Source organism: Parambassis ranga, chromosome 16 (genome assembly GCF_900634625.1).
Source record: "Parambassis ranga chromosome 16, fParRan2.1, whole genome shotgun sequence".
Taxonomy (NCBI): domain Eukaryota; kingdom Metazoa; phylum Chordata; class Actinopteri; family Ambassidae; genus Parambassis; species Parambassis ranga.
Window position 1 is genome coordinate 13,066,212 of NC_041036.1, and position 256,586 is coordinate 13,322,797.

General features: G+C 42.8%; 9 protein-coding genes and 1 long non-coding RNA gene across 18 annotated transcripts; 2 read left to right on the top strand and 8 right to left on the bottom strand.

The window, feature by feature from the left end:
• Nucleotides 1-9,266: 9,266 nt before the first annotated feature.
• On the bottom strand, nt 9,267-23,443 carry znf574 (zinc finger protein 574). 5 transcript variants are annotated; one of them, XM_028426222.1, is made up of 11 exons: nt 23,353-23,443; nt 21,257-21,418; nt 16,281-17,439; nt 15,986-16,200; nt 15,478-15,657; nt 15,187-15,281; nt 13,578-13,672; nt 11,985-12,133; nt 11,483-11,770; nt 9,770-10,222; nt 9,267-9,619 (listed from the first exon to the last, which is right to left on the bottom strand). In XM_028426222.1, exons 2-11 carry the CDS (start codon nt 21,410-21,412, stop codon nt 9,554-9,556), a joined length of 2,856 nt encoding a protein of 951 aa, XP_028282023.1. In that variant the 5' UTR covers nt 21,413-21,418; nt 23,353-23,443; the 3' UTR covers nt 9,267-9,553. The 5 variants fall into 5 exon arrangements, with proteins under 5 accessions (XP_028282023.1, XP_028282018.1, XP_028282020.1 ...); XM_028426217.1 differs by having other exon boundaries at nt 9,267-10,222; XM_028426219.1 differs by having other exon boundaries at nt 9,267-10,222; nt 21,257-21,414; nt 23,353-23,409.
• A 4,551-nt stretch (nt 23,444-27,994) lies between these two features.
• On the bottom strand, nt 27,995-39,000 carry gsk3ab (glycogen synthase kinase 3 alpha b). The gene is made up of 11 exons (XM_028425821.1): nt 38,914-39,000; nt 38,625-38,810; nt 34,404-34,591; nt 34,219-34,302; nt 32,809-32,919; nt 30,744-30,874; nt 30,320-30,524; nt 30,092-30,187; nt 29,601-29,787; nt 29,384-29,461; nt 27,995-29,290 (listed from the first exon to the last, which is right to left on the bottom strand). Exons 2-11 carry the CDS (start codon nt 38,797-38,799, stop codon nt 29,223-29,225), a joined length of 1,323 nt encoding a protein of 440 aa, XP_028281622.1. The 5' UTR covers nt 38,800-38,810; nt 38,914-39,000; the 3' UTR covers nt 27,995-29,222.
• Nucleotides 39,001-39,434: 434 nt separating this feature from the next.
• On the top strand, nt 39,435-44,965 carry znf526 (zinc finger protein 526). The gene is made up of 8 exons (XM_028424387.1): nt 39,435-39,630; nt 40,074-40,496; nt 40,585-40,754; nt 41,293-41,388; nt 41,460-42,229; nt 42,328-42,463; nt 42,554-44,152; nt 44,305-44,965. Exons 2-8 carry the CDS (start codon nt 40,196-40,198, stop codon nt 44,476-44,478), a joined length of 3,246 nt encoding a protein of 1,081 aa, XP_028280188.1. The 5' UTR covers nt 39,435-39,630; nt 40,074-40,195; the 3' UTR covers nt 44,479-44,965.
• Nucleotides 44,966-44,967: 2 nt separating this feature from the next.
• Nucleotides 44,968-76,441, bottom strand: cicb (capicua transcriptional repressor b). Its single transcript, XM_028424369.1, is given in 22 exon segments — nt 44,968-47,069; nt 47,166-47,297; nt 47,749-47,883; nt 47,975-48,135; nt 48,225-48,382; nt 48,481-48,567; nt 48,569-48,834; nt 48,936-49,427; nt 50,597-50,787; nt 52,115-52,275; nt 52,396-52,535; nt 52,626-53,616; nt 53,702-53,799; nt 54,178-54,316; nt 54,491-54,669; nt 54,749-54,881; nt 55,167-55,349; nt 55,444-55,555; nt 56,179-56,353; nt 56,460-56,609; nt 66,987-70,922; nt 76,215-76,441. Coding segments are annotated over 21 exon segments (8,205 nt in total). The 5' UTR covers nt 70,819-70,922; nt 76,215-76,441; the 3' UTR covers nt 44,968-46,779.
• A 9,422-nt stretch (nt 76,442-85,863) lies between these two features.
• Nucleotides 85,864-129,928, bottom strand: erfl3 (Ets2 repressor factor like 3). The gene is made up of 5 exons (XM_028424409.1): nt 129,352-129,928; nt 98,373-98,607; nt 89,916-90,031; nt 88,649-89,790; nt 85,864-88,559 (listed from the first exon to the last, which is right to left on the bottom strand). The coding sequence occupies exons 1-5, from the start codon at nt 129,371-129,373 to the stop codon at nt 87,864-87,866; spliced, it is 2,211 nt and encodes a 736-aa protein (XP_028280210.1). The 5' UTR covers nt 129,374-129,928; the 3' UTR covers nt 85,864-87,863.
• A 17,150-nt stretch (nt 129,929-147,078) lies between these two features.
• On the bottom strand, nt 147,079-160,847 carry pou2f2b (POU class 2 homeobox 2b). 3 transcript variants are annotated; one of them, XM_028424425.1, is made up of 15 exons: nt 160,719-160,847; nt 156,430-156,495; nt 156,239-156,273; nt 155,956-156,012; nt 155,006-155,125; nt 154,152-154,257; nt 153,950-154,041; nt 153,696-153,845; nt 153,475-153,616; nt 153,206-153,354; nt 152,922-153,119; nt 152,615-152,814; nt 151,520-151,588; nt 151,148-151,221; nt 147,079-149,460 (listed from the first exon to the last, which is right to left on the bottom strand). In XM_028424425.1, the coding sequence occupies exons 1-15, from the start codon at nt 160,771-160,773 to the stop codon at nt 149,132-149,134; spliced, it is 1,842 nt and encodes a 613-aa protein (XP_028280226.1). In that variant the 5' UTR covers nt 160,774-160,847; the 3' UTR covers nt 147,079-149,131. The 3 variants fall into 3 exon arrangements, with proteins under 3 accessions (XP_028280226.1, XP_028280227.1, XP_028280228.1); XM_028424426.1 differs by lacking the exon at nt 151,148-151,221 and having other exon boundaries at nt 149,288-149,460; XM_028424427.1 differs by lacking the exons at nt 151,148-151,221; nt 151,520-151,588 and having other exon boundaries at nt 149,288-149,460.
• A 44,594-nt stretch (nt 160,848-205,441) lies between these two features.
• dedd1 (death effector domain-containing 1) lies at nt 205,442-215,138 on the bottom strand. Its single transcript, XM_028424480.1, has 6 exons — nt 215,063-215,138; nt 214,554-214,705; nt 213,728-214,241; nt 213,495-213,623; nt 213,072-213,218; nt 205,442-207,274 (listed from the first exon to the last, which is right to left on the bottom strand). Exons 3-6 carry the CDS (start codon nt 214,194-214,196, stop codon nt 206,868-206,870), a joined length of 1,152 nt encoding a protein of 383 aa, XP_028280281.1. The 5' UTR covers nt 214,197-214,241; nt 214,554-214,705; nt 215,063-215,138; the 3' UTR covers nt 205,442-206,867.
• Nucleotides 208,869-211,911, bottom strand: LOC114447958 (uncharacterized). The gene is made up of 3 exons (XR_003671873.1): nt 211,735-211,911; nt 209,827-209,921; nt 208,869-209,735 (listed from the first exon to the last, which is right to left on the bottom strand). It is a non-coding gene; the product is annotated as an uncharacterized LOC114447958 (long non-coding RNA).
• A 242-nt stretch (nt 215,139-215,380) lies between the features above and the next one.
• Nucleotides 215,381-218,312, top strand: rabac1 (Rab acceptor 1 (prenylated)). 2 transcript variants are annotated; one of them, XM_028424513.1, is made up of 7 exons: nt 215,381-215,514; nt 216,355-216,490; nt 216,590-216,802; nt 216,967-217,064; nt 217,184-217,285; nt 217,415-217,513; nt 217,681-218,312. In XM_028424513.1, exons 2-6 carry the CDS (start codon nt 216,369-216,371, stop codon nt 217,501-217,503), a joined length of 624 nt encoding a protein of 207 aa, XP_028280314.1. In that variant the 5' UTR covers nt 215,381-215,514; nt 216,355-216,368; the 3' UTR covers nt 217,504-217,513; nt 217,681-218,312. The 2 variants fall into 2 exon arrangements, with proteins under 2 accessions (XP_028280314.1, XP_028280313.1); XM_028424512.1 differs by having other exon boundaries at nt 217,415-218,312.
• Nucleotides 218,313-219,969: 1,657 nt separating this feature from the next.
• Nucleotides 219,970-237,485, bottom strand: atp1a3b (ATPase Na+/K+ transporting subunit alpha 3b). Of its 2 annotated transcripts, none has more exons than XM_028424390.1 (23): nt 237,290-237,485; nt 237,055-237,147; nt 227,598-227,681; nt 227,055-227,114; nt 226,716-226,919; nt 226,399-226,512; nt 226,083-226,217; nt 225,775-225,892; nt 225,349-225,617; nt 224,971-225,169; nt 224,630-224,874; nt 224,318-224,510; nt 223,876-224,051; nt 223,653-223,789; nt 223,256-223,406; nt 222,662-222,830; nt 222,359-222,513; nt 222,124-222,247; nt 221,850-221,995; nt 221,625-221,755; nt 221,408-221,509; nt 221,230-221,321; nt 219,970-220,988 (listed from the first exon to the last, which is right to left on the bottom strand). In XM_028424390.1, exons 2-23 carry the CDS (start codon nt 237,058-237,060, stop codon nt 220,960-220,962), a joined length of 3,039 nt encoding a protein of 1,012 aa, XP_028280191.1. In that variant the 5' UTR covers nt 237,061-237,147; nt 237,290-237,485; the 3' UTR covers nt 219,970-220,959. The 2 variants fall into 2 exon arrangements, with proteins under 2 accessions (XP_028280191.1, XP_028280190.1); XM_028424389.1 differs by having other exon boundaries at nt 227,598-227,720.
• Nucleotides 237,486-256,586: the final 19,101 nt, after the last annotated feature.

Sequence of the window (256,586 nt, forward strand, 5' to 3'; positions counted from 1 at the left end):
TCCATTTACAATGAAACATTAGAAGCCATTCCCTGTATCAGTTCCAATCAATACCAGTGTGTGGATAGATATGACCCGGCTGTGACACCCATATTCTCCAAGGACCATTTAGGATGAGACCGTGTGTGTGTGTGTGTGTGTGTCCACCGGTTAGGCTAGTACTCAGCGTCTGCCATTGTGTATCTGTGTATGTGCACAGCTTTTGTTGGCACCATTAGAATGCTATGGTGTCGCAGGTGTGAAAAGATGTGGGTGGGTGTGAATTAGTGTGCAGAAGGTATGTCAGCAAGCAGTGCAAAGATGGAGGTGTGTGTAAAACGTGTGTGTCTGTGTGCATGTGCATATGTGTCTCAGCTGTCAAGCCTCAGGCAATTAATACATTGATCTACTTTATAACCTTCTGTTACTTCCAGTCCCACACAGGGAGGATGAAAACACCTCTGTCCCCTCTGCATTGTATTATAGACGCATATGATATGCTATAAAAATGATGGACAAACACACACACACACGCTGTCACTGTGAACACACACAGCATCTCCATTCATTGCCTGTGTCAGGAAAGAGACTCGTAACGTCTTTGGTTCAAACAGAATGTGGAGAGGAGCTTGAAGAGACTAAGAGAGAGGGATGGGATGGAAGCGAGGAGGGGGAGGGGTGACACAGCCAAAGAGGGGAGAGCAGAGAGAGAGAGAGAGGCAAAGAGAGAATGCGGAGAGAGGGTGAGAGAAGCAACAAAATGAAGTGAGCCATTTAGATTATATCCAAATCCATCAAACTGGACAGGCCTGTTTATGTCCTGATTGCGGAGCAGTGGAGGTGGATGAAAAGAGGACGGAAGGAGGGATGGAGGGGAAACAGGTGGGGTGGTGGGGTAAGGAGGTGGGCTGGACAGGGGTGGGTGGGTGAGACACAAGAAAATGAAGGAAGCAAATTAGAAGTGAAAACACTTCTGAGCATACTGCAGACTGAAGACAGACAGGGAGACATAAGAAACAAGAAAATGAGAGGTGAAAGAGACTGAGAGGGGGAGGGGAGGGGGGAGGAAGAGAGGGATGGACACTCACCCATTTCAGTGGGCTCTCCACAGGCAAGCACAATCCCTGCTCTGTGATCCCATCCTGGGGAAAGGCGCAGCGAGATCCTGGAGCTCCCTCCACTGAATACCAATGGAGCTGCTATTATCAGCTCACACACACACACACTCGCTGACAAACACCGGCACTGAGGAGGAAACAACACAAACACACACAGAGTCAAGTCTGGGGTAGTTTCAGTGTTTCACATTTCAGTGATGCAAAGAGCATATCAGCACAACTGTGTATGCGTTCCTTTCTTCCTCTCTTACTTCCCTTCTTTTCTCTTTCTTCATGAAAAAAGCATCAGAGGCAGTGCACAAGCCAGAGCCATCACTCCTCATACACATATATACACACACATACAGAGCATACACACAAATACTTACTGAGCTTATATTCAAAAATCCCAGTGAGTCCCACAGTTGACTCTATTCCGGCTCACAGCTCCTCTGCTTCCAAGGGTGTTGGAGAGAAATGAGTTGTCCGCTATTTTCCTCTCCCTCCCCGTGGGTTCCTCACAGTAGTATTTGATGCAGAGATAAAAGGCTACGAAGCCAGACTCTTCATCCTCTCTTGTTTCTCCCTCATGTGCAGTGTATGTCCAGTTTCTCTGTCTCCATTTGTTGATTCAGGTCCAGTCTAGCCGCCTGACTGTGGACTCACTGTGATACGGCGACACGCGACGGGAAACTGCATTCACTTAGTCACCCTCCCCTCTGCCTCTCCCCTTGCTCAATAGTATACCCGTACCTCCTTGGCTTTCTCCAATCTAATCAGCGCTCTCTCTCTCTCTCTCTCTCTCTCTGCACCCACCCACTCTCTCCCCTCCTTCCTCCTTCCCAACACCCACTCCTTTACACACTCTCTCTCTCTCTCTCTCTCTCTCTCTCTCTCTCTCCCTCCTAGGTATTTTTCTCAAAGATGAATATCAACTCCCCCCCTCCACTCTTCTCTCTGTCAGTTTCTCCGATAAGCATTTGAAATAAAGAGAATGGCAAAAAACTGGCCATGAAGAAAACACACACACACACAATATCTGAAACAGACAGATTCACACATACACACATGCCAGGAGAAAGAGAAGCGACCAGCAGATAGAGAGAGAGAGTAATCATAAGGATGTGTTACATCCCCAGCCAGGGTAAACTATCCTGACAGAGTTTGACATGGCTACATGCTCAGGGTGACACTATCACACACAACACACAACTATCCTCCAGTCCTGTGACAAACAATAACATATATACCTGCACACACACACAGCAGATTGTGATCATGCAAACACATGTGGCCTCAAACTGACTGACGCACACATCATACCAGTGATACACAAAAACACAAGCAGAGGAAACACACCATGTGATTTAACACACGCAGGCAGAATATTGTGATTAAATAAGGATAGTTGTACTTTTTCAGTCTGTTGTATGAACCAAGTGTTCCTGTTTTATGCTTCATTACTTCATAAGCTACCAGGGATGAAATTGATACCTGTGGTTTGTAAATTAGCAGATACATGTGTTCACAGCTAATTAAATTAAATACAATACATGGTACATGTTTTTTCGGCACATATTTTAAAAATGTGTCCATCCATGTGCATTATTATGGTGTAAATTGCATATTTTTATGAATATTGGAAGAATGTCTCAACCAAAGTGGACGCTATTAACATCTACATGCAGTCACACTAGATTTGCCTGTTTACTGCAGAGGCAAAGTACCTTGAAACTGCTCACAACATGGTCTGTGATTATTATTTTTTTTTTTTTTTAGAATAATCAGGTCATGATTTCTGGAAAGGGAAGGTGCTACTGAGTTTTTCAGTTGTGCTTTGAGCACATCAAGCCATCAAGTTTCATTTTACTGAAGGGGTGGCAGAAATCTCTACAGCTGATTTCTTTAACAATCTGAGCCTCACATTTAGAGTGAACTGCCCCTTTAACACTTCAGCTAAATCTGCTTCCGAAATAATATTAAAGATTTATTGTACAACAATGTAAAGTAGATGGAATCATCTCCACTTCAACCAGCTACAAAATTAAAATTCTGTTTACAAATTAATGTATATATAATATTAATACTGCAGGATGGTGATAGCAACTTTCCATCTCATTTAATTAAACATTATAAACTAATAATAAGTTTTGAATAGAGTTCTTTACCTTGTAATTAAGTGTTTCTAATGTTGGATGGGAAGAGTTGGGCTGCTGTGTGTACACATGCACGCATACTGTGCTCGCACACACTGCTGAAGATCATCCATCTCCTCACCAGAGCACCGTGACAGTTCATGCAAGACTCCCTTGAATGGAGCTGACACCCTTCTCACTATTTATAATGTTCACTCATATAAGGCACAGCTCCACAACAGCACAAGCCCACTGCAAGCAGGCGGCAGTCTCCAGAGAAGCAGCTCACACTACATGATGTCGCTGCACAACTCCCATATCCCACTTCTATCACACACAGTGAGCCGGCTCCCACCCCTAATGAGATTGGGACATTGGCCTTATGATGCCTTTGCTCCTCTGCGGCCACTCCAAGTAGCCTTTTCAGTATAGATCTTTTTCCTAACCTTACAGCCCCGGTGCTCTCTTAGCATTTCATGTCATCCAAGCCTATTAAACTCACCACAGTGTGTTGAATCATTGATTTTGTCACTTTGTGCATGAGGCAAGTCTTTAATTGCTACTGACAACCCTGTTGTGTTGCCCGTTACAACAGTGACGGTTGTAGATTATGCTTTGAAAGATTTCAAAAGTGGTTAAAATTTGGCTGGTTCAACTCAAATGGAATGCCAACAGAATATGTGTTTTGCTAATTAACTCACATTACTACAGTTCAGAGGACTGACTTCAATGCAAAGTAATGTAAAGTATCTGTCTCTCATATTAATGTATAGCTTCATATGTGAGCTTCTGTGTACATCAGCTCTGGTTTAAGCCCAAAAAGCTGTCCCCTAATCAAACATGGAAGCAAATATAGCATGTGACAATGCTGAGCTGTCTCTTCTGCTTTGATTTCAAACAGCCCCCCCCCCCACCCAATGCCTCATCATGTTTTCACCTATTCACTTTGCATCTCATAAAATAATGTGCATCTCAAGATGTCTTTGTCCAGTGGGCGGACAGTGCTGGAACACCTATTACTCACTCATTGCTTGAGCCTATTAGACTGCAACCATGTCAAGCCAGAGGTTCCCTCAGGCTCTGGCATTTGTGTGTGTGTGTGTGTGTGTGGACATTTAGAAATGACTTGCACTTGCAAATTTAAGATTCTTTTTTAGTCTCAGTGCACGTGGTGTGTGTGTGTGTGTGTGTGTGTTGGAGACATTGGAGGGAAGCGTACACAATGTTACCCCTGGCTGTGACCCACAGCTGCAGTTTTCAAGAAGTCAGGACAACTCTCCCTGTGCTGTCTCTCCCATTCCATCACACACACTGACACACACCCCGCAGTCCAAGTGTGTGCATGTGTGTGCGCCTGCTGTCTAATTTACCCCCGGTCTAATTTACCCCACTGTTGTTGTTTTTTTTAGCACCACTGGGTGACACTCAATCTGTCATGTGAGAGTGATTGTCTGCATATCATACCCCCTGTTTTGTATAATATGAAATAATCCAACAATCAGGAAAGCAGTTACACATTTTACCTTAATACTACTGATGATTTAGGCCTCACTGCATCCACTGAAAGTCTGCTGTCACTCTCTGTTTCAGTCTCACTCCTCTCTCTAAATATGCATTCAACAGCTGTCTCTCTCTCATCTCCATCCCACACCACTTTGCTCTTGACAAATTGATGTGGAGCGCTTTTACATAACAACTATGTAACACACGCACACACTCCAAATACCATCCACAGCACAAATGTAAACCCTACTCAACCATTACACATGCACTTCACTGCAGGTGTTAAAAGCACTGTGTCTGCAGTTGCCAAAGTGAATTTGTTGTGTTTCCTTAATTTGCTCTTTGAAGAACACAAATGTGGCTTCTGTGTTAACTATTGCTTGGAAAGTATGCAAAAGAGGGGAGGGTAAGGGAGAGGAAGACACAGGGAGGGAGGGGGGGGAATTGACATTCTGCCTGAGCACTGCACTCTGCTTGTGGAATAATGATTAGCTCCTCGGTATTCTAGTCACATATGCTTCACTATCAATGGGAGAGGGAGGAAGGAGTGAACACGAGGGAGGGGACAGAGAGGGAGGAGACAAAGGGGGAGGAACGATGAGGGAGGTGGGTGTCACACAGGCAGAAACAAGGTGAACAAGAGAGCAAGGGGATGGAAAAAAAGTGAGGGGTAATGGAGGACAGAACAGAGGAGTAAGTATGACATAAGCACCAGACGTGAGTGCAAGTGTGCTGCAGTATGCTTGCTCTCTCTCTCTCTCTCACACAGTTAACAAAAATTCAACAGTCAGACAAATTTGCAAACTAAAAAAATCCAAAGTGAGTGCAGGCAGTGCGTGCACACAAACACTCCTGCATCCACACACACACACACACAGAAATACACTACTACACGCGTGGAGACTACTTTGTCAAAGTCACAGCAGGTACAGCCACCTCAGCAAAGAGAGAGACAGAGGCTGTGTCGCAGGGGGGGAGAGAGGGAGAGACAGAACAGGGGAGTGATGATGAAAAAAAAGAGAGAGAGAGAGAGGGAGAAAGGGGAAAAAGAAATAAGAGAAGGACAGAGAGTGGAGAGGAAGCATGTGCAAGCAATAAATATATAATCACAAGGCATAGAGAATGATAAATGTATACCATTATTTAAATAGGTCAATCATACATTAATAACTACAATATGATAATAAAGTTGGGAAGTCAGTTGTGGCGGACTGACTAGTGTGCTCACTTAGTCAAACACAAAGAACTACATGGTGTTTCTGCACGCCCCCTAACTCAGACTACATGTTTTTTTAAAGACGGATCATGGTGTGTTGCGTTTTTCAGCTGATATGTACTATCTACAGTCCACAGTTAAGTATTTGTGTTATTAAACAGCATCATTTAGTGGAATAAATGCTTTAGACAGAACACTGCTGGTAGGCCTGGTATCTATACTTTCATCATGGCCCAGTTGTTATTACATAATCTTACATCTGCAGGACTGCAGGTAATAAATAATACCACTACAGTAAATATCAATAGGGACGCACAATTTAGACTAGCAAATATTTATCACACCTCAGGCAGAGGTCACGTAACAGTCGGCATTCACATTTGGAGTAGAAGTCTATTTATAAATGTAATAAAAACATATTTTTCTTTTATAAAAGTACAATAAAATACATACTGCATTGACCTTAATGTGACTTATGATGTATCATTTTAACTATATGTGCTGACCTTTAATGGTCAGCACATACTAGTGCTGTGGTGATATTTATACTGTTCCTCTAAAATACATCAGCTGTGTCTCCATCATGTCTCACTGAGGAGCTGCTTTGCACCAGAAGCTCAAGGCAAAACTTATTAGTACTATACGAGCATCTCAAACACAATGCTCATACAGTACGCACGCTGACATGTCACACACGGCTGACATGTTGACAGACTGTAATTATAATATATAAATGAAATGCTTCCATGTCTAAATTACATGCCTTTTGTGACCACAGTGCTAATCTGTGTCAGCGAACAGAATTTTCCATCATGTTACCTTGGAAACAAAGCTAAGCGCCCAGCGTCTCCGGCTTGCCAAGATGTCAATAAAAATGGCATCAAAAAGACATGACTTTAATATTCCTCTGGGGACTTGATGGTTTGTGGGTTTACAGCGGCTGTGTGTGAGTTAACTGTGGGCCTTACTTTATTTTCAGTGATATAATATATAAATGTACCTCAAGATATTACAGTTACAGCAGGATTGTGATGTGTTGCCTTCAGTAGACTTATTAAATTATTATTATTACTTTGGTACTAGTGCGTGGTGTGATTCTTTTTGTTATTCTGTTAATTGGGGTGTAATATTTCTTCCAGTGAATGACATCCAGAAGTAAACAATAATCTTAGTTTAAGTACAAGAGCTGACACTAACACTTCCAAAGCTGTTAGAGCCAAATAAATAAATAAATAAATAAATAAAAATAAGTAGGTGGGCCTATGTGTAAGTATTACTGCTTAAATTGGTGAAATGGGTAGGAGTAACAGGAGGGAATAGCTGAGAGTGAAAAATATCATGTCTGAATTAACAGTTAGCTGAATAGCAGCATGGTTAAAATAAGCTAAATGTAAAGTAAGGTCAACTTGCTTAGGTCAAACACAGCTGCTCTGTTTAATTTGATATAATCACGTTGGTCTCGAATAATGTTATCATGAACCCAGGTATGCAGAAGTGTGGGGTGGTGAGGGGGCCACGTTCCAAACTTCATCTGAGAGACTTTGAAAACACAAATTAACACAAGAAACAAATGAAAAACTTGACACTGAAAAAACACACCCAAAGCTTACAGTGACTTGCCACAGTTAAAACATGGATATCTATGACTTCATAGCTGCTGTGCTACTATTCTTACCTGAAGACGAGTGCCAAAAACAGCGCTCCTGGTGTCCTCCACCTGCTCGGGACACTGTGATGTCAGCGAGTTTGCTGCTGTGAGAGCTGGAAGCTGAATATGCACATTCTCTCCTGAGGGTCACTTGGGTATTTTTAGTGTTTATGATATAAAAAGAGGTGAGAATCAAAGGGATGCCCAGGGTGAACGAAGCAACTCCGTGTGCTTGTTTATCTTTTTTTCCCCCTATTTGTAACAAGGGCATTCATGAAGCTGATGGTTCTTTTAGGTGGTAATAACAGGAAAAAAATCACTTTTATCTTTGCCTGCTTGTAGAGCCCATACCATGAATAATTCAAAGAGCTAACTGAACAACATGTAAACATACTATTTATTTTACTCTCAGCTATGTACAGGCATAATTACTATCATTTATTGGGGTTTGTGTTTACACCATTTACATTTTTGAATGCACCACATATTTTTTAATCTTTTTAATTAATATTAAAATTTGTATCATTTTTTAATCAAGGCAGACTGTTAGGAAAACCTATGAGATCTGTAAGCATGCATCCTTGGGGGCAATTCATTGGAATTTTAATCACATTTTAAAAGGTAGCTCTTCACAAACCAATTGCAAAAACTCAAAAGGTGCAACATCTGAGCCAAGACCTGCACACAGAAACACTCTGTACATCAAAAAGACATTTATACTGCAGCCTGACTTCTTCACCAGAGCATACAAATCCCATGATTTCTCTGCCAGGATCTGTAACATCATGAAACACCTGTGTGTTTTGCATTTTGTTTCACTGTTAGGTAGCAGCTATGATAAACAGCACTTCACCAGAATATCAGCTCTGAAGATTTGCCAGGGAGAAAAAATATGTATTTATTGACTGTTTTGCCTGTTGACTTTTTCAGGAAAAGCAATGAAAAGCAGCTAAATATTTGGCACTGGCTTCTCTGCTCCTCAGGAGCCCTCAATTTCCTGATATGCTTCTCACTCTGCAGAAATGCTGCCATTTCCCCATTTCAGTTACCCACACAATCATCAGCATTTCTGCTTCCATGACATGAAAACAAACCAAGACTGAGTGCCTCTGTGTGTGTGTGTGTGGTTTCAAACCCCCCCTGTCAGCAATCACTGGGTGGGAGACAGCCATAAACTGCGCTTTAGAAACCTATAATGGGCAAATGCAGCGCTGGCAAAACTTATATCACATTATCCCTCTTCCCATTCAGACACAAATAGGATCATTATTTTTGATAACTATACAGCAAGTGTGGGATAATTTCATTACACTACTTGCCACTGCTTAATGCTGTACTTCAGCTAAATCATCATAAATCTTTCCATATCCATGTTATTATTGTATTTAATTACAGCACAAAACCAATCAATAACACAATGTCCTACTAAGTATTGGAACATTAGGCTTGATCTATACGCACACTTCTACTTCCACCAACATTAGTGTCTGCTTGACAGGAAGATACACTCGTTTGAAGGGATGCACTGACTCTGCGTGAGTGAGTCTGTATATTTCAAAGCAGGAGACTTCAGTTTGTCAAACAGCAGAGGTGGCAATTTACAGCAGGACCTATAAAGTCCATCCCATCTGATGGAGCAGTGCCCTCATGTCATCCACCTAATAAAATGATGGACATTCACAAGCGCAAAAGCTGAAGCATTTTATTATAAAGAAAGCACAGAACGTTTTATGGGTCACCACATCTTGCCCTAATAAAAATGGGGCTGTAAATACACGCATAATTAATTTTGGGCCAATTTTATATTAGTCTGAAGTACTAATTTGCCCATTTTTTAATTTGCCTTTGTGCAACCTTTAAGGCATTAGAGTAACATTTTTAAGAATGTTTATTGAGAACTACTGTTAAATTACTACACAGGTTAGGACTGTTGATTGAAGCTGGCTTAGGAACCTACCAAACTATATACAATAAACTACAAACTTTCAGGTCCTGTAAATCTTTTAATCTGTCTATACGATGTCAACCTAGTTCTCCTAATCTGCCTTCATACAGTCTCCTCCACAATGAACTCAATGGCATGCTGTGGTGACTGGCTGGTCTCCACCATGGTGATTTCATTTCCATCCATGGTGATGGCAGGAACAGTGATAGCCTGAGTTCCCAGAACAGAAGAAGGCAGAATGACAACCTGTGAAGTTTGCTCCATGGCGCCCAACTGATCGGAGGGGATCATGACTGTGTCAGTACCTCCTTCACCTCCCTGCAATACATAGATGGTCTGCACAGTGGCAGAATCAACCTCCCCTGAGGTGGCCAGAGAGGACAGCACCTTGGCCCCCTCCAGCACCTTCTGTACCTGGGCCTCAGTTGCGTCAACCAGCTGGTCAGCCTCCTCTTGCGGCAGGTCTCCGTGTAGCCGGATGTGTTTATCCAGGTTAGAACGGGAGCGAAATGCAGCAGGGCAGTGAGAACAGGGGTAGGGCTTCTCGCCGCTGTGGGTGCGGGCATGTTCGGTGAGACGAGCAGCCACACTGAAACTCTTGCCGCAAATCCAGCAGCAGAAAGGCCGCACACCGCTGTGGATGCGCTCATGGTCCTGTAGGTGGGGCAGCTGTCGAAAGCGCTTGTTGCATACGGCGCACTGGTGGAGAAGGGTACATGGAAAAGAGTAGAAAACATGAAAAAAGTGTTATGTTCATGACTCTACCAGAATGCAATTAATATTTTCTGAAACCTCTCCATTTTTTTTACTGCAGATGCAGCACTTCTAGCTGGGACATCGAAAGAGCAGAGAAAATATGGTACTGAAGGAGACGAAGGAAGAACATATGCAAAGCAAAAAAAAAAAACAAAATACTTGGTTATCAATGATGCTGCTGATTTTTTCCCCACACACAATCAATTAACTGTTAATCAACAATACATCAGGCAACAGCTTACCATCATACAAACCTTACATTTAAAAGGCAGAAGCCAGAAACTATGCATCATTATGTTCCAATTACTGCCTGCTGATTAATACTCTGTCATTCAAATAATCAATTCATCAATGTTGCAGCGACACAGAGGTATGATTAATTATCACAAAGCAGAGAGCTGAGAGGTAAACTTTCTCTAAATAATCACATCAGTTTTACTTTTCCTGCCACACAGTCTCTGCTTGCACCCGAGTGCAGGAAAAGAACTACAACCAACAACCTGATTAAACCTGAAACGCTACAAACAAACGACATTACTGAGCTTTACTCTGACTCCTGCTGGGGACACTCAGATTTAAACTGTAATCCCCGTTGACAGATTTGCAGCTTCAGGATCTTTGTATAATATACTCTAATAGAATTACATTCTCTGTAGAGTTTCCTCTCCATACACTAAGCAAATATCAGTGTCCCTCTAACAACGCACATTATATTTAAAATTAAAATTCGTCCCCATATCTGGCTCTGTGTTTGAGAACCAATGCTTCTTGAACCTCGGTCCTCATCGTGCCTGATAGATATGGCTCAAAGCAAAGCCACAAACATTAAATCAATTTCTACAGCCCGCCATGCTGAGATGGGCTTGGGTGGGTCTATAGTTGATGTCCTGCCTTGTCACCAGAGCAGCAGAGAAAGAGAGAGAGAGGGAGTGAATCCCAGAATAGTAACAGGCACAGAGGGGAGTTGACAGGCCCTAACTCAGCCCTGCCATTAATCACAGGTACACAGGGAGGGAGGAAACACCCGCAGGACACACACTGCAGAAATGGCCATGGTCCGGAACCACAGAGATGGCTGCAGTTACGGCGTAACCACAGGGGGAGGAAATGCAAGTGTTAAAAGATCTGAACATTTGTCGGTGAACATAGGATTTAGAAAGCTCAGAGAAACTTACATTTTTATGCAAGTAAAGACTCGCTTACCTGAAAAGGCCTCTCATCAGTATGTGTCCTCAAGTGAACATTGAAGGTGGAATTGTAGGCAAATTCTTTGTGGCAAAACTGACAACGGAAGCGGGGTCGGTTTTTGGACTTGCCAAGCTTTCCTTGAAAATGTGCCAACACATGTTCCTCCAGGGCGTTGTTGGAAGTAAATCGGCGGCGGCAAGGCCTCACTGGACATTTGAGAGGTGTCTGACCCGTGTGGGACAACCGATGGAGTTCGAGGCCCTCCTGAGTCATGCAACGGTGGCCACAAAGGTCACACTCAATCTAAAAAAGGAATAAGACAAGAAGACAGAGGTGACAAATCAGAGGATAATGAGATGGAGATCAGAAAGGATGAAAAGAGTGCCTTCATGGTGTAACTGTGATGCAACCACAATGCCACACTGGATTCCAGCTGGGGACTTTTGTTTGATGTCACAACCCTTTCAATAACCACATATTTCCTCCTCTGTCTGGACTTGACAACTTTTTCCCCAACCTGTCCAGTTGAGCGTCCTCTGCCCTGTCCCCGTCCACGCCCTGTGTTTCTCTCCTCTTCTGAAGTGGGACACCGCTGCAGGTGGATTTCCAGCACTGACTGGTTGATAAACTGGGATGAGCAGTGAGGACATGTCGCTGGCTCCTTGTCTGTAATAGAATGGTGTCAAGGTTCAGACAGGTGGTCTCTCTGATCACACTAAAAGCTACTGTGCTGTGTTAATATCTGATGGCTGATTAGAGCTTGCTGATTGCTAGACGCTGTGCCAACAATCATACAGTGACAGGTGGTACATACAGAAATGGCTGCTGATGAGGCAACAATACCCAAACATTACACTGCAGCCAGATTCTGTCGGGGTTTATTGGACATTTATAGCATTATGAGTTTCACTAAACTCAACAGGCACAACATGTAAACATAAACTTTAACTGCATAAACAACAACTGGGCAATAATCAGTCTCTATAATCTAGTCTACCTATAAAAATCTCATCATCATTATTTTTATTTTTGTCAAAAGGAAAACAAATCTGGAAAACATTTGTTGAATGCAGCGATGATTAGTTAGCTGTACAGGCTACACTTTTTCATGTCTGTAAAGAAAATGTCCCCTCTGCCTGTTTTTTCTCTGCAAGCATTTTTTTGGAGTTCTAAGAAAACATTAAAAATATTTAATTGATTGATTAATTTAGAGCATAAGGATTTTTTTAATATATAACTCTACAACTCATTATTTTAATTTGTGCAAATATGTCAATTATTTACTCAACAAAGTAATTAAAGGTTTTTTCATTAACTAATTGATCCATCTCCAGTCAGCTGGTGCCCTGGTTATATTTTGGCAAAGCAAAGCAAACTCTCACTGGGTTGCTCTTGAAAACCTGGCTGGGAAACTGCTGACATTGACGGTTCATCAGTTTGTCCAAAGGCCGTCATGCCAATATCTCTCAATCTGCTAACCATCTGTACCGTCTGTCCCAGTGGGGACGATCCACTCTGCTCCCTATTGGGACCCTCTAATTAAACCTTTAATAAGGACAATCTCAGCCTATGGCCCTGGATGGATCAATAGATCAATCTCTCCAATCATCTTTCTCAGAGCAGCCACACACACACCTCAAGCTTAACTAATGAGGTTGCCGTGCCAACAGCCCCCTGATTAAGATGAAGTGTCAACATGTTGACCCAATTCATTTACATTCACCTTCCTCCTCCATTCCACATGGAACACAAATCAATGGAAAGTCATTGACCTAATGCATCTGAGGAACATTGCACATATACCATGGATGTATGTTTGTAAATAAACAAGATAGGCCACCCAGGCAAGCTGATGGGGACATTTATTGCCAACTTTGCATTAATCAATAGTAATTCACTGCATGCTGCACTGATAAGAACATCATCTCTAATTGGTTTCCATTACAACGAGGGCTTGCATTAGGTTTTTCAGTATGGCTCCACAAAGCACAGGAAGGGTGTGAGATATGTGCAATGTAAGTCGAGACCTAATAACAAAACAACCCAGCCCACGTTATTTGTGCCAACCATAAAAATATAATGTGACTAATATACAGGCCTAAGCTCGCACCTTGATGCTTGAGTGAGTGCAGGTCCAGGTCTTTCCTACGTTTAAAGGCCTCTCCACATTCGGGGCAAGGGAAGGGGTGGCTGGTGTGGAGCAATCTGTCAAAACACATATAAACAAGTTAGATTACTGATCACAGGGACACTGTAATAATTTTCACCAACATTAAATAATCATAAAGAGTCCTAACTCAAAGACATAAAACAGTAACAAACAGTAATAAAGGTCATGTTTTGATTTTACTCTACGTGTGACTCATTAGCAGCATGTGTATGCTCAGCTACACTTCAAGTCAACAAAGGGGCATTACTGCAGTGTGTAACTACTGGAGATAAAAGAACAGCAGTAAACCAAGAGGAGTCCATATTAGGACATACTGCATAACTTTGCACCGTGTAGCACCTTAGCAGACGAGACGTGTGTTAGAATTTGTTCATCTAACACTTCATCAGGCCTGACTCTGTGGCATGAAGAAAAATACTGCAGTAAATATTTTATATCAGCATGTTTTAATGAATAACAATGTAGTGAACACCGCTGCTTTAAATAATCTCACTGCAGAGTTAGTTAACCACACAAGTTACCGGTACTTAAAAGTAAAGCAGGATGTTAAGGGTGATGTGCAAGGACCCTTCAAGGCCTGTGTAAGAGGCCAGACTGTTTCTGTTCCCTGTTAAATAGACAACAGAAATCAATATTTCAGGGACAGTTGACCCTGAGGTAGCTGGAAGGATTAAAATTTCAGTCAGGGCCACCATTCCTCAAAGCAAGATGTTCTTTGATGTGCAGGTATAACGCCTGTAAGTACAGCTATAGTATTTGAAGCAGGTATACGCTGACCAAAGATCAAAGGTAATCAGGTAAATTGTCTATCAGCAGAAAACCCATTGTGACAAGTACTGAACTGATGGAAATGGAACTGAAAATCTTTCTTTTTAGATATAAAGAGGGAGCTGACACCATTTATATGACAATAGACAAAATTATAAATCCGGGTTAAAACAACAGAAAGCAGCATAGAACCAAACGTCGGTGGTCACTGTCTGCCTCAGAGGCGTAGTCCACAACATTCTAAAAACTTCTGGACTTCAGGTCAAGGGGTCCACTTTAAAATCCAGATTCACAACATTCACATCCACAAACATGCTAATGGAAAATATATTCAGTTTCTATATTATAAAATGGAAGTCAGTACTTTATTTCACATACACACTAATGTGTGTCCTCCCCCCCTTTGTTCAGTCTGGTAGGACTGGACCAGGATCCCTCTCTTCACCTGCCGTCCAGGGTTGTTATCATTATCATCTTAATATACAGGGCCTCTGTCTGTCAATCATATATGGCTGAGGCTCAAGGGCACCCAGACATCTCAGTCTGCTTTATTACACAGCTTAAAGGTCATGCTCAGTAGTCGGACACGGCTCAGCTGCTGCAGCTACTGCAGCTCTGCTCTGCTATCTAAATCCTGTCCAGGGTTCAGTATGGAACTGTAATTCTTAAGTATTTTTGTGGTAAACAGAGCTGGAAAATGATTGAATCCCAATAACCCAACAGAAGTTATTTTTGCAAATATAGAAAAACACTAGCAGATAACGTTAGAAAGTGTTATTACTTGTGATGGTTGAGCTGATCCTCAGTGTTGAATCGTGAAGGACAGTTAGGACATGCGAAGAGATGTGCAGCTCCCTCATTGTCCAAAGAACAAACCTGCAATGAGACAGTTAAGTTTTTAAAAATGAAAAAAATCTTTTTAGAAAAACGTATATCTACCATTTTAAAAGCGGGTAAATCTCAATATCATACATACTGGGAAATGATGATGTATTTTTTGTTCAACAGTTTGGAATAAGACCATTTTATTTTGAGAGCTGCTATAATAATCAGAAAATGGCAGAGACTGTACTGGTTTGCGTCCACGCTTGCGCTGAGGCTGCGTCGATGTGTGAATGTGTTGGTGTCTCTTCAGGGTGGCTGCCTGGGAGAAGTTTTTGCCACAATCCTCACAGCTGAAGGGCTTGTTGCCTGTGTGGCTCATACTGTGGCGCAGCAGGCTCTGGGAGTTAGTGAAGGACTTTGTGCACACCTTCACAAAAACAACAACCAGGATTAGTGAGCTAGCTGGATATAAACAAAACCTTCTGTGCAACAATTTGGGAAGCCTTAAAAATTACATGTTATATTGTACTGCATATCGATGCTTGTTCAAAACTCTAATTTTGAGATAATTTCCACTGTGCAAAGGCAGGCTGTCAAATATAATGAGGTTGGAGGTTCAAACTGTGTCGGTCTGTACTTGGAAGCATTACATCACCTCATCAAAGGCAGCTGCACAACATAAATCTTTACATGAAAGCAAATCATCTTTCTAAAGGGAGAAAGGCAGACATTTTGATCAAAATCCTGACTGGCACCTTGCATGTGAAGAGTTTTTCTCCGGTGTGGCTGTACACATGTGTGCGGAGGAAGACACGTCGAGTGAAGGTTTTGCCACAGTGGGGGCAAACATGGGGTAGAGGTGTTCGGGCCCAGTCCTGTAGCAGTTTGGCAGGTGGAGGGTGATTGGTGTTGTCTGAGTCAACTGTGGCGCTGCCCTCTAATTCATCTTTACCCCCTGAACCCTTGTTTCCTGACAATAAAAAAGTTTGTTCAGGTAAAAACATCCTGTAACTAATGTCTTGTTTGCTCCTAATAAAGAAATCCACTAACCTTTGATCGCGTTGCCACTCACAATCCTGAAGGAAGGTTTGCTCTTTTTAGAAAGGGGGGAATCTGATTCACTAGCCGAGGCCGATGGAGAGAGCAGCCGTTTTGAACTCTGTGGGCTGTCCTGAGGCTTCGTGGTGGCTGCTTCATCACTGGTTTCAGCTCCATCTGCCACCTCTGTCACTGATGTGAGGCCGTGCTGCCGCCGATGGTACAGGTATTGAGTGGTGTTCATGAAGCTTCTATCACACTGGGAACATGTGTGCAGCGGCTCCTTCAGGCCATGCTTCTGCTCACGATGTGAAACCAGCCCTCCCTCATCCGTAAAGCTCTGCCCACACTGGGTGCACATAAACAGCTCAGGCCGAGTAAAAGTGGAGGTGACCGTGGTGGTCGAAGCAGTGGTCGCATGTTCGGTGCCATTACTTTGAGTGTGATCTTCTTCAGATGTAAATTCAGGAATCACTACCACATTTTCTTCACCCTTCTGACGGTGTTGTTTGCGATGATAGAGAAAGAGGGTGGTGTTTAGAAAGCTCTCTCCACACACAGAGCAGCGGTGCAGAGCTTCCTCAAAGCCATGTTGGGTCTTGCGGTGGGCCACAAGTTCAGACACCAGACCAAAGCAGGAGCCACAGTCCACGCACAAAAGCACAGGTTCAGGCTTTGGCTTTTTGTTTGCCCCTCTCTTCCTGGGAGACGAATCATCTGCATAAGAAGTGTCTGCTGCAGCAACAGGAGGGTCAGAGCTCTGAGAGAAAGCAGTCTCAGCAACCTCCTGCCTGTCTCCCTCCTCCTCCTCCTCCTCCTCCTCCTGCTCTTCTTCTTCTGGTTGTTGCCCAGCAAGTCTATTAGATTCATTTACATTTAGAGGCGAAGCAGTGCTTTGCAGTGAGGGGGTCTCTGGCTCAGTTTGTGATTCAGGTACTGAGTGGCTCCCTGAAGCATCCTGGTGACATGTGCCTTCTTTACGGTGTGCCTGCCAAAGGTCAAGGCTCTTGAAAAGTTCATCACAATCTCCACACTGGTAGAGGATTCTGGGCTGGTCTGATGGGACCTTTGCAGTGATGAGAGTCTGTGTGTTCTGTGCAACAGACACAGATGACTGTGCTGCTTCGACTTCAGTCTGTGACACTGCCCTTTGTATGTTTATCACCTGTTGCTAAAAAGACAAGAGAGAAAAACACTTAATCACTACAAATAAAATGACTCTGTACAAACAATAATCAAATAGTCCTTTAATTCACTCGCAATGTTTTTCCTTTTATCTTGTTCATTCCAGAAGAACAGGGATGTGGATTCAGTGTTGGGGTACTGAGATCAATTAGAGCAGCATGTGTTTAGTGCCAAGGTTCCTCTGAGACCTCCAGACAGCCAAGATAAGGCCTCAGCCTGGCCGATAACTATCAAGAGGTCCCATCAGGGTTGAATGGGTCACTCCACCGGGTTTTAGATTTGCTCCCTCCATCCAAATGGATGGTTTAAAAAAACAGATCAAGGTCAGGGTTAAGAGCATCTGGAACTGCCTCAATCACAGGAGTTAAACATGACTCACATACAGTAATGAAGGCTTTTGTTATACTGTAGACCAGATAAGGCCACAGCAGGATTCAACTGGATTTTGCTGGTATTTCCTCCCTGCATCAATCTGCCTTTTATTCTTGTTAATGGTAATATACAAAAAGGGGGTTGAAGGCTGTACCCAGCCATCACCGATCTAGTTTTAATAAATAAAAATTTAATAGGCATTGATTATTATACTGTAACAGTAACAGAATTTTTAAAATTATTTTATGAGCTCCTCAAATAATGTTAAAATGTGTTGGTGTCTCCCCCTTTTACATTATTTGTAGCCTAAAAGGTAACTTGTGCCCATAACCTAGAACTAAATATATCATAAAGAAAAGAGATGTGGAACAAGCAACCTTCAGCTGTAGACTCAGACACTTTCTTTCTTTCTTTCTTTAGTGAGAAACTTAAACGTCTTGCCAACAAAGGGGATATTTTTTATTCAGGTGGTACAGAACAGAACGTTGTTTGACTGACTGCTTTTTTGTCTGCACCACTGAAACCTGTAAAGACACAGAAAGTCAAGATCAGTTAAGATCAAGACTGAACTGAACTCACTAGGGGGAGAGAGAATATATATTTGTTATCTTCTATACTTATGTTATCTTAAGTACAGATGGAACAAGTTCTCTGCCAAACATAGCCAACTTAGGGTATAAACTGAAGGATCTGACTTCAATATGAACTTTAATCCATGAATGCTACTGTAATTTTTTGCATCACAGGCATTCAAAAGACCCAATAACCCTTCTGTAAATCTTCCTTCTTGGCTCAGGCATGAAGGCAACTGGCAACATCCCCAGAGACTGCACAGAAAAAGAGGGAAATATTGCCTACTGTGAACCAGCTTTGTACCATTACAAAATAGGCACTATGTGTAAATGTTTACCCTGCCTGCATGCAGCCTGCTTCCAGAGCTCTTCATTCATTTGCCAACAAAAGTCTGATGGGTCACATAAAATGTGTCATCTGGAGGATTCTAACAACAAATTGTACTTTTGGTGTTTTTGCAATGCTAGTGAAGTTCAGAATGTCAATAAATTCAGAATGTTGATTTCGGGGCTCTTATACAAGCAGAAGACAAGTGCAGTGGAATTACAGGCATACAGAGGAAGAAGAAGAGGCTGCCTGAAGTGAGAGCCATACTGTCAGCTGGTGAGAATAGCAGTGCAGACCCTCGTTAATAGTTCAGTTTTGATAAAGTTGCATATGCATTTGCAATATTAAAGGAAAGCTCTGAAACAAAAAATGTAGATGACTAACTGCTGTTTCTAATGCAGCAAAGAATCAGTGTTCTGATTTAATGCCTCTAATCAGCTGTTTGCAGTTGCAACAACTTAAGAAGGTGACAAGCCCGGTGCATTCTGCTTTTTCTATGTTTTTAAGAAAACCCATTCCTTTTTCTCTGCTTGTGTGGTACTGATTTTCTCTCTTGCTTCCCCAGCCTAATCACACATTGTGTATGAGGAAAATACGCGTTGGCAAAACAAACGTGTTGTTTTTTTCCTACTGGTGCCAAACATCCCCATTTATTTGAATCATTTACTGTACTTCCTCCACTGTGAAGGTCCTCTGACTCACTGTGTAACAGTGACAGACACTCTTGTTTAACAGAGTTCATGATGATCATCAACAAAAAAGGATGATGTTTGTCAGAGCACAGAGACTCATTAGAAGCACACCTTCAAGTACACTGTGTATGATCTGTCAGTTTGGTGTCTTTACAATGGTTAAAACCAGAAAAAGTGCATCTAATATGTGCATATTCTAAGAATAACAATGAGAATGTTTGCAGATGTGGCTCATCAAGGAAAGGAAATCAGAAGTACTGTTGTACCATCAGACCCGGTGGACCAAGATACCAGAGAGACCAATGCTGATGTCCTTTAGAGTTTGTCCGTCAAACTTAATTGGGAAATAACAGCCATTGTTTTATACCATGTCCTATTATTTACACAGAAATGATGATAATCTAGTAAACGCACCAAGTATGCTTGCAATAAAGCAGCTCATGGCAAAGCAGCGGCCAAAAAGCCATAAGGTTTGCAGGTTTTATAGTGTTTCTCCAGCTGATTCATCTACGAGAAGGCCAATGAGCGATCCATCAGGAGAAAGAGTGGCACTGACTGATGCTTTTCTCATGCTCTTCTTCCCGCTGGCGACTCAGGATGCAATCTGTCTGTCACGAATGTCACTGTGCTTTATGGACGTGTGTTGAAGACTGTAAGGATGGAAGTCCGGAAGCAAGCTCAGGCAGCCATGCCTGACTGCTAAATGAGGGCCAATGACCGCTTTTAACCCTGAGGGCTTTTCTTTAGTTGTTAAAGAAAAGGCAAAAGAAAAAAGTGCCTGGTACACCACATGACCACCCGATGTGTCAAAGTTAAAGGGAACAACTCATCTCATTATACAACTTACTTAAACTCTGCAGTTTGACTATCCCCTCTTTATATAGCTAATACCAATCAAACAACAAACAGATTATGCATTATTATAAGGAACGTTGTGGTGATTTATGCAGACATGTTAATGTGCTGACCTGGATCTGAACTGCAGTTTTTATTGCATGCCTTTCTCTCCCCCTTCCAACCTGTCAGTCTTTCACACTGTCCCCTACTGTCATTCATTCATTCATCCATCACCAAAAAAAATAATGCAGCACTAACTTATTGTATAGTGTCACGCATCAAAACTTTGTATCCATTCTTTAAAACAGAGCTACAAATCTCAAAGCATTGAGATTGTGACACACCTTGTAACTCAGTGGTGATGTGTTACTCTGCCAGTGAGACAGAAATCAGTTCAAAAAAACTGAAAGTGCAGGCTTTAAAACACTGTCAATTGATAAGCAACACATTTAAATTAAATGCATATGATGGCAGATCTGGGAACTTACACCATTTTAACTGCTCGTTTTAGAGCATATACTATAATGCCTATTGCCTGGACTGTTTTTTGTTTCTGTGGTAAAAATTTAATTCTGAACAAGAATTGTACAGTGTTTGATGAAGGATACAAAGTTTGTTGGCATGTGCCCAGTGCTCACTCTTAATATGATCTACTGGTTATTTTATAATTAAAAGTATGATGTCATAGTACAACTAAATCAGATTAATACACTGCAACACCTTGAAACAAGTCTGTAAATAATAACAACCCAATGTTAAGTGCTCTGACCAAGGTCATCATTACCAGCAGTAGCAGAACAGTGTCAATTTATGACTAAAGTTATACTTGTCATTTCAATGTCATTGTCCAGATATGATTCTGGGGCTTTGTGCACACAGTCATTTCAGGCCACGCTGTCACAATATTAAGGTTTTCTTCCTTTTCTACTCCAAATCCTTAATCCAAAAAATTTACCGTAATCATGTAAAAACAAGTAAAATGTCGACTGTGCCAGTACTTACCCGTGTCTGCAGCACTGGAACGGTGACAGGGGGGGTTCCAGATGTGTCTGGCTGATCATCCTCTGCAGTGCATGTCAACTGATGCTTGAGGACCTCCTCCAGAGTGTTAAATTCTTGGTAGCAGGGAAAGCACATGTACACTGATGAACTCTCCATGGCTGCCTGGGGAAATCAAACAACATTTCATAAAAAATGCAGGAATGCAAAACTGATTTTTGTAAAGCTGAAACAATTCACCAAACCACTGCATGCTTTGAATATGAAGGTAATATCACAACATGACATTTATACAGAGGCTCATCCACCAGTGCATTCCTTCTGATGTTATGTTGTGAACATTGCCCTCTCCTGATGAAAAGAAGTGTCTGCATATATTATCAAGACAGCAGCTTGGACACCAGTGCTGGGCTGCTAACGATGGGGTTGCCAAGATGACTCACCATGCGCTGAGCCTGAGCTAATTGTTATTTTGACCATGTAGGTTGCTGCTTAGGTGGAGACCTTGCCAAGTCTTTCTCGGTCTCTCTCAGTGCCATTTCATGGGCTGAGCTGATTTTCAGCTCCAACATCAATTAGATATGTTCCATAATTGGACCCTCTGGAGGTGCAGTCTAGCCTATGCCACTGCTGAATTATACCAACATCAAAACACATGTTCACATGTTCCCACTTACTGGATACCAATCAGGCTTTACACTGCACTGGCAAAGCTCCAATGAAAAAAAGAACCTCATACACATTATCTCCATCTTGAAAGAAATCAATGTGATGCAAGATTCCAGTTTATCATTTTAATTTGCTGACTGATGAAACACAGAGAACAAGGTTGTTTGGTAATATTCTACATAGAAATCTCATGACAAGAAAAACAGCATGGCAATGTGGGTTATTATGATTAAATGTATCACCAATATATAGGTTTATTAACTAAAGGTACATTTGTAATAAAGGAATATTCTATACCTGTTTTAAGTATTTACAGCAACTTCGCGTGTGTTCACAATGCATCACAATATGAGGGCTTTAAAATCAAATATCTGCACTGTATGCGATAAATAGATGGAAAAGATATGTGCATGTCAGAGCTGGCATCACCAATCAATAAAAAACGATGTTGTACATCCATAACTGTGTGTAAGATCAAACAGTAAACATTCATTGTAACAAGGAAACATGTCACCCAGTGCAACAGTTTTATACTGATTTATGCAACTCTTCTGTGATGCAGAGGACTCAGTATGTAGCACCTGTTAATGGAGCCAACTGGTGTATAGAACCTGTTGACTATAAAAAAAGGTAAATAAAACACAAGTCATGGTTTTACCACTAATCACTGTGCTACAGTGATTACACCCTGGTCTCTTAATGACGGATTATGAGCGATTAAGTGTACCTATAAAATTTCTCTAATAATGTGCTATTGTTAAACCAGGTGGCGTTATTGTGTATAAAAGACACAATCATTTACATTTATAATTTATTCTAAGGTCAATGCCTCTATGAGTATATAATTTAAAATACCCGTAATCATGATTCATGCAGACTCTGATAAATACTGAGCCTCGTGTTAGCTCCTTAGTCGTTTTGCTAGCAAGAAAAACAGCTAGCCTGTTAGCCTGTCCGGCTAGCAGTTAGCCGCTAGCTGCGCTAGCGCTTTTCTCTCTGACCAGCACAGTGTTGCTACATGCAACGATGGCCATCTTTCTAACATGGCCAACGTTTCCTCTGCGTGTTAGCAAGGTCCCTGCTAGCTCTGAAGCTAATATAACAACCTTGAGCTCACTTCTTCATAGTGGGCATCGAAGCCCCTTTCGCTTGCACCTAAACCGCTTTTACTACTTGGAGCCGTGGTGCTTACTTTACTGAAACCAAGGAGAAGAAGAAGAAGAAGAAGGGCAAGAAGAAGAAGAAGAAGAAAAGACCGAAGAAGGAGGGCGGGATACGCTTCTTCGGTGGTGTAATGGCGGCGACGGACTAAAAGTTACCATTAGCTGTCTCCCCCCGTTGAAAACCTCCGTAGTTAAACATAACTGAGCAGGACATTAACGAAAAAGTATCGTTCTTAAAATAGGTAAAGTTAATTTTACAGAACTTACCGAGCACTCAGGGGTCAGTAGTCAAGGAAATAGGACATCAACTTCTGTTTTTTCTGCATGTTAGACGGCTCTACATGATTGGCTAGAACCGTCACTTCCTACACCAATAGAGTGAGACTACATATTACACAGTGAGTTTGTAGTCCAAAAGGGCGCCAGCGGCAGCAACACTGTGTGACACATCACATCACTGTCCCTCATTATGGAATGAACATTGTTACATATTGATTATCACCTGATTGAGCAGCTGCACAAAGAGCAGTTCTTGATGTTGGTGTGTCCACCCCATAGCAAATAGGCATATCTCAATCCACTAACATTAACTTTTTGACAACTTTGTTATGTATTAAAGTGATACATCATAACAGCACATTTAAAAGCTGCAGCTTTACAAATGGTAATTTGGGTTTTAAGACATATTTTGATAGATGTGATTTCTGACCTCAGTATAACAAAAAATGTTGAGGCTTTGAGGTATTTCTGCATCTTAGTTCAAAACTGGATAATATCAACAGTTAACACAATTCTAATTATTGTGTATAGTGATTTGTTACTGTTTCATAACATTTTCTGAAGAAAGATGAGTAAGAGGACAGCAGACCAAAGTTACCTGCAGAGGCCAAAGTCCAGTCATTTGTTGTTTAATGGCAGAAACATTGGCAAACAGCACAAAATACAAAATATGGCACAGCTTAATGAGGTGAAGTTTCTGCAGTTTTATAATAAGCCAAAATACACAGCCAGAGTCATACAGAAGCTCAGCCATAGGAAGGAAGGAGTCTTGCAGCAGATGGTGTGCTCTCCATGGAGCTCTGATCTCAACATCATGGAGTCAGACTGACTAAACAGAGTGAATAAAGAACAGCTCTCTAACAGAGTCTACCTGCCAAATGAACTGTGTCCAAGTGGCAAAACATTTGAAAGATTATTGCAGCAATTTGAGTTACTGTTGCTCTTGAAGGACTACACTTAAATGCACACACATTTATTGAATTTACACTTAATGCGGTCCACCCCTGAGTGCAGCCAGCTGCTTGGTGTTCCTCCACTCTGCTGCATCAAGTGTTATATAAAGAGGTCAGCGGTAGGATAGACTGGTCCACTCCACTAATTTCCCAGAATTACACAATGCCCCTCTACGCCCCATTGGCTGATTGAGAAGACTAGCAGCTCCTCCAGACTGCTAAACCTGACTTCAAATGATATTAAAGAGCCGCCCGGGCGTTCAGCCAGAGGGGCCAGGGCCACTCAGACTCCACGAGAAACTGAGTCTGCGCAACATGCTGCGGAAGAACATTATTCATCTTCGACATATCATATCACAGTGATGACGGCATAGTGGGTATGCTTTGTATTGAAGTTTAGTGCTGATGTGCCATTTCTCAATTACCCAAAAATGACTTCAAACCCTCTACATGATCACTCACAGTTGAACTATGTCTACATGTAATGAGAACTGCAGGATTCTTCTCTATAGGCCACAAACATATCAATCTGAATACCTGCTAAATATCTGTGTACCATCTGTGTTTGCATGTATGACTACAGACCAAGGACTCACTCAGGCCATGCGAGGACACAAGTATGAATTTATCTGAGCTGAACCTGAGGGGCAGGATTAAAGGTAACCAAGATATTTTAGTCAGGCACCGGGCAGCCAACGTTCCAGCAGAGCCTATAAATATTTTCTACTGAACACGGAGAAAGACGAAAGAAGAAAGTTCTCAGACACCCCGAGACTTCATTAAATCCTGTTTTTCTTTTACAGTGCATTCTTGTCTGAATGGAGAGTCACTCTGAGGAAGCACTGTGGGAGAGAGGAGTGTAGTCAGCCATGTTTAAGATACGTGGAACCAAATCAGATGTTCTGCATGGCCATCTTGAAACAAAGCTGCGGATAACCAGCTAAATGAAACTATAAAGCACCATGCAGTGCAGCACGTTAGTCCTCTATGAACCAGTCCAGAGAACCTGCCTTTTTTCATAATCAAACCGTGGAAGTGCAAGATTTCATCAGTCAAGGTCAAACACATTGTCAGAGACATTTGCAACGCCATGGTTCCCATAACAACCGTTCTGATTCTATCATTTTTCAACTGATCCTTCACAGAGGTCACTGATCCACCTGACTCTGCCGCAGAGCTTATTTTTAATAATCCTTTCATTAAAAGGTTTCAGCAAATCCTCTGACTCATAACTGATTAGCAACTTTCTAATGCTCTGCATTTTACACTGCACTTGTAAGGGGGTGGGGGTATTTTTTATGTTGTGCATAAATATACATTATAAATATACTGCTTAGTTGCTTAAATAATTCACAGCGCTGATAGAATGCTAATTAACTGTAAATGCAGACATGCAGCTGATATTTTATTGAATTCTCTCTGCACTTTAAAGTACACTCAGGTAGTGGTCAATCTGGTGATATTCTGGTAGCAAAAGAATGCAACTTCTCTCACTGCCAGAAGGGGGAGACAGATTTTTCACGCTATAGCTGGAAGCTTATTGAATTTAAATTTTGTGAAGCCTTTTTGTGAGCCCACAGATCTCAACTCAAACCATCCATCCATCATCATGAACACGCTTTGTCCTGCGCTGCAGGGTCACAGGGGGCTGGAGCCTATCCCAGCTATCTACGGGTGAGAGGCACATGACAGGTCACCAGTTTGTCACAGGGCAACATTCACACTCACACCTACGGGCAATTTAGAGTCACCAATTGACCTAACATGCACGTCTTGTGGGAGGAAGTCCTAGAGAAAACCCACACAGGCACAGGGAGAATGTGCAGCAGTATAGACAAATAGGTGTTATTCCATTGGGAACAATCAGAATTTGTAGCTAAACCATCAAATAAGTTGATTTTTAATCAAATTGTATAGGTTGCATTCTTGCAGAGAAAGTCTTTAAGCAGCTAGTAGCTTTTCTTATACACACATTGTAGGATTGATGTTTCTGGTCTGTTTTGAAGTCCTCACAGTTTGACAAAACACATGTTGCCACTGTCGACCTCTACCTCCATCTTAAGGGCTTATGCCTTGAGGTGGGTCATGAGACACTAGTGGAGGGTGTCCCTTCTTACAGCATGACAAAATTCAAATGTTTGAAACAGAATTAGTGACTTTTAAACACCTAGATAGTTGCTCAATCGGGTTGAACTGCTCATATACACAAGACGTCGATAACTCCTTCCACATTGGTCCTCAAACGTACCGATCACAAGCACGTAATCAAACAGGTTATTCATCTAATCATATTTCAAGTAAAACTCACATGAATGACACACAGGAGCAGTTTCATCACTTTATTAATGAGTTTAATTATTTATACCAACAAACAAAAACGGTCTCTCTCTCTCCATCCCTCTCTGTCTTCAGCATCTCCTTTATCAGACTGTCCTGTTCCCAACAATGACGTTTTTACCCTCTGACGAAAGGTAATAAAAGAGCAGGGTCACAGCAAATTAAAAACAAAAGTGTGACAGATCAGAGGATGAAAAAAAACATTAAAATAGCACATTTAAACAGCTCATTGTTTAGGATCAAGTACAGAGAATACATGGCCATAGTCTGCCAGCACGCACACAAACACACATACATTCCCTGCCGCTGTGCTCTTGAGCCTCACCAACTGTGCAGCATACATACTACCTGAACAGGTCAGACCTGCTACACACACACAACAGACAGCAAGCAACACTGAGAACAGTCAGACAAAGGAGATGATACATGTCGACGGACAGATTCATTTTCCCCTCTCAGACACACACACACACACACACACACACACTGTGATCCGTGCCCCCCCCCTAAAAACGACACAACCTCACAGATCCAGAGGCTTGTAACATTCCCTTCACATTGAAGTTAAATGGAAAACTGGAGTTCCACCTGTTGGCTAGCATGTGCAGCTGCATACATACAAGACCACTGATTGGAAAGCACTCCAACGTCTGGATCTGAGTACAGTATCTTGGATGTCAAATTATTTTGCACGTGACATTACTGGACTAAAATCTGGAATAAAAAAAAAAAAACTCAATACATCACCCCAATGGAAAAAAAAACAAAACACAATACAATAAATAAAACAGTTATGACAACATTTATGGGGGACAAGGTCAAGTCGCGAAGAGAGAAATGGAGGGAGAGAGAATAAAAATGAAACATTTTGTTCTGTTTTTCCCCTCCTGATCAAGGGACTGAAATGAAATTGTATTTACAGACTGCGACTGAGGATAAACAGTCCGGCGGCTGCTGCGCCGTCTACTAGAGAAAAAAAAAATTACAAGAACAACAATATAATAACAATAATAACAAAAATAACAAAATAAAAGGTACTTGATATTTACAGTTTAGCAGTGAAAAAAAGGAGGACAGAGGGAAGCAGAAGGCAGAGGGATGGAGACGAGGAGGAACAGAGGGGGGAGGGGAGGCTCCAATAGCTGTTTTAGGGTTTTTCAGCATAATTTCTGGTCAGATTATTACTGATATTAGTGGAAGTAATATAGTGTGGTCAACTCGGACTGAACATGCACATTTATGAGTTAGAAGGAAGAAAGAAAGCTGCACAGATCATGCCAGATCACTTCTGACCTCTGTTAAACGACCAGAACATGAGCGTCACAGGCAGGCTGTTTTTCGTTTTTGAAGAAGCAATGAGGGCCACAACAAAACCTTAATTCACAGTAATCCTCCTGCACACAACAGGAACTGTGCACACTTGCTGAAATGACGACGGGAGTGAGCAGTGAAGATTCTCTGCCCCTCTTAAACATAATCAAGCTGATATGAAACGTAACACCGTAAAGTGCCATAATTGATGAGGTTACTCTTCACCATACACTGCTAGGTGACTGTGACCCCCTCCCCGTGCTGACGGCTCCCTCCATGCCATGTTAACAGCTGGACAGCACGCATAAGGTGCCCCCTTTTGCTTCCCTCTACTCCCTTTGGACATGTGCAATACTCACTGGAGAGTTAATATGAAACACTTGGTTTCCAGCTTAACCAATAACAACATGAGCTTATAATGAAGAAAGATGTGAACTCTGCTCTTTAAGCTCCCTCTCGCTTACATAAAAGGCAGTTATGAGCGAATGCAAACATAGCACATACAAGACAGCATGAGGTGTTCACCTTTGTGATAAAATTTAAAACCACCTCTCATCTAAAATTACACGGCCAATGTATTCAGTCTGGGATCAACGTAGAGAACTTAAAAAAATATGTTTAGAATCTGTTTAACACTGGGCTCGATGAACTGACAACTTGAGTGGATTTCACGGTGGAAAGCGATGACTGTACGATCAAACGCTATGTACAGTACAAGTGTGCCACTTTTGAGACTTCTTTGAATGATTGTCATTATTAGTCAGGACTTACTCTGTGCCCTCATTCTCAAATATTCTATAGCCAATCAGGACCCTAACCAATAGCACTGCAGCCACACATAAAATTAGCTAATGCAAATAAAATGAACTTAAAAAGGGATAAAATTCAACTGCTGATTATAATTCAGAAAATTCACATAACATGTACATACTCTCCTCCTCATCTCTTAAATATCCAACCACAGTCTCTTTATTATAGCAGGTCATGTGTGGCCCACTCTGGACTTAAAACAGCGTATATCAAGTCCTCAAAACATCCAACAGCTTTTTTAAGCAAGCTGCAGCTGGATTTGCTTTTTTTGGAAATGGGTAACATTACAGATAAATAGCAATTATGAGTGTGTTATGTGGGTGTGTGTCTTTTTCCCCCTCTATTTTAAAGATTTGGAGCCAGAAGAAAGGTGAGAGGGAGAGGAGCAGAGGAAAGAAAAGGAAAATGGGAAAGACAAAACGGAAAATATGACAGACGGATGGATGCTCAGGTGCTGTTGCTGATGGATCCAGGTGCTGAGCTGGGCTGGGCGGTACTGTCTGACACGCTGCCCTCTGCAGGAGGAGAGAGGAAGCACAAATGTTACTAACAAACATCGAGTTTCCAATAATACAATGAATGCTAAGCAAGAGTGCTGTTATACGTACCATGTGAAGCAGGTGATGTCTGTGCGCGAGCGTGAGGAGGAATGAGTGTGGAGTTCAACTGGGGCTGGATAGACAGCTCTGAGAAAACATAATAGATAAACAAATGTCAGCTTACACATTATATTCTACAGGCATACACTGATTTTGAGGATAAGTGTAAATGCAGGAAACGGATCAACAATTAAGACAAAAAAAAAGGTCTGAGAAGTCAACTTACCAACGGGACTGAAGTTGAAGAGGAGCGGCAGTTCTCGTCCACTGGGCAGGCGGGTGTTGGGCTGACGCAGCTCATCGAAGAAAGCGTGCGCACATGCCTCCAGGGGAGACAGTCTGGTCACTGGTGTGTATTCCAGCAGCCGAGAGCAGAGGGCAATGGCCTCCGGTGGGGTACGAGGCTTAAACACCTGATGGGACACAGACGGAAAAAGAAAGTTAAGTTTGTATGTGAACAAAAGGAGTCCATCCCAACAGCCAATTGGGTTCATGGGGCTGAGGATTCATTCTTGATGGGCAGCATTCGCCATAAGCAGTGACAACAGGAAGAAATCTTCGACAGTCCTTAATAATGTGTGGTTTTGGCGAAAATATCTCCATCGCTTAAAATAGTGCTTTATTGTTTTCTAAATGGTTAATTGAAGAATGAGCCAAAGTTTCAACTCATCTAATGGTAAAGGAAGTCCTGTAAAAATCCTAGCAGTATGAACGTACCTTTGTCCAAGGGTGTGCTTTGATCTGTGGGAATTTGAACTCTGTGTAGTTCGGGTTCATCTCCCGGATCTGCTCCCTTGTTGGTGTCCCCAAAACCTGGCAGACAGGAAAGAAGAGTTATCTATTAATCCAATGTTTGTTAGTATACATGTGTTATGAGCTGTACCAAAACAACTCTCAGTTTCACATAGCCTGTAACCCCCTGTTTTTACAGCATCATTACTGTACCTTGATGATCTCTACTAGCTGGTCCACACCACTGTCCCCAGGGAAGATGGGCTGGCCCAGCAGCAACTCGGCCAACACGCAGCCAGCTGACCAGATGTCAATGTTGGACGTGTAGTCGGTGGCGCCGAATATGAGCTCTGGGGCACGATAGTACCGTGAGCAAATATAGGACACATTTGGCTCCCCTCGAACTAGCTGCTTTGCACTAGAAGTTTTCAGAAAAGGAAGACGATGCAGATAAACAGGCAGTTCGGGAGGAGATTGTTTTCAAAGAACCACAGCATGTAGGACAAATCAAGAATGAGGAAAAGACAACTACACATGCAGGCAGACCACAAGACAGGCACAGCGAGGCACAGTCACCACAGTGGAGAAGAATGAAAATGACAGACAGATATTTCCTCAGGCACTGTATGTTACCGACCTGCCAAAGTCACAGAGTTTGAGGATGGCCGTCTCTGGGTCTACCAGGAGATTTTGAGGCTTGATGTCTCTGTGACACACGCCCTGGGAATGGATATAAGCCAGACTGCGGAACAGCTGGTACATGTACACCTGAGGGGGGACAAAGAGGATTGGCATAATGCCCAACAGCGTTTAACAACTTAGATGGAACCACACACACACATTCCAAACAGAAGAGCAAAAGAGCAACTGTGGACACAGATGACGTCACATCATGACTCATGGGCATGTGTGCCAGTTAAGGTGCCCTCTTAGGTTACTTTTATGTATTAAAGTCTTTTTAAATAATCGCACAGAAAGCATGATCACACTGGCAAAGGACTGAAATGAAAACCACTGAGAACAATATCTACTCAAATGATCATATCTGTTAGTGAGTCAGCACATTATAATTAAATGAATTAAAGAGAACCTGCAGTGGAAAAGGGGCAGAAAATAAACAGACCGATCAAAAAAAATGTGATTAATGCTTGAAAGTTAATTAGGGACAGTGTTTGCTGCTGTCTGAAGTTGAAAAGAAAAAGATCAGCAATCTGTTGCTTACGTATTTAACTGTCACCACTATACAATTTTTAATTTATAGATGTGTATTGCCATTCTGCAATTAGATATGAAATATTAATTTATTTATTTATGATATCCATTGATTTTAAGGCTTTACACACAAATCTGAGCTGTTTTTTTAAATATCTAAAGGTCTACAAAGCTGATCTGATCTGATAAATAAATAATTAGTAGTAGTTAGTCTCATGTCATCACTGATGTCTGCACCCATGTAATGTGAGCGTAAGCTTTTCAATATGACAAATGATGCATACCGTCATCATCACTATCATCATAATTACCAAAATGAATCAGTGACAGCAAGCTGGCCAGATCACTAAATGATCATAGACAAGAGGACTGCAGGATCGAAGACGATGGGTAAAACAGGGAAAATGGTTAAAGCACAAGACTCTGGGGATGTGTAGAGGGAACAGACCCCAGGCATGCTATGATGGAAGTGTGTCACTGGAGGATGGAGGGATGTCAGAGGAGAGGGAAAAAGAGGGGGAGATGGATCAGCATGCATCTCAAAGTCACTGGGGAGCAGCAGGCTGAGGTAGGGAAATTGGCCATGAGAAAGCTATAATGTCCTTGCTGCTGTTTCACACACACCACAAACACACAAATACACCCTGAAATGACCACACTTTTTAAACAGGGAACCAAGGGTATTGTAAACAGATTAATCCCCATAAGACCATCTTTCCCTTTCTGCTTTTATAATCCTCAAACACTGAGCTGTCTGAGGAAAAACAAAGAGGAAAATGCTTGGGTTGTTTGCGACATCCACAGGCAATTACCCAAGAAAAATATACTTTCCTATTTCAACAAATATATCTGCAAAATAATTGATGAATCTAAAAGCCTTGGGAATCATTTTGAAAGCTAACCATTCTTTACAGAGAGAAAAGATGTGATAATGGCCTGGAACAGAAAGCAGTGACCAAATATGAATTAAAAAGCATACAAATACAAAAGTGAAATCTTGAACCATATGCCATGTCAGAGCTGCAGACTTTAACTTAACATCTTATTTTGTAGGATTAAAATATTTACAGTAGTACACTTCAAGCCTCAAAGGCGCAGCACTCTGCATTTCCAACAATTTAAACAGCATTTGTTTGCCTTCTGTCACAACCTCCCAGAATACAACATTAAAAAAACATTGGGAGCTAAACTAAATTTCATTTGAATTAATCCTGCATCACTGCCAAAATGAACAATCTCAGCTTTTATTAAAGATAAAAAGACAGGGGTGAAAACATAACCTCTGCAATCACTGTGGATTAAACATAACAAGTTTGTCTCTAGTCAGAGCACAGAGAACACATGCTTCTCTTATGACTGCATTTTCTTGAAGATATATTCAGAATTTAAGTATGTCATGCCTGTATAAAGGAACAAATTAACATTTTGATGCCTACAGTGCCCACAGAAGCACACCCAGCAGTGTCTGTGTGTTTTGCCTCTTGTCTCACCTTAACATAGATGATGGGGATGGTGGTCTTAGCCTTGTTGAAATGCCGAGCCACCCTGTACACCGTCTCAGGGACGTAATCCAGCACCAGATTCAAATACACCTCATCTTTCTGGTGGGGACAGGAACAAAGGGGAAAAGATTTCTTACTGTGCAATTACAGGTAGAAATTAGCTAAATCCTAGTGAAGAGAAAAGTGATTCACAAAACATCTTAGCCCTAATAAAAAAACTTAACTGTTGGTGGTTGACCTTATCTTAAAATTACAATACATACCATCACTTTTTGTACTCCTCACTTGGTCACTCGGGGTCAACCACGCCTCCTCACTAAGATCAAACTTTCAGTCTGAACCTTGCTCACTGCAAATGTTCTTACATCACTTTTAAGATAAGAGTCCTTACTAAGATTTTTTAAGCTAAGATAAGAGCTCTCTGAGAGGATTCTTAGTATCTTTGTGGATACGGCCCCTGGTTTGTTTTGGTAAAAATATTGACCACTGAGGTTCCTTCCTTTGCTTCAGTATAAGGGAACTATGTGGCACCCAGCCTGTGGTGCTCAAACCACCAAAAACTACAACTGAAATACTCAATAGCAATGTCTTGGTACAGAAATCATGACCCGGTTTTCAAGAAAAATCAGCAGTCATTTTTTTTAGAAATGTGCACTCCTGACAACCAGCATTGTTCCCAACAAATTCTGTGGATTTGCTGACTATCAGGTTGTGATTTCTGTCTGTTTAATGCATTAAGAGTAAAATTGGATATATAACATGATGTCCAGCTCTGTAGGAAGGCCACCTTAAATTACAGTAAGTTACACTGTGATTCTCTGTCGATGGGCTTAGTGTGCAATGCTTGCTGTGCCAGATCTGATACAAAATTTAGGCCACTGAACACAGCCAACATAAACCCCTTTTCACACATGCAGTGCAACTGAGACTCTGGACAAGGGAGGCTGCATGTGTGAAGACAAATTTTTGAGTCATCAATATTGGCTGGCGACAATATTGCAGATATGTACAAATATGTGTAGTTTTGATATTGAGGTAAAAGAGTCATTATTCCTAACATGCCCCTCTTCCTCAGGAAGGCAGTTATTCCTGAGATACTGAGGGACTTCATTATTGCGTGTCTAGAGCCTGAAGAGTCATGGACCAAGATTTAAAAATACAGGTCCACTGAAATCACAATAAAGATAATACGATCTTTAATAGATAAAAAGATCTGAGAAACATTTTAGGTAATATTTTAAGTATATTCACTGTACATCAAAGACAGACTAACAGTCTAAAACATGCCTAAAACATGCCTATGACTCATCCTTGATGAATCATTAAGTGCTTGGGCGTGGCAGCATAATGCTCTGTCAGGAAACCTCAGCATAAAATGTTAAGTCAGTGCATACAAACCTTCTCTCCACTGGAGTAGAAGAAATAGCGTAGCCTCACAATGTTGCAATGGTCCAATTTCCTCATTATTTGCAGCTCCCTATTCTACAATGAAGAGAGGAAAAAGAAAAGAGTGAGAAATACAGGGGTTATACAGCAGCAACTTTACTTCAGTGCAATTATCTGACCCTGCTGTCCAAGCTTACCTTAAACCTCTTGTCTTGGAGAACTTTCTTAATTGCCACCATCTCCTGGCTGTCGATGAGGCGAGCCTGGTAGACCACTCCAAAGGAGCCATTTCCTATAACTTTTATGTCTGTGTAGGACACTTCCTGTGGGCGGTCAGGGCCCTGGCCGGGTGTGGCTACGACCGTCGTCACTTTGCCGCTGTCTCCTGCAGATGACAGAACAAATTTGACATGTCAGAGAGATCCTGAAATTTAATTAAATAACATGTGCTTTAAATAAGAAGAGAATGCTGTTAAAGATGAATCTGTGCAGAATGACTCCTAATTGAATGAAATACTACAAACGTATTACCTAATCAATTAACATTTGAAACCTAAAACCTGCTTATTATTGTGTTCATCGTAGTCAGAAACTGTAAACATTCAGACTTGAGCATACTTTGAATATTCTACATGTACATGGCAATATCACCACAAATACACCATTTAAAGAAACAAGACTCTATAAAAACAAAACCACATAATAAAACTTTGCAATGCTGAGAGCGACCCAAGAGCCACAAATGTCCATGTTGTCAAAAGACTGAAAAACATTTGTAAAAGCTGCAATAATACAAATAGTTAAACATCTACATTTGTAAAAATCAATAATCAAATTTTTGTTGTCCTTTTTGGACATTTATAACTGTGTTATACTATACAGGTGACCTGAAAGGCTGACAGAAAAATGTGGAGACACTGTGACAGGAATCAAACATTAGGTCCAATAAAAAAAGATGGACAATCAAAACTAGGCTGAGACTAGATGTGCTGACAGGCCATGTCATAAGTGTGGGTATGAAGGTGGAGTGAAAAGTTCATCGTCATAGGGGCTCAATATCATTTCAGACAGCCAGTCCACAATAACACATTCACAGTGCTGAATAGTTAGAGACAGGTGCAAACACTGGCTCCCATCTCACATCTGCAAAGCTGCCCATCCATGGTGTTAAGTGGGAGTTATTGTTGAATCTGTGGTTTCACAAAGTTAACATCTCCACCACCATAATCTAACAGCAGACAGGTGTGAGGGGAGGTTTACTCAAGTTTTCCAACCATCTGACAAACTTTACAGATATTGTATTTTATATTTAGTATTTGGACCTCTTGAAAATCACCCAACATTAGTCATTTAAAACTTCAAATAAGTTCTCATTTAATGTGTGGATTTCCAACCCAATGAACAGTGTCACTGTCAGGCTAATGTTTGACCTTGTGGAAACCAGGCAATGTGAGATGCTTAAGATCTGACAGCTCTACTTAGGGTCAAGTAGCTGCTCAGTGTTTTCTGCCTGTGCACATGGTGGGTCAAGAACACTTTGACAAATGGGCACCAGAAGCAACCACACAGGCGGGGAGGAGCAGCAGAGAAGCGACCCACTGCCAAAAGGCTTGTCAGAGCCTGAGATGAAATTGCGTGGACAGTAGCACACCCAGAGGTGCTACCATTTTCTGGGCTTGCTCATTTTGCCTGTCTCAACAGGACCCCTTCTGATCTCCAGTACATCACTGAGTTTCAAAATGGGTTCAGAAAATTAAACTTTCTTGCTTTATAAATGTTTTTTTTTTTTTTTACTCAAACACACTATTAATTAGGAACAAATAATTTCATGATTTAGCAAGCTCGCACAGATAACCATCTTCAATTGTTGACTTTTGCTGTAAATGACAACAGTATAGTTTTCTATTTCTGAAGTTTTCAGGCTCAAACTTTTGTCCAGGTTGCCAGTAAACAGCAACCACTGGCACATCCACATGATTGGCCTAGATCAGATCAGTACCCTCAGGTCAGCAGGAAGTATTCAGCTTCGGGATCAGGCACTGTTGGGTTCCTGCACACTCCTGTATTACAGCACTACAATACACAGCTCCTTTGTGTTTTAGAATTTTTTCAAACAAGTCAGAGAGGAGCACATTAAATATGGAGCTGCTGTGGCATGACAGTGTCTTGAATAATAAATGCAAAATTGAGCACTCTGCCCTGCTGTCAGTGAATTGCTTTGGTTTCTAATACATCAATGCGGGCCCTGATGAGTAAGAGAAAGGGGTTGAGTGACTTTCATCACACCCACACTTAATAAGCAGTTACCTCCAAAGTTGTTAGTAATGTGAAAAACTCAGGCACACTTGATACGTTAATGGCAGTTTTGTGATAATTTGCACTTAATGTTTTATTTTCTTATCATTAATTAGACTATTAGCACTAGAGCTATGAATGGATTCGCAATTGTTTCTTGTTTAGCCAATTATGATCACTTGATAATAACATTTATATAATTGTTTTCTTGTTTCATATTCAGGCTCCATTACCTCCTGCTATAACCACTGGTCAGAAATAAGTGTGTTTTAATGATATAATGTTCTTGCTCTGTCTGACACCTGAAACAGTCACTAAGCAGTGATTGATTTCTGGCTTGTTAATCAATGATACTTTTACCTTCTCTGCAGCACTAAAACCACAATGATTACATTTGCTAAATGGTCTGTCTAAACTTCCTTTTGGATGATCAGGTCAAGTGTTGGAAACCCACTCCACCCACACCTTTTTTGAGGTCAGATAGGAATATCTGTGCCTCCAAAACAGCATAGTGCTGAGAGACACTCAGCTCTGAGATATTATAATGCTTATTGACAACAGGTTTGTGAATGCATCTGTATCCTGAGATAACCAGGATTGCAAATATCAGTGAAAAAAAAGCACCTTCCCTCAAATGACTGCTATGAAGCATCCAATGTCTAAGCTGGCAGATATCCCACTGTCCCTATACGCATTAACAATCGAGCCAGGAGAATTTGGATTTATCCATTCTAGTTTTGGGTTTGAAATTAACCTAGTTAGTTTGAAAGAAAGGGCAAAGGTACAAACAGGGGTAGTTTTTGATTTAATCATCTCAGACAGTCTAAAACAGTACTTTGGTTTGGGGTTCTGAGGACACAAGACCAAAGACTTGATAACATAAGAGAAGCCGATTCTGATTGGTTGTATATGGTAAGCACAGCAGACTGTTTTTGTATTTACATTTGTTGCTATATATTTTGTCTGTAAAAATAATTTTATAATAATGATGATAATAATGAAAGTGAAGCACAGAACTGCCGATAGTATTTTCATTCATCTCTGTCCGTCTATTCTTCTGGTGGGAGCCTGGCCACTTTAACCTCAGCCTAATGTCCACTGCATAGCCACATGATGCCTAACCATTCTCCAAGTGTTTGCCATCACACCAGGATAACAGGAGGGTCTGTTATTGGCAAACCAGGCTGCCCCAAAATCTAAAACCTAAAGCAAAGATTCAATAAATAAACAGTTTACTAAAAGTGCTAATAACTTCTATTAAGAGGTGGTAACACGTGATTTCCATCAAATTATATTTAATATAACAGCACCGTTGCCCAGTTAATAAATACAAATCTGGTAAAACCTGTAGACAACACAGTGCAAAAACATTCTTTATTTTAAAGGTGACGAATGTATGTATGTTCCCCACCAGCTGGATGAGTACACGCATGGATGTTTTCATGTGTGCTTAACTGTAGGCATCCAGGCGAGTTGTTAAATAACGTAAGGTCAACATTTGCTGGCTAGTAAGCAAACACAAAAGCTGTCTAGAACTCTATATGTTAAGGGATATTTTCGAAGAGAGCAATTATCGAGTATTTAGGTTTCCACGGAAGGTATTATTTACCCGTCCGTGTGGCAAAAATATATATTCAAGATCATACAGAAACGAGAACGATGATTAGAAAAAAACTTAGATCAGATTTTCCACCTAGTTTTTGGAAATGTTAGCAAGCTAGCTAGCCTCCACATCTGATATTAACGACGAATATGTTATGTTCGGCTAACGCCAACTCTGTTCTTGGGTTACAATGTAATAATAATGGTTAGATAATGTTGTCGAAAAAAATGACACGTTAGTTAACGTCGAAAAGTGAGCGACATTGTTCTAAGCTCACCTCTAAAGCTAACGATAATGTTAGCTATGCGATAAAAGCCCTTGATCGCAGTGTTACCTTAATGAAAAACACAGCTAGCGTTAGCTAGGCAGCTAACTTAAGTCAGCTAACCAGCTAACAGCTTGCTGGCTAAAGGTAGCCAGGCGACAATAATCGACACATTTATCTAAAATAACACACCGCCCGAGCCTTAGTGATAACACGGTAATTGCAGTTGTAGTATAAATATTCAATAATACTTACTAGGCAGCTTCAAATTCCCAAAGCTTCCCGAGCTGCTTCCACTTGCTTGTGAAGCCCCAGTTTTTCCTGTCGAGCTTCCGCCTGCTACTGCTGATCCGGCACCGGCTGCAGCAGATCCGGGAGCTCCGGGAGGCTCAGCGAATGAGCTGGTCCTGGGCCGCCCGCTGCTGCTCATATTTGTGTGAACTAAAGCCGGGGCAAGTTTGAACGTTATTAGCAGCCACGCCGGCAAAGACCTAAGCTATATATGTGTATTTTAATATTCGATTTAAATAAAAACTGCACTTACAGCGTTCAATATAGGTTACCCGTCTCCCCCTTTCTTCCTCTGTAGAGCGGTGATGGTGGGGGGACTGGGGAGTTGATGCACGACGACGTAAAGCACGCAAGGGTTCATGGGAAAATGAGTTGCTAGGGGGTTTTGAACACCTTACGTCTCTAACAAACATGTCAGTTTTAAGGTAGTAATTACGAACTGACCATATGTTTAAAAATGGTTACAGAAAAGTAATTTGTACGTATAATTTATAATTATCTACGCTTTTAAAAATAACCAACTTGGCTATACGCTTAAATAATTCAGTAAAGACTGTCATACAACAAAACACCCAAAGTAGAATAAATGTAAACTTAACCATTATAAGAATAAATGGCTTAAAGTATACTGCTTAAACTTAAAAACATTACCCTGCGATTTACCAGGGAATAAAAAAACTACACTACCCAGAATTTAAAAACAGTCTCTGATTGACACTTAGCTCATCCAATCCCAGAGCCTAAAATATTCAGACTACCGCATTGGGCGGGGCTTCATATCACAAGAATGGAGGCGATCGGCGGGCAAACGTTTCACTACATGCTTTGAAATGTTATCTCCTGCTAACATTTTACACGTTTTTAATTTCCACGCCACAGACAATGGAGAGGGACTAACAAAAGGACACACGGCTGCATGACCGAAGAGTGATGACCGCACGAGGGATTGTCCAACGAGAGTAAATGAGAGGTAAGGGAAAAGAAGGGCCCGCCGTCTTTGCCGGAGAGCTTCGGAGAAAAGTGGGTAGCGCCGCCTGACGGACCGCCCGACGAACCGGGTAGCCGCTGTCAGGAAACCGCGGTGCCGCGAAATAGGTCTGCAGTATCCAGGGGAGCGCCGCCAACAGCTCTCCATATGCCATCACACACAGTAAAGCACGATATGAATCGCGTTTGTGTGGGAATCAGATAGTGTACTGTTAGCCTTTTGAATGTGGTACTGTTAGCCACAAAGGCCTCTTATTATCTAATGAAAAATGCCATATTTATCCGCGGGTTTATTCCATAATGTCCGTATGAACCCCACTGTGTGTTTATTGTTGTCAGTTCATTTATTCTTAATTGCTGCTATTACAGTGCATTTAATAGCTGCTTTAAATATACTTACACTGTTTTGCTTTCTGTTTTATGCAGGGGTGCTTCTACATCTGGAAGACAGAAGTTGTCTTCATTTACTAGTTTACCACTTCTTTACTTGACACACAAATACACAGCCTACAAAAGACAACCCACACACATACAAACACATTGCTATAATGGCCAGTCAGCAGCAGGAGGAGGCTGAGGGCGTGTATGTGGAGCATCAGTACATGTGCAGTGAATGTCGTGAGCTCTTTAACACGCTGGAGGATGTGCTCATCCATCAGCAGATCCACACCGGCCAGGAAGGGGACGGTGAAGTTGGGGATGCACTGAGCATCCACGGTGTCCCAGAGATGGGGCAGAGCCAACAGTACCAATGTCTGGAGTGTGGAAGCGTTCTAGTGAATGCAGAAGAGCTGCTGCAGCATCAGGAGATGCATATGAGAGAGGCTGGGATGGAGGTGGAGCAACAAGGTGAGAGATTTAAGTGTGTTTTTGTTCACACACTAAAAAAAGAGCCTAAAATGATCAATACCTACAATAGTTTCCATCTGTTCCCCAGAGCTGTGTGAAGTTCTGGAGACGGAGGAAGCCAGATCAGAAGCTCAGGTGTCCGAACCCGTCCATTACCAGTGTCTTGACTGTCTGGCTCTGTTTGACTCACCTGAGACCTGGCTGGATCACCGCCGGACACATAGCAGGAGCAGCACACACAGTAATGCAGAAACTATAGTAAGAGACACACAACACACACTGACACCCGCAGTGATACACCAATCAGTGCTCACCTGATTAGTGGGCCGTTACGAAGTACTTTTTGCTGTCACTGTTGTTGATATTCTAACAAATCATTAACCATGGTTCTGTGACAAAGTTGTGCCATCGTTGCATTAACATTTGCCTGTAACTTTTAGCAGACTTTGCAGACCATTACTGCGCTCATAGTTCATCCAGTGTTGAGGTTAAGAGAGTGAAGTAAAAGATATTCCACTGTGCTCCTTTCACCTGCTTACAAAGTTTTCTGGCTGTGTGGTTATTCTGTCAGACATGATGGTGGCAGTGGGAAATGAGTTCATCACCTCTCAATTTAGTGTGTTTACATGTAAAAGCTTGCATACATGTGTTAAATGTTGGGTACAAACATAAACAGCCATCTGTGTGAGTAAATGTTCGTAAATGACAGATCTGTTGCCAAACAAAAGTATCTGTGGTAGGTAGCTCAATTATTAAACGCAAACAAGTAAGTCACGTCTTTGTGTCCCTATAACAGGAATATGTGCTGCAGTCCGATGGCACCATCACTCCACTGAATAATATACAGAAATACGTGCTGAGTGAGCAGCAGGCTGGGGAGATCTTGGCACAGGTACTATAAATTATTTGCCACAATGAGGTATTTAAGTAAGAGCAGTGTTAAAGTACGTGTTTGTTTTCCAGGTACTTGCCCAGCAGCAGCAGCAGCAACAGAAGAAATGTCAGTCTTTTTCTTCACCCTCCCGTTCTGCCCTGCTGCCTCCTGTGACGCCGACCCCAGGCTCAGCCACAATGCACCTGCAGATACTTACAGCTCAAGCTTTGGCAGACAGCTCCACCATTCCTGGTCAGCGTCGCTCCAAGCTGCCACCTCTGTTGCCTGCTGTGAGCCGAAGCTCTTTGGAAAAGCTGGGTGTTCTGGAGAACGGTGTCCAGAGGCTGGAGTTAAGACTGGCACCCAGCTCCCATAATAACAACCAGCAGCAACCGCCCACAGAGGTAGTGGTCATTCACCCCTACGAATGCTCAGAATGCTCCCTTCTCTTCCACACTCCAGAGGACTTCCTCCAGCATCAAGGGGAGCACTTCCTGGGCCAGGACAAAGAGAGTGGAGAGCCCGGGGTGATGAGTGGCTTGGAGGAGGTGCGAGGGAGGGAGGAGACCACAGAGAAGGTGGAGGAAATAAGGGTTAGAGTGGCAGAGAAGAAAGCAAGTGTGTGGGCCAAACCCCAACAGTGTGAGCTCTGCAATCGAACCTTTACCTCAGTCAACCGGCTGGCTGCTCACAAACGTGTGCATGAACAGGGCACGCACGAGTGTCCAGAGTGCGGCAAGGTGTTTAAGAAGGCAACATCACTACAGACGCACATGCGCACACACTCGGGTGTGGCCCGGTATCTGTGTGTGGACTGTGGTAATGGCTTTACTACCGAGATGACTCTCATCATGCACAGGCAAGGGCATGCGTGCAGGGAAATGCTACAGCAGCCTGTAAAATGAAACACTTTGAGTTGTGTTCATCTCTATGTCATCTTCTCTTGGTTTTTTGCAGGAAGTCTCACACTGAAGACCCTCTTCACAAGTGTCAGTTCTGCCACAAAACTTTCACCAACATGACCAAGTACCTCTACCACCGTCGACTGCACCTTAACCGCAATACATGTGGCACAGCCTCCCCTGTCTCCATGGTAGTAAAATAAGCAGTTTTATCCCACAACTTCCAGCCTCTGTGTGTGTTTTTTTTTTACATTTTGACATGCACCTGCTCTCTTTTCTAGGTCTCAGCTTCAAGAAGAGCATCTTTCTCTGCTCTTGCCATCATACAGAGAGCACGAGAGAAGAAGAATGATGAGGCTAAAATGGACCTGATGGCTCCTCTCACAGAGGAAGAGATGGAAACACTGGAGGATCCAAAGGAGAATGCTCAGAGCATCATGGAAGTAAGGGACGGGGAGGACAGCAACATGGAGGTGTCACAGCCAGGTGAAGGCAACACTGATGACCCCCAGCAGCTGGAAGATGCTTCTGGCTCAGCTTCAAACTCTTGTCCTTCTAATGCCAGTGATGTCACAGCAGTCACGCCTTGGCCCGCTGACTCAGCAAAAGCTGCATCAGCGGCATCATTAGACAAAGGGTCCTTTTCTTGCCGTTCATGCCCTAAAACATTTCCATCCCAGCTGCAGCTACTGCACCATCGACGCAAGTCCCATGCCCCAGAGCGCAGCTTCATGTGTGGCATCTGTGGAAAGTCTTTTAAGAAGCAGATCCATGTGCGGAACCATATTCGTACACACACCGGTGAAAGGCCCTTCCAGTGTTCAGACTGTGGCAAAACCTTCTCATCTCTAGCCAATCTGATGCGGCACAACCTCATCCATTCTGGTGTGCGTCCGTACCGCTGTGATGTCTGCCATCGGTCCTTCTCCCAATCGTCCAACCTTCGCCAGCACAGCCTGCTACATTCTAACACTGCTACGCTGAGCTGCCCCGACTGCCCCGCCACATTTCGTGGGCCCACCAGGCTGGCAGCACATCGCTTCACCCAACATCCAGGAGCTCCAGCCCCCTTTCCCTGTTCTCACTGTGAGGCTGGCTTTCTGACCCGAAGGCAACGAGACAGCCACTGTCTGGAGCAGCACCCGATGTTAGTGCCACCTGGTACAGGGTTAGAGGTGGGCAAAGACCAAAACCAAGCAGATCAGGGCAAAGATCTGTCCTCAGAGCCTTCTACTTCAACTACAACAGAGGCAGACATTGGAGAGTCGAGTAATCTGATGCGGGGGGGCCTGGATTGTAACATTTGTGGAAAGAAGCTTAATTCTCCTGCCAATCTGCGGCTTCACAGACTGAGTCACTTTGCTCTGGGCCCTGGCCGGCCTCGGTGTGCCCAAGGGAAGCGGCCTAAAGCACACCAGTGTCCTCTCTGTGGGAAACTGTTTGTATCATCGTCTGGAGTTGCGCTTCACCAGCGTGTCCACACAGGTGAGCGACCATTCCCCTGCCAAGTGTGTGGAAAGCGTTTCCGTCAGAACACACACCTGCGAGAGCATCTGTGCACACACTCAGGTGAGCGGCCTTTTCGCTGTGAGGTGTGTGGGAAGGGTTTCATCCAGAGTATGCACCTGGCTGAACACCGTCGAACGCACACAGGCGAGCGGCCGCATGTGTGTCCTGTGTGTGGCAAAGCCTTCAAGACCTTCTCCAACTTGAGGAACCATAAGAAGACCCACGTGAGGCAGCAGAGACTGGATGAAGAGGCCGCTGCCCACACATACATGGAGACCAGCTCTGCTGTAGCAGTGATGGACGCCTCGGCAGTGGATCTTGCTAACGGACAGCCACAGCTCATTCAGATCCAAGCCTCAGATTTACAGCAGGTAAACAGATCTTGTTAAGAAAATACTTTCACCACTTGGTTTGACCATCCATGCTCTTAGCATCTTCATCTTCTCTTCTCCTTCAGATTATACAAGCAGACTTTGTCACCTGTCGATCATTAATTCACTTTTTTGATTCTTCCTCCTCGCAGACGCAGAGCACCCCCACCATCATGTGTAATGAGTTCGGTGAGACCATCGCTATTATCGAGACCAGTGAAGGAGGAGCGCTGCCTCTGGAGCAGGCCCTGGAGATATATCACACTGCTCTGGAGAACAGCCTCGCCATGGATACAGTCACTGTGGATGGACTGCAGCTTCTTTGAAGGGAAGGCTAAAAGCCAACAAAAGCACTGTTGTTGAATTTTACTACTGCTAGTCACACATCATTGCTGAAGTGAAGACTAATCGATTACTGTATTGCAATCTATTGCAATGATGACAAAATAATTAAAGCAAACAGACCAAAGTATGTCAACTACTCTTTTACAAAGCTATGGGAGGGATTGATATTCTGGAAATGTATTGTATGACATAATACATCCTAGAGTTATTGATACATATTGGTTATGAATTAGGACCATTGGTAGTGCCTCGGATGATGTTTTGATCTTTTATATGACTTGGATGGTTTTTTTTTTCTGATCAAATGTTTGGTCATCCTGTTGTAAATAAGTTAAATCAATAAATGTTTTTTTTTTTTCCAAGATCAACACTTATAATTCTGTGCCATTCAACTCAAGAAAATGAATATAGATGTAATGGGGCTGGGCAGATGATAATTCTGCTGAAGGAAAACCCATTTTTCACATTGCCAGCAATAAAGTCACTTTAATTGAACACCTATTTTTATTTGCATACTGAAAGATACAGATACAAACTTAAATTATTTATATAAATTCCTCTTTTGCATACTGGAACAACAAAACGGAGTAAAACACAAAAACATTAATAGCCATATTTATTATTGTTTTTCCATTTCTTGTGTTTTACCTTCAGTATGTATGTTCAATGACAGATTTTTCCTTAATAATATAACGAGTCTATTGACTCTACAGTAAGTATTTACAACACAACCAAGTCTTGCACAAAGACACAACCAGAATTAAATCCTACTAGCTCTTTTTAATTTGGTACCCCCTCCTGTCACTTCCTCAGGTTTTCTCTCCGCCTGTTGAAAAAAAAATGGTCTGGAGAGAGCATTAAAGTGACAAAGGGAGGAAGGAGGGGAGAAATAAGGTGGAGGAAGGAGTACATGTGTAGAGGCTATAGAATCAGACGTAGCAAGGGACAGAGAGGCATAACAGGGCTGTCTAAAACCATACGTCTTATTACTGCTGAAAGAATACAAAGGTCCGTGTCGTGTTTTGTTTTCCACTTTAAAATGAACAATAAAAATAACTGCACCGCAGGTCCTTGTTGGGGCGAGGCCAGCCAAGGGAAGACTAAAATGGAGGAAGTGTACAGGTGTGGAGCAGCAACTTTCACTTGCCTCCAAAAATATATATATAAAAAAAACACTATAGAACAAACGCTGGCAGATATGAAGGAAACATCTACCAGCAAAGAGAACGGAACGAGGACCAGGCTTCACTACAATGATATGAGGGGTAATAATAATAATAACCATAGGAATAAAAACAACAAACAATAACAAACTGAATATGACAATGTTAAATACAAATCAAATTGTTTAAAAAAGTTAATAAAACTGCTTGGCAATAGGAGATTAAGGTCCTATCAGCCTGACCTCTACAACTAAGAGCCAGGATGTGCCTAGTGACTCTGACCCACCTCCTTCCTTCATGGCGAGCGAAATGAGAGGCACAGGAATGCTTGGTTCCTCCCTACTGGCATGTGCTAGGGTCAGTCACAATAAAAAGGGAGGCCAGTCAGGTAATATGAAGGAATGATGGCACTGCCAGAAGTTTACTTAATTTTCAGTCAGTTTTTCAGTCACTCCTGGTAGACCTCCACTGAAGGTTCACAGGTGAGAAAAACAAAAGATCGCTCAGGTCCACTACAATGACGTCTCTTGTTGAATCACATCGTTCCTGGCTGCTGAGGGCCCAGCCCCCAAATGTCAGCAAAAACGACACACAAGCTCATAACAGTTAAGTTTACATACAGATTGTTCCTCAAGCAGATACTCACTGCTTTTATTCCCCTTAAACTATTAAAATCAATTATCAAAACACAGAATGTCTCTCTTTTAAAACTGCTTTTCACTTTTCACCATCTCAGAATGGATTAAACAGGTTTCTCCATCCAAAACGAGAACCCTTTCTTCTTCAAGGCAAATGAGTGCAGCTGTACACAATGGTCCTTCGTTCACTGGCATCAATGGGTGCTTTCTCCAAGCTTGTTAATACAGAGTGCTAATTCAAGTGTGGGAATTAAGAGTTTGTGGGTGTATGTGTGGTGGTAGTTTTTGTGCCACTGTTTTTGTTTTTAATGTTTATGTCTTTTTTGGTGGAAGGGTCGCACATAAAAACACTGCATACAAACATCTCTCAATGTTTGGCTGCTGAGGATGGAAAGAAAAAAAATAAGAAAATGTGGAGTAGGTTGAATGCATGTAGAGAGTCAGCAGACACTGATTGGTCAATCTCACATGTCAGCACCCCTCATCTAGAAGAGTCCTGCGAATCTTGAGGATCCTCTGGACTTGCTTCGATCCCTTGTTCCACTTCTTCATCCTGCAGATCTCCACCTCCTTTCCCTGACCCTTCACCTGACTGTGAGCCAGAAGGTCCAGGGAGGGAAAGGGCCAATTCTGGGCCACTCAAACCAGAGGCATCTGAGGGAGCAGCTGTCTGCATGATCTTCTGCCGCACCTCCCTGATCTTCAGCTGCAAACACACCTTGGTGGGAAATATGTCAGAGTATCTTGTCTGGAAGGCAGCAGTGGCCTGAGCTGGAGGCAAAAAAAAAACAACAAAAAAATGGAAAAATCAATTGGAAGTCAAACTTAATTGTGAAAAGGCTCAGATGTTTTTATTTTGTATCTTACCTGATGGGAAGAAGCCCTGCTCCTGGAAGAGCTGCATGACCAGTGCTCTCCTCTGGTCCAGTGTGCGTCGAAGAGAGGAGTACGGGACCTTCTCAAACTCCAGTTCTGCTAGTATGTCTTCATTATCTGTGCCTGGAAGAGAAACATTCAGATGGACCTGTTAGATATCCTGGTAAGTACAAACATTAATCTTCATTTTTATATTCTGAAAGGTGGGAACAAGCAGGAAAAAAAATTAGTTTAGTCAGATGCATTGATGCTGTATGTTTTGCCTGCCTTTCCATGTGCATACGTGGAAAACCTAAAGCTGCAGCAAAGAGCAGGCATCAACAGCAGCAGATATAACATGTCACAGAACAGACAGTAGAGGTCAAAGCTTTCAGAAGCAAAGGAAAGATAGATAGGAATGGAGAAGATAAAATAATACACCCTGGTTAAGGATGCAAGCACACATGCACAACAGCTCTGCTTCAACTCTTGCCCCTTTTGCTACATTGCATATGAATACACACATCACAATCTGAATTAAATGAACATCAACTATATAATCATTTATTTCATGTTTCTTTTATGTGAACATTACCTGCTCTATCAAAGGTAAAGATGTCTCCCTCACACTTGGCAGCACTTTTAGGTGTGTTGGGCTCAGAACTGCAGCTAGAGCGCCTCCGACTTTTTCTCTTTGGAGAGACTTGATCTTCTGTGGCCAAGTCCATATCTAAAAGCACACAAGAAATTGACTTTAAAACCTAGAACAGAAAAAATAAAACAGCTTTGAGTCAGTGTGTTCTGTTTGGCTATGGTGAGACCTGTAGAGTTCTTCCTCTTGCGGCGGTAGCTGCCCAGGATGGCGCGGGGTGAAGTGGCCAGGCTCTGCAGAGTGGGTGAAGGCAAAACCTCCTCAGGTCGAAACTCTGGCAGCTCCGCGAAGCGTTCCTCGAAGTATACCTCCGACAGCACCCTGCCAGTCCAATACACACAACCACACAGAGTACACAGTATATATACACAGTTCGCCAATAATTTTTACATAAAACATTCGCAGATGTTTAAACTCACTTGTCCACAGAGTCAAACGTCTTCTTCAGTGGCGGTGGGCGGGCTTTGACCTTTTTGGGTGTAGGACCATCTTTGTCAGTCTGAGGTGGGGGCAGAGCTGGTTCTGTGGCTGATGGAGGGGGGAGGGGAGAAGAGGGAAGGGACTCCTTCCACCCAGCCTGCACACAGAGTTCAATGCACCATACTATGTGTGAGCAGCTGGGCAGGTTGTTCTATTACAGTTGAGCTGAAAACCAGTGTGTGTGGTTCCTCTCACCTCTTTGGTGGTTGTGCTTTCCCTGTTTCTTGTTTCAGAGGAGTCTGCAGCACAAGAGCCCTCCAGGGGTCTGTCAGAGGACGCTGGGATCCTCAATGGGATGTGTTGCTGGAGACCCTGTCTGCCTCACCGGCTCAGGATCAAATGAGAAATGAGTGTTGACTGCAGCTTCCCTCTCTTTCTCCCTTTCTTTTTCTCGCTCCTTCTCTCTCTCTCGCTCTTTGTCCCTCTCTCTTTCTTTTCCTCTGCTTCCTCCATCATAGCTGCCCACAGGAATAGTTGCCACTGTGGCCTTAACTTTCTGAGGAATTCGGACTGGAAGCTGGGTTAGCTTGGGTGTACCTGGTGTACTACCTGTAAAAAACATAAACGTGAAAAAAAATGTCAGTGAAATAATTCAGTACAGACGTAGAAAATTTGCCTACACAAAAAATTTGACAAAAAACAGCCCATACCAGGTGTTTGGATCTGAAGAGGAGGACTGCAGGGCCTGATGGACACAACTGAGCCACTGGGAGGTGCCACTGAGCCGCTACTGCTGGAGGTCTGTGCCTGCCTCTCAAGCTGTCTGTCCGAATGTGTCAGCAGTTCTGCCTGCCTCTCAGACTGCCTGTCAGTTTGTCGATCTGTGGGTCTGTCCGGAGGCAGATGCCTTTCAGGTTGTCTGTCTTGATGGGGCTGTGGATGTGGGTGTGGATGTGGGTGCGTGATGGCGGTTGAAGCTGTGGTGTGTTTGGGCAGGATGTGAGGGGAGGCACTTGAAGGGCTGGAGACAGAGTAGACCACACTGGGGGGTACTGCTGCCATGGAGACCACCCCTGTTGCCATGGTGACATTAGGTGAAGGAGGAGGGTAGATGGCAGTGACTATCTGGCCCCCAGAGCCTGAAGCAGAGGCTGGGGTAGAGGGTTGAGGAGACTGAGCTGTGGCCAAGAGGGGTGGCTGACCTGGATCAAAAAGACAGGAGGCCAATAGGCCAATTATACTTGTAACAGTGATTATATCTTCACATTATTAAATGTACACATCACATCTATACTTCCAATTAATCTGACAAATTAATGAAACCATCTGTCTTGTCAGTCACTGTCAGTCCCCATTGTGCAACTGTATGGCCGACTGATTGGAGAAAGTGTGCAATAACTTACTAAGTATTTACAGGCAAGAGTTTCCTTGTTGTTCCTTCACTTATTTGTTTTATGTAAGGGAATACCTTTATCCGATCCTTAGTATACATCATCAAATAGCGATAAAGCAAAAAACATGGCTCATGAGTAAACATGATCATTATGTTATTTAACTGATATGACATAATCAGCTTTGACCCATTTTATTTACGGGTTACTTAAGGTTATTAACACATATTTATTTTGATCAAACAAAGTGTTTAATCTGTGTTGGAATTCACTAAGTTTTGTATTTACCAGAGCTACCCCAATTGCTGAAGACTGAAATAGCCTATAAGTATAAAAATGATTAGCCTTCATCAACACCTCCCTTTTAAGCACAACCTCACTACAGCTGATATCCGTGTCTACTGATCTTGCTCCCTGGCTGTACAGTTCACCCCTGCAGATTATCTCAACTGAAGTCAGAACATTCTGTCAGCACTCCTCAAACACCAAACAACGAGCATTACACATTTATAAATTTTGCTCAATAAATGCCTATCCTTAAGCTTATCTTAAGCAGTAAGTTCAAGCTAATGTTGTGTTCTTGTAAACGTTGTATTTATTGTAACTTTGTTAATTAGCAATCTAGCAAAATTCCTTGTATGTGGTACATACTTGGCCAATAAAGCTGATTCTGATGTTGGGCAGTCACCGGATTTTATCAAACAAAGTGTTTATTCCACCACAGTTCATGGTGCTGTACTTCAGGGTGTTACGCACAAAAAGGAACACATATACAATTTTCCCAACCCTTCACTAAAACAACAGGCATCATTAATTAAACAGTGATGCCTGGAAAAAAAAGAACAGAGATTTGGATTTTAACAACTTATCAGTTCTGGACTCAGAGGCTGCTGTATGACATTGCAGTAGCTCGAACAGCCTGCTCCACACTAAACAACACAGAGTGAGTGTATAAAGTGCAGAATCTGCACAGCACTGACCTGCAATCAGTGGCTGTACCAACGTCTGTCCAGGTGGTGCAATGGCTGTGAACCCAAGTGTTGCTAGGGGTGACGGAACATATGCAGATCCTGGCACTGGCAGCGCTTGATGGGTGGGGGAAGAGCCTGTTGTCGTGGAGACCAGAGGCAGAGTGGATGGGACCCCTGGAGTGGACTGGACATAGGTGATCCTGGAAACAAGAGACATGATTAGAGGAGAAAAAAAACATAGGGTACACTTAATATTTAAAAAAACATGAAGAAAAAGGCAAAGAGAGACAGCAGGGGTGATGACAGTATGTAATTTACAGTATTTACAGTAAAAGAAATCATTAGAAGTGTGGTAGTGGTGTAAAAATAATGAGGGAGACTGAGAATGTAGGGAACAGAAACACAATTCAAAGGAAAGAGGAAGACAAAAAGAGAAGTGCTGCAGTGAGGGTCAGTTGGTGAGTGTACATCACAGCAAGTAGCACTAGATGACTAGAGCTTTGTGTGTGTGTTTGAGAGAGATAAGCTAAGAGGTAGTGTGGGGGTGGCAGGCAGAGGCAACCTGGGCCACCAGCAGCATGACTAACACATCCAGAATACAGCTGCACTGTTACAGCTATACCCCTACAGGAGTTTCGGTTTCTCGCATTGTCTACTCAGTTGGCTTTAAGAAATTGGACATTGCCACAAGTAACAAAGAATGTTCCTGATGTGTAATTATCAGATGTGTAGGCATTCATTGGGTCTTTTATTCGGCCTAAAATTTATTTATTTTTATTTAATTATATATTATATTATAATTTATTTATTCAATTTATTTCAGCCCATAATGATTCATGTAGAATTATTGTGTGTTAAGGGATGTTTATTAAAGTTTCAAAATGAAGTCCCATGAGTAGCTTGTCATTTAACAGCTGATGTAGTATACATGAGAAGCATATTAGTAATGGCAGCAATGTACATATAACAGCGCAAATACAGAAATGGTAAATTAAGCAAAAAGAAACGGGCAATAACAGAACGATTACTGCGATCAATAGTAGCTCAGGGGTGTGAGGGTCTAGAGTGAGCAAGGCTGACATATGTTCATAAATGGCTGCCTATCAGAGCTGAGTCAAGCTTTACTTTAATCTATTTATAGCCCCTTCCAGGCATCTGATTTGTAACATTGTTGGGTCCTGCAGTTCAGTCTGCATGTTGACTGTCATGGACCAAAACAGAGAACTCTGAAATACCATTACTTTATCTGATTCACAAGTGCTCCACTGAAGATCATTTATTGTACTAAATGCAGTTTTAACACTGCTATTAGTTACCTTGACAATAAAGAATTAAAGCTGCCCCACTTGGAACTCCTTGTTTTTCTCACATGCAGTGTAATCTGTAGGTAAAGCAATTCTTTTTTTCCTTTTAAGTCAATAGAAGGGAAGAAGTTAAAAGCTGCTGAGACACGCAGATTAAAGGCTGCCAATGTATATTTTGCAATCCATTTTATAAGGAGGAAAAATAACAGCGGCTGTTTCCTACCTGGTGGGTGCCTGGGGCAGCAGCACAGCCTGGGAGGGGGCAGATCCTGGAGCTACCACAGCAGCTGTGCCCACTGTCACAGGGAAAGGGCTGGCAGGATGCACTGCTCCACCCTGAGGGAGCTGGGACTGGACCACAGGCATGGGAGCTATCTGAATGATCTGGAGAGGAAATCCACGAAGAATTCAGGAGAACAATGAATAGGTACTTTGCCTGGCAGTATTAACAAAATGACAACAGTTTAAAAAAGTTTGCATTTTAACAGCACAGTACTAACTAACCTTGCTTCCAGGTTGAGCACCGTTCTGGACAGGAAGTGGTGGAGCGACAATAGGAAACTGCTGGGCAGGAGCTGGTGCAGTCCGTACTGTTGCCATGGGTACCAGCATTTTACCCTGGAGCACCGGAGACTGTGTTTGCACTGTAACGACAGAAATTGAGGGGTAATGAGCATTTAATTAGGTGTCACCACATATCACCAAGTATATCATACTGTTGTGACTTCTTTCACCTCTAGTTCCTGGGCTGACCACTCCCACTGTCTGGCTGGATGTATATGCTGTCAGTGAAGTTGTAACCTGCTGCTTTCCATTGGCCAAAGACATGTGTGTAGGTGGAGCTGTGGGCAGGTTGAAGATACTGGTTGGCTGGCTGAGCTGTTGAGGTGGACTCTTAGGGTTGGAGTTGGCAGGTAAGGTGGGCAGAATGTATTGAACTTGTGTGATGGCCTTACCCCCAGGGGGTGCAAGGGAGGATGTAGGAAGGAACTGGGGCTGCAGCAGGGGCAGAGGCATGGGCCCATTGTTTTGGTTATGTGGAGCTGAAACTGCTGTGGAGGGAAAGGCCTGCTGCTGGGATGGCTGAGGCTGGGGGGAAGGGGTGATGAGCTGTACAGCAGGTTGACCAGACAAAGTCCCTCCTAACACCAAATTAGTCACCACACCACCTGGCCCAGCACCTGCACCTACAGGATTAGGTGATGATGAAGAGTAGTACCCACCCCCTGTGCCTGTGGCCCCGCCTCCTGCTCCTGAACCTATCAGAACTTGTGGCTGCTGTTGGGGAGTCAGGGACTTCCGCTCTGGTGGATGTGGGCTGGATGATGTGCCTCCATCTCTGGATTTGCTGGCAATGGGAAGCGGCGTGCTGATAACTGGACGCATTACATTGGTCACCACTGTGGAGGCCACCCTCACAGCACCAATACCCAGGACTGAACCTACTGATGAGGATGGAGGCCCTCTAGCTGGAGAAGTGGACATGACTGACTGACTGGAGGAGAGGGAGAGAGAAGGGGCTTGCCCACTTCCACCTCCATTACTCCCAAATGTGTCCTCTCCTCTTTCCTTCCTCCTGTGGTCTGATAAACCTCCACCCCCGGATCTTCCCTCGTCGTAACGTTTGCTGGTGGGGTAAGATGACAGTGAGACACTCCTGCCATGAGGTGTATGGTGTGAGGAGGAGGATGATGCTGAGGAGCAGATGACTGGAGCAAACACCCTCTGAAAAGAGAAAAGACACATCATCAAGAGCAATCATCAAGAGCAATAACTCCCAATATATGTTTCCCTGCCACCGAAATGTTACCTTGCGATCACTTTCATCTCCTGATCCGTTTTCACTATCACTGTCAGTCACCCGCTCTTTACACTTCAGGTCAATGGAGCTGCTAGGATAAGGGTCCTCTGTGGAAGAAAGAAAAATACACTACAGCTACACATGACAATCCTTTAAACTTAAATAATCCACTCATAGTGTTTGAACAAATTGTGGTGTGTGAATAACACCAGTTTTTTGACCTGAGATTGTTCATAAATTGTATCCAAGGTAGTTGGCCCTCTTTCCAATCTTGTAGTTAAATAGCAAATGAACCTAAATTAGTCTTTGGTGCTGTTTTATTTATTGTAGCTGCCCTCTCACTTTACCACTGAATGAGGTTTACACATTCAGCTGCTGTAATCTTCAACCTATAAAGTAGGTCTGTGACACCAGAATCAGTGTACAAATATTTTATTTCTTTAATCTAATGTGGCTTCATAAGTGCAGCAGGGCTCATTTCTCACCAATTACATCGTCATCTCCCTCCTCCTCACAGATGACCATCCTCTCCTCATCACTGGTCATGTCCTCACTGACCCCCCGCTGTGACTGTGACAGTGGAGGAGCATGGTTGGAAAACTGAGTGCCACCATCTCCACACATCTGAAAGAATTAAGAGACATGTTAAGTTGTTTTTCTTTTCTCAATCTGTCAGAGTAAAAGAAAGGATGGTACAGCAAAGAAAATCTACTGTATTTAATAGTTAGGAATTCCTGCAAAGATTCTTCAATTTTACTTTTAAAGTTGTGCTTAAAACTAACTTTTTTCCACACTTACCTGTGCCAGTTCTGCCAGGGCTTGTGTGTTACCCCTATCACTACGCTCCAGGCTGTGCATGGCACTTTGAGAGAAGGCTCTGGGACGTGTAAGCTGGCCCACATGCCCCTCTCCTGTGCTCCTCTCAGACCCTCCCACTAGACCTGGACCAACACCCTTCAACTCCACAGAATGGGGCTCTACCAAGGGACAAAAATGGGACCGTTAAGGCAACAGGAGAATAAGAATAATCCTGTTGTGAAAGCAGATAAGACTAACCTGTGGATTCAGACATGCTCCGCTCTCTGATGTCTTTACCCCCTGGGACCCCACGACCTTCAGAGCTGGACTTCTTCCTATCTTTGTTGCACCACTTCCAGTCCGGGTGGGCCTTAAAGTGGGCCTCTTTTACCTGGGAACAACACGCACACATATATTGTATATAGATAAATATCCATCCATCTATGCATACATACATCCCTACATACACCCTGTGCCGGTGTGATAAATATCAGAGATACTGGGGATTTAATAAATATCAATATCAACTGTCTCTTTATCAGGCCCGGGAAACATTATTGTTGCTTCCCCTCATCCCCTGGACTAACTGGGCCGTAACACACCCATACATGTACTATAGGTTATACAGTATCTCATTACATTGTGTGTTTTTCTGTCTACAATTGCACATGTGTACCTGGAAGGCCAAATCGTGGTACTTCTGTTTCTCTTTAGGTCCCAGTGCATACCACCACTCCCCCAGAATCTTGCTGACTGTCCTGTTGTCCTGGTTTGGGTGCCGCTGGTGCACTAATGCTCTATGACGCTTACTGAAAATCATAAAAGCATTCATAGGTCGCCGGATGTGGTCCTTCTCCCTCTGAAAAGAGTGTGTAAAAAAACAAAGACATATAATGCTTTGGTTAAATGAACAATGAAAACTGTGATGTTGAGGGAGCACGTGAGAAATTTACCTTTCCTGGGCTGTTCTTATCTCCGTCTTTGGGGAGCGCACTGAGGGACTGAGTGCGTCTTTTTACAGGTGATGTAGAGAGGGGCTGCTCTGCTACAACCCCAGGGAGGAAGCTAAAGGAGACAAATAATCATTTTCTTGAAGACTGTACTCATATTCAGCTTTACCCATGAGCACAATTTTTCTTTCCCTCTTTAAAAATAAAAAACAGAGTGATTCTCAGTCATCCAGGTCATTTTCATTTAGAAGGTTGAAGAGAGGCAAACTGGACTTGTACAGTTTTCAAGAAAACTCTTCAAATCCAGTAGCATTGCTTCAAACTTCGGAAGGATATTGTACATCACACTAGGTATTATTTACTTTAAAGTTGCAAGAATATTAGATGCAGACACAGAACAAGTAGTTCATCTCCCATGAGATAGATCAGCAGTTTCAGCAGATAGCTCATCCATTTCAATGGCTGACAGCCTGGCCATTGCCTTTCATATAGTGATAGAGACCAGAGATGGAATGCTTTTGTTCCCATCTGCTTTGTTCTGGCATTGAGCTCTTCTGCCCAAATTAGAGCGAGGATACAGAAAATATCACACTCCCTTACTGTATGTGTGGGTACACAGCACCACACAGAAAATGACTGTGAAGGCTGGCTTGGACTAATACATAACCACTTTAACAGGACACAAGGGTACTGAATGCCCTACAAAATCCTTTAAAACAAAAAGAAAGCTGCTCTTACGGGTCATCCACATCACTCTCCGTTTCACTGTCAGGCCTCTCCCTCTCTGCATCTCCTTTCTCCTTCTCTGGAGGCGGCTCATCAGAAGAGGGGGGAGGCCGGGGTGGCAGACCTCTCTCTACAGTAGGAGGTGCCTCTGCAGGCTCCTGTGACAGCGCTGCCACCCCCTGACACTCTGAGGAAAAACAACAAAGACAAGAAAGCCAGTTCAGGACAAAGCAAATGAAAAATGACACTGATGATAATCATATATGCTCTGCTTTACAAATGTATACCACTACCTGATTTCAAACTGGCTGCTTGGGGGTGGTTGACTGGGTGCTGACCCTCTCCGGGCTGACAAGCAGCATCTGATTGGGTGGGTGCTAGGAAAGGGACCAATGAATGCCAAGGGAAGACTGGAACTGACCGGGGCTCAACATTGGTCCACACTGCAGAAGAAAAGAGTTCAAGTTATTAAAATGTTATTTTATGGTTCCATATCAGACACCAGATTCAAATTCACCAGACTTCATAATATCTATCTACGAATATCCTTTTGCTTTAAATGTGTTTTGATTTGAATTTTTATTTTATTTACTTATTTTATTTTCCGAAGAAATCAAAGCTACAATTGTACTCACAAAAACTATTTACTAATTCTTTAATGAGTTTGCAATGTGATTATGCAGCCTGTTTCATTGTTTTGGATGAAAACACATCAGACAAAGAGAAAAGCTCTATTAGGCTTATTTCTATCCATTTAACCAGGGGCTGGTTAACATCTGGGGCAGCAGGCAAAGGCATTTAATTACTTGGCAGAAAAAAACATGAGTCCTACTACTAAGACTCTAAGTGCTGCCACAGTAGCAGACCTCCATCCACTTAACTGGTTAAATCACTCCAATAACAGCAGATGTACAAAAGGACTCTCTGTTCTCAGTAACAGGCTGGATGGAGAACAGAAGCTGTTTATGAAATACTTCAAAGGCTGTTTACCTCCTAATATTTCTGTTTTCATTATAACATATTTATTAAACACCCCGTCCTTTAAGATTAGGTTAGGATAACAAACTATTACAAACAAGAATGTAACAATGTATGCATATAAAACTATCAAAAATAACCATACAAATATAGGTAGGTGACATGGACTAACCAAACATGCTTAATCCTTGGCGGAGATACTGGGGATTCTCTGATGAGAACATGGCTGAATGAAATCCCTAATGTTTTTCCCCAAAAATGAAAAAGAAGTACAATGATATGTCCTTTTAAAAAATCTCTCTCTTCTACGACACAAAGAAATCCGGGAATGGGAACATCCTTAATCCAACATCTCAGATTGATATTGCTGGGAAGCTCATAGAAGACGACAGGAGCTCAATGTTGTCTGTAACAGTTTCATCCCTACAGGTTGCAGTCATCATTCACAATAATTACGGCATCGCCATCCGCCAGGATGGGGGGTTTTAAAATGTGGCACACAGAGTATCATTTTATGTTCTTAAAACACGAGAGTAGAATCAATCACTTTGTATCGCAGAATGCCGCAATCCAACAACGCACGATCAAACATGAGTGGACAAAATGTACTATAAACGACTAATATTTAAAAAAGCACAACTTAAGTTAAAATTGTCAGGATGCAACAGTGTATAGACGAACCACTGTGAAAAAATGATTATGATCAAGGGCGAGGTTCCTCCTCCCTTTGGTCTAATTACCCCCGATGCCCTCTCTCCCTGTTTGTTTACATTACTACAGCAGCTTGGCCACGAAGGGGTTAACAAGGCCTCTAGCCCATCCACGGCCTGGGTTAAAACATCCGCCCGGATACTACGCAGTCTTTCTGGGCCATGTCAAACCGTGCTGCGCGCTACAGTACAGAGGCGGGCAGGTGGGCTCGGCAGGTATCAAGAAGCACCCTCCAACAGCGGAAGGGCTGATGTAGGAGAGCACCTTATCGATCAAGCTGCAACAACCAAATTGGTGTGATCAAAGCCAATGAGACCCTCTATTAAGCTTTAAACGAGTGTGAATCTGCTTATTGTGCGCTGTTTACTGAAAGCACCCGCTGTAATACTTGCTGATCCACATACGAGACGCAAAATTAGCTGCCTCTTGCAATAAACGGAGCCTCAAGTGCACCGCTCCAAATTGGACCAACCTCTCGGGAACGCCCCTGGTCGTGCACCCGCCGCACAGACACAAGCAAAAGAAACGCAATTGTTCTCATGTCTCAACTACAAAAAAGGTGTATTCGTTTATACAGACTGCCAAAGGAGCTGTTTGACAAGTGCATTACTGAAAAAAATTAACTTGTTCCTTCCATTACTTACCACTGTTAAATGTGATATGCACCTGCTTTAACCTGGCAATACAGTTATAATTACGTGCCCAAATCAACAATCACCTATAAAAGAACACAGACCAACTTGGGTTTATCCCTGGTAAGCACGCATAAGCAGATGTCTTTGACCGTAAATCTGGTGCATTCATCCATCACCCTGTGCTTACGAGCCTGCTGTCCATCAGTTTGATTACTAAGGAAGCCTTTAAACGCTATCGTGTCTATTAACAGTAGCCAGTTCTTCTGTACGGTACAATTTAGCAGCTCACATCCTACCTGGCCAATCTGGCCACAAACCTGACGTTAGCTAGCAACTGATGAGACTACAACACGATGAGGACTCCTGGCTCCAGTCAGCGAGGAGAAAACGGGGATAAATCGCCGCAGCTGCTGTTGTATTTTACTGCTCTTCCTCGGCTCAAGCTGCCAAGGCAGCGAACGAGCGGCTGGTTCAAAATGCCCGAATACAGGACCCCGAACCCGGTGGGAGGGGGACTTTAAAAACCACCGACGTTAGGTTGGATAGGTCCGTCTGTCTGCAGCAGGTTAGCTAGCCACTTCGTGCGGACGACATCGGCGCGCACACAGTCCAGTCCGCGTAATAGTTGTTGTTACGAGTGTTGTTATGGCCCACAAAAGTCCCCGTATGGCATCTCCAAGCTCCCAGTCCGAGTTTACTCCCTTATTTTTGTCTCGTTGTGTCTCTTGCAAGCCTTGGCCCTTTCTTTCTCTTTCCCTCCCTCTTCCTCTTGTTGTAAACTAGGCTGTTTGCCCCCCCCGTACTCGTCCTGTCAACCTCGCCCAGCATTGTCCCGCCTCCCTCCACCACTCTCACTCTGCTATTGGTCGAGGGGGGCTCCTGTCATCATCCCGCCGCGGACTTTGATTGGCGGGAGTGTGCGCTGGAATGCCAGTCATATGCAAATTTCACCCGGCTTGTACTTTTCCCCGCAGAAGGCGAACTTCTTTAACACATACAGTACAAGTAAACATAAATGCTTAAAGTAACTCTGTGTATTCATTCGGAACGCGTATGTGGCGTTCAGGTTACACATCGAAAGTGTGTATTTTTGTATTATTTTCGATAAGTCCACCCCTGGCTACGTTATTGGTGGAGAGTTCGTAGTAAACCTTGACTGATGTGCAGAAGAGCCAACCAAACACCGACACTCAGATATAGGCCAACCAATGGCTTAACAGAAGTCAGACAGATTCCCTCCTCCTTACAAATGCTCGACTCTAGCTTTAATACCCATAAAGACCATCCGTGCAGGGAGGCGCTGGTGTGTTATCTGCTGTTTACCTGCCACGCTGCTTTTGGTCTCCTGCACCGAGGATGAACGGTTGATGAGGTTTAATGTATTGCGGTGCACATCCCCACCCATTACAGCTATATTATTAATACACTCATTGTGCTCCCTGTTTTATAAATCAGTCCAGAGATGGGTTATAAACCAGATTCTCTGGTGACACCATACCCTCACAGCTCAAAGTAGAGAGGAAAGTGATCTCATTTTCCACCAGCCCAAACATTTTCCATCTTTTCATCAAACATGCCTCCTCCAGACTTAATTTTAAATGTTGTCATGCAACACTCAGTGGGGACAAGGCGAGACACGTAAAAGAATAGGAGAATTGAAAATAGGAGAGTAAGGGGTGGTTTAGAAAGAGAGGAAAATGGGTGGAACAGGCTACAAGAGAGAGAGGACCACAGGGTAAAAATAGACTGAGAGTCATTTTCAGCAGGAGAAGCAGGGAGGGAGGGAGGAGACAAAACAACTTGTGAAAACAGAACTTCTCTTAAAGGGAGGAAGGGTGTGGGGGGCCAGAAATGGGGGAGACAAAGAAAAAGTATTTACCGATGCCTATTATGTACAGCATGACACAGAAGATAGAGACAGGAAGCAGACACGTTGTATGGCTTCTTAGTGAGTCAAGAAACCATATTTAACTTTTCTCATGTTTATGTCCATAAGAGAAATATAATTCTGTGAGGACTTAATTTCCATTGTCAGCCATTAATGTCTGACCAATGAGGGTTGTAAGAGCCATTAGCAGCACTGTAGTAAAACATTTAACCCATCAAGTCCTGGGTTACACAAAAAGGTCTGAATTGGGATTTGTGCAACTACACAACCTCAAAAACTACAAAACATCCCAAAACAAAAAATAACATCTTTACAACATTCTTTACTCAGACAGTTCTTTTAAAGCAAGAGGTGACTGTGCCAAAGTCTCTTTCAGTAAGGGTTAAATAGGCAAGTGAGCGATTAAGGCTTATCATCTGCACTTCAACAAGTCAATCCAGCAATCACTGTGTGTTAAGGGGAGGGAGCTTGACAGCTTGGCTCAGTGAATGAAAGGAAAAGATGGTAAAAGAAGGCAGGGGTGGAGATGCAGGATTATTGTGGCTGCTCAGTGGTTGCAACCCTGAGTAAACATTACAAGCCTTCAGTAATGAACTACATCCAACCAATTATTGAGTGCAGATGAATGTGTTTCCCCCCGGTTTGAATGTGACAGAATTCTGGCTTAATACAGGAATGTAAGAATGATAAAAACAATCTGTCGACTGCACGCACACAAAGCTGCACATAGGAACTGTAGTCAACATGAGATGGTGGTGGGAAACCACAGAATTTTAGCGCTTAGTCATATAAAACAGAGATAAGCGGTGAAGTCTGGCAAGAGTAAGAGAGAAGGTGTGAAGAAAAACAGAAGAAGAGAAATTCCCCTAAGCGAAGCTTAACTATCTCTCCCTGCTGCTGTGCTGGCAGTGCAGTATCTGTGTAGGTGTTCAGCAGCTTTCATTGGCTGTCTCCTCTTACAGACATCATGCTTTTAATGTGCATATGTACGCATGTCTCTACCCTCCAATTACATCTGTCAAACGCCACGTGACATCATAGAAGAAACTTTTCCTCCTCCTCACCTACGCCGGAGCACCGCCTTCGCTGACTCTGCCATCCCATCTCTCTCATCCCCTAATTCATCTTCCACCCCTGTGCTGCATGTCTCTCCCTCCCACAACCCAACATTTGCTCCGTCCAATTATAACTCAATCCAGCAGTCTTTTGCAGTTACCATGGCAACAGCTATGTTGGGCACAGGTTCCTGTGTCGCCCGTGGTCACCAGTCTGCCACTGACCATCAACATCTATGCTTCAAATTAAATGTATCCAATCAGTTTTGCATGGATTATGGCACTGACAGGGATGACTGCATGAGATTTGTGTCCTGGCTTTGTTCTAGTTTTACTGAAAGTTTAAAACAATGCTACACGTACAGTATTTCATACAATACAAAGAGCACAGAGAAAACTAACACAGTCTCAGTGTGCATGTGCATTCTCATTAACCTTGCCCCAAACAAGAAGAAGCAGGAAGCAGGGAAAATATACAAAACACAAACTTGAGAGCACCGTTTCAAGACCCAGATCCCTCCATCCAGCAAGAAGGGACTTGTAATGTGTGTTTTGGCCATCTGGGGGCACTACTAGTCTGCAGATAAATGACTAAAAATCAGGCAAGCACCAAGGAACCAGTGCAAAAACTGTGGAGCTAGAGATGCAAAGAAGGAGAGGGGAGAGAGAGAATGAGAGTGGGATGAAGGAGAGAGGAGGAATTCCAAAGACAAACTCATTTCAAACTTATGAGGAGCATACGACAACTATGATCAACTGTGATAGTAAATGTGAGGTTGACCGAGACCTTGAAGATGCAGAAACAAATATGAATATCTGTCTAACTTTACATGCATGCAGTCCAAGTGTTGGAGAAATTCCACGATACTAGTGCATTTTGAGAATCTCCCCAGAGTGTGCTTCAGCCAGTAGGAAATAGGATTGTTATTGTAAATGACTTTTGTGGTAAGTCTTGAGGGCTTCACATGCGCTTTGGTGCCAGTCTAGATGGCTGTGTGATCCAGATGTGGTTGTTGCCATGGCCAGGGAGGATATGCAGGGCTTTAAGCGTTACGTAAAGCAGGGGCGGGAGGGAGTGGGGATGTTATTCCCGGGTATCCGTATCCGGGTAGACCAGGATGAGGAGAGCCAAATGTAAGTGGAAAACAGGGTAAGTGAAGCCACTGCAATTCGATGGAGGAAAGGGTTAAAAAATGTGTCGTAATTATTTAGAAAATCAGAGAAATCAAAACTGAGATGCAGGAAGGAGGGAGAGCAGTGGAAAAGGAGCGAAAAAGTGCATTCACGTGTACTTAAGAGAATGTGACGTGTTTAGTCAGTGTTGCACAAACTGTATGTGTGTTTGTTCATGAGTGACACAACAAGGTGGAGATGGGCTGGCACTTTCAAATATATAAAGACTATGTCATAATCTCATTTTGTTACTGTGAAAAATTTACATGTGAGACTGAAATACATATTCATTAAAGATGCTGAAAATGCAACGATATAGATGTCCACAAACATATGCACCGCACTATGTGCAATGTGAGGAATACACACTTATTCCCTCACTTCAAAGGTGAACTGATAAATGTTGCTGTTCAGGGAAGGTACTCCCACTCTCAGTAAACGTAAAAAAACTACAAATATTTTCTGAATAAATGCAGATGATAAAACAAAGCTAAATGACTCAAACTACTGACAGTTTGAATTATTTAGGGGAAAGTCTTCGATCATATGCAATCGCCATTGTTTTCAAAGGGAAGGAGAAGGACACGTCAATAGAGTGTTGGTGTGTAAACACACACGTGAGCGTGCTGAAGTTTCTCCTCTTTCAGTGAAAAGTGACACAAGTATACGTGCCACACACACATACACACACAGGGGCTTCTGTTTCTATTTGTGAATATTCTGTGTTATGTACAAACTACATCAGTGTGATGTTTGCTTTGTTGCCATGGCAACAGACGTTTGGCACTCACACATCATATCCGGTACTCCGTGATTGACACTTTGTACTCACACACACACACACACACACACACACCATACACAGAAAGTGTGCATGCAACATACATGTGAGACTATATATTATAAAATCCTCTCTTCTCAAAAACAGTTTTCAAACTTTACATTTGCAGGGGCTTACACGGAACACGTACAAGACCTTTAATTTATGTATTTGTGATCACACAAACACACGCACAAACACACACACGGCTCTGTGTGATTCTGCTTGGCAGTATCAGCTTCACCACTAAACTTGAGGATTATTGCGATATTTCTGATTTGACTAACAGAAACATTCATCTGTATGTGTAGGGAAGAGAAGAACTCACTCACTGTTTTCACATGGATGCCATGAATTTTAACCTGCTCCGTTTGTTTTACAGATCAGGGTCTCTTTTTCTTTTTACACACACTGGTGTAAATATGCATCGAAGGTATTGCAGTAACATCAGCTAAACTGTGCTCTTAATGTTGCCGCATATTTTAAAGCCATTTCATTCACTCCAAATAAAAAGTCCCCACCTGACACAGGCACACACTGGACAATTAGTCTTCATTTGATTAATTCATTTAATTGTATGACCACACTTTTTTTCTGTCTCTGAATGAATTTAAAAGATTCAGGAACTTGTCCAGTTGTTAACAAGTCCAGTTGCCCTGTTTCGAGCTCTTGAATGAAAAATGACCTGGATTACTGAGAATCTTTATCAAATCATTTTCCATAATTAGTGAAGATTTTCTTAAATTAATACATGAAATTTTGTGCTCTGAATGTTATTCTGTTATTAACTATTAACATCACAAAGATAAACTTATATTTATGTTTTAGACTAATATACTTCAAGTAGAGTGTCTTACAGAGCGCTTTCACACCCAGAGAATTAAATAAGGTAACATTTTATAAAAGTATATTAAAAACTATATTTTCATAGCAAGTTACTGACCCAACCAATAAATCAAAAAACACTAAGAGAACCTACTGAGAAAAAAGACTGCTTATAAAAATACACACCAAATCTGTGCACACACACATACACACACAGTGTTGCCTACTTTCCCATACATTTCACATTCTCCTACAACCATATGCAAAAGCTCACACACTCTTTTTAACACCCACATGTCCTCCTCACACGCACACACCCGAGTGTGTGTGCACTAACACAAAGAGATGCTATTCATTCATTCAGCGTCCCTTCAGCTGCAAAAAAGGGGATCTGAGGAGGAAGCATACACTCAAAACGACAGCGTTGCCTTTCCCGTCCACTTCTCTGTCACACTCATGAACATCCGTGCGGCCATAAGCACGTAAACAGCAAGGGCAAAAGGTCTTGCTGAAGCGAACTGATACTATGTGCATGTACATAACAGAACAGGAAAGTGGGCTCTTATTTTCAGCTGATGATGAATAATGCTCTCTCATGCACTCAAATACACACACTCTGTAGTACAGCTTATTCCCACACAGGAGTTTGAGCAACAAAATCTTCACACACCCACACAATACACTGAAATTTACAGCCCATATCCTACACACACACACACACACACATTTAGAATCAACCCACCTTGCTACCTTGTTTCACTATATCTTTACATGAGTCACATATTAAACAAACAAACACACGGCAAGAGACAGTGAGAATAAAGTAGTATCTAGTAAGAAGATAATAGTCACATGGGCCATAAGTCAAACGCAAATAGAAAATGCTTATACTTAATAATAAATATGTCGGTAGCAAAAAATAAAAGTGAAGGATTCATTATTTTATGTGTGCTGCCGTCTTCACTGAATCTTTCCCCCCTCTCTCTAAAGCACCAAATCAAAAACAAGTTGGGGGAAAGAGTCTGTAAGTGGCCTACATACAGCACATCGAGCCCACCGTACTCGTTTTTGCTTTTGTCTTTAAATCTTAATTTTGTGTGTAGCACTGATTCGAAGGAGCTGTTTCCTGACAGCACGTATTTCCACATCATTTTACTTTTCTTCAATACACTTACTATCAAACTTTTCCATTCAATGTGTGACAATCACATGCTGCTGCAATGTATCCTGTGTGTTGCTACAGTTCTGTCTGTAATAAAACGGGAAGGTAAAAGACTCTCTAATATCGATAATATTAATCCTGTATAACATACAGTCTAATCCCTATAGAAATACAAAATCACCAGAGCATGCATGTCCATGCATACATTTTTTCCTCCTGCACTTCTCGTACGCACTTTGAGACACACTCACAATTGGATACACACAAAATATTGCAGTCAAAATTCACACCAGGAAATATTTAGCCTGATATATATATAGTTTTCTAAAATCTTCATACTCCCTATGCTCTGAAAGCCGATGATTTTAGCGAATATGGTGAATTTTCATCATCATCAGTAATTCTAGCCTAGTCCTGACCTGGTGAATCCAAGGTGTTTGTTGCAAGGCTTACTCAGGTCATGTGACCAGCTTTAGTATTTAGTTACCAGCAGACAGGAGGATGGTGGACAGACAACTAGGCAGCCATATGGGACAACAGCATGCTGGCTAACAAGAGCTCCACTAGTTTCTCTTTTTCTCTTTCTCTCTCTCTCTCTCTCGCTCTCTCTCACACACACAGGTCGTGGCATGTTCATGTGAATTTAACCTTTGATTACATTGTAGGTGTCATCTGTTATCGGACAGGTTAATATATGTAAAACTGCCAAAAACATTACGCAGCACTTTGATACTGCAATAGGACTTTGTTAAAAACAACAAATGTTTAATGTTGAGTCTTAAGTTAAAAAAGAATAACAATAGCTGGTTGGTATGTAATTATCAGAAAAAAATAATTCTTTTTATGATTTCATTTATCAGGAAAATGTCATTTTAGAATTAAATCTTAAAAACATCTCCTCATCTCTGTGTATGTGCAAAATAAAAACTCCACTTGCTAAGACTTATTCAAAGGTTCTGACATTTATAGCAGCTTCAGCTAAATTTGTATTAATGCAAAGATGTGGTTCTTCTGTCTCTCCTGAGCAGCATAATCTCTGCAATTCTATGGAGCCTCACTTCACTTTTTGAGTAAAGGAATCCATGCCATCCTACTGCAAAATGCTGGTTAGCGTACTAGTTCAAGGCCAGCAAAAAGTGATAGTGCCTCAGTCTGATCGGAACTGAAACTGTGCGTCAGTCATCGACACTACACAGTCATACAGATATAAAACAAATACCCTGCAAAAATGTATAAGAGAAGTATGATAACAACTAAATTTAGAATGTGTAAGGGATATAAATTTAAACAATGAAATACGAGATGTTTATTATTAATTAAAATAAACAGTCGTTCTGCTTGTACTAAAACATTATTGTTTTTGCAGTAAAATTTTTCCTTTATAAATACAGACCTGCAAGATTTAAGTCTGTATAATACAGGGCATACATTTTGTGAAATTAATCTGAATCGATAAATGTCTTGTATTATATCATATTTTTTGTCATTGTGTTTCTCAACACAAGCTGGGTTTTTATTTTCTTCAACTATCCTGACATACAAAATCCACCCACACATATCCACCAACTCTCACCTGTGCCGGGACGTCCCATGATGATGTCCTTTCGTGGAACAGGGTGAAGACTTTCTGCAGGCAGGATAAGGGGCAGCAGAGCAGTGGGAGAAGGGTGACAGGGAACTGGCTGCTGGACCTCACCACCAAACCCTGTTCCCCGGTTCTTCTCTAGCTCCGCAGAGCTGCCTGCACAGCTTGGTACTTGAGCTGTGGCTGTTGTGCTGATGGTGACTGAAAGGGCCTGCAAGGGGGTGGCAGCAGTGGCAGTGGTGGGCAGGGAGGAAGGTGATGGAGACACAAGCACCAGAGTTTGGGATGGACTCCGCAAGAGGACGGTGCTGTTGGGTACTGTGGCTGTAGCAGCGTTGATTGGGACGGGAACCTGGAGGCCAGAAACTGGTTGAGGAGCAAGGGGGGTTATGGCAATGTCTTTGGATGAAGTGTCCACCCCTCCCTCATTTCCACTACCACCACCTCCTCTTCCTATGGGACACTCTGTAAATTTTGCCAATGGGACTTCAGGATTCCTCACAATGACAGGGGAGTCCCGCAACGCCTGTTGGGATACAGGGACCACACGACGGGGCCCTCCATCAGTGGTGAGAGGTGAAGGAGGAGTGGGAGACACCAGCAGAGGAGGAGGGGAGACGGCCATGGAGGACGGGGGCCTGCTGGAGGAGGGGGTGGTCACTCCTCTGGGTCGGGAGAAAGTGGGTGTGTGTGTGTGGGAGTGTGAAGCTGAAGTTTGGGGAGATAGCACCCTGAAAGAATTGCTGTGGTCTCCCTGCTCCACCTCTGTTTTGGGTGTGTAATCATGATGGTGTGAGGGGAGGGGAGGTGGAGGAGGTGCATCTGATTTTCGTTTGCTGGGACTCATAGGGACTGTAAACGTCAAGTTATTGTGGAAGGAGGGCTGGATGCCGGAAGTGTGTCTCTCCCTTTCTCCTCCCACAGCTGGGGTTGTTGCCTTACTGCCCCCTCCCCCCCCTCCCCCTGTGCCACTGGGCTGCCGGTGCCTTCTTTGCTGTAGGACTGGGGAGGCAGTAATTGGGGAGAAGTTGGCCGGCCTGAAACCAAACAGTGGAGAGGGTGAGGGAGAGGGGGCAGGGGAAAAGGGCGACTGATTGGAGATGGGAGAAAAAGAAGGGGTGCCAGAGCGGGAGCTCCCTAATGACACAAGCATGGTCGCAGCCTCACACTCATCAAAGTCAAAGCGCGACGACAGGTCATGAGGGAGGAGGGAAGGGAGGACCAAGCGGGGTCTGGAGTCTCCTCTGCTACTGGCCTCACTGCTCTCTCGTGATGTGTCGTCCCACTCAAACTCGCTGCTAGCTCTCCCCCGAAGGTCAGAGGGGGTGACTGTCCCTGAGCTGCTGCCTCCTCCTCCCCTCTCTCCTCCTGCTGCCTCCATCTCTTTGGTCCTCATAGACAGGTGTCTGGAGCAGTACCCTCGACGCTGTGACTCCTTCATACAACCCTCCCTGGAGCAGAGCCTCCTCCACTGTTTACCATTGAATTTCTTACGGATACCATTGGGTGTGCACACCACATCACCCTTTTTGTATTTCTGCTGAGCCAATGAGAGAGGAGTCCTGGAGCGAGAGGAGGTAGAGGTCGCCCCACCAGAAGTAGGAGTAGGAGGGGTCTGGGTGGGAGTGGTCTTGGATGGAGGTAGGTTTGGAGTGGTGCTTATTTCAGACCCCAGTAAGGCAGGGGATGGAGGTGGCTGAGGACTAGCTAAGGTGGAGAGGTGTGGGGGTCCCAGGCCCCGCACTACAGAAAGATGAGAGGAGGAGAGAGGGTAGTCGCTGGACTTAGACATGATGTTTCTGTGCTGCGAGGTGACAGAATTTGATTTTGGAGCAATGGTGTGGCCTATATTAAGACGAGATACCTCGACATCTTCGTCTGGAGTGTTTGGCTGTTTGTGCCTTTTTCTGTCAGTGTAATTATCTCCACAGCTCTGATCTGTGCTGGCCACTACACTAGAAGTCACAGTGGAGGAATGGGTGAGTGGACGTATATTTCCATAGGTGTGCCCTCCTATGACCCCTTCATGTGAAAAACCATGACCCAACCTTGTTCCACCTCCCAGCACCCCCATTCCAATGCTCAACTGGCAGACCTCCCTCTCTACCTCCATCTCCTCCTGCCGTTCCCTCTCTTCCCTCTCCCTCTCCCTCTCCCGCTCTCTCTCCTTTGCCCTCCCACCATCTAAATGTGAGACCTCCCAGGGAGGGGTGAGCAGTCTCAGGCTCTGACGTGACACCCACACAGCCTGACCGTTTGCTTTCCTTTTCCCATTCTCGTCTCCCACTCCTCCACCCAGAGTTTCTTCAGTCAGAAGCACCTTGTAAGGAAATGAGACACCGGGGTGGGGGTCCACCTGAGCAACAATCCCCTCTCTGTACAGCACAGGGTCCCCTTCCTCTCCACCAAATGGCACACACACTTTGGTCCCAACAGCAACAGGTGCCATGCCAGGCGGAGGAGCGTCCAGAATGAACTCCACAGTGTTCTCAGCTGCTGAGGATGAAGCCATCACAGTTCCACTATGAAAAGGGTATTTAACAAGGGTCTCCTCTCCTTGGAGCTGGACTTCAACAGTGTCCCCACTCACTCTGCGCACCACGCCTGGCCTAAACAGAGGCAATACGTTGCATGAATCTCCATTAGCTGCAGATTCAGGACCACACCTCTTCACCTGGCGAGCAAGGACTCTCTGGTTCTTTATGCCATTGGCCAGAGCTTCAGCAAGACCCTGTGGAGGACTGGCCTCTTCAAGGAGTGAGTTATGGAGAGAAGCTGTGATGTGAGAGTTCTTCTGATGAATGTTTGGTCCTGTTGCTTCCATCACATCCAGGTCAGTTGAGTGCTCACTGGCTGTATCAGTGGAGGAGGACCGCACAGAGTTAGGGGCCCCCTCTGACTCATTTTCCCCAGCTTGGGACTCCTTATCATACAAATCTTCTGTCCTGAGGGTTTTATCCTCCTTGGATACTAAATGATTTGCTTTCGTAGTTTTACTGTCCACAGTTAGCACTGATGGCTGATTACCTGAGCAATTATTACTTCTGCTATTACTGCTATTGATAAAAGCGCTATGGCTCCCAATACAATTGTTACTACTGTTAATACCACTTGTAGTGTTAGTACTGCTATGGATGCTGATGCTTGAATTAATGCTTTTATTGATGCTATTACTAATATTACTCATCTTATTATTGGGATTATTCATACTGTCAGTGATGTTGCTGTTGATACTATGACAACTGTTGTGTATGAGTGCAGGGCTAGAGGTAGGAATGGTACTCATGACACTTGCATTGTTGGCAAAGTGCTCATATGTGTATTTTTTCTTGGGTACACGAGCCTTAAATGTGGCTGTTTTCCTACTAGAGACGGAGCCCAAACCAGGGCTTTGATTGGTGGCTAGAGGGGGTGTAACTGTGGAGTGTGGCAAAGGGGCAGAGGTAGGCGATGCTATAAGGTCAGTGGGCATGGTGCTATTTCCATTTGTGCCCAATGTCTTTGCTTTTTCTGTCTTTTCCTTTTCACTCTCATTCAACTCCACAGGGTTCCTTAGCTCAGCAGGCTCCTCCTTCATGGACGTATTGCTGTTTGTGACTGGCTCGTCGTTGGCGGCTGTGGGTGTGGTCTGTTTGCATTTAGAGGGAGCACTGGGTATGAGTTGTGTGGGTTTGAGGAGCGTCTCCCTCTTGACTCTTTTGGGGTCTTTTTCTTGGAGTGACTGTGAGCCCCCTCTTCTCCTCACCCCTCTGCCTCTAGTTAACGCAGGAGAACGCCCTCTGTGTTTCTTTATTGGCCTCATCTCTTCTTCTCTGTTCATAAAGTGCTGCAGATTGCACAATGCTCCTCTTTTTCCACTTCTAAGGCACTCCTTTAATATTTTTGTCCTCCACTTTTCTTTCTTCCTGCTGTTCGTAATGTCGCCTGGAAAGGAAGAGGGAGATGCAGAAGACAAGTGGTCATTATAATGTCATAATCAAAAATTGCAGAGGAAAATTATGTCATATGTGGAAGTGTGCTGCACTGCACTGGCTAAATATCAAAGGTGAGCTCATTCATTCTCTGTGCCTACCTGATTCACATCAGTGTGGCTGCATGCATGCATGCATGCTTGCACATAAATGTTTCCTTAACCATAATTCCTAAATAAACGTTAAATATCAATATTCTTCTCAGTTACTAGTCAAAATAATTAAAGATATTTAGATATTTAGGTCATGATGGTAAGTCATTGTTTTATTTTGCAGGTAGCTCTGGGAAAACACTAATCTCAGAAGAATATCTAAGAAAGAAAGAAAGAAAGAAAGAAAGAGTCATTAGCTTCAATTTGTCTCTGAGGCCTCCATCTCGATAACATTAACTACATGCAGACACAACACCCACCCAACACACACACACACACACTTGTCTCATACTACAGGTCGCCTGATCGCTTCACTTTATTCGCTGTGTAACAACTAAGGAACAAGCATTTATTTTGACTTCCATCAGAAAGAAAAGACTGGCAGTGGCCTGGGTGAGGTCACTCTTCAACTCGAATGAGAAAAAAGAGAGAGACAGAGACATAGAGAGAGCAAGAAAGAGAGAGAAGGGTAGGAGTACGCAGCTGTTTGAATGTTTGTTCAAATAGGCTGTTCTTGTGTAGTCGCTGGGAATTTCCACAGTCATTCTAGCACTTGCCGGGCCTCTCTCACTCTTTCTCGATGTCTTAGTCTTTCACAGTCGTCTTTTGTCAATGTCACACTGATACTCTCTCTCTCTCTTACACACACGCGCGCGCACACACACACACACTTCTACAAAAAGACAATATAATTGGAATAATCTGCCATGGTAAGATATGCCCAAAATGAGAGAAATTAAAAGGCTGGCACAGGATCAGGCACACTCACTGATGCAAGATTACAGGCTAAATACAATGACACACACACACACAAACAGACACACACGCACTCCTACACGGACGTGTGCTCCTCTCGATTAAGCTCGGTAAAATGAGCTAATGCTGGAATTCCTTCAAATATACACACTGTAATTCACACGCTTGCTGTCATATATACTGGAAAAGTTTGCCAAACATATGCATAAGGTGACCTTGTTGTTAACTGTTTGTTTGCTGCAACAAACAACATAGGCGCACCATTTTCACTTCCTGCAGTACAGAAAAGCATCTCTTCCGGAGACTAAATGACTAATAACAGCCAGTCTTTCACACACTCTTCACCACCTCTGCAGTTTGACCTCTGTCCTAAAACATCACACAATGTAATGTACAAAGACGCTTTCATCTTCATTAGTAGTCCCAATTCAACACTTCATGCAATTTCCCCATTGTGGGACTAATAAAGGTTTCTTAATCTTAATTATTTGCATTATTTTGATACCATGTTGTAAATAAATATAGTCATAAACAAATCTTGATCATTGTTGTTTCATTGCAACTTGTGTAATATGGATAGTTTCAAACCTGGATATATTTGCTGTATCCCTATGCTTCCTATATGTGCAGAGACTTGAAAACACCTCTTATTTATACCTGTACATGTGCAGCAAACTATAAAACTGATGAATATGAGTGTCCTTTAATTCAGGATAAATGTTTATTTGTAAATGTTTGTTAATTTTTTTCAAACAGACCAAATTGCCTTCTGATCCAGTTTGATCTCTGAAAGCTTCCCAAGACACACCTAATAAATTCTAACGAAACACTGTGCCAATAGCATGCATACACACCTCTGACAGAATGTATATCTCAGATAAGTGTGTATTACTAAACTGTCCCTCCAAGACATAGCTTATTAAAGAGGGAAGAAAACTCTGACTGTAGGAATGCACCTCCTACCAGTACCAGGCCGAGTAGCCCTTCATTAGAGCAGACGTTGAGGCCTGGACTGGGAGTCCTGGTCCTGTGTAGAGTTACTGCAGAGCATTGGAAAAAGACAGAAAAGAGTCGGGGCCACATGGCTGACTGAGTGGTTGACTAAATGACTGGCGAGGATCTGATCTTAGCTTAGAAAAAATGTGTTTGGTTATGCACAGAGCCTCACAAAATGCTCTAGGCTTTGGCTGATAAGCCAGTGGCAGGCATCTGTGTGTATTCACATTCTGCAACTTTGAAGGTACCATATAGACAACATATAGATAACAGTGGACTTATTTTTAGAACTAGGTATTTAAGTTTGCAGTTACAGTAAAACTGTTTATTCTCCATCGAGAGACAAGCAGCTTCTAATCCACAGTATCTAATTTGAAATTGCTGATAAAATACCAAATGTATTAATAGTAAATTTCTTTATTAATTAAATTGTTTTAAAAATAATCTATGGGTTTTCATATAATAAAAACATTGTAACATGTCACGATTACCTCAAAGATCAAAAGCATTTCACACACTGTGCTCTCGACAAGCATCCCCTGAATTACAGCTAACTAACTGAAAATAACTGAAGTGAAAAAACTCTTTGTGTTTGTTAGAAACAATACAAGATGTCAAAAGAAAGTCTAAAGCAAAATCTCCTTTCCTTAGTGCTATCTTGCTGCATAATCAGAAATTAGGACCCAAATCCACAGTTGGACGAAGCTGCGTGAATCACAGTTTCGACTGAATTCAAGACGTCCATGTTCCAACATTAGAGCGGGTTAAGAGTGAGGTGCTCCTGGACGGCTCTAAAGCTACTATAAATCCTGAATAGACATATAATCAACGTCTCCATAGCGCTGGCCCAGACTCCTCCTTAAACTGCAAAAAGATGCTGTTTCACCCAATAAACAGCAAGACCACATAACATTACCCTCCTCCTCCTGCTCACTGCACAGCAACGGCAAACTTTACACACACACTAAATGCTCTCCTTGGAATTTACACAGCAGTCATGCATATACTGTTAAAATCTCCCCTGGATCTATATATTGTCTGACACTTGCACATTTATTGTGCCATATAAAACACTTACAGGAGCTCACTGGATAGATTAAGAAAAATAAATAAATAAATATTTCTATATATATATACACATTTATTCTCATTTTTGAGGATAAATTTCTACCCAAACGAGTATCTTGTTTAGCAGGTTGGGCAAGGGTGCATGTACGCATCTCACAAACACACACACACAAAACCGTCATTCACAAGAAAACCTCAGCTAAGTTTAGACACTACAAAAAAATTAAGTTGTATATCATTTATTACTAGACTATATAACTCTGCTAAAGCTCTACCGACTGACGTCAGTCAGTCGTAAAGAATTAGTCTGTGCCACAGAGCACCCTGGCACAGTGTGTGTATGTGGGAGATGAGGGGGCATTCGAGCTTCTCATACAAATACTATATACATGGCTGTCTTAAGGTTGTGTCTACCTTGTCCAACGCTGCATTTTCACCATATCTCAGCATCAGTGTACATGTAGTTGCCAGGTACACAGAAGCTCATTTCTCTCCTAAAAGCATTTTATGGGCGTCTGTATGGGCGCAGGGCTGCAGCGACAGGGGACAGAGATGGAGAAAGAAAGAACATGCAATCGCACAAGCAGGAGAAGACAAGTGGCATGGCAGCGGCGGTGGTAAAGCCTATACTTTAGACCTCATATAGTTTAGCATGGCAGGGGCGACTTTGCCCTTAACTGGGTCACCGGGGAACACACTCACACATGAAACAGCAAAACATAAAAATAAAAAAAATCTCCACACACAGACACACGCTTTATGTGTGTCTGTTTGTGTGTGTGTGTTGGGGGGTGATTGTAGAGGCAGCATGACACAAGTAAAACAAAACAAGGTATATTAGGGTAAGCTGTGCAGTGTGTGTGTGTGTGTGTGTGTGAGCATGCAAGTGTTATGTGACAGTTGAAATACTGGCAGCTGTTTACTGGTTGGCATACCTGACTATATAACTGACAAAAAAAATGGAATGTGCTGGAATTTGTGCATTCTTGTCCACATTGATCAGGAGGTTGTAGCATAGATCAGAGACGACTGTTCCTGTTTGGGACCAAATGGCAGAACAACCAATGCTACATCAATGTGGCTCAACAAGCAAATGCAAACAATGCAAAGATGCCTACATCATGAACACCACACACAACTGCAATAATAGCAGAGGACATGAAGGATGCATGCAGGACAGAGGAAGACACTGGAGGAAGTGCAAATGTTTAAAAAAAAACAAAAACATAAACAGCTTCTTAAAAAAACTGCCCAGTCAGAAATGTCAGGGGTGCATCGACAGTGATTGCAGTGCAGAAAAGTGGAGAGGGGAAAGCCGAGGAAACTGCGAACGCATCCCCGTCTTCTTTGCGATGATTTCTTCCTGTGAGTACTACGAGAGGCGCTGCACAATGTCAAAGGAGTATTATGACTCGAGGCAGTCAGGCGGTCTGCTGTGCTGCACGGTGCTCGGTAACAAACACAAACAACCGGTTTCAAGTGGCGCTTTATTATCCTACAACTACACGGGCCTGATTCTTCCCCGCACAACCGTGTTTAGCATGCAAATACACACACACTCTCTACAACGCATGGAGTACACACACACACACACACACACACACAGTCCAGAGCTTCTTCCCTTATAGACTCTGGAAGGACAGTGACTGCATGTTTTTTTTTTTTAAAACTTGTAAAAGCAGGAACATTGTCGTGTTTCGCTCTAGTAAGCGGCTCAGTAACGTTAGTAGTAGTGTTGCTGGTGGTGTTTGTGGTTGTAGTAGTCGTAGTACGCAACGGCAGCAGCAGACTCCAGCACCCACCGTGAGCGAAGACCACAAGGAAACGCTGTGTTGTTGTATACGTCCTTTATAAACAACAAACAACCACGTTAGTAAACATTTGGAGCGTATTGCCGCAAATAGGTCGGTTGTTTTTTTTTTTTTACTATGCTGGCGCCGCTCCGCGCCAAACTCGAGAACTAAGGTGACGGAAAAGTACTCCACAGTGATCACACTAATGTAACACAAGCCGACACGAGGCGGGGATGTTCGCTGGACGCCCGCGAGGCTGCGGTAAAACATTTCCAAAAGTTTTTAGGCTGTTACACCCCCACCCCTCCCCTCTCCCCGGGGCTCGCGGAGCGTTGTCACTCCATTTCTTCGGACGTTAGCGGAACAACCGACCGACCGTTTGCTGCCGATTTTCGTATTGTGCTAACTCGCTGCTCCTGGAAAATTAAAAGAAAATGCACGTCAACTGAACATCACTCTCGCAACTAAGTTTCAACTCACCCCAAACACAGCTTTTCCCCTCGCCAGAAAAAAAGATTTATGGTCTTATTGTGCCGATGAGGATCCTCACGCTAACTCTTGCTTAACATCCCTTAGCTGTCGGCGCTGACGGCTGCACGCTCCGGACTCACTCTTTACTTTTCCTCCGCTAAACATGTCTTTCTCCCACAGAAACTCAAACAAGGATATAAAAAACTATCGCTCTTCTTTTCCACTATAGTCACAAAATGGTGAATGAACCACTAACAGCTGGGCGAGCTGACCAATGAGAGGTCGCTGACAGGTACAGTAGCCAATCAGCGCCGGCGTCACAGAGCGGATGGCGCGGCCAGCTGTCAAAGTCTGCTTGATGGACAGGGGGATCCAACCAATGGCGACGTGGATGCTGAGCCAGACCGGTGTCCTGTCCCAAACATTACAGTATCCAATAAGAGCCTTGGGAACCATAGGAACAGCATGAGGGCGGGTCGAGGGGAGGGAACACACAACTGGGAGCCAATAGAAAGACACAAATGTCCCCTCCCCTTCTGAAAAGGAGTATGTTTACCATAATTGACAGCACAAGTGCCGTCCCTGAGCAGATAATGCAGCTTGTTCAGGTACAAGTTGGTGCAGCACGATTAAAGCACCACAATGCGGTTAGTGTTTAAATTCCACCAGCATCCAAACTACTGCAAAGTGTATTTCCAGTCCTTCTGTTGTAAGTCAGGTAAAACAGAGTGAAAGTAGAGACACATGAACAGGCTGTACGTTGGAAAAATTCTCAGTGCTTCATTAACTCTTGCGTTTGGCGCAGCAGACGCATCGCTACCTCTTACAAACCTCTCTCTTTCTCTCTCTCCCTTTTCTCTCAGCAACAGACGCTCACTTTCACCGCTCTCATCCAATCAGTGCGCTCGCTCTGACGTGGGTAATCTCTGCGCCCCGCCTACTCCGTTGAAAGTGAACGGGACCCGTCTTGGATGACGTCACCTCAGCGACAGGCGATTGGACAGGTGTGCCGCGTCTCGGGGCCAATGGGCACACGCTGCGGTGATGTCATCACGAGTGTTGCCACCAGCTGGACTAAGGGGGCGTGGTCTGGCGTAAACTCGGCTAACCCCGCGTTTGCAACTTGCAGGCAGTGGCGGAGATGAACCTGTGTGTGTGTGTGTGTGTGTGTGTGTGTTTGTGTGTGTGTGCTGATCTCTGACTGGAACTCATAGCGCATTTTTAAGATGATGCTACTTGCCTGAGACGGGCATTCTGCACGTCCCACCCTGATAACATGACATTCAGTTTCAGCGCAGAGCAGAGGACATGACGGTACCCTGCAGAAGATATAGTGTCATAATAGTAAACATTACATAATCCCCTGCTCCGTGTGTAGTGGAGGACCAGACTCATGCTGAGACAGACTTCCATGCGGGATCACACAGGAGCAGCGCCCCCTGCTGCTGTCACAGTCCGCACGGCTGCTTCTCTCACTCCAGCTCAGTGATGGGAGAGATGTGTAGACCTAAAAACAGACCAGAGCTCTGATTGGGTGAACTGAGCTTTTTTTTGTTGTTGTTGGAGAACATTGTCCATCACTCATGTGTGCTTGCCTCACGTCTATGTTTGTGTGTGTGTGTGTAGAGAGAAAGAGAGAGAGGCTGGATATCGATGAAATATTGATGAAGGGTGACATCTAGTTGTGATTGTTTGGCACTGCAAGTGGAGACCCAAAAGTTCTCAGTCTGAGGCACAGCGTTTCAGTCAGGATTCTCATGATCCACGTCCTCTAATCCATATATAGTCAGTAGAAAGTAGTCAATGATGAATTTGGATAGGTGAGATCTACCTAAGCTAGCAAATGTCAAAAGTGTCAGAGTGATGTACTAAAAGCCACCCTGAGTTGTTGTGTCTTACCTTTGGCTTTAAACAGTGGCAGTCACTGCGTGTAACTCAGGGAGAAGGTATTTCAGAGTTTAGGACCTGCCTCTGCAAAAGACCGGTCGCCCCACTGTTTGCACCTTGACCAAGGGACCTGTAACAGATGCTGGCCAGCAGAGCGCAAAGCCCTGCTGGGTTGGTGAATGTTTCAAATCTCACATAAATAAGAAGGTGCAAGACTGTTCACAGCATTAAAAAAGAGCAGAAGTTTAAAATTCGGAACTTCACAGGGAGCCCGTGGAGAGAGTGGAGGACAGGTGTGATGTGATCATGCTTATGACTGTTGGTGAGCATGCCAGCAGCAGCGTTTTGTACCAGTAAGCAATAAAAACACATGCTTTTTCAAACTTTAAAGTGTGGCCTGGGTTTACACCTAAGTTCCGGACAGAAGAATTGTGACCGCACAGGGTTAATTGCCAAACGGAATACACCCATTGTTGTTCTTATTTAGACAGAGAAAGTTCTGGGACTGGTTGTTGCTCCTCTTATGAGGATCAATATCACCTCATTGCTTCATTTTCAGTGTGTTATCTTCTTTTTTGTTGCATGCCCCGCCAATCACTGTGCCATGTTAGCAAGTCCCTCCAACTGATCTCCCTTCTCCATGGGAGCCTGACCTCTGACCTTCACCCTGCACCCTCGCTCTGTGCACCCGTCACTGGGCTGTCAGTCAAACACCAGAGACCCTCCTCTCCTGCTGGGCTCTGCTGTCAAGCTGGCCTCAGGTAGAGACGGCAGCACAGAGGGAGGAAACATGATGGAATAGACCGAGAGGAAAATATCACTCTGAATAAACACAGACTAGGTTTACACAGCCTAGGGCTACCAGATACCCTTTCTAATACAGTGATGGTTTAGAATGAACTAGTTAATCTGTCCACTCCACACAAAGCCAGGCTCACATCAGGAATGTCTGTCACCTCAGAGTTTCCTAAAGAGAGATGCTCACAGGAGCATAACCTCTGACCTCTGACCCTCACCTTGACCTCTCACACAACATTGCATACCCCACCCCACCCCAATCAAGAGATACAAACAGAGTTCTGAGGGGCTAAACGGATCCAAAAACCAGCAGCGCTGCCGTCAGGAGTGTGCAACCCTCTAATATGATAGAAACTGACAATAAAACTGAGATTATGAAGGCTGAGAGTGGATTTATGCACACTGCTTCATCTTAAAGCTGGCCTCCACGCACACACACACACACACACACCCTGGAGCAATGGATTCTTGTTACCCACAGAAGAGGGATCATCAGAGTGGAGCTCAGATGTTAAATATTCAGTAAAGACATGTCAGATTAAGTTGACTGATCAGTCACACTAGCAGCATGGCTAACATGGCTAACAGACCGGCTACCACTTTGGTCCTGATTGAAATATCTCAACAAGCAGTGTGCTGTGAGAATTCTTCTTTCTGTCAGTGGAGTGTAGCTCTTTTGATTTAATGACTTTTGTTCGCCTGAAAATGTTTCTGAGGTTAAAGCAGAGATGAATCTTTTAGGTGTCGGCTGTTTTAGGTGGATACGTGCTGCCGTGCTGCTACGTCATTGCGTGGCTTGTGTGTCTGCACTCTTATCTGCCAATCCTCCTCTGCAGGTATTACACTGACTGTGGATAGGAGGCCTCACAACCCCACTTCAAGGTCAGCACACTATCCCTTTACTGTTAGCAAGCTAATGTTAGCATTTAGCACTGTTGCTTTGTAGAAACGTCTTGTTTGGACAATAATTCATCGAAAGCTTCCTTACAATCCGGGTCGTGAATCTTTGAATAGACTTATAAAAAATAATGTGTGCGCTCTTTGCTTTGAGCTTTTAGTGACAGAGTGTGCTGCTGAAAGGATGGAAGTGCTTTGTGTGTGTGTGTGTGTGGAGGATCAGAACAGGTTTGTTCCTTTAGCTTCACCATGTCTAATAATATCTGATAAATGCTGCATTCAGGCTGGGAGGTTAAGGATTTAAGGGTTCACAGTGGTATTAAATCCATAGATAAATCCAGTTTGGGTAAAGGGATGTCACCACAAAAAAAAAAAATGTATAAACGTCTGCTGTATGAGGATTTATTCACAGCCACTGAATGCTGAAGCCATTTGCTTTGTGACCCCTGATAAACGGCAGAAAAAGGAGCACATGGTGGCGTTATTAAACGCAGAAAGCTGACATCTATACACTCCGGAGAACAGTGGGCCCTTGTGCTCTCTGCATTCTTGTTCACAGTAACTTTACACCACTCAGCTGTTCTGCGGGTTCCACGTCATGTCCAGGAGCTGAAGACAGGGAGAGGCGTCCTTGGACACACAGATTCCTCCCTGTGTTAGACAGAAGACACAAGGCCAGCTATTCATCCGATGCGGTGACCATAACTGCAGCTTCTTTTAACGTCTGCATGACGTTTTGAGCATGAGTTGTAAAAAAATATCAGCTAATCAGAAAGTGGGCTTCAGCTGAAGAGGCGAACAACAAGATGGGAAGAGGCAGAAAAGGATGGAGACATCCAAGAAAAAGTTTCTGATGCTCATGTGTTTAAAGGGAAGGATTACAGCCTATAAAAAGCAGAAATCAACAGCAGGCACAAACCCTGCATAACTCTGGAAAGTCCCAGGCTCATGTTCGTAACAAAAAAATGTCAAGAAGAACCCACAATTCCCAGACAGTAATCCATTATTAGATACAGAAAATGTAAAAGTCATACTGGTATCAACAGTGTGATGACTCTCACTGACAGAGAGGAGACAGAGTGTCTCCACTTCTAGACACAGATACAGTGAATCCATGAGGAAAGGGACATAACCAATAACCCAAAATATAAATAGAAGTGCATATATAATGCAAAAGTGAAGTTAAGAAGGGACAAAAATCAGTGTTCATTGTTTATAGACATTTGAAATGTGGATCTGTCCACATATCACTGCAGCAAATCTTCACTGTGAAATAAGTGCAGTGAACAGACTGAGCCGGGTGAACATGGAAGCACCTCAGAACCTGAAGAGTCCTTGAATTGCTTTCCAATGCCTTTAAAATAACAGTAAATATCTCTCAACATACATGTAACAGCGATACATTGTGTAAGCTGTATTACAGTTTTCTACCAAAAGGGGGCGACAATCAATGAGAAATAACCAAACTGAGTATCTCTGTGTTGGACATACAAAAAAGTCATGAAAACAGGCCTTTACCCTGAAGTCTCAGTTCTAACTTCCACACATGTTTCAGTTGTTACACACTTCTTCATATTTCTGTGGGGGACATACAGTTTAAATTAGAGGACTTAGCAGGAAGGAATCAGCCGAAAGAGGAAATACAAGCAGCAGAGCTTCAAACAAACCACATCAATGTAGCACACACTCGCCTGTGCTCGGTGTGTGAAGAGCGCCGTGTGATAGTGCCGCTCTCCTGTGTGGTGTGCAGCTGTTCTCTGTACGGTGGAGGATGTGGCCAACTTACTAGCAGTTCTCTGTATGGAACCATATTGTAATTCTCTCAGAGGATGCAGCAGTCTGCGTGTGCATTCTTTCTGCTGTGCAGGGTGTGCATAATGCATAAGCTGTGGTTATATGTAGAGCACAGTGGCGGCTCTGCGCAAGTTTCTGCGAAAGCAGGCGCTTAGAGGAAGTGAAGGTAGAGGGGATGTGGCACAGGTGAGAGAGCACAGTGGTTGCTGTGGTCTCTCTCTCTCTTTCTGTCTTTCTCTGTCCTGTGCAGCGAATGGAGGACCTGATCTCTATACACAAGGTCAAAGAAGGTCACTTACTGACTGATAGCCAGTCCTTTGAAGCAGAGGGTTTGGTTTGTAGCCCTAACTGCATAGGTTTAATACATTGTAGGCGTTTTTCCACTGCAGGAACTAACAGGCCGTTTTAGTCTTTGTACAGGTTATGACAGCTGGAACTTTCCCTGTAGGAGCTCTTTTAGGGGTGAAAAAAGTTTTACCGTCAAGTTACTTCTGAGTGATTAAAACCGATTAAACTCATCATCTGGCTCAGCTCAGAACTAAAGTCCAGTGGATCCTGCACCACAAAGGTCCTCAAGTTCTTCTGGTAGGAAACTCAGAGTGGTCCTTAGACTCTTCACATAGGAGGTCTTCTTGGCATAACATTGTAACACCATGGGTACCACCAGGGCATCAGTCTCCAGTGTTTCGGGTAGTGCCAATAGTCTTTCATTAAAGGTCTCTAAGCCTTAGGACTCGTCAAAAAATGGAGGAGAAGCTTGCACAAAAGCTCAAAGACAAAACAATGAGGGTTTGGAATCACTTAAACTATTTTCTTCCACAACTGGCACCAGTTACACATCGTAGACGTACAAATTTGAAGGCATGACAGGCATTAACAATTTATTTCCAAATTTTAGTGATTATTGAAAATTCTTAACTGCTGCTTTGTGCATGATTATGATTAATTCATATACATTTATTGACATATATTTTGCTGGTGCTTTTTTAATCTAAGTTTGTGATGTTTCTCATTCTATTTAAGTTTTTTTATTAAATCACATTAAAAAACCCGACAGTGCCATTCAAAGGTGGCAGCAGCTCTTCATCACTACTCCAGCAGCCTCGCCTGCCCCTCCTCCTCCTCCCTGCATATATTTGTGCCTGTAAGTGATCTGAGGAGAAGGCCGTCGATACTGACGTCAGTAAATGGACGAAACTCATGTGAGCATTATGTGGATGAATGGACAGCAGCAGCACAGACAAAGTGCTCTTCTCTCTGTCGGCTACATATATAATCTGCAGCTCAGCAGCTACGTGTATTAAATTTGACCTAAACACAGTCATAAAGGTGAATCCATAACTTTGCTTTATGATAAAACAGATTTGTTTTATTCTAAACTTTTAATTTCACAGTTACATGGATTCAAAGATTCTCAGGAGATGACTGAAACCTGTTTTTCATCCTTTCTATTATGACAGCATCCCAGTTTAGCTCGGCATAAACACGGAGCCTGTCCTTCTGTAATGTTAGTCACTAACCGCTGACTAATTAACATGTTAAATTTGAACAGAAACTGAAGTGGTTGTTTCCTCTGCTGTGAGGCATTGCTGAGCAAACAGCTATTAATGTTAGGAAGTTACTGGAGGCACCAAAAACAACGAAAAGTTAGGGGGAGGGTGGTCTTTGCTGCTGCGTGTACACACAAGTATAAAAACTATTTCTGTAATGAATTAAAAATCCAAAATCCCTCAGACTCCTGGCTCACTATTGACGAGACAATAGGTCAGGAGTCAATCTCTTTGTTTACTGATAGAACTGCAGCCTGATTATGTCTCATTCATGAATATGGATGCATGAAAGAAGAGCAGAAATAAACAAACAAGTGTCATCTTCATACTGGGTTTTAACTGGTTTTAATTAACCCTGATTACAGCTTAATTACAAGTTTGAAAAAAAAAACACAAAGAAGTGGAGAAATTCAATGTTACATCATGGTATTAACTCTCATCTCTCCATCTGAGTGTTATGTAACTGCTCGGGGGGAGAAGAGGTGAAAGAAGAGAGAGAGAGACTGAAAGAGGGAGAAGACAGACCTTTACAAAGTGAAACAATACACATCTTTTTTCTTCCTTTAAAATGATACAACCCCTCTGCCTCCCCCCAAAAAATAAACAAAAAAATATACAAGAGAAAAAAAAAAATATAAAATTAAAATTACAAGACATGAAAGATAAAACCACTCCCCCTGCCCTACAATAAAATCCTCTGCGACTGCACTTCTCTCTCAAGCCCCGATGTTACTTCTGTCAGCATCAAAATTACTATTACACATCTTAGTTATATTACATTTGTAAAAACTAAAGACAGGAAAAGGGTTTTCTGGTTTGAGGGCACGAAGGATTAAAACAGGGAATGGAGTTTGAGGGCACATCCTCCAAAGTGATGTACACAACATAAAAAGCAACAGCTAACAGAGCCGTGGAATAATAATGCCAGATGGAGAGGTAAATAACCCGATGAGAACAATAATAACAACAACAATAATCAATAGCAATATAGACATCATTAAAATTACCCAAGAAACTGTTATTCCTTTGATAGAGAAATGTAATGTTTGTGCTGTTTGTCTACTCTTTGTTGAGGCCTGAACCAGGATGAGAGAGAGTCTGTGGTTCAATCAGACTCCAATCAATGGTTTTTACCCTGCCATATCATGTCTGAAACAGATCACACTGCAGCTAGCAGGAAGTCAAATGACGCCTGAAAGAGAGCAGGGAAAACGGTAAGAAGAGAGAGTGGCGTCTTATTCGTTGCTAAGATATGAACAGTAGTAGTAAGGCAGCTGTCAGTTCAGATACAGACACAGGACTTGGTGGGTCTGTGAGAGTGTATGCATGTTGTGACATGCTCCGGTCCAGACCACAGCGGTCTGATGAGGAAATTCGATCAGCTCAGCTACACAGACCGCCTGCAGGCCATCTATCTCACAGCTTGCTGCTATAGATCTGTCTTGTTGCTGGCCAGGCGGGGACAGGCCGCCGGTCAACATGGCTCAGTTAACCAATCAGACGCCTGGGTGACCCGGCCACAGGGACTGTTAAACATATCACCGACATATTCACTTTGTGTGTGTGTGTGTGTGTGTAAACATGCATAGTTTGAGCAGAGGGACTTCCAGGACAGGGCTCCACATGTCCGACTTTTCTGACCTTATCTTACAGTAATGATTAACCCCATCACCCCCCACCCCCAATCCCCTGTGAACTTTGGAGTGTTATGCTAACCGACTGAAGAGAAAAGATTACTACTTTACCAATAACCCATGAGCTAACTCTGATTGCACACACACACACGCACACGCACACGCACACGCACACAGACAGCCAGCCAAGAGAGGTGGCCTGGGGCCAGGACAGCGCGAACCAGGGAGAACCCCGCTGAGCTGAGCAAGACTGTAGACAGGAAAGAGCAGAGTGCTGCGCGCTGAAAGGGCAAGCTACTACAAATGAAGTGAACAGCAGAGTGAACCAACCGTCTGAATCATTAGCAGTCTGTTCGAGTTCTGATTTTTTTTTCTTGTTGCTGGTCTTGTTCTGGTAGACTGGCTGTGCTGTTTTTCTCTGACTTGTTTATCTATGAAACAAATGTACAAGGAAAAAGCCCCGGACAGGATCTTCATTTTGCCTACCCACAATACCATGTTATAGTATGTAGTGAGTGGCATTACATGTCTTACCACTCGAAATAATCCACTTACAAAAAATCCTGAAACAATCACATCATTAAAATGCTTTTAAAATGTTTACCTTTCTTTAATAATTTCTTTTAGAATATATAAAGATATAGTCTGTATGCATGTTATTAGAGCTCACTTTGCACTTTTGTACATGCTATAAAAACAAGGCATAGAGAGGCAGTGTGTGTGTGTGTGTGTGTGTGTGTGTGTGTGTGTGTGTGTGTGTGTGTGTGTGTGAGAGAGAGGTTTGAGGTGTTCTCTGCTCTCAGTCTCAAAAGGCCTGCCAGCCTCACCAATTCTCAGGGTAACATTCAGCACGGCTAGATGTGAAATTTGAACGCAACTGCAGTTCCAGCAATGGCCTCTAGAAGTGAGTAACTCCACAAATAAATTCTTCCCAGAGATGATTTATGGCTTGATAGCTAGGTCTTATCACGTTGATTTGTGTTCAAGTGCTATTTTTTTATATATACATTCGTAGTTATTGTTGCCTAAAAAAAAGGAAGTAACATCACGGTCTTCAGCCAATGGAGGAGCCAAGCTACTTGCTCGACATGAGAGTGGGTGTTTTTTTGTTTGTCGTTTTTTTTTTTTTTTTTTGGGGGGGGGGTTGTATTTTGACATGACTTTTGTACAATGGGTGGAGGTGGAGCTGTGTTCTCCCCTGGTATACATGATCTATGTTTACAGTGGTACATATAAACAATTTTGGTCTCAACAGAATTCTCAAAAGACGTCCAGACAACTGTGAAGGTTGTCATGATGACAACAGAGGCATCACCTATGGGTGTGATGTCAGGGTGGGTTTGTTTATCTTTATGTAGAGCATAATCTATCACAATCCGGTCATCAGAACAACACATTATCCTGCTTATTACATGACTACCAATAGTACCAACAGCCTGTTTTGCATTACGACAGTCTCTTACACACAGCAATGGTCTATTGTTCAGAAATACGACGACCACCCAGAATTAAGCAAACACAACCATGTTGTAGTCTTAGGTTCACATAAATTATGACAGCGCGGTTTGAATCTTCTTCACGATCTACATCTATGCTATCCCTTTCAACTGCAAGAGGACAGTCATCAAGTAATCAAATATGTAGCTGGAATAACAGAACAATTGCATAAACACGCATTTGAAACAACGCTATAATTCAAGAAGGTGGTACTATTGCACAATAAACTGCCACAAAACATCACAAGAAGAATTAATAGTTGTTTAGAAAAATTATCCAAGTATCAAACACCGTGGGGTTTTTGGCATTACTACACTTACATCATACGGAGGGCAAAATAACTGTGCATCTGGCCGTGCTGGGGAGAGCTGGAGGTCCACGTTTAAGAGCTAAAGGCAGTGCTGTGCATGTGTGTGTGTGTGTGTGTTTGCTGGTTTAGTTTAACACTATCTATGATTGTTAGATGAGCTCTAGCTGGTGAACTATGATTCTGTGCTGCAGAGACTTGAGGGAAAATCTTTTCAGTGTACAAGCCATGTTAGGTGAGGTAAGAAGGCTAGTCAACAGTTGCTGGAATCCCACAAACCCTTCCTCTCCTCCCCCCCTTGTGGTCCCCTCAGCAGCTCTTCTTCCTCCTCTTTTCCTCTCCTCACATCTCCCTGGGGTTAAAATTATTTCTGTGAGCAGAGTCATGATTTCTCCACAGGTGGTCCATAAGAGAAAGAGGGGCAGAATTGGAGGGAGACAGAAGGAAGGTTATATAGAAGTCAAAAGCTCTGAGAGAACAGTATACCAGAGTGTCAGTGTGTGTGTGTGTGTCGTGTGTTGCATTGAACACTGTTGAGTGCTCAGTGTCAGTGTTGGCTGGGTTTCTGTTGCTCCTGTGTATTTGTGTGCATGAATCCAATAAACATACAGCAATAGGCTTCCCTGAGTGGAGTGGGCCAGGTTTAAGAGTCGGTCAGACAACACCCAACAGCCCCACTCTTCAGTCTGACACACACTTTCCTTTTTACCCCAGTCATTTGTTCACACGGGTTTTGTGAGTTAAAGAATGATGAGCCCTCCTCTTTACCTCACACTCTCCCCTTTGTTGCTCTCCTACATGTCACTCCAGGGCTGTGGGTTTTTTTGATACAGGCACTTAAAGTCCCGTTGTCTCATGAGAACAGTCGCATGGTGTTAGGGAGAGTGTGTCCCCTGAGGAAAGTGTTGACTGGCAGCTGATCCAAATGATGGGGGCCTGAAGGTGGGAGCGGTGCTAGTGGGGCAGGGCATCTGGAGCTTCACTGGCCAGGTGGGAGGTGAACATCCCTCCCTCTGATTTCAGCTCTGTGAGTCCCTCGTGTCCCATAAGCATGTGTCCCAGAAGAGCCTGGATCCAGACAGATGATTAGTGGTGGGTCTGACACATCAAGTGACAGGCTGTGTTTGAGGTGTTGGTTTATGTGTGTGTATATTGGACCGTGCTCTCAGGTCACTGAAGGTTTCAGGAATTTTGTTGTTGTCTATAGGGGAGAGAGATTACAGAGGGACCATTTACATACTCCTATCCCACCTCCTGCACTGCTTTGGCAGTAGTGTTTAGACTGAGGCTCTCATCAGCAGTCTTTATTCTCTAGAGACAGCTGTGCAGTAGCACGATGCAACTCTGCGCTCACCCTCCGGTGCGAGGCCAGTGGTGTTGCTAAAGAGCCCTCGTACGCTAATGGAGGAGGACTATCCCCTTCCCCGCTGCCTGTCCCATCTTCCTCCATTTCCATCTGTCCATTACTTTGCCTCTCCCTTTCCCTCTTCTCCTCTGGTCGCACTTTTTTGTCATCCAACTCCTCCTGTGAGGCCTCCATGCGCTGGTCTTCGCTCCAACGTCTCTTGAAGCGCAGCTTCAGGGGGATGCACTTGGTCTGGGGGGCTCCTGCTGAGGTCCCCTGAGGTGGGGGCAAGTTGCTCTCTCCTGGCTCGATGGGTTCGGTCTTGAGGATGGGCAGCCCACGATTCACACTGGAGTGTGTGTGCTGCGAGCTGTAAAAAGGCATCAGGCCAGGGGGAGGAGGAGCAGGGGCCTTGAAGACATCCTCATCCAGGTCTTCATCAGGATGGGGCTGAGATGGGGCTGTGCCATTAGCAAGGTGGTGATGATGGTGGTGGTGGTGGTGGTGGTGATGGTGGTGGTCAGGAGCTCTGGAGTGGCGAGAAGAGAAGAGCTCAAAATCCTCATCTCTTTCATCTGGGTCTTCATCACTAATGTCTGTCACTTCCACCTCTTCCTCTGACTCAATATCAGAGATGGGCTCCACCTGTAAAAACAGAGGGTCAAACAATAATGAATAAAAAGGAACTCACTGGATGGTAAAAACAGGTCTTTTTTAAATTTGAGAAAATCTACCTTTATTTTGGGAAGTCCTGCACTGTTTAGGGACTGCGTCGAGGAGGAGGCAGAAATGAGGCCTGAGCCACTGGCTGAGCTAAGGTCGCTGCTGAATGACAGCGAGGAGCCCAGGCCAGAGGTAGAGGACATGGACCCGGATCCTGAGCCTGAAGACAGTGAACTTTGCCTGGGTTTACTCTGTTCCTCCCTCTGCTTCCTGCCCAGTGGTGGCGGCTGCAGCTTAAATTTGAAGGGAGACATGTGTGGGGGCTCCTCACCCAGATGGAGTGGGTGATGCATAGGGTGGGAATGAGGGTGAGGGTGGGCAGAGTGAGGAGGATGCGGGTGGTGATGGGCGGAGTGGGCCAGAGGTGGATGATGATGCCGGTCTCCTGCTCTCTCTCCTCCTCCGGTGGCTCTTTCCACTCGCTCAGCTGCTCCTCTCTCTGTAGTCAGACTAGCCTTATCCGCAGCAGGCCGGTGGGGCTGAGGTATGACAATGTTGGGGTACTGGAGGAAAGCTCTGGGGCTAAGGCCGTAGTTGTACACTGACTGGGTGTGGGCCTGCAGGTATCGCTTCATGTCTTCTGGGTTGAAGGAGAAATGTGAGCCTAACATAGGTGACAGAGTGGGTGAGGGAGTGTAGGGGAGGTGAGATGTGGGTGTCATGGATAGCGCCGGTGATAGAGGAGGGGCTAAGAGGCTGGCTCCTCCTGGTCCTGGCAGGGGTGACACAGGAAAGGGGGACAGTGGCTCTGGGTGGATACGGTGACCTGTGGGGCCACGGGAGCCAGGGTGATTAGCAGGGTTTCCTGGCCCTCCATACATCCGGAACAGGGCTTCATGAGACAGACGGGGATGGATAATGCTCCTGTAGCCTCCTCCGCCACCAGGTCCTCCTCCTCCGCTCACACCTCTCTCCGCCCTCTCCTCTCCTGTTCCTGTGTTACTCTCTTCAATCTCAGAATTGACTGAAGTGCCATCACTGCAGTCACTGACAGAGCCACGAGCCATTCGTCGGGCCACAGAGCTGAACATGCCCCCTGGACTGCGCAAGTCCTCGTTAGGGGAGAGGACTTCAGAGGGTGTGGAAGGAGGGAAGCGAAAATGGGTCCCTGCACCGGTGGGGACAGGAGGAGCACTCTGAGGGACAGTGCTTCCTAGAAAGGGAAAGAAAAGAAGCAGAGAATAAATAGAAATAATATATACATTTCTCTTTATAACCATGTGTACCCAGACATCATATTGTGTGATTAAAGAAATGGCTAACCATTCAAAGGCTTACCAGTGGAGCCCATGTCAATGAAGGGGTAGTTGACTAAAACCAGTTTATTGAAGTTGAACTTGTAGGTGAACCTTTTTCCTTTGGTCTTATGAAGAATCCTCTTGTTGTAGTAGTATCTAAAAAACAGAACAAAGGAGAAATAAGATTTATATATATATATATAAATCTATAGCATTTCATTAATGTGGACCTCATGTTAAAATATTATTTTGTCCATGTAGTCATAGAGACTATGACAGATGAGGTTGCACACACTTTAATAAGCACAAGTTCTTCATGGCCCCCCACCCCACACACCACCATCAGTGTGGTAGATATTAGAGAGTGTTGTATGACATTTGCACAAAGCAGACCCGGGGAGGGGGGAGGTGAGGATGTGACAGGGAGAAAACAGATAGATGAGGAATGGATGGACTGGGCTGTGGAGCCTGCACAATGATGTGTGTGTGTGTGCTGGGATAAGCAAATAATTAAAAGATCAGAGGGCAATGTAAGCAGTGTTACACAGAGGCTAAATGGCTATTTTCAAGCCTGTGTTGAGAGTGTGCGAGTCGATGTATGCATGTTTGACTGGTGTGGGTGGATTAAAACGTGTCTGTTAGGTCTTACAAGTTCACATGTTGTCAGATGACACAAAAAACATCACATTCTGTCTTTCATTTTGCTAGATGGACCCATCTCTTTATGTAACCGCAAAGCAAAGCCACCAATAATTCAGCCCATCTTTATCTGTTTATGTAATGGCCATTCTCTCTTTTTTTCAAGCTTTCTCTCTTTCTCGTGCTCCTGCCTACAGTACAAGGCTCCACTTTTATTAACCTTTGTCCAGCTACAGCTTTTTATGTAACACCTCTCTGCTTTCTTACCCAGATCCACAACCACTTTATGTAACCTCTAGATCCCTGGCTGCCAACCCTCACACACTAAGCGAAGGAAAGAGGAGGAGATAAAGAGCCAGAAAGGAACTAAATCGGCGGGTTTTTCCATCAGGCAGAGAACATGCTTATGTGTCACACTTACCAAAACTATCCCTTTTGCCCTTGCTGTTAAAAACACATGATTCAAGCACTGCACTTTTCTCATCATGTCTGCATGCCTACCTGCTTTCTCTTCCTCCAGCATGTCTCTGCTGGCACAAGTTAAGTGATGAGTGCTGGCAAAGATAGGGGCTTCAGGGTATGTAGGTAATGTGAAGTTAATCAGAGCCCATTGACTATCATTACACAGAATGGTAGTTATCTAGACGACGGTGTGTGTGTGTGTGTATGTGAGAGCGTCTGTCTGTTTGTTGGTGGCGAGGTGTCGCCCTTCACCCCCTCTTATTATGCTTATTACACAGACCGTTTTTACTCTGGGAACAGACTGTTGCTCTTTTTCATTTGTTCCCTTCACCACCACCCCCTACTCTCTTTATTCCACTGATACCCCCCTGTCTCCCTCTTTTTCTCTCATCAATCCACCTCCCCCCTCTTTATCCGGACTCTCTCCCTGTGCTCTCCACTCATCCCCTGAGGCAATAGGAGAGGGTGAGAGGGAGCGAGAGACACAGAGAGACAGGACAGGCCTGCACTGTTGAAAACATTGTTTACGCCAGGCACAAAGCAGCATGTAATTTCTGCTCTAGGGGAGACACTCACAAGGGTCGGGAAGGAGCGGAGAGAAGCAGTTGGGACTGGGAGGAGAGACGGGCAGGCAGGAAGTCAAGCAGAATTAAAACCACAACAGGGCCATGATCGAATTAGCTGATGATAGAAAAGTCAACAAGCTGTCCTACAGCCCACATGCGGGTCCAATATAAATACAGATTGAAGGATAGAAAAACAAACAAAATCCTATGTGTGCCTAAAAATACATTTGTCTGATCACACATTAAATGACTGTATGTAATAGCCAAACACTTAATAAATTAGTAACTAGTTAGTCAGTTGACCCAGCTGTCATTGACTCCTTACTAGTGAGTACAATGTATGTGGGGTGTCTGATAAGTTGAGGCCAGGGGAAGAAGCTATGACTTACACAGCTTGGATTAAATGCACCCTTCAAACTACTTCCTCTGAGCCACGTTCTGGCAGTTTATGACAGATATACAGAAGGTATCTATAATCCACAACCACTGATCACTGTTTAACAGACCATTTAGAAGATTCAGACCTCCTGGTTAGGTTGTGGTGCCACAAGATATAGCTCTAAAAATCACATACGTGTTTATGTTAAAAAATGAGGAGAAGGTAAACAAGGAGCAATAGAGTGGTAAAGAGCCAAATTATCATTTTTTGGTTCAATAAGCATATTTTAAGTATACCAGCAAGTCCCACAAGTGCATTTGGTCAAACACTGAAAACAGAATTGCTGCTAACGTTCAATCCTAAGATTACAACACTTTGTTATCAACATTTTGCAAATCACTGCTGAAACTCCAGTCATTTTTTTTTCTTTTTTTTAGGTTACGGTAAGTAAAAATACTTTACCGTTTACTTTTTTCAGGTCAGTCCTAAACAATAATCTTTCTAACATTTAGTGGCAGTGATATCTTGGTGTACCTAATAAACTTTCCGCTGAATGTGTAAATTCTCATAAATATAAATCACAAATGCCAGTAATACTGTTACTGTTCTTACACATCTGTCTGCACCCAACTCATGGCATATGTTTTTAGATACACAATACATTGAAGGAGGCAGCAACTTTGCAGCAACTGAAGCTGTGTTTAGAGCACATGGTCACCCATTCGTTCTCCATAATACACCCCCCCCCACCCCTATCGCACAGTCATACGGGCAGACAGACTTTGAAGAGCATTTGAACTCACTTCAAAAGAGAAGAAAGAGATTCTTTGAGTGCCTGTGTTTAGCTGCCCACCGCACTCGCCTCACACACACAACTGCAGGCGCGCACACACACACACACACCTCTAGCATATCCTGTGCCATCTCATTCAGACATACTCAAACACATGGGTGCATGTGTGCCCCCACTCTCTACCACAATGTATCATCTAGGAGATGCAGCTTTATCCCACTGCCTGTTTAACCAAAGAGTAGATTGAACAATCAGTGCAAGTATGGATTTAGGCAAAGCCTTCAGGGAAACAGAGGGGAGGCTTTTTATCAACTCACTTGTTACTGTGAGTAATTCTAGGCCAGGGATTAAGGCTGCAATTACACAGACATGCTGGGGTCCAAAACCTTACGATCAAAGTAGAAAGAGACGCACACTGGAGTGCAGGAACTAAATAGCATTGAATGGACATAGAGATTTTAAAACAGCAGTTTAACCAGAGAAATATTTTCTTGTACCATATCATTACAATACCTGAGTATAATACTGGGATTGTCAGATTTATCAGATTAGACCATTCACAAAAAGGGATTTTTGATAATACACAAACACTTATGTTTATATGTTTCTGTTTAACATTTGTTATCTTCTCCTTCTGGACTTCTTGTTAAGGCCATAAATATATACAAAGTAGTTTTTATTTCTATGAATCAAAGCAAAGTTATGGTTAGAGGCAATCTGCTGTGATCTGTGTTGCATGACAATTTATGTACATTTCAGTACATGAGAGTACATTTGTGCAAGTTGACAAATTTGTAAAAAGTATAGAGGTTTGTGTAGCGCTCCAGGTAAAGATAAAAGGTAACTCCATAAAATGAATTTACACATATAGTTTAAATAGTAAAGGATTCCTTAAGGGCAAAAGACCTGATATCTAGATCAGAAAAACTTTATATATGACATACCACACACACAAATGTGAGCACTAAAAATGAATTGAACCAGCCTCTTTGCATGTGTGTGTGCACAGGCTGTGCCCTGCCTATTGTTGGGCTGTAAATAGGCGCCGACTGTGACAGGAAGTTGGGATTACAATACTCCCCATGCATCCCATGTTTATTTTCTGCCTCTTTCGTCAGCACTGGCTGTTATACACACATCCCAGCCAGATCCTCATCTACACATATGCACACACACACCAGCTGCTCACACTCAGGTGTGTGTTTGTGTGTGCAAATTGCACATGTAGAAGCCCTTTGTGTAGAAGCCAGGTTTGTAAAGTGTTTACTGACTGAAAAAAATGTGTTTGTGTGAGCATGTGGGTTGTGGGGTTGATTGGCTAAGGTGTCACATGTGTGTGTGTGTCTGTGTGTGAAGAGGAGGATCTGGTCAGGGTCCGATTAGGCCAGTCACATGCTCTGTGGGTGCAAATATGTAGTCGAGCACACTCCAGCTCGTGTGTGTATGTGCGCACAACTCGTGTGCTTTCCGCCCTCATAGAAAATAGAAGTCTTATTCAGTCAGGGACAAAGACATACACACAGTGCTCATGTAAGCTGAACACATACATGCTGTACATAGAGACAATGGAAAGACAAAACACACAAGCATACGCTGAACACTAAGTCATACAGAGGTACTGTCCCTGGGTGCTCCCTCTGCAGTTTCTCTCTGGCCCTGGGTGTTTCCAAACACAGAGACCTTCTGACCTACACACAGGCCCAGCCAGTTAGGTGAGTGACAGTGTGTGCATATGCAGCAGTATTTCCAGCAGTGTGTTTAGTGGATGTGGTCATTTTGATACATCAGAACCAGTTTTAGTGCAGCACTTGGGGAAAAAAAAAAACAAAAAAACGGCTGCTGTATTTCAGACATTACACCATCATGTTTTATTATATTACCATCAATTTACTAAAAAAACTACAGTATTGTATCAATGTTCTGGTGTTGTGTTGGCATACAATGAAACAATTGTTCTATTTATGCATGTTTGTCCAGTGGCAATTTTCCAGCTGTGGTGGCCCATCAGAATTAAATGAATGTTGGAAATGAAGCAAACACTCCAAACATGTGTGCAAGCACGCATGCCTGGGTAAGAGTTTGTACAATGGTACGTTTGTGTATGCGAATGTGCACATGTGTTATGTTGTTAATCTTTGCCAGCTGTGCGTGGCAGTCCCCCCTGACCTCTGACCACCATGTTTGAGCCAACGCTTGCTGCTGACAGGAAGACAGGGGGGCTGGAGGTCTAAAGGAGCTGGGACCTCTTAGCATGATTACAGTCATTATCTCTTAAGAATGACTGACAACAGGCTACATTTGCCCTGCTCTGCTTTGTCTATTAAAATAACTCTTTTTTATGAGAGTAAAACAGTAGTGCAAGAAGGCAGGAGTGGACATCTCAAAACATTTTACTCAGGCTGTTTAAGCTAGGACCTTGTGCCTTGCCATCCTGTGTGCTAGGTACAGGGGGGAACCTTGGGCCTTTTTGTAGTACCTTTAAGCCAGCAGCAGAGGTAATCACTGCACTAAATTGACTATTGTTTGAAAGGACACAAGACAACAACACAACAGCACACATTTGATTATGCAATGCCTGAATGCCCTGGATGCTGGTATTCTACAGCATGATTATTGTACAGCATAATTCCTAATATTGCAGCTGAGTGTGAAAGACTCTGCCCAGTGTTAACTAAATGCAAACATTACCTACAACAGAACAGTCAGGTTGCACTGAGCTTAAAGCCTGTTAAGGTAAGGGAAAAACAGTTAAATTCAATAAGGATTTGAAAACTGTGGAGAACAGTAACAAATATTAGCTGTCTGTTTGATTTGTTTTGAACATTTGATTAAACAGAAGAACCCACTGATTCACCAATAAATTAAATAAAAAAACAAGACTGTCTAAGATCTAACGTCCAGCACGTTCACACACACACACACACATTTCTGTACATCTACACATACAGCACAGTGTGAGTGTAATCCTCTCAACAGGAGTGGGAATTTCACAGCGGCCATGGGAGCAGGAGGCTGGAATGACGCATGGGCTGAGGCTGTGTCCCCTCGACGGAAAGCCAACACATACGTACGTGTCCACATGCACAATACAGCAGTCCTGATTAAGGGAATTTCCAACATGTGCACGGCAGACAGGAAAGAATAAGATCACTGAGGTAAATATAAAAATTACAAAGGCTTAGTGGGAAAAAAAGAGAACACTTGTGTGCCTTTTAAAGTGTGTGTGCATGTGTGTGTAGGCTAATTGCCACACGCTGTTTGTCGTCTCCATTATTAGCAGACTCCAGGTTTTCTCCACATGAAGGGCACAAGGTGGCCCGTTCTCCAACAGTTTGCTCCATATGGGGACTGTTAGCATGCACATGTGTGAGTGTGTGCCTCTTTTATAACTTCATCAATCTTTAGTGCCATTAATCCTCTTGCCACATTACTATTGATGTTCATCTTCAGAGCTTCATTTCCAGAGTCTCTTGCAGCAAAGGATCGACAGCGGCTCTGGTGTCAAATCAGGTGACAACATGGATGTGGATGTGTGTCTGTAGTGTGTGTTGTTTTGTTGACTGTCCTTCTCATTCTAAAGCCTGAAATGACTCTCATCAATACACATGAGAAAGGAGACAACCCGGCTGTGGGAGGGTGGATGAGGACACAGGAGTGAATGATGGGGAAACTCTGGGGCAGAAAAGTTGTAGATAATCAGCCTCTAAGGCCACTCCATCAGAGGACACTAAGACCCACTATATATAAGCACTTACTGCAGCCTAAGCTCCAAATCTGTTACAGCTCCAGAGGATGGACTTGCTATAAATACACAGCCTGACCATCATTATCCACATCCACATTCTTTTTCTCTCTAATTCAGGAACACTAAATGCAGATTGCAAGTCTGCATGTTTGTGTGCATTACATGTAGACCATGTTAATTCCTTCTGTCCCCACAGGACCTTATCTGTAACAGAAGTTATCTTAATCCTGCCGGTGTAAATGAGTGTACCTAAGTCTCCCAGCACTAAATTAAGCAATTCAATGTCTTTCGCCTCTTTAATGGCCTACGTGGCTTTCTTTAAAGTGCTTACCCTAATCTTGGCTCTGTTTGTCAGTACACAACAAGCAGGGAATGCAGTGAATGAGATCCAGTGCTTACAACTGGTATGAACTGAACGGAGTTCCCCTGAGGTTTATGATTCCTGTAATATCCAGCTCTCTTGTTGTTTAACAGCACAGATCAGACTGACCGACATAGTATTGTTTCAATCAGTTCTAACTGACTAATATGTATGTATAAGAGTCGCAGCACAAAACAATGGCTGATTTGTTTTATGGGAATTTTTGGCTATTTTGTCAGCCAAGGAAGCAATCTTATTTACTGACATGTCACATTTGATTTACTTCATATTAAGCAAACTACATTCAAAGGTCAGTAAAGCAGATCCAGGCAGAGGAAAACAAAACATTCCACTAGACAATAACAACACTGTGAAGCAATCTTTAGTGATGTCCCAATTAGATCAGAAGGTTGACATCAAAGTATCAGACAAATCATGTAAACAAATAGAATGTGTGTCAAGTATTAACAGAATAGTACACAAGGCACTTTTTAAGTCATTACGTGTTGTGAACTTTGGGTGTGTGACAGCACATTAATGGGCTTGGTTGCGTTGGTGTCTATTGATACAACTGTAAGCAAAGGTGTAAAGGCATGACTGGCCAAATGGCTGAAGGATACAATTTGTTCAGGTCAATGCCACAAGCAACAATAAGTTGTAAGTCAAAAGTTTCTGTGACTGCAGTTGTTTAAGTTAAGGTGACGTCAATGCTAAGAGAGAGAACATCAAGGTCTCAGGGCTAAGGTACATGCAGACAAAATACATCCATCTTTCATATTTTGATGCCTAGAGTGGCCTCCGCTGACCTCCTGCACAGAGAGACACAACCTGACTCAGGTCGAGGCTGTGAGCTGTAAGTTGGAAGAGCCAATAAGAAAGTTTTCATAAATGTTTCGTTGGAAGGAAGTTATTCTTCCTTCTTCCCATCTTCAGTCCCACCTTCTTACTCCAGATCCAAGAACATTCTAAGCTTTTTTTTTCCAGCCACTACTGTCAAATAATTTAGCATCCTTCACCTAAACAACACCGAAACATAGGTCTCTTCGGCTCAAGGTGCTTTCACCATTGTTTTGGTGACATTGTTTGGGTTTCATGCCTTACAATGGTCACTCCTCAAAGGCACTTGTTTTCGCTTGCTCATAAAGTGGTGATGGACTAAAGCCCAGCTAACCATGTAACTGTTGTGTTGGCAGACTGGTTCTGATAGATACAGCCAAAATCCTATCAGCGAAAAGTTCACTCATCAAGCCTGGGTCCAGGAGGGTTTCCAGTATTATGGATTAGCCCTTGGCTATCCTAATTAGACAACATTGTGTAATGTCATGGCAAGATTGTTGTTAATTAGTTATTCAAGCAGGACATGATAAAAGTAAATACACCTCAGTGTAAGGTCTAATGATCTTATCATAATCACGTTTACTGTCTTGTGGCACATCTTGAGTATTTGCTGGTAGCCCACAGAAGAAGAGTTCAATGTCAAGCGCGGCAGCAAACAACATTACCACAAACAGGTACACACACACACAGTAAGCACGTTTCTCTGTGATCTTACCTCAGTGCTCTGCTAAGCTTGTCGTAGTTCATTTGGGGTTTACACTTCCTGGCCCCCCACAGCCGGGCCACCTCATCAGGATCCTTGATGACAAACTCGCCGTAGTCACCCTGCCAGGCGATGACATCATGGTACTCCTCTTTCCTGAGCAGCTCCAGGATGAAGTGCCACAGCTGGATTTGCCTGGAGCCAGGGCTCGACTCAGGTTTGTAGGCCCATTCTGGGAAGGCGAACCCTGTGATAGACAGATAAAAGAGAGTGGAAGGTTAGTGGGGGACATTAGACAGCAACAGTGAATGATGATGCATAAGAGTTTGTATTCATAAATTAAGGTACAAAGACGTGTACGTGCACTTTTATCTTTGTAGTGTAATCCAGATTAAAGGCAAAAGAAAAGATTCAATTACAATTGTAGTTGTGGCTATTTGAGCTGATGGTTCCAAAAGGGAAAAGAGGATTACATGTGTCTGGACAAGTATAGATCACATACAGCAGTGCAGCTTAGTAAGCAGTGTAGAGTGTCCTCATTCACAGTACACAGGTCTTCTTTTTCTTTCATTCTTTATAATTATTCTCAATTTTTCTTCTTCAGTTTGACAGAATAAAGACTGTGAGCAAGAAAAAGAATAAATCAAGAGGTGCCACATAACTTCAACTATCTCCAATGGCATCTCAGATAAAATTAAGACTTTTGTGTAAACCACACTCCATATCTGTCATTAGGTCACCACTACACCACAGTCGCTCTTCACAGGAAACGCTCACACACACACTGAAACTACAACACTGAAAATTATCATGTTAGTGGGCTTCGTGGAACAGACACATGAAAAACGTTTCCACCTCTCCTCCACCTCTTTCCCCTCATGCAGTCATTCTTTCCCTCTGACCGGAGGAAAACAACATGGCCAGTCATCTCTCCTGTCGGTCCCTCCATATCTCTCTTTCTCTCTCTCTCTCCAACCCACCACCCGAAAAGGAAACGCAGAGTAAGAGAAACAGAAAGAGGCTGTGGGCGTGGGTATGTGACTGTGTGCATGAGCATGTGTGTGCCCAAATGTACAAGTTTCAAAGAGTTTATGTGCCAGCAAGTGTGTTTGAAAATGTTTGTGCAAGTCTCCCACTAACATTCTGTCGCCTGGGCGGTCAGAAAGATTTGACACGATTGAGCAAAACAGACTATTAGAGAGTAATATTTAGCCACATACAGCCAGGGCCGGATTTTTTGTTATAAACAATGCTCCTCATAACACGGACAGACACATAACTACGGAAGTTGTCTTAGCAAAGACATCAGTCCGGATGAAGTGCCATGTGCATGTTGTGATGCACTATGTACATGTGCACTTGTTACGCCTGTGTCTTGTGTTTGCCGACTTAAATCAGAAATATGTGGTATTTTGTTCATCTTATTTAAATATTGTACAAAGGAATTTTAGAAACGCTTTAAATTGTAATGCTGCACTCCAAGTAGTTTTTCACTCCCCGTCACATTTTTTATTCACTCTAGGCTCAGTTTCCACTGCAATATAAAGTTCTGCACCTCCATGGAAACAGCACAATTGCAGTACAAAGTGGAGAAAACTTTAAAAATGTCTTTTTATCTGCTGTATATTAGTCATACTGCAATGAAATATACTGAAAATCTTTATAATTGATTTTAAAAAAATTAATATTTTAAAGTCTCTCCAAACCAGTTTTTATCTATTCTGCATATTAACTGTAGCAAGGCTTTTTTCAAAAGTTTTTAATGGAATCGTTTAAGATTTTATTTTTTTAAAAATTTTATATTTTGACTAATTTTTAAATGATTCATCTAGACCTAAAGTGGTGTTGGTGCAATTATATAGTTAAGATTGGTTTACAGTCTCTTTTGTCCCACACAATGCATTCAGTGACCGCTGGAAAGTTCCAACTCTGATGTTCCCGTTTTTATATTTTGTGGTTTTTTATAATGAAAATGCATTCCAAGTATGAACAGTTTAAAAAAATGGCCTTATGATCATTTTACAAGGGGCACTGGGTTCTATTTTTATATTGTGCGTTGGGATGACATGAAAAGACACATAAAACAAACACAAAGCCAGTGTTTGCAATGTATTAACTGCACAGCATGTTAATGGCAGCAGAGGAAATGAGACAGGCTGGGCTGGAGGATGGTTAACAAACAGGCCCAAATCATCAGATTATGGATATTCAAGCCTGTCGATGGATTTGCTGGATGACAGCCTGAAGCAGCGATAGATAGCCCTGATAATCTCTTCGGCACTACCCTGCTTTTACCATTTAGTCAATGTTGCATAACACTAAATAATGTCAATAGCACATCTGCCGAGCATCTATAAATCTGTAATCAAGTGTTCCTACTGGAGTCTTTCATCAAATTCTATTGAACTTCCTTCAGATTTCCAGTTTTTGGTTAAAAATAGTCTGAAAGGAAAGTTGTGAGTTGTTTTTACTAATCTAGGCTACAACAAGTCATTTTTCTCTGTGGCACGGTCAATGAGTCACTCAGTTGTACAACCTACTCAGAAGTCATTTTGTGATTGAAAATAAAGATTTCTGACTCTATATACAAAGGCCTACACATTTTCCATCGATAAATTCCAGACAGATTTTCATTAGGGGTGATTATTATGTAGCTAGTAGGAGGCTAGCAGCAGCTGTGAAGGTAGCCACTTTATTTAACTACAGATTATTGTTCCTTATAACAAACAGCACGAGGCGTGAAATGACCATGGGTGTAAAAACTGCAAACTGTGTCATCTGTCTGCAATTTCTCAGACTTTCCAGGGCTACATATGTAGGTAGCAGTTAAAATGCAAATTACACAACACTCACTCGCTGTCATTTTATTTCCTTTTTCTCTTCCCACCCTCCTCCTCCTCCTCATTTTCTTTCAAACATTCAAATAAACACTTGTGGCACGATCAAGCCATGTGTGAACCACAGTTGTAGAGGAACTAACCAGCAGATATAAATTCACAATGACTTAAATCCTGCATAAAAAAAACTAATTAAAAAACAAAACACCACTACACACTCCAGCTATAGAATCTTTACACAAAGCTTCTAGACAAAGGATATAACTTTGAGAAAACAGGTAAAGTCAAATCTTCAATGAACAAAGAATTGACCAGCCAAAGGAACAACAACTACTGATTACTGATTTCTCAGGGAGCGGTTGTTAATTACAAAGCCTCAGCAAAGAAATAACACAGTATCACTGCTTTCATGCTGATACACCAAAGATTGAACAGATATCTGTAAAGATGAATCTGTGATGTTTTTTCTTGACTTTGGCAGAGGTCACAGTGTCTGTGTGTGTGGGTGAGTAAGAGAGAAAGAGCATAAAGAGGGGACATTTTCTATCTGAATGACACATAATCAGGGATCTTCCATGTTAACATTTAACATTGATATTTTAATAAAATGTACAGGATAAGATAAAACTTTAGGCATCCCAGGTAAAATTCTAAAAAGTAAAAATCTATATAAATTCTATATAGTATTCTGTATATATTCCTAAAAGTGGGATTGGGTATTTTAAATATTGTGTAAAAATGTTTTAAGACTAAATAAAACGTTTATATCTAGTGTGCAAGTTTTAGGCTAGATCCACCCACGAGAGGTGGATCTAGCCGGATTGGCTCAAATGTGGCTCAGGTGTGAACGCAAATGTGGCTAGCGAATCCGGCTAGCAACATGCTACTTCCGGTTCACGGGGCGCCACACGGGACAAAAAAACGCACGACGCATGCGCACACGCGGTCCTACCGTGGCCTGAACGGACTCTGGACAGCAAACACGTTGGATGAAGCCGGATTGAGTGCGGACACAAGTGTGTACTCTAGCTGGAATGACTTTCTCCAGTGTGAACAGGGCCTTTGAGGATCAAATCTGGCTAGCACACACTTGTGTCCGCACTCAATCCGGCTTCAGTTCAGCATGTATGCTGTCCTCCAAACCACTAGGTGGCGCCTCGTAATATACAGAGTCCGTTCAGGCTGCGGTAGGACTGCGTGTGCGCATGCGTCATGCGTTTTTTTGTCCCGTGTCGCGCCACATGAACCGGAAGTAGCATGTCACTAGCCGGATTCGCTAGCCACATTTGCTTTCACACCTGAGCCACATGTGAGCCAATCTGGCTAGATCCACCTAGTTAAAAAAAAAAAACATCTGGATAGGCCCAAATCCTGCGTTAGCCAGATTTTTTTCCCCCAGTGTGAACGGGGTATAGTGTGACAGAGACAGAGGAATGCCGAGAGCAAGAACAGGTGTCTTTAGTCTTTCTATCCACCTGGAGTCCAACCAGGGCTGTCCTGACTCACACTGGATCAACTCTCACACACACCTACACCCCCCCCCCCCCCCCCCACACACACACACACACACCACCACCACCACCACCACCACACTTAACCTCTCTGACCTTAGCTCTCCCTCTAGTTGGCTCCTTTCCCTTCCTCACCCCCCCCCCGAGGGGAGACACCAGATAGCCATTACACCATGCATGCACAAGCCTCTCACTCACACACGTGTAGACAGACTCCTCTGCATCAATAATGTAGAAACTGGTGTGGAGGGTTGAAGATAGGGGTGTGCCTAATCTCTGCCCTGGGACACAAGACAGAGTGCAAGTGCATCAAAAAGTGTGTGTGTGTGTGTGTGTGTGTGTGTTGTGAGTTTGTACAAGTGGGGGGCAGGTGGTAGAAAGTGATGCGAAAGAGGATGAAGGGGAGAGGGGGGGTGAAAGAGAAGACGGCAAGATGAGATGGGGTGAGCTGTAGGACAAAAAGAACAGAGAAAAAGTAGGAGAAAAAGAGGCGTGGGAGGGAGAGCTGGGAAACAAGAGTGGGAAGAGGGAGAAAGAGAGACAATAGCTAGAGTGGGAGAGAGGAGGGGGTGGATGGAGGGAAGGAAGGAGAGGGGGGATTAAGGGAGCGATGAGATCATAGCTCGTCTGGTAGTCTGTTGTCATCTAGGTCAGATTGCTTATCCCCCCCCCCCCCCGTTCCTCCTTCAGTCCATACTTCTCTTCTTCCCGCTCCTTTTCTCATCCTCCTCCTCCACTCCAGGAGTGCGGATGCCTCTTTTCCTCTGTGTGATCTTGGTGGCAGGCCCCTAGCAGACTTCTGACACTGCTGCTATTCCAGTTATGTGTGTGCTCACAACTTAAACAATGACCTTTACTCTTTCACACAAACGAAAGAAAGAAAGAAAGAAAGAAAGAAAGAAAGAAAGAAAGAAAGAAAGAAAGAAAGAAAGAAAGAAAGAAAGAACTCAAAGAGACCTGTTTTCTAATAAAATGCTTAATAAGTTAATCGAACTGACAAACAGCCATACAGCTGGATCACCAAGCTGGGACTTCACTGCCAAGAAGCACAAGAGCTGATGGGAAAGAGGCAGAGACAGATGGGCATTTAGACAAAGTATTAGAGTGAGAAAAGAGATGAGGAGGAGAGATTCCCAGTGCAATGAGCCCCACTCAGAAGCAAATCAACTGACAGGGCTGTGCCAAACTAACAGTGGAGTTGCAGACTCAGGGTTTTTCATACGAGGCCAGGGCCTCTGAACAGCCATTAGCAGCAGTTACCTGGCACTGTATAACTTTAACCCAGCTCAGCTTTAGCATGAAAGTGGGGAAACGACAAGTGCAAGTGTGTGACGGTTAAGAGGGTGAGGTCATTTTCGGCTCGGAGAGTCTGTAAAAGCACTAAAAATTGAGAGACAGTCAGTATTTGCCTATACGACATTTGACACAAGTACACAAGCCTAGTCTTTGTCACTGCTGCTTGGATGAGTGAAACAGCCTTAAGCAGTGAGCAGGAGAAGAAGGGGCAAGACGGAAATACAAGACCAGAAGGTGGACAGGAGGGATGGAGAAACAATAAAAGACTTTGAGGATGTGACAGAGGAAAGTAAGAATGAAAGGAGGGAGAGAAAGAGGAGGGTAGGCTCCATAGGAAGAGAAAGAGAAGGGTAATCAGAGCCCCCATGCCCGAATCCCAGAGTGTCTGGACTCTTCCCACTAAGTCCATTAAAAATTCATTAGACCAATACTAAAGGAAAACTGGAGAGTGAGATAGATGGACACATAGAGAGACATACAGCAACACAGCAAAGTGACAAATGAAAGAAGTTGTAAAATTGAGAAAAAGATAGGTAGGAAAAGGTTTCTGAAAGAAAGCATTTATACACAAATTGAAATTTTCTTTCTTGAATATGAACTTGTAAAGACAACCTACACGATCAAACCATAAACAGATAAACAACTTCTTTAATCTGATGAAGCTAGTGGGCACGATGTCAACATCCTGGCCTCATCCCAGTTAACTAGTTACTATATTTAACTTTGTATTATAGTAAATTACAAAAAGTACTGGCAATGGGCATATTGAAAGAAGGGAAATTTGGACACATTAATTTCACTTATTTTATTCCTCTCTTAGTACAAACTTCTATTGCAAAATTCAATTTGAGTTGTGAACTGGTAAAAACTTTTGCATTATCACAGAATGCATTTTGATGGAAGGAATGCTTACAGTAGATGCTGGACACTTCACATGCACTAATTTTAAATTTCACAAACTGTGGATGAGTTAGATATTTGATTGATTGCAGAGGTTTGTGTGTGGTTCTACTGTGATGCAGTGAGATTTAGTTGATAGCTTGTTATGAATAATCCAGATAGACACTACTTTCCCCTGGAGGACTTCTTGTTGGAGGTCCTGGCTGAGCTGAGGACATTCATGCCCAGTGCTTCGTCTGAGTGCCATGAGAGGTTAAACACACATCATAAACAAAAACATGCAAGCCTAGATGGCTGCTTAACTTAAAAGGTTTCTCTAGGTTTTTACTTGCAGCCATAGAGCTGCAAAGGGCAGAAATAGAGAAAGAGGAAGAAAGAGCAGAAGAGAGAAGAGAGCGCTTTGTGGCCTTGGACGGGCCAAAAATAGCGCCACACACACACTTACACACACTGGGTTTATTGTTCAACAGTGGGTGAGAGACAGAGAGAAATAGAGAAAGGAGGGGGGGGGAGAGAGAGAGAGAGAGCACATCATGGATACGGAGAAAAGGGAAAGTACAGAAGTGCTGAAAGAGGAAGAGGAGGAGGCAGTGGGGAAACAAGTGAGACAGAGAATAGGAAGAAGACATGATGTAAAATGCACAATTTGCTCCTCTCAGCTCAGTGCTGTAACGCATCTTCCAGTGAAAAGACAGACGTCTTTTCCAGGAAATTGAGGGGAGGAGCGAGAAAAAGAAAAAAGGCACAAGCGTCCATAGGGATCTTCTCTTCCAGGACAAGCTTCTCTCCTGCAGCCTGTCACATACTAGCTTACATGGTTTAATGTGGGACTGTAAAGGGCTAAATCAATACCCAACAGTAGGCAGTAGGACTGAAGTAAGTGTTTTTTTCAGTTTTAGCCTTAGATTATTATGATGACTACTATTTAGATTTATTATGAAATCAACACAAGGACATTAAGAGATCACTTTATCCACTGCTAAGTCTCAGTCCATGCGTTATGTACCTTTTAGTGAATTTAAGAGCATGCAGGGAGCCACAAGTTTCATCTTAATTATTTTACATTGGGCTAAATTTCAGGTATTGTCAAGGCAGGGATTAGGATATGAGTCTGATATTAGATTGCAACACTAACTCAAGAAGAAGGTTATAAGTCGAAATAATGACACCACACAACCATGGGATATTATTAAGATTGTCCTGCCGCAGGGTGTGCCTCACATGATGTGATCTCATGTAAACAAGTGAGTGTGGTCCAATAACTTGCTGAAAGGTTAGTACCTTTGCTGTGAAGAAAAACAAAAGCAGAGGGCTAAAAGGAGAAAAGGTTGTAGAGACACAGTCAACATTTCCAGTTTTGCCTATACGGGAGGTTAGATAGACAATATGCTGATTGATATAAGTTAATTAGCATATGGATGTAATGCTATGTAATGTGGTTAGAATGTTTAAGCATTATGGGTTAATTTGAGCAAAGAATAACAATTATCTATAGTCAAGTGTAGCATTTGCAGACAAGGGGCTTTAAATGGTAAAACAACATATACCTTAACTAACTCAATAAATATTTAATCACCTAAGACCATGTGCTTGGTTTCCTGAAGACGCTAAGCCTGTTGGTGAGTGCCTGAATTCAGGCTATGGGGACACAATGGCATACCCATGTGGGATATGTAAATACACTTAAGAGAGCATATAACAAGCAACATATACCCACACAACAGGCAGTTAACATGGGAGCTCCTACAAAAAATGACACACAATTCAGCTTTCTCACAGGGGACCTGACAGACTAAAACAGCAAAAAAATCACTGGCACAGAGCACTGTCCATGCACAAACATACACACAGCACCTAGACTGCACCAAGCACTCTCAGGTAGGCTGGACAGCTGGACTTGTCTTAGTGTAATCACCCTCATAAACAAGTCTGGTGGGAGAGTATGTGTTTGTGTGTGTATTGGTTCCCCAGAGTACGTTAAGAACAGTAGAATAATATTGTGTCAGTGAGACAGGAGTTCTGTTGGTCTCTGGGCACTGTTAGGTATATTTACTCTCACAAAAGACGCATGGCTCCCAGGACATTAAAATTCCATGTAGACACCAATACACATATAAGGACTTCACATGCTTTACTGGCACACAGGTAAAGGTGCACAGGTCCAAGATCAAAACTTACACCCTGAGATTTTGGAATTATTCAGCAAATACAGTAAAATGTACCAAAAATATTAGTTTTAACTATTATAAAAATTATTTACTATAAATGTGCTTATCAAGCAGCAAAAAAGGACAAACTGTGCAGGATTCAAAACACAGAAGATATAAGCCCTAACCCCGTACGCCCTAACACAACCATGTTACAGGCCACAGGCGCCTCTCTTCTCCTTCACTCTGTCTACCTAACTCACGGCCTGGTGTTAATGTACTTCTGCAGCCAACAGATTGGCAGAGAGCTGCCAGTTGACACTTCACCTCTGGTTCAACAACAAACTGCCTACACACACTACTGCCTGAGTGCCTATCTGTGTGTAGGAGCATAAGGGGTCAATGATTAATTTTGACAAATTATTTCAGGATAATTTTAATATGATGTATATTCTTGTTTTAATCGAACTAAAAAAAGTAACATAACTGATTTTTGCGTTGGGTTTTTACTTCACTGAAAACTGATGACAAATGTTTAATAGGTATTTATAATTTTTGTAGGTGGCAGCCCTTTTATATTTGTGCTTTCTTGTTATTAAAATACCTTTTACTGTGCTGTGAGTAGTACTCACAACATACAGCTGGACTTTTATTACCCTCTGGAGGGTTAATGAGTCAAAAGGTGACTCTGCCGCACAGTAGCACATTAGATATATCATTTGATTGTTGCACATCTGTCAGGTGGAGAAGGTCTGTGTGTGTGTCTACTACATGGGTGGTACTTTAGTGAGATGGTTTCCTGGAATGTGCCGCCAGAGCAGGGCAGGATGTCAGCAACTGTTGTGTGCACCACAACAACAGATCTGTTTCCTGTATGTGTGTGCACACGTCATTTCTGATACATACTCTAAAATCTGGCTAGAATCAAAACCATTGGAGGAAAACGACACAATAACTATGCAGTGATAATTGTATTGCTCAGAAATTGCTATGTTCCTAGAGGAAAAAAACAATTGCAAAGATTCACTTTAAAGAGAACAGAATATACACACACACACTCACACAAACACTTGTTGCACTAGACCTCCTTTAAAGCCCACATGGGCCATGTGCCAGTACCAGCTTGTGCACGTATATTATATGTATATATAAATGGTATACTGTATTTATACATGCACATGACACCAGGTACTGCAGAATCCAAACAGAAATGACACTGACACACACAGACCTGCTGAAACTATACACAGAACCAGAAAAACAAGTGCACAATAACAACTACAGACTAAAACACCCTGTGTGTGTGTGTGTATATTTATGTGTGTGAGTGTGCGTCAGTGCTGACTCAGTGTGTGAATGTGTTTGTAATTCAGCCTTCACAACGCAAACTCTCCTCCATTCTCTTGCCTCTCTCTCTCTCTCTCTCTCTCGCTCTCTCTTTCTCACTGTCTCCTAGCAACCAGACACTTAAGGCCTAAAAATAACACCCCAGAAACGAACAGAACAAAAAAATAAAGCATAAACGGCAATTAATCCTTTAGGTCTGGAACACGGACTCAAATAGCCCAGGTATTAGAAATGAAAGAGCAGGGCAGGAGTGAGCAACTGAGAGATAGGAGGCAGAGGGAGTACTGGAGTGGGAGGCTGAATCTGCCAGCAACAGGTAGTCGTCAGGAGACAGAGTTCTGGACTACATGACAGTTAGTGTGTGTGTGCATAATGTGTGTGTGCATGGCCACGTATATGTCCCCACTGGTAGACAGAAGTTTTCCACCCTCTCCAAAAGCTGAACGAGGTAAACACAGACTCCAAGCATAACCCAAACCAGAGGTAAGCAGCAAGCTGGCAACAAGACTTGAAAAGAATCAAACACGCATCAGCTATTTTTCATCATGTGACATCTGAGAGACACAATGGAGGTAGCATGAAAAGACAATGGAATGCTTAAACTTGCTCAACCTCTTTGCTGCATTTTTAATTTGTTTGTAATTAGTCTATAAATGATGGTGTTTCTACTGGTTAACAGAAATATCTCAAAAGAGGGTGCTGTCGAATCATAAAAGGTGCAGTAGCCTGTAGCCATTTAAAATTATCTCTATAATTTAAAACACTGTTGTGTTTAGTGTGAGACAGTCGCTTGCTGACTCTGTCCCAGTGCTGGGACAATCTGAGTCATTCCGTTATAAATGGGTAAAATTGGTTTTCTCAGGCACACAGAAAATTGTGTTCAATATCAGTGTTTATTAATGTAAAGAGTGCAAAAAGTCAGTTTGCATGTCATTCCTCTGCAGGTTTTCCTCATTTACTCCATCAATCCATTCAAAGAAGTAGAAAACAACTACTTGGCTAACAACAGTAACAAGAAATAAAAATAAGTTTAACACTGATTTCTGTTGTGTAGCTGTGACCCAGAATATTTGGACAAGCCTCGGCCATAGTTATTAAGTCCAGTGTAATCAGTGCAGTGGGTGAGAGTTGCTATAAATGATGTGTGTGTTATTTCACATCATGATTTCTTCCTTTTTAGCAAGCCAGTGTTTCTTTTTTTCTGTCTCTATGCAGTACTGTGGGGCCATGCAACTCTCAGCAATGATCCTGCAAATGTCCTGTCATAACAAACAGATGTAATGCTGCTACTGAGGCCTGCCTGTTCAGAGAGGAATCTTCTTCTTTGAAAGCAGAACCCTGAAAAAACTATGACATTGACATATTCAACAAGTGTCAGCCCGCGCTGATGTACATCAATCTGGCATAGTGTTGGCATAGTGTTTGCTTGCACAGAAAACAAAGGCTGTGGGTGTGCATCATGTACTGCCTGTGTGTGTGTGTTTTTGCCAACACGTTGCGCGTCAAAACCTCTGTAAGGTCTCAATCTATTTAATGCTTTTATTGTGATTTTTTTTGATCCTCCTCTTCAAACTGCAAGGAATAAACAATGTTACGAAACGAAGTAAAAGACAACTGAGTCACAGACACACATAACAGGACAGAGGCCGGCTATTTAGTGCCTGAAGCACACACATTCCACAGCAAATTAATATTCTGGACATGTGAAACCATGTAAGAGACATCACCAAAACACCTGATCTGTACACCAGGTGTCTACTAGTTCTGTGTTTGCTGGTGTCTATTTTTCATTTAAAATGAATGTTTTTTTTCCAATATTTTCCTTGAAGTAAGAGATGAGCGCCAATCTCTACACAGCACTGGTGATTTTGACTTACTGTGGCTGCAAATGACACTCAGGATTTCTTTGATCAATTACTTTATTTGTTTAGGCAGATTGGGGGTGGTCATACATTCTAGAGCCCAGGGGTTGAAGGGTTTTCTTTACAAAAGTTTATATATAAAAAGACTCTAATTCAAATCTCACATTTCAGAACTTTATAACCACTAATAGGTGGACAGGAATAAACTGACAGCCTGTTCCATACAACAAAATACAAGCAAGCTTACAGAATTCAAATCCTTTTCAGAAGCTTGTAAAATGCATCTTAACATTTAACTAAACAAAAATACAGCACATAACGACATATAATGTAGGCCTGATATCTGAAAATAAATGCCATTTTGCTCTCAAGCCTGTTAACAGCTATTAGACCGTGTCTAAAGTAAACGTAGTTGCTGGTGACCACGTATTAATGGATCCTACACAGACAGCACAGCACGTAAGTATTTCTGAACCCCTGACACATTTCACTGCATTCCTAATGTTGTCAGTCAGGAAAAACTACAGGCACATGGTAAGCCCAGAGACTCAGTTTGGTACTATATGTCTATATATTATAGCAAATCAATTATTGTGCATCTTCCTAAATATCTAGAAATGGCCCCATGCAATGTATAACGTATCTTCTTTTCCTGTCCAGCCGCAATTATTTATTATTGCTGCTCCCGAGAAAACATAGATGGACATTATTCTCCTATTAAAAAGGAAATATTTCTGTCATTTTACTTCATGTTGCTTATTCATCTAGAGCAACCTTTGAAATCCAGATCACACAACAGACACCAAAACAAAAAAAAACATCTTCAAAGACTGGAATGGGAAGCCTGGGGATGTGCTATATGTGTGAATGTTTGTTATGAGCTGCATGTTGTTCAGATTAGAGGTGAGAGTGGAATAGGTTACTGGCCTTGGGGAATCATGTTTTTCTCACTGCTCTCATGCTGCTTAACTGTGCTGATGATGACTTGCATTCACATGTAGTGCAGACACATATGTGTACACACATATACACATATATACTCTATATGACACACATTTAGGCAAAGTGTTTTATGTGAAAAAACAACGTTTAAAATTAAAGAGATTAAGAGTTTTTGTAAAGTGCTTGTTTACAGAAATCAACAGGAAGGTGAGTGCTTTGTGTTGACCAAGGTCAACACTCACAGACTTGCTCCTAGAAGAGTATGTGATCATCAGGGGAGAGATGAAGCTAACTTAAGGGTAAAGCAAGGCGCTGGTAGCCTGGTATTCTAAACAGGCCCTTGGGTGCAGAGAGAACAGGGGACACAGACAGCTTATCAACCAGCACTGTTGTTCTTAACACCTATGCTACTTGGTAAAGAGCACCTCTGGAGTTGTGTACAACATCCAGCTTCCAAGGTGCTAATAGATGGGTATTTACAAAAATTAGGGGCAGCAGCATTACATCATGATGACCATGGGAGATAAAGACGTTAATAGGTCCAATTTGCAGATTATAGATCCTTTCACAGACAGGATCTATTATGCTACACTCCTGTTCTTTATCCCACGTCTGCTCAATTACAAACAACAAGTGTCATAATGCTGCCACAGTATGTGCTTTCTAAGGACATCTCAGTGTTGCACAGTCAGAGGTGTGGCATTGTGTAAATTGGCATGTGTGGCACATCCTTCAATGTTGGCTGGCTCTTTCACACAGTGAGTGGATTGGTGCAACAAAATACCTCATGATTCAGCCACACCTTCCACAGAGATGCCTTTAAGTGGTAATAGACTTATCTTGACCAAGCTGTGTAAAAGGGGCTTATAGCAGGTCTTCAGTAGACTGAAATTGTGTATTATATTTCCAAATATAAGACAAATGACACTGCAACACAATTTACTTGCATTATTTAACATCCTAAAACTCTGCACAATGGAATTATCTGGTTAAACAAAAAAGACAAAGAAAGGTAGTACACAGAAAAAGAATAATATTTTTCCTTTGTTGCCCCTTAAATTAAATTTGGCCCAGTCACAACTATACTAAACAGTCTGTCATATACAAATACACGCCTCTGACCAGGAGACTTTATGCCTTTAGTGTTTCCTGTGCGTCAGTGTTGTGCGTGAACAGTACCAAAAATACACACTCCTTCACTGGGTCCCATCGACCAATTCCTTCCTCTACTTCTATTCCTCCATCAGTGGCCTATCCAACCCCCCGTCAACCCGCCCGTCTACTCCATTTTTACATCCAACTCTGAGCGCTTTCCTGCCATTCTTCTATCACAACTAAATTTAGATAAAGGAAAAAGCTGTCTACATCTTGTGTGTGTGTGTGTGAGAGAGAGAGAGAGAGAGAGAGAGAAGAGAAATTTGGAAAAGTCAAAAGGAGACAGACTAGGACAAAAGGAGATGTGGAGAGTTAAAGGTATAAAACAAGACAGTTACACTCATAACCAGAACCTGCCGTGGTCATCCACATCATAACCTAAATTTGGACAGAGTAACATCCACAAAAACGATTCCTGCGAAGCCATAAACAGCCATACACATGCACACAGGCACGCAAATGCACACATAGGAATCTGGCAAAACACTGCTGTGCGTCACAGTGGGCTATGAGGGGGACACAGAGGGCAGAGCACAGCGTGTTTATGTGTGTGTGTTTATCCCATCGTAAACAGGGACAAGAGACACATGCCGTGTCACCGCCTGTCACCACTTTCTCCTCTTTCCTGAGTGTTTTTACCCTTTACACACTTTCTCCTGTCTTCCATCATGCTCTTGTGTGGCCTTGCCCTTGTCTTGTGCCCCTCAGCCTCCTCCCTGCCTGCTTCTCCTCCACTAACCCCCATCAGCTTGGTCAACTTGTTAAGCACGCCTCCTAAAGCTGATTAAGTAGTGTTGATCAGCCTTACATAACCTCACCTTGCACAGATGTCGCTACCAGCCAGCCAGCCAGCCAGCCAGCCAGCCAGCCAGCTGACTGTCTTTGTGAGTCTGTGTATCTGTGTGCAGGAGATTTTGAGACATCAGAGAAGGAAACATCGCTTCAATGGGCATCGCTCTGCATGGAGTATTTACAGCTGCAACGTACACATAAGCCTGTGCACATGTATTACTGTAATACGGTGTCTTCTTGGACTGTTGCCAAGTTGGTGCAGTATCATTGATAGGAGCATATTTGGCTGTGGTGGTGGAATGTGCACATCATCACAGTCTCACAAGGTTTTCATGTTTGTGCTCTGACTGCAGGATGTGTGGATAATCACTACTTATCCCCCAGTCAGCATGGGGCTGCCAAGAGAGACAATGCACCTACTACACTGAAGCAGGGGGTTGGACACACATAGACTGTACATTTTTACACTCTTTTGGTAAGGAAAGCCCTGCACCAGATTAATTTGTGAGTTAACAAGGCAGTGCACAAAGTCAGGTTAGAAAGGTCGGCTTGCCCAGCTACTTTTCTATCCTCTCTTGGTTTGCTCCTGCACTCTGCCTCATGGGAAAGATTAGAATCCTCAGCTGGAGCAAATAAAGCTGGATGTTATGCAAGAACAAGAGAGAGAGAGAGAGATAAAGACAGAGAGAGATGGTGACGATGATGTAACTCCTGAGAGAAGCAAACTACATAGATGAAGAGCAAGAGATAGAGAGAAGGTGAAGCTCTTGAAGCAGCTGACCTTACAGGATGTACTGCAGCCTGCTATATGTACTTTGTTGTACTGTATGGTGCCAGCCACCCATTTAAACAATGGCAGCCAATCCACACTGGTAAGGCAATGAGCTCAGCTGTAAACACACAGCTGCCCTGCACTGGCAGAAACCAGTCTTCACCCTGTCAAGTCCTCACTCCAGCTACGCACACAAAACAAGACTACATAATGTAAGGCCAAACTTGTGTTACACGTGTTTCATCCTGGCCTCTGTGAATGACATATATGGGATTATGTTCCGCACAGACATAGGCAGTAAATGAGATGCAAGTAAAAAAAAAAACTAAGAACATATAAATAGCATATTAATGGTATTTTGACCTATGACACATTTTTGTTCTGTATATTTTTAAAATGACAAAAATAATCAACTAAATCTAAAATTTAATGTAGAAACATTCTACATCAAGTGTAAAATATTACTTTGCTGAGTGCATGCCCTGTCAAGGTTGTGTTGTTCACCAATTAAATGACTGAATAAAACAAATTTACAACCACAAACAATCTATAAGTACAGGTTCAAGATGAAAGCTATTCAGATTGAACATTATGAAAAATTGTGACTATATGTAAGCTTGGTCAGTCACCTTTTGAAAGAGCCAGCACCAACATTATTATAACAAATCAGATGATAGTGGATAGAGAGCTGACAGTGTAGGGGAGCCATGTGGTGAGACAGTTCTACTTTTAGTAAAGAGTTCAGCATAGATAAGGACAGGAAGGTCTGTGTAATGACTGTGGACCTGTGGTGGACAAGAATCCAGGAGGATACAGTAACATGTTCAAATGCCCCATTAACTTTACAAAATGTGACATAAACATTTATTTAAATATATAAAAATGTATTTAAAAATAATTAAACAGCATGAGGTCTGAGTTACACAAAACTGTCCTCTCCTGAGCTCACTTACCTATTTTACCACTGTTCATCAAAATACCAGTGTACACAAGTGTGCTACATCTAATCATCTAATTTTTAGTTGGCAAATTGTGTGTATTGAGCAAAATACAAAAATGTTTGTAGAAACAAAAAGAGAAAAACAAAATAAGGAAGGAAGTGAAAAAGGAGAAATGAATGAGCAATGGGGAAGGAAGTTAGTTCACAGAGATAAAAGACTGACTGGCACAGAAAGAGAGAGAGAGCAATGAACTTTCTCCCCTTTGTCAGTACGCTGCTTGGATTGTGTTATGTAAGAGCTGAGTGTACACACACCGATTACCTCCGCTCGGTGGAACTCATAACATGAGGCACTACCTCACCGTTTGTGTGTATATGTGCTGTGTGTGGGGTGAGTATGTACGTGTGGATCTGTGTGAACATACAATGACAATACCTCTCAGTCACATTTAATGCACAAAGACTTGAATACAAATACTCTACAGGGCCAACCCTACAGACAGCATACATAAAAACTATTGTCCTGTGCACTGATTCAAAAGTCTCAGATCTTCCATCTAAAGTATATAGTAGCAGGGGATTTCCCATGAGGAGAGCTTTTCTGACTTATGGTTAAATCTCCATAATTCCCCTAATCTAAACCAGATAAAACCCAGCGCATTCAAATACACATTCATTAGTTCTTGTACAATCACATATTCATTTGTTGTAAGTTATAGAAATAGCAGGAGTGAGACACATTTGTATCTTTAATCTCTGAATGAGACAGATTGGATACACAAACAGAACAATTTCTGAATTTTCTCATTTCTGAATGAGACAGAAATGAAGACACACTAACATCAGTCCTGCATGTTATTTTGTAGGGCAATTTCTACCTGTTAAAATTGGTATAATTTGTTTTAAACAACCAATTATAAACACCAAAATCTGCATTAGAATATTTAATTCATCAACCTGTTGACCAACTTTAAATTAAGATGGAGGAAAGAGTTTACACTTTCATGTTCCTGACATCAATGAGTCCGAGAAACACACAGATCCGAAGTTTCCACACACACCACTGCCTCCTCCCACCACTGACCTAAGAGAAAGAGTGTACCTTTGCACAGACCCTGGCTAATTCTTGGGCCAGACAAACACAATAACCCATACTAACAAAACACCCACACACCTACAGCAAAGATGCTGGAGGCCTGCTGGAGCGAAAAAGACAGCGAGTGAGGGACAGACAGAGGGAGGAAGAGAGAGAGAGAGAGAGAGAGTAAGATACTACAAAGACCCTTGTGTATATTAGCATGTTTATGGACAAAAGCAATTCACTAGAATTATGGCAATTTTGCATGTCCAATTCATTTTTTCTCTCTCCTATATCCTGCAGTCAATATTGTAATATTTTGATTGGCATCTCTTAGTAGGTTGTTGATGCTAAGGTCTTGTTTCCAAGACAACATGTATACAAGTATTATTATTTACCACAAATGCACATAAAGGCAGCTGAAAACCAGGCACACCATGTTCGAGAAAATATGCAATAAAATGTGCTTGCGGCCTTTTAACGGCATTTCAATGTATTTTCTTATACGCCAATGTTGCAGATTGTCAAAACCCCAACGTCTGTAGATCAGCAATCATAAAACACATTGTTTACATGTAAAGGCCTCCATTCTTTAATTGTCTTTCAGGCATCTGCACTTGCCTAATTAATCTTGCATTTCCCTGTTTAGCTCATCACATTTTCATCCATCCTTTGAGCCTCTGCTTCTTTTGATCCATTCCTCCCCGAATTCAGTTTTTTTCCTTCTCACCCCGTGATGGTCAGTGGATCTAGCTCACTGTTCTTTTTATCACAAGCTTTAATCCTAAAACAACACTCACCATGTGCATATGTACAGTAGATTTATGTGTGTATCTGTGTGTGTGTGTGCCCACCCGCATGCATCTGCTTTCCTGTTACGTAATTTCACTGGGCCACATCTGATGCTAAAAATGGACATGGATAAAACTATTGTGACCGAGGGCAGGGTTGTACAGAAGCACAGCACACATGTACATGCAGACAGCAGAGGCTGGGCAAGCTGCTTAACACTGAACCAAAAGTGCAATTTTGATCCTTCTCCTTAATTGAACTCCAGCCACATATCACAGATCATCAGATTTCTATGCTTCAAAACGATGCAAACTGCACATACTTCTAAACATTAAGCAAATCATGCATTGAAATAAAGTATTTTCACTACAAAAACATTCAGGTTATAAGATCATATCACAGCACTCATCCCACTTGCACAACAAGTGCAAAATTACAATTTGATAAGCCTAGACCTCACTCATTTTACCCAGAAGAGTGCAGTATTCTAAAAATTCTGAAATAAAATGAGCTGCTTCATTCTGAACTACAGATCTAAGGTGCATATCTAAGAATCTAAGAATGTGGTCAAATGAGTACAGTATCCAGGGTGTAGTGTAACAGTTTTGCAAATGATTGGAATTAGTTAAATCTCCATGGAATTGACTCAATTTCCTATTCTTGTAGCATCGCATCAATATGGCACATTTTGCAGCTGAGAAATAAAGCAATACAAGAAATACCAAAAGCTGCGGGTCTCTTAATGGCCACTTAAAGCTGACTACACAAGTGAGTCAATCACACATAAACCCCTTCCTTAATACACACAGCTGTGCTGCAGACATAAATGTGTTTATAGTTTTTAGGCTTAAAACTGTGCAAGTAATTAGGTATGTTGAATTACAGGTTGGTGCCATCACAGATACCTAGGTGCCAGTCTGCTGGATTAACGAGGAGTTAGGCAGACTTAGGCACTGCGAAAAAAACAACCACCAGAGGCACCATGCTGAGCTTCAAAAGTTTGCTTCAGGTAACCTATGGATGAAATCAAGGAGGGTTTGTCTGTTGTCTATTCATCAAGCATGTCCCACTGTTCCACTGTCAGTTGTCTATATTTGAAAACCAGGATATATATGCTTCTTTGGCGCTAATGAAAGTAAGTGAAAGTCTTCTGCAAGATTAAAAATTTATTCAAACATCAACAAAAGACCAACAACACAACTAACTACAAACCTTCCATATATGTTTGAGTGGTGCAGAGTGGTACACAATATGATACTGGAGAGCACACTCACTTAGGAACAAACTCTCTGAGAAATATGTCGTGAAAAGTTGTGTGTGCATTTGTGGTCGAGGAAGATATGGTATATGACGTGCAGCACTGAGGGCCATCTCTGTCATTAAAGTTTAATCATTCTGCTTTCTTATAAATACCTTTCCAATGATCCAATGCATTATTCAGCTTCTCTTAGGCCAGCATACACACACACACAAGCAGCTGCACAGGCAGAGCAACATACACAAACAAAACACACACCTGCTTAGGCGAACAAAAACAGAGTGTCCTGGAGAGAGGAAGTCTTATGAAGTCTTATTAAGAAGACGATGGCCACTGGGCATAAATAGAGTTACATGTTTGTCCTGCTGATAGTGTATTCTACAACACTTTATTCTGCCCATGACCACACTTTCAATTCTATTAAATTAAATTCAATTAAATTCAATTTTATTTATATAGTGCTTTTTACAATCACAATTGTCTCAAGGCACTTGGGCCGGAACCCCCTTAATACCAAGTGGCAAGGAAAAACACAGGAAGAACCCCTGAGCAGAACCCAGCTCATAAGGGCTGCTGACACCTGGCCAGGTTCTTGGAAGAGAGTGTAAGTTTGTGTGTATAGACATATGTTCAAACTGGTACATGCACTGAGGCCAACTTTCACTTCGATTTTTTTCTTAGTTTCCAGACTGTCTAAAACCAGCCAACACCTATTGACGATACTTTCTGACAGTGACTGACAGTTTTTTTATACTATTTGAGACATATTCAAAGACAACCATGCTGTATCTCGAGTTAGGACGACTGATAAATCTGGGTGACTGGTGAAAGAATAAGAGACAGGGTAGGGTGACATAGACAGAAAGAGGGAGGGAGAGGAGGAGAAGGCTAATGGAAGAGGACCTGCCACTGGGGTATTAGTCCATGGATTAGTGACACAGAAATGATAGGGAGAGTGAGGAGAGGATGGTGGGATGGGAGGGGTCAATCGATGCTTAAAAAGGTTTCACTCCCCTACAGGGACATGTGGATCTGTGTGCACACAGATGACTGTTGGAAATGAAAACACTATCTCTCTTTTTACTACACACTTTACAAGCTATAGACACTTTATCTGACTGAAAAGTCAGACGTCTAGCTAAAGAAGAGCATTCAGCAACAGGCCTTTGATTCATGCAAAAGGTTGATTTGGGTCTTTAGTGATTTTGTGTTTTCCCAGAAAGATAATATTAGATCAAGCAGTCACAGCTGATAAAAAGCAGGCAATGTCCTCTCCCCCTCTCTTTCTCTCATGCACACCCGTGTGCAGAAGCACACACACACACACACACACACACACACACACTGCCATTTGGCTACCAATTACGTGGCGTCTGCACACCTGCAAACTGTCCAGCTGTTAATTTGCCTGTGTGCACACACATACAGACCTAAAAGACTGTCCCTTCCATTAAGGTGGTGTTAACTAAAAATCAAAATATGGTTAAAAAAAGAGCCACTAACAGTTTGGGAACAGTTTCGGTTTGCTGACAAAGACACCTTTTAGCCCTGGTAAGGCATTCCAGCATGAATACCTACCTTCCAAATGCAGATAACTTTCTTATTCACATATATAGGGTTGGCTTAAAGTTCATATTGAGCTTTGACATACAAAACAGACAGGTCTGAACATGGAGGGGGAGAGAGACGCAGTGAAAGACAGACAGGCAGAGGAAGAGGAAAGACTGGTTAAAAAGAAAACTAAACGTGATCTTGCATTCCTTACATGGGGTGAAGGGAAGGAGGAGAGAGAGGCGAGGAACAGAGAGAGGAATGGGGGGAGGGGGAGAGGAGAGAAGGGTGACAAGAGAGAAAGTTTAACATGGCGCCAGACAGCATTTCAAAACCCAACAGCCAACCACACAGACACACACACTAAATATCGACACTGCAAGTGGCACAGAAGTCCTTTTGGTGACTTCCCATCGTCCAAAATTAGATTAGATATTTGCCCTCCACCCCTACTCCCTGGGTCCAGCACAGAGGCAGATTCCCAGATAAAAATAGCCAGAGGAACTATTCAAACACTGCTGCCTTTCTGCAGGGAGTGTCTGCGGACTGCTGGACTTAAGGGGTTAGAGAGGGGTTAGGAGCTCCACTCACCACCTCCCTGAATCAGAGCGCCTGGGACAGTGGGACAGTCTGGGCTTTATCACCCTAAAGATCTGGAATAAATATATCTTTCTTTTTAGAATCTGCAAGGAAAATTTTGAAGAGCTTCAAGACACACATAAGACAGCTGCAGCAAAGATTGAAACACTATTCTACACGATAAACAACCCAAATAAGAACACAGAAATCATAATACACAATTTATCAGGAGGAGAAGACTATAACATAGACAACATGCATGATTCTCTGAGCTGATGTCAATTTTAATTTACAACACACAGGAGCCACGTTGTGTGCTAATCCTTCACTGTATAGTTGCCCGCACTATGTGCAATATTATTATTAGGGTTAATCTTAAGACAAGGAGTATAAATTATAACGCTACTGGGGCTGAGCACTGCCATTGGCAAAGACATCACCCCCCGAGAAATGCAACAACTCTGTTGAGAATGTGGTGTGGTTAGAGGTGTTAATAGCCCACTGCTAGGGAAAGGGATGAATGAAGAGGTAGCTTCATGACTGACTGACAAAGTGCTGTCATGGTCTTGACAGTTTACACCCTGACTATTCTCCAGCTTGTAGAGAGGTGACAGTCTGAGCTCTAACCTAAAGGACAGGTCATTGTGTTGTGAGTATCCACAAAAAAACACCTCTCATTTGAAAGGATCAGAGGAATAGAGTTACCTGATCTTCATGTGTATGTGTGTGTGTGTGCGCATGTTTGTGGATATCATCAGACTCAGATCAGTTTCAGTGGCGCCGCCATCACCAAGAAGCTGTTACATACACCCACAAGCAGCAGCAGCGTACAAGCTTTGTTCAACAAACTAATACCTTTACAGAGCTGCCCACCCAGAAAACCCTGCCTCCTTCATGTACACACTTCATATTCTTTTACAACATGCCATTCTGCACCTTACACTGAGTCACCTCTACAACAGTGTAGCTCTGTGAACTCCCCATATTACATTACAATACACATGCATGCGCACACACAAACAGCTGCTGAACAGTGCAGGTCAATCCATGCACACCAACACACCCCACTGCATTCTCAATATGAATTTTGATACCCATTTGAAAAAGAGACCCTTGTGTGTGCATGGTTGAGTATGTGTGCATTTTGATACTGCCAGCTTTAAAAGACAACTCTACTTGCCATCCCATAAAACAACAAATATTTTTCTACATTCTTGTAACAGTGTTGGACTGGAAATGTGAATGCCTTTGCATACACAACAGCTATGTTCAGGCAAGGCCTAAAGAGATAGTGACTGTTGTGTTTTCCCCTCATGTGTAATGCAACACAGCCGGCAACTATTAACCTTCTAAGCAGGAATGTGGGAGGTCCAAGAATTCCAATAAAAAGCAGTAGTGTGTCTGTGTGTGTGTTCTGTGTATGTGTACTCACACACGAGTACTTCAAAAGTGTTACAGTCATCTGTCAACAGACTTGCAGACTCACCCCATTACCATCCCTGACCAATAGCCAATAAAGTCGATATGGGGGTTACACTTTAGTGACAACCAATCACATTGCAGTAAAAGTAGGCTCAAGTTACATCACATGCACACAATGGCCTGAGGATAAATGTGGTGTGCTGTTGGGTTATCGGCATAAAAAGTGAATTTCAAATGGAGCACTTTAGTGTTTAACCTCACAGCCATGCCGCTGCCCAAACAGGACTGAGTGGCTGATCATCTAAAGGACTCAATGTTTAGATGTGAGGTTAACAGGTAGATCTCTGGGGCAGAGGGTGAATGCGCTGGGAGCCTTGCTGGACAGTGGTCAGAAGCACCCAGGCCATCAAGGGTAATGCTGCCCTGTGTTGACTGTGGTCTCTCTGGTCTCCCTGGTCAAGGGCGGCAAAGGACTAATAGTGGGGAGGTCCATTAGTGTCGACTGGCTGAGCACATTGTTCCCTTTGGTCACATTCCTGGCTAAATACAGACATTTCTACTACTGAAGCCCCCTACTCCACCAGAAGTCATTTGTCAACTTAATGTCTAAAGGGCCATATCACAACTTCTGTATAGAACTGTTATGACAAGGATAAGAGGGCTGCACTGATGAAGGGAATTCTCGTTCTGTCAACTGTGTTACTACAACTAAACGCTTCATTAAAAAAAATATACTCACAAGCCTTTAACTGTAAAAGTGTGAAAATACATACATTTATTGCTGCAGTTTTACGAGCAATGTGGATTTTATAGAAGCATTTTTAGCAGTTGATCTGTTTACACCAACAATCAAACTTGGCACGTGGCAGAATTTGCCAGCTATGTCAGATAAAAGATAACAGCTTTGTCGTGGAACATTATCTGTTTTAGGCTTTGCATATGCTAGCTGAGCCTGATCACAGCAGGAGACTGTCCCATAAACCTGGGTGGAAATTTGTATGGGGATAGTAAGAGGTAGTGGTTTTTGCTGTGGTCAGCATTGCCAGGGAGTTTTCACAGATAAGGCTAATCACTGTGCTTATCATCACAGCAGTTGTTGAGATTGAAAAGCATATGCTTGCAATCACACACATAAACCCACACAGAGAAAAGGTGGAATATTCTCTTTTATGTCATTGCTCAGTGCTCACAGCTCTGACCCTTTTGTTTTCTGTTATGGGCATGACTGTGTCAATGTGTGTGTGTGTGTGTGCAGCAAATAAATGATAACAGAAATGTGTGGCATGTCAAGTCACTTCAAGTAACCAGGGAGCACCACATAACAATCACAATTACAACTGTGTGGCTAAATGATAAAATACCCCCAAATTACTTTCCTTCTCCTCATTCACACGCGGTTCACACACATGCAGAAGTGTGGTCTCTTATGTGTCAAAAGCACCACCAAACTATGAGCTACTCTGCAGCATTATTCCCACAATGAGAGGTCCCTGGCCCCACAAGTCCACACACAATCAGTCCCAGGCCCTGCCCCACTCCCACCATTGTCCCACACTCAACACACACATGCACAATGGCCACTCCAGAGCCAGGGGTCCCACTATGCAATTCCATCACACAAAGACACACACCAGTCCTTATCCCGTCAGAGAAAATAAATGACAGAGGAGGCAGAAGGGAAAAACTGTAACCCTTGGGGAGGGATGGAGGAAAATGGGTGAAAAAGACAAAAGGTGGAGCAAAGTATGTGTGTGGTGGGGTGTAGATACCATATTAAGACTAAGGTAGCGCAGTTCTGTAATTCCTTATCATCAGTGTTTAACCCTCATGCGTTGTTCGGGACATTTTTGTCCTCTGAGAGAAATTTTTCTGTTTATTTTGGCCATAACTTTGTCAATATGTGGACAAATTGAATCATTTTTCCTCAATAAGCTTAATTTTACATAAATTTTGTTAATATGATTTTAAAATTTTTCATAGGTCAACGGTACACTGTGGGCAAATTTTACCCCCTAATGTGTTGTTCGGGGACAAAAACGTCCCCTAACTTTAACGGTTTTAAAAATATATTAGATAAATATTTTTTTGAAATTTTTTTTGCATAGACCTTTTAATTAACTTCAGTTCTAATCAACAGTAGTGAAAAAATCATTTTCCCCCAGGATTTTAACCCTTTAATCACCAATTTTATAAGGGGTGGTGCTGAAAATTGAAAAAAAAACACACAAAATGGCTCATTTTTAATAGAAAAGGTGAATGTGGACTGGATTCTTTTTAACCTTTATTATAGTCTTGGTCATGTCAAACATCAGTAAAAAAATTGACTTTATTGCATTATTAGTTTTTGCACAGCACTGGATTTTCTTTTTTTCTCCCATTTTGTACCATAGACTTACATTATAAACACACTTTTTTTGACTGCACAGCCATGGCACTAAATAATCATGCATTCTTGATTGTTGGTGGTTTACCCTGTTGGTAGGAGGTAACATTTGTGATTTTTACAGTTAACAACTTAATTACCATATTAACCCTTTACCTGCAGGCCTGTGCTCATGTAGTGTAGTTTCTGGCTTAAGTATATGGAGTTATAGGGAGTATTTTAGCACATAATTGTGTGTCTACACACTGTGTGTGTATGTTAGAGATGAAGAGAGCCATTTGCACACTGTCAGGGAAGGAAAGTCAGGAAAATAAAGTTACTAAGTAAGTGAAGTGTACCTAATTCAGACGTACAACGGCAATGCATAAGCATGTAAAATGAAAACATCCAGGAGTTCTGGCGTCTGAAGTTGTGGATGGGTAAAATAGCTGTTTTTTTTTTTTTTTTTAGCTTTCGGAAAACACGTCCTCCAGTAGAGTGACTTTACTTTTAGGTTAGTGTCTCAGTTGAGATCACTGAATTAGTCTAAGTGAGGTCTAAGTGCCCCTTTTCCATGGTGTGTTGCGCTCCACACGACCATACGTACATGTGCATGTTACTAAATAGACACCATAGATAGATAACTTGATAACATAATAAATAATCATTGACTAACCAAATCTAATCTACAGTTTAGTCCCCTACTAAAATTAGTATTAAAAGTAGTTTAGTAAAGTAAAGTAAAGTAAATTTGTTGCAGCCCTAAAAGTAAGTGCCGGGCCCTTTGATGCTGAGAGGTTCAGACTAAACAAAACAAAAACACTAGTGGACTTGCATGCATCCTCCTGGTCATTTAATGGTGACAAGAGCAGCAAGCAGCATGAAGAGAGGATTCACCTGTGCATGAGTGAAGGATTCACTTGTGAACGAATGAAGGATTCGCTTGTGAACAAGTGACGGATCTACTTGTGCAGCCTTCACAGCTTCACAGCCTGGCCCTTCATAGAGCCAGGCTGCACAATCATTTCCAGAGATTGTGCACAAGTGAATCCTCTCTTCATGTTGCTTTCTGCTCTTCTCACCATCAAATGACCACAAGGTCACATGTAAGACCACTTGCCTTTTTGTTTTGTTTAGTCTGCACCTGTAGACATCAAAGGGCCACACGTGCATAGCAACACTTTCTTTGTTTTTGTTTACTATGAAGACTCTGTGGTTGTGTGTACTCACAGACAACAAGATCAGTGTGCAAATGGCTCTCTTCCTCTCTAACATACACACACAGTGTGTAGACACACAATTATGTGCTAAAATACTCCCTATAACTCCATATACAAGCCAGAAACTACACTACATGAGCACAGGCCTGCAGGTAAAGGGTTAATATGGTAATTAAGTTGTTAACTGTAAAAATCACAAATTTTACCTCCTACCAACAGGGTAAACCACCAACAATCAAAAATGCATGATTATGTAGTGCCATGGCTGTGCAGTCAAAAAAAGTGTGTTTATAATGTAAGTCTATGGGACAAAATGGGAGAAAAAAAGAAAATCCAGTGCTGTGCAAAAACTAATAATGCAATAAAGTCAATTTTTTTACTGATGTTTGACATGACCAAGACTGTAATAAAGGTTAAAAAGAATCCAGTCCACATTCACCTTTTCTATTAAAAATGAGCCATTTTGTGTGTTTTTTTTTCAATTTTCAGCACCACCCCTTATAAAATTGGTGATTAAAGGGTTAAAATCCTGGGGGAAAATGATTTTTTCACTACTGTTGATTAGAACTGAAGTTAATTAAAAGGTCTATGCAAAAAAATTTCAAAAAAATATTTATCTAATATATTTTTAAAACCGTTAAAGTTAGGGGACGTTTTTGTCCCCGAACAACACATTAGGGAGAAAAAAAGAAAATCCAGTGCTGTGCAAAAACTAATAATGCAATCAAGTCAATTTTTTTACTGATGTTTGACATGACCAAGACTGTAATAAAGGTTCAAAAGAATCCAGTCCACATTCACCTTTTCTATTAAAAATGAGCCATTTTGTGTGTTTTTTTTTTCAATTTTCAGCACCACCCCTTATAAAATTGGTGATTAAAGGGTTAAAATCCTGGGGGAAAATGATTTTTTCACTACTGTTGATTAGAACTGAAGTTAATTAAAAGGTCTATGCAAAAAAATTTCAAAAAAATATTTATCTAATATATTTTTAAAACCGTTAAAGTTAGGGGACGTTTTTGTCCCCGAACAACACATTAGGGAGAAAAAAAGAAAATCCAGTGCTGTGCAAAAACTAATAATGCAATCAAGTCAATTTTTTTACTGATGTTTGACATGACCAAGACTGTAATAAAGGTTCAAAAGAATCCAGTCCACATTCACCTTTTCTATTAAAAATGAGCCATTTTGTGTGTTTTTTTTTCAATCTTCAGCACCACCCCTTATAAAATTGGTGATTAAAGGGTTAAAATCCTGGGGGGAAATGATTTTTCACTACTGTTGATTAGAACTGAAGTTAATGAAAAGGTCTATGCAAAAAAAATTCAAAAATATATTTATCTAATATATTTTTAAAACCGTTAAAGTTAGGGGACGTTTTTGTCCCCGAACAACACATTAGGGAGAAAAAAAGAAAATCCAGTGCTGTGCAAAAACTAATAATGCAATCAAGTCAATTTTTTTACTGATGTTTGACATGACCAAGACTGTAATAAAGGTTCAAAAGAATCCAGTCCACATTCACCTTTTCTATTAAAAATTAGCCATTTTGTGTTTTTTTTTTTCAATTTTCAGCACCACCCCTCATAAAATTGGTGATTAAAGGGTTAAAATCCTGGGGGAAAATGATTTTTTCACTACTGTTGATTAGAACTGAAGTTAATTAAAAGGTCTATGCAAAAAAATTTCAAAAAAATATTTATCTAATATATTTTTAAAACCGTTAAAGTTAGGGGACGTTTTTGTCCCCGAACAACACATTAGGGTAGTGTTTGCGAACAATGCATGAGGGTTAATCATTAGCACAGCCTTTGAGGTAAACACAAAGGTGAATATATGATTGTGTAAGTCTAGATGAGATAATACACACCACATCTTTGCTGACTAATGAAACTGCCGGAATATTTTGGCTCTGACCAACCAGGCTACATCAAACACTAACAAGGACCAGGTAAACAGAAGTGATTGGATATAAACAGAGACTTTCCAACACCACAAAACCAACACCCATCTGCTAGCAACAACAGGTGTAAATATAGCTCCACCATTTCCTGCTCATCACATCCAGCCTCTTGTCTCAGCAGAAATCCTATCATCTATTTAGACTAATAAAGCCAGTTTGAAAAACAGTCCAAAAGTGTCCGGTGTTGGAAAGAAAAGGACGTAAACTTCCACAGAGGCTTGGATCATCACATGAGGACATAATCCTACATCAAATATTGCAGGAAAGAAAGATTACATGTATTTTTTTATCCTACACACATTCACAGACTTTTCTATCCTTCCACGAACAGCAAATGTGTTCACTCTAAGCAACGGGTTATAAACAGGTTAAGGGTTAAATCTTGTTTTCTGATTGCAACTGCAGCAACAGCAGGAGATCAAAGATCAGGACAGCACCACAGATTAAACAGTTCAATAATTCCTGCTTTAAGATCAGAGGCATTAGTTCTATGTTTACCAGAGCATTATTCAATTAGATAATCAACGGGATTAATCAAATTTAACAAACAGGGGATGTGGATGTGTTTAATAGCAAACAACTGTTAAACAAAAGGAATGCAAGCTAGAATATGTCTTTACAGAGAAAAAAAATCCCCTCTCATAACCAAAGCTTCCAGAGTTGTAGTATTTTCTTTTGTTTTGCATAATTTTCTGTCAGAGACTTGCTGCTTTTACAGTACAGAGACTGATCAGGCGTACTGTCATGCAGCCCATTCTGAGCCTGGAAAGAAATTCTAATCTAATTTTATTTCATTTTTTATCAGTAAGGTAAGTTTTCCAAACATTGCCTGTAGGCAGAAACTCAAAGCCTGTGGCAGTAACAAAGACTGACTCACGCAGGCCCAATTTAATTTTTTATTTTATCTCTAATTTTTATGAGAACACACCAATTTAATTCTTGGATTTTCACACTTATCGTCTGTTCTGTATTTTAATTAAACAAGTATTTTCAAGACTTAACATCAACATAGTCTACGATAAAAACAACAGCTATTTGGCCAGTTTGCTGCTTGATGGCAGTACACGCTTCATACCAATCACTGCTGAGAATCTCAGAATGGGACTGGTTAAACTTCTTTACTGCCCAGATAACAAACACAGCCAAACTACTACTACACACACACACACACACACCAAGTGCATACATCAAACCCATAACCTAAGAACAATCAATTTTTAGTGTCTACCCAGAAGAGCTTCAGCTATCTGCTGCCACACAACACTGTGTACCTCCTAATAAAAGGGCTGCTTGTGGTGGGATGTGGTGTGATGTCATGGCAGCCTCCTCGGAGCTGCAGCAGGGAGTGGGTGTGTGTGTGCAGGAATGTGTAGGGCTGAGGGGCTGAGGCTGGGTGCAGCGGGAGTCAGGAGGGAACAGGGTGGGGGATGGGAAGGGTAATGTCCCAAGTGGAAAGGGTCCCACACAGTCTGTCTGTCAATCATACACACACACACACAGTCCTATTCCAAATGTTTAATAGTTACTACATAGACAGCAACTTTCAGAACTTGACAGGCACACATTTTATGACCAACACTCAAAAATAATGAAGTGCATAGGCGGCACATTTGACAGTACTTTCACTTCCTCTCTTCTAAAGAAAATTGCAGTGGCTTTGGGACAGAGGAGCATGAACAAACTTATGCAAGCATTTCAGGAATTAGACAAATACACACACATACAGAGCTCAGCTGACTGCTGGGAATCCCCACCCCCACACTCCTTACTTCCATATGCTGACAGGCCAAGTACCTGACAAATGTATGCACAATTACTAGGTTAATATCAGCTTGCTCCGTCTATGCCCGCATAGATCCGATCACTCTGACACATCCAGCAGCAGGAGACGAGTCAACACGGCCACTTCCCATTGTGCAAAAGCAGCCTCTGGTATTGTGTTTCTAGAATTTTCAGTCAGGTCTCTGAAAGGTGCTGGATGGTGAAAATGGGTTGTCAGGGTGACACAGAGGATGTCGCTTTAACAACTGTACAGTAGTTCAACCACTTCCTCTTAGACCGGAGTACAGTACTATACCTGCACCAGATTTCAGTCACTTAGGAGGCGAAACTACGAACTTTTTTTGCACAGCTAAAATCAACAGGTTCACGCCGCTGTTTTATTGCTGTTGCCAGTTAATTAACCACCAGTATAGGCACTATTAGCTTTGTTAGGAGAAGTAAACAAAAACAGTGGTAGGGTAGAATCGAAGCAGGCAGACTTACCACTATCTCCAGGTGTTTTCATGCCGTCCGCGTTAGATAAAGTTTGCTAAACTAGAAGAATTCCACGAAGTTGCTCGCGGACAGAAAAGTCAATGTCTCGGTCTCCTTCCTCCCGCTCTGCTCTCCAATCTGGAAAACTAGGAAAAAGATACACGGCAAACTTTTGTGTCTGCCGCTGCTGCCTGAGCGGCTCTTCCAAGCCGCCGCGCTCTTTCGGTCCGTTTTCACCCTGGGTCTCCTGGCCAACAAACACAACCCGACCGAAGGCTTTAGCTTTCTGCTTTCTCGTTGGTCCTTTCCTCCAACAACCTCGCACGGTTGAAATCTGTTCAAGTTGCGCCGGAAAACGGCCAACCGTCCCGACTCAAGGCAGCGGTAAAAAAAAGAGTCTCTTCAAACAAGTTGTTTGGCTAACTGTTCAGTAGCTGCTTACTCCGCCTCAACCGCATCTTCGTCGCTGTGTGACATACCTCGGCCGCGGAGCTCTGCTACTTCTTTGACAGAAATGAACGCTAGGAAGGAACCTCTCTTTCTTCTCCGACTTTTTCAGTCCTCCACTCACTCTCACACCACTCGGTGCTACTCTCTCCTCCCCCCCACCCCCCGCGCCTCTCAGTCCTCCGGGTGTCGTGTTTCGCTCGCTCTCTTCTGAGTGGGGCCCGCCCACACTGACGGGAGACAGAGGGGAGGGAGGAAGAGAGGGGGGGGGGGCTAACGTGGCGAGTCACGCCCACTCACCACGAGCCGGGGCTTGAGCTGGCGTCACTGCAGCACGCGTCGTTGCCTGGGAGACCGTCACAGCGCTCTGCCGTGGTGACATCACATCCGAATCCTACGAATCGAGAGAGGCGCGAGAGCAGCTCGGCTCACAGCGTCCATTTACGTCAGTGTGGGTTAAGGTATTAATTAGGCCTCTTCATATGAGGATAATTACACTTATTAAACCCGCAAAAACAACATGAAAGCGTCACTTTGTGATTAATACTGAAAACAGGAAACTGAAGCTCGTCTTTGCTGCATATCTTATCCAGCCAGACACATTTCAGATATCACAGTGATACATTTATGTGACGTTTTTATTCAGAAATGGAAAAAACAAAAGTTTCGTCTTGTATTTTGCTTTACGGTGTATTCAGATGAAGGCAGATTCTGTTTAACTAATTGAACTTTTTTTTTTTTACAAGTTTAGAAGCCAATCGTGTTTATACGAAAAAATGTGAAATTAAACTTTGGAAATCAAACTACAATTGCTCATTAAAACTCTAGTATAAGTAGTAATAAAAAAAATACAGACAATGACATAATTCTAATCCAATTCTATTTTCAAGAGTCCATTTGATATTGCTGTCTATTTGTATGTGTATATACGATTTCATTATTGTACTTTTTGTCATGGTTGTGATTCTTTATTTAATATGTTGTGTTTTTTTCCCCAAAAACTGATATTAAAATCTGACATTAAGTAAATGTGTTGTTTGTTAGTGTCCTCTACATATGTATAAGTGGATCTAAAGTGTTAAATGTTTTTAAATTTGTTACCCAGCAGCTACCGGTTCTTTTAAATCTTTACAGTAACTCCCTCAGATTAAACAATGCAACAATTTGAGGTTAAAAAAAGGAAGCAGAACCTTTCAGCCACAAACATACAGTCAAACCACATACAGTGTACATGAGTGTTTGTGTGTGTGTGTGAGCATAGAGACATCCGGTCACATCCCTCAATCAGATGTTCAGCATGACTTGTTTAATTTTTTAGGGCCGGACACACGCTGACCCCCTGCTTCCTCCTGTGCTGATATGAAGTTGTTACTGGTAAGCACATGTGACTGGGTGAGGTGTCATACATGGTAAGTGAAGTGTGTCTCAGCACCTGGTGCCAGGGACAGTGGGGATTTTTTTTTTGTGCATTTTTGACCGCACTGCTACATCAGTGACACACACCACTGCCCTGCCTTGTCAACAGGATAAGACGGTGGTGGTAAAACAAAGTAAACAAAGTCCCTGTGACAGCAGCAGTGTCCCAGTGGTGTGATTTACAAACAGGATTTCTCCTCCCGACACTGGCCATTCTGACAGACTCAGGAAACCAACTCTGCTCTGCCTGATAAGAAAACAGGACCAAAAGAACCCATTTAAGTGGATGCTGGACTGCCATCCTGTCCTGTTTTCTTCAGAACACGGGAAAGCTGGCGGACAGATCTGTATGACATTTTCCCACACAGCACCTGACAATAGGGCAATCAGCTGGGAATGCTGCTCTCTCTGAAGTGTTATCTGTTTTGCATCCGACACACACTCATCTATCACTTCTCTGTCTTCTGATGTCTGTATTTTTGGTTTAGGTGAAGAGCTCTCTTCACACAGAGGTAGAGATGGGAAAGAGGGAATCAAAGAGAGGGACAGGAGAAAACCTGACAGTCAAAAATGAAAGGGCTGTTCAGACAAACTGCATCTCCCATCTGATTTCCATGTGCATTTATTTTCATGTGTGTGTTCGTGCCTGTTTGTGACTTGTGCAACCGCTCTCTATTGTAACTCAAGCACAAGAGATGACATTTACAGACAAATCTACAGCACAGTACATTCTGAGCACTGATAAACATGGTGCTTCACTCAACACCCTCCTTCCTCTCTCCCACCCATGTCCTCCTCCTCCTCCCTCTGACTGTTTGTCCACCTATTTCCTCCTCTTTACATTGTTCTGTCATCGTTTTACCGTCCATCCATCCATATGTCCATCCAGCCTCCCTCACTCTCACACCTCTTCTTCTGTTCCTCCTCTTCCTGCTGTTCCATCCTCTGCCACCTCTCCATGCCTAAATCTCTTTCCCTCCTCTCACAACATCTCTCACTTTTTTCCTCTTCAGGTCATTATTTGAGCTTAAAACCTAAAGGTTTTAGACTTGTAAATTGAACATATGAAAGAATTTAGGGCTTGCTGATGAATGTTTAACATACAGTAACTTATTAAGTGAATACTATTTTGTCTGGAATAAGCCTGAGACAGATTTTGGTAAAGGCAGATGCCAGCCTTCACATTTTTACTGTCACCAAGGTCTCCACATCAAGTACAGCCACAGACCTGAGTTACTTACCATCATTCCTATTTCTTTCCTCATTTCCTTTTAGCTTTGAATTGTAAATGCATTAATAGCTGCATGTAATAGTACCATTGACATCTTTTGTGACTATGAATTATGCATAATCTATGCCCATGTACTGATGTATTTTCACTCAAGGATTATGTCTATTGATCCAGCCAAGAACTGAAGATCAATGCTGCCATAAGGAGAATTCTTTCTATTGCAATTTCACATTAAGAAGCATTTGGGGCCTCCTTCACAATGGTTTCAAACCATGCTCTTATTTGCTTTGTACACAACGGGGTTGTACCTATGTACCTACAAGACACCAACAGTGATGAAACATTTGCAGTTCTCTCACTATTATATCAAAATGATATCACCTTGAAATGATCTCACCATCAGATTAGATGCAGCCATATTTTGCCAAGTGAACCCGATCATTTGTTTGACAAACAGAAGAGCCTTGTCTCATAGGTTCCACATCATCTGTAACTCCCGCTATCTCCCATCCCGCCCTTTTTCTTCCCCTCTGAGCTTTATTTGACTCTGCCCGTTCCTAATCAGAATGACAGACAGACGCTCTGCAGAGAAAGACGGAGGGAATGAAAGGGAGAGCCGAGATTTTGTCACTGGAGTATTTGTGTGTATGTGAATGCTCACAGTTGGGTGGGTGGGTGTGAACATCCCATCTACCCTATGGATTTAAACTTTACCCACCCCCCATTTGCTCCACTCTTCATCCAACGTGATTGAGGTGATGCACAACCCCAAGTAAGAATGATTGAGATTGCCCAACTGATACACAACTTGCTGAAGAACATAAAAACACTTCACACACTTTTTTCACTGCGCTGCAACCAAATTGCATGCCATACAGTGAACATTAAAACACACACACACGCACAACAGTTTCTACTGGTCTGAGCCTCTACAACACAGATGGCTTGAGTAAGTGTAATTACCGTGGACAATGGGTGTGGTAGCCCACTAACCAGTGGCACCACAGGCAGTGCACACACACACACTCACACACTCACACACTCTCAACACACATGTACATGCAGAACCTGATTTCAACAACCAGTGGAAGCCAGGCAGGATTATAATTCCTGGACGGGGCGTTGAACAACCAACAGAGGTGTAATACAGTATGTACATAGGGTATTTGATGATTCATGCTGCTGCTGACGTAAATAAACGCATGGACACACACACACTCACATATACATGTGCACACTCAATGTCTCCCTTGCTCTCTCGTTCCGTTTTTCATTGCTGCAATTATCTTAGACTTGATTTCTAGGGAGTTATCTTTAACAATCAACTTCACAAAGAGTTGTATGAAACGCCTGAACAGCTAAATCCTTGCTAAGCTTTAATTCTTCATGTGGGGAACCTTGAGCGGTGGAGAACAAGGTTTAACTTCTTGTGCAACTGTGAAAAGCGAAAGGAAAGAGTAAAAGGCATGGAGGGAGAGAGCAAACCGGATGAAAGAAAAAGCCGGCAGCTGAGGGGCAACAAGTGCAGTAGGGTGGCGGTTAATGCCCCCCTCCCCAAATCTCCTCTGCCCTCCACACACACACAAACACCACACACTCACCCATCCCTTCAAAAACGGCAAAAAAATAAAGGAGACAGAGAAAGAGTGAGGAGCGAGGAGAGAGGACAGCAACGGAGAACAAGGAGTAGGAGGGGGAGAGAGAGAGACAGAATAAGGAAGTCAATGGATTCTTTGTCACCAAAGAAGTTGTTTATTTTCAAGCTTGCCAGTCCACCAGTCAGGATACACAGCCAGATATCACTGGCTCTATCTCTCTTAGGATCGTTAATATGAGTACAACAGTAGCATAAATACTAAATGGCAGACTAACAAGGAAAACACTAGCAAAACAAAAACACTACTAAAATAAATTGCTGCATGAAAGTGTTAGGTCAAGTGATGGGCTCAATCTGTGTAAGCAGCAACATCACAAGTGATGTGTACTCCAGATGATGTTGATTGTCAGTGACTCAAAAACAACACAAATAAGGCCGATGTGGCTGACAGAGCTGTGCAAATGATGATGAAGGGATGGTTTGTAAAATAAAACATTACTGCACTGTTTTTTTACCCTGGAAGCGCATGTTTGGGTCTCGTTTTCATGACCCGTCACTTTGCTTCTGTTTTCACTGCCAGTTCAGTCCGCCATTAAATCAACTTGGTTAGATAGGAACAGATTGTGGCTTAGAATAAAACACATTAACAACACAAGGCAAAAACTTCATATATAACAAGCTTCTATGCCATTTTTTTCCACCATTGTGATGACTCCCTCAAAAATTGACCTGGGTTTTCAGATTAAATCTACTTGCTACTGCTACTGCTGCTACTACTACTTAAAAAAGCTTTTTATTTTTTACATTTGAAGTACAGTTAAACAATGTATAATGTCTGTCAATATTTCCATCTTCTCTCTCTGGACAAAGTGTTTGTGAAAATGCCCAGTGTCTAACTGTCTATTTGAGATGCAAGGCCTCCACACAGCTACCCTCTGTGCACATTCTCCCTCCCTATCCTTCCCGCTCTCTCTCTCTCTCTCTCTCCCCAGCTGGTATTCACACATGAGTAATGGGATTACCACAGCGAGTGGTGAGGTGGTGGAGGAGGGAAGGAAGGGGAGAGGATGATGTTGGAGGACAAGTGAGACAGAGGAAGAAGGGGATCAACAGGAGGGCCGACACAGCAGCAAGAAGTCCACCTGGAAGAAGAAGAAGCAGACAAATGCAGGAAATTGATTGACAGCAGTAATATATGTTTTTTACATAAATGTCTGACTTCTTCGTGAATACTTCAGAGTTTCATTGAGTGATTTGTTATATTCAGGGCCACTTAAGAAACCCATCGTAACTTACTATTTTTCATCAACGAGGCCCTGGACAGAAAAACTGCAGAGTCTCTTTCTGTTGGATTACCATGGCAATGAGGGAGCTATTCAAGAACAAAAAGCTCCTTTTGCGGTGGGTAAAGTATGGAAAAAGCAAGCGGCCAGTGCCCGTATGTAAGTGGGGTGGTGGGAGTTGGAAAGAGAGGGTAATGTGAGAGCGGGTGGAAGGCACAGAGAATGTGTGTTATATTAAACCAATGTCTGGCAGGGCGTCAAGTCTGTAATATAAGCAGTGAGGGAGAGGAGAGGGAAAAGGAGAAAGAGCAAAGGAAGGGAGATCAGTTAATTTAGCTCTGGGGACGTGACATTGATGGAAGGGGCGGCGGGGGAGGACAGAGGAGAAGGAAGAATGTAACCTGTTCATACGAGGGGGAGACAGAAGACGTGAGTGAGGCGGGGGGGGGGGGGGGGGTTGAGGAAGGTGCAAGTGTCAGGCTGCAAAGCAGAGAGAGGTATGCCTGGCCGTGTGACAGTAGCTATATTGAGCACAGCATGTGTGTTGACTCTGTCTACTGTATCTCACTGAGGAACAAACTCTTCCTATTGGCACAGTACAGAGCTTCCTCTTCCCCTCCTTACTCTTCTGCACCCCTCAGTGACCAAAGTGCACGCTCTCTGACTGCACGGATCCTCCATTTTCTGTCCTTATCTTTAATGTAGACATATATTTTATATTTTCTGTCTCAGCTCTGCATCTATCTGACTCTCACCTGTTTCCACTCATAACAATAAACACTTGAGCTCAGTGTAAATATCTACCTTCTTCCTCTTTTTATGACAGTTGAATTCAGTTATGCCTTATTTGCATGAATGTGAAGCAGCCATTATTATAAGAGCAACAATTAAACACTTTGTAGTGCACAGACCTTTGACAAGGATCCCAGAGTTAGTTGTATGAAATCTGACAATGACAATCTGTATGAAAGGGCTCATCTTGTTTCCAGGTGTTTCTAGTGACCTGTGGGAAGCAGCTTTACTTTTTAAATGACAATTGTCATGAAACATTATATTTCATCGCACAGCAAGCTCAATACCATCCAATTCAATTTCATTTTAGAGTTAAGGTCATGCAAACTCAACAGAAGGGGTGGGGCTTAAGTTCTCTTTGCTGAAACAGAAGTCCACAAACTAAAGCTGACTTCTTCTGGTTTCATTAGTGTTTAATAATCTGTAACCATGAATCCATGTGTTTCCAGTTGCTGAGAGGGAGTGGGATCGTGTTGTATAAGCATGTAAAAAAAAATGAATCCAGCTGTTCTCAGCATCTGTTAGGCTGAGGAAAGATAATAGGATCATGAATGTTGTGAATTAAGGTGACTGACTGATTTATTTTAAAATTGGAAGTCTGGCCTGTTGGTGGTGCAAGAAAGACATGTCAGGAATTCTGTCTTCTCAAAAAAAGTTTGTGCAGTCAATTTCAAGTTATGTTATTTACAAACAGATGGTGGGAGGTGTTCACAGTGACCTTCACCGCTTAGTCGTGGTATAAATCATGTTTTGTGATGAAAAAAAACATGAAATTAAAAAAGAACAATGAATAAATTCTTCTCCTTTCACCCCACGCATACACTACTCCTGTCTTGGCTTCTTTTATCTAAAATTAGATTATAATTCTGGATCACTCCCTGACTTCTCTCTCTCTGTGTATAGGCATGTACTGTATTTGTGGAAGTGTTCTGGGTCAGATCCAATAACAGCCTCCCCTCTCACTCATCTTCAGTCATCCTCACACTGGGCTTAGTCAGGGTCACTTAGATTGAATCACCCAGAGGTGCTTGGCCACCAGTCACTGAGATCCCCTCACTCACCCACCCCAATACCACACGCTCATCACATACAGAGAATAGCCCTGAGCCACATAACACCCAGAGGCTTGTTTCCAACATGTGTTCCCATGAGAGGGAGCAGTTGATGTACATTAGTGTGCCTCACTCCAAGTCACATTTTGGAGATATTTTTGAAACATCTTAACTAAAACAGACAAAGTCTTTATCACAGCCTTTACCTGACACATTCTGAGCAGTCACATCACCTCGTAAACACTCCTGCTGTCCCTTCTTTCACCCAGAGCACTGAATCCATGGCCAGTACCCTCAATAACGCACACACTTCCCCCCCTCCCATCATTATCAGCTGGGCATGGAGAGACAGAAGGCCTGTAGGTGGTTCAGCTATGTGTCATACATTACATGCCAGTGCAGGGGAGGAGGACTGACACAGAGCATGTGTTACACTTGCTCAGTTTGATGTGCTCTGCCCTCGCACAGGCACCACTGTGGGTGGCATAGCTATGTGTCATAATCACCATCATCCTTTGCTTTGTCGGATTTCTTCCCATACGTGCGTGGCTCTCTGTCTGTGTGTGTGTATGCTGTAGGTCCTTTTGTGGAGGTGCCACGCAGTGGGCTCATTCACAGTGTGGGAGCTGCTGTTGTACAGTGGCACTGATTCATTTTTTTCTGACCCGTGCGTGCCAGTGTCTGTTGTGGCATTGTGACGGCTCATGTTTTACTTCATGCAAGTCCTTAACTTATTATCTGTGCCCTGCCTGCCGCTGGGATCCGAGCTCTGTCTGTGTAATCATTTGAGAAGAGAACAAGATAAGACACATTTTAACTGTAGACACAGCTACAGAACACTATGCAGAACATGCTACACTGGACATTGTTTTGTTTCTGTAATGGCTTTCTCTGCTGCATCTAAAATGTTGGCCACATTGTTAGGATTTAAATGCTTTACTTTATTGACCTACGTGTGTGTGTGTGTTTGGCTGCCTGGTAGAGGGTGGGGCACATTAACTCAGAGACCCAGGTGTATCATGTGTTCATTCGTAGCCGTATTCAGCGTCGGCTTGGTTGAACTGAGAGAGCCAGCGCCTGCTTCTCTTTTGCTAGGAAGATGCTGAACTAAAAAGCAACAGGTGAAAAGACACTTTACCCTTTGTGTCCTGACAAACTACAGAAGCCTCAGATTACACACTGCAAAGCAGCCCTCAATTACCCTCCATTTCCAGTACTTCACTTCATGACCAATAGCAAATAAACAAATGTAAGCATAATAAACATCAGCGTGTAAAGCGTGTAAATAAAGAAGGATGTCCTGTCTGCGGCGTCACCCACAGGTTTCCTGTGGAGAGGTTTTGAAGCTCACAGTGGAAGCTTCAGCTGCTGCAGGTGACTGGTGGTGGCATGAAATGACTCTTTAGCTCACACCATCTATATAATAACATGCAAATACTAATTATTGACTTTTAAAGAATGTGGGTTGTTCTTTTGATTTTAATGATAAATCTGATCTCCAGGACTTCAACAGGTGCAGATATTGAAAGTGTTTCATTGACTTTAGATGACAAACGTATGTCACAGTATAGGCTGAGTGTTCTTGAGGAGCTTTTAACCAGTAAAGAATATCAGTGATCGTCAGTGCGACTGTGAGAGCTGCACAGAGAGGAGGTGTAAGTGTTATGGAGGCTTTCTCGGGGCAGTGGGAGCGCTGGGTGATGTGTCATTCAGGGGGGTGGATTGCTTCCCTGTTTGCCCACTATCAGTGTGTTTATGTGTGTGTTCAGATGTGACGTGTTCTGATGAAGGAAAGGAGGAGGCACTAAATGGCTGTCACATCCTTATCTCTCCCTAAGCACTCTGATGTTAATTTCCATAGAGTGTTGGCTTCCTGCCTTCATTCAGGCTTCTGGCATTTTATTGACAAGGTGAAGGCAGGGGGAATGACAGCAGCAGAGGAGAGGAGGAGGAGAATGGAGCGGAGTCATACAACATATCCATGGTCTCACTATGGCATGTTTATGTGATGCTGATTACACCATTGTTCTAACATTTTACCCTGAAGCAATAAATTGTGAACACTTCATTGCATTTAGAAGATGAACAGACCGGAATAAAACTCATCGTAGCTGAAGCTTAAAAAGCAATTCAGACTCCTTTTGCTTCATCTATTAAACCACACACATCTTGAAGTGACTGAATAACAATCACTCACAAGGCAAGGCCATGTAAATCTTTAATCTTTACAAAGTTAAATTCATTTATTTCATCTTTTTAAAGGGATTTCTGGAACTATTAAAAGCTAAAATTATTTCCCTTTTTAGAAGAAGGAACCCTAAGCAAAACAAGATTTAGTCAAAGGTCTGAAAACAATGACTTTGCCCTTGTCTATCCCACTCAAACCTACATGCAGTTTGTTCTGTACTTTATGCTGCAGAGAATAGAAAAGTTCCTTACTTGTGCTCAAGTGTATTTCTTTACAAAAAGCTGGAGTTTGTAAAGAAACAATCTACAGGAAAGATTTACTCAATCATATCACTGCACCTGAATAATCATTCAAGTTTCTGGAAGCAGTTAAACAACTTTGAACCCGATGTGCGAAGCTCTAACTACATATTTTCAAGTTGCGTACATAGAAGCAGTGTAACTTAATATCATCACAAAAATCAGACTCATGGAGCTAATCCACTTCTGTGATCAGAGCAACTATAGACATGTTGATGTAAACAACAGCAGCCACCACTGAGAGCACAGAGCTGTATTCCAGGCAGCGTGACCTGAGGTGAGCATGTGTTGCTGAAAGGTGGTGCCACCCCTCTGTGAAAACAAAGCAACACATCTTAACACATGAATGACAAGTTTAGTGGATTTTCACTCCCAGAACAGAAACACGGTCACATCCTCACCAGAAAGCCTGGACAACATATCTGTTGGTGTGGCTGCATGATGTGGACATTGGGCAGATATATGTGCATGTAAAGGTTGCGAAATGTCAACAAAAGGGTGGAGGTGTGGGCTTGAACTTTGCTCCAGACTCAGGAGTCTGGGGATGATGTCTCCAGTCAAACAGTGGCTTTTCTTTCTCTCTTTCCTTTTTTTAACCTGCTCTACTTCCGTTTCCTCTGGTAATGGACTGACTCTACTTTGACTCACTATCCCACATTATGCAAGGGTAAGGTCCACAGCACGGCTCACTGGCTACAAGCTGACTTTAGCAGATACCTCTGCAACATGATACACAGATGTCTTAGGCATGACGTGTACTATTTCCTTACAGCTCAATAACATAGAAGCTCTTTAACACACAGATTACAGATGCGCATGCAACACGACTTCTTTCTGTGCAGTGCAGGAGGACGATGGACGACGCTGTCAGCTGACACATTAAACACTGTAACCTGCAGCACACACACCACTGCTCAGGGAGGGAAACCAGATCTGTTCAGTGGCACTTCATCTCTGGCACTGACTCTCATTGGTACTAATAACACACACACACACACACACACACACTGGCAGCATTCCTGGTTAAACTGACAGCTGGCGTTTGCGTACCACTGACACACTGAGGCCCTATTTGTAGCCAGTTCCACCTTTGCTGGGATTCTTCCAAACCCAGCAGAACTGTGTTAAATGACCCCTCACCTAACCAGATATGTGGCTCTCCAGTTACACGCTCCACACCACTATCTGCTCTGTACAGTCACGGTGAGCAGACCTCACAGGTGCCGCTTCTAAGAGGATGTCAAACATTTAGTGCTCTGACAATGGCACACAGGAAAGTTCTGCCAGTGCCACAGAAATATAATTCCCTGCCTCCCAGAGATACTGTGACATTTGGTTGTTACAGTGTTGTTACATAGCAACAACATTTGATCTAAGAAAAGAGCTCATGGTTTTCTAATTGTGGAGGAAAACAGGACTTATTTTTACTCAAAAGAAATAAACACCTGTTGTTTAAAAGGAAATCAAATAAAAGTGGAATTGAATAATGAAACAAATATTATCCAAAATCAGTGGTGGTTATTTTTTTTGGTTTATTCTAGTATTGTCTAATCAAAGTAGATGAGTAAATCACACCACTGAATGTTACCATCGAGCCATATGACTTCTCAGATATCTCAAAGATGTCGACATGTTTGGAAAAGAACAAATATTGCATGTCGATGCGACAACACAGCAACGCAGATCTACCCAAGTCACCCTGGTGATAGGATCACATGCTCACCAGCGGCATCCGTGACTCAACTCGGAGGTGGGTGTCTGAAAGCTGTCACACTTACACACTCCAGCATCCTACCTAATCATCCACCTACTGTGCCACACAGCAGGGGGGAGCAGGAGAGAGAGAGAGAGAAAGACAGACTGAAGGAGAGGCAGTAAGCAAGAGAGGCAGAGCAGTGGAGGAGGAAGAGGAGGAGGATGTGGAAAGAGACAACAAACCACGGTCAGACAAAGAGACAAACTGGATGAGGATGAAGGATGGAGACAGGGTGGGGGAGCAAGGCCAAATGTATGCAGTTCTGTTTGTCAATTAGCAGATGTCAACTGACTCAGCTGAGAGAAAACACATGAAGGGAGAGATGAAGATGAAGTGACTCCTCGTTGCCTCCTCCCCAACAAGTGTGCTGGCTGAGAACTTGACTTCAGGGACGCAGGATAAGACTGAAGCCCACATGCTCCCCTCTCATACAGTGTCTCAGTATCAGCCTCTCAGACTGTATTTGTAACAAATATTAAAGATGAATTAATCAAAAAACGCAACATGAGCAAAACTATGTATAGATTTACTATGATAGATTTTCTATAAACAAATGGATTGATGAGAAATGATTGAAAGTTTTACATGCAAGCCCAAATGTCATCTTAAGGATGTATTACAAATATGTTATTAAAATGTGTAAAATAGAAAAAAAGTTTCTTGACAGTTTGTAACCAAACTATAAGGCTGCAATTAAAATGGGGTTAAAACATGATTTCATTTTTTAAGCAAGAAACACAATTTGAGCGGCTTTAGATATCAAATCTTTGTTTCAGTTTTGGAAAATAAAAATACATGATAAAAATAATAAAACTTCCTACCACTTACATTTCTGACTGAGAAGGCACAGGGGTTAAATCTCAGCATTTACACATCTCTGTAATGTAATGTCTTAAGTCAAGTAAAATACAGCATAAATTAGAACTATATTCACAAAGACTGTGAGAGCTGTCGCTGTATCTACATACTAATTCTGGATTTAGGAAATCCCTCCCTGAAGTGATGTCATGGCTGTTTTTGTTTGTGCATTAAATACATATTTAAATTCAAAAATCAATGTGTAATTGACAATTGACATGTTTGATTTTCTGTATCAGTGCAGTGTCAGACTGAATACCTACCTTCAAGTGGTTGTTGAACTGGCCTCTGATAGATTTAAGGTCTAGCAGCGCCCTCCTTTGGTTAAAAGGAGGTACAACAGGCTGATACGAGTTTCCTGTTTCTGATGATGAGAGTTCACCAAACCGTGTGAAACCTGTGGTTCAACATGAAAACACGGAAAAGAAACAGAGAAGACAGGAGGCGGCGGGGGATCATCTGTACAGTTTTTGTCTCCTGTTTTATTTGGATGAATGAAACACTTTCAGTTACAAAAATGACTTAAAATGAACAACACTGTACAATGAACAAGCAGAGTTATTTTCATTAATTTTTTTTTTTGGTTTTCAAGATAAATACACTAAAAGGCTAACTTGCTACCACAAGGGAGGGGGGGCAGACAAGGAGGGATGGGAGAAGGGGTGAGACTGCTCACAGGATGGAAGACACAAAAGGAGGAGTGATGGTAACACAACCATACCAGTGTGCTCACACACACACACACACAGGGAAACAAGCTGACTGTTGTGACAGGAGGAATTAAAGCTACATGTACTAGGAAGTTGGCAATCAGCACAGTTACAGTTGACAGTGCAGTTCGCAGGTTGAACAAGGAATCTTTTTGTCCGCCAAACCCGTCCCACTTTTCAACAACACACACCCCACCCCAGTCACACACATGTACACATTCACAGGTGGACAGAATGGAGCCCTCCTCCCCTTTAACTGCAAACAAGAAGACTACTTCCAGAGAAAATGTCCAACTTCCTTCATCAATGTTTTACAGCATCTCTCTCTCTCTCTCTCACACACACACACACACACATGCATGGACATAGACAAACATCCAGGGTGAAGCTCAGTAGATGTTTGGGGGGGGTGAACCAACACTGAGGTGAAACAAATGAAAAAGGGAGGGTGGGGGAAGGGGGAGGGACATGATGGGAGTAAAGCAGTACTCTGGCAGCACGAGCAGAAAGGACACGAACTTAAGAAGGATTAGAAGAACAGCTACAAAGATACCAAGAGAAACTTCATTATCATCATCGTCATCATTGTTGTCATCATCATAATTATGAGAAGATTATTTTTCCAATGACAGATACTTAAAAATATACATTTCATCATCATCATCTTAATTATCATCATTATTATCATTATTATTATTTCCCTTTGGATAGCTGAGGTTAATGCTTCAAAGACTGGCTCGCTAGGTGACAGAGGGCAGAGTGAACAGGGACAGGGGAGAAGAGAGAGCTGAGGGATGAAGTGGAGGCGTTGTGTTGAAGACAAGGTCAAGTTAGAGTTCTTTGGTTTTATTCTTTAACATCTGACTTGCTTTGCTGTGTTGCTGGAGAACCTTTGGACTAAAGCTGTATTGTAGAAAAGAAAGAGAGAGAGAGAAGAAAGGGATGAAGAAGAAGAAGAGCTTGTATATGTGGTGAGAGTGGGCTGAGGAAGAAGTGGCAGCTTTCTAGATTTTTGTCTCTCTCCAACCTGTACAATGGTCATGTTACTTCATGCTGAGATACAGATTCCACTCATTTTAACACGAAATTGTGAAATTATTCGATTTCCTGCCAAGAGCTAATAATGACTATCTAACAGTTAGCTTAGCTTAGCATCAGGACTGCAAACACAGCAGTAACACTTGTGGTTCATGTATGTAAGACGTATTCTTGGCCAGCAGCAGTGACTTCCTGGAGTCTTGTTTGCCTGTGCTGCTTTCCAGGCTTTATGTTAAGCTAACCCTGTGCTAGCTCTGGCAGCGTCTACAAGGAAGTGAAAAATCTGCTATAAAAGAACTTTATAGGAGAGAAACACTGAAGCTTGGGGGAAAATGGAGTTCCTGTGCACTCAGTGGATGTCAGGATTTTACGGAGCGTGTGCATTGTGCTGGATCCTTTGGCAGGGCATTGACTTTGGTATCATTCACTAAGGGGGTATCCCCACCACAAAGACCTGCACTTTACACCTGGCTCTTCAAAGCCTGAGCTTCACATGGAGCGTGCTCTGCTTCCATTTCCTCTAAAAGAGGAGACACACAGACAGCTGCATTTTTTTCTTTGTTCGTTTTTTTTTAATCTGCGCACACTTCTTCCTCCTGTGTCCACTTTCTCGACGCACACAGAGTTGTGAGAAATGCCTGGATGCGTCACCTAGCAACCTCAGTGTCAGCCGTTCCCCAGTTTACCTGCCCTACAGTGCTCCCTGACACACATCAACTGGTCAACACGCCCCCTCATCAGGCGATAAAGACCTAAAGGCGAGAGAGGGATCAGCGACCTCAGTGATAGGTGCTCTGAGGCACATAAAAGACATTTTTAGCCAAAAAATGGATCCAGATTTGATCTTCGATCTGTGCCAAAGAGCAGCTTTAAGCCCACAGCCTATGTTTGACAGGGAGGCAGCAGTGAGGGTCAGATGTGAGGAGAGGGCTGAGTTCAAAGCTCAACACTGACAGTGGGGGTGTTTTTCAGGGGGACAAGGTGTGTGTGTGAGTGTGTGTGTGTAGACTGGGGCATACACATTGTGTGGCTTTGTGACCTTAACTGTCTCCATCTGAACATAGTGGAGTAAAACCGCAACCAATTCAATGATCTAATCCTTCCCAGAATGATCCCAAACCTCTGTTTACATGCAGGACAAAGACCTTTGACCTCTGACCTCCCTGTGTCTGCTCCCAGCCGGTACAAGCACACAGTCCACACAGCATACCATCCCTGATCCCTACCTGAGCCCCATGTTTTAAAGCATTCATCTATTTGGTTTATCATCAAAGAATATGAGGTATATGATGAACTATCTCTCTTTTACATCCTACAGTGGATGAAGAAAAAACTCAGAGAAACGAAAAAGGAAACCATACAAGGAAAAAATAGACAAAATGAGACATTAGAGGGTAAATTACAACTGGAAATTGCAAAACCCTTCTCTTTCTCTTTCGTCTCCTTCTTTCCTCTTTATGGTGTAAAAACAGCAGAGCCCCAGTTGATCTTCTTCTTTTGTGTTTTTGGTTGTGTAGCTGTAAAGCTTTCAGTGTGTTCTCCCCGTGGAGAAAATATAGAGAACAGAAGCAGCACTGTCACTCTGACAACCCCTCAAGCTCAGGCATTAATTAATCACGTGTATGATCGCAGTTTGCCTTTTGTTTTTTTGTCCAATAACGAGAAAAGTGTGAGCCCGGCGAAACTGAATGCAAAGTAACTGGTGAGGTGTTTGAGTGCACAGTGCTGCCTCTCATTACTTCCCCTTTAAGGGCAAAGTTGTCTCAGTGAGGAAGAGAATATTCAGCTGCATCCTCTTATCGAGTCCTACAGGACCCTTGGTTGCATTTCTGGTATTATTTGGTTTAAAGAAGTAAGAAAGAACCTCAGCAGGGGGCCCAAATAAAAAAAAACCAACAACATCACAAATACATCTGAGAATATGAAAAAAAGCACCTCTAGAAATAAATTACCAAATAAATAGCAAGACAAAAAAATTAAGTCAGCCCTACCCTGAATAAATAGTACAATCAAAAGTCTAAATCATGATTAACACAGAGAGTTAAAAAAAAAAAGTCAGAAGAGAGATAGTTAAAATTTTTGGTCTAAAATCAAGTTATTATCATCAGCGTTTTTTAAGGATCTTTTTTTTTCTCAAAGTCTTTTTTTTCTTTTTCTTTTTAATACATTAGCGATAAGTAAGCAGTAGAACATAGATCTTTTTTCTACAAAATCTATAGAAGCACTAACAGATACATTCCGTCTAAGAGTCAATGTGGAGATCAGGTTTCACCTTCAAGGTGCAACCCCCCCCCCCCCACATCTAGAGTTTGGTTTGTGAAGCGACTGTTTTTCTTTTTTATTCTGGTGTGGATTAAACCAAATATTCTTTGGATGTGTTAACCCATCAACTCAACCGAGGCCTTCACTGTGTGGATTCATCTGTAAGTCTATAAGTGTAGTTTACATCTGCAGGGTCAGAATGAGTGACAGGATATCACCACAGACCCTTTTTTCTTTTTTTCTTTTTCACCATTTAACACTTACATACAGAAAAAGCACAGTTACACCTCAGACAAATTGACCCTTTCGTTTGCAGAGAAGGCAGTTCCCCTGTCTCCTGTGTTTGGTTTGGTTTGGTTCAGTATTTGGTTTGGCTTTTTTGTGTTTTTTCTTTCCGCCAAGACAGTCTGTTTCTTTATCTAATAAAAATCTGGAAGCTAAATTTTCACAGTATTTTTTCCAACCACCTGATAAAAATCTCTAGCACGACTACGAAAAAAATAAGGAGCTCTTGTAGTAAGTAAGCGAGTACGTTATTCCAAATAAGTAATAAGCACTAAAGTACAGTACATAAAACGGCATCAAGAGACACAGCAGAGATAAAACAATCAGAAACAACCAACAGAAAAATAAAAACAGATTTTTTTTTTATAAGATTTCAGTTCAGTGAGGTCATTTGCATTTAGCTCCATCCAGGACCAGAGAGCTGAGCTGGAGAAAGAGAGGAGCTGTCCTCCTTGTCCTTGTTCTGCTCACCTGTCCGTCTGCCCATCTTTTCATCCATGCTACACAGTTTCAGAGCGGGGCCAGTGCTGCAGCCCTAAAGCTAAGAGACAGACAGACAGACAGACAGACAGAGACAGAGAGAGGGCTTCTCTCCACACCTGTCCTCCCCTCCTCCCTCCAGCCACATTTGGTTTGGGTTCTATTTGGTTTGCTTCTGTCATTCCTTGGGTTGTGTGTGTGTGTTTGTTTTTTTGGTTTGGGTATATTTTTGGTATCCTCTTACAAAAAAGTGTGTGACGCCTGCTCCCCACAAAACAGCGTGTCCCTCCTTCCGCCTGTCCCAGAGCAGCCTTCAGTCTGAGGGTTCAGAGTAAAGGATCAGTCTCTTAAATAAAGCTTCCTCAGCTGGGTTGTTTTTTTTTCCTTTTTGGAACGGGCCAGGTGGAGAGGATTACACCTGGTGGGGGAGGGGCCTCCAGTGTTAACGTCCTGTTCTCAGCCCCACCATCCACCACCACCACCACCACCACCACCACATCTATGTCTTTATTGTGTTCATGTCTTGGCTGAGGAGCCTCAGCCTTGAGAATGCTTTGGTTTCCCTTTGAGATTTAATGGCAATCTGAGGTGTAAAATGAAATGCGATTGATGGGATGATGATGATGATGATGGAAACAGACAAATATCAGTAAACATGTCTAGACACACAGGTGTCGGGGGTGTCTATGCTGATTGACGAGGCAGGAATGAGAGCCAGCTGTGACTAAACTTGGCTTTATTGACTTATTTATCCTTCACTCAACGGTTATTACTTCAAAATCTCCAATCACAGCCTTATTTCATACTTTTCAAAAATGTGTGAAGTGTCCAGGGCATGTTCATTTAGCCGGGGACTCACTGGTAATGTGTTATCTTTAAGAGTGAGGAAAGAGTGGCCTGATTAAGCGCACACAATGCCAAGTGTTTAGGTCTTGATAAATGCATTCGCACCTTGAAATTAACTCACAGCGTGCTGAACTCCTTCATCAGCCGCTCTCCTGAAGAAAAGTCGCATGAAACACGAAATGCATGATGATGACACCAACATGATACGATGATGATTCAAACCCCAGAGCTAACACTACAATAGTGTGCGACAATAAATAGGAGCTGAAATGTAGCTAATAAATAGTCATAAAAGAAAACTACACTCAAAAAAATGACAAGAAATCAAATTAAAAACCTACTCTTTGCTCTTAGAACCAGAGGTAGGTAAAGAGACAAAACACATGAAGACACAGCAGTACTGGCAATCATTCATACATGAGCACTTAACATGATATTTAACAAATGTATCCAGATGCATCTAGTATGAGACAGACAGGATGAGTCGATGATGGTTTGGCTCATGTGTGTGTGTGTGTGTGTGTGTGTAGAGTCCTGGTCCTGGATAGCGTCAGTATTTACACGTCCTTTGAATAAAGCTTTTCTCTCCGTATTTTTGGTTTTTGGTATTTGGGATTTTGGTATGGTTGTCATTTTTTTTCTTTGTGTATTCCTCCTCCACCTCCTCCTCAGGTAAATTTTTGGTTTAAACGTATCCTCCCCTCTCCTCTTTCTTCAGACCCGCAGCTTTTTTTTTTGGAAATAATAATAATAAAAAACAAAAAAGAAAACGTAAGCACAGTCCTCTTCATTTTTTTGTCCTTGCCGCCATTCCTTATCTGTCATATAAGTAAAGTAATCTTTTGTCATTTTTGGTTGATGCACTTCGACAAACATCTCTTCCATCTCTTTGGTAAAGAGTCATTGGTTTGTTTTCCTTCAGAGACAAAGAGTGGAGCAGTGCCATGTCGGTCACATGTTATTAACAAAAAGGTCCCACGTTGCCTCCTTTCCATCTGTTTGGATAGATAAAGATTTTTGGTTTCAATCTTTCCCCCCTTCTCCCCTCTTTCACCTCTCTCTCTGTCTCTCCTCTTTCATTCTGTGTATTTTTGGCATCGAAAGACTGGGAGAGAAAGAGAGAGAGAGCCATTGTGAGAAAAATAATGGAAGAAGAGCACAAGAGAGAGAAAGAGATAGCTTTGGTGTGAAAGGCGAGGTTCTTGCTTCCTCCTTCCTCCTCCTCCTCTCCGATTGGGCCTTGGCATGGTCACTCAATCTTGGCCCCACCCAGAGACGGCGGGCTGTGTGCCATTTCGCTGGAGGAGCAGGAAGAGGCGGGGCTGGAACAGGGAGATGGGGAACAGGGTGTGGGACTGATGCTGCTGACCGAGGGGAAGGGAGAAGGCTGGGAGACTTTGGCTACAGCGGCGCTGACCAGTCCAGCGCTGGGATTCTGGCCCATGTGGAGGAGGGCGGGGTGGTTGAGGAAGAGGGAGGAAGCCAGGCCTCCTCCTTGGCCCGCAGAGGCCCCCAGCATCACTTTGCCTTGCCCCTCAAGTGTGGAAAGAGGAAGCTGGCCACCACTGGCTGCTAGAGCTGAGGGAGAGATGGGAAGTCAGAAAATATGACTTAGACACAGAGCACAGAGCATTCAGGGACAGGCCAGTCAAAATGTCCTGTTTGCAACCATAAGCTTGTAAGCTACAATAAATGACATGTTTGTATTGGTGTACATGATGATTAAAATATTTTAATTGCTTTTTCAGCAATATAGGCAAACACACAGCCAGTTATATGCATACCAGCAGCTGCACTGTGGAATAGTTCCAGTGAACGCTTCATGTTTTTTTTAACTGTGCAATTAAAATTGGTATTGAGAAATGTAGAATTGGTATTGACTAACAAATATCTGGTATTACGACTTCCCATCAGATCCCATCCCACCAAATCAGATCAAAAAAGAAATGTTTTTCTTGGCAAGTCATGTCATGGCTTTAAGTCATGTTTTGGTTTTATCAGGTTTCTGTTGATCTAACTCATCAGTCCAACCAGAAAAAGTGCCTGAACTTGTTGGTTTCACTGGAAGTAGGTGGAGAGTAACTGTCACCACTTCTCAAAAGGAAAACAAAGGAATCAGCCCGAGGGGCTTCGGTTTTCACTTCCACACACACAAACAATCCTTATTTCAAAGGAGCACAAATAGAGATAAAGAAAGCTTGTGGTAATAACTGAACATTGTATAATATCTTCAGCACACCAATCTTAATGGATCAGATACAGTGCTGCAACAGGTTAGCTGACATGAGAGGTCTGTTGTTATGGAAACAAGGTGTATGACTGGCTGTTTTTTCCTCACAAAGCTTCATGTAGTGCTACTTTCAGAAAGCTACATGTGAGTGCAGACTAAAAATGAGAGTGATTGCATAGCAACAGCAAAACAGAGCAGGGTGCTTTGCTTATGAGTGATCAATGGCAGTGACTGTTAAAGAGTCTTTTATATTTTATAGTGTCATGATGATATCAAATTCATCACAGCTATAAATGCGTAAAAAGCTACGTGAGACATCAAAAAAACATTAAAAGGTTCATGCTGACGCCTTCTTCTAATTGTAAACATCAGTGATTGATGATAACATGAAGCGATGAAAGATGAGTGAGACGGCACACAAAAACACAGGCCCACACATTAACGCAACACTTTTCTCTCTCTCTCACACACACACACACACAGACACTTGATGGGATGGATTCATGGATGTGGATGACATCGGCGACAACTCTGTGGATGAGCAACCACACTGGCTGTGTATTCATCCATGTCTCCAGTTGGCAGTCAGCCTGTGTGACTTTATTCATCCACCATGTATAACTATAAGTGTGTTACTCATCATCTCCCTTATCTTTTTTAATGTGCTCCCCCAACCCCTTCTCATCCTCACCCAACAGAGCATGACAATTAAAGCAAGCTCTGTTGAGCTGGCGGTGGTCAGGACTGCTTGGTGATCACCTCGGCTTTCTTTGGACTGTTCTTGTATTGTTCTCAAGTGTAGGAAGGTGTGCGTCGTGACAGTATGTCTGGGGATTCATGTGTGTGTGTAGGAGTGTTTGGAAGGATAAAAAAAGTAATGCTTGTTTGCTAAATCACTATTTTCGATGATGTTAAGATTGTTGCAGTAATAAAGCATAACTGAAGCTCCACCTCATCAGTGACCTTTAAATGATGATACATTTATCAGTGGTGCAGAGCCTCAGCTTTGTGCCTCTCTTTGTCTTTCACACACACCTTGGATTGTGGCCAGGGGATTGTTACCGAGGAGGGCTTGGTTCATCCCTGTGTTAACTCCCATCACAGTGTTCCTGTTGTGGCACATATATACACACACACACACACCCACACAGACACGCAGCACCATACATGTGCAAGCATATACGCAAACAGAGACAGGCAGAGGAGAGAAGGTGAGGGAAAAAAGCAGGTTTAGTAGCAAGGACAGGCAGAGGGCACATTCAGCCCTGCACATACGAGCTGCAGTTTGTAGACAGCTGAGCGTTCCTGATGTGAACAAGAGCTTAGAAAGAAACAGCGCATCCTGAAAAATGTGTGTTAAACATCATTTAAATGCATTTGAATGATTTGTATGTCCGTCGTATTCACCTCAAGTTTGCAGCAAAATCAGTGATGTAGTTTGACACGTCACCGTTCTTTTTACCCATACGCCATAAGCTGTGAACACAAGAATCACACACGCACATACACACACAGGGTTAGAATCTCACTGCTGCTGGGGGGAAGCAGTGGTGCCCAGCGGCATGGTGGTATGTCGATGTGTGTGTGTGTGTATATATATAAAGTATCAAACCTTTTGACTACAAACTGCAGGTGAACCGAGCGTGGTGCGGGCAGTGTTCACAGTGAGCGTGTTTATGGAAATCAGTGGTCGTGTGCATTTGTGGCATGTTTAACATGTTTTGTCTAAATGTGGCAGCCAACATCATGAATGACATCAACAGGAAACCAAATATTTAAAGAGTCAGTTACACCACCATACAAATAGGATTCATTTCATTTGTTTACATTTAAAAAGAACTATTTGCAGTGGAGGTGAATGGATTTGTTTATCTTTGTTTTTTTGAATGTGTGTACTTAACAATATGTACTCAACGTGTGTAGCTACACAAGGCAGCATGGAGGACTAACTACCATTTCAGTCAATGCTTGAACGAATTATGTGTGAGTGCCTCTTGAAGCGAGACAGATGGAATTTGTGGCTGTGAAGGCAGTTGTTGTTGATGGAGGGACAACAGAAAAGAGGCTAACATATGGTGCCCGCCAAGGTGCCATGTCTGCCAAATGGAGCTAGAACCCACAAACACCTGTGACTAGTGCAGAGCCACGAGGGAATGAATGCTTCATTTGACTAAAACTTCATTTCAGGAGTTCAAAGTGAGGTCCTTGGAAGTCCTAGAAAGTATATTTCTTTGGAGAGAAATGTTTGATTTTATTCAATTCCAATGTACTCTATTTAAATACTTACCTTTTATCAGGCAAAATTGTCCAATTTGTTTTAATGGGTCTTTTGTGTTATTTGATTTGGATGTTCTGGCTCAGAAGAAACTGAGGTCCCTGGCTCTCTAGCATTCTCTGCATGTCCCTGATTAAATAAGGCTCACATTGAAAGCATGGCTACATATAAAGGAGGAAAGTTATTGTGATCTGACCCACATTTTTGAATGTATCGTGGCCTCTTACCCCGTGTTCAGGTTGAGTGTGCTGTGGCTGGGATTGGCTGGGCTTGCTGTGCTGCGGGGAGGGGGAGTCGCTGGGGAGGGTGCTGAGCTGAGAGAGGGGTGGGTGGAGGTGAGGCTGGAAGTCACAGGGCCGACGGGGGACATGGTGGTCACTGTTGTGCTGCTGAGACTAGTCACAGCCTGCGACAGCTGGCTGGACATCTGTCGGAGACACGATTAAGTTTCAAACAGTGGAGCGTTTAGTGGCAATAGTTTGATCAAGTGCACACAGGAAACATGCTGCAGGACTTAGCAGGGAGGATATTCACCATGTGAGGACTGTAGCAGGGCGGTTTGTGCGTCGGTGGGGCAGTGGGGGGCTGGCTGGGCAGGGGAGGTGTGGCACTGGTGGGATTGATGCGCTTCTCTTTTTGCCTGCGGTTACAGAACCAGACCCGGATCACCTCCTTCTCCATGTTGAGCTGCTCAGCAATCAGCAGGATCTCTTCTGAGGTAGGCTTCTGGTTCTGCAGGAAGGGATTTAAATCTCAACTTCAGTAGTCCATAAAGAAATATGGAAAGAGATGCACAACAAAAACGATTGTGTTCTTACCGTCAGGAATGAGCGCTCCAGGGCCACACGTACATTCGTCTCAATGCTGGTTCTCTTCTTTCTACGCCGACCAGGAACCCCTTCAAGGCCCAAAGAGGGAGAGGACAAGGAGCTGGGGCTGGGCAGGGTGCTGTCTATGGACATGGTCTCTAAAGAACAAATTAAGGTTCACAGAAAACATTCACCTACTCTGCAGATGTCAGTAAATATAATGATCCTGGTTGTTCCCTTATCAGTTTAAACAGCCTGAGTGTAAGGGAGAGGTATACCTGCATCGTTCAGCCACTTCTCCAGCAGTGGCTTCAGCTTGCACATGTTTTTAAAGCTCAGGTTGAGAGCTTCGAAGCGGGAGATGGTGGTCTGACTGAAGTCATTGCCATACAGCTTCCCCATGGCCAAACCTACATCTCCCTGTGAGAGAAAAAAAACAGCTTTAAAAGCAGTCCTCAGCTGAAACCTGCACACATGCTCAACAGGAGACTGTCCATACCTGTGTGAAGCCCAGTTTGATACGTCTCTGTTTGAAAGTGCGGGCAAACTGTTCCAGCTCCTCCAGGTCGTTGGGCTCCTCAGGGTGAGAGGTCACAGAGGGCACCGTGGTCACGCCTCCACCGCCACTCACCTCCACACTCTTATCTCGCTGCAGTGGTGGAAAGAAAGTGAGGAGGAGAAACAGAGGTGTTTGTTTATCACAGCTGTGGAGTCTGGGTTTTCCTTTTCCGTTGATCAAATGTTTCCTCTTACCTGTGCCTGAAGTCCCATTCTAGTTGAAGCAGAGAGCAGGCTCCCTTGGTTTTGCTGAGGTAGCGAAATAAGATTTGGTGTCGATAGGAGTCCTAAGAAAAAAGAAAAAAAAAACATGTCATCACCTGTAAAAGCACCAAAGACGGCAGATCTTCTGTTTACACTGATAACTTTTTCTGCCATGTAAAAACAGCCACCCCACCTTGCTGGCCCTGCTGTGCCTGTGGGAGGAGGAACTGGGCAGGAGGCGAGAGTGGGTGGCCAGGCACCAACACCAACTGCTGAAGCTGCAGGAACTGCTGAATGTCCTATTTAGAGAGATAGAGTGGAGCAATTAGTGAGAGGATAAAACTTTATTATGGGACACACAGAAGCAAAAGGAAAAGCTTTGTTTGTGTACAACGTCAGAGAAGGAAAATGTGTGAACTCATGGAAACTGTGACTGTTGAATAATACACTAGACGTGCGACAAACAACACTATTTCTGGGCTCCTCAATCAAGATGCTCATCAAGAATATCCTTGATTGTCAGTCAGTACCTGGGCGGTGAGCTGGATTGGCTGGGAGAGGGTGAGCTGGGGCGGAGGAGGTGGGACAGGGACACTTTGGGTGTTCTGTTCCTGTGTGCTCTGTCCCTGTCCCTGGGACTGCGACTGACCCTGCTGGCCTGTTTGTCCCGCTTGCTGCTGCTGCTGCTGCTGCTGCTGGGCTTGCTGATTTGCTGCTGCAGCTGCCTGAGCTTGCTGATTAGCCTGGGCGGCTGCATGGGCAGCATGTGCTGCATGGGCTGCACTGGACTGCTGCACAGCTGCAGCAAGAAGCTGTGCCTGAGCCTGCTGCAGCAACAGCTGCTGCTGTGCTGGCAACAATGCTGTCAACTGGTGAAGGAGGAGAGGAAAGGAGAGAGGAGAGAGGAGAGGAAAGGATAGAGGAAAGGAATGAATACAAAGATGGAAGATAAAGAAAGAAATAAGCATTCAAAAAGCAGCATAAGTGAAGCAAGCAAGCAAAGTGTGTGTGTGTGTGGTTGTGTGTGTGTGTGTGTGTGTGTCTTACCCCTGCTAGTTGGGAGCCAGTCAGCATGAGCTGTGTATGTTGCAGGGCTGTCTGTGAAGGGGTAGGGCCGTGAGAGGGAGGAAGAGCCGGCGACATTTCAGCACACTCCTCCATCTTATGCTGGTACAAGACAGAAAACAAATGTATGAAAACATTGATCAGATACGCTGTCATTTGTTTGCTGTGTTCACTACAATATATAATAATAATAATAATAAAATAATTTTTTGTACTGACAATGATATAAATTAAAATACTAGTGTGCCCACAGTTTTGACACAAACAATGATTAACTGATATTACTGCATGAATCATCATTGATTCATCAGACACACAATATCAAGTTACAGCTTGTGATGCTTTGTGTGATTATCTAGAACATTTCCACTGGCGGCTCCAAACACCATAAAAAACTTCTATAATTATTTGTTAATTAATCTGCACATTAAAACAACAACAATTAATTAATTTAATCTCTGTCCATCCTGGTGGGAACTCTGGATTATGACTATTGAGAGGTAATTATTCAGGTAAGCTGATCTAAAAATGTCTCTTGTCTTTTTTCTTGCACAAAAACATGATCTTTTCTCCCAGGACCAGGCATGTTTGGACAGCTTTCTGGTTTGCATATGTCATGTGGTATGCAAATGAAGATTTGACATTTCAGTTACAAGTAAAGTAATTGAATTTATTGCACTTTACTTCTGAATGGGCTTTGTGGGAGGTAAAGTGCCATCATACTCTCCGTCCTTAGTGTTTACACTGAGGACTGGGTGGAGAGTCGACACATTATCAGCCTCTAACGTCGAACACGACAAAAGAGCAATTCAGTGCTTAGAAATGAATACAAAGCTGAGGCAGCCATGCTGTCATTGAAGCCGGTGTGTGACGTTAAGACACAAAAGATGCACAAACACGGCCCAGACACACGCACAGACATGCACACTCACCTTGCTGCTGCTCAGGTTGGGTGACAGAGGAAAGGGACTGACTTTCATAGACTGAGCCTGGAAGAGGAAGATTAGACACACAAATGATAGTGAAAAAAATCCCACGGCTGTGTGTTGATCATTGTTACTGGGCATTTTTTCACATTTCTCTGAATTCTTTTAGATAATATCACTATCGAGGGATTCATTAATGAGGGATATAATGTTTAGTTGTCTGACATCTGTCATCTTTTTTTTTGCTGGATCTGTGAAAGAGGTGGAAGATAAATGTAATCACACGTACCTGGTGATTTGATTCAGGTCCATTCCGCTCTGAATCTGAGTGGGAGGGAGGGGAAAAAGTGATAATTCACATCTTCATCATAGCACAATTTCCAATGTCATGCATGCACAATTGTTTTTACATTTAATATAATATAAAGTGACTCTGTGTGTGTGTGTGTTTAATGCCTGCTTCTTAGAAACACATCTTACCTGTGCCCTCCAACGGTGAGTCAGCCCCAACCTTCTCTAAATCTACTGGCTTTGACATCCTGGTATCTGTAACAGGAAGACACACACACAGAGGAAGACTTTTCAGAATGTGTCAGACAAAAAGTGCAGACTGAAGCAGAATAACAGATAAAGCAGGTGATCAGCATCTAGATGACGAAAGGGGAAAAAGAATGTCCAGGGCGTCAATCTTGAGCTAGGTCGGGGTGAGTGTTTTCAGGTCACAGATTGAGCCCACACACTGTACACCGAACAGTGTGGCTGAATCATTCACAAATTGAATCAAGCCCACATTCATTCATTCTTTCCAATTAGTGGTTTTAACATACGTGTAGGTTGACCCAAGGTGTATGCTTGTTCTAAATTTAAACACAGGCTGTTTGCGTGGGAGTACCAAAATGTCTCATGTTGTGTGTCATTCATTACAAGACCACATCACTTCCTGGTTGATACTGTATTGGGGCAGTCCCTATGGCAACAGCAAGGCATGGAGGCAAGCCAGAAATTTAAAGTCTTTAAATGTGCTAATCACAAAAACACTGTTGCATGTTGGCAGCAGGTAAGGATAAGCAGGCAGGATAAGGCTAATTTGTGGTGAGATTACACAAACATGTGGCTTGTGTCCATATCTCTGTGCTTCTATGTTTGTAGCATTGTTATTACCAATTAGAATTGGAATAATAAAAGGCTTTTTTTTCTAAAAAATACAAACTGTAAAGCAACTTTTTGTTTTGTCCATTTGAAACCTTTTTTCTCTCTTCTCTTCAACATGCACAAACACACACACACAGCGCTACTTCCCTTTTGTGAAAACATGCAAATCCGCCCAACGACCAACTAATTATATCCGCCACCTGCATAATAAACTCTCAGTCTCCCGCCTCCTTTTTTTTTTCATCAACCTTTATCTGTCCTCCTTCTGCTCACGCTGTAGATGTGAGAGTACGGGCAAATCATAATTTGTCCCTTTGGCTTTTTGCATCACTTTTATCAGTGTGACAAACAATGTACAGAAAATATTCTGCAATGCCAACAAGCAAGTGGTCAAGCATGTTTTTTGCCATTGGGGGGCAGTAGTGACATATAAAGAGGATGGCAAAACTGTACCACTGACCACTACTGACCCAATGCCAGTTTTAAATGACCAAACCATCAGTCCTGCACAGCGGGATAAAGTGAAGAACCTAAAGATAAAGAGTCGTTCCCTCTTAGGAGGCAGCAGCAGAAAGACATCAGCCAAGTCATGTGAGAACAGTGGACTTTGGTGCATGAAATATTTTTAGGGGGAAGTGACGATCAGATCACAAAAAAGTTATACAACACAGACTATAACCTGGTGTCACACACAAACATGAACCCGCACACAGACACACACTCTCTTAGAGGACACTTCTGGAAAATGTACACAGACTCTTGCATTAATGTCCCCAGTTAGGCCAGTTTGTGCAGGACTTCCCTCTAAAAACTAAAGCTAATTTTGGCACTTACCATGTATATATGTATATAACATCTGCTTATTTTTGTTATTAGTGTGGTTATTCCAGTATTACACACGATGCCTGCTCTTGGTTTTAGGCTATTAATGAAACCAAAGAACTGTCCAATGTTGCTCAATCTCTGATTTAAAATAAAAACCCACTAAATATCTTCCAAAATAACATCTTCCTCTTAATGTTCCCAAAACTTTACTGGCAACAACTAAATTTAAAACTTCTGTCACTCTGAACTACTTAAGACCTCCAGATTAGGAAGTGTACAATACTAAAGCAACTTCATAAAATGATACTTCAGCCCATAAAACAGCTGTAAGGTGAAGCTCCCAGAGTGCCTTGGCCTGGACTGCCAGGTCGCAGGACACATGCAGAGGGAAGGTGCATATTGATTCATGGTTCAAAATGGTCTACAGACAGCAGCATGGTGGATAATGTGGTCAGTAATACAGTGGTGGGACAGTATATCAAGATGCTGTGTCTTTTTCTCACTTCCCCTCTCGACTTCCCCTTGTACCGGGTTGAACGCAGAGTGCTAAACCCAACACTTACTGTCAGTGAGGCTATTAATATTAGCCGTCTTTCTCTCCACTTCTCTCACTCTCTCTTTCACTCTATCTTTTAAAAAAAACCTCTCTCTCTTTTACAGCACACTGCTGCACCCACAAACAGGCCTGGTTACTGTACATGAATGTTCTTACAGTAAAGTTATGGCTCAATAACCAGAAGAATAAAATGATCAATTTAAAAACTGTGGCTCCCTGTTTTGTTTGTGCAGAAACTTCATTTACAGTACAGATATGAAATGTTTTCAGCAGGCATTGTCAAGTAGCATCTGTTATCTTTACAGCAGGGTTCATCTGTGACCCTGTGAAGCCAAACGCTGCGCTGCACCACACTCACTGTATCTTATATAGACCAAACTTAATGCTGTATAATCCTGTGTCATGAATAAATGATGCAACAGGACGGAACGAGGAACAACACTGTCTGTGCTCAGCTTGGACTCTTTCTGTTATTCTCCTCTGGGTATTTTGGCCGAGATGAAACTGCGCTGCAACCAACCCCGAAACGCCGCCACTACCAAAAACACCCCTCACCCCCCACTTCCTGATTCAGGACACAAACCCGGCGCCAAGAGGGGTGTCTGGGAGCTGGACTCATCTTTTGAAAGGTAGAGTGCTGCTGAAGGGTGTCAATTTGGATTTGGAAAGAAGTAGATTCCACTTGTGGAAACCGTGCGGCGACACAACTACACAAGGAGGATGGAGTCCTCAGTTTAAACAATAAAAAGGGCAGAGTAAGAGGGCTTTAGGAATAAAGACAAAAAAAACGTGAACAGTAAACAAAGGGTAAAGGAAGAAGTCACAATCTGCTGAGGTTTTTGTTTTTGCCAACACAAACGTGACAAAATAAATCAGCTCACAAATGATCACTGCTGGAATATGTCACTGTGTAAAAAAAGACAGCACACCCCTCTGTGTCAGGGTGCAGTAAATTATGTTTCTGTGTAAATAAATATGTTTTCACTAAAGGCAGTGTTGCAATAATGTACTGAAAACTTGCCTTTATTTATTTTACTTTAAATTATTTTATTTAACCCCAAAGGCTCACAAATCAACTTATTTAACTTCTGATGTACATTTGATGTCTATTTACACAGTTTGGCTCCTACGCCATCATGGACTCTTGTTTTATTTACACTGTGATCCAACGTGCCGCACTGTTTGTGTGCAGGATGCATCATCCTGGTCAGACAAACTTCTCAGAGGTCACAGTGCGACCACATCAGGTTAGTATGTGACTTTGATAGAAATATTTTTTTTAAATGAATTTTGTACCACATCAAGATTAAGAAACAAAGGGACATTTAAAAATTGATTTCTGGTAATTGGTGAGTCAGCTAACAGCCTGCTGTGTTTTTCTCTGAGACCTGTCGTCGTCCAACTGTGTGTATGTGTGTGTGTGTCTGCCACTTCTTGCAGGCTCAGTAGTCCACCAAAAAGAAGCCGAGGGCAAGAACACTCACACTTTATTCTTCTTCTTCTTATTTTTTTAATTAGTCTCAAGTAGATACATAATTTAGATATTTCATCTTATGCAAAGGTTTTTTTAAAACCATTGTTTTCAATTCTCTGACTGAAATTTAAATTCAAACACACACATCCATCCACCCACCCAAACACACACACACACAGTACACCAAAACTGCAAGGGAAGAAACCTCATCAGCAAAACCTAAATTAAAGGTGAACACAAATATAACAGTGCTGCAGTATTAACATGTACATGTACATGATAACATGTAAAATACAGGAATGATAGAAAAATATTCCTCACTAGCAGCATGTCACCAAAAAGAAAGTTTTTAATGCATTTTACTCAAGATATTGAGCAGTCATTACTTAGTTTAAACACACATACATAGAAACACACATAGAGGCATGCTACAGGCTGCTGAGGTGTCTGACCTTTCCCTGTGCCTGTGACAGGCGTCCAGTCATCCATCCATCCATCCATCCATCATCCCTCCATCCTTCCACATCTTTCCCTTTGTACCACCTCTCACCCTTTGATGTTCTCTAATTAGCTGAGCTTGTTAGACCCAGTGGCATTAATCAACAGCATACACACACACTTCTTTTTCTTTCTCTCCCTCACACACACACACACACACACACACTGTTCCCTCACCTACATGCCAAGCTTAATTGGTCTTGGTAAATGAAGGCCAGCAAAGAGAGAGAGAGGGAGAGAGAGGCTGCACAGACAGTCACTCACCTGGCAACCACATACTGGAGAAGTCCTTTGCTGCTATTGCTGCTGTCTTGGTCATATCTGTGTGAGAGTGTGCGTGCGCTACCTAAAGAAAAACTCTCACTCTCCACCTCTCTCTGTGCTGCTCTCCAACCAAAAGGAGGAGTGTATTAAATCATATGGTTGAGATAATTTTTTCTGTCTCTCTCTCTCTCTCACACACACACGTAGTCCACACCCCCCAAGCCACACCTCCTCCCCACATCCTGCAAACACAACAGGAAGTAAGCCTCAAAAGACTAGGAACTCAGCTAAGAGGAGAGAAAATACAAGACAAAAAAAGGGGGACATGCGAGAGGTTAAAGAGTGGGAGAGAGTGAGTGAGCGACTAGATCGAACAGATAGACGAGGTGAAAAAGAGGGGGATGATGGGTGCCGTCGGAAAGTGATGGCGCGGCTGGAAACAGCCACTCACACACACACACACACACACACACACTCACTCACTCACTCACACGCAAGACAAAAACAGCAGGCTCGACATTCTGACCGAAGAACACACCATAGAGCAATTTATGAGCTAGATGAGTGTAGATTACAACTTCTCTAAAACTTAATTTTATTTTTTCTTCCAACTCCAAGAGTTCTTCATACATGTTTATGTAGCCTCTTTTGTTTATCATGAGTCACAACTCCTCTCATATCTGTGTTTATGTCTGTCTGTGGAGGGTAAGGCAGGTGGGCGTAGGGTGGTCCGTAAAGGGAGGTAGACACCAACAAGAGAAGATGTGAGACATCCTCAGCTAAGTTTAACAGCCACATCTCCACTCTAACCCAAGCGGAAGGAAAAACCCAGTCACAGCACTGTCTCTACTACTGACCACACTATGGGCTGCGCACAGTGATACACCACAGAAACCCACACTGTGAATCTCTACATGTGATGGGTAAATGTGACATTAAAGTGGAACATTGCACATAAACTAGATATGAGCCATTATCAGTGCCACCCACAAGGATTAAAGTGTGAAACATTTAAAGCTGAAGGCTGAAGTAGAGTAGTGTGTTTCAGCAGAAATACTGCCTGAATTTTCAAATCTAAATCACAAGACTGGATTGGCCACAAGGTGGCACTCTTGAATCTTTAAACCTGATGAAAGAGCAGGTTCCATCCAAATACAGTCCTCCCCTCCCCTCCCCTCCCTTCCCCGTCCTTCCCCCTCAGTCCGAGTTCACTAATTCAAAAGCTAACGGCAGCAGAGTTCCCAAGTTTAACCTTATAAATACTTTATGTGGTGATTTACAACAGCCCAATGTACTTCTCGGTGAGAAGTGCATTCAGCCCTGCAGTAGAGGTGCTCAGTTAAACAGTTTTTTAAAATCTGTCCTCAAACACATAAAACAGGCTGACTATGATAATATGTATATACTTACAGGACAAACTTATGAGATGGTTAAAAAGCTGGATTTATGTAATGATAAGCAGATTCATTATTTAAATTAGGCGAAGAACAAAAAATTAAATACATAATAATAATAAGACAAACCTTAACTATGTTAACTGGTTTCATGTTGATAATATTTTGCTGTTACGGTCATATTTTTGTGTCTTCCTGTGTGTGGACAACAGCACTGTGTGTCTGAGCTTGTGTTTGCAAGGTATCCAATTGACGGGGTTGGGCTGAGGACAGTGACAGACTGCACATCGGGGATGGGGTGGTTCTCTGGGTCAGAGGTCATCTGGGCAGCCTGGCTTTGGCCGTGACCTTTGTTCAAACCCCTATCTAGCCACATAACTACCAAAGAGTGTGTCTTTGTGTGTGCACAGTTTCCTGACTGGCCTCAATAGGCGGCTGGTGAATGTGTGTGTGTTTTGTACAGTTTAGGGCCATGGGGGGCCCTCCCGCCCCAAGGAGGTCTGAGTCTTGGTTACCATGGAGACCAGACCTAACACCAATCCAGCATTACAATTGAGATGATGGTGATGATGATGATTTTTATTAGTATTACTATTATTATTATTACACACTATTATTCTAACACTGAAAATAGAACAGTAATACATTTGAATTAATAACTGAGTGTTATATTGCCTGGTTTATAAGGAAATATATGCTAATGTGTCACAAAAAGTCACAAAAGTCTGTAAGACAATAAACACAAAAAACGCATGCACACACACATATGTGCAATCTTACACACACACACACACACACACACAAATACATGCTCACAATCTGATAGTGGGACCCCAGGGAGGAGGATGGGGGGAGGCTGAGGCCTCTAGAGTGCCATCAATCACTCCACTGTCAGAGAGTGAGGAAAAGGCAGGGAGGAAGGATCGGGTCTACAAAGAGAGAGAGAAAAGGAGGACCAGAGTAACAGTAGAGAAAAAAAGAGGGGGACCGACAGCAGAGAAGGAGTGACAGAACCATAGGTGAGCGATACAGACAGCGAGGAATCTGGAGAAAGATGTTAGCTGGATGTGGACAGACACAACGTGTCTTAAAAGTGGTTGCAGGGACTATTCAAAAGGTCTCAAAACCGGTTCAGTGTCCCTCTATGGCTTGGCCATCCTATATCTATTGTACCAGCAGGCCTGGAGCACACAGTGGTTTTAATTCATATAATCCATCATATTCCTCTTCTTATAGATGGGGACAGAGCATGGCTCAGTCATGGACCCACCAAGTCATATACACACACTCCGACAGCAAGACTCTATTATACAAGGTGAGAGATTTAAAATCCAGTCTTGAGTGTGTGTGGGTGTGTGTGTGTTTGTGATTGTGCAGGTGTCGCCTCATGAGGAGTTGCAGGATTATAAACAGTAGGTCTGGCAGTGTAGAGACTACAGAGGTTGAGGTTTTGTATGAGAAGCAGCAGGGGCTAAAACACGCTCACACTGTTGGCTACCTCGGGACCAAGCGCCATCTCAGCCGCCTGCACCTTTACAACACCTATTCCTCTCCTGTCCTAATACCTCTCAATTGCTCCTTTTCCTCTGGCCCCTCTGCCCCTCCATCCTTCTTTCACACCATTCCCCTCCTCTCTATATCATCTCAGCAGCCCATAGGGAGCCAGGTTTGTCTAGACAGACACCGCTCTCTCCCACAGCGCTACCAAGGTTGAAGCTCAAATCTTTATCTTCGCTCCTCTCACCTACTCTTCTTCCTCTTTTGGCAGGGAGGGACTGGCAGGCTTCATCCCTGGCTTAAGGAGGTCACTTTAGACAAACTGTTCACTTACACTGACGCTGTAAGAGGCTGTGGAGCAGAATTAGCCCTCACCTTCTCTCTATGAAAATACAAACAGAGGGCTTCAGGTATGACAATCCATGTCTTTTGGATCTTTTTTTGCCTAGTTGCCCACCCATCACCTCGGCCTGTTCTTCACCTGCCCTGCCTCTTTTCCTTCAAGCCCTCTCATCATCTCCCCACTCTTTTTTTTTGTGCGACCTTCCCCCTTTCCTTTGGCCAATTCAAACTTTCTCTTCTCCTCCTCTGCCTCTTTCTCTCTCAGACCTGCTGGTCAGCAGCTGTGACATCACTGGCCACTGTTCTTCGCTCGGATTGGACACTCGGCCACGTTGCCAGGCAACAGCAGTGAAAGGTCTGAGCGAGAGCGTGTGTGTGTGACGTGCACGTGTATGTGTGTGTTTATGTCTGTTTATGGCTACGTGAGTGAAAGGTGTGTGAGCGATTTTCCTCGCCTTGCCCTTTATCTGTGCATGAAGAATGATCAGAACAGATCTACTTCTGTGCTTTATCTCAGATCAAAGCATGTAGATGACTGGGCTGCCTCACCACTTTCCTTCCACCACAGAAGAAGGAGAAGAAGAAGAAGAAGAAAAACAGAGATGTGTGTGCATGGTGCTAATGAAAAAGAAAGATGGTATGAGGGTTCATGTGTGCCAGTCGGACCTAATAAATGTGTATGTTCATGTCTGTATGTTGTGTGTGTGTGTGTGTATGTAAGTGTGTGTGTGTAAGCCCCCGGGAGCGGGTGGTTATTGTATCTGACACAGCGGCTCTTTCTCGCGCCTCATATTTCTGGGCCGATCGATTCCTCTGACTCCCGACAAGACAATAATCGCACCTCCCTCTCTCACTCCATCACTACCATTATTACTGACCTCCCCAGGGAACGAATAGGGTGGAGGGAGGAGAGAGGGATGAGGAAGGAAGAAGGGATAGAGAGAGGGGAGGGTGGGGGTGAGGAATGATAGGGGGACATAGAGTTGACAAAATGAGCCTATGATAAGCAAAAAGGGACAATGATGAAAATGAGACAGGAAGAGTTGGCCTGGAAAACGGACAGCAGTGAGGTAGAAAGGAAAAGAGACGGATTGAGAGGCAGAGAGGGTGAGAGCGCGGAAGTTGAGATAAGGTGATGGAAGGATGAGGTCTGGGAGGAAAATATAGAGCAGGAAAGATAGGGATGTGAGGTGAAAGTGTCAAAGAAACAATGAGAGAAAGCAAACGCATAACAGGAAAGGACAGGAAGGAGGCCGGCGCATGGGTTTAAAAAAAAAAAAAAGAGCCAAGCAATATAGATCACTGTGAGAAAAGAAAGGAGGACACAAGTGAAGGAGTGCAGAGAGACGAAGGGACAATAATGGAGAGAATTAGTGGAGGAGAGATGAAGGATTCGCACTATCTTCTTCTAATAAAGGAGAGAATAAGAGACAGGGGCCGGGGGAAGGAGACAGAGTGGGAGGCAGGGGTGGGGGGGGTTAGACTGAGGTGAAAGAGGGTGAGACATAGAAATATATAGGAACACGCTCGCACACATAAACAGATATACACACACACATACAGAGAGGAAGATGGGTGTAGCGCTGCGGAGGTCAGCACTCAGAAATATTATTAAATTGACAAGAGTACAATAGTTGATTGGCAGGCTGACTCCTGCACTGCCATTCAACTGAGAAGAATGGAGACACACACAAACACACATACATATACACACACAGACACAAAATGCATGTGCATCTGCAGTTTCACCGAACAATCAGCACAGCATGGAGAGATGTAGACACACATACACACACCGTCTTTTGTCTGTTGTGTGTCTGCCTGTGTGAGGCTGTCACCGCTGTGTCTATGCCTTGAATCCAGATTACAATTACAGTAATTGGCTCTCAATTCAAGGGATTGCTGTTTGACCCCATCACCTCTCTCTCTGTCTTCTCTCTCTCTCTCCTGCTCTCTCCCTCACCCATCCCCACACATTTTGCCTCTTCCTCAACCTACCCCCCTCCTCATCAATATTCCTCCACCTCCTCTCTACCTGTATCACTACATCCATCTTTTTCTGGGTGCAATGCCCTTCTCCTTTTCACTATATCCCCCAAAAACACACACTATCCCCTCACAACCATCTAGCTCTTTCTACCTTTCCTTTCCAATAGTTTGGGAAACAGGGAATATTTTGTATAGTTTATTCATGCTGTATTTATTATGGAGAGATATCTGTTCAGCCTTATAGTCAGGGGGGATATATTGTGCAAAGAGGGAAAGGAAGTGAAAGAGTGATAGATAAAGAAGGAGGTAAGGATGGGGGTGATAGAGGTGGTGGTGATGAAGCGAACAAGGGGAGGGGGGCTAGGAAATTGGTCTGGCTAGCGGAACAGCTTTTCACCTCTCTCTCTCTCTCTCTCTCTCTCTCGTTCTCTCTCCCTCTCTCTATTCTGCTTTGTATTCTGCAGAGATGACAGGGGGAAAGCTTTATTGCTCCGAGTTTGTATCGATCGGGGCCCCTCTGAGGGGGGGAGGCCAGGGACGCGCTGAGCAGGCCCTTTCTCAACGACCGCAGCTCCAACAGTACCCCCTCCACCAGCCTCCCCTCCCCTCTCACTCCTCTTCCCCCTCCTCCTTCTCCTCCTCCCTCCAAACCCTCGGCTTGTGCGCTAGCTCGCTCTGAAATTCAAATTCAAGGCTCTTATTCTCAAAGGTTAGGAGAGGGAGAGCACGAGAGAAGCAGGAGAGAAAGAGAGACAGAGAGATTGAATGAAAGAGAGATGGAGGCGTCTGGCTTCTTCCCTTGACTGAGGCCCTGAATGGAGCCAGGATCTGATAAGCAGAGCCCACAAACACAAACAAGAGAAGAAATAGAGAAATAAAGGAGCAAAAAAGAAAATGGCCAAGAGGAATAAATCAAGCCTCTGTCTCCTTTCTTTCTTCCTCATCTTCGCATCTTTTCCCTCTCACTAACTGCCCCCCCTCCTCTCTACTGTATCTCCATTTCTTTCCAGGGTGAGAATGATTTTGTTGACAGGTGAAGAATGAGCTGGGTCCAAGCATGCATAAACCACACTGCCTCTGTCCTCGTTAGAGGGACACAGGACGAGAAGGGGAGAATTTAATTTCAATGTGTAATTAAAAAAAATATATTTTTAAGCCTGCAGAGGAAAAATGTAAACAAAAAAATAAAGAGATAAAATAACAAATCACTTCACTGCAGGCTCCTTTTTTCTCTGCCCCTCTGTTTGACAAGCATTGAATAAAGAGGGGGCAAGACCCAACGTCAAAGCCAAAGCCAACTGACCAAACACTTGACTCACACATGGAAGTGTCCATGTGCACCCGCACACACAGACAGCCTTTTTATCCGTTAATGGCATGCAGAGCACTGCAGAGAGGCCGGGGAGAGGAACAGATTGTCCATCAGGGGGTTACAGGGTTCAAGTCCATGACCAGAGGGCTAGAGGAAGGTTAGGGGTTGTAGGTTCAACTCCCAGGGGGCGAGGAGGATCCCTGCTGCCCCCCGAGAAAAAAAAAACCCTCCTCCAGGACAATATCAGTTAGCCTCTCTTTCTTTTCTCTTCATCACCCCACTGCTGGCCCATTAAAGTCCTGCTTAGTCTGATCACACATGCACACAAACACAGATAACATAGTCAATGCCCAGACATATTCATGGATACACTCCTCCAAGTCAAATACAAATGATTTGCTCTCTGTCTCCTGTTTTCCCACGTTACAGCAAATCATTTTATTTTCAACCTACATCATGATTTCTACCTTTGCCACCTCCATCTCACTCACCGCTCGCGTGGAAAAAACAAACATGGCCACAGCTATCAGTTACAGCAGATGTCAGTGGATATGACATATTTGGGTAAATATTGGATACATATACTATATATATATATATATATATATATATATATATATATATATATATATATAGTCATTGATATTGCCTGGGTGGTTTACATGCAGCTACAGATTGAGTTCAGTGATAGAGTATACATCAGAGACCTGTGCTAGATACTAGACGACCGAGATAGACACACGTGTGTGAGACTGCACGCACACAAACACACACACACACAGAGTGAGAGAGTACAATAACCTGCAGGCCTATAACCTGCCTTGTTGGCTGGATGGGTGGATGCATTATTAAACACACAGGATTTCATATGTAGAGACAGAATATGAATGCTGCACTGTGGAGTTTCACTTGTTTGCTCCAGTCTTCACCAGCTTGATTTTTGTTGAAACTCTTATTGTACTTTCTTGACTAATGTAAAGTGTGATAATATTTCTATCTTTTCCACATTACAATTTTGCTATTAATACTTGTATTGGCTCCTTTGTTCCTGAACAATAGTAACAGCATGTTTTGGTAGGGTCAGAATGGAACGTGGATCTGGTGGGATTGTGACCATCTACTGGTCAGAGGATGAGTGTTCAGGTACTGCAGGGCACAGCCCACAAGGCGGGCAGTGGACGCCATCATACCGATGATCACTGTAAACAGAGAAAAACCTCAGAATCCCACTGATTAACCACAAGGCCCACACACGAGGAACAGCTGAATGGCAACAAAACCACAACACGAGCGCTGTGTGTGTTTACATCTGTAGGGCGGGCAGGCCGGGCCCCGACTCTCACGGTAATCGATGAACGAGGGAGGAAAGGGAGGTAGAGGGCGAGGCAGGGATGTGTGTGCACAGGGGAGGGCGGGTGGGAGAAAATCGGTAAAGAAAGCAGGTTATCTCCCGTCATTAGGGGAGGGGGAATCCCTGTCTGGGTGGGGGGGCTGGGTGGGCGAGGAAGGGTGAGGGAAGGCCGGGGCTCATTGATAAAAAGGGAGAGAGGGGAGAACGGGAGACTATGTTTGGCATCGAGAGAGAGCAGACAATTATCTGTATTGATTAGAGCGGCCCAGTACTGTGAAGACTGAGAAAACTATGACTGGATCAATAGAGAGAGAGAGAGGGAGAGGGAGAGGGAGAGAGAGGGAAAGGGGGAGGAGGAGTTAGAGGATAGACAGACAAACAGAGAGAAACAAACTACAGAGATAAACGATGCATATGATGACAAACATAAAGAGATAGAAACATCGTTTATGGTACAAACCAAAGTCAGACACTGAAGGTGGCGTCAGTGTTATGGGGAGGGAGTTATGGGGAGGGGGACACAGGGCGAGTCATGGAAGCACAGGGAGATACATTGCATTGTTGATGTCATTACTCTTTATCATTGATTTGTCAGCACAACCACAGAGTTCATTCAACAAGCCATCTCCACAGCACATGGCTAAAGAGAGAGAGAGAGAGAGAGAGACATTAACTAAATGCACACTGAGAGATCACAACATGGAAAGTGATGGTGTCACTTCTGCAAACTGCAAGAGGGGTTACCAGCAGGTTTATAGCCTATAGAAGGAGTTAATTTTAGAAAGCATGCTAGAACTGGTCTTCTACATTTACACCCAGCGGGCATGAAGCAGATCGCAACTTCACAATAGTCTCAGTGACGTCAAACATCATCACCACTGTCAAAATGGTCAACACTGAGCTCTTTATTCCCATTTTGGGCTACAAGTAATAGTCTGAAGATACCAAATCAGGTGAATAGGACAACTTCCAATTTGCTGCAAGATACTGTTCACTTTCTCAGGTGATTCTTCCAATTTTTAACAATCCATAACTACATAATCACTCAAACAGTTGAAGTTATCAATCATGCCTTGTTTGTAAATAATAATTAATGTAAATAACAACAAGCCGTGAGAATGACTTAATTATCACAACATTAGTAAATCAAATATAAATCTAACAGAGAAAGGACATGATGGACAAAGAGGAGGGTGAGACTGTGTGCTGGAGATGGAGCTTTGAAAAATGTCAGGAGGGAGGCAGCGTTCAGGTAAAGGGCCCCGCTGTGGGGCCTCTTTTTGTCCTGGACAAAAAAAACCAAAATGGAGAAATAGGGGTGGAACAAAAGGTACACGGGGGAAACAGGAGAGTGACAACCTGTGCTGAGTAAAAACATCCTGCTGGCGCACACACGCTCTCACACACATGCACACGTATTAATCCCTAATCAGACCCCACTGAGTGTGTGTCTATCCACTCACTACACTTCCTGTTACAACTTGCATTTCTTGGAATCCTTGGCCCCATTACCCAGGCAACACAGACCCACATCACACACACACACACACAGGACATCTGTCATTTCCTAGTTTATTGAAGATTACAAGACGATAGAATTCTGCCTCCTTCCTTCTTGATTTTTTTTGACACCACAGAGAAACGTATTGTCAGAAAAGGTTTATCTGAAAGCAAACAAATAGATGAAAAAACAAACTCTGAATGGGGAAGCTGGGCTGGATATTGAGGAAACCTTTGGTAAGGGCAGAAAATGTCAGGTTTGACAAATGACCTTTTAAACATGGAGCAGATGTAGAGAGTCATGTACACTGTGGACAGAGGGCAGCTCAACTGTCTGTCTCTTAACAGCTAGTGAAAAGATAAGTGTCACTGTTCCATATACTGTTAAAGTGAAACACTCACAACTTTAAATCAAAATCCAGAACAAACCAAAGTGCTTTCTAAATCAAAAGTGAATTTTATTCTAGGATGGAACAGAAACAGAACGGAAACAGAACGGAAACAAAATGGGTTGGAAGTGTATGAAAATATTCGAGAACGGATGAAAAACAAATAAACCACGAGGAAGCAGGAAGGAGGTAAATAAGTGACAATGACAGAGGGGAAGAGAGTGCAGAGCATGAATTACAGGTGTAGAGTTATGCATGCATGACATCACTGGACCCCTCCTCCAGCCCTTGGGAATGGGCACCTTGGAAACGGTCGCTAAGGGAACAGAGTACTGGGGGGGGGGGGGGGGGGGGGGGGGGGGGGCGGCGAAGAGGGGTGGACAAGATAGTTGAAAAAATTCAAGAGGCACAAGATAGACAGCTAATGATGAAAGAAAGCAAAGGCATGTGGTGTGGAAACAAAATGGTTTACTAACAAACCAGCATTTACCTTCCTGACGTCCCATTCAGCCAAATGTGCCACCTCTGCTCATACAGGGTGAAAAAGGAAGCTCTATCACAGCTAAAGCCTGCATTGTCCTCCTCCCCCATATACTGTGACCTCTCATCTGCTCCAGTCATTTAGAGAAAGGAGATTTAGTGCAGCACTGAGGCAATGTGATGGTAAAAAAAAGGCACATGATAGAGAGGCTGAGATGGCCTGGGGTCTCTGGTTTAACGCACAGAGTAATATTGATGGAAAAAAAACATGTTGATGGACAAAGAGACACCAGTATAGTGAAATGTTGGCTGTTAATGTATGTGGGTGCTTGGAGGTCATTCTGACCACTAAGCTAGAAGCTCAGTAAGTGGGCTGAGAAATTGAAGTTAGCACACAACACCCACTTTGGTCTTTTGAGGTGTCGCAGTAACAAACACACATGCCCCACGCCCACAGGAATCAACCTTGGTGCCATTCTGACCTCGGCAAACGCTTCTCATCCCTGCAGACGATGCAACGTACACACACACAGCAGCTAAATGGATGCACTATGACTGACTCAATCTTTTCTTTTTACCAGACGGATGAAGAGAGTGTCTCAAGTAGTTCAGGGTCTGATCAACATTACTGCATACCATTAACACATCAAAAACCTGCAGCTGAAAAACTACTAAAATATACACTGTTACACAGTATGAGCAAATGAACGCCTACATTTTCATGCAGCATATTCCAATCCAGTATCATAAACATATCAAAAGGCTTTGACTTGGTATGCAATATAGATTTGGTATGTATGCATAATATGTGATCAATATCTGTTGCTGAATAAAACATGCTGCTGGTTTTTGACAGGCCGATTTGAAATGGAGATGCTATGCTAATACAAAAGGCTTCGGTGAGATTGGCCCTGAACCCTCCAACATACCAGCAGTTCACATTTAGACGATCTCACCTGCACCCTCCATAATGCATGAGCTGCCTGAATATACACCATCCCCTGCACAGCTCTCTCACACCACATGCACAACAATGCACAGAGAGCCAAAGACAGCCGTGCTACAGCACATATGTGCACACTCATGATCATGCAATCCACAGCGACCGAACACAAAACCACCAAACTCCATGGTGGCAATTGTAAAAAAGAGAAAGGAATACTATTTGAGGCGATTTTGTCTCAGAACCAAACTTTGCTGTAATTTGGAAGCAGAGCTAGGCGATCTTAAAAGATCTACTTTCGATTTACTGACAGAATTTGCCCAGACATAACTGTTTTAAAAGCTTTGACTGCTATGAAACATGTTGGGGAAACATCCAGTTTAAAAAAAATGGATAAAAACACACAATTCTTCTTCTTTGATCAAGTGGTGTGAGACACACAGGCAGTGCTTAATCAAAACACTGGTAAGCCATCCTGAACTTCTAGGCTTTCAGCAGCAGGAAACAGGGTCAGGGTTGCTGAACAACTCAGTATGAACTGGTCTGGAGAGTGTGTGTTTATGTGTGTGTGTTTGAGCGTGTGTGCATGTCTGTGGTGTTTGTGCACTGCCAATTAACACACACAGTTTCTTTTTTTTAAAGTCAACTGAAGCAAAAAAATGAGGAATACAAAGAGAGGAAAGTAAAGGCAGCCGAACATTACAGCAGGGAAGTATGATTTACATTACATTACATGATTAAGAAAGTGAACAATAAATATGTATTTACAGGGCAGTATGTCTGTTTTAGAAGACAACTGAATTTACTTGGTGTTCTATCTCTTTCCGTCTCTCTGCCCCTGCTGGTCTTTAACCTTGGCCTCTGGTGCTTCTACCTATCGTAATAAAGTCACCCCTCCTCCTCCTCCTCTTCCTCCTCCTCCTTACCTTCCTCTCTCTCTCTCTCTCCTTCCTCCTCCTCCTCTCTGTCTCTCTGTCCCCCCGGCACCACTGTTGTCCACTGTTCCACTCATTCATAGTAAACACTATTGATTTTCAGCAGGGAAAATAAAAAAAGGGGCCATGAATTTTAATGCCCCTATCTGTCCCCTTCTCCATCTCTTCCTATCCCCCTGCCTCTCCCCTTTACTTCACCCTCCTCCAGCACCACCACCTCCACCCCGTCTTTCCTGAGGGGAGGATAAAGAGATGGGGATTGTGTATGTGTGTGTATATATGTGTGTGTGAGTGTAAGGTGCTGCTACGTGGGAGGGAGGGGGGGCTTTCTCATTTCCCAGCTGTGCCTCTCTCACACAACTGCCCCCCTCCCCAAACTGCTCTCCCTCTTCCTATCCTATCCCTCTTTCCTCCTCTGTCCTTCTCCTCGTCCCTCTGTTGTTCCCTTCTTCTCTTCACACTGGCTTCGACTCTGGGGAGTGGAAGCAAATGAAGCTTATACACACACACACACACACACACTGAGAGGGCTGATAGTCACACACAGATAGGGGCCATCCCATTCTGTAGATGTACACACACGCACACCACAAGTGATACAACCAGTCCCTTGGTCAAGGCCACGTACAGGCAAGACAAACATATACATATAAATGCCCTGTTTTACACACACATAAGCACATACAGAGGCACTGAGTGACTGACACCACCGTCCATCATCACTGCAGAGGTGGAGTCAAGTGTTTAAACATCTTTCCATCTCTTTTCCTTTTTAGTTCTAATGACTTTCTGTGCTATCCTTGCTCTTACTTGACTGTTTCATAGCATTTATCTACCTTCAAACACCCCCACCCATCACCACCAGCACCACCATTCCCTCCCTCTCTGTTCTTTTCTCTGCCTCCCTTTCCCGGCCTCTCTCTTCTACTCTGTGTATTGATTTTGCTATAAGCGGTGTCCCGGTTGCGACAGGTTAGCACAGACAGACAAAGGCAGACTTCATCAACCAGTGTTAAACACAGGAGCCACGTCCTCAATAATCACTCCATCACACAAAAGACAACGGGAGAGCAAGAAAGAGAGAGAGAGAGAGAGAGAAAGAGGGAGAGAGGGAGGCATTGAGGAACAAGTATTGATGACTGGTGAGAAGTAGAAATGGAAGGGAAACATTGTGTTTCTCTCTTTTTGTTTTTTTTTTTCAGAAACAGTTCACTAAGCCATGCACATACACACATGAACATTTGTCCTAACTCTGAACAACTTTTCCTAAATCTTAAAACTTGTTATTTGTCATTCCATCTGAAATACACACACATGTGAGGTTATTTTGCTAAAACAAATTTATCTGTAAAGCTTGATTCAAGGTCAAACTCCCTTTAAACATTATAGCACCGAGTGTAGGCAGACTTCATCTTTTCATATGTGTGTGTGTGTGCATCTGTGTGTGTATGCAGACAGTTTTCATCTCCACTTAATCTCCTGCTCTTAATTCAGAGTGTACATTGAGCCGCCTAATAGGATGTGACTGGAGCTCCTGCTGCAGCACTAGCTAGGTAGCCGCTAATGAGAGGGCCGCCACAGCCGGAGAATCAAAGCGCTTCATCAGCACTCCTAATTACTGTAAACCTCGTTAGCTGGCTGCAAAGCTAACATCTGCTCCCAGTAACAAAGTACATCCAAATATAACGCAGCTCTGGCCTGATGTATCCGAGTGAGAATCAAAGTGTGCTGCTACCACACCCAGTGAATTCATTGTTCACTTTACTGTGTTTGTTGCTTCTCAGGCGGACATTATACAATGTGATAAACATTTTACCATTAACTGCCATTACAGACGCCAAAAGCTTCTCTGTAGTGTTTCACAATACCCCGGGCACGCTAATGTTACCCATCTCTGAAGCAGCAGGTGTGTGGACAGCAGGTTTCCATGTAGCTCTGTCTGTTTGCCCCGCTCACCCCCTCTCTATCTCTGATCAAAGCATGTCCTCTCAACCCCCCCTACCACCACCACCTTCTGCTGTTCCTCTCTTCGTCCTCCACCTTCTCCCCCATCATAATTTGACTGATGATTACACTTGTCACTCATGGCAGCATGTGGCCAATTAGGAAGAGGGGTAATAGGGAGGGGAGGGACATGCAGGTTGTGATGAAGAGGATGGGTGAAGTGGAGGGGGGGTGGTTGACAGGAAATTTGGGTTACAACATGTCATCACTTGTTCCACTTAGGTAGCCTTTTTAGCTCTTAGCTGTGGGAGAAACAAATATTCATTTCTGTTCAATTTTCCTTAAGAGACTCAAGAAACCGCCAAGAGCTGCGCTCTCTTTCTCTTGTTCAGACGCTCCGGCCTTGTCTCACACTCTCTTGGCCACTTCAGCATCTCTCCATGTTCCAGGGTAATCACAGACTCATTTAAAGTCACTTTTGTACACTACCTCTGACTGGTGGTTAAGAGTGCGACCGCAGACTAGGCTTTTATGGCCCTTAATGTGTCCTACAGACACTTTGGCAACCAGGCTGCTGTTGCCCAAGATGTGAGAATACAGAGAGAGAGAGAGAGAGAGAGAGAGAGAGCGAGAGAGGGGAGAGAGAGAGGGAGAGGCCAACAACCATGGCAACTTAACCAGCCTGAAAAAAGGGGGAACGAAAGAGGATGAAAGAGGAGGGAGGGAGAGGGACGTGCACAACAAAATGGACAGAACATGCAAGCGTCAAAAGAAAGGGGAGAGAGAGGTCACTTAGTCACTCCTTCGGCACCCCCTGCTCCGCACCTCCTCCCTCGGCCCCTTTACAAGCAGACAAAGGGACAGAGGGGTGCAGCCCTTGTACAGAAGAAGGAGGGGTCAATCCCCCCTCTATTCATTCTGCTCTCTAATATTTAAGGACAGTTTATAATTTTTTGGAAAATAGATGCAGGAAAAAAGATGAAGAAATATTATTTTTAAAAGACAAAATCATTAAAAAATATTTCATTAAAATATGTCATATTTTATTTAACATCTAAATATTCCACATTCTATCAGCAAAGAGAAAAAAGTGTGACTATGCAGTTACAAAAATATCAGAGTAAAAGAGACTGCACACAGGAACGGGAGGCAGAGGAGCTGCTGGACTACAACAGATTAATTTCAGAACAGAATGCTCCTGCCGAGAGAAGGATGGAGAGCAGGAAGGATAGAGGGGGATAAAGAAAAGCGAAAATGCTGCAAAGAAAAGGAGAGAGGGGAGATTAAACATGCAATCAACTCCCTCAAAAGGTTCTTTTGGAGAGTCGCTGTGCGTGCGTGTGAGAGAGAGAGAATGCATTTGTGATTATGTGACATTGCTTATAGCGTTCACTGCTCAGCGCTCCAAACCTGATCGGTAAGCACTCTCATCCTCCCGCGGTCTGAAGGACAGCAGTGGAACCCCAAAGGTTAATAGGACACCTTCATTACCATAAATCTTATCAGCTAAATGAAATGGAGAGAAGGACCCCTGATTTAGTCATCCGCTCTGCTCGGGCTAAGGGGAGACACCCAATCAAACCTCTGGATTTTATTGGTCTTTTTTATTATCTAAATGTACTGGCACATGAGCGGGGTGAAAGAGGTGACAGGCAGCAGCAATCAACTACAGAAAAAGACAGCGGCTAGTGAAAACACATTGTTGGTCTGTAAATTAGACCACAGGCACTTCAGCAAATAGACTCAACAGACGGTGCATACGTTTGCTACAAAGTGGGAGTCTCTGAGACTTGTTTGAATAAATCAGAGTGAAAAAAAATCACTGAAATCCGCTAATCAAGAGTTCAACATAGTCAGCAGGAGTTACACAGTTTGTTTTGACTGCCTGGTTTGGTGTGGGTGATTGGCAGCATGTGGCGATGCCCACTCCAATCCTGATTACAGCCAGGCCACCACTGACCGAGCATACACACACACACACTCTGTGTAGGATGTCCCCCATGTAGGTCAAGCATTCATGCTGTCCATATGTACTACATCATCTGTATGTTAGTGGAGAGAGAGCGATAAGGACGGAGAAACACAAGAGGAAGTAGAAATCAATATCAAGAATGGAGTCAGCTGGTTTGTTTATTCCTGCTGATGTGTTGATTAACAGCCCACACATACAGTACACACACACACACACACAAGCTATCCCTCTGTGTGTGTGTGTGTTCACTGTTGGTGATTAAGGTCTCCAGGTCTGATTAAGTGGCCTGATCACCCAGCCTCTGGTTCTGACTAATGCTTGGCTGGATTTTGCTGGACACAGTGAACAACTATGGTACACAAAATGATTCCAAGTGTGTGTGTGTCTGTGAATGCAGTGAATAAAATAATAGGTCATTAGATGAATGTATTAGCTTCAAAGGTGTCTTTGTTGGAGCATACATATTTAAAGCAGGTGTGTAAAGGTCATTGTTTGGTGAATGTGTGTGTGGTAATGGTTATAAATACACTAATGGTTGATGAGGATGTATTGTGTGTGTGTGTGTGTGTGTGTGTGTCCTGGACTCTCTCCTGTTCCCAGGGAGAAACTCAATACCACTCATGCTGCTAATGAGCTGCGGGACCTCATCAGCATTAATACTACATTAGTCTTAACCAATACACACACCAGACCATACACACCATTGCACACACACTTTATATAAATACAACCTACCGGCACATATGCACACCTGTGCAAATCCAATAAAAAGGTAAACAGTTAATAGGATTAAGAACAACTTTCAAACCCCCGCTGCAACACAAATAACACAGCAGTGCTAATGTTATCATTATACACTTACAGACTGGATTTGTTTGGATTAATCTAATGCTTTATTCCCAGTGCTATTTATTTATTTTTTTAAATGTCACCAGAACTATTTTAATAATATCCTGTGTAAGCCTCACGTCACTGCTGCGGCTGCTTTGGGCCTTGTCACATTGTCAAACTGTGTTGGACATCTACATGAGTGTAATGTACGTAAATAGACGACCGATAGCCCATTAGCTCCTGAAGCATTCTGCCATCAGCCTGCTGCATTCAGAACCCTGTGGCTGGCTCATACACTGCAATCTAATTCTACTACCACAGGGAAAGGGAGAGAGGCAGAATTGTATTGTGACAAAGCAGAGAGTGGGAGGGAAAGGGAAAGGAAGAGGAGAGAGAGAGGGCTACAGAGAAGGAGAGAGGTAGCTTAATGCAATAAAGCATGTAGTATTGACATCTTTCTCGTGTCTATTGATTCCCCATTATGTTGCTAACAAACCCAGGTTGACATTTTGTCATTTGCAATCATGTTAACACTGCGACTTGCACGCTCCCCTCCACAAACCGATCTATACCTACATGCACTAGCTTGCACGTGCGCACACACACACACACACACTCATGCACACTCTCTCTTCATCACACACAGCAAATGGGTAAGCACATGCATGGTCTTATATCATGCAGCAATCGAAGACATGTGCCAGTGCCCCGTACACATGTAGAAATGCCTTAAAAGTAGCACAGGCAGAGTGCTGCAGACCGCCTGATTAATGGATTAAGACCGAACATTTTATTGGAAAATATAAAATAAAATCATCGGATTGGCTGTACATGGTCAGTAAATATGCAAAAACATGTATCAATGCCTGCGTGGAAAAATGTCACTGCCTGAGAAAAATAAGCAACTTATGTGGATCTAAAATCTGATGTGAGTTAAACAGGATACGGTGGGAAATGGTGGTTAATGGTATGTGATAAAAAGGTGCAACAGAGATGAACTGAATCCAGGTGTGTGTGTGTGTGAGAGAGAGAGAGAAATAGAGAGGGAGTCAAGCAGTCTCCTTGATGTCCCATCATATCATATCATATCAAGCTCTGTGCTGTGTGGGAAACCTGCGGTTTCTTCTCTATGTCCCATTAAACTTTCATACAACAGTTAATGCTGATGGCTTCACAAACCACTTCACTACACACACACACATATGTACACACACATAGTTCACACAGTAGTGGCCCTGACCTGTACCTTCACAGACACAATGCCATTAAAAATAGAACAAAACCTGGATCAGTTAGAGCAGCTTGCTATCCGGGTGGAAAACGGTCTAACATGCTTGCTTTATGCTGCTGTATATGATGCCCTGTCTGTTTCATGACACTGTGTGAGTGTGTGTGTGAAAGAGAGAGAGAGAGACCCCACAGGGGTTGTGCATGAGTGCTTGAGGCCTGTTGTAACATGAAAGAGAATGAAAACACAGGGGGCAAAGTAGGGTCGGGTGGGGCTGAGTCAAACACTCCTGCTCTGACCTTTGACCTCCCACACAGAGCTCTAACACACAGAAGTCAAGGAGCCACCACCAGTCAAAGAGACAAGTTAACTGAGAGCTCGAGTCAAGAGCCCTACAACTACCTGCAAACCCTGAGTGTGTGTGACGTTACTTTGTGAAGGTTGAGAGAGCAAAGATTAGGGTTCAAGGGCACAACTTGATCTTTGTCGAAAGACTTCCAGGTGACACTATTCCGGAAGAAACCAGAGTGTGGTGGGATTTGGTCCTAAGATGTCCAACTGAGCCTGCACTCTTTTAGCAACAACCCCTCTGAGTTTGAAAAGGACAGCACCTTGTACTGCGTTATCAAAAATGGAATAAAATCAGCATAGCATTGTGAATCACTGTTATCCCACCATCTAAGGAATTCAGCAGCGTGTGCACACATCCCATCAGTTTGCCTGCTTATTCAGATGCCGCCCTGGCCTGGGACACTGCAACATAATGGCTCATCCGTGGTTTACTCTCACCTCTCAAGCTCAAACTGGGTTTTCCTCTCCCTCCTCGTTTTTCACTCTGTCATCTGCTCTTACTTTCACCCGCTTCCCTCTCTCTCTCTCTCGCTCTCTCTTTCCACATTTTTTTATCTCATTTTGACATTCGCCATTTTTCAACGTGTGGAGCGCGAACTCCTCCTTCCCCCGGTCCACGCTCCTTTGCCTCATCCTCCCTCCAACCACACTCTCCCCTCTCCTCTCTGTATATCTCCAGAGATATAGTGGGTAACAGGTCCCCTTCATCCCTCCACGCTTCTTTTTCTCTCTCCCTCTGTCACCTGTCCCCTCACTGTCACACTCTTGACTGAGTATGTGGAGTAAGGGTGAAGGCTGGCATCTCCAAAATCAAATAGGCTTGAACTGATCTGGAAATGAAAGGGGTGCTGTGCTGGGCTGGGCTGGAAAAGGAGAGGAGTGGCCCTTTAAGAACCTAAGGAGTGCATCATACAGGCACATTTACAAACACACAAGTCACTCTGTGTGTTAATGACTAACAATAAAACATATGATTGATCTAATGTACTTTCCATCACTTCCCTACACACTCGAATCCTTCAGTAAGCACAAACGGGGCAGATAAAGAGAAAGAGCTGAGCAGCTGTTGCATGTCTGAGAAAGCAGCCCAGGCTGGACTGAGTTGGAGACACACTCTGACACACTGAAGCCGGCCTGGCTGCTCCCACCATGCGTCCTTTTCTTCCACTTGAGCGCAGATGAAACGCAGACGCGGCGCCCCAGCCTGAGCCGGCTCCCTCCCTCCCCCCTTCCTGACTCTACGCTCCCTCTGCTATTCGCTTTCTATCGTGCAGAGCCGAGCTATGGGACAGAAGAGATGTAGTCGCTCGAAGTCTGGTGGTGTTTACAAAGATGCGAGGCTTGTCAGCTAACCTCCATGCAAGTCAAAGCAAAACGCGATTACTACGGACGATCAAAAGGAGCCCAGACACCGGTCCCTAACAAGTTATCTACGTGAATAAAAACACAAACACCAATTAATATAGGTCTATTAAATACAATAAAAAATAGATTTTCCATGTCCTTCTTCTCTGGTGTTCGTACTCCTCCGTGCACCTATTCTCTCCTTCTGTCTCCCCCTCTCCCTGCTTCCACCGGCCCAGGAATCGATCTCCGCAGGATCGATAAGTTGGCATGAATATTCCCTGCCTGCCGAGAGTCTAGTTGGGGAGAGTCGGAGGCTGAGGCTCAGGCGTAGGCAGTGGAGAAGAGGGGAAGGACGGGGACGCAGACGGGAGAGAAAAATACGCGGAGAAAGGAGCACATACACGGTGTGGAAATTATCCAAGAGACGGGCGGGACAGTGGCGCATCGTTTCACAAAATGGACAGCGAAAAAGAGGACATTTTAAGACACTAGTTCTCAATCAGTCTGGACACTACTGTGCGCTGGGAAAACACTTCTTTGATTTTAACAATCGCCCCGCAAGTGCTAAAGGACTCTGCCTTCTCAGGGAGCCCGAGGAGAGCGTGTGTGTGCGTAAGTGGGTGTGTGCGCCGACAGCAGCCTCTCCTCCGCTGCAAGTGCATCGGCACCGAGTAATGCAAGGCAGGGCGGGTCTGCATGGCTTGGCCGACATGGAGGAAGGTGTAGTAGTGAGGGAGAAGAGAGAAAATGTCTTACCAGAGTTGGAGCGCAGAGCCAGGGGGGACTTGAGACGCCAGGCGCTGAGGTCAGGGGCAGTTCTTTGAAACACGAACGGAACTGGCAATGGAACAAACATGATCTTCCTCCGGTTTCTGGTTTTGTTGCAAATAATCTGACTGAAGTAGCACTGTAATAAGCTCGGTCCTCCTCTGAAGCTTCTGTGTCTTCGTCCGTTTGTCTGGCAGACAGCTTTGGGGAAATATTTGGTATGGAGAGCTCACAACATTCGCCGTTAGGTGTGTACACATGTAGCCCAGCTGCGCTCTTTTATTTACATTTATGGACCGGTGGTCGGCATTTGGTGTAAATGTGCATAGAACATATAAGTAGGACGGTCCCTGGAGTGCAGCAGTTACAGCTTTACAGAGCAGACGAACACACAGACGGACGGAGAGGAGATCAGACCTCACTACTACGGGCTGCACGGGGGAAAAAAGTTGTGTTACAAATACAGGCCTATTGTAGGAGCCTAATAATAAAAAGGCTGCGCCTGCGTTCCTCTGCTACCTTTGCACTGCTAAAGCGTTCTCCTTGAGTAAACACGAGAGGCCCGGGAGCTTATTTCATCATCTCACTCCTCAGCTGTAATGTTTTCCTGTAGGTGTGAAAAGGCATGAGAACAGTCGCTAGCCTATTCCTGTAGCATCACCGGCCGGGCTTAGCTTTGGTATCCGCTTTAATGTAAAACACCACAGTAACTAATGACACATAGCAACAGACGAGACAGTGTAAAAAAGGCCAGCAATAGTTATAAAGACTTATTTGGATCTCTGTAGTATTTGGTTTGATCTGTATATTTGGTCTGTAGCTGCGCGCTCTCCTGCTCCTTCCTATGCATGAAGGCTGCGCTGTAACACATTCATCCTCTTCGCGCAAAGCAGCGCGTCGCGTCGGGAGCGCGTTTTAAAAACCAGCTTCATTAAAGGCTATCAGCAGCGAATAAATAAACAAGTTGGGGTGTGTTGGTGGTGGTGGGGGGGTGGGCACGGACACACACATACACACGCACGCACGCACACACATAAACACAACGCGCGCGCTTGGCCCTGACGCTCCTCCTCCCTCGCTCTCTGTCACAAGGCAGTAATTAAAACGCAATCAATCGATAGATAAATAAATAAATAAATAAGTAAACACGGCGGATAAATAAATAATCAAAAAAAAAAAGAAGAACACTGAACCACAAAAACAACGGGAATAAGAAAGCGTAAAGAATCCGACTGTAATGTCGCGTGTTACCGGAACACTTGCCTATCTCCGTCCATCCGTCTGTGTGTCTTTTTTTGTCTGTCTGTTTGTCCCCGTTATTATTTGGGAACCCCAACAGCTCATTCGACCCGGCTCCCTCCAGGATTGTAGCGATCTGCCACTAGGCTGGCCGCAACATTGAGGCGAAAGAGGACCCGCTACTACTCACACATCACCACCCCACCCCCGCACCTCCCTCCATCCCTCAATCCCTCCCTCCTGCCTCCCACTCCCCCACGCACACACACACACACACACACACCCTCCGCTCCCCCATCTCCCTCGTTTTCACTACCGCTGCAAAAGGTATCCTGTATTGATTTCTGGATTTTTCCCCCTCTTAATAATACCGGCTATAATGATGCCAATGGTGATCAGTGCATTACTACCGGCCTCCTCGGGAAGGCATGAAGACCCGATAAGAGAATCCATGGATACCTATAGGTGCTTAGCACTAATACTTACCAGGATACCCAGCATGCACACAATTAAGTTATCTCATCACTGCATGCTTTTAACAAGTCCTCCTGAGCGGACAGAGGGAAGAGGAGAGCGACCACTGCTGTTCCAGCTCTGAGTGTGGTAACATCAGGATAGTTTGCAGGATGGATTCTGACAAAAGTCCAAAATGCAACATATAGGCTATATAAACTATTGCTATTATATTTTGGTTGAATGTTTTAAATGCACATAGAGCCATGGATATCAGTGGATGAGCCCCTCCATTACAGAGGTGATCACCACCACCACCACCACCAGCCTCCCCCCCTGCTCCCGGACCTCCGTCCCAGACACGCACGCCGGCCTCCCCAGCATGTCTCTCCTCGCCCTGTGCCCTCTCCTTCCCCGGCACCGATATGTTACACGCTGTCAATTACAAGCCAGCATCAGTCAACGCCGACCGCTTACACACCAGATTATTGTCGATATAGATTTTTAAATAGAAAAATCTATACCTTAAACATCGCAGTCAATACGAGCAAATCGATAGGAATGAGAGAGAGCTCTGGCTCCTGTTGGGCCTGGGAGCCCCACAGGACTGTTTATATCTGCTCACTTAATGCCTTTTCCTCATTAGGCTTGTTTTAATGGAAATTGTGCATGCAAGAAATTATTTCCCTAATATCACTGAACTGTCATTTACCAACTAATCAGCAGCCATGTTGTTAAGAAATGTGTGCTGCACACTAAACTGGCATATTCTTAATTATGAAAAATGTGTCATCCCTTCTAGTAGACAACCAGGTTTTATTGTCCTTCTCCCTCTGCTTCACGTATGACAGATGACATCCGCAGGTCCGGTGAGGGAGAGGAGGGGAAGGGAACAAGGGGAGTAGAGAGATGAAGAGGAGAGAGAAGGATGGAAAAGAGGTAGAAAGATGAAGATTTTGGGGAGAGAAGAAGGAAGGAGCAAAAACTGATAGGAGTAAAGGTGGTGGAGTAATGAGTGAGAAGGTAGAGAAGAGAGGTGAGACAAGAGGAGCAGAGCGGAGAAAGGAGGAAAGGCAGAAGTGACTAGTTGTCCTTCAAAGACCCCCTTCTCTCCACAAAGGGAGCCATGCGCGCCCCCTTTCCCTCCTCCCCACACTCCTTCCAGACAAAAGCAATTATTTCTTGTAGAATGTAGTGTGGTTGTGCGCGTCTGTGGAAGAGAGGGATGGAGGGAGGGTGTGTGTGAGATTGAAGGAGGGGAAAATAAGATGGTGTTGGAGGGGTGAGGAGGATGAGGAGGTGAGGGGGGGGGGCGGAGGTGGGGGGATGCTAACACGTACAGCATCCACCCGTTTGTCCTCCACACACTCTTCTTACCAAACTCTTATTTTTCCTCCATCTGACAAAGCCACAGAGACACAGAAACAGAAAACTACCCAGAGCCGCTTTAAAACACTTCTAAGAATTCACAGACGGTGCTTAAATTTTACACATAAAAAACTTTTAAGGAAGAAGCAAACTCTCCCTCTGAGTGTCTTTCACACAAATGCAAGCATGTGCTGAATTAAGATTTTCATTTGTATGTATTCTTCCTCATTATGTACAGAACACAAAGGCTCTGATACCAGGCCACGGCATCCATATAGTTCACATACTGTCCATCTGTCTGTCTGTGAACAGACCACCTAAATTCAGCCTCCACAGAGTGTGTGTCTTTCTTGGTGCCTATAGGGCACCTGCAGCGACTGGGTTTTAGTCCCCAGGGACAGAGCACCCCTGGGGTGGGCCACTCCAACCAATAACCCCTGCTGGACCACACTCACTGGGGGCCCCGTGGTCCTGATTGTCCACCTCCCTCCCTATCAAGCCTCCCAATCCATACAGAGAGATATATAGCTGGTACCATTGTTTTTTGGGTCGTGTCTTCACCCTGCTGTATTGAAGAACGCTCCTCCAAAATTGCAGAAAGTAATACAGCGCTGGATGTAATATTGGATAGCAGCACAAAGTTCAGAGCGACGGATCACCTTTGTACATTAGCCGCAAAGCTAGCACTTATCATCAAATAAAATTTCTACATGCAAGTGTGCTCAGTGAGAGTGTGATTCCTCTGTCAGTGTTTTTTTTGTTTTTACTGTAAATTTATTTTATTTCCAGTACTTTCTACATACATTATGTCTGAGTGCAGCTCAAGAATTTATCAATTTATCATGTCATATTTTTACAACATTAATATTTATCTAGCCTACTACAAAATGTATATGATATTATTATGATTAAATGTATCTATTTACATTAAAGATGAACTGTGTAAGTTATGATGTGCTTTCTTGTTGTCTGGTGTGTGACCTAATATTTCATTACAGTTTTTAGATCTATGAAAGCATATAAAAAATTAAATAAAATGACATTTGAAAGCTTTTATCTGGGTTATTTATTATTATCAGATTTAACTATATTTCACAATAAAACACAAAAGATCAATGTAATGATCTAAACCAATAACAATAATTCAATATTATATTAGCCTGCTCTCAATACTCTGATACACATAAATTATGTATTAAAATAACATGTTTTTTGCATTTCTTCTTCTCTTATAAAAAGCACTGTATTTGCAGGTGATTAATCAGTAGTTTTCCTGTCCTACACTAGTTACTAACAAATATATTCATAGAAGCAATTTGCTCAAATTTGTCCCCGCTACATGTTTTTCACAGCTTGTGCTGTGGGTCAGGATGTGGCATGAAATATTTATCCAATCAGAAAGAGCCAGAGGTATCCTTAGGCTACACATTAGTCATAACAGGGGGCATCCATTAGTCATATTGTTTATTGCACTCTTGGAGATTGCTTGTTATTATATATATTATTGTTGAATGATTGATTTGACTAGTTGAAAACACTGTCTTTGAATATTCAGCATGGGGTTTTATTGTAAATGATGCATAACAAGCAAAAGCAACACTTAGTTCCTCTTGTAATGGTGTGTATTATATTTGTCAGAGCAGTGTGTGTGTGTGTGTGTGTTCCTGTCTGCGTGTGTGTGACCCAGCTCATCCGCGGGTGTTCGCATCCATGTCATGGTCGTAGTTAAATGGTGATGTCATGTTGACAAACGAGCTGGTTGAATTAAATTCTCACTCATCAATAACAGCGCTGGTCGGGAATCAATAGCAGCCAACAGTGGCGTTACTGGCTCTGTCAGCGGGCCTAACAAGGCCCTATTAGAATGGACAACGCTCTCTCACTGTCGCCCTGTCCCGCCTCAGTCCAGGAGCAGCGTCAACACACTCTTTCTCATATCCTCTCCCACACACACACACACCAATAACAGCAAAATGCAATATTCACATAAAGCCATGCTCTGACATGATGTATAGATTTGTCAAGATAATATGGATATGATGCATGGGCTTTTATGAGGTTTGTTTGTTGGTGTCTTTGTCAGTGTGTGTGTGTGTGTACAGTGAGTGGGTGGGTGAGCATTGTTTGTGCATCTTGGTAGGTGCCAGTGTGTGGGAAGGCATGAAGCTTTGGATCCTAACTACAGAGTTCACATCCCACCAAGATTCAATCAATCCGAGAAGACACACATACAGGAGAAGGACTAGAGCTGTAGGAGCAGGTATGTAGATGTCAGTGCCAATTCACAGTCACACACACACACACAGTCCCATATTTACACCAGCAATGATAAACTCAGACATGTTTAGGCACACACAAACCATGACTGCACACCGCTATCTCCATCCTTTGACTTCCTGCATCCATCCACCGTCCCTTCTCTCTTTCAGTGAACAAGCAGCTGATCCAGCTAAAGCCCTTGTTCTTCCTGTATTCCTTGTCTTTTTTATTAGTTTTTATTAACTTTGCCTCTCTCTCTCTCCCTGTCAGCACTCTCAATAATCAATGCTGATATATTGCCAATATCCAGCTCAGTCCCTCGTGCCATCTTTCACTGAGGCTCCGTTATTGGGGGAGATTGGCCCAATAATAATGATATTTATTATAGATATTTATTATCTGCGTTAGTGGCAGTGCTGCGGATGCACCCTGCTCAAGACTTACAAGCCACAGAGAAACACACACATACACACAGAGATTCTCTCTGGGGCTCCTTAATTTACACTGGTAATATCAGGCGATTATTCCCCATACAGATAGTGTAAGGTTATCAGCAGTGTTAGCACACAGCGCTTGCAAACAACTATGTATTCGCTCAACATTATAGAGTCCACTGCACCTGCGTGTGTGTATGAGTGTGCATGGAGGGCTGGAGGTTCACCTACGGCAGCCTACCGGCACTGAGCAGTGTTTAGAAGCCAAGGGAGGGTTGATGGGAGGGGTCAAGATTCAAACAGCGCTTGGTCAGGGGAGGGGAGGCAAGAGAGAGGGGACTGGACAATCTGGCCTCTCACCCTCCACACTCCTCCTCCACACACACACACACAAAACACGTACACACACTCTCCAACCCCCCCAGGCCTCATCTACACCTCCTCCATCTCCCTCCATCCCTCCAGTAGCCAGGGCCCCAGACGGTAATCCACCCCAGTGCTCCTCATCCTTTCATGTATTGATTTCCTCTCCTGCGCCACGGTTACATGTCGCACCCACGTCATTGGGTCTCGGCTGCTTCTACTACCACCCCCTCCCCTCCCTGCCTCACCCATCCACCCACCCTTACCTCCCCTCCCTCCCACCATCCTCAACAACAACAACTAAAGGTGGAAGGGAGGGAGGGGTGAGGCAGAGAGGGGAGGAAAAGGAGTTAGAGGGGACTAAAGGGAGGAAAAAGAGGGCAGATAAAGCACTGCAGTATTTCAGTAAAGCAACCAGCATTTTACAGGGATAGAAACAAACAGGAGAGGATGGAGAGAGAAATAACAGGAAAAAAAATCTGCCCCTGGGGGGTGCAGAGGATATTGTGGAAATTATCAGAGTGCGACACACGCTCGAAGTCCATGCCGATAGATTTATTTCGAATTTGTCTTTGACAGTGAAATTTATCATAGAGTAGGCCTGTATCTGTTCTAATGATATAGACACATCTGGAAGGGTCCAAGGCCTCAGTCTGATATTCATTAGCAGAGCTGCAAAGATCGAGTGATTAATAAATCAGACAGAGAATAAATTTGCAACAATTTGCACCTGACTAATTGTTTTGTCAGTCTAGATGTTTTAGACAGACACATACAAATACTTTTGTCATATGATTTTCTAAAAACCTTTAACCATACTGATGTGATATTTTTATGGTCAATATGTGCTCAAATGTGTATCTCACTGTGTGTGACATCCCTGAGTGAACGGATGAAGTATGTATGAGACTGCAGGCTGGAAGTACGACAGGTCAAGGTTATGTTTTGAGTGTGTATTGGACGAGGTGTGTGTCTGTGTGAGTGTGCGAGAGGTGCCCAAGGACAGCATGTGCGTATGAGTGCACCACTGTGTGTGTGTGCGTTGTCTTGATCATATATGTGTATATGTGCATGAGCTCAGAGGGATAGGGCCGTGTTTGTGAGTGTGTTTGCTGAGTCTGCAGGTTCCTACCGCTCATCTAAAAGAGCAGTCAGTAAGAGTGACCATCAGGATGTTTGCAGGCACCTTTCTGTGTGTATGTTTGTACATGTGCAATCTTGAATCAGTATATTCTTATTTTATCCATGTGTTTTAAACCAGGTTGCATGTATGTGTGTTTGTGTGTGTGTTTGTGTGTGTGTGTGTGTGTGGTGTCAGGCCATCCCTATCCCTATCATCAGGGCAAACAGACTCCCCATCACCAGAAAGCAAACAGCAGCTCGGCCCAGGGTATGCATTTTAAACACTTACTCTCATTGTCTAGCCAATACTCACATTTTGCACACAGCCTGAAAGATGTTATTTAGCATTTTCTGCTGATGCAAACTGCAGGAAGAAAATGTAAATACCGATCTCTTAAGCAAAATGTTCTCTTCTGTCAGGGCCATCATAATCACTGTCATTGCCAGCTTCACGATCATCATAAAAATACAGCTATTACAGCGCACTTTTTAAAACATCATACATTTAATGCCACTGCAGAGCGGCATTACATCATCCCTGACAGCAGTCGTGATATTGAAGTTTTTTTTCTCTCTGTGTTGCTGACAATAGTTGCTTTTTCTTGCTTGCCTTTGGAGAGCACTTATCTTAAGTGGATCTACGCAGAGTAAATTGTAATTGCAACACAGTAATGCTACATATGGTCCATATATTGTGTGTTGTTAGAAGGCACTCAACTGTACACCAAGACAGAAAAGCAGCAAATGACTTTAGAAAAGGTTAGCACAATTTGGTCAACTACAGAGACTATAAAAAGGAATAGCTATCAGCTGAATGTCTGAATTTGAGCCTCACTTAAGCCAAGAAAAGGTCAAACACACACACACACATAAAAACAAATGTATAAACACACTTTCATGTTCCTGTGCACAGAAAAAATGTATTCTTTAGTTCATCTATACTAGTTGAGCTCACCCACATTTAAGTGTGAGCAGAGAAGCACATGTGCACACACACACACACACACACACACACACACACACACACACTTGCGGACTCGGATACAGCCAATTAGGTCCACCACCTTCAGAGAAACACCAGTGGGCATGTAAGATTCTGAGTCCAGCGGGCCTCTAAAACCTAACACAGTCATAAGCCAGAAATAACACACACACGTCTCCAGTAGGCTCTGCAGACCATGTGAAATAGCAAGGCAAAGACAAAACACTCCATTCCATCTCTGACATTTCCAATACCTGTCTATCCCTCATAAACCTCTGTTCACCCATAAAGTGACTCATTCTTCACAGATGAACATGTTCTATCCAGGCGGCTACCAGGCTGGCAACTTACTGCCAGCCCTTCCTGAAGCTTGTTATAATTATACAGCTATTGATTCACCTCAGTCTCTTTGATTGACAGACATGTTAAAGATAAGTAAAATCCTGTGAACAATGTGTAGATTTGATTCCTCCATTTTGCTCTACTCCCACACCGCTTAACTGTATTTCCCCTCCTCTGTCTACTTCTCTCACTCTGTTAATTCACTACACTGTCACCGGTCAGTGTATTTACCTAACACCATTCTTTCCCCCTTTTTCCCCTCTTACTCTCATCTTCTTCTTCTCTTTTTCTTCTCACTCCTTTTCTCCATCTCTGCCCCAGCGAACGGTGAGACTGTGTGAGTGAGTGCGCAGGAGATTTAGAGCGGGGATCAATAAGAAATTTAAAAATCAATGCACTTAGCGCCAGGAAATCAATGGGCCTAATCGGGATGCCAATCGGCCCAGTCAAAACAATTAAGAGGGAAGAAAAATGTTTAACAACCTCCTTTTGCTTACCTAGACACAGGGGGGGAGAGAAGGGAGAGAGTGACAGAGGCAAGGAGGCCTAAAGAGGAATATCAGAGGCAGACATGGAGGGATGAGATGTAGTGATATATGGGAAGGAAAGGCTCAGGAGAAAAGGCTGAAAGCTTAGACTGAAGGAAAGAAGGATTGGAGGGAGGGGTCGAGAAAAGGCAGGAAGAGAGGGACAGAAATGGAGATAAAGAGCCGCAAAAAGGAAGAGTATGAAGCAGTGGGCTGACAGTCATGAAGGAGAAAAGTTGAAGGATTTAAATGGCATAGTACAGCCATCCAAAGCCATTTTTCATATGAATATTCTGTTGCTTTTTCCAAGAAAGAAAAAAAAACGTAACAAATAAAGTCATGGTTTGTGATCAGAAACACAAAAGTAATACCCTCCCTCTGAAAGTGCTACTATTTGGCTCATCAAAGGCTTCCAAAACAGCTGCTCCCTATGGTCAGACACAGCACAGTGTAGTACTCATCTTGTATGTACCACACAGCCAATCAAGTGACAGCCTGAATCACAGACAACCAAACACTTCCAAATCAACGGCATCAAAAAAGGAGACTTTTTTTTGTGCTTCCCATCAAAGTGCCCAATCATACACAATATTTGTCAGCATGGGCGCCCAATGAGGAAGCTGCGGCTGAGTGCAGCAACGGCGGAGCGGGTTGGTGGGTGGTGGTAGGGGGGCTAATTTGGGGTCAATCAATAGATCTCCTCTCTCTCTATCTTCTGCCTACTCACCACGCTAAAATCAATGGGAAAGCCAATAGTTCTCCGCCCCAGTGTGGATTAGTGAACACACAACTAATCAGCCAGTCACTGAAACTGACATCTCAGCTATTAACCTATTGATACGGGAGACACGTGTTGAACACACACATACACACACACGTTGCCCCACATTCCAATACAAACATCTGCTCGAGATGTAAACACACTTACTCTTTTGGAGGTGTATAAATGGCAAAAAAAATTGCTGTTAATTTGACAAATCATTTAACAAAATACATAAAATAAAATTGTGCCTGAAGGTGTGATTAATAAACATTTGTTCTTTTAGACAGACCAACAGCATTGTCCCCTGATTCAAATACAACCAGCAGACATAGAGACATTTTCAGGCTTTCTCTCCTCACATCACATCCAGTCCCATGCCTCATCTTTTCTGTGGGATCCCTGGCTTTGAGGGTCAAAGGGGGGACTCGAAATGACTCTGTGTGGACGCCAGCTTCACTCTAATTCAGGTGTCAGCCACTGACCAGCCAACACTGGCCTCCATTAAGCAGAGAGGGGGTACGTGTTAGAGACGGAGAGTGTGTGTGTGTTGGCTAATAATATGATGGCAGTCTGCCAGTTCAGACTGATGTATACATTTCTGAATAACTGGTTGTAAAAATATTGTGAAAATAAACAGCAGATGAGGCTGAAAATCCAGGCTGTGATTAGTTACTTGAAAATACAACACATGCAGCTGATTAGAGAAACATTTCACTGAGAAGGCGATTTAAAACACACCTGTCAAAAATCACATTAAAGACAATAAATTGAGTGACTTAAAAGAAACCGTTACTGTGTTTTTTTTTTTTTTTTGGTGCCAAAACACCTCACCAAGTCTCCTCAGGAAGATAAAATAATATGTACCTGGCTCTTAAGAGGAGCACTACACAAGGATCATTTTTCAAAAATAACAGCCTGACTAGCTTTCATCCCTTACTTTTGAAAGCCCTCTTGTTTTCTGAGATTGCCTCTCCTTCCTCTGTTCCTCCTCCTCTCCCTCCCCATCCCCTCCCCTCTCTGTCATGTTTTAGTTTTCATATGTTGGTTTTGTTCTTCCTCATTTTCCCCTTGTGTAAAAAATGAAAGGCTGAAAATAGGATGAGTGAGGGGGGGAAAGGCAGGAGGCAAAAGCAGCGACTGTACATCAGTGAAATCACTGTCTGCAGTGCTGAGACTCTCTCTCTCTGCACTGACAGTTACCGACTACAATACAGCCCCAAACCCCATCCATATACATCATACTCTGCAAACCAAATGTTATCCATAGACAATGCAAAAATGGGCCCAGTGTTGAATGACTGTATACCAATGTGATAGTCTTACAGCATGACAAGAGGAACAGCATTGATCAGCCACAGGCAGCTGCATAAAAAAGCCTTTAAATCGCATTCAGACGTACAAGTTATTTGAAAAGCTAAATCCAACCCATGCATGTGTTTGAATTAGTTATCAACCATGCACATTGTAGTGTGACAGCTGAGGCAAAGCAAGGATAACTGTCTGTCTTCTCCTATCTCTTTTTTCTTGCTTCTCGACATCCTTTCAGGAATCCTTTTTCACACGTTAAATGCACAACCAGAATGGAAGTGAGAGGCGTATGAAGTGGACTGCATTTCTTTGTTTTTTTTCTCTCTCTCTCCTCCTTTTCTTTCCTTAGCAGACTTTTATTTCCATGGTGGACCTGGCTCGAGCAGCGGACAGTCATGGCTCGGCCCGACATGATTGTATGTTTAGGCCTAATCCAAACCTCTTCCTCCACACTGTTGTGGGTTTGATGGAGATGGAGAGTGAGAAACTTATTGAAAGACAGAGAGACACAGAGGGATAGAGGGGGAGAGAGAGGAAAAGTGTGAAGTGGTATTGTCAAGATGTCCAAGTAAGTCTGGATGCATTGGTTCCGTATAACATTCCTATTCCACCTCAACAGACGGATGCTGCCATTCTGTGAGGACGCAATCCTGATTTCTCGCTTGAGACCCAATATCTGCACCATACAAATAGGGAGGGATATGGAGGGAATGTGATACAGACCGGGAATATGGCTCTTTCTTCTTATCCTGCTCAGCCATATTGATGTTTTTGAGCCTTTCATTGCTCAGCCTGTATGAAGTCTTGCAGGGCCGGAGCCATTGACAGATTAAGAAAACATATCCTATTTTGTAGAACATGACAGAGTCTCTCTTGTTATCTGAATAATATGAGCAGTGCTGAGGTGGCATGAGAACACTATTTGTGAAACATTGTGTGGTTAAACATGGGGGTGAAAGCCCACGCTTTCGACACAGAAAACTTGAACTGTGGAAGTGAAAGTAGTTTTTCATTGTTGGTTAGATTATCAGTTATTTTTGTTCTTTCCATTTCTCATTTTAATTTGTAACAAAAGTGGAAAGTAAAAGTAAAAGTAAAACCTGTCTATGACTATTTTTCAATATAAATCCTTGTTTTAGCCCATCAGAAATGGCTAAAAATGTCGGGCTATACATGGCAACACAGCCGGGCCCCTCGCACAACAGAGAGAAACTGACGAGCTGAAAATCACTGAGGCCAAATCACACAAAATTGATCACATCCAACAAAATGGCTGCTGTGACTAAAACTGGTGTGAGCTCGTTTGAGACAGAACAAAAAAAAATCACAGATTTTCAGACAGTCACACTGTTCTTACAAAGAACAATTGTTTTAAAGAAGCTGTAATGAATTGATTCTGATATTAAATGTGATGGAAACACTGAAATCAGATATCAATGAAACGAGAGGCCTGGCAGGAGTGAGGAGAGGGGGTGACAAATAGAGGAAGTCTGGGTGACAGCAAAGACAACAGCAATGTTGAAAAAATGTTGAAGAGGTGGGAGAAAAGAGAAAATAAGGTGTGCTGCAGTCATCTGGAGTGTGTAAAAGGGTTATGCTGAGAGGTGGCATGTTCAGATGCGATAGACAGAAAGAAGAGGGAGGAGGCGGGTAACAGAGAGGTACGGGGAGAACAATTGAAAAAGGGCTGGTAGAGAGGGAAGGAGAGATTTAGGATTAAGGAATGAGTGTGGGGTAAAAGGAGGAGGATTAGGGGTTTGGGTGAGAGGAGGACAAAGTGAGAGGCGGGCGGGATGGATGGAGGGGCAGAAAGCAGAAGAATGAGAGACACAGAAAGAGGAAACTGCACAGAGGCTTTTGATGGAGAGAGCAGGGATAAAAAGATGTATTTTTCCTGCTTCCTCTGTTGTCCTCCCTCTCCTCTGGGCAACTTCCCGCTGCTCTCCCCCTCTCTGCTGCCTTCCTCCTCAGTCTGACACAGTGGGAAGATAGGTAGAAAACCTAATCGAGCCAGACACACTGGCTGCTCTCTGCTGACACTCACAGGCAGAGGGGAGGCACTACAAATTCAGCTGACCAGCCCAGCTGAGATCCCTCCTCACCTATCGGGCCAGAACAGCCATCAATATGGCACAATAGCCTGGAGGAGGCTGGGGTAGATGGGATAAGAGGGAGGGTGGTGTGATCATGGGCAAGATACATGACAATCACTGCCAAAAATTAAGAGTTTGGTTCTTACAATGAAGAGTCTGGAACCATTAATGGTTAATAATCTGCTCAAATCTGACAGAAAACAGCTCATATGATAGAAAATCCAATTAACATTCACATTCACAATGATGCTGAAACATGTGGATTAATCATTAATTAGCTGTTAAAAGGTTTTGGTTGGTAAATTTCTGGCAATAAAAAAATCTCAGATTATTGGTAATAATGGAGCAATAAGACTGAACATGAACCTCGACATGCCCGATTCAAGTCCGACTGAGGACCTGTGTTACATGTCACTCCCCTCTGAGTCTCCTTATTTCTATTCTATTCTATTCTATTTCTTTTCTATTAAAAAAGTATAAAATAGCTCAAAATGACTAAAATATAAATTTAAATAATAAACATTTTGGTTACATTTTCACACTTGTGTAAATAAGATCTCAGTTCTGTTTTATATTTTGATACAATTTGTGCTTGGCAGCTTGAGTATTTGTTATTTAGATATGTTGAAAACTAGATTGAATTTTAAAAAAAGGTATTCAATAATTAAAATAAGTGATGCCTACACTGTGCAGTACTGACATGCAGAGAAAAGTAAAAGTAATCTGTGCAGAATTTAGATTTAAATTTATCTGATGCCGATTCTGTGCAATAAAGTTATGTTAACTGTTTTATTAATTTTTTGGCACATGATAATTTAACCTAGTTTCAATTTTTCCCTAAAAATAAATTACTATTAGAGTATATGAAAACAAGGTTCTCTCACAGCTTACACCTACACAACTAGAAAACTAGAAGGCTGAGGTTTGTGTGCTGTGATCACTTTTGTTTTACTCTTGTGAAATTAGAGCAAATAATAAGCTGCTAAGATGATGTGAACATAAGTTTTAGGTCATGGACGTGTTAGGATGCCAGGCTGGGAGTCTGTCGCAGGTCAGAGAGGCCGACAGCGGGCTACATCCTGCAGGTAAAATGGATGCAGGTCAGCATGTTGGGGTGGGGCGGTGGGGAGTGGGGTAGAGTCTTCCTCCCTGGTCATTGTGTTGTGGACAGATAGCCATTACAAACTGACCGTTATGGTGACAAGCAGCGACACACTGAGGCTCCACTCCAGGGAATTAAATGTGGACAGACGATGGGATGTGCAAAGGTTGTGTGGACGTTGAACCTGCGCTGCAATGTTCTTTTTTCCTGTTCTCTATACATTAAGTAGCCATGTGTGTACATGTGTAATTGTGATTCTGTGCTGCAGTGTATACATGTGAGTGTGAGTGTGTGTCCAAACTAGATAGCACATATTTGCTAATCTGGAGGGGGTAGCTGGAAGAAGGGGGTAGGGTCATAAGCCAGGGTCAGGTGTTAATTCACTGCTTTAAACCAGAGCCAAGCACAAAAACCAGGGGAGACCGCAGCAGAAAGCATCGACAAAAACCACAAGGATACATCCAAGGTCCAACATGGTAACTGGGCAGCTCTGCTACTCCCTTCTGCCAATTTTCCCCCTTTCACTTTTGCTTTCCTCCCTTATGTCCTAAATTTCACCTCCTCTTATTCCATCCTGGACACTTTTCCCCATCATCTTTCTCCCTGGTCCGGTCTGGGGTGCCTCCTCCCCCAGCTGTTAGAGCCCCAAAAGGTCATTCAGTCTGCAGGGTCATCAGTCTGGGATGAAGCTGAACCCTGACCCTGAGCCCTTGATGTATTCCAACCACAAACCCGCAGACACACTCACATAATGGACATGTGTGGCCTCACAAGAGGCCTGTTTCATTGTGGTCATTTTTGATCAATTTATCACTTCTCTTTTGTCACTTATTGAAGTCCTGTCTGTGCAGCTGCTGTTCTGGCTGCAGGTTAAGAAAAGACAACGCCATCGATAACATGATGTTTTCGGGTGATTAATCCAGCCGCTGTTTATCAGCTAATCGATGTAGTGATGATTGTCAATCGCCCATTGACTATGTTCAATAACCACAATTGACACGAGTACATGAGGGAAAAATATGTTGTTCCGTGGGAAAAATTGAGTAAAGGATTTTTTGACATGGTTTCCTTTCTTGTTTCTCTTGTGTCTTTATGAATGTGCTTTTTAAATGTAATGTGAAATATATCCAGGAAATTAAACTAAAATAAAATGTGACACAATACTAAATACTAAAGCCATCTAATTATAAAGACATGTATTTAAAAAGTGTTTTCAAATAAATATATAAAATAAAAAGGCTGTTTTAGAAATGATTTCAACTATATTCAGTGTACTGGTGGACATTTGGCATTTTGGGGTTAAGGTTTATCCAGGCAGAGCCTGTATTAATATATTCTGTATACCGGTCACTGCTGGCCCCTTCTTGTCACGAAAAAACGATGCATCGTGCAACTGCAATCTTTCTGCCTTAATTGAGGAACTGGCCAAACGACCTTTGACCCGTGGGTCATTAGCGCATTGTGCACTGGGCCACAGAGAGCTGCCACACCATTTGGGAGGAGACTCGTGCGCAGAAAATGGATTAATTTTGTATGGCCTGCTTGACACCGACTGAAGTGGCCAGTCACAAAATAAATGTATAAGAACACCTACAGGAAGCCTACAGGAAGGAGCACACACATTATAAAACCAAAACTGAGCCAATAACCGGTTTATGAAGTCAGCTTTTGTGTCAGGCTGCATAACATAAACCATAAAATTGACTGTATGGGCCCTGTGGTCTGTTTCAGGTTGATAAGGTGCAGGACAGGGTGTCAGGGTGTCTGCAAAAGTAGACCCAGCTTCTCTGTTGGACTGTAACATTCAGATCAGTCCTATAAAATATGAATAATCCTGTTTATGGAACACACTTCTTTTAAAACCATGCACATCAATGAGGAGGCTATTTTATTAAGAATTCAGCAATATTTTATGATTTCAATAAAATGTGAAGATGTGATTACATTGCTTTAACATACTTGATCTGACTTCCTGATTATTATGAAATCTTCTAATAGATAACTTATGAAATCACCGATAGGTGGGTATATATAGAACTCACGTCCTTTTCTAAGGTACACCTCAAATTGTGTTTTTTTACACATTTTCTTTCAAAAAGAAACCCAAAGGGAAAAAACGTGACGTTAAATAGCTTCAATCTACTATAAAGATATTTATCTCAATTGTTTTAGCTTCTGTTGTCTGTTTTAGGCTGAGATTAAATTATAATTGACCTGTTTTACATCGCTGTGTTGCTCGCATTTAAATGCTAAAGTTAATCTGGGGCCTTGTGTTTAAAATGGGAATTATTGTTTTAAAATACTCGAAAACTTAGTTACAAAAAGAATGCAAATAATCTTCAAAATTAAAATCGAATTTTTGATCTCTTCTAATTCCTTTTTAAGCTGTGGATAACACACACACAGTTTCCTGACAGGCATTTTCAGGTATATAATAAGACGTGGGTTTTTTAATTTAAATAATATGCATATAGGATTACGACGTTTATAAACAGACGTTAAAATGATTTAAAAGGAGTCGTGAAATAAACTAATTGTGGTCTTAAAATATTCATACTTTATGCAAAAACGCATCTGAATTTATACACGGAGGAGATATAAATGTTGTAAGCGGACACACGTAGAGTGAAAAAGCGGAGAGAAATTCGAAATGCTCGATATGATCAATATTTAGGGGTTCAGCAATGCGTCTGGCTGTTTTCCTTTTTTTACTCTATTTAAAATAAATGTAAAGCAGCTGTAGCTGCAGCAACTGTAGCTTTTATTTTTAGGTTTAATGAATTTAATTTAATTTGAACAATTTACAAACAACTTATTCGAAATGTGTATTTTGAAATTGCCATGGAGATACAGATGATTTTAAAACCTATTACTGGCAAACACACGATGAGTTAAGAGGCAGATAAGGAGACTCAAGAATCCAAATTATTCTTATTATCGCAGCGAACGAGCGTCAGATCAATCACTTCTCTTGTGCCATCAGCAGGAAGACGTCTGCACTCAGAACACTCCAATATTCTTTATATTCTGGATATTATTGATAGATGCAGGTCAGGTTAGGACTCTGCACTGAACAGTGGAGCTCTGTGTTTCTCAGTAAATATGGAATATAATTCATGGTAAAGGCGTGACTTCACTGTAGACATTCATAAATGCTGCTTGAGGAAAATGATCGAAGTAAAACTGGTAAATAAAAATTAAAGTCGCGTTTTTCTTACTGCAGAGCTGCAGGACTGCGTGTCCCCTGTCTCAGAGGGGTTACACTCATGTGTGCTCTGTGCTTCATACTCTTCATATGTGATATTTAATATGACACATTTAAACTGTGCATGCTTTGCACTTTTCATACAAGTGATGCTGAAATAAGCTGCGTTAATTAGCCACACGATGACACACACTCACATGTTCACACTCACATGTTGTGGATGAGCCTCCATACTTGGTGAACTTGCGTGGCCCTGAACTAAAACTACCAAAGAAATGTCCCAAAATTAGACACACAGCAGAGTCAGGATAAAGGCTACAGAGTTTTTAGAAAAAAAGATTATCCACCTATGTGTTATGCTGACTGTTTGGCACTCTAAATGCATCACTGTAGAGTCATCAGGCCATCCTAACGAAGAGCAGAGGTCAGACAGAGACAAGAAAACACACCTGAACTCAGCACACGGATGATAATTCACGACCACTGCCCTGCTGCGTCTGAGGTGTGTATCAGTGTAAGATCGTGTCAGAATTAAATCACCGCTCTGACCAAATACAGGCCTATCTGATGCTTTTGAACGCCGTTAAGCCACAGGATATGACAGCATGCAGAGACTTTGCCCCGTGGTGCAGCTGCAGCGGAGCAGTTTGTTAAACGCTCCCCGGGCAGCGCGCATGCAGGCAGCCAGCGGACAACCGGAGCGCAGCAGCAGCAGCAGCCAGGCAGGCAGCCAGGCAGAGAGAGGCAGCCGGTGGAGGGTGTCCACTGGCTGCTTGCATCGTCTCTGCACTGCCGGTACGAGCTCCCTGCTCGCCCTTATAAAGCCCCATAGATCCCCTCCTTTTAATTGATTTTCTCATAATTAACTCAGTCTGTCCATCGATTTCCCTTCGGCGGCGAATCAGCCCCTCACAATCCGGAGGTGTTACTGAGCTATCCATACGGACATCGGGATGCCAGCGACTATGTATATCGACCACATTGATTAAGAGCCCCACAGTGCACGAGAATTTGGCTGTTACAGGTTATTTTATGCGCAAATTAAGACACAGGTTGTCCATTAAACACGCCAGTCTGCGCAAGCACACCTGCAGGTGCGTAAATCCATCTCAAACCAACCGTGGCCTTTCACAAACAAAAATCAAACAACAAAGAGGATAAACAGAGCAGAGGAATCAGCGGAACAATAGAGTCTAAGTGTACATCACTGCATCCTTTTCAACATCACTTCCTCCTTCAAGCCCCAAACGTCCATGCTGCCTTACAGATGTGCATCAATTCAAATGTGAGCGCAAAACATTCAACAACAAGCACACACTCCCTCCCGTGCCTTATACTGTGAATGCTGTTTGGAGGTGATGGCAGCATTACAGGTGTCATCAGGCTGCAGTCTGATTTCCGTATGCATGCATAACACAGAGCACATTCCGATTTAAATACTCCCGCGATAATACAACATGCAGAGCAGGCAAGAAGACACAACGCTATTCGTCCACGGAGCAAAGGAGCAAGGGAGGATAGGGGAGAGAGAGCGAGGGGGAGAGGAGAGAGGGAGAGTCAGAACACGAGGGTTGCCCAGTGAATTAATTTCTTTCTAATCAATAAAAAAGAAAAAGCCCAGCCCCGCACAAAAAAATCATTAGGACCGATATTTCTCTACCCCTCTCTCTCTCCCCTGCCTTTCCCCAGGATGCTGCCACGAGGAAAGTCGGACTCCCCTGCTAGTGGACTAAAATCTTCCGCCTTTAGAATTGACACAGAACAGAAAGCTTGTGATTTGAGAAGGTGAAAGGGGAGGGAGTGTATAGTACAGCTGAGAAGAGGAAAAGGTGAAAAGACACATGTAGGAAAAGAAGTTAAGTCCCTGCACACTAGAATCATTTTTTTCTCTTGTTTCTCTGTTTTTTAATGGGTGTGAAAATTTACCAGTGCTTCCATCGGTGAACGTCTCCATCCCCGCCATGCGAGCAGCCTGTCTGGACAAGAGAGGGATGGAGAGCAGAAAGATGGGGGAGAGGGTACGGGGGAGGCAGAGGTACGTGTAAGGGGGGCTAGCCAGAGTGGCGTGTGTGTGTGTGGGGCGGTTGATCTGGGTTGGGGGCTCAGCAGTATTAAACTGAGGGGTGTTGGGGGGGTTAGAGGTGAGGAGAGTGGGGGTGTTTGGGGGGCATATGGAAACACCCTAACCTTTCATGTCCCCCTCTCTCTCTTTCTCTCTCTCTCTCTCTCTCTCTCTCTCTCTCTCGGGGTCCCTCGTTGTCCCTCTTCATCTCTCACCCTCGACGTGTGTCTCTCAGCGGTTTCCATGGCGACCCGGTGGCTGTGATGCTGAGGAGAAAGAGGCGCGTGCATGAGAGAGAGAAGAAGAAGAGGGCGCGAGGCGAGACGGCCATTGGAAAGTACAAGCAGATCACGCCAAATGTGAGGTAATTAACAATCACATCCATTCCAAGGGTTCATTTACACAGCACATACCTTATTTAAAGATGGAGCCGAGTCATCCTGATACTTAGGGTGCTGGCTTTAAAGAAGCCAAAATACGACATGCAAAAGAACCCAATTAAAGTAAACATGTGTCTTCCAGTTAAATATTCTGACAATTCTGTTACAGGTTTCCCACAAAGTTATGTAACTTCCTGACATGGTTGGTGTGACTCTGGCAGGACACAGCAGAGAAGGTATTCAGCAGGCCTTCCACTCTTTTGAATATGAGGCCTACTCAAAGTGGTCATGCATCTATATGCTGCCACCTGCAGGCCACAGACACAGTGAGCGCCTGTGTTCACACAGTCACGCTCCTTAATGCCGTCTTTCAAGGGGACACAAAAAATTGTTTTGTATTTTTTCTGTTGCCAGCAGTGTTATTTATACATCATAGACTGATGATGGTTTAGTTGCACACCTAATGGAAACAATGACCATAGAGATTTCTGCCTTCCAACAACATAATGGAAAAACATGGCACATGGAACTCAAAGTAAAGAACAAAAAACCTGAATAACATGTGTCTTCAAAATTTCTGACCTAATTACTCAAGAATACAAACTCTGTGTTGGGGAAATCCCACAGGAACTATTTTCTACCAATGACAACAGACGTGTGTTGGTGTGAGCCACAGGATATAAAAATGAACCGAGCCCTCCTAAGCTGGGGTGTGTTACCGTCATCAAAACAGGTTAGATGGATAGACAGCATTGCAGGCCAATGAAGAAAAGAATACTTGAATACATAAGCGTCCCCTTTAGTTCAGCAAATGACACCAAATTGTCTGCATCAGAGAATTACATTTCAGAATAAAGTGTAAGCTTGGAATCCAGTGACTGACCAACCAACCACACAGAGGTAAGCCAAGAAGGAAGGCCTTTGAGAAGATCACCTAATCTAATTTTCTCTCCTCAATAAAAGCCGCAGAATTTTCCCCATCAGGCGGATGTACGACATGCTGCAGGGTATACATACAATAACAGCGGCCCCAGTGGGCTGACAGAGGGCTATAGTGTCTATCAGCTTTAGATGACACGTTTCGATAGCAGACTGATTTAGGCCTGAGCTACCGCAAGATGACTTGAGTCTCCATCCAATCAAGGAGGTGCGAAGAACACCTGCGGACAGTGGAATAAAGTCTACAGGAGAATGATGACCAGTCCCAAGACACACAACCCAGCATTACATTAGCTATTGTACCCCAATACAATTTGCACCACAGAACACAAAACCACCTCTGATATCTCTATGAAGTGGTTTAGGCAATAAACTGAACATTCACTTCTCCGAATGTTCACAGCGTGCAATGGTGTATAGAAAAAAACAAAAAAGGACAGCTTTATATATTTGACTCCAAGTTATTCCCTACAGCAGGTAATAGAAAGTGAAAACACATGTCAGAACTGATCGACTCATTAAAAAAACAATATGGTTTTATTATGTGCAAGATTGGCTCCATCATTGTTTCCCTCTAACAAAACTGCATGAGCCACTGTCCTGCCCTTCTCTGTCACCATAGCAACGGGATTTCTGACCCCGTCTTTGGTGTCCTTAACCTGGATGTAGATCAACGAGGCACTATTGGCTGCTGCTGTGCTGAAGCAACAGAGGAGGGATGATTGTGGCCGTGGTGATGGGATGGTGGCTCCGAGGGTCAGCGGCAGCAGCCTCAAAAGCCTACTGCGGGTTGTCTTAGACACGTATGAGCATGGATACTTCTCACCCTCAAAGACCGCCATATTGTTACACTGCAGGCCTAAAGTCCTATATAAAGTGTCTATTCTTTTACTACAGTGTTGTCAGATAGAATCCATCAATATGCTTACTGGATTCATTTAGCAGTCATAAATAATTGTTTAATTATTTAAAATTGCAAAATAAGTGTTGAGGGTTAGTGCACTGTCTGTGGTAACAACAGTACCATGTTGAAAGTCAAGTGCACAGTGTACCAAAGAAATCTCACTAATCAAGAAAGTCACTGTGCCTGGCTAGAAGACAATCTTACACATAACCACCGTCCCCATCTCAGCTCTTTCATGAATTGAAACAAAGAGAATACAATGTGCTGGTACAGGTAGGTGAACCACCTGCCAGATAGATATGGCAGAGGTATTAGTCTTCTCAACTCCTGGCAGGAAAGCAAATAAGAGAAAAAACCCTCCTCAAACTATGTCATTTCTTTATGGATCCAGGCTGTTTGGGAGATTCATTGGGAAGCATGTTGTCTTTCCACACTGATCTGTTTTGGAAGACTTTTTCTGGAAGGACAGAGATCAGCAAGCTCCTTTTGTTAAGCTGTAACAAAAACTCAGAGGAGGGCAGCCTGACAGGAAGAACAGTGGAACATGTAGGTAGATGGTGCTCTGCTTGTGTCTTGTCCTTGGATATTTGTGAGCATAATGTTCCTGCGCGCTCCAGATATGCGCCCCATTTTCTCTGACAAACAAATCTCTCATAGTGGCAGGGCCATCCAGGGGGGAGTCGCTGTTCAGAGCAGGAACATGGCAGCATCCTTTGAGTTGGGCCTCTACAGTTTTCAGCAGACTTCTCAGACAGTGCCAAGGTCTCCCTGTGGGCATCACATCGCTGATCTGGCTTTAAGGCTGGGCGTGGTGAGAACTGGGCTTTCAAAAATCTCAGTTTTCCCCAAGGCAGGCCTGGGGCAGTTTAGCTGGTCATCAAACAAGGCATATTCTGAACAGGGTAGAAACGACCCCATCAGGTTTCTCCCATAGGACTGGTCCTGCTTACTGTTCTTCATGATGGCATGTCAATAATGAATCCTCATTTATACACTCAGCAGCTTTTTAGGTGCGGGGTGCTTTCAGTGAGCTCCTAACTGACCAGATATTAGACAGCGTGACATGGTGACATAAAGCGGAATATAAATCCATCTATGTGCACAATTGACTAGATAATGACAGAGGTCATTTTTGGCAAACATTTAAAAATATATTATTAATAACTTGGAAAAATTTCCACAGTATCTTCCAGTTTCTTAACTGGTCAGTAATGGAAAAAGTCAGGGTCATTAACAGGTGCTTGCTTAGATTTGCTTGCTTTTTTTGAGTGAAATGAGTGAAAGTGCCCTTTTGCCGACATTTACATTATTTATTCATGTGCTTGACGTCTGTGTTGGTCTACATCAGAGGACTTAATTATGTCCAAGGAGGCCCAGGGATAAGTCAAAGACCTCATGCTGTCCTAAGAAGTCAAGGGTTGTGAGAAACAAATTAAAAGCAGGAGCTTGTGTGTGTGTGATGGATAATTATATGTGTCGTAGCTTTTGTTGCATTACAGTGGTTTTGCAATGACAAGGCAAAATTTGTTAAAATACATTTTGCCTTGTCATTGTAAAACCTGTAAAACAGATCCTTACTGAATTTTCTTTGGAGTTTGATTTGATTACACTGCTACAAGACTGAGGAGTATAGTACCTAACAAAAGAGGAATATTTCCTGTTTAAAACGCTAAATTACTCAACCACAAATCTATGGGAAGACTGTGAGGATATCACTGCAGTGTGAAAAGCTACACGAATTTGGTAACAATAAAACATAAATTTAAGAGAAGAACTGGTAAGTCAGGGTAAAAAAACATGAGTGGCTGATTTAATAACTTGTTTGAAGCCCACCATATTTTATGATCCTGACAGCTTAGAGTGAGGAGAAATAATTACAGATCTGATCCACAATGACCTGCTTTCAGTGGACCTCTTCAGACCAGTGGGGGGCAGGGAGAGGGCACGATCCTTTTAATACAGGTAGCGGCGGGTAGATGACCAAGAAACAATGAAAATCCTGAAAACTGTTCAAAATAACACAAACAGATGTTAAAAATATTTCAGTATATTAAGTGGTGCCATAGATTCAGATGAGGATTTTTCTAAATTTTTTGAACAGGTTAAAAAAATGACACAGTATATTAGGTTGTTTGGTTATAATGTACTTTCAATATACAGCTTGTCTTTAAAAATTAAAGTGCAGCAATTTAATTATTGATGAAAATCAGAAATGTAATTGCCTGGAGCTCAAAGTACATCTTATTAAATTTTCAGTTGTTTAGTAAATTAAAAAAAACCATCAATAATTATATACATAAACCGCTTTAGACCATCAAAATCTTTATTATTCACCAGAAATAATTAAAGATAATAATCCAAAAGCAAAGATTTCTTTAACATAAATGTTCCACCGAATCATTTTTTTTCCTTTACATGAACAAAACCAAAAACACAAAACACATACAAAACGTAACCATTGGTATCTGTCCATTGTCTCTCTCTTGGCTCGGCCCTGCAGAAACCTGCACTTCAGACACTGTCTGCCTGCTTAAGTCTTGCCTGTATGAAGGGACTTAGAGTGAGGGGTCTTATTGATCGTCTTCTATGAGTGAAGTCCAGGCATTAGTTCCAGCAGGGTGAGTAGACAGCTGTCCATGAGCCACTCTACTGGGCCTACATAGCGGGGCTGAGTAGAGCTGGGATGTGCACTTTTGATTTTGATCTCCCCAACATCACTTCTATTGACCGACGCACTGTCCTGTGCTTTACTTGCTGAGAGAAGCACTTGCCGAGGCCTAGCTAGAAGCCGGGACACAAGCCACTACTGCATTATCTGGGCTGCCGTTGACAAGCTTGCGATGATGAATCTTCCACGGTCTGTTGAGACCTAGTTCTAATCACCTCTGTCATCTACTGGCAACTGCTGTATCCACTGACCACGGCAATCACAAGTTTAGTTATCGTATTACACAGAGCTGAGAATTCCAGAGTTTGTTATCTAGGAGCGCACTAGGCCCTCCAAACTCCACTCAAAGGTCAATCTCTAGAGCGGCTGGCCTATTTTTCCATCTGTGCTCAATTCAAATTATTTTTAAGATTAGGAACTTTCCTCTGTAGTTCACTTTTAGTCCGTTTCTTTGTAAATAACCTGCCTGCTAACAATTTAATAAAACTCAAGTTTTTCAGAACCAAAAAGCATTATTGTGAGTTCTAGAAGTCTATTTGCAGTTGAGAACTGAAACAGCCATGGCGGAATCATTATAACCATCATTTATGCAGACAGACAGCAAATTTAATAAACAATATAACTTTCCTGCTGATGTGACATCAATATGAAGTATAGCATATCACCTGTGGCAGCCCAAGATCCTTAACTCCTTTTCTTAGAGTCTAATAAAGTCATGAGAAGCTTACCACTTGATCTGATGGCACAGGCACGCTTGTTCCTGTTCTCACTAAGTCACATCTTGATTTATCATCCTGTTTCATCCTGGTGTCTTACAAAGTAGCACCTGTGCATGAATCCAAAGGAAGAGCACATTGGTCTGTTAATATTCAGTCACAAATAATAGTAATGCTTCAACTAACAAAAACAAAGCCAGTCATGAGCATAAGAGCAACGGTAAGTGCTGCCATCTAGTGGTTGTTACATAGACTGAATCTACAAAAGGAGATGCTTCATAATTTAACTGCAGTCCCCATTATCCTTCATGTTTTAAGATGTGTTAATCCCAAAGAGTGGTATGAATTTATATAGCCCAGTGTCCGTCTGTGCGCCCACCAGTCCTAGAAAACAGCATATTGGAGGCACTTAGCAACCTTCGACCCTCCTCATAGTCATCCTGGTCTACACTGATCAGCAGACGGAGCTCCTCCCTGCCTGCTGCCATACGCAGGGAATCAGTGATGAAGACTCCCTTCAGGGCCTCCAGCAGAGCTCCGCTCAGGTAGTCGCCCCAGAAGGCCTCAAGGTTTTCCAGCTCTGTGAACTTGATGTCACACACGATGGACCCCAGGTCTCGCGCACGAAGCAGTGTGTTGGCTCGACTGAACAACTCAAACTGCCGCTCCAGTGGCTGCCGTTTGTCAGAGGAGACACCGTTGCGTAGTGCCGACTCATGCTCCAGGTATTCAGCCCGGACACGCAGGCGGATGTCTGATAATAGTAGAGGGAAGTAGTGATGGAAAAGGAAGGTGAAGGGAGCAAGTAAATGATGGTGGTAAGATGGCGACAAAGCAAGGTACAGGGTGGAGGAAAGAGGAAAAAGAAGACAGCAGTGAAAGTAGGGAAAGGTTATGGAAGAAGTGAAAACATGTCAGATTGAATAGTAACAGACAGAAAAGAAGGGGGTCCATCAAATTAAAACAAAGGGAGGAGAAAGAGGAACATGAGATAATCATTAAAAGATGTTTCATTCAGTTCTCTTACATTAAGCAGATATATTGAGGGCAGAGAATTCCAAACACAAATAGGTTGTCAAATGTTTATCAAATTCTCACAAAACAACAAATAGTGCAGCCGGGCAGAGTTGATTATGCAGGGCGCTGGAGCGACACCAACCCAACCGTGTCCTTTTTTTGTGCTACAAGGCCTTATTAATTTGTTTGACAATTTGGAACCATGAAAAAAAAATCCTCATTCCAGCAACATAAGTTTCCATTGCCAGGCAATTCCATCATTTTAGGTATTATGGTCAGGTTCACAAAAATCACCAAATCACAGGAAACCAGGGCACGAGACTTTTCAGTGGGACAGCCTGCATGGTCCACACAACTCATGGCTATAGCGAATACATTCAAAGAACTTGGCACCCTTGGCAAATATCATGGAGAGACAAATGAAAGCAACTCAGCCATGCCAAGTCCCGGAGTGGCTTTTTATGGTTCAAAATGTCATGACTTTTTCTGATCAAATGCTGAGGGACAGATAGCTTCTGGACTTCCACAGTAGCAGGATTGGTGGTCATGCAACAGCACAGCGAGAAAAATTAGAGGATACATACTGTACTGAGCAAGAGCAACGCTGCGATCATCCCTCATGTCATTATTCCAGAGCTCCGAGTGCGAACCAGCTGCTGACGACTTTTGCTGCAACAAAGATCCATCTCTCCCACTCAAACCATTTTAGCAGATGTAAACAGTCAGCATTTTTTGCATTCGTATTTATTCGTATGGTGCTCTCACTAAAAAAATTAAAAATGCACCATTTAGATGAACTCTTGAACGGAGAAAATTTTAAAAGACAGCTAAATCCTATTACAACTTGAAATAACTATAAACATTAATTTTAGTATGAATAGGAAAGTATACTGCTTCATAAGAGAATGAACAATTACAGAGGTCTGTAGCCTGTTACAGTAGTTATAGTTTCAGTGACAAATGTTTCAACTCAAAAGTCCTGTCTACCCCTCTTTGCAGCCATAATTTGTTTAGGACTACGGGGAACAGTGCAAGGCTCCAGAGGGATGAAGTTTGGAAAATGCCAACATTAGAAATGCAAATGTTGAATTAAGGCATTGATTTTGCATCCCTTAACATTTGTAGAAGAGTGATAAGCAAACACTGGCATTTTGCATTCATGCTTCATAAGTCTGTAATTAGACAATTATAAAACAGAAGGTCGGATCAAAAGGGACACCTAATCAATAAGAAATGTTTAAATTATACAAGATTGGATAAATAAGATCTGGTTGAGAGGAGACCAATCTGAATTTTTAGTTTGCTCGCACAAAGAAAATGAAGGCAAATGGTTCTTCTTCAGAATGGCATTGTAGTACATAATATAAAACAGTTCACAGGATGACATTTGATCTGACAGATCATTAAACCCTGTCTGTATTACAATGGATCATTATGTTTCAATTAATAATAGGTAATGACAAATAGAAACAGATTAAAAAAAAACCTTGTCACACTACTTTGACTGTTAATGAATTTAAATCACCAATTTACTAACATCCATTGTAGTGTAGTGTATAATAAAAATGTCCAAGGTATTTGATGTGCAGGATTTAAAACAGATTTAGTCTCTAGCCCTAGTAAGCAGCAGTGACGTGTTTAAGTATCTCAGTATTTTGAGGGTAAGCCATCAGAGAACAGACCGTCCACCATGAAAGGGAAATTAATGACTACAGGCCATCCAGCTTTTTACAGTGTTTAGCATAGACAGAGTGAAATATTAAGAAGAGCTCTGTTAACAATTTGACCTTTTAGATCATTAAGCTGTGTTAGGGCTGAGGCTACAATAAACACCTGCCCTTCATGCAATTACTGTATTTATAGATGGTCGCCATTTCGCTTTCCCATTTCATCCTGAGCAGGATGGAGGTAGTGATAGTGACACTCAGGAGAAGGCCATTTAAAACCACAGGAACACAGTGATAGTCATTTTGTTAGGGTTACAGAGCACTTCACGCTTCATCAGACACAGAGACATCCACTTAGACAGGACATTAGGAAGCACAGCTTTCATTTTCTCACTTTAAACACCAAGCCTGCATGGCTTCCTCATCTCACCCCACCAAAAAGAAAAAAAAAAAGTTTAAGTACCCATTTACGAGGAGTCACTTGGCACGGAGAGCTTCAACTCTTTATCGATCCGTTTTTCTGCTGAACGACTGACCAAGAGAGTGTAGAGTTAGGGGAGTATCGAGAGACAGGTAGACAGAACTCTCTCTTTTCCCCATAGACAAATATCGCTCTCTGTACCATTTTGCGTAGTTTGAACATTTAGTGTTCGTTTTTTCCCTCTCTTTGTGTGTAAGGATACAGTTTTCCTGACACACAGGTTGGTCTGTTTAGAACTGTGAACACAGAAAAAGGAGAGAAAGAGAAAAAGAGACAAGCACAAGTGGGTTGGATATCAGTCGACTGGGTTGTTTTTTAACATCAAGCAGGCATGGCACAGCACTCACTTCACCTAGTCCTAATGAGGTTTGAGTCATGCCAATCGTCTGTACTGGTAAGTTCATCAGCTCAGAGATGGGTTTACTGTGGTTTTATAGTTGGCAGTGTCTAAGTGGGATGCTTGGGATTACTCTTACTATGACCATCCTCTTTACCCTCACCAACCCATTATTTAGACTCCAATCATGTCCATTAAATAAAGTAAGTGTCTTCACAAGCACCCCATTTAGACAGCAAAACCTCCACTGAGCTGACTGTACAAACACTTCATGAGCATTTGTAACAGCAGTTAGCAACGTCAGAACATAATTGAGACACTTCATTGAAAATGATCTGAGAGATTAATCATGACAAGTTTGAGGTCTTTTTAAATGCTAGGGGGCAGCATTGACTTAATCGCCCTATCTATCTCTGCTCCGTCTTGACAAACGCACACCAGAGCTCACACGGGGCACAGAGATAAGATACAGCATGAGCTTCCTTCAGCAGAGCACTGTATGCTTACTTTCCACCCTGCTTGAGTAAAAGGTTACACAGGCATTTTTTTAACAGCCGTCTCTTGGCTGCCATTTTAGAGTTACATGCCCAATTAGCATTTTTGTAGCTTCAGACTCAGGAACTGGATTGTGTGAAAATTTTGTTTTCCAGTATGGCCTCATGTTGATTCTCAGGGCAGCTGTCTCTAAACATTTGTACTGAGGATTTTGTAAGAAGAAAGGATCCAAAAGGTTCTTTCACAAAAATGTCCAACATGTTTTGGTTTTGTCTTACAGGTAATAGATTATAACATTATTGCTCTAAGTTCCAATAACCTGATTATGTTCTGTGTATAGAACTTGCTTATTTTAGTTTCAGAAGCTGGAATAGGCCTCATCCAGGTCGAGAATGTTGTTCCAACACTTGTCAATGTACAGTGTATATTTAGACCTAACAAAATGTGTTCCTTTTTCTTGTATTACTTGATCTTTCCTCCAAACCCATCTTCATGATCATGTCTGCCTTCTCTCATAACACAATCTGCAAACTCCACCTTAGGTTACAGTGCATGACATTACAGTTTAGCTGCCAAACTCAATACTTATGTGACTCTAATTAAGTGCAAAAATACACTACTCTAGTAAACAAAAAGACCAGTGGCTCAGTGTATAAGCACTGCTTGAATGGTCACAGCATTTATAGCCAACATGGCAACAAAGTCTCTGACATAACTGTAACATAACAAAACAACTGGTAAGTTCTGTAACAACAACAGATGATATTATCAAAATACTTCATATGAATAGTTTTTCATACAAACTGCCAAGACAGAAAGTATGTTGGACATAATGGTGAAACCGTTTTTTTCCAAATGTTTACCCACAGGGAATATCGGAGTCAAAGCTAAGGTTTGTACTACATACGAGTTTTTTTTTTATCAGCTGAGAGACGTGTTAGAAAGGTTCAAGGCTTACTGCTGAGGACTCGTCAGTTCTGTTAAACACCGACACCACCAATGCTCTTCAGAAACAGGATAGGAATCTAAAATCTCACATTGAATATTTTATCCTCCACAGTGCACAACACTAAAGAACATTACAGGATGATCTTTTCAGGGCAAATCTGAAGGGTGTGGGGTAAGGAGAAGCTATGTTATGATACACAAGCATCATATAGAGAGAGCAAAGTGGCAGCACCAACCCCTGTTGTAACAGGAGGGAGAGCCTCTTTTACCTTAGGCATGGGCCCAGACTTGTGAGAGAGCTCATGACTGAGTTGATCAGGCACACTGCAGTATGTATGGACAGAGTGGAGTGACAGACTTTTTTGTTTTGTTCCTCAGTCTCCCCCTCTGTCTCCATGATCCATTGTGTCTTAGGTTACTCGATCTGAGTCACAATCCTGAGTCAACCTGGTGGAATCAAATGTGGAGTCAAGACAGCAACATGTTTATAGTCACAGGCACATCACTCATCTGGTTTAGCTAAGGGCTGTCTGATTTTTTTAAAGTCAGAATCATCAGGCTGTTGTTGTAATAAAGTATTTCTGACCAACAAGTAAAAAAAGATTCAAAAGAAATGCTTGGGAAAGTCTGCATGGATGACTAGGCAAACTGCACACAAAGGGCAACTAATGTTACCTCGGTATTGTGCAGAGAGAAACTAGCATTGATTAATTAAAAGGCAAGCAATAGTTGAAATATGGAACAGGAAAATGGAGAATGCAGTGCAGCTCATGGTAGAGTTAGACTGTTTTAAACAACTGCTCTTTTTCAGGATGATATATAGAGTCGCCAGAACCACCTTGAGAGACAACTTTGAATCAGGCTTGACAAGTCAGGGACTGGTGGGGCTGTGTCTGGTGGAGACTAGACTGGACGCTTGTATCAAATATATAGGCAAAAGGACAGAAAACAGTCTGTGCTCTCATCAACAGCAGCAGCAGCTGAAGGGAGACCAGTGGTTTAGAGTAAAGGTAACATGAGGGGAAGAGAAGGTAAAGAAAGGCCAGATGGAACAATGGAGAAAGTGACAAAATCTCTGATGCTGCAACACTACAGGAATGGAGTAACTCCCAACAAGGTGCAACAGTGAAACTACCAGACAACACTGCTTTAAATCAAAGGGAAGTACACACAAGTATCAAATACATGGAATTTGTGATTCAGTATACCCTGATACTGTAAGCAAGGTGACAGACTGCCAGTTTTGAAATAAAAATGTTGTAAAAATTATATGGTATAAAATATCATATCTAAGTACTTTTATCATAGTCCCTGTAGAATCACACGTTTTGTGCAATCTGGCAGGCAAACACCCTGCATGGTATATTTGTTTGGTACCAACAAACAGGCGCTTAAGGTTTTTAAGGTGACCAAGCACAGCATAGATGAACATCAGAGGAAACAAAACAGAAATTGTGGTGATGCTGGGGTAGATGTTAATAGGCTTAAAATGAAATGTTTGTTTGGACAGTTACCTGAATGACGAGGAAACACTCAGCGGGAGAAAGAAGGCAAGATGAAGGCCAAACTGAAGAGATGAACAAGAAAATGCACAGGCTGCACTTACCGCAGGACACTTTAGGTGGTGCTGGTTGTGGCAGAAGTATAGATGGGCTCTGTCTGCTTGTTTTCTTAGGCCTACGAGTCCAGCCATATCCTCTTCTTTTCTTCCTCTGCCTCCTAGCAAGTGGACGAGCCACAGGAGGGTAAATACCTGTCAAAAGCACATGGAATGAGTTTGTGAAGTTATGACTTCAAGGTGAGGAAAAACAATGTATATTGGTGTAGGATTTAAGTTCAGTTTCTGTCCCATTTCATCCTATTTTAGTCCATTTATTCCAACCATCTATTACTGCAGAATATTTGTGAAAATATGTGAAAATGTGAAAAAAATATTAATGTTGAAGGATCTAAAATACTGGTTTTAGTTTGTGGAAAAATTGCCGGCTGCGCTTACAGTACACAAAATATAATATAACTCTGCACTAACCAGCTCTCAGTTGTGTTGTAAAAGATGAAAGTGGCATTTCTGTTTGCCTCCAGTTGTGTTGAAATCCAGAGGTGCATGGCAACACTCTGCTCTCCAAGTCATACCTCTGTCTGCTTCTCTCTGGAGATACTGAAAGATATAATTAAAAAAATCAGATCTGTAATCATTAGTACTAAAACAGTATTCTGCCAGGACTTTATAGAGTGAATGTAATTTCTATATAAAGTCCTCACCTGTCCTTCTCTTCTTGTGGGACACTAAGGGCAGCAGATCGTGACGGGTAAGCACTCTTAGTAGTTGTAGTAGTGGCTCCATGTTGCCATCACTGAGGAAACCTCTTCTCTCAAGCTCAAGCAACAGCTCAAGACCACTCCTGGGCTTGGAGTCCACCAAGAGCTGGTGGGACATCTGACAATTTAACCGCTTCCACACCTTTAGCAACGCAGCACTAGGGGCCACACCTGCATCTTCTGGATCATCCTCGCACGGCTCAACTGTCCAGCCAGCTGGATCGAGAGGGTGTGGTGCAGGACAGGCTTCATTCAGAAGAAATGAGAGCACTTCAATGTCAGTTTCAGTCAGCTGAGAACCGACTATTTCAAAAACCTCATGGAGAGACAGCATCCCATAGTGATTGAGGCATTCGGTTTCATCCCAGTAAAGGGATTCTCTGAGTGGGTAGACGGGGTGACACTCAGCCATGATCAAGGTTGGCTTGCAACCCCTTCCCACCTTCCCGTGCCAAGACTGTTCAAAGTGATAAAAAAAAGAAAGCTTTTAGCATGCAGGTAAATCTATAAGCAGAAAGGAACAGGTATGAGTTTTATATGCGACATATTTACTTGTGGTGTGACTCATCATACCAAAGATGAGGTAAAATCTCTAAAAATCTTGAAAGTGCAGACAAAACAGTATTGCGGCGTTTACCTTAAACTAGCCTTCAGCAGAAACAGCTAAGCTAATGTCAATGTTATGCTAACAGTACTGAGCTACTGCTGGCTACGTCCGCCTAGTAGTTCAACGTTTCAAGGTCTGTTCAACCAAGCACAGCAGTCCTACCTTTTATTGCCGTCAACTCGAGGCTATCTTGAGACATACAACACAGAGTGGCAGCTGTGGATGCGTTATGCTGTTTCAAACAATATCTCCTGATTCGGCTGGAGGCTCTTCAGACGCCCAGCGGCAGCCACGTTACGTAACCAGTCACGTTTCTGCAGGGAAAAACATAACAAGCATTTAAAAAAAACTGCAAACAGCCGTGCTGCTCGGAAGCGCCCTCGAATTAACGAGTAGTGCCACACTTTGTGTTTTGTTATACAACCAACAGATAAACTCAAGCTCAGTGGTCGAAAGGTATCTCTTTTTTACTGTATGTGTTTGCGATAAGGGATAGTAATGGATATCACTTGTTAATAAGGTTAGCTTACATTAGCTGTACTCGCGCCTTGAAACCAATGCACCCCAGCGTCATACAAATGCTGGTATGAAAATAAACGTGTGCGGGAAAAAGTACTGGGTGTATTCCTAAAGTAATATTTCAAACGCTAACAAAGTAGCAGCTCGCCTACCTGCTGTAGTTGTTTGCGTTGGGATCATCTGGCTGCCACCGCAGCGCTGTGACAGCTGCAAAACAAGAAACTGACCAATCACAGCCCGCGGACACTGATCTGCAGTCAGTTTTTTCTGCAGGTGACGTCACAAGTGAGAGCAGACAGCCGATCCCAGAACAGCTAGTTTTCTTCTTTTGTCTGCAGTAACTTGGTGACATAAGCTTTGTGGAGAGTAAATAAGAGATAAGCACTAACTCGTAATTAATTACTATTTATGTGGCAAAGTTAAAGCTGAAGCTTGTTTAGCATTTTTACCGTATACCTTGCAGAGGGTGGAGAGTACTCGGTGCGGTCAGTAGGTGGCGTAGCACCAGCTTCAGCGCAGTAGGAAGTTGTGTCCACATCATATCCGTTGCCAACTTGCCACAACAGCCACAAAAGACCGGAGTCTGTCCTGCTGAACCTCTCCTGTGAGTATATTTGCGCGAACAACTGTAGACGGTTTGACACCTGAGGCAGGTCAGGCTGTGATATCTGTCAGCCTAAAAACTCAAACTATTAAGAAGTTAAACAAATGTATACGCTCTGCAAACAAAATGGATACGACCGTTAGCAAAACAAGCTAGCTGTGACAATCTCTTGAACGACCAGCAAAGTTGTTTTTGTAACACACTGGTAATAACCGCGCAAGTTGTGTACAAGTTTTATAAAATATATGCCATACTGTATGAATAAATAACCGTGTAGGTTGGCAACAGTTTGTCGAATATCCTGTGTGTTTAGTGATGTGGAAGTAGCCAAGCCCTTTTTTGTTGACTACAATTTTCCACTGCTCTATCACTGCACTGTAGCACTGTACTACAGTATGTCTCCTCAGTCCGTGTGAAAGACAAGAATTGTGCAATGTAAGGTTTACTTATTTAAAAAATGTACCATCTTTTCGTACATAATGTACTGCATTAAAAACAGTTCACTAATAAATAATACTGTTGGCTAAAAATATTAATATTTGAATGCAAGACACTCCTTATCTTTGTGAAGCTAATACCAAAAAGTTATAAATTTATAGATATTTAATTGAATTCATTTTTCATCTGACAGGCCATATTGATATGCTGATTCTGTCAGCAGTACTCATTGGTGTCTAATATTTAGGTATTAGTGCCTGCAGGATGCTCGGGTTATGGTTTGATAATAAGGGCTGACTTTTTTCCTTACTGTGGAAGTATCTACTATCTAACAGCATAGACGAATAATTAGTCAAATGGAAATTATATCAGCAATTAATGTTCCCTCTCTCTGCCTTGCAGCAAACAGTCTGTTGATGCCATCTGGAGCACCGAAGGGGGAGAACTGTCTTGTAGACATGGACGGCAAGGCCGGTGATCTGTTCACTGCTAGCGATGCTCATCCAACAGGCACAGGTGGAGCTGGAGTGCTGGCAAAGTACGTGCTAATATGTTTTTATGTTAAGTGTGACTTGTACCAAAGTATTTTCCAATATTTTTTTATACATCAAGTTCTTTCATGTATTTGCCTTATCAGGCTCTGGCTCCCCAAAGGCTTCTCAGCCAGTATGGCTAAAGAGTGGATCGACAAACGTCGCATGTCCATTCGACCATGGGCCGGCTTTGTGGACCAGCGCAAGTTTTCAAAGCCTCGTAACTTTGGAGAATTGTGTCAGAGGGTTGTGAAAAATGTGGAAATTTACAACAGCAACTACACCTTCATCTTTTTGGGCCTAATCCTCTACTGCATGTAAGGCTATCACAAGGTTTGGGTTGTTTTGTCCACCACTCCCCTCCCTATGTGCATATAAGAACTTTAATAACAGAGTTTTAGAGATTTAAACAGTGTTAAATGTTTAAATGCTGCTATAATATGCTATAAAACTACATTGATTAGATGTTTCTGCTCTTCAGTATCAGCTCACCCATGCTGCTGATTGCCTTGGCTGTGTTTGCTGGTGCCTTCTACATAATCCACCTCAAATCTCTGGAGTCCAAGCTGGTTATTCTTGGTAAGTAAAGCTGTTGCAAAATCCCCATAAACCTTTACAACCATTTTACATCTGCTTGAATGATGGTAAAATCATTCTAAAATCAAAAATATTACATTTGCATTTTTTTCCTCAACCAGGCAAAGAGCTGACAGTCCCTCACCAGATGAGCCTGGCTGGTGCCGTCTCGCTGCCTGTTTTCTGGTTGGCTGGAGCTGGAGCTGCAGTGTTTTGGGTTCTAGGTAAGCCAAACTGCATTAGTTGCTCTTGTATGTAACCTTAAATATTGTTAATGTAAATGCATGTAAGCGTTGAAGCCTTGATTTTCTTCTCGTCACATCCACTCTTGCTTCCGTCACATGTTCTCTCAGGTGCAACACTGTTTGTGATTGGCTCTCATGCTGCGTTCCGCGAGCTAGAGGGATCCGACATGGAGGAACTCCTCATGGAGCCTGTCTAAAGAGCAGCAGGTGCTGGTCGTCGATCTACCATCGCTTTGACCCTGTAATTATGTTGGCCCACAAAGGTTGAGGAAAAGCTGCTTCCAGATCTGTTCCTTTCCTTTGTGTGTGTGTATCATGTGGTTTCTGTAGTTTAATGCACCCTGTCTTGCCCTCTCAAATTTCTGTTGTTACAGGCTGCTTTGTGGGACTCGTTCATACACATCACCTGCCATATGCACACATCGTGAACACGTATCTAAGCACATTGTCAGACAGATTGTATGCCTTTCTCTACATACTATAAACCTTGGATGCCTCTGATTTGTGTCAAATAGCTTCTCACTTCCTGCAATGGCTTCTATATGGTACAGTGATATATCTGTTGGCATATTCATCTCCTATTGGATCATCTGTGTTGTACTCTCTGCTGTAGATATTTTAGGAAATAGATTCTGTCTGACAGGAATGTTGATTTCTTCTACAATATGTATACATGTAATGGTTCATTCTTCTAAAGTGATTAATTTTCCAAAGGAAAAGTGCCATGTAAAGCTTTAAAATGATGTCTAGTGATCAGACAATTTTCTATTCAAGAAAGAAAATGTGGTCATTCAGATATGCTTTATATTACGGAGAGGGGGACAAGAATACATCTTAAAAGGTCAGGACTTTATGATGGTATTTTGGAGATAGTACTGTGTGTCTATTTATCAGTTATTTTATTCTGAAGGTCATTTTCTACATTCATGAGCTTACATTTTTATGTAAGTGGGCGTTTTGTATTTACATTTTTTCGCAGTGCAATAAACCCACATTCTAAAGCTAACTTGGAAGTCAGAGATTTATTGTGTTCTGTTAACACCACAGTTGACATCTGTTTTGAATGCATGACAGGAGTTGCAGTGAACTCAGCAGCCCTCAGTACTTAGTCTATACGTTTTCTCATTATTTCGGTGCAGGTGTGCATACACAGTGGAAAAGGACACTTCCAGCCCTCATGGATCCTCTTCTCAATCTGCAGTAAGCTGCAGCACTTGGCAACCCCCATTTGCCCCCCCCCCCCTTATTGTCCCCCTTTCCATGTGACCCTTGTGACCTGTGCTCTTGTGACAGCACAGCGAAAGGACCCCTTGCTCAGGTTGCCATGGCGATGACCTTGGAGGGCCCAGTCAGACACACACACACATCCACAGGCACACTCGCTCACACACTGCGGCAAAGGCTAGCGATCGATATTCTATTATACGTAGGGTGGCGAGGGGAGAAGAGGGGGAGGGAGAGAAGGAGAGTCGCACTGCAGTGAGCTCACTGCAGAGACACGAGGGAAATTAGAACGAGGGTGAGAGTGTGAGCGTGTTTGTCAGTGGGAGTGACAGAAAGTGTGTGTGTGTGTGTGTGTGTGTGTGTGTGTATGAGCTTAAGATGGTGTGTTTGTCATTGGACAGCAGTGGAGCAGTTCCACAAAGTTTTCTCACTTAAAGGGACATGTCCTAACTTTACATTGAATGTGTGCCCCCAATCTAACTTTCACAATATACAGCATTACATTATGAAGAATTTGTTATTTATTTTAATTGATCAATAAGAACTTCATTTAAATCACTATTTTTTTCTTTCAACTTAAAATATTGCCTTTTTTAGAGGGGAAGGTTTTCTTCTGCAAGTCCGTCCTGCTCATGTATTTTCTCATGTATCTGGGACGAAGCTGACATACAGTATACAGGGAGGTTTTGGTGCATTACCCTGGGCTGCTGCCAATTCTTCCACTTATAGCAGGTTGAAGTGCTCATATATTCACAACACTAGGTGGCATCTCATCCTCCCAACAATTTGTCTTCTGTCTTTCCTGTAGTGCTGCACATTTCAGCCTTAATGTGGCGTAATACACAATGTTACATGGTAAGTAACATAAGAATAATTCTTATTGGAGCAGAATGTTCTTTGCATTATTAAATGTCGTGCAAACCCATTTGCTACGATGACAAAAAACAAAGACACACACACAGGTCTAGGTTGTATTAAATGTTCTAGATGTTTTATTGGTGTTGGTTTCATTTATTTGACACACATGTTTACTAAATGTGTATTTTTTTAACCTTTTGAATTTCAACCCTTTCAGCCATCTGTGTATAAGATCCAGCCTGAGACCGCTGGCCCTTCACTGGTCTCCAACACATACATGCACACAGACCTGGATCTGACCCCAGGTGCAAGGATTCATCATCACCACTCACTACAACACAGCACACTTCACCACATCATACCAACAAACCCTGTAGTGACAGGAACCTGAAAGCCTTGGTTGGCGTCTTGCGTCTTTTTGGTAAAAACCTCTGCGTTTGCTGTTTACACTTGAGAATCGCCTCCTGAAAAACCTGCGAAAATAACTGAAACCAAACAAAATACAAAAAGAGAGACAGACCCCTCTCACTTTTCTTATCTCCCCAAGATCAATGGTGGTCTTTATGAATGTCTCGCTTGAGCTCTTTTTCAATGTGTTTTTTTATTGTTTCATTTAAATTCAGTATAGAATTATATAGATTTCCTAGAGCACACAGAAAGATTGAGTTGTATTTACGAACTTGGGGGATGTACTGTATTAGTTATTAACAAGGACAATGGTTCACACAGTGCACACAAACAGAGACAAACGGGGCAGGAGGAGGGAGAGGGGAGGGCTGTGAGAAACAGAGGGAGTGAGAGGGGAGACAGGACGCCATGGGGTGTGCTTTGTTAGGCCTAAAGGAGGAAAAGCAGCTCTCACACACCTCCCCTCCCATTTTAAAAATAAAAAAGACAAGTAAAATCATCAAAACCCCCCTACCCCACATATTAAAAAACAACACTGTGGCCGTTGAGAACAGAAGAGAAGGAAAATGGACGCAGTGAGAGCGTCAGGGAGGTGACCACTCCGCTGGTCCTCCACAGACAGGAGACGGAGGCGAGAGGTGGCAGTCGAAGTGGTGTCAGCGGTGGGATCTCACTGTGTGATCTTTATATCTGTGTGTGATTGGAGGACAAGCAAAGGGTTGGCGAGGCGGGGAATGACAGGGGAACGAAGGTAGGATATACAGAAAGACGAAGGGGGAAGCAGGGGAAGAACAGGGAGAAGGAGCTGGATGGCCCTTTTTGCAGAGCATAGACACTCCCTTTGTATCTTTAGCTCATTCAAATCTACATACACAATATGCAGCTGCCGTTTGGTAGATATATTGGTTTATGTACACAGCAGTGAGAGAACACATGCAAAGAGTATCATAGGAAATGGGGAGAAAGGGGCAGGTCGATGTAGAAAGTTGTAAAGGTGCCTTTGCTGTTTTTAATCTTTGGGGCAGTTGTGATGAAAATTGCGTCAAAGCGGTTTTTGTCTTCAAGGGGGGGTGGGGCATCTGGAGATGTGTCTTGCCGAGGATGAAGTGAAGGGGAGACATAAGTGGATGATGTAAGGGGCTTGAGCAAATATACTCCATTGATTAATAGTATGTCTCCTTTTCCACCCAACCTGGAGAGCAAACAAGACACAAACAAAAACAGAGAATAAAATGAGTTGATAATGTTTCCAGTGTCTTGGGACATATGCTTATTCATTAGTTTGCTAGGTAAAAGAATTAAACACTATTCACCGTTCTTTACAATGAATATCAAGTCATTGCAAAGACTCAGTTAGCTTAACAAAAATTATGTGTATAACACTTTGTTTAATCCATATAACTAACACATAACTGTGAAAAAAAAACACTAACCCCCAGGGTTTCGGCGAATGAGAAGTTTTCTGACTTCATCATAAACAAAGATGAGAAAACTATAGGGTACTGCACAAAACCACCAGGTAGGCCTGTGAAGTGAGACAAGAGGACCAAAAGAATTAGAACATCCAGTTCACAAATAAGTTAATGTCTATCACATGTATATATCACTCACTTCAGAGGATACATCCTGAGTGCCACATCCATGCCTGGGCAGTATGATAGGAAGGCAGCCAGGGCTGTCTCTTCAAACAGGCCAAAGATCAGGATTTTGTTCCTAATTTGAGCAACAACAAATATTAGAGAGAATATTGAAAATATTGGAGAGAAGAAATGATAAAATAGAAAGTAAAATATGTAAAAGTCGTATGGAGTTGAGTTGTTGAACTCACTTCATGCCCTGCTGGAACACAGAGTTACGCCTGGTCTTGCAGATGATGACATCAGCCCACTGCACAACTACAATGCTGACAAAGAAAGCAGTGTGACATGTGAACTCCACAATCTTCCTCTGCTCGTATGTCTGTGGAAGTGGGAGAGGGCAGAGAAACAGACGGTAAGATAAAGCAATTAAGGCTATCAATATATTCACTTAAACACAAACATTTCATGCTTACCCATTGCTGTCCATAGCTGTCCTCCAGGTCATTGAGAGTGCGGTCATCCCAGTTGAGCCTGATGCCTACTAGTCGTGAAGGCAAGAAGCCATTTTCAGCCAAGATAACAAAATAGGAGAAAAAGCCTCCCAGAGCCTGGATCATACCTGAGTGGACACACAGACACACATAGATTAAGCTGATTCGAACACAAACTTAATTTTAGATAAAACAGATATTTTCAGTTCAGACAATTCATTGCCTGGATCAAACTGTGAAGTTTCAATACACTTACCAATTTGTCCATAGGCAATGCTGATGAGCCTCTCATTCACCAGCTTGTCCCTGAATGGGTTCCTAGGCTGGCGCTTCATGATGTCACTCTCAGCTGCTTCATAAGCCAGAGAGATGGCTGGAACCTGCAGGAAGACCAGGAGGTGTGAACTTTTATTGCAATATGGCATATCACCAGGAGCTGTATTCTGTACTGTGAGCCTAAAGCTGTATTTATCATGGCCAACAACTCTCACCATGTCAGTTCCCAGGTCAATACAGAGGATGGTGATGGTTCCTAGTGGCAGGGGAATGTTTATGATGATGAACAGCAGGAAGGGAGTAATCTCTGGAATGTTGCTGGTCAAGGTGTAGGCAATGGACTTCTTAAGGTTATCAAAGATCAATCGGCCTAAGAAGGAAAATGTGAAAAAAATAGTTAATCTTTAGGGATAAAAGGCTTTAATGCCATTATTTCTTTCTCTTACAGATTATTTAAAATTCTTATTTTAAACTCTTTGTTGATTTAACTGTTCTCAGTGTCTCTTCTGTCCTCCTACCTTCTTCAACTCCAGTGACAATGGAGGCAAAGTTGTCATCCAACAGGATCATGTCTGCAGCCTGTTTAGACACATCGGAGCCTGAAATTCCCATGGCAACACCAATGTCGGCCTTTTTCAGTGCAGGAGAGTCATTCACACCATCACCTGTCACAGCCACAATGGCACCCTGGAAGAGAAGGACAAAGGAATGAGGAAAGTCAACCACATGTAATCTGTATTTGATACATGCATGTAGAGCTTTTGTGATAGAAAATCAAGAGTGAGTCTATCACCAGACCAAATATGCATATCTTTTTTTTCTCTTTAACACAGAATTATCAGATTGAGAAAAAAACAAAATCTGAAAGACTGTTTTTTTAAAAATATTAAACCAAAACCTTTTGCTATTTCTGGGGCAATCTCAGCCCCTCCCAGGTTTTATGTATCACTCAGGGAATCATTTGGTGGATAACTTGCGCCATCTGCTGTTGTAAAATTGTAATACTATTTTAAAGACTAGTACCCTGAATGAACCCAAAGCAATTCCGTTGAAAAACACTGCCTTATTTTCATACTCCTATGTTAAAGCGATCACAGTCAAAATGTTCCAACCTGTCTCTGGCACCCCTCCACTATGATGAGTTTCTGCTGTGGGGAGGTCCTGGCAAACACAATCTCTGTGTGATTTCTCAGGATGTCGTCAATCTGATCCTGGGACAGATCCTTCAGGTCTGTGCCGTGAATCACACAGGCCTTGGCATCCCTGAACACAGACAATCAAATTCACTGTGGATCTCATAACTTGCTGTTATTATTTTACTATCATACAATATACAATATGTTGTTCACACTGCTCACTGTGTAATGTAGATTTCATATTTTTTATAGTTTTTTTATTTTATTTGTAATTTGTAAGTCCATTAATTAGTTCATTAGTTTTGGGAAGTTTTATCTTATCTTAACATACTAATACTGTGTATTTGTCTGTGTTTCTATGACCATCTATTACCTGGGGTTGACCTGGCTAACAGGTATATTGAGACGAGCTGCAATGTCCTCTACGGTCTCATTGCCTTCTGAGATGATTCCCACTCCCTTGGCAATGGCCTTGGCTGTGATTGGATGATCACCAGTGACCATAATGACCTAAAGAAACAACATAGATCGTTTATTATCTGTTTTACAGAATAAACTGTACAATGAAAGAGCTTTGTTTTGAAAAAACAGCTCACCTTGATACCAGCAGATCTGCATTTCCCTACAGCATCTGGCACAGCAGCTCGGGGAGGATCAATCATGGACATAAGACCAACAAAGCAAAGATTGTCTGTCTGGAAGTTAACATCATCTGTGTCAAAGGCAAAGCCCTTAGGGTACTGGTCCTCTGGCAGCAGCAGGTGGCAGAAACCTGCAGGGGAAGTGGGGGTCAAAGAATCAGCTCACATTTTGAACACTAACTCAGAAAAGCTTTGTTTAAACATTTCATCAGATCATAAAATGTGCTGATTTAAACAGAAAGATGCAAAATGATAAAAATTCTCTGTGTTCATGAGTAAATTTTGAACTTTGTAAATTAACTGCAGCCTCCTAAAACAGAAGCATTTTCCAGTTATCAAATCCTTACTTTCTGGTCTGGTCATAGTGTCATATCTGTATCTGTCTTTTTGTCCATACCCAGTACTCTCTCTCCCAGTCCTCCCAGCTCCATGTAAGCATTCTGGAAAGCTTCCTTCATCTCTTCATCCATAGGTTGTTCCTTGCCCTGCAGCATGATGGTGGTACAACGGTCAAGGATCCTTTCAGGAGCTCCCTTCATCACCAGCAAGTAGCGGTTGTCATTGGGATCCTCGGTTTCATGCACCGATAGCTAGGGGAGAAGAGCAGAGCTTTATGTTAAGATAAACCCTGTGATGTACAACATGCATGGGTATTATTAATGTTGTGATATTAGTTGTATACACGTGGCTATAATCGGCCATTACCCACCTGATATTTATTGGTGGAGTTGAAGGGGATCTCAGCCACCTTCTTATTTTTGTCCCTCATCAACCTGACTGAGCCGCAGGATAGCTCGATACACTTTAGCAAGGCAGACTCTGATGCATCGCCAGCCACATCACGCTTAAGGATGGTCACTGAATCTTGTCCTGCTTTGAACTGTGCACGGTTACACAGAGCAGCAACACGAGCTAAGGACAGCCATGTCACTGAGCTCTTGTCAAAGGAAGCACCTGAAAAAGGAACAGTACACAGGTTGGATTTTTTATGACATTTTTTTGTAGTGTTTAACATATTTTAGATGTCAGTGGTGCATATGTGCAACTAACCTGACTGGTCTTCAGTGGTGTCAGCCTCATGGATCTGGTTGTCAAACCACATGTGGGCTACAGTCATCCTGTTCTGGGTCAGGGTCCCTGTCTTGTCAGAGCAGATGGTGGAGGTGGAGCCCAGGGTCTCCACAGCCTCCAAATTCTTCACTAGGCAGTTCTTTTTAGCCATACGCTTGGCAGTCAGAGTCAGACACACCTGCAAATAAACACATGTATGATGTAAAACATATTTATGTTCTCTTTCTTGCTAAATTGGGTGGAAACATTCTAAAGTTATTATTTGTTTTAAAAGGACAAGTAAGGTAAGCACTAAAATCAAGCAGTATTAAATAACAAGGCCACATAGTTGAAATATATAATTAACAGTCCACTTACAGTGACTGTGGCCAGCAATCCTTCAGGCACGTTAGCCACAATGATACCAATGAGGAAGATGACAGCCTCTAGCCATGAGTAACCCAGGATAATGGCCAGGATGAAAAAGGTGACACCCAGGAAGACGGCCACACCTGTGATGATGTGGATGAAGTGCTCAATCTCCTTGGCGATAGGTGTTTTGCCTGTGTCCAGGCCAGAGGTCAGAGTAGCAATGCGACCCATGACTGTGCGGTCTCCGGTGCAGATTACAAGCCCACGAGCTGTGCCTTGTTTGGGAAGAACACATAAACAAAATATTGTAGCACAATAAAGAACACAGTAACTTTAAGTCTGAGGACAAAGTCTATCATTTTGCTCACTTTAATCAACCACAGACACAAAACTTAATAATAGCGAGCAACACTATTCACTCTGTGAAAATACCTTCCACACAGTTGGTAGAGAAGAAAGCAATGTTTCGGGTCTCTAATGGGTTGTCATGGGTACAGTCAGGTGACCTGCTCTGGGGTTCCGATTCTCCAGTCAGGGAGGAATTATCCACCTGATGGCCAAGATAAAAGATATGGTATGAAAAGATAAAATACATACATTTTTTGGTAACAAAAACAAACATAACAAAATTCCATATTTGTTCCTTTACTATTTAGATGTCATCAGTATTAATCTACAATGCAGACAATAAACATGAAGAAAATAGGTTTATGTGAGTGTTAGCATGTGTGTGTGCATACCTTGCAGCCATGAGCTGAAACCACCCTGATGTCAGCAGGGATCCTGTCTCCTCCCTTCACTTCGATCAGATCTCCTGCCACTACTTCTTCAGCATTGATCTGCACCTTCTCACCCTCACGGATCACCAATGCTTGCTGTAAAGAGGTGTAGAGGTGTGTGACATTGAAATAAAATGTTGAATTTTACTGTAGCAGGAGGTGAATTTAGTTTTTTATACAATCTTAATAGACCGTTGCCTGAAGAGTGTTTCTATATTCCAGTGTCAGCAACACAATCTTCTTATACAAAGGTAAGAAAGGGACATAGCATGATTACCTGAGGCACCATGTTCTTGAAAGACTCCATGATTTTGGAGCTCTTGGCCTCTTGGAAGTATGAGAAACAACCAGTTATGATGACGACGGCCGTGAGCACAATACCTAGGTACAACTGGATAGAAAGAGAGACAGAGTGATAGGATCTTTAAATGTGGGTGGTAGACCATGAGGGTAATGTGATGTTAAAAGGGTTTGTTGAGATGTTACTCATGTAATTACTCAGAGTCCTAAATATGACCGATGTGTTAATGAGGCTTAGATTGAGCAGATGTGATTGTGTATGTGTGTGTATATGCATGTGTGTAGCTTGCTCACATTGTCACCTGCAGGCTCGTCCTCTGTGGCTGCCTGAATGGCATAAGCCAGGAAGCAGAGGATGGCGCCAAGCCACAGCAGGACAGAGAAACCACCAAACAGCTGGCGACAGAACTTAACCCATTCTGGGGTGGTGGGAGGAGGGGTGAGAGCATTGGGACCATCCCTGATCAGAAACTCTGCTGCCTTGGCATTGGTCAGCCCCTGGATGAAGCGATGAGTCAGGTCAGAGTAAAACAGTCAAGTTGGATTGCCGAGAACTATACAAAGGTACTGTGCTGCCATCTAGTGGCAAACTGTGAAAACAGGCCTAGAGCATTCAGCAAATGATCAACTCACCTGAACAATGTCGGTTTGGAATTTCCTGCATACTTCCTCTACAGACATCTTGTGTTCTGTCTGTACACAACAAAAAAACAAACAAACAACAAATGTTATGTGTAATTCAGAATTATGGTTGCAGGTAAGCTTTGTAGAAAGAAAACTGAAGCTTAATTATGATAATGTATGCAATGAAGAGATGTCGTGTTCTAGTAAAAATAATAAGTAGGGAGTTATTAGAAATTTACTCCATGCATGCAATTCACCTGAGAAACACGAGTATAAGGGCAGCCACATATGGCGGCCCTGGTGCCTGTTTCTTGCGCTGCAATGTGGGATCAAGTTGATGACCTTCTGATAAGTCACCCTTCTTACCAGAAAAAATATTTTACACTTATATCCTGCAAGAGGATGTTTTTCAAAAATCTTCACATCCTATAATGCATGGATGATATACAAAAAAACTTCTGAATTGTATATGTTTAATTAATCAGTGTTTGATACTTTACACCAACATTCATCTTCCATAAGTATTCAGAGATAAACAAAACATTTACTTACAATGGGCACTTCCTTCTTCAGGTCATCCATGTCCTTGCCGTCCTTGGCCCCCTTCTTCTTCTTGGGGGATCGGTCACCTTTGTCCTGTGTGGTGGCAACGCGGTAACTGTCTGATCGCCCATACTACAGACACACACACATATTTTATACATGCCCTCGAACTAGGTTTAGAGATAGTAGCCTTCATGCCTTTGTCCATAACCTTAACTTCTTTGTTTTTAAAAGTACACTATGACTAACTATATACATTAATTACTACAGACATAATTCTACAAATTATGTCTGTTTATAGAGCTGCCCTGGCTGGCATCCTAAGAGTGTTTGTCAGTTACCGAAAGCAACAGAAATAAAGCCAGCGGGCTTTATTCAATTGCCCTTAAAGGTTCTATGTTTCTCTACATGGTAAACAATGTTGTTTCTTTGTGAAGTGGCCTTGTGAGTTAGGTAGTATATCTCAGTAATAATGCCAATTATTCTCACGTTATGATAAGATCTTAGATAGGAACCATTCGCACAAAAAACTATTATCATAAGAACTATTCAAGATGTGATTGGAAAATGTATTACTCAACAATGAGTGAACTAGCCCCACACATCAAAGCTTGCGTCTGCTCTGCCATGCCCATTTGATCTCCATTGATCAAATAATACTTGTTTTAGTGCCCACCACAGCCTCATGCACACATCAATCAACAACATAATCAAGTGCAAATGGTTTAACCAGTAGGTTTTTTAACAAGCCGCTTCCTGCTTCTCTTAATTTGTTTACGCTGCAGCAATCATTAAGGACATGAAGGAGCGAGAGAGAGAGAGTTTGCAGGCTCATCAAAGGGTTTCTTCTAATGTGCTCTGCAGTATGACACCAGATGCACTGGAGTCACTTTGATGTCAAGATTACCAAAACTTCAAGCCACAAGAACATACAAGTCCTCTTCAGCAGGCTTAACTTCACAGCCCATTTTTCCAGCTACCCTCATTATAGTAATTGTCCCCTTAGAAATTGGCCTATGGTGTTAAACCAGACATAAGTGGCCTATGAATAACCATGATTTCCTCCATAATCTGCAAATTCTGCTCTTCTTAGATCTATGACTGTAACTCTAGCCCATTGTCTGAAAAGAGTGCAGCCTAAACCCCAGGGATCAGTCAAAGGTCAAGCAAAGGTCTGAGGTGACGCAGAGAGTCAAGAATCTCTCCCAGAAGGTGTCAGTGAGTCCCAGCAGACAGACTCTTCATTGACACGAGATCATCAAGGAAACTGAGCTAGGAGGCAAATCAGTGTGGTCAGATATACACTGATGATATGAATGATACATCATTTGCTCTAAATGAGAAGTGAAAGCCAAAGGGCAACAATACCTGAAATGGCTGGACTAAAACAACTGGGCAGACAGCTGTATATGTATGACTCGCAACAGGAAAGTAAGCTGTATCTAGTGGTACAGCAACTTCAGGAGTGTAAAATGTATAGCTGTTAGTTGTGTTGTCTTTGAATCTGATATTAAAAGGTAGATTTGCCCTCCAAAGTGAAAGAAAGATCTGGCTTCACCCTGTTTTCTTTAAAATATATGGGTACTAAAACATTGACATATTTACACAAACATGAAGGAGTATGAATTAAGAACAAGTCCTCCTCTGATGTTGACAGACTAACTGACACAGCACAAACCACACCAAAACATACACACCTGCAGTAGGACAAAATGTGACTAACAAAGACCAACTTGCCACTGCAGTTCCCATCTTAAGCTGTAATTGTACTGCTGTTGTGTAAAACTCTTGTGAAATCACAATGCTACATACAGTGTTTCTACGTGGTTACAAAGACCTGTCTTTCTCGTTTGTCATCATGAAAGAACGTGCAGGACAACTCTCACTCACTTATCTATGGCACCGAGGCTGCTTGCCATATCAAGTATCGTGTCAGTGTGAGGGAGTGGTTTGAAAAGGCACACAAATATACGCGCACACACACGCAAACGTACAAAAGAGCAGGTGAGCAAATCTTTTGCTGCAGCAAGACCAGGCAGGCCTTGTGAGGCAGAGGCTACATAGAGACTGATGCAGTGGAAAAGTACTGCTGTTGATCCCCTCTGAGACAGACCTGTGTGTGTGTGTGAGAGATAGAGTGTGTTAATGTGTGTTTGAGGATGAAATCAGGGTGAGTAGGGGTGTGATGGCGCATCATACTGTATTACTCATTTGAGGGTGAATAATGGCTATATCTCTCTTTAGAGATTTAAACATTATGGAAAGTTACACACTTTTTCCACATACAGTGACTGAACACTCCACATTAGATTGCACCTGCTGCTTATATATGGGGGACAGTTTTTTTTCTCTTTATGTCACACAACAACATAAGCCCAGACAATAGAAATGATTGGGAGGTGAAGACAAGCACCAAACAAAGAGAAATGTGATGAAAAGTAAGGATACAGAGAGATGGATGTGAAGTGGGTGGTTGACAGACAGGATTGTGCACATGGGAAGGGAGACACTAGTGGGAGGTGAGAAGAAGGGACAGATAAGGCAGGTGGGGAAAGGATCAGAGAGTGAGTGAGAGAGCAAGAGGAGCTGCTGTCACCCTTCTAATTAGATATTGACCAGCAGTCTTTGTCTGCAGGCTCTGTGTCAATGTTTGACCCACAGTGACCCCACTCTAATAGATTGCACAACCTCAATTGTGTGTGCAGGATGCGTGTGTATGTGTTTCCATATTTTAATAGATTATATTATCACTACAGTTGTCTGTGTGTGCCCTTAAGTGTATGTTTATTTGCAGATACGGGTGAATATTTACCAACATGACTCACAGAGAGCTGATGTTACTAGCGTATTCTTCATCTTTGCTTACACTATGTTGAGTATGTTAAGTACATTCCTATTTTAAGTTTGTGTGTGTCAGTGTGCTTGCCACTCAATCATAATTTTGAGAAGGGACAGACTGCCTATCTTTTACCCCCTTGAAACACCTGATAAGGTGTCTTTTCCCTTAAATTGCATAGACTGTGCAAATTCCAACCATAAATTGTATTTAAACTACATTAGGTCTACTAATACTCGTCTGTTTTCATGTCTGTCTATAGATCTATCGATTAATGTAAGTCAGTAGAGAGAGCATTAGACCATAATTTGTGCATATATACAACCCCAGTATCACACAGAAAACATGTTGTGCCTGTGTGTGTCTGTGTGGGTGTTGAGCTGTCTCGCACAGCTCTGGGTAATTTAATGCGCCTTCTCTGTCCTGAGGAAGGAAAAAGAGACTTGTGGCTGGAATTACAGACGCTTACCCCCACAGAAGCACACAGACAACCAGAGTGATGGACAGACATATCTCTGATATCATCAGGAAATGGAAAAATTAGATTCTCCTCTATGGAATACTTTGCCTAATTGCTTACATCTACTGAAGTATTGGCTTATAAAAATGTGCTTAAAATTTCAATAATTCAATTAAGCCCACATTTCACATCGCTGCCTGTGTGTTTGACTTGATCATAAATTATTCTGCAGGCCTGTGCCGGCTAACAGATCTAAACCTTGCAATTTGCTCACATGTGAACAACACTGATGAGTGTTTGGAAGGCAAGTTACTATGGTGACCGGCATAGCCATTGGCATGGTGACGATGCTCAGTAGTGTCCTAGTACTCCTAGGATCCCCTGATATGATCCAAGATGAGTAATAATTGATGCATCTATAACTGGACACTGTATTCACTGCTGTATAACACAGACAGTGTGATTGATTCAAGGTATTAGTGTGTGTTTGTGTGTGCTTAGGCCTGTCTGTGTGTGTGTGTGAGCAGAGGTGAGTCATTGTACTGGCTACGGTCCGTATGAGCAGCATCTACACGCATTGCGGCAGAGAGAGTGAGGGAGATATTGAATGAAGTAGAGACCTAGGGACTGTACAATAAGGCTGTACAAGTTAAGGCAAGCAAACTAGTGATGGCTTTAACTATAAATAGGAAGTGCCATTCTCTTCCTCTTTCATTGCACAAAACAGAGCTGATATGTGACAATTACAAAGACTGTTGTCGGGCCATGTGGAACTCATATTGTGGTTTGCAGGTGGGAAAATTTTCCTGTGCACCACATTTTGTGCTAATATTATAGCACAAATAGTCCTGAGCCACCGCAGAATTTGTCATAGCTACTTATGAGTCTACGCTTCCTCTTTGTACAGAGCACCCACATCAGCTCCTCTGCACTGACCATGTGATTGCTATATCACAGTATTATTACATGTTTGTGCCAGATTGTTTGAATTTAGAGAAAAGTTAATGGTGTAGCTGCCATGGGTGCAAGGTAGATTTGTTCATTATATGTATATATATATATATATATATATATATATATATATATATATATATATATATATATATATATGCTGACACACATATTATAAAGCACCAATATTGCTGAAGTTTATTAAAATGTGACATCACTGTCCCTAAATCAATCAGTACTCATTTACACAATTTTCATTTCAATAAATCTCTGCATCTGGTATGCTACTGCAACTGTTGTGTGTGTGTATTATTGTATCTGTGTGTGTGTGTGTGAGAGAGAGAGAGACCTGTGAGGTCATTGGGCCATCTGCTGAGTCTTACAGCAGGATGAAAGAGCTCTGGGCCACAGTAGGGGGCTCAGGCTGGGGACCAAGGGACATCGCTGTTGGGATTAACTAGTCTGATTACACTGGATTAGCCCACTGTGCCTCCACCTCTCTCTGTCTCTTACTCTTCTTTCTCCACAATTCTCTCCAAGAGAGAGAAAAAGTCCAATGCAAACTCCACATTTATCATTTAATTTCATGGCATCAGTTATTTGGTGAATGGCTTCAAACAGTACTGGATAATGAAATGATTAGATGGTTACTTTTAACAGATGATTAGTAATTATCTGCCTTGATCAAGACACTGTTAAGATCGTTGTTTCACTTCTCAGCGTCAGCCTTGAAAGTGATATGACGGTCTCTTCAATTTAGCAAAGTGAAGACATCAAAAGAAGGAGATTCCAGATACCAGACATGAAGAAAAAAAGTGAAAGAACTGCATAAAACCTTTCTGGAACAAACAGAGAGAGATTACAACAGTCCCCAAGGACATTCTCTTACAACTGAGAGGCTGAGTTAAAACTGTACTGGACTGATCTGGTGGAATCGTTTAAACAGACAATATAAAAAAGCCAGAGAAGATAAAGAGAACTGAAAGAATACCGTAATCCCTTAAACCATATAAACAAAAAGAGAGATTAACTCTCTTTAGCTCTGTAATCATCTGCTAAGTGTTCACTCAAAAGAACTAAAAATAAACTAAAGCAAGAAACATAACAAAACAAACCAAAATAAAAAAGCCCAGCTGAATTCATAACCCCTCCAATTTATCCCCTCCTGTCTGCCCTGTCATTATCTTCATGTGGTCATCCCAGATAGTGGCATAAACCTAGTCCTATACAACGCCCAATAATGTGAGCTGTGAATTACTTCTAATGCTGTCTATGTGTTTTGGCCAGTGTGAGAAGTGACCTGGTCTAGATTAGTACGGTAAATCTTGATTTCTTTTCACTGGAGGGGAACATGCCACCTTGCTGTAGTGTGAAAGAGGGCACCTTACGACTTCCCAGCAGGAAGGGGGTCAGACACAGATTAATCCTTACAGATGCTGACTGCATAACAACCCAAATACAAATTAGTATGTCAGATATTCAACATGCAGCCCTTTCTTTAAGTGTCTGTGATGTATATTGGACACGTTACAAATACCAAGTACCATCAAATGCAGCAAGGAAATGATTTGTTTTTTTATTTTAACAAGCCTTTTGCCCATTATGGCTGCTCAGTAGTACACGTGCTTTGTGGTGTTCACTCAGGGACACACATGTCTCGAGGACAACACCCTGAATTAGTCATGTTATCGTAGTTAGGCAACCTAACCTAACCCTTCTGAATTGCTCTCTTTATTCGGGACCATCAACATTTAATGTTAATGTAAGCAAACTGCCAGTGATATCAATCACTGAGTGTAATGTAATCTTGTTTTAAAGTAATGCATGAAGGAGACAGCAGTGACCTTTACATTTTATTAGCATTACACAAGCTGCTACTAAGCTCATAGCTCAGATGTAGTCCTGTTAGCAAGGAGGTTAATTGTAGGTCTGTTGCTGAGATAGTAGAGAATTTTGGACTCTGTCCTACAGCTGTACTCTCGCTAAGGAAATTGTTCTCACTACAAAGGACATCTATTGATCAGAGACTAGCTTAAAGAGAACAATGGAGGAGGGTTCTAAAGGGTCACTGTATTGACCTTAAATGACCCCTAAGCCATAGGGTCAAAAGACTGTTCAATGAGATGATGATGATGATCAGACATGCTTTTCTATTGGCTCCTGCAACGCGTGGGACTGTAGATCAGCCCCAGTATAGTGCAGCCTTTTAACATCAGGCAGCAGGTGCAATGGGGAGGGATGTGCAGCACTCTGCACCAAAGTGAGGGCTGGGCCTCTGCAGTGGCCACACGCAACTCCTGATGATACTTACTAACTTCGTTTCTATGGTTTTTCTAATGCTAACATAAAAGTACACACTGTTCTGAAAAGCTTTATATCATAAAGTAACATTAAGTCCAGTCAAAGTCTTACAGAGAACACAACACTAAGGGGGGGGGGGAATCTCCTCAGTCCTATCGACCCACCCCTCTTATCACTGGCCATAATGACATTCTAAATACAAACACCTTCATTTTATTCTCTCCTGGGGCATTATCCCACCGACACCACATCTCTCCAAGCTCCAACCACTCAGTCATATATGTCCTTTCAAGATCACCCACAAAAGCCCATTCCTGCTTTTCTTATCCCATCTGTCTCCTGCCCCCTGATAAACAATCCCACAAGGCACAGCAAGAGGAAACATAAACCATGGTAATGTGAGCCTTGGTCATTATCCCGTAACAGGATATCCAGCCAAGTAGCCCTCCCCTTCGATACACCAACCTCTTTCACTTTAAATCCCTCTCTTCCTCTCACTACACCTGCAGACCAGTCACTATCTGTCCTTCCCCTCTCTCCCTCTGTCCCTGTTGTGCTCTCACCAGTGGCACCCTCCCCCCATGTGTGTCACGTGTCTGAAGGTGAAAAGCAGCAGTCAATGCATGTGTGCAGCCCTTCGTCCACATCTCACTTTACATTCCTCCCATAGACTCATCAGTTTCAGTTACAGTATGGTATCACTGCATCACTGCAGAGAGAGGAACACTGAGAAAGATGAGAAGGTGATGTTGTCCCTTTCTTTAGGGATGCTTTCCAGCCTGTGTTTGACAAAATGTGCTGGTTGTCCCTCTGTTCTCTCCTGCGTAATTGACACATGTTGAAGTTTAGCTCTATAGCATCACTACTGTCTTTTAAACCCGATCGTTCTACGTGGCACCTGATGGCAGCCTATCACAGCTCTTTACAGGGAATTTCCACACCAGAAACCCCGCCCCTGGTTTGACGCAGAAGCACGTCGCAAGCGATGCCCCCTGCGGCCTTGGGGAAGGACAGCTGGCGGTGCCATAGCACAGTGCACCAGTGCGAGAAAAGCAACGATAGACAGATGCAAGTCTAATTTACCAATAACACCTTATAACGGGATTCCTGGCACAATTGCTTCCACCACCGCATCCCCTCATCTACCCATTTTCCCCACTGAGGGTCACCCTCAGCGCGCAAAGGGCGAAAGGAAAAGGAACAACCTTCAAAGGGCGCAGGGACGCTCATAATCCCATATGATTCTGTTCCAGAACGCCTGCCTCGGCACAGACATGACATATTTCCAAATGACATATTGTTTAAACTCAGCCTCACTCCGCTATACCGCTAACCAAACTTCCACACGGCAGCAGCAGCAGCAGCAGCAGCAGGCTACATGCGTAAGCACTTCTTGTACTCCTATCCCTTTTGACGCAGTGCCCACTAATACTGCCGGTTAGATTGCACACCCAAATGAAGACCCCGACACGACTCTTTCTCACCCCCAAATCAAACATTTTGAACGTCTCTCTCCCGGCAGAGAACTGCCAGATGCTGCAGGAGAACCATCACTGCGATGACACCGGCTTGGATTGCTACAGCGGTGCATATTTCTCAGCACCGCATGGTCCTCTGTCTGCAGCGTCATGCCGCCGCACCATCCAGCATGCAGAGCGGTCCCAGAGATTAAAAATTACAACTCCGTTTGCAGGATGGAGCAGAAGATGCGCAATAGCAGACATCAGCAGCCATACGCTGTGCTTTTGCCGGTGTTTTTCCACTGATTCATTTACATGGCTATTAAGTTTAATCCCGTTAGCCGGAAACAGATATGTAATGGTTTTGCCTCACGGATGCGCGCAGTAGAATATGTGAACTCTCACATCAATTTAAACAAGCACATCATCGTTCTCATAGGACACTGAACGCATCGTTTCTGTAATCTTTAGTGTGCGTGTGTGTGTAAATGTGGCCACTGCTGGCGATTATCGAGTCCCTGTTATGTCACAAATTAAAGGGGAAATAAGCTGGTGAGGCGCTTATTGCCGGTAACCGCATTATGACGCACGGGTCATTGAGGGTGCTGAGGATGAGACTCCTCAGCTGACAGCGTCCACTGTAAAGGACGCGGTGTGTTCAGCATCTTTTGCCAGCTGCCTGTTCTGAAGCCCAGAGAGAGTTCTGCCAAGGAGGGCTGAAAGGAAGGAGAGGACAGGAGAGGGGGCAGCGAGGGCACAGAGGAGGTCACACTGAACTGTGTGCATTCATCGGTAAAGGAAAGTCATATAATACAAGTGAGTATACTGCAAATAAAATAAAACCAATTTTATTCAATACCACAGGTTTATAAGGGGACAGGGCAACACTCCCCCTCACACCATCCATATCCCCCCTCTCGCTCTCTCTCTCTCACGAGAGCACTCAGTGAGAATAAACCGATTAGGCCTGCAGTGGCTGGCAAGGTTATAGTGAAAGAAGGCCTATCAGAGACCTCAGACACACTGTATGATACAATGACAGCATCCACATGGACCTGCTCTACTTATCAGACTTTGGCTAGTTTTTTTTTTAATTCAAATTCTGCGACACAAAGCGAATCAGAACCAATTGCATCATCTGTTATAACGTTTAAACGTTCAAAGTCAAATCAAAGTGAGTCGGTAAAACCCGCTGGTTTGAACCTCTGCACTAGACAGGAGATTCAGGCTACATCAATTTGTCGCAGTCTGAGAGACCAGGGTAAAACACAGTTCCGCATTAGAGTCAATGTCACTCAGACACACGGCATTTCCATAAAGATACAAACATCCAAAGAAACGGCTGAGTTTGAAACAATTGTTAAACAGAGACGAGATATTATAGGCTACCACTCACTTCTCAGGCCACTTCAGGTAGGAAACAACGCCGCTAGAAAGTTCAGGATCAGTCTGTCTTACCCCCATGTTGGCGCAGTCACTCTTCTTCTCTCAGGTGATGCACGGCTTGAGAGGTGTCAGCCCCTCACGTTGAATTATATCAAAACGCCTTGCCTTGAAAAACAGAAGGAGATATGCTCAGTTGTTTGGGTTTTTTTTTTTTTGCTTAAACATAAAAGAATGGAACGACGTCAGAGAAGTTAGCGAGAAGGGTCTAACGAAAGAGTTTCTTTGGGCTTAAATAAAACTGTCAAACCTTCAGAGAGGTGAGGCTAACAGTCTCCTCCTGTGAGGCGTCTTTTAAATGAAATGTTGCGGTCTCAAGCGGAGCATCACGCGGGGGTCCGCTTCCTTCCGTTGCTCTCTGATACTTGCGGTGAAAGACCGGCGAAACTAACGAGCCGCACTGCTACCTTTTCAGGACGTGGTCTCCCTCCGCCGCTCTAATGGCTGCCGCAGTACTACGCTCCTCTGAGCCGCACCACTCCGCCGGGGTAAAAAGCGCCGCCTCGAGCAAATGGATGAGTCGAAAGAGCTCTTTAACACCCGCCCACCGCTCACACAGAGAGCCAATCATAATTCTGAGCGTTTCATCGGTGTCGGGATCGCTGACCAGTAGGTTTCATCCCAGCCACTGCGTGAGCCAATAGGAGGCCAGCTCTGCCCCTCCTGCTTTACTGCAGAATTCCGAGGCTTGCAGCCAGCAGCGTCGCGAGTCTCTAGGCTGAATTTTTATATAAATGGACGCACAAGGTTAGATTTTAGTTGTCGTGATTGTGTTTGTTTTTCATGTAATGTATTCATGTACCATAAAATGGCGGATTTGTGTACATTGTTGCATGTGATAAGCAGCCCTGGATGTCTCATCAGTCGTGTATCATGAGCATGTCGTGCACCTCCATATGTCACTATACAGCAGTGGGGGCCTGGTTGCAACAGACAGAAGACAGAGCAGCACAGACGTATTGTGTTTGTACGTGTAAGAGAAGGAAATGCAGACAGAAGGAATGAGGGTGAAGCCAGAGTCACCATTCACCCATCAGTGTATCACTGCACATCCAAGCGGCTGCAACCTGACTGCCTGTATCAGCAGGTGTACAGATTTGACAATGCAGAGTCAGCGGTTTATCTGGGGAGACTTGCACTGCAAAGGTGAAATTGGGTGTACCAAGGAAAAGTAAAATAAGGAATCAGACCTAGCTTGTTTCAGCATAATAATTATTTTTTTAACCTCAGGGGTCTTTGCCTGACATTTATGAGGACAGTTGTAAAAATGTCATCTAGTGTTATCATGCAAATACAAGTTTCTAACAAGCCAGACTACATTCTTTTAAAACTGGACAGACAGAAAGATGACGGAAGAAATAAGCACTGAAAGGGAAGCCAAGGGTAAGGACAACATGACAGGTAGAACAACACAATGAAAAAAATGTTGATAGAATGCCTTTTTTTTGTAACTGCCAAAAAAATGTTCAAAGAACAGCATGAAAGACACACACACAGAGGACATGCAAGCGGAAGCTGGCCCATATGCAGCACTGAATTATTCTTGTAGGCCACCAATGGGATCATGCTGCAGTGAGAGCACACACACACACACACACACACACACACACACACACACACACACACACGAGTCACGACTTGCATAACACGCACACATGCATGCATGCACAGCAATGCCTGATTTGCAAGGGAAAACTAAGAGTCACGGCTGCTGCCCCTGCAGCAGATTGTTGCTATGCTTCACTGCATTCCTTGCTGCAGGCCCAGATGTTGACCACGCAGTACCACGAAACCCCAGAGCACCAGAGTGGGGTGAGCTCAGGGTTTAAGGACAGTCAGTTGGAACACTCTTCAGACATGTTTTTATGCTGCAGTTATAGTTTTATACTAAGTGATCTAAAGACTAATAACACATATTTACCTTAAGTAACCTAAAGTAGACAGAACCCGGCAGTCTGTCTCTATTTCTCCCACTCCAATATACCTTATTGAATAGAAATATGTAGAATGTCCATTGAATAGAAATAATCTATACACCCTGTGCATGTTATGGATTACTCAGGAAGACCTGCTAAGCTAGCAAGCTTCAATGCTAACAAGCTTGAAGTGTTGTGAACAAGCAATTGAGCTAAGTTGATCACCACCTGTCTAAATACCACAGTAACTAAACACACTTGGGCTAATCATTTTCATTCTGATTAGCTTTTGTTTTGTATCCACTTAACCTGGGACTAATGTAAGGCTTGGCTATACAGTGAAGTGAGCTATACATTCTGTTACCTCATTGGTTTTATCCAGGGCTGGTTTTAGATTTTCTCAGCTTTTTATCTTTATATTTTTATCACCCACTGCTCTGCTTGTGGGATGCTTGACCAGAAAAGTCAGTGGTGTTACTGAAAAACAAGAAAATGAAAATTTGACCTACAGAATGTATGAACAGGATAGATTCTTCTGTCATTGTGGTAGTATGCTTTGTAGTAAATATGTTTAGATTATTTCACACTATAGAAGTGTTAAGATATATAGGCCTATGATTTCATCCTAATGCACACACTGCTGCTGACTTTGTCAACATGGTGCTGCTAATAAAGTTATTTTCAATCTAATGCCATCCAAAATGGCTGCCAGCAGTACCCTTTCATAACCACGGTCATCCCTTCATCTTTCTCCTTCCTTCCTTCCTGCACCCCTCCCACCACCACCCACCATATTCACCCGCCTTGCAGTATAAGAACGGGGGGAGGGAAAAAACTCCCCCAGTTTTCGTGCTCCACAGCAACAGCAGTCAGATGACCTTGTCTCTGACTTGTTCTGCTGAGTCAGAAATTGAGAGATGGGTGAAGGGGGGATGCAGGGACAGGAGAACAGGAGGGAGAGAGAGATGACACAGAGCGAGGGCTGGTACTTATTGTTATTCTAACTGATTCTGTCTCTGTGGATGCTGCTCATACTGACAGTGCTGTGTCATACTAATTTACATGAAGCTAATTTGTGTGGCTTGTAGCCAGCAATGCAAAACTCAGCAGGGATTTTTTTTTGGAAAATATGGCATTGTGGTGTTGTGTATGAGTCAGGGCTGTCAGTGTTTAGAAAAAAATGTGTGGGTCAGTCTAAAATAGCATGTGTATGTCTGAGCAGTATGTGTTAACATGTCTATATTTACACATCATGGAAGAAGTGTGTAGTAGCATACTGCATGTGACTGTAAAGCATTTCAAAACCACAGGATTTTGGAAAATGGCTGTAGTGTTCCTTATTTATTTAGTTATTTATTTAATGGATCTGACAGTGGGTTGTTAGTAGCCTATACCTTAACTATCAGCAGTGTGTATGGAATGCATACACATTTTCAAAAGCAATAGAGATTGTGAGGAATCACACCAGTGTTCCCTGAAATATAAAATGAGTTGTTTAGTGGGACACAACTAGTCAAACTGCAAACTAGCAAGCTACCTATTGCTAACTGACTGTACATGTTAGCAGTGTTAGCATTGCTTGCCAAGCAAAAATACACTAACAACAACATATATACCCCCAAGTGTAGACTGGAGAACTTACCACATGCATAATGTCGAATAATTCTGTCGATCTCTGTCCAGTAATGTAGGTACTTATTATGTAAGTGCGTCTGTTGGAGAGCTACATCCCTTTGGGTGAGCTTACCTCCCTACTCTGTGCAACATTAGAAAGTTATGCCATTGTTATTTATTCCTTCATTGACCTTAATTAAAGGTCAGGGGAACATGGAGTCTGCATCCTTTTTGTTGGACAAAATATCATCATCAGAAGAACTCCTAGGCCTTGCACTATTTTGCAAATGCCACATTCATTAAGGGTTACTCACTTTGAGATGAGTAGAGAGGCCATAATCTGTAGTAAACTATATTTTAAATGATACTTAGTTTATGCTACATGAGTTAAACCTAAAATGTGACCAATATTGGCCATAATAAAAAAACCCTAACCCTAATATCAGGTAGTTTGCTATATTTCAGTATTCCCTACATAGCTTAGAGCCAGCTAACATTAGGGTTTGTATGTGTATGTACAGATTCATTTGTATTTGTGTGCAAGCGTGCGGGTTTATGTGCATGTGTGAAGGTGATCCTACCTAATCCGGTTTTAAAAATGTCTGACATAATCTGTGTTCCGCTCACAGTGTCCAGAACAGGCAGAAGAGACAGAGGGGAAAAAAGGCAGAAACAAAAAAAAGTAGATGACTGCCGTGGATGATAGAAAGACAGATGGGGTTAAGGAGAGCGACAGAAATGATGCATGAGAAGGGATGAGGTGGAGGGTGGGAGAGAGGAGGGGAGGAGGGGAATGAAGTGAGTGAAATAAGTAAGACATGGATGAAGCAGGACAGAGCCAGGTGGGTGGTGGAAAATTCAACTGGGATTTAGTGCAGAACAGAATGACATGGGACTGTCAGGTAAAGTTTGGTTGTCACGGAGTCACACAGGGGGAAAAGGACAGAAGCTGTAACCAGAAACATGATAAGAAAAAACGCAGAAAGGGAAACAGGAATCTGTCAATCTAATGGAATGTAGGCAGAGGTGGGTAGTAATGTGCTACATTTACTCCGTTACATTTACTTGAGTAACTTTTTGGAAAAAAATTAATCATATGAGTAATTTAAACGTCTGATACTTTTTACTTTTACTTGAGTTCATTTGTGAGCAAATAGCGCTACTCTTACTCCGCTACATTGGCCAAACGTGGACTCGTTACGCGTTACATGCATCTTTCTGCCTCAGCCAAGTGAAGCAGCGGAAGAATACTTCCCTCTGGGGAGCTGTGACCACCTGACCATGTTCCGCCAATCAAACTAGGCCACAGGCTCCGTATGACCAATCAGACGTACCCATGCTGCAACTTGCATGCACACACAAACTGTTCGCAACAGAAGAACTTCTTTCGACAAGAACAAATGCAGAAACAGTGGTGATAAAAAAATTGATTGATTGTGGCATTTAGCCGATAACGATTAATTTGACGATTAATTGATGACAATTGAACTTACATGTTTTTGTCTCTAAATCTCCACATTGTTCTAAAATGATACTGACAAATCATCAGTCAAGTTTACTTCATTCTAACAGGTTAAGCTGGTAAGTAGTGATTAGGCACAAACCAGCCATGTTTCAAATATGCATTGATAACAGATGCACAAACTGCTTCAAAATAATAAAGAAGCAAACATTTAAAGTAACTTTGACCTTCAAATGTTCTTATCTTAAGGTCACAAAGCGGTGCATATCAACTTTAAAATTAAGCAAGACAAATAAGTTCAGAAAAGTCACATGTTTTCACTCTGTAGAACAGCAGCAGAAAAAACAAGATATGAAAAAGAAACAGCTGAAGACAAGAACAGTATGAAGTCACTGACCTTATAGCCTATGAATATACCATATGAAAGGTCTGAGGCTGGAATAATGCCATAAGAAGCACAGGCTGTGTGATTTGAATGTGGAAAAGTAGTATACTGCTGAAAGATGATCAATATGACAGATATAATGCTTAAAATCTGATAAAGACTACAAATATGGCTGCTTTGTATGCTTCTTGTGTGTCAGCTTGTCACCATGGTAACAGCCCTGCCTGCCTGCCTGTATCCATGACAACCTGAATGTTTATCAACTGTGTCAGCTCTCTCTGTCCCCCTCCTAATGCATTTCCAATGTAAAAATACCCTCTAAACAACTTCTGGTTTTGTCCAGACTGAAGCCTTCAGACAAAAAATATGGAGAATCGCAAGAAGTTGCTCTACAACACAGTATCGTTTTTATGTCTATGATGTCAAAGATGTGGAGATGGCGGTGAGTTAGAAAATATGGCAGCTCTGCTTCTCTGTTTTTGGTTTTACATTATGTCTTAATGGAAGAATGACGAGTGTTCCTTTGAACTGATAAAAATTATCCCAGTTAGATGGAAGGTGCAGGCCTGAGAGCAGGTTAGAGAGATTTTTTTAGGCATCTCCTCAGCCTCTCTCCACTCTGATTGATGACACTCCTAACATTCCACGCAATACACACTAATGTTAAACTCAGAGGAGACCTCAAAAACCACTCCAACTTTGAGAGCCTGGCGTGCGGAAATGATTCGGAATTAGAAAATTCTGAATACAAGTTTGATAAAGCAGCATCTCGTGAGCGATTTAAGACTAAAATCGAGTCTGTAGCTTGTAGGAGGTACATTTGGCAGATGACCCTCGTTGAAGGGCTCTCTCATAGACTTCAATGTTAAATGGCTTTTGAATTTTTATTAATATTTTGAAAACGAAACATATTTGAACAAATCTGAATACAAGTTTAATAGCCCTTGAAGAGCTGAACAGAATGATGTTTTAATGCTTTCTGTAGCTGAAAGCATGTGGAACTAGTTACATGTCAAAGTTAAAGGTTGTTTGGAAGGCTCCTCCATAGACTCCCATGTTAAAAATGACAGATTTTGCTTAATATTTGAAAAACTATAATTTTTTTGAAAAAAAACTTGAAGTTGACCCGGAATGTCCTCTGTGAGATTTTGATAGTTGAATGGCTGAAATCGGTCAATGTATGCTGAAGATATGCCGCGCCAACCAACGCTCCATGCTTCACACCTAATGCATGTCGCGTACATTGACAGTAAAAACTATGGACAGAGCTTCCGTGACGTCACCCGTTTGTTTCTGAAGAGCCGTTTTGAGGCTCGGTGGGAGGTTCCGGAACGTGATGACCGACGCCATGTTGACAGCGCCACGTCCGCCAAAACTCTCAAATATGGACAAAGAGGGGGAGCACGAGCGGGGTTTAGGGGGGGCGGGCGATCGTGGGAGCAGGAAACTCGCGCTGTGATACGGCAACCGTCTGTCACTCAAGCGGCAACGCCCATAATTAGGAGTAATTTTAAGTCCGAATACAATTGAAACGAGTGGGTTGTAAAAAAATTCACCCCCCCTACAATTGACACTAGAAGAGAACCTATCATCTGAGACCAGAGTGGTTTTTTGTACCAGGCTGTAAACATGTTAATTTCTGCTGTGAAGTCGGCCATTTTAACATGGGAGTCTATGGGAAATTACTCGCTTTTGGAGCCAACCCCCAGCTGTTGCAGCGTGAATTACAAGTTTTGACACTTCCGCATGGGCTTCCACTTTGAGCCCCGAAGGTTGCCGCTTGGTCGCGTACGGAGTGCAGCACTATATACTACAGCTGTGGCCGGCGCTGTGGCCTTGTTGCGCTTTCTTCGGCTTTCTTCGTACTCCGGCTTATGGAGACAGATGTTGAACCTCTGTTAGGAACGTGCTGCTCCACATCATTTAATTGAATACCACTGCCTTCCGCCATTATTGTTATTGTGGGCTCACATGTAGGTGGTGAGAGTACGTCGCACACAAAAATAATCGCCATAATCGATAAGTGGCAAATATTAGTCGGTGACAGTTTTTCTGACGATTAATTGCACACGATACGATTTTTCACAAGCCCATGATAAGCACATGAAAAATGGCAGAAGCAAGCACCAGGACAGAAGAAGAGGACACGACAGAAGACACAAATGCAGACGAACGGCCCTAGCCTCACATTGGCAGCATGTACACCTTGTGCAAAGCGCAAAAAAACAGCTTTCTTGGTGCCTGCTCTGCCTTCCAAAACAGACAGAGCTTTCAGCATACAAAAACTCGACGTCAAACGACACATTAACACCCATATAAATATATAATATATGATAATCCTATAAAGGTAGGGTAGGAGATTTCATTCTGATGCACTTTTGGTTAGCGTAACATCTCTTTACTATCCGATAGCAACCAATTAGTTCGGCAGTTTCGCTTTAAAACGAAGAATATTATTATTATTATTATTATTATTATTATTAATCATCTGTGTTTAAAATGCTAAAAACATCAGCCAATCCTACGAGGTGCCCCTGCGCATATAGTTGGCTGGTTGTCACTCTCTTCAGGCTCTAAGCGCACCAGAGAGGTACGTGCATGATGGCCGAAGTCACAGACTGGTTAGGAGGCGTGGCTTCGGGGTGAACTCGAGAGAAAGGGGCGTGTGTTTACTTTCAAAATCTGGCTGACTCACTGAGTTTTCAAAATCTCCTACCCTACCTTTAACATTTTTAAATCTCATTGATATTTTTCTTTATACAGACAGTTGTGCAATACATTTCTTTAAGTTATTTGTAAAGATGTAATATTATTTTTGCTCATTATTTAAGTTTTGATATAAAATGACTATTCTGCTGGCAATTACAAGAATTTGCACATTTTATTTATTTTACTTTTGTCTGATTACCATAAATCAATACAAGGAATAAATATGATGTTATCCAACATTTACTCAGTACTTGAGTAGTTTTTTCACCCAGTACTTTTTTACTCTTACTTGAGTAAATATTTGGAGGTCTACTTTTTACTTTTACTTGAGTAAAATTATTTTAAAGTAACTATACTCTTACTTGAGTAAAAAATGCATGTGGAAAACAGGCTCACTCAGGTTGGAGTTGGGTGACACTTCTCTGGAAAGTCACTGTTTTCCTCATCCTAAGAGGTGCCAACGAAGTAACCTGAGAGAGTGTGAGATGTTAATCAAGGTCATCTAATAACTGAAATCACCTGTGAATGTGTGTCGAAGGTGTACAGGGTTTTTAAGAAGTCCTGATGTGTACTGATGGATGGGCAACAAAAATATAGTTGTAACTATTGGTCAGATAAAGAGGAGAAGCACAGGTGTTACTAATAACATTAATGATGCTCTGTGTTGTTTGAGTGCAGCAGTGATCCGTGCCAACAGGCCTGCATGCACCACACACCTGCCACTGACACCTAATGCAGCCATTCATCATGTTATTTCTAAAGCCTGTGCTTTGTTTGACATGAGAGAGAAGTACAAAGACTTTTTGGGCCACATGTGATAATCATGTAAACATAAACACACAACTTCAGCTTGTCATTGTTCACATCATGTCCCATAAGTCACCTCCTCTCTCACTCCAGCCGTACATCCATGGTTCCTCTGTTCTCCCCATCCTCACTGATCCCCACCCCCTCCTCCACCCCCTCCTCCACCTCTGGTAGCTGTCTTTTCAGCACCACAGCTACTGCAGCAAAGCCTCCTCCACTGTAGCCTCATTTCCTGCTATAGTCACATAAGAATACAAATCAATCTAAACAATGTGAGCAAACAAATGATGAAGAGCATGTAAGAAGTCTGCAAAACAAAACAAATAAACTTAAAGGATACCTAAAGTTCCATTAGGAGCATAAATGGCCATATTATAATATATAATGAAGCTGCACTTTCTGGAAAACATGAACCTCAAACTCCCAGATAAGAAGTCTAGAGCTGGGTTAATATCAGCCATCTTTCATTTGTAGAAGGTCTTTTTTTGGTACATTGCCCAGACTATTATTGTGGACCTATTCTGTTGTTTATGTATAAACAAGCTGTCTGCAAGCTATAGCTTCATATTTTAGTACTCACGGTGTGGGATCTTTTTGCTCTTTATAAGAAAGCAAATAAGAAGATTTAAAAAATGTTTACTGCCATTAGCTGCCAAGACACAGAATTCTTCCATGGTGGTTAAACTAGTACAAATGTTCCAATAAGGAGTCTATCAGGATAGAATTTGCATGCATGTATATGTTCTTGTATTCGTATTTTTGGTTGGTCAAGGTGTAGAACTATTTGAAATAGGATTAACACAACACATTCATTTGTAACTAATGCCCCACTGTAACACTGCTTTGTAAATGAGGTCACTAGAATGAGGGAAATGGCTTTTGAGTACTTTAATTATTCTGCAGATTAGCAGATGATCTAAGATGGTCACTTTGTAAAAATATTAAAAAAGGTGACTCATTTTTCAGGATTTTTTGTACATTTTTGTACATTTGGTCAAATCCTCTTTTCACTCCAGACAGCACATTTGACTAAACCCATCCTGTGTGGAGGCCATTTTGCTGACTGTTTGTGTGCCCCGGCTGCTGTGGAGGTGTGCTTTGTGTTTTTAGGGTCTGCTGAAGTAGTAGTGTGTCACACTCACTTATCTTGAAGGAAAAGCTTTGCTTAGTTCAGATGCTGACTGCTCTCTGTAACCATGGGTCAAGTGTTTTTTTTTTCATTGCAAGTGCATGCTGGTGTATTTGCACACAAGCATCTTTGTCACGGTGATAAGTGAGCTGTCATGTGGAATAGACCAAGGAGCCTCAGCCTGAAGAGGAAAGTCTATGTGAGTTCACTGATGCTGTACATGTGAGTCTGAGTGTGTGTACAGTAAGTGTGAGTAGCAAGTAAGCAGCCCTATAGGAATGATGGGAATGATGACAGAATTGTAGCAGAGCTGGAGTCGAGCCATGTGCTCCGCAGGGGAACCGGCCCTTTAATGCCTATCGGCCAATCAGGCAGGGGATGCTGGGAGCAGGCCGTCCTTGGGAACGACCTTGTAGGAGGGTCATGGGATGAAGAGGGTACAGAGGGAATAGCACAGAGGGAGGGGGAGGGGTTGCTGCTGGTAAAGAGAGTGCAGGGAAGATGGAGGAAGTCTGGCTGAAGTAAGAAAGTATATATTTATCTCTAGCACAAAGGCAATTTTCTACTATATGGAACAGACAGATGGACACAATAAGTGGATGGATAGATAAACACAGACAGATGAATGAGAGATAGATAGTTAAGGACACTAAGAGGATTAAAAGTTCAGCAGTGCTGTTCTGCCTAACCTCACCTCTCTGTCTCTCCCTCTCCTTCTCTGTGACAGACATGCAGACGTCACACCACCCAGATTAAATTGAAAGCATGCCACACTCATACATTACATAAGAAATTCTCAGAAAAGGGATGAAAGAGGTGAAGAAGAATAGGGCTGGGGCTTAGTGGTGGAAATAATATGGCCACAAAAAATGTTTTGAAGTTCAGGGAAGAAGATTAAGGAGACTCAGATTTCTGGTCCTCTTTTGCCAAGAAAACGGAAACAGTGTTATGCCTTACAGCTTCAAACTTAAACAGTTATTATAAAGACAGAGGAGACGGTCTGATGCTTAGATTATTCACATCAAAACTAAACTTCAAATTGTTTTTGCATAGGGGCACAACTAGAAAATGTCCAGCACATAATCCTGAGTGGACCAGTTTCATATTTCCACATGCAGGCCAAAAGAAATAATAAAGGAAATATTAGTGCAACAGCTTATCCAGGAGAGAGTTTTGTTGCAGTATTTTCCATTGGACTGAGGTGTACCAGCAATATGCTGTGCTGCCCTTGTAGCTATTATGGTTAATTTGACAGACAGTCCAGTGTTAAGGTGCATTACCACCACTTAAAGCCATGGTTAAAGGAGGTCTAGGGGTATAATTACCATAAATTATCATACATGTATTATTCATATTTTATCTTTAAATACCATAATTATTAATACAAGTTGTCTGCATTGCAACACCACTATTCTAATACAAAATAAATTGTGTCTTTTTAAACTACTAATAATAGCCTAACAATGCGTTCACTTGCAGAGTGCCAGCTAAGGTTATCTGGGCCTCCTGTATGTGGTGTCAGCAGCAGGAACAGCAATGTGTTGTTCTCCAGATGCGTCGCTTTGTGTGTGGCCCCATTCTGTTCCAAATGATAGAGTATATACATGCACATATACAGTATGTGTGTCTGCCTTGGTGTATATAAAAGAATAACACAAAGAAACCACAGTGGGTCATATTATGTTGGTGCCTGGATGTCAGCATATTTCTGCATGAGCACTGTGTGTGTGTGTGTGTGTGTGTGTGTAACAGTGTGTGTGTTAGCAACCAGGCTCTGCTGTTGCCCAAAGAGTGTGATGGAGTGGTAGCTGAATGCTAAGCTAGTTCGGCACCCTCAGCAGTGTTTCATTAACTTTGCACCCAGTCACCCATTCATAAGCCATCACTCTGTCCAGTGTCCTTTAGTAGACCTCCGAGAAGATGACTACACTTACACACACACATACATACAGTATGTACATATAGAAGAACTATGCCTCTACTTCACTTGCTAATTTTGGTAGTTCTTTTGTGTGCACAAAGTAGCTTTGTGTGCACATCCATGTGTGTGTCGCTGTGTCTTCTGTCCCCTAGGCTTGTCCGGTGGATGTGTGTCTGTGCCCTTATCCTGAACACTGTTCTGACAGAAAGAGGCTGCTGTGTGCTCGTTACTGACTCTCACAGACATTGTCCCCTCAGTGGGAGTGTGTGTAAGTGACTTAGTAAATGGCTTTTTCTACTCTGTGTGTATTCATATGTATAGTTACAGGCTACAAGCCAAATATAAGCTGTCATCTGTTTTGCAGATCATGCACACGCCTCTAACTGATCTGTACTGAAGGAAGCATTCATTCTTCAACACAAAGTGGAGAGTCAAATGGAGAAGGAAATACTGGCTGTCAGAGTCACCTCAATGAAATGACCCTGGAGATGGAAGGGGGTTGCCCTTGGCAACCGCCATCAGTCCCCCGCCCTCCCCTTTTTATTTCACTCTTCATTAGGTCTATCACACAATCAAGAGGCGCAATATACAGAAGCACAGTCCTACATAATGAACAAAAAAAACAGGCCAACCACATCAAATATGTCTCTGTTAAACCTTCCTCTTAAGAAACCTTGCCAAACTACAGCCCATTTCACCCCTCTGTGATGCAGAGAATCTGCTCCATTCATCTCCTCAAGGCTGGACTACTGCAGTGTACTATATCACTGGATTTCTGCCAGGAGTCTCTCGCCTGCTGCTTGGATACTAATGAGAGAGTGGTAACACCACCGACTTCTCATGCAGACTACACTCACTATCTGTCCCCACCAGAGGAGTTAATACATTTAAGATTAGTGTTTTGTATCTGTAGAAACTCGTCTGTGTTCAGATGTGGGTAACGTGCACTGCCAATTCCATCATGTCTAGAAGACACGGTTGATTGTCCGACCTCTTACCAGATGACCTTCTGAGCACCACCGTAATTAAACTGTAGGAGAGGAATAAGCTTAGCTGCATCCCACTGAAACATATTCTGCTACATCTACAAAAAGCACCAGGGTTTTCAAGACTATCTGTTTTAAAGGCATTTGTTTGTGTTATCAGCCATGTTATTTTTAGCCTCAGTTCTAAGTTACAAGCCCATTGGACAGGAGGAAATTCAGCTGTGCACAAATGGCACACGAAATACAAGTGATACTGCTAGAAAAGAGCTTAACTTAGCACTTTCTCTCTGATATGTCACCCTGTCTTGTGTCCTCTGCAGACTTGCGTTTGTTCCCTCCATACTCACCTCTCTCCCACAATTCCTCTCTTCTTCCATCTCATCCTTTCTCTGTTTCTCCTTCACTAGTGGCCTCTTGGTGTGTTTTGTGAGCTGTAACACAGCAGTTAAACTCCACTTTTATTGCCCTAGATATGTGTTGTATGTATGCATTTTCACATAATATCTTGTGTGTGCGTGTGTGTGATCACATGTGAACACATGAGTAATGTGATGAGGAGAGAGGAGCTGAAAAGCAGGGGATGGGAAGCAGCATGTCTCCAGGGTTATTTGACAGGGGTGACCCTAACGGCTGATTGGTTAATTCCCTGTCCTCTGAGCCATCCCATGATGCTTAGAGGAAGGATAGCTCCAAAGGTTATGCATGCCAACACGAGGGGGAAAACATGCAGCTTGCAATACAACTGCAGACATGCACAGAGAAGTGAAGTGGAACCTTATCTCCGACACAGCCTGGGGGATTATCACATTTCCATTTAAACTGCTACAGACATGTTATAGCGGTGTGTCACAGGTGACACCTTTAGAAGATGAAGGTGAGAGATAGACAGAAGATAGTGTGGCTAAGCTATAAACAGATGCTTAGAGTTACCTCAATAAACAGTCGCTTCTTTCCCATTGGAAACAGTATTACCAACAAGCCCTGTTAATGTGTTCTGTGTTTCATTATATTATACTGAGATTTATTATTATAAAACAACCCTCTGATCTTTGGGTAAAGAGTACTTATGAAGCTCAGCGTGGTGCCTTCGGCCCTTAGTTAACTAGATATGAGCAAAGCAGTGGAGCTTAAGTAGAGTTAAGATGAGCAGCTGTGTTAGCAGCACCCTTCTCAAAGCAGCTATCCTCATAACTTTTTGGGATTTTTTTAAATTTCACTCATGTTGACACTTTTTGAACATAGAAATAATTCAGCAACCTTATATGCTGGCTATTACCCCATGGCATCACCAGCTGCTGGTGGCTGGGGAGGTTACTTCACAATGTGCATTGAAACAGAAGCACAGTCAAAAAAAAAAGAACCTTAAATTGCTGGATTTCCCATGAATCCTGCTCACTTCTTCTGTCTCTTTAGAATCAGACTAAAGGCAGACTAGATGCCACACAGACTTACAATAACATTTTGTGGTTTTGTCTGATCGTGGTACCACAGTTGTACCTTTAAGCTGCTAATTGTTGTCATAGTAATCCTAATTTTTTCATCATCCAGTGATTACACTGTTGGGAATGCAGTTGAAAGACATATAAGTGAACAGACCATGAGTTTTTTTCCAAACATTAGGTAATGTTTTCAACACCATTTGCATTAGAACAGTATCATATTTTAGATGTCTTTGCATTTTGGTGACATCTGCTAACTGTGGTTGTAGATATTATTGATACGTTTAAAGCTTGGCCATCTGTTTCCTTGAGGATTATTGAGAACTGTGGCTACAGCTGCCGGCTTGATCAAATTGAAACAAACATCTGGACGTACCCTGTCAGGGTAACAAGCAGACACATGCACACAAACACACACCTCATTAGCTTGAGTAGCTCTAACCCACAAATAAGTCATAATTCATTAGATTATACCATGTTAGCTAGCACATGCTAACATGTCGTGCTACTAAATCAAGGCTTGTTTACTCTGACTGAATGATCACTTGAGCCATTCATCACTTTATGAAAACATGTCATTATTCAAGTGTTTCCCTGGCAGATATTTGAATGCACTGCATCTGTCTGTGTGTGTGTGTGCATGTGATGAAAAGGCTGCATGTCTGCCCAGAAATGTGATTTCAGATTGAATGAAATTAGGAATGATAAAGGGGAGGGAGTTTGGATGAGTACCCAAGTGGCACTCAAATGTTGTTCAACTGTTGTGTCATCACTGGAGAATAAAAAAACATCTGGCACACATGTGTGTAGCGGCTTTGACTGGCTGGTTTTACTCATTAACTCTGAAGAACACAGAATCAAGCAAAGAGGAACCCAGGCTGATGAGGCAGGCTGTCTCTCTCAGCACAAGGGTTGCTCTATTGTGAGTAGTCCAAATAAAACAAATGGCCATCTAGTTGGTGTTGTTATATTTAAATGAGCATCTCTCATTCATCAATATAGTATCCTTTAGTTTTTTGTCTAATACAAGTAGTAAGAAATCTCTTCACTATTAATATTTAGAGCCATCTATATCTAGCTTCCAAATAATTTATACATTCTCCCAAACACTGGTCCTCATGGTATAAACACTAGTAAGCAAAATGTATTATCCATGAATAAAGCAATTAGTTACACCTAATCAAACCAATGTGATAGCGCCTACTTTTCAACCATTCACGCTGAATTGATGCCAAATCTGCACACACACTCCAGTGTGTATACAAAGCTTGTGTTCATGGCATCATCACTAGAGTGTGTTTTTATAGTGTATAACTGGTGATCATTATACAAGGATGAATTAACATCAAGTATATAAAAACCTTTTATGACATTCATTCGTCATTTCATCCTGCTGACACCGTTTTTTCCTTGATATAATGTCGTTTCATGACGCCTAAATGTAAAACAAACCTCTCCTCTGTTTCTGTCTCATCTACCAGGTGCAGCACCTGCCTACCTAACAAGGTAACCCAAACATGCCTTTTGTGCATCCTTCTTCTGCCTGCCTCTGCAGTGCAGGCGTCATGGCTGTGATTGGAGGAGAGAGGAGATACACCCCCGTTTGATTGGACCAGAGCTGAGACTCGGCATGACATGACTGGAGTAAAAGGACTCTCATGTTTCTGGGCTTGTTGACCATTGCTGCTGTTAACACCGAAAATAAGTATGAAGGTGGAAAACACAAAGAGAAGAATGTGTAATATAACAACCATCTCTCTCTGCATGTTTCGCTCAGTATCCTCTTACACTCATATTTCTTCAGCACAGGAAGGATGTCTTCCAAGTCAAGCTCAGAGATGACAACAAATCAACCAATATAAATGATAAGAGATATAGATAGAATATATATTATGAGAGAGCATATAGAGATATGAGGGTGCTTAGGAAGACATTTAAATATTGTATGTTGGACATCCCATCCTTTCACATGAGAAAATGTGGAGACAGTGGGAGTCAATCAGCAGGTTCAGAAGAATGAGGCAACTTGAGCTGATAGCATTAAATATTAAGGCAAGGCCAGGTTTATTTATATAGCACCATTCATACAGGGTGGTTTACAGAGCGCATTAAAATCACAGAATAAGAGCAACATATTAAGACATTTAAATACAAAGAAACAATATAATACAACAATATAACAATAACAATACAATAGAAACAAGTTTAGGCCTGACTCAAGAATTACACCGACATTTCTGGCTTGATTTGTATTCTTCAGTGACATGGAGTCAAGGTAAGCACTGACCTTCGACCTTTCATTTTTGGGTTCAAAAACAACACATCCACTCATAGATTTGTTGTTGTTGTCTTAGTGAGTGCAAGGGACTGTAGTCATGTGATGACACTGAAATTTAAAGTTGTGTACCATCTGCAAAGGTCTGACTGAAGAGAACTGTTTAGGATCTGCAACGCATCTGAAGCTACACAGTTAAAAACATCTTTAAGAAACGTCGTAGGCAGATTACCAAGGGAGCATGTTGAAGATTTTACCTGTCTAACAGGTTCTGTCAGTGCTGTATTATCTAGCAGGTTAAAATGTGCCAGGGTAACTGGTGGATGAAAAGGCACAATTGACTTTATCATTTTGCCTGAGCTAGACCTACAGACTGTTTGTCTTATTTTTAATACTTTATCTGTGAAAAAAAGATGCAAAGTCACTGCATGACTTTTTGAACAGCAGTTCAGGTCAGACTGACTTTCCTGGGTTTGTCAGTCTGTCTATAACAGACAACAATGTGGTTGTTGTTTTTATCAATAATCTCTGACAAAAGGATTGTGTTGCATGTTTCAGTTCCTGGTTATACCAGGCTCTCTTTGTAGACGTCATAACGAAGCTGTTTTTTGTCATCTGCATTCTGTCTGTCTGCAGTCAGCCTTAACTGGTGTGGCATTTCCCCAAGGTGACTTTTTCCTTCCTGGTAGATCTATGGTCCTGACGTTGTGTTGTATTTCCGGGTTTTGCAGAACGTTTCAAATGTTGCGTGATAGGAGCATTTTACCTGAAGAGCAACATATTTAACAGAGTCAAACTTTCCATGAGATATCTTCTTACACTTCCTACATTAGACAAAATGGTGACTCCTCCTCTTTCTTGTGCAATCTTGGTTCATTCATGAAACTTAAGTTAGGAGGAGTTGACTCAGTAAGAACTGCTGCCCTGTTATCTTGCCCCAGCCAAGTTTGGAGGCCTGGATGGTGCGCTTAGGGGAGAAGCAGGGTGGAAGTGCAGGGTTGTGGTGGAGGAAGTGGGGTGGGGAGATCCAATGTGAAGGGCCCATGAAGCATCCTGCTGTTGTCCCTGTGCAGCTGGTGTTCACTCTACAGTGGAGCCTTAGGCTGGCCCCGAGGGAGGTCAGAAGGGTTTTGGTGCCTCAGAGAGGGGAGAAGATGATCTGTTAGTCAATCCACATCCATTCAGATGAGAGCCTCTTCCTCTGAACAGGTCATCACGTTCCCAGAACAGGTTGAAGTCATCAATAAGGTTTACTCCTTGTGTCTCACAGGTCTTAGACAGCCATGTAATTATTGCAAGCAGGCGACTCAATTTATCTATCCTCCTATCAATGTTTGGGAGCAGCCCAATGATAAATGATTGTACTTCCAGTTTGTCAAGTAAAGTTTAGAGAAAGCTTCTTTAAAAAGTTCTGATTGGTCCATCTTGGTATCAACTGCACCCACATGCAGAATGATAGGTTTGACTCCTGGGTGGTTTGACATGACCTGGGGGAGTAGTCCAGCTGTATCAGTGACCATGGCACTTGGATAGCTGCATATGAGGAGTATTTTATTCTTTACGTCACTGATAGCGCCGTCTCCGAGCAGCGAGATATCTCTGTCCTTCACTTTTGTCGTAGATTCTTCGTGTCTGTGTGCCCAATGTTTTTTTTTTATCTCTCTGTGCAAAGTTTTCATTCTTAATTTCCCATTTCTTATTGACAGCAGGGTATACTGGCTCGTGTACAGCCAGCTCAGACAGTGGTTGATATTTGTTTCTGAGCTGTATGCCTGGTGATGCAGCATACACTGATATCAGCATTCATTTTTTCTCTTTCTGTGTCGTTTTGGGTTGACAGCCAGTGTATGCCAGGTGGCATCAGCCTGTTCAGGTCCTGGTTTCTTAGGTTTTGGAAAGGACACATGTCATCCGGGTTAAGCTTATCAGCGGTAGGAGTCTCAGAATTACCACGACTTTTTGTGGACGTAAATGTAGCCATCTCTGATCGGAAGAGTCTCATGAAGCCCTTAACCACACTTTTAAACCAACTGTCATCACGACTTCCCCGGAGGCCCAAGGTACAAATATCACACACACACAGGGTCACACACATACAAACTCTGGTCACATACACAGGATAAATTCACCAGACATTGAAGCAAAATCTTCTATATCTTCTTCTGCTGTTTCCTTTACTAAACATTTCAGATGCATAAGGCAGATAACTATAAAGATTGTGTCTGTGCTTCATGGGTTGATTAATATTGAGAATTATTTATTATGCTGACATGTTGTTTTATATTTTGCTTAATAAATATTCTTTGAAATATAAAGCTGTCACAGATTGTTTATTTCAGGCCTTTTTGTGATTATGAGCATGTGCCCAGTGCATTTCTGTTACAGGGTTTCAAAGTGAGAAGACTGAGGAACAAGCAGTACAAATTTGAACCAATCTGAGCTGATCCAGGCCTCCCCCAGCTGTCCGCTGGCCTCGTCTGCCCTCCACCTTCAGCTCCTCTTTAATCCCCAAAGCTCTCTCTCTCTCTCTCTCTCTCTCCCTCCCTTGTCCACAGCCTGTGGCCCCTTATCTACTCTACCCTCTCTATCAGTTTGTCCCTCGTTCCGCTCCTCTCCAGACTCACATGCTTTCCCACTTGCGTGGGCGTCTCGACAGTGTCACTCACCATGGTGCCAGTGTTTGTGCCTCCCTCATCCTCTTGCTCTCCTTTCACACAGTGTGCCCTTCTGGCCTGGTGTTTACAAAATGAGAGGTGATAGAATGAGGAAAAACACAGGAGATATGGAGAGAGATGAGGAAGAAAGTTTTAGACCAGCAGATAATTCCTGTGACAGACAAATCCGTAATCACAATACTATCTGCACTCCTGCACATATGATGTCTCCATAGGGCTACATGTTCAT

Coding starts and splice junctions, on each gene's coding strand:
- znf574 (XM_028426217.1), bottom strand. CDS start 21,412: ATGGAGAGTTCATCAGTGTACATGTGCTTTCCCTGCTACCAAGAATTT. Junction 12,134..13,577: donor GCACTCACTCAAGCATCAAG/GTGCGAGCTTAG, acceptor ATTCTATTACAG/ACAAGGAGCCAGCGACATGT. Junction 10,223..11,482: donor CTGATGAGAGGCCTTTTCAG/GTAAGCGAGTCT, acceptor CTTCTCCACCAG/TGCGCCGTATGCAACAAGCG.
- gsk3ab (XM_028425821.1), bottom strand. CDS start 38,799: ATGAGCAGCAGCGGGCGGCCCAGGACCAGCTCATTCGCTGAGCCTCCC. Junction 34,303..34,403: donor TCCAAGACAAGAGGTTTAAG/GTAAGCTTGGAC, acceptor TCTTCATTGTAG/AATAGGGAGCTGCAAATAAT. Junction 30,188..30,319: donor AGCTAGTAGAGATCATCAAG/GTACAGTAATGA, acceptor CCTGTCTGCCAG/GTTTTGGGGACACCAACAAG.
- znf526 (XM_028424387.1), top strand. CDS start 40,196: ATGGCCAGTCAGCAGCAGGAGGAGGCTGAGGGCGTGTATGTGGAGCAT. Junction 42,230..42,327: donor ATGACTCTCATCATGCACAG/GCAAGGGCATGC, acceptor GGTTTTTTGCAG/GAAGTCTCACACTGAAGACC. Junction 44,153..44,304: donor AAGCCTCAGATTTACAGCAG/GTAAACAGATCT, acceptor TCCTCCTCGCAG/ACGCAGAGCACCCCCACCAT.
- erfl3 (XM_028424409.1), bottom strand. CDS start 129,373: ATGAAAACACCTGGAGATAGTG. Junction 90,032..98,372: donor AAGCTTAGCAGAGCACTGAG/GTAAGATCACAG, acceptor TCTGTTTTTTAG/ATACTACTACAACAAGAGGA. Junction 89,791..89,915: donor CATTGACATGGGCTCCACTG/GTAAGCCTTTGA, acceptor TTCCCTTTCTAG/GAAGCACTGTCCCTCAGAGT.
- pou2f2b (XM_028424425.1), bottom strand. CDS start 160,773: ATGACCAAGACAGCAGCAATAGCAGCAAAGGACTTCTCCAGTATGTGG. Junction 154,042..154,151: donor GGCACAGCAGGGCCAGCAAG/GTGGGGTGGCTG, acceptor CTTTTTTCTTAG/GACTCCTATCGACACCAAAT. Junction 153,846..153,949: donor GAATGGGACTTCAGGCACAG/GTAAGAGGAAAC, acceptor CCACCACTGCAG/CGAGATAAGAGTGTGGAGGT.
- dedd1 (XM_028424480.1), bottom strand. CDS start 214,196: ATGGCTGAGTGTCACCCCGTCTACCCACTCAGAGAATCCCTTTACTGG. Junction 213,624..213,727: donor CCACAAGAAGAGAAGGACAG/GTGAGGACTTTA, acceptor TATATCTTTCAG/TATCTCCAGAGAGAAGCAGA. Junction 213,219..213,494: donor TACAACACAACTGAGAGCTG/GTTAGTGCAGAG, acceptor TGCTTTTGACAG/GTATTTACCCTCCTGTGGCT.
- rabac1 (XM_028424512.1), top strand. CDS start 216,369: ATGCCATCTGGAGCACCGAAGGGGGAGAACTGTCTTGTAGACATGGAC. Junction 216,491..216,589: donor GGAGCTGGAGTGCTGGCAAA/GTACGTGCTAAT, acceptor TTGCCTTATCAG/GCTCTGGCTCCCCAAAGGCT. Junction 217,286..217,414: donor TGCAGTGTTTTGGGTTCTAG/GTAAGCCAAACT, acceptor ATGTTCTCTCAG/GTGCAACACTGTTTGTGATT.
- atp1a3b (XM_028424389.1), bottom strand. Junction 221,756..221,849: donor ACAGCTATGGACAGCAATGG/GTAAGCATGAAA, acceptor CCACTTCCACAG/ACATACGAGCAGAGGAAGAT. Junction 221,322..221,407: donor CTCAGGATGTATCCTCTGAA/GTGAGTGATATA, acceptor CTCACTTCACAG/GCCTACCTGGTGGTTTTGTG.